General features: G+C 43.1%; 2 protein-coding genes across 7 annotated transcripts in view; one reads left to right on the top strand and one right to left on the bottom strand.

Moving 5' to 3' along the window:
* The first annotated feature begins 18958 nt into the window (after window positions 1-18958).
* Window positions 18959-236034, top strand: yeats2 (YEATS domain containing 2). Of its 6 annotated transcripts, none has more exons than XM_060906054.1 (31): window positions 18959-19204; window positions 19891-20009; window positions 27940-28037; window positions 33218-33310; window positions 41652-41873; window positions 59659-59771; window positions 64038-64199; window positions 65994-66105; window positions 68510-68554; window positions 76016-76226; window positions 80565-80780; window positions 81133-81282; window positions 86746-86840; window positions 108564-108746; window positions 111080-111335; window positions 126729-126890; window positions 128098-128204; window positions 138513-138656; window positions 153127-153294; window positions 153566-153881; window positions 155830-155964; window positions 174931-175008; window positions 177736-177889; window positions 199968-200044; window positions 204617-204696; window positions 204848-205049; window positions 217814-218052; window positions 218185-218259; window positions 220527-220600; window positions 233288-233365; window positions 233821-236034. In XM_060906054.1, the coding sequence occupies exons 2-31, from the start codon at window positions 19910-19912 to the stop codon at window positions 233861-233863; spliced, it is 4188 nt and encodes a 1395-aa protein (XP_060762037.1). In that variant the 5' UTR covers window positions 18959-19204; window positions 19891-19909; the 3' UTR covers window positions 233864-236034. The 6 variants fall into 6 exon arrangements, with proteins under 6 accessions (XP_060762037.1, XP_060762036.1, XP_060762035.1 ...); XM_060906053.1 differs by having other exon boundaries at window positions 18959-19208; XM_060906052.1 differs by lacking the exon at window positions 18959-19204 and adding an exon at window positions 19229-19302 and having other exon boundaries at window positions 174934-175008.
* Window positions 236035-240437: 4403 nt separating this feature from the next.
* The window catches only part of map6d1 (MAP6 domain containing 1), a 50583-nt gene continuing 43952 nt past the window's right edge, over window positions 240438-247068 (bottom strand). The window contains exon 3 of the mRNA XM_060906049.1: window positions 240438-240934. Coding sequence (XP_060762032.1) covers window positions 240857-240934 — 78 coding nt within the window. The 3' untranslated portion in view covers window positions 240438-240856. The remainder of the gene's footprint in view (window positions 240935-247068) is intronic.

Genomic DNA, 247068 nt, shown 5'->3' with positions numbered 1-247068 from the left:
AGCAGCTAGAGATAATGAGATGAGATGTTTCCGAGTAGAGTTTTTATTTCGTTCTTGGCTGGTTCAGCAACACGCTCTGCCATTTTGTTTTTCTCTACTCACGGTATATGAGCTGATAGCCTAGTAGTAGAGTAGCCAATCATGATTGATTGATGATGATGAGCATGATTGCTCATATCCAGTGAATGTGGATATAATAATAATAATAATAATTAGCCTCAAGTGTGGAATGTGAATTATGAATAATCCTTTTATTTTATATACATGCACTACGTGGGTGTGGGAGAAAGAGAAATGTGCATTAAATACATTTATAAACTCAAACGTTTTTCTACGAATGCCATCTAGAATTGTGTGTCTATGGTCATTTGAAAGTGCTGCCTGTGGTAATGCTGCAAAATCATTTACTGTCCGCTCTGAAAGTGTTGGAATGCCAGGGACAATTATTTTCTTTTCTGCTATTCACCGAATACATTTGGGTTTGAGATCAGAAGATGTACATGAGACAAAGGAGCAGAATTTCAGCTTTCATTTGCTGATATTTACCTCTAATGTACATGTGTTAAACAACTTGGAACACGACCCCTTTTGTGGCAGATCGCAAAATTTTTAGGTGAGCAAAAGTTTTTGAACAGACAGTCTTAAAGTAAATAACACTTTGGTTGTATATCCCTTGCTTGCAATAACTGCATCAAGCTGGCGACCCACCGACATCACTAAACTAAACATTCTTTTTTTTTTTGGGATGCTTTTCCAGACTTGTACTTCAGCTTCTTTCAGTTGTTTGTTTTGGAGATTTTTCTCCTTTCATTCAGGAGGTGAAATGCATCCTCGGTTGGGTGTTAAGGTCTGGTGGTTGAACTGGCCAGTCTAAAACCTTCACTTTTCCCCCGATGAAGTACTTTATTGTGTTGGCAATGTGTTTTTGGTCATTGTCTTTCTGTACGATGAAGTTCCTCCCTATTAGATTGGATGCATTCCTCTGTAAACTGGTAAACAGAATGTCTCTACTGACTCCTGAATTAGTTCTGCTGTTACCATCATGAGTTACATCATCGATAAAGATTAGTGAGTCTGTTCCAGAAACAGTCACGCAAGAACAAGCCATGACACGACCTCCACTGTGTTGGACTGATGAGGTTGCATGTTTTGGATCATAAGCAGATCCTTTCTTCTCCACACTTTGCGAATTCCAATCTGGCCTTCCGATACTTGCTGCTGATGTGTGAGCTGCATCTTGTGGTACAGCCTCTGTATTTCTGCTTTTGAAGTCTTCTTCAAATGGTGGATTGTGTTATGGAAGATTGTGTTGAGGTCACTGATTGTTGTTTTTGTCATCAGCTACTGTCATTTTCCTTGACTGATCTGTTCACTGTCTAGTTGTTAGTACACCAGTGGTTTCTTTTCGTTTTCAGGACATTCCAAATTGTTTCAGTGGCTATGCCCAGTGCTTGTGCGATGGCTCTGATCAATTTTCCCTCTTTTCTTGACTTCAAAATGGCTTGCTTTTCTCCAATAGACAGCTTTCTGGTTTTCATGCTGGTTTATCCTTTTTAACAACTAATAGTTTTCACAGGCACAAGCCCAGAGTAGACATTCAGAGCTATTAATTGTTTAAATAGTCAGTCTAGCAGGGAACACCCGGGCAGCAAGAAACACCTATCAGTCACATGTTCCAATATTTCTGATCTAATGGAAAAATGGCTGGATTCAAATAAAAGGTGTCATGTTTTAAGCTATTTAACGCATCTAGATGTAAATATCAAGAAATGAAAGCTTAAATTCTGATCTGTCATCTCATATTCATCTTTTGATCCCAAATATCTTAACTCAATGGCAAAAATCAATTTGCCCTTTTCCCTCTTTTCTCAGCTTCAAAATGGCTTGCTTTTCTCCGATAGACAGCTTTCTGGTCTTCATGTTGGTTTATCCTTTTTAACAACTAATACAGTTTTCACAGGCACAAACCCAGAGTAGACATTCAGAGCTATTAATTGTTTAAATAGTCAGTCTAGCAGGGAACACCCGGGCAGCAAGAAACACCTATCAGTCACATGTTCCAATATTTCTGATCTAATGGAAAATGGCTGGATTCAAATAAAAGGTGTCATGTTTTAAGCTATTTAACGCACCTAGATGTAAATATCAAGAAACGAAAGCTTAAATTCTGATCTGTCATCTCATATTCATCTTTTGATCCCAAATATCTTAACTCAATGGCAAAAATCAATTTGCCCTTTTCCCTCTTTTCTCAGCTTCAAAATGGCTTGCTTTTCTCCGATAGACAGCTTTCTGGTCTTCATGTTGGTTTATCCTTTTTAACAACTAATACAGTTTTCACAGGCACAAACCCAGAGTAGACATTCAGAGCTATTAATTGTTTAAATAGTCAGTCTAGCAGGGAACACCCGGGTAGCAAGAAAAACCTGCCCAGTCACGTGTTCCAATATTTTTTGATTGTGTGGAAAATGGCTGGGTTCAAACAAAAGATCCCATGTTTTAAGCTGTTTAACTCATCTAGTTGTAAATATCAAGAAATGAAAGCTTAAATTCTGATCTGTCGTCTCATATTCATCTTTTGATCTCAAACCCAAATATCTTTACTGTATGGCAAAACCAACTGAAATGGCCTTATCATTTAAATCCTTTCAGAGGGAACTGTATGTTACCCAAATGGCCAAACAAATATTCCAAGAAAGTCGCAGAAATATATTAAGAAGATGATAGATTACATCTGTGTACTGCTGTTCCACAGAGGTCTCAGTCATGGTAGAGTTTTAATTTATTGTCATATGGTACTAATCATTCTCATCTGTTGCACATTCAGGCATTAGGCAACATGTAATGGGTATGAAGACATACCAGCTATCTTGTACAGTAGAGCCAACCCGGTAATTTCTGTACGTCATTGGAAACGCAAGGCGTGGAATGCCAGAGAATTGTTACCAAGTAATCCAGTGATTTCATATAATGAGAGTGACTGGAATTTTACCTCCGCTACCTCAATCTGCAGTCTCATATAAACAGTGTGAAACTTTATCTGCATGTTTCATTGAAGTGTAGTACATTTAAAGCTGTTATCAAAGTTATCAATGCTGTTGTTTAAAAAAGAAGTTTGTCAATTTTAGATCTCATTTTAGTGTACAGTATTTCAAACTAGACTATGTACAAACATTAAATACACACTGACAGAGATAATAACTTCACGAAAGGTTGCTGAGGATTACTCTAAGAGCCAATAAATAAATAAACAAACAAACAACCAACCAACCCAGCTACTCTAATTTCGACTATTACAACTCCAAACGCATTTTTGGGGGGTAATCTGCATACTACATTTTACTTGTGCTAATTTCTATTATATCCCAAACTTTAATTCAGGTTCTTCTCTAGTTATCAAATGAAAGGTAAAGAGGTTTATTAAAATACAAGCTATTTACAAAATAATACGAAGTTTTGTAATCACCATTAACCTTCAGTAAATCTAAGGATGCACACATATGTCTGAAGGTTCTCAGTCATCCAGGTCATCGTAAACTGTAGGTGCTAAAGAAGGCAACTGGACTTGCTTGAAGTCCTTGAAGATGTTTCACCTCTCATCCGAAAGGCTTCGTCAGTTCTGTCTGACTACTGGGGAGTTCCAGGTATTTATCCTCTAGTGGACCAAAAGCAACCCTAAGGAGAATCGTTGAGGTCACATGGGTTGTTAACCATTTCAGTCATCCTGTAGGTTGTTAGGGTCCCTGGAGGCCGGGTGTAAATGGTGTTAGCAGCCTAGAGGGGCGTTATCTCTCTCTGCCATCATGTGAGTCGCTGAAGTCAGCTGAGTCTTGGTGTGGATGTGTATTCAGTTTTCTTGGAAGTGTGCCAAGGACTGCATTGTAGGTGGCTGATACCGTAAGTGGTGTCTCAGGCTACATCCACACGACAACGGCAAAGAGATGTTATTTAAAAATATATCGCATCCAAATGGGCAACGATCAGTAAAATATCAGGTCCATAGGGCAATGCAATGCTTGCTGAAAACGATGCAATACACATGCCACACCTCTAGGGGCGCTGTAAGACAGTCCCTTCGGAGACACCAGAACAATAGAAGAAGTAAGGACGCATGCGCATAAACTATTATGCGCGAGACTTCATATTAGCCACAAAGTCAGGAAAATCTGTTCGTAAAATTACATTATAATGACCAAATACAATGAAAAGTATTTTTCCAGTCTCACCTGTGAAAGGTAATCCCATGTGATCTCGTTTGGACAGCAAACCTGTTGGTACAGTTAAACGCAGCTAATCTTTATTCTCCGCTTTGACCTATCCAATATGGGGGCGAGGATGACGTATGATTCTACACAGAAGGCGGCGTCTTTAATGGTCCGGAATAAATTGAATGCTACACGTTGATGGATTAATTTGTTGTTTCTCACCTGTGAAAGGTAATCCCATGTGATCTCGTTTGGACGGTAAACCTGTTGGTACAGTTAAACGCAGCACATGAATCTTTATTCTCCGCTTTGACCTATCCAATATGGCGGCGAGGATGACGTATGATTCTACGCGGAAGGCGGCGTCTTTAATGGTCCGGAATAAATTGAATGCTACACGTTGATGGATTAATTTGCTCTTCTACGCCCTTTTTGAGGAATGCATTGTAGGACTAAAACCAACATCTGAAGAGGTGAGATTGCTCCTTTTTTTCCCTATTTTTGCTGGCGGGATTGACTCTGCCCTAAGGGCAGAGTCTCTCTCTCTCTCTCTCTCACTTTGCACCATTACACAATAAATATTCACAGTGAAAATATTTTGTAAGCGCGTTTCATGAACCAAGTTATAGGATTTGTTGACAACTCGCATCAAGTTCGTTACACTTCTACCCGGTGTGAAGCACTCACAGTCATGTGGTTGTGACGTCATCGTAAACAAATCCATTCTACTCATCCAGACGACTTCACAACGGCAACATTGCCAGATCTTTCCACTCTGGAACCCGTTCTCAAAAAGATTGCGTTTTGGGCACCCAAAACGCCGGTGCCGTGTGGACGCCAGGCCTAAATGATAAGCAATTGTATCGGAGTCACCTGAATCCGTTGCCGTGTGGACAAGGCCTCAGATCACCTCCTCTGTTCAGCGATGGTTGTTCCAGGTTGATGAATATGGCTTCTTTTGCTTCTCTTTCAAACCACCAGTCTTCTTTGGCTAAAATGCGTACATTGCAGTCCTGAAACAAATGTCCTTTGTTATTGAGATGAAGATAGACTGCAGAGTCCTGGCCTGAGGAACTGGATCTCCTGTGTTGAGCCTGTAGAGGAAAATCTAATTTTTAGATTTATTCGCATGCTTTTAGTAATTTTTAGAAAAGTAAGCTTTAAAAGACACTGTGTAGGGGAAGAATATAATTTTTAGAGAACTTGTGTCTCTTAGATATTTGGAAGGTCAGACACTGTGTCTCATGTTTATGTAAGATGAAGAATGCTGTTTATGCTCTATTTTCTAGGTTAGTAAAACATGTACATGCAGAGACAGTGTTTTGTGATAGAGAAGGTGTCCAGCCTTGGCACGGTTATGTTTCTTTTCCTGGTCTTGATGAAGGAGTCGCTCCCAGCCACTGGTTCAGGTATGTGGATGACACCTTGGGTAAAAATCAAAATCCATGAGGTGGAAGCCTTTGCAGAGCACATCAATGCAGTAGATATCAAGTTCACTCAGGAGGATGTCAGTGGAAACAACCTAGCCTTTATGGACTGTGGCATGCACATTGAACAAGACAGAAGCCTTAGCATCAAGGTCTACCGGAAACCCACACACATACCAGTACCTACTGTTTGATTCTCACCACCCACTGGAACACAAATTGGGGGTCATTAAGACCTTACATTACAGGGCTCAGAACATTCCTACAATGGTAGAGGGAAAAGAGAAGGAGCAAAAACACATTAAGGAAGCACTTCAGAAGTGCAGGTATCCCAACTGGGCTTTCATCAAGACCAGGAAAAAAAACATAATGGCTAGGGAAGAAAACAGCAACAAACGCAAGAACTTTGTCATTCTCAACATCTCTGGACTATCTGAGAAACTCAGGAGGATCTTCTACAAACACAACATCCCTGTACACTTCAGACCCAGTAACACTGAGGCAGAAATTGGTCCACCCTAAGGACAGAATACCCAGACACAAACAGGACAATGTAGTGTACACAATTCAATGCAGTGAGGAATGCACAGACCTGTACACTGGGGAAATGAAACAACTGCTTCACAAGCGCATGGCTCAACACAGGAGAGCCAGTGCCTCAGGCTAGGACTCTGCAGTCTACCTTCATCTCAATAACAAAGGACACTCATTTCAGGACTGCAATGTGCACATTTTAGCCAGAGAAGGCCGGTGGTTTGAAAGCGTAAAAGAAGCCATGTTCTTCAACCTGGAACGACCATCACTGAACAGAGGAGGTGGTCCGAGACACCACTTATCAGCCACCTGCAATGCAGTCCTTGGCACACTTCCCAGAAAACTGAATACACATCCACACCAAGGCCCTGTCCACACGGCAACGGATTCAGGTGACTCCGATACAATTGCTTATCGTTTAGGCCTGGCGTCCACACGGCACCGGCGTTTTGGGTGCCCAAAACGCAATCTTTTTGAGAACGGGTTCCAGAGTGGAAAGATCTGGCAACGTTGCCGTTGTGAAGTCGTCTGGATGAGTAGAACGGATTTGTTTACGATGACGTCACAACCACATGACTGTGAGTGCTTCACGCCGGGTAGAAGTGTAACGAACTCAATGCGAGTTGTCAACAAATCCTATAACTTGGTTCATGAAACGCGCTTACAAAATATTTTCACTGTGAATATTTATTGTGTAATGGTGCAAAGTGAGAGAGAGAGACACTCTGCCCTTAGGGCAGAGTCAATCCCGCCAGCAAAAATAGGGAAAAAAAGGAGCGATCTCACCTCTTCAGATGTTGGTTTAAGTCCTACAATACATTCCTCAGAAAGGGCGTAGAAGAGCAAATTAATCCATCAACGTGTAGCATTCAATTTATTCCGGACCATTAAAGACGCCGCCTTCCGTGTAGAATCATATGTCAGCCTCGCCGCCATATTGGATAGGTCAAAGCGGAGAATAAAGATTCATGTGCTGCGTTTAACTGTACCAACAGGTTTACCGTCCAAACGAGATCATATGGGATTACCTTTCACAGGTGAGAAACAACAAATTAATCCATCAATGTGTAGCATTCAATTTATTCCGGACCATTAAAGACGCCGCCTTCCGCGTAGAATCATACGTCATCCTCGCCGCCATATTGGATAGGTCAAAGCGGAGAATAAAGATTCATGTGCTGCGTTTAACTGTACCAACAGGTTTATCGTCCAAACGAGATCATATGGGATTACCTTTCACAGGTGAGACTGGAAAAATACTTTTCATTGTATTTGGTCATTATAATGTAATTTTATGAACAGATTTTCCTGACTTTGTGGCTAATATGAAGTCTCGCGCATAATAGTTTATGCGCATGCATCCTTACTTCTTCTATTGTTCTGGTGTCTCCGAAGGGACCGTCTTACAGCGCCCCTAGAGGTGTGGCATGTGTATTGCATCGTTTTCAGCAAGCGTTGCGTTGCCATATGGACCTGATATTTTACTGATCGTTGCTCATTTGGACGCGATATATTTTTAAATAACATCTCTTTGCCGTTGTCGTGTGGATGTAGCCTAATACAGTTCACACCCGGCCTCCAGGGACCCTAATAACCTACAGGATGACGGAGACTGTCAACAACCCATGTGACATCAACGACTCTCCTTAGGGTTGCTTTTGGTCCACTAGAGGATAAATACCTGGAACTCCCCACTAGTCAGACAGAACTGAAGAAGCCTTTGGGATGAGAGGTGAAACGTCTTCAAGGATTTCAAGCAAGTCCAGTTGCCTTCTTTAGTACCTACAGTTTAAGGATGTGCACATGTATAATCCTTCTGTCATCCATCACCCACCATGGAGAAAGCCAAAGAGCTCTCAACACAAAAGAGACATGCACAAGTCAGATAATAGCTTTATAAAGAAGTACATAAGTAGTTAGGAGAACCATTCAGAGCAATTAGGGCTGCAATCAAAAAGTCTGGAACAGATAAATTTTGCCAGAAATTGCACAGATAAACAAACTGCTCCAGCCTATCCCCAGACAGTGAAGAAGATTTTGAGATAGACAAGAAAGAACTTTCTTCTTGTCGGACATCAGTACCCAAACTCTTGTGGTCTTGTAGCTGAATGGGCATAAAAAAGTGTTGTAGTCAAGACCACCTAAACTGAGACCAAGTCATGACTAAGACCAGAGTGTATTGAGCCAGAGACAAGACCAAGATGTTGAGGGCTTGAGACCAAGTCAAGACCAAGACCATGGCAGGGCAAGACTGAGTCAAGACCAGGACCAGATCAGTGTGTGTGAAGGGTGGTGGGGAGAGGTGACAGCCATTAACAGGAAGAAAATTTTGAATTAGCAATGAGTAATGTTATTGGTTGCATTTGAAGCAGGAAGTTTTACACCTAATCACAGTAATGATTTTACCAAATAAATCAGACAGTGCACAGGCAATTTAGTGAAATCCCTACAGTTGTGGTCTTGACCAGTCTTGAAATAAAATCCAGAGTCCTCGCTGTCTGAGACCGAGACAAGACCAAGTAAAAATGCGGTCGATTCCAAGACAAGACTGAAACCTTCAAAAAGTGGTCTTGAGACCAAGACCGGTCTCAAGTACTACAATACTAATAAAAACCAAAAGCTTTTATGTCTAACATCTATTAGAAAACCTTCTCAGAAGAGTAGAGGTTGTTATAGCCACAAGGGGGGACCAACTGCATATTAATGTCCGTGGGGTGAATGGGAAGAACAGGGTGTTCAGTGCTCAGGTGTCCACATACTTTTGGTCAAATTATGTGAATAAATGAATAACCTGGTTGTAAAGGTTGCAGGAAATAAAATGTGTGATTTAGGTGAAAGGCTGGTCCAAGGTTCCTCTACAAGTGGCCTCATTATACAATCAAGAAGAGGTCAGGGTTATCATTCTCCACAGGAATATAACTCTTCACCAAATATTAATTGTTGGGGTACGAATAATAGTGTCCCATTCATGGCATAAGAAATTGCACAAAGTTATTGTCTTAAGATTCAATTATAGAACCTCCTTACGTTTAAGCTCATATCTGTCCATCCGTCCGTCCATCCTTGGCATAGCTTGAGGTCGAGTATCCTTTCCAAGATCAAGGCACTGTGTCCATGACTTTGGAGCCTTCTGCTGAGAATTTGTTTAGAGTGGTGATCAGTTCGCGACGCTGATCCACGATGCTTGGCCTGGGAGGATCTTGTTCCATGGCAACACAGAGAGCGGAGACGATGGGACCCTCTGCAGGTTGCATAGCTCATATTACTTACTATGATTTTGTATCTATTCATTTTAGGTTTCATGAAAGGTGCCATCCTGATTTTATACTGTATCATTTATTTCCTCATCTACTTTCCAGTTCTAATTTTATAGTGTATGTCATATTGACAATATTAACTGGATGTATACCTGAAAATAACCCGTAATAATCTCAAAGTATTTATTAAGGCAAATTGTTGTGATCTTCCTTTCAAGGAATCACAGAACTCTATACTGTAGTTAGTCTTGTATTAGTGTATTGTATTAGCACAATAGCATTTGTGTGTGTGTGTGTGTGTGTGTGTGTGTGTGTGTGTGTGTGTGTGTGTGTGTGTAAAATTGGTAACAGGTGAGGATATCATGATTGGGGGCAGCCATGGCCTGAAGGTTATAGAAGTAGCCTTGAGCCCAAAGGGTCACTGGTTTGACTCCCGAGACCAGCAGGAAAAATGTGAGAGGAGTTGAGTGAATGAACAGCACTTTCCCCTCCCTCTGTATCATGGCTGAAGTGCCCTTGAGCAAGGCACCTAACCCCCAACTGTTCCCTGGGTGCTGTAAGATACAGTGCCTTGCAAAAGTATTCATACCCCTTGAACTTTTTCACATTTTTCCACTTTACAACCACAAACTTAAAAGTTTTTTTTACTGAGATTTTATGTGATAGACCAACACAGAGTAGCACATAATTGTGAAGTGAAATGAAAATGATAAATGGTCTTCAAAATTTTAAACAAATAAAAATCTGAAAAATGGTGTGCGCATTAGTATTCAGCCCCCTGTCCTCTGATACCTCTAAATACAATCCAGTGCAATCAATTGCCTTCAGAAGCCATCTAATTAGTTAATAGAGTCCTACTGTGTGTAATTTACTCTCAGCATAAATACACTTGTTCTGTGAAGGCCTCAGTGGTTTGTTAGAGAACACTGAAGAACAAACAGCATCATGAAGACCAAAGAACTCACCAGACAGGTCAGGGATAAAGTTCTGGAGAAGTTTAAAGCAGGGTTAGGTTATAAAAAAATATCCCAAGCTCTGAACATCTCAAGAAGCACTGTTCAATCCATCATTCAAAAATGGAAAAAGTATGGCACAACTGCAAACCTACCAAGACATGGCCGTCCACATAAACTGACAGAGCGAGCAAGGAGAGCACTGGTCAGAGAAGCAGCCAAGAGGCCCATGATCACTCTGGAGGAGCTGCAGAAATCCACAGCTCAGGTGGGAGAATCTGTGCACAGGACAACTAGAAGTCGTACACTCCACAAATCTGGCCTTTTTGGAAGAGTAGAAAGAAGAAAGCCATTGTTGAAAGACAGGCATAAGAAGACCTGTTTGCAGTTTGCTAGAAGCCATGTAGGGGACACAGCAAACATGTGGAAGAAGGTGCTTTGGTCAGATGAGACCAAAGTCGAACATTTTGGCCTAAATGCAAAGCGCTATGTGTGGCGGAAAACTAACACTGCTCATCACCCTGCACACACCATCCCCACTGTGAAACATGGTGGTGGCAGCATCATGCTATGGGGATGCTTTTCTTCAGCAGGGACAGGGAAGCTGGTCAGAGTTGATGGGAAGCTGGATGGAGCTAAATACAGGGCAATCCTGGAAGAAAACCTGTTGGAGGCTGCAAAAGACTTGAGACTGGGAAGGAGATTCACCTTCCAGCAAGACAATGACCCTAAACATACAGCCAGAGCTACAATGGAATGGTTTAGATCAAAGAATATTCATGTGTTAGAATGGCCCAGTCAAAGTCCAGACCTAAATCCCATTGAGCATCTGTGGCAAGACTTGAAAATTGCTGTTCACAGACGCTCTCCATCCGATCTGGCTGAGCTTGAGCTATTTTGCAAAGAAGAATGGGCAAACAGTGTCTAGATGTGCAAAGCTGGTAGAGACATACCACAAAAGACTTGCAGCTGTAATTGCAGCAAAAGGTGGCTCTACAAAGTATTGACGCGGGGGGCTGAATACTAATGCACACCACATTTTTCAGATTTTAATTTGTTTAAAATTTTGAAGACCATTTATCATTTTCGTTTCACTTCACAATTATGTGCTACTCTGTGTTGGTCTATCACATAAAATCTCAATAAAAAACTTTTAAGTTCGTGGTTGTAAGGTGGAAAAATGTGAAAAAGTTCAAGGGGTATGAATACTTTTTCAAGGCACTGTATGTGTGTGTGGCGGCACAGTGGTTTAGTGGTTAGCGCTGTCACCTCACAGCAAGAAGGTCCGCGTTCGAGCCCCGTGGCCGGCGAGGGCCTTTCTGTGCGGAGTTTGCATGTTCTCCCCGTGTCCATGTGGGTTTCCTCCGGGTGCTCTGGTTTCCCCCACAGTCCAAAGACATGCAGGTTAGGTTAACTGGTGACTCTAAATTGACCATAGGTGTGAATGTGAGTGTGAATGGTTGTCTGTGTCTGTGTGTCAGCCCTGTGATGACCTGGCGACTTGTCCAGGGTGTACCCCGCCTTTCGCCAGTAGTCAGTTGGGATAGGCTCCAGCTTGCCTGCGACTCTGTAGAACAGGATAAAGTGGCTACAGATAATGAGATGGTGTGTGTGTGTGTGTGTGTGTGTGTGTGTGTGTGTGTGTGTGTGTGTGTGTGTGTGTGTGTATAAGAGCAAAACATTGCCAACGTATCATAATAACCTTGACTGCACTCCGAATCCACTCCGAAGCGCCTTGTTTGACCAGCACGTCTAGTTTTGCCTGTTTAAGATCATTCGCTCTTGATGGCGCCGCTCCTTCTCAATGTTGAGCAGCTTTCGGCTACACTGACACTCTCAGTCAGCTGGACTCTGATTGCTTGCAGACTGGGAAGCAGTCAGCCGAGAGGGTCCAGGGGTTGAGGAGGCAGTGGGGCCGTGGGGGGTTGGGGAGGGGGGCAGGTGACTGTATAGATACTGTACCTCCTTCATACGCCAAATACCACTCAGCTGCATGCCAATTTATAAGGGACATTAAGCTCTTGACTGGGTAACAATGAAATGAGCGGGCACAGGGAAAACATTTTACTTAATTATATAGCTTATTATTTTCTCATTCTTTTGTGTGAACGTTTGTTCATTTAATTTAAAAAAAAATGCTTGGAATAAAACAGTTATTGTCAAAAAATGCAAAATAGTTTCAGTTATTAATTTCCACATTATATATGTAATGCTTAATGATGATACAATACATTAACATAGTTTAAGCACTTTATATTTCATTGGTTTTTGGTTAAAAATGAATGCCATGTGACCTCATCGACTGGATTTAGCAACTACTAATGCGTATATCAAGGACACGGATTGCAAAGAAGTTCTTAGTAAAGTTGCTTTTAAGAGTCCTTCTTAAGCCTAGGTCACAACCGGACGTCCGATTTTTTGGCCGTGCGATTTTTGGCGTTTCCCAAATTGCTGCGTTTTTTTTGTTCATGGAGAAAGACGCACGTTGGCCGTAAGTTTGTCTTGCAACCTGAAAAAACGTAAGCGCCCATAGAGTTTGTTTGACATGACAAAGAACCTCTGCAGCTGGTCTGCGGCCAGTCTACGGCTCGAAAATCAGCACATCACACGCGCGCCCTCCGTGCATTTCACGTGCGCCCTCCGTGTGTTTCTTGCGTTTTTTGCACATAGACCGGCCGTAAGAGCACGTACGGCCGGTTGTGACCAAGTAGCCCAGGAGTAATAGGGTTATACCCGGAACAAATTAGTAACAAGCTGAAAATTTCAGAATATGTTCAGAATACCTTTAGGAATAACATACTAAAAGTCCCCGGAAATCCCCCTTGTGCTCTCTGAGAAATTCAAGATGGCGTCCAAAATGGCCGCCAAATGGAGATCTGCCCATATCTCAGGCCCAAAACAAAATATTAATGCAATTAAAAGGTCAGAATATATGTTTTGTAGGGTAGGAGAGTAAATTCCAACATGTGTGTATTAATTACATTGTGTATTAACATTATATAATAACAATGTACACATTATTATAACAGTATATTTGTGTATAATGTGTTTGCTTGCCATGTCTGGTTAGATTGTCATATTTTTGGCACTTCACCAGTTCACATTTATGAATGTGCACAGTACTATGAATGTGTGTAGGTTTCATCCAGTCCGATCCTTGAATCAAGTATCAATCTTGAAACGCCCTGGCCCATAAATTCACATCCAAGAAGAAATAACAATGACTGTTATGACAAAATAATCGTTATGGTATCATGAAGATATCTCATAAGTTTTTGAAATGGCTTCAGTTCTTAATGTTTAGGACTAATAATTACAGACTTATAATTGTAAATCTATACATGTGCTATTTAATGTACACTACCGATTATAAAGTGTGGATCCATTGGTTACTCGTTCACTCCGTATCATCCTATTCTGTTCACAAAACAACAAACACAATTACTAGGGGTTGGAGCACTTATTTTCATTAATATTAATTAAAGTAAATTGGTGGTGTAAAATGAAAAATGGCATGTTAAAAGATCATGCTGAGTTCAGTCATTTTTAAAAGATCATGCTGAGTTCAGTCATTTTTAAAAGGTCATGCTGAGTTTAGTCATTTTTTGTCCGAACACACTGGCATTGCTAGTAGTAAAGACTGGCGCTAGAAACTCAAAGATTAATTTTTTTCCACCCTTAAACAAGCTTGAATAAATTCCCTACTTCATTGATGGTACAACAAAGGTCCAAGCATTACAACTGAGGCACTGAGAAGTGTTTAAGTCTACTCATTGTTTATAAGCAAGAGCTTTTACTGAGGCAGACCTTTTTGTCATGAAAGTCGCCGGAATGTTGAAGAAGTGTACTGAAACAGCTTGCCATTGTAGTTTTAGAAGATAGAGTTCTCAAATTTAATTTCCCTTTAATATTTTATCAAAGCTTAAAGATGCACTAAATATTAAGGAAATTGATGTCTAATTGTTGTCTTACATTATGTTCATGTATGTAGGTAGCCTACTAAGCTAATCTGTCAATCATGTCAACCATCAAATTCCATGTAATTTCCACATGAATGACCTTGTAATCTTGGTTCATTTTAATTTTAACAGTGTGACAATGGTGAATTTGCATTGCTTGTATGAGAGAACATATAATTTAACATTTTAATTGCATTCATATTATGTTTTATCCCTGAGATATTGAAAAATCTCCAATCGGCAGCCATTTTGGACGCCATCTTGAATTTCTCAGAGAGCACAAGGTGGATTCCCGGGGACTTTTAGTATGTTATTCCTAAGGGTATTCTGAACATATTCTGAAAAATTCAGCTTGTTACTAATTTGTTCCGGGTTGGACTCAATTTTGAGCTAATGCTCTTGGGCTAAAGGCTTTGAGTGTGTTCAGGAAAATTATGTACAGAGACAGCATTTGTTGTTTAAGAGCATCTTTAAACTTGTTCTTTAGCTATGACGTGCAACATTGTCGGGGAACCCACCACAGTCTTTGCAAGCAAGGATGAGTTGTGGCTCACTGCTTTGTGCCAAAATTTATGAGAGAATTGTTAATCAATTCAAAAAGAACATTTCTCAATGCAAGATTGCAGAGAATTTAGGTCTTTCAAAATCTACAGTACATGATATTGTGAAAAGATCCAGGGAATTCAGAGACATCTCAGTGCGTAAAGGGCAAAATTGGAAACCACTGTTGAATGTGTGTGACCTTCGAGCCCTCATGCGGCACTGCCTGAGAAACTGTCATACTAATGTGACAAATATAGCCACGTGGGCTCGGGAGTACTTTGGAAAACAGTTGTCATTTAACACAGTCTGCTGCTGCATCCAGAAATGCAACCTGAAACAGGATTACGCCAGGAGGAAGCCATTCATCAATTCTATGTAGAAACACTACCGATTTCTCTGGGCCCAAACTCATCTTAGATGGACCAATAAACAGTGGAAACGTGTGCTGTGATCAGAAAACCGGACATCAAGTTCTCAGTGCCAAAGGTGAACACAACCATCCAGTTTGTTGTCAGAGAAAGGTGCTAAAGCCACTATCTGTGATAGTATAGGGGTGCATCAGTGCCCATGGCATGGGTGAGTTGTACATGTGTGAATGTATCATTGACACGGAGGCATATATTGGGATTTTAGAGAGACATCTGTTGCCATCGAGGCAACGTCTCTTCCCAGGAAGTCCATGCTTATTTCAGCAGGACAATGCCAGGCCTCATTCTGCACGGGCTACAACAAAGTGGCTTTGTAGACACAGAGTGCGTGTGCTTGACTGGCCTGCTGCCAGTCCAGATCTGTCTCCTATTGAGAAGTTATGGTGCATCATGAAGAGGAGAATCAGACAACAGCAACCACAGACTGTTGAGCAGTTGAAGTCTTGTATCAAGCAAGAATGGACAAAAATTCCAGTAGAAAAACTGCAACAGTTAGTATCCTCAGTTCCTGTACGATTAAAAAGTGTTATTAAATGGAAAGGTGATGTAATACAATGGTAATAATGCCTCTGTCCCAACTTTGAGTGTGTTATAGGCATCAAATTTTAACTTAATTTATATTTACAAAATACAACCCTCAATCTTTTCTTTGTAATTTTTGTCAGTTAAATAAAGGTTTGCGTTAATTAACAAATCGCAGATTTTTGTTTTTATTGCATTTTGGAAAATATTCCAACTTTTTTGGATCACATTTTAGACAATCAGAGAAAATCATCTTTCGGTAAGCGATGTGTATGTGATTTGTTCTCCCACAGATGATTTTAATGTATGAGCAGGTGGCTGTGTGTGTTTCTGTGTCAGCAGGTAAAGTAAACGTCTAGGAGCTGTGGTAATTGCACAGGTGCAGAAATATGGTGTGGCGGATTACTGCAGACAAAGCATCCATTTTACCTTCAAAGTGGGTGTATAACAGCAGATAAAGTCGACTTGTAAGCACTATCATAACAGCCCAGGTGCAGAAATGGGGTGGGGTAGGACGGGGTGGATGACTACAAACAAAATGGCTGTTTAACTGTAAGAGCTGGTGGAATTGCACCAGAAATACAACTCTCCTTGTTGTGCATATTTCTTGGAGAAGTTCATTTTAGTAGCTAGCACATCTCGATCGTTTGGTGTAAGATGGTAAGATACAGTAGCTGTCTTAAGTCAGTCTTTTTCTCCTCTTGATGTTATGATAAAATCAATTGTGGTTAATATTATGTTATCTTGACACTGCAAGATCTTCAATCTTTGCAAAATCAAAGATAATCCCTTGAAAATTTGTTTTATTGTAAGGCCAGCATTCCGTCAAAGATGCCTTTGCAAGATTCTAGACATCACATGGCGAGACAAGGTAACAAATGAGGAAGTCTACCAGCGAACAACCCAAAGACCCCGCAGTGCCACAGTCAAGGAGCGTCGCCTGAGGATGCTTGGGCACGTCCTCAGACTTGACGAGACACGACATCCAAAGACATCACTTGAGTGAGTGCCAGCAGGTGGAAAGAGGAAGTGAGGAAGACCAGTGACCACCTGGAGAAGTACAGTACTGAGGGACATGGAGGGGATGGGAATCAGCTGGGCAGAGGCAAAGACCCTAGCAAGCATCCGAGATAAATGGAGGACTTCTGTTGCTGCCCAATGCTCCATTGGGAGCAGGAGGAACTAAGTCTAAGTAAGTACAGTGGTGCTTGAAAGTTTGTGAAGCCTTTAGAGTTTTCTATATTTCTGCATAAATATGACCTAAAACAACATCAGATTTTCACACAAGTCCTAAAAGTAGATAAAGAGAACCCAGTTAAACAAGTGAGACAAAAATATGATACTTGGTCATTTATTTATTGAAGAAAATGATCCAATATTACAGATCTGTGAGTGGCAAAAGTATGTGAACCTCTAGGATCAGCAGTTAATTTGAAGGTGAAATTAGAGTCAGGTGTTTTCAATCAGTGGGATGAGAATCAGGTGTGAGTGGGCACCCTGTTTTATTTAAAGAACAGGGATCTATCAAAGTCTGATCTTCACAACACGTGTTTGTGGAAGTGTATCCTGGCACGAAAAAAGGAGATTTCTAAGGACCTCAGAAAAAGCGTTGTTGATGCTCATCAGGCTGGAAAAGGTTACAAGACCATCTCTAAAGAGTTTGGACTCCACCAATCCACAGTCAGACAGATTGTGTACAAATGGAGGAAATTCAAGACCACTGTTACCCTCCCCAGGAGTGGTCCACCAACAAAGATCACTCTAAGAGCGAGGCGTGTAATAGTTGGCGAGGTCACAAAGGGCCGCAGGGTAACTTCTAAGCAACTGAAGGTCTCTCTCACATTGGCTAATGTTCATGTTCATGAGTCCACCATCAGGAGAACACTGAACAACAATGGTGTGCATGGCAGGGTTGCAAAGAGAAAGCCACTGCTCTCCAAAAAGAACATTGCTGCTCGTCTGCAGTTTGCTAAAGATTATGTGGACAAGCCAGAAGGCTACTGGAAAAATGTTTTGTGGACGGATGAGACCAAAATGGTTGAAATGAGAAGCGTTATGTTTGGAGAAAGGAAAACACTGCATTCCAGCATAAGAACCTGTGAAACATGGTGGTGGTACAGTAGTATCATGGTTTGGGCCTGTTTTGCTGCATCTGGGCCAGGACGGCTTGCCATCATTGATGGAACAATGAATTCTAAGCCCATGTTTACATTAGACCGTATCAGCGGATCATCAGATTAACGTTTTTAAAACGATTAGTGTGCACACAGCAACACCAATACACGATTTGCGTGCACACAGCAACACCAATACACGGATATGCTCGGCTCCGCAGGCATCCATCCCTGAACAGCGAGTGCCCTCTGGAGGGTGCGCACTCCGGCCCTGCGCAGCTCACAGAGCGCGCGAGTGAAGCGCACGAGCAGTGATTCGGGACTGAGCCGCTGTGTGTGTGATCCCAGCGCATATCACTTACCACTTGCAAGTGGAAGGATGGCAAGCCTAAAGACAATCATAACTACACAATGGGCAGTATTTGCATCAGTATTTGCAGTATTTTCATACTTTTATACTCTTTAATGAAAGGCGATACAAGGCGGAAGTCCGCGCCGTTTTTCAGCAGTCGCGTCACATGACCAACGCCAGCGAATCAGGAAGGTGGATGTCACAGTGACGTTGTCCAATGACGACGCCAGCTAGAGCTCAGCACAGCGTATCCGCGTATTCTCAATGTTTACACAGCACCGGAGCTGACACGATCTGGATTGAATACGTGGACGCTGGCGGATTCCCGTTTCCAGGCGTTTTAATGTGAACGGACAGTGCATCCGCGAAGAAAACGAGACAGATGCGGTCTAATGTAAACTTGGCCTAAGCACACAAGTCGTTCTAGTAAAGAATGCTTAAAGAAGAATAAAGTTAATGTTTTATCCAACTGAAATGTTGTGGAAGGACCTGAAGCGAGCAGCTCATGTGAGGAAACCCACCAACATCCCAGAGCTGAAGCTGTTCTGTACAGAGGAATGGGCTAAAATTCCTGGCTTGTCCTTTGTTCAAGAAACCCCTGAACTAAAATTGGTTGTATTTGAGCGCCATCTTGTGGGCTTTTCCTGAAATGGTGAGGCCTAAGTCTCCATGCTGTTAGCACACATGGAATAATGCCTGCTGTTAGCCTGGGCTTTAGCTAGCGCCAATGCAAAACAAATCACTAACAGTGCATATGATCTCCTGCATGCTGTCTGAGCGGTCACAGTGTAAAGAAGCCGCACTGTTTGGAAGAACTTTAGGCAGAATGAGCTCGCTGTGTGTTTACTGAAGCGGCGAGCGCTGCAACTTTATCCGCGGTTAAGTTTGCTGCCGGGTTTCCTGTAGTGAGGCAGGTAACGTTCCATTCAGTTTTGTTGTTTACGGGTTTCATTAACTGTAGTTATTTCACATAGTTCTGACTGCATTGCGGATTAAAATGGCAATTTAGTAAGTCTAAAATGTCAAACAATTTGTAGCTAAAGTGCTTTTCGTTGTGGGTTTTTTTTTCCCCCCTGAATTGAAAGTCAGTCAAGTAGCATGCTAGCTAAAAGCTAGCTAGCGAGCGGCTAGGCTAAGGCCTCAGGCTTTCACCGAGATTTCCTGAGCCGTGTGTCCGGATATTGAGCTTGTAATTTCGGCTTGTACATAGTGTTTAAGCTCTGCTAAATCTTCCCAGCCGAATTATGGCGCTAATTTAACGTTGCATTGATGTGCACCGTGGTAGATATTAAAGTTATACGTTTATTCATGCATGTTTTATGGTTGGAATATTTTATTTTTGTTTGCTTTCATGGCTGCATGCTAACAGCTAACTACTTAGCAAGCGCGCTAGCCGAGCTGGGTTTGTAGCATTAACAGGGTCAGTGTGAGGGCCACAAATAACCGTCAGTTTATTAGGAGCATGTTTGTTTTTATTTCCTGGAGTTCATTATATTGCTTATTTGTTTATTACAATGTTATGGGGTTAATAATAATAATAATAATAATAATAATAATTTAAACGTGAAGCTGCTCATTTACTTTTGGTTATTTAAGTGCTTTCAGATCAGCCAGCATGTCAGGAATTAAACGGAAATTGGAGGATAAAGATCCAGACTATGAGGACATCACCCAAGTGCAGGAGAGCAAGAGGAGCAAAGTACATGAACAGAACGGTAAAACAGTATTTTTGCATGTTCGTTAAAAGACAGTACGGTGTAGTGTGTGTGTTTCAGGGGTATTGATCTCATCTCATCTCATTATCTCTAGCCGCTTTATCCTGTTCTACAGGGTCGCAGGCAAGCTGGAGCCTATCCCAGCTGACTACGGGCGAAAGGCGGGGTACACCCTGGACAAGTCGCCAGGTCATCACAGGGCTGACACATAGACACAGACAACCATTCACACTCACATTCACACCTACGCTCAATTAAGGTGGTGTTTACATTAGACCGTATCAGCGGATCATCAGATTAACGTTTTTAAAACGATTAGCGTGCACACAGCAACACCAATACACGATTCGCGTGCACACAGCAACACCAATACACGGATACGCTCGGCTCCGCAGGCATCCTGCGCTCCAAATCACTCCGCCCTGAACAGCGAGTGCCCTCTGGAGGGTGCGCACTCCAGCCCTGCGCAGCTCACAGAGCGCACGAGTGAAGCGCACAAGCAGTGATTCGGGACTGAGCCGCTGTGTGTGTGATCCCAGCGCATATCACTTACCACTTGCAAGTGGAAGGATGGCAAGCCTAAAGACAATCATAACTACACAATGGGCAGTATTTGCATCAGTATTTGCAGTATTTTCATACTTTTATACTCTTTAATGAAAGGTGATACAAGGCGGAAGTCCACGCCGTTTTTCAGCAGTCACGTCACATGACCAACGCCAGCGAATCAGGAAGGTGGATGTCACAGTGACGTTGTCCAGTGACGACGCCAGCTAGAGCTCAGCACAGCGTATCCGCGTATTCTCAATGTTTACACAGCACCGGACCAGACACGATCTAGATTGAATACGTGGACCCTGACGGATTCCTGTTTCCCGGCGTTTCCAGGCATTTTAATGTAAACGGACAGTGCATCCGCGAAGAAAACGAGACAGATACGGTCTAATGTAAACTTGGCCTTAGAGTCACCAGTTAAGGTCAATTTATGCTGACAACACAGTCCTCGCAGATGGCGTCTGCGTAGCCCCTCCCCTTCGCAGACGCTCTGCGTGCACCTCCCAAAAATTGTGACCACCGCAGAAGCCTTGCAGACAGCGTCGCAGACAAGAGGGCTCTGATTGGTCCACTCTACATCCGCTGTACACGCACTTCCACTTCCCTACTTTCCCGGTTTGGTTTGTTTTCACGACCGGCATTTTTAAAAACACGAGCGAAGATGGAGCAGCACGAAGAGCGGTTGATCGAGGAAGTGAGGAAGTACGTACATCTATACGACTCCAGTTCTAGTCATTATAAGTAACCGGAGGATAAACACGCCACTAACCACACCCACCAACTACTCCTAGCGATTTCGCGACTTCGCGCCCCCTTGCGTTGTGGCCGTGAATAACATTGTGCACGCCTATTACTCCCCGCTCAACGATAAATTACAACTGTCTGCGAAAAGCTGTCTGCGAAAGCCTTGTCGCAAGAGCATGCAGAGGCCTTTAACCCAATCTGCATGTCTTTGGACTGTGGGGGAAACCGGAGCACCCGGAGGAAACCCACGTGGACAACATGCAAACTCTGCACAGAAAGGCCCTCGCTGGCCACGGGGCTCGAACCCGGACCTTCTTGCTGTGAGGCGACAGCACTAACCGCTACACCACCATGCCGCCCTGTTCGGGATTGATATTAATCCCATTCCTACCTGCTCCCGACGGAATTCTGACTAACCCAATCTGCTCCTCCAGAAAGCTTCAGCAGTCTCTCACACACAGTGTTATCACGCTTTATTTATACCTGCCCATGATATTTTCTGCAGAACTTATTTGGTTCTATTAGTTAAAATGCAAAACATTAGTAATTTGAAACACCCTGACACCACCACATCTTTTTCCAACTTTGGCATGGGGTTGATCTGGTTAGGCTGAGCCAGCAGGGTTAAAGTGCACATCACGGGTAAATTCAGGAGCAAGGTCAATGTAATTCTCCTATTTTATATTAAACTTTGGTCAAATATCTGTCGCACTTTGTGCAATTTTTTTACCTTGCGCAATACCAGAAAAATTCAGTTGAAATCGAGCCATTTGATGCGAATTGTTCCGCCTCTGAAAAAACTTGCCATTTGGATTTCCCGGGAAACATTGATATCCATGACGTCGCGTGCGGGACGCCTCCCTCTGAATCCTACATCAGCGCTGGTTTGTTTATGAGAAAACGACCTGGTGGTTTTCTGCAAATTTCTTCAACGCTATTGTGTAATTATTAAAATGGTTAACAGATGTATCGTAGGAGGGTGTAGCAACACCAATCTTGATGGGATTAGCACTCATCGTTTTCCAAAAGACCGGACAATGAGAGAGAAATGGGAGCGCTTGGTCTACACAGGCTGTGCACTGAAACCGTGCAAAGCTCTCGCAGCCTGTTGGCGCTTCCGCAGGTGACGTCACGAATCTGGCTCCAGACTCCCTTGGGATTTTTCCAGACACGTTTTGTTATTTTATTTTTTTCTGCTGTAGACGGATGGCCTTGTGCAAAATTACCCTTCTGGATGAGTGTGTAAAGGGACATACTTTCATATTAAAAAAAACAACAACACGAAATTGGTCCAGGATACACACTTTAAGGGCCCAGTAGTGTCAGCTTGGTGGTGCGGGAGCTTGAACCCCTGACCCTCCCATAAGTAATCCAGAGCATTAACACATTGAGAACCTTTAATCTGCCGTGACACTAAAGCAGTTACTGAAAGTAGTATGAAAGCATCACACAGTGCAGCAACCACCACATACACTCTCATAGTAAACGGGAAACGTTAAGATTTGTTAACCTGGGCCCTCTTCTCCCATGTTTTGGGTCCAAATTTTGTACCAGGATCAAAAAGTAAACTGCTTGTTTGTTTGTTTTTGCCACTGATAGGCTCATGATGTTGTTATAAGTGTCTGACAAAATAGAAAAAGGAAAGGATAATGACCGATGCACTGGAAAATCACAAAGGACCAATCAGCAATCTCTGTTGTACTGATGACCTAGATGGCCTGGCAGGAGATGAGCAAGAGCGAACAAGCCTGGTCCACCGCTTAGACATCAAGTTCATATGCAGGGATGGGAATTTTCCGCGGATCCGCGGATTTTATCAACCCAGGGGTCATTTTTGTGAATCGTCTAAATCCGAGGAGAAAATATTTAGGGGGGGGGGGGGGGGGGGTTAGGTATGTGTTGACCCGGTCAACCATCGGGAACAAGGCTCTGTTTACATCGGCAGTTCAGAACGTACACTGTATTTGATTGGCCGTTGAGAGAGAAATATCGCGATTTGACCAATGGTAAACGAGCATAGATAGGAAAGGCCAAAATGTCACATGTAAGCTTCGTTCTGATTGGTTCTTCGCATTTCGCTTTCTTACTCATTCAACATGGCGCTCCACGAGGCCGGAGATTGAGGATGTAACAGCAAATAAGAGCTTCAAAATGGTGAAAATTATCACAAAAGAAAACGAATCGCTTATTCAGATTAGCTGCTAAAAGGAAAAAAACATCTCTGCAATGAAGCATTCCTAGAAAAAGAACAAGTACTTTGTAAATATGTTGAAAACTTAGAGTAGTGTTGCTAGTTATATGTGATTGTGACTTTGGGAGCTGAGAGAACTGTTCAACAGGGAAATTGTGTTTCTGTTGAGAAGTTCACTGCAAAAGAGGTAACTGCATTCTTTAATAAAGTAACTGAAACATTTACAGGATTATGTCAAATATTCTGTCTATGTGTTTAATTTATATTCATCATTCCTTTCATTCTAGCATGAAGTTAAAAATTCTTTTTAGCTGAGCATTATTGAGACTATTTTTGTTTATTAGTGTCCAAAACTCAAGCTTCTTTGGACTGAAAATATTATTCAACTGAGCAATCTGAGACCGTTTCTAGTGGTCTAAAATGTATAAAACTCATTAGCTTCCGGGGGCCTTCGGCCCCCTGGACCCCCGACCAGGCTCCGCCCTGGACCTGGCTGGGGGCCGATGGCCCCCAGACCCCCAATTAAATTTTCAGCTGAAAATACAATTTCTCATTCTCATCCCTGCATATGGCTTAGAGATCAGTGCTGAGAAACCCTTTGTGGTGGTGTTTGTAATTTTGGTTATCACTCGAGACATACAAGTTAAGGAATAGACACTTGAAATAATCAACCAATTCAAGTACCTAGGTGCCATCGTGACAGATGAGGGGTCCAAACCCGAAGTTCTCTCTTGTGTTGCCCAAGCCATTACAGCACTGACAAAGCTAAAACCAATCTGGCAGGACAAGAACATCACCATTGGCTCAAAAATAAGACTAATGCCCTCACTTGTCACCTCAATTTTCTTACATGCTTGTGAAACATGGACACTTACAGCAGAGCTACAAAGACGAATAAGTGCAATGGAAATGAGATGCTACAGGAAACTGCTAGGAATCGCATATATGGGCCATGTCGCAAACGAGGAAGTGAGGAGAAAGGTTACAGAAGCCACTGGCCCACACAGAGACTTGCACTACGTCCACACTGCAAGGCTTAATGCTCAATTCCGATTTTTTTGTGAAATCCGATTTTTTTGTGAGGTTGCTCACATTAACAAATATATGCGACTTGTATGTGATCCTCAGTATGAACGAAAAGCGACCTAAAAGTGTTCCGCATGCGCATTGCAGGATACGACGACGTCACACGCAGTGAGCATGGCCAGTGTTTGCAGAAGTAACCTAAAGTTTCCTGTGTATGACAGTAGCCAGCATGGAGTACCTGGCGATGATGCAGTTGTTGTTGCGACGGAGCCAGAACATGCACAATAGCCTGATGTTAAGGAGGAGGTTGAGAAGGAAGAGGGCAAGGGTTTTGGCTCAGGCGTTCTGCGGGGTAGTGACTGCAACCTCCGTTCAAAGGAACATCAAAGCCATGTTGTTGTAACTTTTTTTGAGAGACCCGCCGCCTACTTCAGCGCAGAATAGTGACGTTTGTGGCTTGCTGATGACGTGTAAGTCGGATGAATGCGACCTGGCGGTTCAGACTGAAGTCGCATATGAAAAGAGCGGATAGGGATCGGAATTAGGACCACATATCCAAACGGCCTGGGTCGGATTTGAAAAAATCGGATCTGTGTCGTTCATATTGTCAATAAAAGATCGGATACAGGTCACATACAGGCGAAAAGATCGGATTTGAGTCACTTCAGCCTGCAGTGTGAACGTAGTGTTGATCACAACAGTCAAAAGAAGAAAACTAGCATGGTTTGGCTGTGTTGCCAGAAGCTCTGGCCTAGCAAAAACAGTGCTACAAGAACAGTAAATGGCAGCAGAAAGAGGGGACGCGATGGCAGGACAACATAAGAGCGGACAGGTCACGACTTTGTAGCGGCACAGAGGCTGCCTGAAAACAGGTCAAGGTAGACGAAACTGGTTGCAAACTCGTGGTGTCCCAACGACCCCAGGTTAAGGGAGAGGTGAGGTGAGAACATGGAGAAGATCCCTAAAGATACACCTTTGTTTGTTTACCTCAATAACTGTAGAGCAACTGGAGAAAATGACTGTACAAACAGTCATCGTTTTACCTTTCTCTTCTTCCAGTCTCTGACGCAGCGCCCCATTCAGTGCCTGTAGTCGATTATCACATGAGGGCTGTTTTCTGATGTTTACAAAAGGGATCCTTTCCGTGTTATCAGACACTCCTCCATGTTTCTGTCGTGAGCTAAATGTTCGGGCATTACTTTGGAAATGGACTTCTTCACAAATTCTCTTTTTGTAAACATCAGAAAACAGCCCCCCGGTAATCAACTAAACAAACAAAAACATCCGCCATTGCAACTTTTTTGTTTGGTCCCACAGGATGCCGGTTCTGATGCATAACTCCTTCTTGGATTTTAAACACCACAAAGTCACTGCTGCCTTGAGAACAGTCTGGCAGCCACTTTGCTGTTTAAAGTGCTGATGACACATTTTTGACATCTTTGGCGATGTTTTATAACAAAAACTAATTCCCGATGATCCATATATTAATTCACGAAGGCGCCTATTTTACAAGTTATGATAAAAAACGCGGCTATTTGGGCAAATTTGACGGGGCTGCAGCACCCAGGAAACGAAAGAGGAGGAGGAGCTATATGATGTCAGCGAAAGAACCTTCCTCCTAACTTACCAGTTTGTTGTTGATGCGACAGGTGTTCAGTTTGTCGTTATTAGTATTATTATTATACATTATTTATTTATATATATATATATATATATATATATATATATATATATATATATATATGTGTATATATATATATATATATATATATATATATATATGTGTATATATATATATATATATATATATATATATATATATATGTGTATATGTGTATATGTTATTATGCCTTCGCGTTGTGTTGCCGGCTTTTGCTCCAAAACCCACAAGGATGGGGTAAGTTTATTCAAGTTTCCCAGAGATCCCGAGCTGCATGCGAAGTGGGTGAAGCAAGTCAGGCGCACTCGTGACAAGTGGGAGCCCTCACCAACATCCGTCCTGTGCTCTGAACACTTCGATTTGGATTGTTTTGACACCCTTCCCAGCTTAAAGGAATCTCTTGGGTGTTCAGTTCAGCACAAACGTGTGTTGCTACCATCAGCAGTGCCTACACAGTGTTGCCAGATTGGGAGGAATCCCGCTCAGTTGAGCAGTTTCAAGTGCATTTTGGTGGGTTTTGAACATATTTTGGGCTGGAAAACTTCAGCAGTATCTGTTGCCAGATACTGCTGAAGTTTTCCAGCCCAAAATATGTTCAAAACCCACCAAAATGCACTTGAAACTGCTCAACTGAGCGGGATTCCTCCCAATCTGGCAACACTGCCAGTATTCCGGAGGGGGTCTACTAGTAGCTATGCCGGACCCAAAGACAGTCCTCCTGTCAGAACATGTGTTGTGAAACGACATAAGATAAAGGTGCGTAGAGCTATAGATTTTACATGATAATCATAAATGTAATCATAAAGTCGGCGTGATATCAGTCATGTATTTGCTTGTGAAAGCTTGCGGCTTTCATGTAACTGCCGCCTAGCAACGAGAGGCAAAGGGTAAAGAGGGTAGGCTATCATAGATTCTATTCGGAAGAGATCAACACAATTCTAGACTCCCAGAAGAGGAAGAGCTAGCACTAGAGAGTTCACCGGCGTTTTCATGCGCCATTTCCATTGAGTAGAACCAGAGTAGAACAGCCAGTGAACCGCAGCGTGTTCTTCCACTGACGTCACAACATGGCCGCGAGCCACGGACCCAGTTTTCTTGCGCTGTGCAATTAAAAGTTGGATATTCGCGTAACAACAGCTTCTTTTCACGTAATTATAACAGAAATCTAACGTTTGCCATGTTGTATAGTTTATTTAAGAAATTGCATAGAGTCATGTTCGTGTCATCAGCCCTTTAACAGTGGTGTGAAACGCTGCTTTTTTTTTTTTGTTATCGATTTCAAAGGACAAAAAGAAGCTGGTGAGGAAACGAGTGATAACAGGAATTAACTTGTCAAATGGATGTTCCATTAAATGCCATTAAACGTAACTAAATGACACGTCATGCTTTTTAACCATTCATTAATCTTTTTTTTTTTTTTAAGCTGCAATTATTGGCAAATTTCTGTGGTATAAAAGGAATAAAATACTTTGGGATGTGGTGTAATGGGCCAAAAAAAATCCACTTTGGGGTGGGAACACTAACCCTGCTTCATGTCAGACTGCATCACACCATGCGATTGTGGATTATTTTCCTATAACAGCTTGCCTCGTTATACGTTATTCCTTGCATAGAGTCTGTTCACAGTGGTATTTGCTGTTTGGTTTCACTTGCTGTTGTTGATGTGCTCTGAACCCATGATGCTTCTGTAGAAGTACTAGACAATGAAATAATGTTGAGCTCTCTGTCTTATCAAGTGCTTTTGTTTTTTTTAGCACGTGATGCCACAATACAGAAGATCGAAGTGATCATCAGAGACCAGTTTAGCCTGGAGATGAAGAACAAGGAACATGAGATTGAGGTTATCGGACAGGTGAGGCTGGTTTGTGTGGTTTAATATCGGTGTTGGTTAGAGTATTTGTTTGTTTATAATTATTAATCATCCTGCAAATTGTAGTCAGTATTAAAGACTATGGTGAACTTGCTGTGCCAGTTTATCTGAACCCGATCCGTGTTCTCGCGTGTCACAACTGCGAGTACTCTGTTTCATCCACAGGATGGGATCAGGGTGTGGCGCCCCCCCATATGCAACTGTCAGTTTTTTATTTCTGCTGATTTACCAAATATATGTTCCAGTCTCCTTGATTTTGGATGAAACTCTATTGCTTGCATATTGTTGTATCTCGGAGTTCAGAATATTCATGGAAAAACACACAGATTTGCATTTAATTTGATGTTAAAACAATGTGCAGAACGTTTGTATGGAAACATCAGACCTGGAAGAGTAGTATACATGGTGCAGAAGTGCACAAAATGTATTGCAATGTGTTTATTGTTAAAAAGTTGGTATGTGCGTGCAGCATATATGTTTGGTTTTATATGGGCAAATTGCTGTTTTAAGGTTTGAGGGTTAATATTACAACAAACCCATTTCCAAAAAAGTTGGCATGTGAGTAAAATATAAGTAAAACTGAATGCTATGATTTCGCAAATCATGGAAACCCTGTATTTCATTGAAAATAGAACACGGACAACATGTCAAATGTTGAAACTAAGAGATTTTACTTTTTTTTTTTTTTTTAAATAAAAGTATATACTCATTTTGAATTTAGTGTCAGCAGCAGAACTTTTCCCAAAAAAGTAGTGTAATGTTAAAAAAACAAAAAACACCCAACTAATTTGGTTAATTGGCAACAGGTCAGTAGAAGAGCATCCCGGAGAGGCAGAGTCTCTCAAAAGTAAAGATAGGGAGGGGTTCACCGCTCTGTGAAAGACTACGTAGGCAAACAGTGCAACAATTTATAAATAATGTTCCTCAATGTGAACTTGCAAAGAATGTGTGTGTATACGCACACGTTTTTTTAAATATATTGTGGCAGTTCTCGTGTATGGGCGGAGCACAGAAGACGGCAGGACAGAGCTCAGGTTGATAACGGTTTTATTGTCACACTTTTCAGCGAACAATTTAATCAAGCACACAGCCAGCCACACACACAACTGGCGTCTGGTTCGGGGGGAGGGACCCTCTGCTCTCCCTCTTTAAATAGGGCGCGGTCACTGGGAAGACACACACAAACACAGGTTAATTAATGTCAGGTGTAGTGATTCTGCCACTTACCTTCCCTGACTCCGCCCTACTGTCACAGACCGGCGCTTGACCACGCCCCCGCTGCCACATGTATATATCTTTAAGTGTATACGTACATATACGCGCACACTTTTTTTTTTTTTATGTAATATTTTGTGTACACACACACCCATCCATCCGTTTTCTACCCCTTATCCGGGTTGCTGGGGTAGCAGCCTAAGCAGAGCAGCCCAGACTTCCCTCTCCCTGGCCACCTCCACCAGCTCTTCCGGGGGAATACTGAGGTGTTCTCAGGCCAGCCAAGAGATGTAATCTCTCTAGCGTGTTCTGGGTCTGCCCTGGGATCTCCTCCTGGTGGGGCATGCCCAGAAAACCTCCCTTGGGAGGCGTCCAGGGGGCAACCTGACAAGGTGCCCAAACCACCTCAGTTGACTCCTTTCGATGTGGAGGAGCATCGGTTCTACTCCGAGTCTCTCCCGAATGACCAAGCTTCTCACCCTGTCTCTAAGGGAGAGCCCAGCCACCCTGCGGAGAAAACTCCTTTCTACTGCTTGTATCCACGATCTCATTCTTTCAGTCACTACCCACAGCTCGTGACCATAGGTGAGAGTGGGAACGTAGATGGACCAGTAAATTGAGAGCTTTGCCTTTGACTCAGCTCTCAATTTACTGGTCCACAACAGACCAGTTTAGCGTCCGCATCACTGCTGATGCTGCCCTGACCCGTCTGTCCAACTCCTGCTCCCCTTTACCCTCACTCATGAACAAAACCCAGAGATACTTTTTTTTTTTTAAATTTATTTGCTAACAAATACAAACAAATACAAAGTAAGAAGGACAGAATGAAACAAATCAATACATACACATGACATACAACAGAAGCACTGTCGTACCATTAACAACAGTTTCAAAGGCTGGACAACCCAGAGATACTTAAACTCCTCCACTTTAGGTAGGAACTCCCCCCTGACCTGAAGTAGGCACTCCACCTGTTTCTGGCTGAGCGCCATGGACTTGGAGGTGCTGGTCCTCATCCCAGCCGCTTCGTACTTGGCTGCAAACCGTCCCAGCACATGCTGTAAGTCACAGATCGATGAAGCCAGCAGGACCACATCATCTGCAAAAAGCAGAGACGTGATCCTGATGCCACCAAACTGGACACCTTCCGCCTCTTGGCTGCGCCTAGAAATTCTATCCATAAAAGTTATGAACAGAACCGGTGACAAAGGGTAGCTCTGGCTGCCGGGAATGAGTCCAACTTGCTGCCGGCAATGCACACCAAACTCTTGCTCCGGTCATACAGGTTCCAAATAGCCTGCAGTAGTGGGCTCTGAACCCCATACTCACGAAGCACCCCCACAGGGCACCACGAGGGACACGGTTGCAAGCCTTCTTTAGGTCCACAAAACACATGTAGACCAGTTGGGCAAACTCCCAAGCACCCTCCAGTACCCTTGCAAGGGTAAAGATTTGGTCCAGTGTTCCACGACCAAGATGAAAACCGCATTGTTCCTCCTGAATCCGAGGTTTGACTATCGATCGGACTTTCCTCTCCAGCACCCCAGCATAGGCTTTCCCAGGGAGGCTAAGAAGTGTGATTCCCCCTATAGTTGGAACACACTCTCTGGTCGGGGACCACCACCCTAGTCTGCCAATCCAGAGGCACTGTCCCTGACCGCCATGTAATGTTGAAGAGGCGTGTCAGCCAAGACAGCCCAACAACATCCAGTGCCTTCAGGAACTCAGGACGAATCTCATCCACCCCCGGAGCCCGGCCACCGAGGAGCTTTTTAACCACAGCAACCTCAACCCCTGTGATGGGCGAGTTCTCCCAAGCACCCTCATACTCTGTGTCCCCCTCAGACAACATGAAGGTGGGATTGAGGAGATCCTCTAAGTATTACTTCCACCGCCAGACAATGTTCCCAGTTAAGGTCAACAGCACTCCATCCTCACTGTAAACAGTAGGGACAGAGCACTGCTTCCCCTTCCTGAGCTGCCGGACAGTTTGCCAGAATCTCTTCGAGGCCGACTGAAAATCACTTTCCATGGCCTCACCGAACTCCTCCCACACCCGAGTTTTTGCTTCAGTGACCGCCAAAGCCGCGTTCTGCTTGGCATGTCAGTATCTGTTAGCCTCTGGAGACCTCTGCCTCTGGAGCCTCTGGAGACCTACAGGCTAACCAAGCCCGATAGGACTCCTTCAGCTTGACGGCTCTCCTCACCACAGGTGTCCACCACCGAGTTCGGGGATTACCGCCACGACAGGCACCAACAACCTTGCAGCCGCAGCTCTGCATGGCCGCCTCAGCAATGGAGGTGCAGAACATGGTCCACTCTGACTCAATGTCCTTATCGTCCGCCGGTATGCAGTTGAAGTTCTGCTGGAGGTGGCAGTTGAATAGCCGACGGACAGGAGCCTCCATCAGACGTTCCCAGCATACCCTCACTACACATTTGGGCCTACCAGGTTTGTCCGGCTTCCTCCCCTGCCATCTGATACAGATCACCACCAGGTAGTGATCAGTTGACAGCTCTGCTCCTCTCTTCACCCGAGTGTCCAAGACATACGGTCGTTGATCGGACAAAACGACTACAGAGTCAATCATCTATCTACGGCCTAGGGTGTCCTCGTGCCACGTGCACTTATGGGACACCCTTATGCTCGAACATGGTGTTCGCTATGGCCAAACCGTGCATGGCACAGAAGTCCAACAACAGAACACCGCTCGGGTTCAGTTCGGGCAGGCTGTTCCTCCCAATCACACCCCTCCAGGTCTCACTATCATTGCCCACGTGAGCGTTGAAATCCCCCAGTAAAACAACGGAGTCCCCTTGTGGTGCACTGTCTAGCACCCCACTCAAGGACTCCAAGAAGGCCGGGTAGTCTGAACTACCTTTTGGCGCATAAGCACAAATGACAGTCAGAGACCGTTCCCTGACCTGAAGGCGCAGGGAAACGACCTTCTCATTCGCTGGGGAGAACTCCGATGTTAGTGCGCTGAACTGGGGGGGCTACCAATAGCCCCACCTCTGCCCAGCGCCACTCACCCTTGGCAACTCCAGCATAGAAGAGAGTTCAACCCCTCTCCAGGAAATTGGTTCCAGAACCCAAGCTATGCATTGAGGTGAGCCCAACTATATCTCGCTCAACCTCACGCACAAGCTGAGGCTCCTTTCCCACCAGAGGTGTGACATTCCATGTCCCAAAAGCCAGTTTTGTCAGCCGGGGATCAGTACAACAGGGCCTCCGCCTTTGACTGCTACCCGATCCACAGTGCACCGGACCCTTACGGCACCTCCTGCAGGTGGTGGGTCCACAGGAGAGTGGGTCCGTGTTGCTCGTTCGGGCTGGGCCCGGGCACACACGCGATATCCAGAAATGCCACCACCTTCTCTAGGCCCGAGCTCATTTATGATGGATTGAGGCGAAGTGGAAATGATGATGCTCAAAATATGATAAAGGAGAACCCAAACTGTTGAGCAACTAAAACTGTATATCCGGTAAGAACGATTACAGCATTTCTCTTTCAAAATTACAGCAATTGGTTTCCTCTGTTCCCAAACATTTACAGAGAGTTGTTAAAAGTAGAAATGATGCAACACGGTGGTAAACATGCCCCTATCCCAATGTGGTATGTGTTTTTTTTTTTTTTTTTTTTTTTTTTTTTTAAACGTTGCTGGCATCAAATTCAGAATGAGCATATATTTTTCAAACACTTCACTTCAAACTTTTGATGTGGTGTCTTTGTACTATTTTCAATTGAATATAGGGTTTTTGTGTTTGACACATTGTTTGTTTATGCATCACATAGCATCCCAACTTTGTTTAGAATTGGGGATATAGCAAATTTACTAAAAAAAAAAAAAAAACTTTAATGCAGTAGTAACCACATTCTCCTGAAGCTTATGAACAATTGGAATGTGAAAGGCATTAAATTTTATCTGCTGTTTCTTGTCTATAGCGTCTGAACGAGGCGAGGAGGATGATGGACAAATTGAGAGCCTGCATTGTGGCCAGTTACTACACCAACGCTGGCCTGACTAAAGTTTCAGAGGTAAAACTGAGCTCACTTTGATATTGGAGTTGTCTCTTGATATAAAGTTGGGAACGCAAGAATTCAGTACCTGTTAAAGTTTTATTAATATGAATTGGCTTAAATGTTGATCAGTTTGTGAAGGTCCAGCTATGTAAAATTTCTTACTTGCAAGCTGTAGTGTATGACGTGTATGCATATCCACAGTGCTGTAGTGTATGACGTGTATGCGTATCCACAGTGCTGTAGTGGATGACGTTTCTGCTTCACTGCTCCAGGGTTCACAGTTCGAGGTGAGGTCATACTCTGGTGGGTAGATTGGTGACACTAAATTGCCCGAGCTTTGAATGTGTTTGTCCGTGATGGCTGAAATGTCCTAATGTCCCACCCAGGATGTTTCTCTGCCTCATGGTTAGTGTTATCTGGACAGGCTCCAGATCCCCTGCAGCCCTGAACAGGATAAAATCAGTGACTGAAGAGGAATCTTTTGTTTCATGCTGATGCTTCACTTTATTAACTTTGACTGGTGCTATAGATGAACAGATGGATCAGTGTTTGACTTTTTGGTTTTGTAATCAGCTTTTTTTTTTTTTTTTAAATGGAACCATGTTGTTGTCTCATTTGTGGCTTCATGCCTCTAGCGCAGTAATTAGTCTTTGGTCCAGTGAGTTGCCTTCTGCTCAATAATGTTCATAAACGAATGTGATTGGATAAACTATAAGCAGGCTTTTAGGCAGGATTTTTTTTTAGGGAGTCTAACTTTTTTGCAGGTGTCACTGTATGTGGCGAGGTGTAGCGGCGCGTTGAGCGCCGCTGGCACGAGTGTTTTAGGGGGTTCCGGGGGTACAACAGATTGGTAATACAATATCAACTTTGGGAACACCAAAACAAAATACACTGCAAACTGCGTATATTTTTAATGAATATTATTATTAAAATGGGTATATTTCTGGGATTTTTTGAGCTGGAGTTGCATATTAAGCATGACAAATTAGCTATAAAGCTTTCTGATCGCAGAATACTACATAAATAAAGCTTGTTGTAGCTGTGTTTGTCTCAGTCAGTAGTGCACCTATTGCAATTGCATTACATGTGACAACCAACCCCGAACACAGTGTGACAACCAACCCCGGCTGACCAGTTTTGCTTTCAAAGCCGCTAGCGTCCAAAGATTTAGTATAACCTACTATTTAGTATAGCCTACTAGAAATACTACCCGCCGGCTCGACTACCACACTCTCCACTACGTAGCCTGTAATGTTGGGAAAATCTGCATGAAAATGTGTTATTTACTGTTAAAAGGATTTATTCGGGATAAATAACGTCAGGTAAGGCCGGTTTTCTATAGACTACATTCCACATTTAGCTGCGGCAATATAGTCTACGGCTATATTGTCTGGATATTTATGCCAGTGTCTCCTAGGCATACATCTTTTCCCCCTCTGCTCTGGGAACGCATATTACAAGTGCTTTGTACACCAAATTTATTTAATAACCCATTTATTTATAACGAGGGCTCTCACAACTTTGAAATTAGTGCAGCCATAGAAACGCGTGTTTCTGTAGCTCTGCGGCGGGTGCCTATATTTTGTACTCTGGGCTCGTGCTGTTGCTATGGTAACCCTGGGCGTCTTCGGGAAAGACAGCTGTCAAAGCGAGACTTCTGAAATTTCCAAAATGGCGGTGTCAACAAAGCTTGTAGATCCTCGGAAAGCTCAGACTCGGCGATTTTTTAACATATTCAGCTAAGTTACCGGACATAACACGGGCGGAAATATTAGGGCGTCTTTAGGGCGTCGTACTAAAAAGTAGGGCGTCCAATTTCTTGTTTTTTTCAGTACAGGGCGTCGAAAAGACGCCCAGACGCCCCTCTATCTAAAAGCCTGACTATAAGGGAGAAATCTGCTACAGAACCTCTGTGGGTTCATTTTTTTTAAAAGGCTCAATAGCCAGTATGCATCATTTCCACTAGAGAAATTTCAACGTGCACAGCGGATCTTTCGTCTCCATTGGCCCTGTCTTCTGCATCCTTCTCTACCACACCTGCCACTTTCATGTCCTCTCTCACCACATCCATGTATCTCCTCTTTGGCCTTCCTCGTTTTCGTTTGCCTGGCAGCTCCATCCTCAACATTCTCCTTCCCACATGCTCTGCATCTCTTCTAAGGATGTGCCCATACCATCTCAGTCTCATCTCTCTTAGCTTAATTCCCAAGCTCTCCACATGTGCTGTCCCTCTGATGTGCTCGTTCCTTATCCTGTCCAACCTCCCATCGCAAACCTTAACGTCCTCAACTCCGCCACCTTCAACTTCGCCTCCTGTCTCTTCGTTAAGGGTACGGTCTCCAATCCATACATCACAGCTGGTCTCACTACTGTCTTATACATCTTACCTTTCACTTTTGCTGGGACTTTCCTATCACAAATGGCTCCCGAAATCCTTCTCCAACTGCTCCACCCTGCCTGTACTCTCTTTCTCACCTCACTATTGTAGAAAATGGGGGCTGCGATAGTATAGCAGAGAATATTACCCCTTTTTGACCAACAGGAAACGGGTTCTTGAACCAGCTCCATTCAGGATTCTTTGAACCTTGGTGCCAGCTAGCAAACTGGCCCACATTTTCACCAGTTTTGAGCAGAACCACTGTAATCAAGGATGAGTCATGAATGCAGGGTGGCCACGGGTCCTTAAAAAGTCTTAAATTTAATTTTCCTAAAATAAGGCCATTAAAAAGTCTTAGAGTACATTCAGACTGCACCCTGAAATGACCCATATCCGTTTTTTTTGCCCATATGCGACCTGTATCCGATTTGTTATTGACAATCTGAACGACACGGATCCGATTTTTTCACATGCGACCCAGGCCGCTTGGATATGTGGTCCTAATTCCGATGCATATCTGTTATTTTCACATGCGACTGCAGTCTGACCGGACAGGTCGCATTCATGCGACCTACACGTCATCAACAAGAGACAAACGTCACTATTCTGCGTTGGCTAATCCCGCCTCTTTGGTGGAAAACAACAACATTTGTACAGTTTTCAGAATTTAAATAGACTTTTATAGAATTGATCAAGCTAATGGTGGATTTGGTAGGGACCTGGATGTTGATCTGTTAGCCTGATTAAATAAAACAGTTTCTATAACTGATTTATAACTTAAACCATCCTGTATTACAAGATTATAAGATTGTTCTGGAAATTTCCAGTAATTTGACACCTTCGGTCTCATTAGTCTGCTGCCCACATTAATCAGATTATTGTGTGAGTTCCGCCGCCGCCACAAAAACCACATCGCCAGGTCTCGCCTCATCTCCATGCTTTATTTGCAAACTTGAAGAGTGCGCTTTTTTTTTTTTTTGTTTACGTATTACGTAGATGTGCTTATTACGTGTCAATTTGCGCATGTGGGACACTTTTGGGTCGTTTTCCGTTCATATTGGAGATCGCATACAAGTCTCATATAATTGGTAATGTGAACGGCCTAACAAAAAAATCGGATTTCACAACAAATCGGATATGGGTCGTTTCAGGTTGCAGTCTGAACGTAGTGTTAAATTGTCTTAAATTTCAAACCCCATGGTCTTAAATTTTCAATCTTAAATTTATGGAGATTTTACTCAGTCATATCGTTAAAATGTGGTACACTTTGGATGGGGAAAAAGTTTAATTGTTTTTGATGCTCACAATTATACCGCGCAGGCTCCGAATCCGCCGGTTGCTAGACACACGCGTGCTTGACATCCACTCAGTGCCTGATCTGTTGATGGAGGGTAGTCCGAGCCACAATGGGTAAATGTAAATTTAATGATAACTGGCTGCAAGATGCAAAATACTCATGGTGGCTGAAAGCTGTACCCAAAGATGCCAACGAGGCATACTGTGTAGCATGCTGTAAGACTTTTAAGTTGGGCACAATGGGGATAAGAGCGGTGGACTCTCATATGAAGAGCGCCAAGCACGTTGCTTTTGCTAAAGGCCGCGAGCATCAGCCTCAAATATCCGACTTCAGCGCTGCCACCACTAACGGTCGTGGAGAAGAGGATAGATAGTGTGTGCGTGTGTGTGAGAGAGAGAGAGAGAGAGAGAGAGAGAGAATTGAGGTTTTTCACCCACGTGACCAAGTCATGTGATGCATCGTTAGGCTGCCATTTTGGACGTCATGGCTCGAATCAGTTTGAATGCGAGGAAGGCGACAAACGAAAAACATAAAAGAAAAAGGAGCGAGATGCAGAAAACACCTTCACTATCCAGCGACGTAGGGCATTTACAGGGCGAGCAGAGGGAGAGGTATTTGCAAAAATTGAGGTTAGCAGGCTTAGAGAACGACGTTTACCTGCTTCCACCAGGATTGTTCACTGACGTACGGAAGTACACGAAGCCCTCGTCTTTACCTGACTTCGGCCCACATGATCTGTATACCTATGTCATTAAAAACCCATCGCCATACACAGGTATTGATCTGAAAGCGTATAAGAGTTTGGATGCCTACAAATATTTTGTGTCAGGCTGGGTAACATGCCTACATCAGCGGGTCGTCCCTGGAGCCGGTGGTCGCCATCTTATTACAGCTAAGGTTTGTTCACATTTTCATTTACTTTCGGTCCTCAGGATAAACAAAATGTTATTAAATGTCATTGAAATAACTTCTTAGTCTGTTGAGACATGGCCCGTTATAAATTTGCTGTTACCAGGCAATGACCAAGAACTGTATTATTAGGGTCGGTGTCTGTGTTGTAGCAGTGTACTAGCAGCTAGCTGTTAGCACTAGCTAATGTCAACAACATCATAGCTGGTATGTTACTGTAGCAATGTTTACGTTCAGTCATTTGGATGACTGTTAAAACCTTTCAGTCTCAAGTTTTTCCTTTACTGTATTTACTAGTTTACTGTAATTATGATCCGGCAGCTATTTACACCGGATCCAGTGTAAATAGCTGCCGGAGCGCACTCCGGCTTGCTCCCCCTCAAATTAAGCAGCGCGCTCCGGCAGCTATTTACACTGGATCCGGTGTAAATAGCTGCCGGATCATAATTACAGTAAACTAGTAAATACAGTAAAGGAAAAACTTGAGACTGAAAGGTTTTAACAGTCATCCAAATGACTGAACGTAAACATTGCTACAGTAACATACCAGCTATGATGATGTTGACATTAGCTAGCTTGACCTTCAAAATGGCGGACACCGGGGCGTCACGTGACCCTGTGACGTCAGGTGAAATACCTCAATATATTCTATTGCGTGCATGTGAGAGAATAGTATTGTTTGTGTGTGGGTATTGTTCCAAGTGTTTTAAGAAGTGCAAGTGAGCGTACCTTTCAAGTGAGTGAGCCGAAGTTTCAGGTGTGTGTGCATTCACACTGTTTAACTGTTGTTGTTTTCTGCATTGATGTTTGACCAAAGATGGAATTGAACAATTCTGCTTACAATGTGACTCCCCAAGCAGAGAAAATAATAATAATAATAATAATAATAAAAAAACCTGTTGCATTGGATTCTGTGTGTGACTTCATTCACATTTTCACAGTTACATTGGATTCAAACGTTGTGACTGCATTCTGATTGTCACATAGAAGTTTATCCGATCCTTACATTGTGTTCTGAGTGTGTGAATGCCTGTCAAGGAAAAGAAATGAAGTACTTCTACTAGAATAGTGTTTTCTGGTGAATGTTTACAAGAACAATAAGTTACATTAAATATATATATATTAGTGCTGTCAAGCGATTAAAATATTTAATCGCGATTAATGTCGCGACTGTCATAGTTAACTCGCGATTAATCGCAATTTAATCGCACCTTTTTGTCACATGAAAAACCATTGTAATTCTCTTAGCATAAAAAAGTGAATGGGCTTGCTCACCGTTCGAACTACGGGGGTACTCGGGGGATCCGAGATCCCCTGAAACAGACATGAGATCCCTTGAAAACATGATTTGGGAAATGTTGGGGGGTCTCTAAAATATTGGCAAAATGATGTTTATTGACATAGCAATCGTGTGTAACGGGAAGCATTTGCATATCCGAAGTGAGCGCGCGATGGAGATCCGCGCTCTGAGACAAGCGCAAGCACCCCCTCCCCCCCAAGGGAAAATAAGGGACCCCCCCCGAAAATATCGGCATAGTTCAAACACTGGTTGTACCAATGTTTTTTTTTTTTTTTTATTGCAGAGCATAACACGTCTTGTCACAGCCACTGCAAAGTGGGGCTGGAGCCGCCGATGGGAAAACGAAACCTACCGTAAGCCGAGCACCGTGGCTCTTCGGGGGAGGGCAGAGGACTCTGGCTGTGTGGGGCGTGGCATCATGTCACATAGCGTTAATCTCGCGATAAAAAAATTAGCGCCGTTAAAATTGAGTCAAGTTAACGCGTTAATAACGCGACATTTTTGACAGCACTAATATATATATATATATATATATATATATATATATATATATATTTTTTTTTTTTTCAAAAGAGTACGTTTTTGCGTGACTTTAGATTTGGTCTTAATTTTTTTTGGAACATGGTATGAAAAAGTCTTAAATTTAACTTGGACAAACCTGTAGACACCCTGTGAATGGAGGATGTTGCACAACAGGAGTGAACAGTAGTAAGGCCATCCTTAAAAAAAAATCCGTTTCCTGTCCACCGGGTGAGCAAAAAAAATTTCAGTCGGGAGGGAGGGATTTTTTTTTTTTGTGGATGGATAAGAAATCGCAATGCTGTTTGCTTTTTCTTTCAGTACTTTTTTATTACAAAAGCAGACACGTTTAATAAAATGACCATTTAATCAACTGAAACTTGTACAAAAACTTTAAGTTAGCATTTTAAATGCTGACTGCAACATTTGCAAAACTTTTACAAAGATACTTAAAATGTCCGACACACGGACTTTTTGTAGTTCTAAATCGACCGTTAGGCCTAGCTCGGATGAAATTACACTATTAAAATGATCACTGAATGATTTGTTTTTCTGAATCTTTACTATTTTGTTGTTCGCTAGAATACCATTTTGCGATTTCACACTTAAGCAAATGTTTGAAAACTCCGGATCTCCTTCCTTCATGGTGGCTGCCATTTTTTTGTGCCACACGGCGCATGCGCAGAGCTGATTCAGTTCAGAGTGCGTGCGCACTCGGCAGAGGCAGTAGTGTGTCGGAGGGAACAGAAGCAGAGATGACGCTTATTTTGTCTCCGGTAAACCAGTCTTCTCTCGTTCAATTACGTGCTGGCATCAAAAGACACCGTTGGTTGTAAATGAACCCAAACTGAGTGGTTGGAGTGTATTTTCATACACAAATGGAGAAATGTTCGCTGAGTGTGTAATTGTGTAGCCGCCACTGCAGACCGTTGTCGTTGTTAATTCATAGCATGCTCAGCTGCGTGAATGTGTCATGCACCGAAAATAAGAGATTTACAAGCCAGGAACGCCTCATGATGCAATACGCAAGAAAAGAAAGAAGATTTACTGCCATTTTACTTTGTATTTGAGTAAAGTGAATAAATAAATGGTCTGTGGAAAATACATTTAATCCTGGGAACTGCGTGCACAGGAGTTTTTGTGTTTACCCCCCCGGCTGGCTACTTATTTGTCATGGTTGGCTAGTATGAGCCTTAGTGGAAAGCCCTGGGAATGCGTAAATGTCAAGTTCGATTTTAGATTTACGAACCCGAAAAAATGTCGAAAAACCAGCGTTCAAAAAAAATTTCAACCGCACAAACGGCACTCACCCGGCCGGTGGACCGGAAACAGAACATTTTTTAATAATGGCCTAGTAAGATGGCAGAGCGCATTTGATTGATTGATTGATTGATTGATTGATTACCTGTGAGCTTTTGCTTTGTTATTGCAGCTATTTGTTTTCAGCCCTTTTTTCTGAAGATTTATCCTTTTCCATTGCATTCTCAGAGTAATGACATGCCTACTGTTTTTGTCACGGTTCACGCTGGAAAAACCAGCTATATTTTGGATCCAGCTGGGAACCAACTTTTCAGGTTCCAAACCAATTTGTTTTGGGTTGAAATGCTCCGAAAGCTTCAAATCTTGGTGCGTGAACAAGAACGGAACCCGGTGTCTGTTGGTCAAAAAGGGGTGTGTGTGAGATCTTCGGTTAATCTTTTTGTTGTTTCTAATCTGCTGTAAGGCTTTTAGAGAACTAAAATTTACAGGTCACTGTTTGTTTCTAGAGAACTTGATTAAAATATTTTTAAAAAGTATCGTAATGCGTTTACCCCAAATGTCTGTCTGTCTGTCTGTCTTGTAAACCTGAATTTTAATTTGTACTTTGACAGCGGTATTAGAATCCAGTTTTACAGTTTCTATGCAGGACAGCTGGTTTAAATTTTGCTGACTTTTTTTTTTTCCCCTCCTAAAGTCCTCAATGAGTGATTTGAATCATCCGGCAATCAAGCGCTTCCTGGAGTCCCCGTCTCGCTCGTCATCCCCCTTGAACCAGGGTTCTGAGGCACACTCTGTAGGCCACTCGGAGACGGAGTCCCTGAGCCAGCCAATAGAGCCAGGAGAGAGAGACGGTCTGGGCTGGAAAGAGGAAGAATTCCGGCAGCTGGAGCGCAGACCGGGACGCAATACAGGCAAGGTGAGGCGGCTGAGGTCCTGCGTGTACTAACATCTGTGTGTGATGTTAAAGATGTGTTTTTATGATCAGTATTCTCTCTATAAAGGTTTCCATCATGCACATTCTTTTGTCGTACGGTACCAGTAAAAAGTTTGGACGCACTTCCTCATTTCATAGGTTTTTCTGTATTTTGACTACAACCCCAAATCAGAAAAAGTTGGGACGGCATGGAAAATGCAAATTAAAAGAAAAAAGAAAGCAGTGATTTTTTTTTTTTTTTTTTTTCCAAATTTACTTCAACTTGTATTTCAGCGCAGACCATATGAACCCAAAATATTTCCTGTTTTGTCTGGTCGACTTCATTTCTTTAATCGATTTTATTCCTGCATTTCAGGCCTGCAACACATTACAAAAAAAGTTAGGACGAGGCAATTTAGGGCTAGTAATGAGGTAAAACAATTAAAGAACGATGTGATTTGAAAAACATGTCAACAGGTGACCGTAATCATGATTTGGTACAAAATCAGTACAGTCCTCTCAATAACCGCCGGCAACCGGCGATTTTGCCGCCTACAAACGCTCCATTGCCGGCTACTCACAGTGGTTTTTCAAAGAATTGAAATTCATAAGTTTTTACTTCATAATAATAAAATTTTGCATTCAGGATCACTCAGAACAGAATTCACCATTTAACATCTACATTTTCAAAATTTTCCGGGGGAGGACCCCCGGACCCCCCTCTTTTTTATACATCGCGGCAGCAGCTAACACAGCCTCCACTCAGCTTAAGCTTAACATGGATCCCAGACGTCCGCTATTTTTCTAGCTAGAGTGTTTTTTTTTTTTTTAAATCTCTTGTATATCCGTTAAAAATATGCTCGTCATACCTGCAAACTAGTCACCTTTCGGCAAAATTTGCCGTTTTGATCCCAAAATAGGTCACTTGTGTGAATCGTGTAGCTCCGAAGAGGGTTTTTTTTTGGGGGGGGGGGGGGTGCGAGGCTACGTTGCCGAACATTTGGTTTCAATGTACTACTACTACTTTTCTCCTCACACCCACATTCAGACCATTTCCACCTTCTTCATACTTCAAACGTCTCTCTGATTGGATGACATTCCAACGAGCCAATAGTCTTACAGAACGCTGGACAGTATCCGCGAATTGTAACTGAATAGAGGCGGGGTTTTCTTGAATACGGGTGTGTATAGGAGGATGGCAGAGATCATCCAAACGCAATGCAGAACAGGACACTGAGTCTTGAAAACAGCTCACGGAATCATATTTTCTGATTTTTCCGGAACTCTATATTACATCTGGAGACAGAAAAACATTTTTAGTATGCGGAGAAAGCTGTGTTACGATGAGTGCGATTTAAAGAGGCTTTAGGGTGGTTTTTTTGGTACCTGTGATTTGGTGGTCTGTGAGTCGCGTTTTATGACGTAAGACGCAAGGGGCGGGGCTGTTACGTTTGAACCGAACGCGCGACACGGAAGATGTTTCTGTGGGCTGAAACAAAACAGAAAAAAATGTCAAATCAGTTTGAGTAAAGTCATTTTTTGTTGAACATAAGGATCTATAAACGCGTGTTTTGGGTAAGGGAAATCATTTTTATGTGAAACTATTGGTGGGATTGTCAAAATTATAACGTAATATGTGTTGATCTCGGTTGTATTCAGAGAACCAGTTAGTTGTGTGTGTGTGAGTGAGAGAGAGAGAGAAAGAGTGTGAGTGAGTGTGTGTGAGTGTGAGAGAGAGAGAGAAAGTGAGTGTGTGTGAGTGAGTGAGAGAGAGAGAAAGAGAGAGTGTGAGGCTACGTTTACATTAGACCGTATCTATCTCGTTTTCTTCGCGGATGCACTGTCCGTTTACATTAAAACGCCTGGAAACACCTGGAAACGGGAATCCGCCAGCGTCCACGTATTCAATCCAGATCGTGTCAGCTCCGGTGCTGTGTAAACATTGAGAATACGCGGATACGCTGTGCTGAGCTCTAGCTGGCGTCTCGTTGGACAACGTCACTGTGACATCCACCTTCCTGATTCGCTGGCGTTGGTCATGTGACGCAACTGCTGAAAAACGGCGCGGACTTCCGCCTTGTATCACCTTTCATTAAAGAGTATAAAAGTATGAAAATACTGCAAATACTGATGCAAATACTGCCCATTGTGTAGTTATGATTGTCTTTAGGCTTGCCATCCTTCCACTTGCAAGTGGTAAGTGATATGCGCTGGGATCACACACACAGCGGCTCAGTCCCGAATCACTGCTTGTGCACTTCACTCGCGCGCTCTGTGAGCTGCGCAGGGCTGGAGTGCGCACCCTCCAGAGGGCACTCGCTGTTCAGGGCGGAGTGATTTGGAGCGCAGGATGCCTGCGGAGCCGAGCGTATCCGCGTATTGGCGTTGCTGTGTGCACGGCTAATGGTTTTAGTGTAAACGCGAATCATTTTAAGAACATTAATCTGATGATCCGCTGATTCGACGTAATGTAAACGTAGCCTGAGTGAGAGAGAGAGATTCTCTCTCTCACACACACACTCTCTCACTCACTCACTCTCTCTCTCTCACACACACACACACACACCATGAATTTGGCAGCACTGAAAGGAGGGCTGAATTTGGTGTGCTGCTGGTAATAGGGCAGAGGTGGTGAAAAAGGATAGCATGGCGCGAAAGAGGCACATGGCAGAGCAGCATAAACGTGCCCTTGAACGGCTTGTTCGGGCCAAAAGGTCTAAAAAATGATAAACTGGTCTGCTGAAGAAAGTTTCCAGTGTCACACTTCAAAAATTACTTTTTTAAATTCAAATTTTACTTTTTATACTTTTCCTTCCTTAATGGTAATGTAATGAGGTGTCAGATGCAAAGCTGAAAATTGCAAAGCTAAAAATGAATAAATCTTGTCTTTGTTTTAAATGTTGTCTTTTCCCTTTATTTTCCTTGATCGCGCGCTGTTTAAGGGGGCTGGGGGGTTACCGGTAGTTTGTCACCTTTTTCAACCCTCATGAGTTTGCAGGTATGGCTTGTTTAAGTAAAATGACCAGCAGAATACGTTCTGATTTGGTTTGCTTGTTTTAGCGATGTTTTCGTCGGCTTCGTTTGTTCTCGTTGACATTCGGGAACACTCGGAAGTTAAATTGATGTAAATACCGCGAGACTGTACGCGATAGAACGAGAAAACAATATGGCTGCGCCCATTTGCTAGGAAATGTGTTTTAACTCCGTTTGTGCTTTTTGTTTCGAATGCGTTGAACTTAATTCAATACGTCGTGGAAAGCGTAGTTGCGCTTAGCCAGAGAGGAAGTTGAATCCAAGAAGAGATTAATGAATGCGGTGAATACAGAACTTGAAACAAAAGCTCATGCGAACAGAGTAGCCAAGACACTATCCAAAAGAGCACTGCAGGAAGATCAGAAAAAGCAGAAGGAAAGATCAGAGAAACAAAAGCAGAGAAAACTGGAGGAAAGATCACAGAATGCACCCCGGAAAAGAGCATTAAACTCCTCTGCAGTGAAACCTTTCAAAAAGAGAGGTTTAAATCAAATATCTCCAATATTTGCTGTACATATGTATATATCTAATATTACTGAATCATTGATTTCTGCTCATATTCATGATTTTTGAAAAATGAATGTGGCTTATATGAGACTAGTATTGACATTAACTCGAAACAAAAAAATAAACAAATGAGATGAACTATGGATGCTATTGTTATATTATAACAAAATCAGTGGAATATTTAGGCAAGTATATTCTTCAAAGCTACATTTTCATCTAATTTTTATAAATAATTTTTTTTGCCACTTATGTCATAGATTACAAAATATGGCATCAAATAGATACACATTATTGTTAAATTCTGTTGCTTTTCCAGGCTTTCATCTAAACCGGGGAACAGGGGCGCTGCACCCTCTTACTCTCGGCGTGCGCCCCCTTACCGAAATGCCGATTGAACCCCAAGTCACACTTAGGCCATGCACTTATATGCTACTGCACAACATGCAGTCAATCTCAAAACGATCTTTTCTCCGTGAAAACATCCCAGCAACACCACGTGACAATGTGTCTGATCATCAAATACGTTATAATTACTCCAAAAATATTTCAATCAATCATAGTAGATACACCGCCAGACGGTGCAAAAACAATCCGAATTGACGTTTTCCAGACTGAGGCGCCATGTTGTTTACTTGTCGCGGCTGCTTTCGCGAGATTTGACATGGGTTACATACAAGGTCAGCTGACTTGTAGAGCGAGATTTCTCGAGACTGAATGACCTTTCACCCACCGGCGTGGGAGCTTTTGACAGAAGTAGTTCGCGAGTTGTTTTTGTTGACACTTGGGCATTTAAAGATGTCATCCCGCGGCACGAAGCGGAAGGAAGCCAAAGACTGTCCGGGGCAGAAGAAGATTACTTCTTTCTTTTTCAATGTTGACAATTTGTTACAATTTCCTTCTCAGATAGCCTCAGAATGTCCCATTGTAGCCTCTGTTTTTCAAAGACTTCGCACGGCGGAGGGGGGGACGAACAACCGGCGCACCCCCCCGGTCGCTTCATTCCCTCGCTATGGTGAGCGCCCTCATACTAAATTTTTCTAGAAAAAAAAAATGTTTTCTATGTTAAATCTACATGGATTAAAGTTTTCCGTTGCTACGACGGATTTCCGTCAACTGGGAGCGCTAAAGGTCAATAATGAGATTGATGCAGATCCGAGGAAGAAAAGAAAAAAAGGGGGGGGGTAGGCCCATAGGTCTGACACCGATGTGATTTAGAACTTCACCAAGCTGCTGTGATTGCCTGTTGTTGAACCCTTTCTTGTGCTATGTTTGAGTATATGTAAAGGAATAAGTTGTTGCACTAGATAGACATAAATAAATAAATACAGCCTCCGCTACTGTCTAGTCCCGGGGAGGCTCGATGTAGGCCACATTAAACTATTTGGCTGTCCTACTACTAGGCAACTAGGTTACTTGTCTACTACTAATACTAGGCCTTTTGTAGTAGTAGTAATAATGATATTTGCCTACTGAAAGGTGATCAGGTGAAAAAGTTGAAGCCGCAGCAAGACCTTTGCTATTAAGCGTTTTGTAGGTTAAACAGGCTTCGGCAGACAACGTTCTGGAAAGGCTGTGTTTTTCTTTGGTTTGATTAGCCTACGATTTAATCTTTAAACATTATGGTTTCAGCAGTTCGCTTCAACATTGGAGGCTGCAGAGTCGGGCTGCAAGATTTCCCGACACTTGTTTAAGATGCCAAACTTCATAGTAAGGAGAAAATAATTTCACAGTATTTAGTGCCTCGTCAGTCTCAAAAATTAATAGTGAAGGACCAACGCGAATTAAGTCCCAAAAACCATCTCGTAGGCCTATATTTTACATTTTCAAAAAAGTCCGGAATTGGAAGTCGGTCAGTGGAGTGTAATGAAGTGTCTCATTCACTAAGCACAAAAGGTCAGAAAACAGTGGAGAAAACAGTGATTGCTTAAATAGGCTACTAATGCTTTACATTAGTAATTTAATGTATGTGACAAATAAATTCATTGATTAAATAGATAAAGAAGCGAATACTCCGAAGCTCACAATTCAGGAAAGTGGCTCCGGTGTCGCAAGTGCACAAGGACAGTTATTTGAAAGTTAACCTGATGAATTTGTGCGTGCGCGTGCGATTTCATGAAGAACCAGGACAACTGGCATTCGGTGAAAGATTCACACCTCTGACTCATTATATTCGCGCGCGCCCTCTCGCCCACTGCTGCTTCGTTTTCCTGATTTAAACGGGTGTCTGAAGATGGAGTTTTCAGAAATCTCCACTCTGCCCAGAGTTTGTGAAAGTAGCTGTTTTCAGTGACTGAAACCTCCGTATAGGTGTGAATGAGAGGTGCAACCGAATAAATAAATATGCGTCTTTTTTATCCGGCTACATGTAGGCTATCACTGCGCAAAGCCTCTAATGTTGAAATGGTAGTAATATTTGTTAAAATAATAGTAGGCTAATTTCCACATTAATTGGTAAAATGGCCCAAGGGATGTGATGGGGGGATGGCCGTTTTATAAGGGGAATGATTTGAGATTTTTATTTCAGAAGGGGGATGCCATCCCGCCACCCCCCCCCCCCCCCCCCCCCAACTCGAGTACTGCGTATAAGGCCATATTTCACCGGACACAGGCCCTTCGATTTCCATCACTAGAGCGCGTCAAATTACTTTCGGTTTAGCCAGCATGGACGCGCTTCTTTTAAATGAAGGCACAGATGTGGCAGACATCGACAAAACGGTAAAGAATAAGTGGAGATGGGCTTGGCGAAATGAAATGGGTGATAATGGCAAGCCATTTAGTTCATGGCGCAAAAAGATGAAAATGGCAGGTGTGTGCGCTTTTGTGTAGTTTGCCATAAAAAAAAGTCTATGGAAGCAATGGCAAAAAACTAGATGCCTTTGGCTTCACTGCGAAGAAGCAGAAAAAGGAAACTTTCACTTTACTTTTCTTGTTTCCTGGTTTTATGTCAACAGATTTTCTTATTTTTCTTTCTGCTCCACTCTTTTGAAAGCATGGTTCAAGTTCGACTGCACTTGCACTTTTCTCTTAACCACTGCTGTGCATTACTAAAGTATTGTTGAAATAAATTTGCACTTTGCGCTGAAAACTTGATGTTTCATCATTTATAGCCAGTAATGACAATGGTAAAGTCTTGCCTTAGCTTTAGTCATTGTTAAAATTACGTAAATGTACTATAAGTAGGGGCCGAGGGGATAATGGACAACACGGCGTTTAAAATTTGACACATCGCTGACGTGGTAGGGGCCAACGACATGGAGCTTTTTTTTTTTCAGTCAGATGATTTTTTTTTTTTTTGCTTTAATCCATGTAAATCTATGTAAAAAATGTGTTCTATAGCATCTTTAAATGTTAAAATCTCAACAGCTTCGGGGGGCTTCGCCCCTTGTACCCCCAGCAGGGGCGCTGCCCCTGCACCCCGCAAAGGGCTTGCAGCCCCCTTGACCCATGCTGATAGTTTATTACATTCCTCTATTTTTTTCAATTACTGATGGAATCCCTGGCTTAACCTCTGCATACTACTCTTTCTTACTTGCCCCTTTCTCAGAAATATATTGAGAGGGCTGCAGTATCCAGGAAAGGTCTTTGTCTTTGGGTCTTTGAGTAGCAAAAATGGGCCGAGGATCTCCAGTTTGTCAAGAAATGCGTCAGAAAATTATAGAAAAGTTTAAAAGCAGTGTTCTTCAAAGAAAGCTAGGAAGGCGTTTGGATATTTCACTCTCTATGGTGCAGATCATCTTTAAACGATTCCATGAATCTGGAGGAATTTCGGTGCGTAAAGGGCAAAGGCACAAGCCTACGCTGAACCCCCGTGATCGCCGATCCCTCAGACGGCACTGCATCAAGAACGGTCATTCATCTATAGCTGATATAACCACATGGGCTCAGGATTACTTTGGCAAACTTTTGTCAAGCATGACAATACGGAGCTACATCCACAAATGCCAGTTAAAATTTTACTGTGCAAAAAGGAAATCTTCTGTTAATTGTCTCCAGAAGCATTGTTGACCTTCTCTGGGCTCAGTGGTATCTGGGATGGTCCATCACCCAGTGGAAACATGTATTGTGGTCAGACAAATCAGTATTCCTGGCCTTGTTTTGGAAGAAGAGCCAAAAAGGACCATCCAGACAGACTGTTTCCAGCAACAAGCCCAAAATGCTATGGGGTGGTGTCGGTGGCCTTGGCAAAGGTATCTTAGGGTGTATTCAGACCAGGATAGTTCGATAGTTCACTTGGTTTGGTCCGAACCAAATGTTTTTTTTATTTTTTCATTTTGGTGCGGTTCGCTTTCACACTACATTTTAGTAAGCGGACCAAAATCTGTCAACAAAGCCACGCGCCCTGAGGTCGTTCAGCTATTGGTCAGAGACGACACGCGCACAAAGCGTTAAGTTCAAAAGTAGTCATGGAGGCTTTCCGTGCTGTTATTCTTTTTAATGTCATCAAAGCTATATGTTTTTTCCAGTTTTTACTGTTTTCACAATTGTGCGATTACTATGCTGCTGTACAAGTAATTTATCAACGACGACGACAAAGGGCAAGGCAGCTACGGAGGATAGCGCTGATGAGCGCACATCATGTTGTGACAGTTCTGGCTCTTCACGCAAGACGGAGGAGGTATGTGTCGGGATATTCGCCTTATCCATCGTAATAGATGAATTTCTTTTTTGCGTCGCTAGTACCGCCACTTTTTGAAAGAACGTCCCTGATTTTAATGTAGGTCTGACGGAGTTTCTTCACTTTTAGCCGACATTGTTCTGGGGAGCGCGTGAACCCCTTCTCCTTCATTTTCTCACTGAATACAGCAAACACGTCGGCATTTTTGTGTGTTCTCTCCAAAAGCTCAGATATGTGGACATCTGCCCATATATCCACAAGGGTACGCGTTTCTTCCTCGGCCCACGTTTGCCCCCTACTCGTTTTTTGTACTCTGTAGTCTAGCCTACCACTGGTCTGAATGACTGAACGACTGTTGTAAGGTTCCCTTGACAACCAAAACAGTGTTTGCACTTTGCGGTGGAGTGTCAAGACTCTGTTTCCCATAATGCTCGACAAACGACAGAAGCTCCCGAGGTACAAAAAAGCAAAACTGTCGGATTAGGTCCGGTTTGCTTTCACACCTCCAAAAGGTCCGCACCAGGGTTCCTTTGGTTCGGACCGAGTCCGACCTTGCAGCTCGGTCTCGGTCCGCTTGTTTGGTCCGGACCAGAGTTCGGTGGTTTGTATTCAGACCAACCCAAAAGGTCCGGACCAAGGGAAATTTGGTTCGTTTGGTCCGGACCAAACAACGTAGGTGTGAATACGCCCTTACTCTTCTGTGACGGCAGCATTAATGCAGAAAAGTACACTGAGATTTTGGAGCAACATATGCTGCCTTCAAGACCTCTTTTTCAGGGATATTTCAACAAGACAAAGCAAAACCACATTACAAACGCTGGCACACTCGTCATTGACGAACATAATCCATCGGTGACTAAGAGAAAATTGCTCGCAGTCGTCACAGTGATGAATGTATCTGTCATCATTCTCATCAGTCATCTTTTATAGAAATCCCTCCGTTTGCTGAAATCCAACTCCAGAGAAGAGACAGCGGGAAGCCTGAGTGTAAACCATGAGCACGTGCTTGTGACCAGTAAAAATCGGCTGCATGTAATGACCAAATGAGCGCCAAGCTTTTGACCAATCGCAGTGTGGTGGTGTAATTATCTCTGTGTGACTCAAACAAATTCGGGGCGGCACGGTGGTGTAGTGGTTATCACTGTCGCCTCACAGCAAGAAGGTTCCGGGTTCGAACCTCGTGGCCGACAGGGGCCTTTCTGTGTGGAGTTTGCATGTTCTCCCTGTGTTTGCGTGGGTTTCCTCCGGGTGCTCCGGTTTCCCCCACGGTTCAGACATGCAGATTCGGTACAATGGGGCCACTGTAATTGGCGCAAGCTGTGGTGGTTTCCCAGCCTGTATGTATGTCTGTCTTGCTATGGCAAAAGCAAAACAATGGCGCAGTGTAAGCTGACGTAGTTTTTCCGGCGGTCTTCAAGCACTAAAGATTATTTTAAGGGCCGAAACAGCCACGGAGGAGGCACACTCGGAGCCCCTACTGTCCCCGAGCACCAGAGGTGGACAGTAACGAGGTACATTTACTTGAGTACTGTACTTAAGTACACTTTTTGAGTATCTGTACTTTACTTGTGTTAATTTTTTTGGAAACCTGTGACTTTGAAAGGCAAATATCGTACTTTTCGCTCCACTACATTTCCATCAAGGTCCTCGTTACTGTGAAGCGGCTTTGAAAGTGGATGTTTTTTTGTTTTCTTTTATAAAACACGATTTTTTTTTTGCGCAGGTGACACTGAGACAGCCGGTCAGTAATCACTAGGGTCACGTCACGTCCATAGGCTGTATAAAATCAAGTTCAGTGATTTTCTCATGAGCATTATTTGAACACGATCAGTTGAAGGCAGAATGGAAGGAGACGGTTCTTCTGGAGAACGCGTGCCCTTATGACCAGACCTAGAACCCATGTTTCAGTTTTCTGAAGCGATTAAAGATTCGTTTTGTTTTAAATGTTTGCTTTGTTTGCCGAAAACGAACCACATCACGGCGTTCAAGAACTCGCCATCCAACCTGCGGAAGCACATTGAGGTATACACTACCGTTCAAAAGTTTTGGGTCACCCAGACAATTTTGTGTTTTCCATGAAAAGTCACACTTTTATTTCCCACCATAAGTTGTAAAATGAATAGAAAATACAGTCGAGACATTTTTCTGGCCATTTTGAGCATTTAATCGACCCCACAAATGTGATGCTCCAGAAACTCAATCTGCTCAAAGGAAGGTCAGTTTTATAGCTTCTCTAAAGAGCTCAACTGTTTTCAGCTGTGCTAACATGATTGTACAAGGGTTTTCTAATCATCCATTAGCCTTCTGAGGCAATGAGCAAACACATTGTACCATTAGAACACTGGAGTGAGAGTTGCTGGAAATGGGCCTCTATACACCTATGGAGATATTGCACCAAAAACCACACATTTGCAGCTAGAATAGTCATTTACCACATTAGCAATGTATAGAGTGGATTTCTGATTAGTTTAAAGTGATCTTCATTGAAAAGAACAGTGCTTTTCTTTCAAAAATAAGGACATTTCAAAGTGACCCCAAACTTTTGAACGGTAGTGTATAAACACTTTATTCCAAGAGAAAGCTTGCACCGAAGTTGTCTGTGCTTTTCGAGCTAGCGATAATGTTGCAATAGCTATGCAGTCTGGTTAGTCAAATGACTTTCTATGGATTTGCCCACCAAGTTGCCGTAGCCTTGTCCACAGCTAATGTTAGCACATAGCTAGTTAACTTGGATGCTGTTAGTTAGCATGTAAAAACAGAGTTACGCTAACATGAATAACGTTAACTTTAGCATAATCTTGCCAAATAAACAATGTAGAAATCTTTCTTTTCTAGTAACATTAGCTACCCAATATGATTTTGAGTTTGAAAAGAGTTTGCTAGCATGTCAGGTGGAGTTTCAGCTCTACAGGTTCTACAAGCTAGTCAGAAAATCCAGTCGGTTGCTTCAGAGACGTTAGGTTTTGTAAGCGTTGTGGCAATAATACAGCAATGCATTGACGGAAAATGCACTTTTAATACTTAAGTATTTCTAAAAGCAAGTACTTCAGTACTTGAGTAAAAATTTGACTGGACAACGTTCACTTGTATCGGAGTAACATTTGACCAGTTGGATCTGTACTTTGACTTAAGTAATAAACTTGGGTACTTTGTCCGCCGTGGGCGGCACGGTGGTGTAGTGGTTAGCGCTGTCGCCTCACAGCAAGAAGGTCCGGGTTCGAGCCCCGTGGCTGGCGAGGGCCTTTCTGTGCGGAGTTTGCATGTTCTCCCCGTGTCCGCGTGGGTTTCCTCCGGGTGCTCCGGTTTCCCCCACAGTCCAAAGACATGCAGGTTAGGTTAACTGGTGACTCTAAATTGACCGTAGGTGTGAATGCGAGTGTGAATGGTTGTCTGTGTCTATGTGTCAGCCCTGTGATGACCTGGTGACTTGTCCAGGGTGTACCCCGCCTTTCGCCCATAGTCAGCTGAGATAGGCTCCAGCTTGCCTGCGACCCTGTAGAACAGGATAAAGCGGCTAGAGATAACGAGATGACATGAGATGAGACTTTGTCCGCCTCTGCCAAGCACACGGGGCAGTGTCAGTAATACAGGGATCGGCTAAAAACGCCAACGTGAAAGTGCTGTCAGCTGCCGCAAGCAACTGAAGGGAGCTGCTTTTCGGGAGGCGTAGTGTGTCGAGTTCCCATGGATAATGCGTGATGGAAAACCGCCGTGTCATTCTGCGTTTGGTTTGTAAATCGACGGGAAGTTTGACTTTCCTTCACTTGTTGGTTGTTCCAAGATGATGATGATGATAATTTATTAATATCAATTGCAAACCATAAGTTTGAAAAAATAGATATTTACAAATGTACAATTAAAAATCATTGTTACTCTATAAAAATATAATAATCAAAAAATCAAGTCCTATAAATCATTATCCCATATCTTAACACAGCTAGGTACAAAGCTACTTTGAAATCGCTTAGTCCTGCACTTGAACGTCTGATAGTTGCGTGGGTTCCGGAGATGGTATGAATGTTTTTTTTTTTGTATCCGATAACAGATCCCTCAGTTTGTTAGATTCTTGAAGAGTGACTTCTTTATAGAGTCTCTGGCATTGAGCCAGTCTTCGTTGGCTGAGTGTGGATAACTTAGTATGCTAGAAAGCATCATTGTAAGATAAGCTTGGTAGAGCAATCTTTAGTGCTCGACGTTGAATGGATTCTAGTTCTTCAGCAAGGAATTGTGGCAGAGCAAAGTGCCAAACCTGGCAGGCGTACTCAAGAACAGGTAGAATGAATGCACAGTAGACGGTTACCAGATCTTTTGGTGGGGCGCCAGAGCGTTTCAGGATACGCAAAGCATACAACCGTCTGCTGGCTTTAGTGCACATGTCATTGACATGGGAATTCCAGGTAAGGTTGGAAGAGATGGTTACACCAAGAAGATTCCAAGATTCTTCTTCGCTCTGTTCAATTGTAAATCAAGTTTTCTGTTGAAGTAAAGGGAGTCCTAATACCGCTTTTGAATAATTTCATGCTAAAATAACCTGAAATAAGCTCACACTGAAGGTTTATTTTAGCTTGATGGCGCACAGCGCACCCGAAATCAAGTCTTTCTTATTACAGGATGGCGTGGAGCCCAAATTTTATGTTCTGGAGAGGCCTAGTTGTATCTGTACAAATATTGTGCCAGTTTGGTTGGTATAAATCTGTATTAAATCCGTTTTGATAAGTCAGTAGCTAAGAAAAAGTGAAGAATACTTTTGACTCGGTTTTCCAAGGGGGAAAAAGTGGAGGATATTTTTCAGAACCCAGGGGGAACGCTGCAAAGGCATGGCTGTGGAAGAAGAGGGTGCCTGTAAGAATGTGTGGCAAATTTTGAAACAAAAGATGATGACTCCGTCCTGTTGTACACCTTAAGACCTGTTTGCCGGAAGAATGGGACAAAATAACACCTGAAAAGCTTCATCTGTATTCACTGTATGTGTCTTCAGTCCCTAAACCTCTTAAGTGTTGTAAGAAGGCATGGCAACATTTATAAAGTGGTATCTGCTTTACCAGCATTGTTTGTTTGAAATGTGTTGCAAGACTTAAAACTGAAATGTGTTTATTTTGAAAGGAACAATAAAATCCATGAGGTAAAACATCCTAGAACAATACCGAAAACATCAAAAGTATGGAATAACGTATGGAATTATGCGATAAACAAAAAAAAAAGTGTTTAAAAATGTTTCATGTTTTAGATTCTTCAACGTAGCTGCCGTTTACCTTGATGACGCTTTAGGCACTATTGGCGTTATCTTAACCAGCTTCATGAGGTAGTCAGCTGGAATGCTTTTCAATTAATAGCTGTGCCTCATCAAAAGTTAAAGGATATGGGACATGAAACAAAAGCACGCTATATCAGTTTCTTTCCATTAAAAATATGAATTAATTGCATCAACAAATACAAAATCATCTATTAAATTCAGCAAAATCGTTATATTCGTGATGATTATATGGCATTTCTGCTCGACTTCCGATATGCATTTTTTGCAACCGGAAGAGCCGCTGTCACGTGATCATACGTCACAAAAACTTTCGGGCACAGCACAAGCGGGTAGATGAATATGGAGAAGTCGATGACAAGAAAATTGTTTTTATAGTCTTTAAAGTACATTGGACATCATGGTGTATTGTGCTGCTTATGGTTGCAATAATTCCAATGGGAAATGCCCTGGAGTAAGTTTTTTTGCATTCCCCAAGGACCCGAAGCTGAGGAAAGTGTGGGCTCACCTGCGCATGCGCAGTGGGCTTCGCGCATGCGCAGTAGGCTTGGTAGGACAAATCCAAGAGGTAGGATAACTTTACAGAACACCTGTTGAAAAAACTTTGCACCTACTGTTTCCCACAAACTGTGTTCGGACCATTTCACTGAGGATTCTTTCAACATTAATACTCAGGTACTGAGCGATATTATTTCATGAAACAGGAAGTATAAGGATGAGAAAAAAAAACAGTTTAAATCGGGAAGCTGCGCACATTTGCGCCAGGCTGCACAAATGTGTGCAGCTTCCCGATTTAAAATGTTTTTTTCTCATCCTTGTACTTCATGTTTCATGAATTAATATCGCTATTTTTTTTTTTTTTTAAATCGGATCTGCGTGATTCAGCCGTGAAAAAGGCGGCATCCGCCGAAAGGCGCGCTGTTTGCATCCCGGCACGGAGGCCAGGGGACAGGGCAGGAATATTTTTGTTGATATGAGTGATCCGGTGCGATTTCACGACCCCCTTGTTAAAGACCTCTGCGCTAAGCGACTGAAAGCCGAGGTAAGGATCAGTATTATAATTTTGGGTGTATTAATTATTGATTATCATAATTCTGACTCGTTTCGCCATTTTGAATGTTTTCATCTCGGACTCTGGAAGCATTGTATCTCAATCAATCTCGAAAAATATCAGCAAAAAAAAACTAGCTTGCAACGGACTTTAGTTAGATCTATGATGAACTTTCAATGTATGATACAAAAATAATACTTCTTTCAACAGATCATTAGCCTTTGAGCAGAATTGTTTTTAACTTACCAGGAAGTGTTATCGAGCCGACCGCTTTCAGTTTCATGAGGGCTGAATGAACTCTCACTCTCAGAATCATCTGACCCATCAGAGTAAAGACAAGATCCATGTTCATGTGAATTTCCAGCTATCGGTTCGAATTGATAGGGTCTAACTTCACATCTCTGTGAAACATCGGGAATGTCACTGTCGATGGTGTCCATTTCGGTAACCTGTTTACATTAGATTCCCAAGCGCTGGCTCCTTGGAAAGTTTTTGTTGCGTCACGGGTCACGTGACCACCTAGCTCATTAACGAATCCTTGTTTTACGCTGATGTATAAAAAAAAACTTGAATAATGTGATGATTTTCACATTTTTGACGCCCTGCAGTGATTTAGATGGCATTTCTTATGTCCTTTATACATAATTATACCCAGAAAAAAATCCACGTCCCATATCCTTTAATTAGTGCAATTTCTTGCCTTCTCCATGTGTTTGAGATCAACAAGTAAATCTCATTTCATCTCATTATCTCTAGCCGCTTTATCCTGTTCTACAGGGTCGCAGGCAAGCTGGAGCCTATCCCAGCTGACTACGGGTGAAAGGCGGGGTACACCCTGGACAAGTCGCCAGGTCATCACAGGGCTGACACATAGACACAGACAACCATTCACACTCACATTCACACCTACGGTCAATTTAGAGTCACCAGTTAACCTAACCTGCATGTCTTTGGACTGTGGGGGAAACCGGAGCACCCGGAGGAAACCCACGCAGACACGGGGAGAACATGCAAACTCCGCACAGAAAGGCCCTTGCCAGCCACGGGGCTCGAACCCGGACCTTCTTGCTGTGAGGCGACAGCGCTAACCACTACACCACCGTGCCGCCCCAACAGCAAGTAAATAGTAAATAATAAAAATGCAGTAAATAGTCCTATTCCACAATTGTAGTAATCCATGTTATGTCAAGAACCGCTCAACTAAGTAAAGAGAAACGACATCATTACTTTTTAGGACATGAAGTGTCTTTTTAATTAACAAAAATGAATAAAGGTTGAATTAGAAGCTGAGTCCAAACTTTTGACTGGTACTGTAGATATGTAGGTATATGGAGTGCAGTGCCGTAATATTTATTCTGTCCACGTTCACTGGATATGAGCAATCGCACGTTCTGATTGGCTACTACTAGGATATCGGCTCGTATACCGTGAGTAGAGAAAAACAAAATGGCGGAGTGTGTTGCTGAACCAACCAAAGATGAAATAAAAACTCAACTTGAAAACAAAACCCCAAAAAATACAAAAAAAAAAAGCAGCAAAATATGGAATAAAAGGATTTGATGGTAAGAATGGTGTGGGTTCCTACCCCCCTCCAAGAATTATTATAGCATTTTTCACAAATTGCTACTGTCATTTCACTGGTTTGTTTACATTCTCAGCAGAAATTATTTATTTATTTATTTAAAGAAAATGTGGGGGAAAAAATATTTTTCTCAAAATCTAGTGAATGTGGATAGAATAAAACGGTTATTCCACTCAATCTCGTCGTACACGGCTTATAGCCAGCTTGGCACTACGTGCCTCGTTGGCTATCGGTGCATATACGACTCGGTTTCATAGAATACAGTGTCTTTTAAAAGTATTCATCCCCCTTGGTGTTTGTTCTGTTTTGTCGCATTACAAGCTGGAATTAAAATGGATTTTTGGGCGGTTAGCACCATTTAATTCACACAACATGCCTACCACTTTAAAGATGAAAATTACTGTTTTATTGTGACACAAATAGTAATTAAGATGAAAAAAAAACAGAAGTCTGGAGTGTGTCGGTATCCCCCCCCCCACACACACACCAAAAAAAAAAGTCAATACTTCGTAGAACCACCTTTTGCTGCAATTACAGCTGCAAGTCTCTTGGGGTATTTCTCTATTAGCTTAGCACATCTAGCCACTGGGATTTTTGCCCATTCCTCAAGGCAAAACTGCTCCAACTCCTACTCCTGTGTTGGTGTACAGTAATCTTCAAGTTATGCCACAGATTCTCAATTGGATTGAGGTCTGGGCTTTGATTAGGCCGTTCCAAGACATTTAAATGTTTCTCTTTAAACCACTCCAGTGTAGCTTTAGCAGTATGTTTAGGGTCATTGTCCTGCTGGAACATGAACCTTCGTCCCAGTCTCAAACCTCTGGCCTACTCAAACAGGTTTTCCTCCAGAATTGCCCTGTATTTAGTCTCATCTCATTATCTCTAGCCGCTTTATCCTTCTACAGGGTCGCAGGCAAGCTGGAGCCTATCCCAGCTGACTACGGGCAAAAGGCGGGGTACACCCTGGACAAGTCGCCAGGTCATCACAGGGCTGACACATAGACACAGACAACCATTCACACTCACATTCACACTTACGGTCAATTTAGAGCCACCAGTTAACCTAACCTGCATGTCTTTGGACTGTGGGGGAAACCGGAGCACCCGGAGGAAACCCACGCGGACACGGGGAGAACATGCAAACTCCGCACAGAAAGGCCCTCGCCGGCCCCGGGGCTCGAACCCGGACCTTCTTGCTGTGAGGCAACAGCGCTAACCACTACACCACCGTGCCGCCATATATATGTGTGTGTGTGTGTGTGGGAAAGGGGGATTGTGAATTGGGCAGATGCCCCCTAGACCGGCCAGGCATTTCAGAGTTTTTTTTAAATGTCCCATTCTCATCCCTGATCCATACACCACCCCAAAAACAAACAAACAAAAAAAACCCCTGTGAACTTGGCAGAAACACTGGGAGTGAATTTGTGGCTTCACTTGCTCCCATAACGTATCCAGCTAGTTAACAAAGCTACGAGGCAGCATGATGGACGGCCCACTGCACTGCTGCTTATTGAAAATGTATTACGTGTAGTGAAATGGATTAGGGCAGTCAATTATCATGATGGATAAAAATTAATCTTCTTAATAAAGCACAGACACGAACATGTATGCAATCAGTTTCCTATTCATTCCTCAAAATGGTGTGATGTCACAAACCCAAGGATATAATGTTGCATACTCAGGAATACATCTCTCTCTCTCTTTTTTCCATCCTCCCCCTTTTTCTTTCTTTGATATCTATCTGTACAGGACACGTTCGGTGTGCCATCATCTGTAGACCAGCACGTCACGTTCCACACTACGGGAGAGGAGGCATCACGGCTCTACGTGAAGAAAACGATTGTCGTGGGCAACGTTTCGAAGTACATCACCGTTTCTACTTGGTGTTCCTGGTGGTGTTAATGTTCTACCGCTCGATCTTACTAACCTGTGCTGAGTTTCCCAAAAGCATCATAGCACACAGCTCATCGTTAAATGGTAGCGCGAGCAGCACATTGAGCACTCTCTCATAGTTAAGCGTTAAGAGGCTTTTGGGAACCCCACCACTGTCCAGAAAGGTTTGAGCTCTCTGCGTAACCACTTGCTTCAGAACTATTGATAACAGGAGTCCTATAATAATTACAAGAATTCCTCATTCCTTTCTGTATGCAGAAAAATCGCATCAAGTATCTTCTTATTGTCCTCCCGTCAATATACACACATTCAGTGGGACGTGTACAGTCGCAGGACCAGCACAAAAGACCGAGGCTTTGTACACATGACCACGTTTAAGTGTGCCACAAATACAAACAGCCCTATAAGGACCTGCGTGTCTTGACTAGAAATGATTATTGCTGAAAAGCATTAAAAATCAAGAGTTGTTGGGGAAAATTCAATTTGTCCATTAAAACTGTGATGTAGTGAGAACTTTATATTCTATTGCAGTGGTGCTTGAAAGTTTATGAAGCCTTTAGAATTTTCTATATTTCTGCATAAATATGACCTAAAACAACATCAGATTTTCACACATGTCCTAAAAGTAGATAAAGAGAACCCACTTAAACAAATGAGACAAAAATATTATACTTGGTCCTTTATTTATTGAGGAAAATAATCCAATATTATAATATCTGTGAGTGGCAAAAGTATGTGAACTCTAGGATTAGCAGTTAATTTGAAGATGAAATTCGAGTCAGGCATTTTCAATCAATGGGCTGACAATCAGGTGTGAGTGGGCACCCTGTTTTATTTAAAGAACAGGGATCTATCAAAGTCTGATCTTCACAACACATGTTTGTGGAAGTGTATCATGGCACGAACAATGGAGATTTCTGAGGACCTCAGAAAAAGCGTTGTTGATGCTCATCAGGCTGGAAAAGGTTACAAAACCATCTCTAAAGAGTTTGGACTCCACCAATCCACAGTCAGACAGATTGTGTACAAATGGAGGAAATTCAAGACCATTGTTACCCTCCCCAGGAGTGGTCGACCAACAAAGATCACTCCAAGAGCAAGGCGTGTAATAGTCAGCGAGGTCACAAAGGACCCCAGGGTAACTTCTAAGCAACTGAAGGCCTCTCTCACATTGGCTAATGTTCATGTTCATGAGTCCACCATCAGGAGAACACTGAACAACAATGGTGTGCATGGCAGGGTTGCAAGGAGAAAGCCACTGCTCTCCAAAAAGAACATTGCTGCTTGTCTGCAGTTTGCTAAAGATCACGTGGACAAGCCAGAAGGCTATTGAAAAAAATGTTTTGTGGACAGATGAGACCAAAATAGAACTTTTTGGTTTGAATGAGAAGCGTTATGTTTGGAGAAAGGAAAACACTGCATTCCAGCATAAGAACCTTATCCCATCTGTGAAACATGGTGGTGGTAGTATCATGGTTTGGGCCTGTTTTGCTGCATCTGGGCCAGGACGGCTTGCCATCATTGATGGAGCAATGAATTCTGAATTATACCAGCGAATTCTAAAGGAAAATGTCAGGACATCTGTCCATGAACTGAATCTCAAGAGAAGGTGGGTCATGCAGCAAGACAACGACCCTAAGCACACAAGTCATTCTACCAAAGAATGGTTAAAGAAGAATAAAGTTAATGTTTTGGAATGGCCAAGTCAAAGTCCTGACCTTAATCCAATTGAAATGTTGTGGAAGGACCTGAAGCGAGCAGTTCATGTGAGGAAACCCACCAACATCCCAGAGTTGAAGCTGTTCTGTACGGAGGAACGGGCTAAAATTCCTCCAAGCCGGTGTGCAGGACTGATCAACAGTTACTGGAAACGTTTAGTTGCAGTTATTGCTGCACAAGGGGGTCACACCAGATACTGAAAGCAAAGGTTCATATACTTTTGCCACTCACAGATCTGTAATATTGGATCATTTTCCTCAATAAATAAATGAGCAAGTATATTTTTGTCTCATGTGTTTAACTGGGTTCTCTTTATCTACTTTTAGGACTTGTGTGAAAATCTGATGATGTTTTAGGTCATATTTATGCAGAAATATAGAAAATTCTAAAGGGTTCACAAACTTTCAAGCACCACTGTAAGTATATGAAATAATGTATATTATCTTACAGCAGAGTTTAGTTATGTAAAGTAACATAATTTAGTCGGTCACGACTGTCATGGGGGGAAAAAACCCACTGTCTCTCAACTTGATACAGTTCAGATGTGAGTTGTTGGAATTTAGTTTAAAACTAAGTTGTTTTTTGTTTTTTTTCCACACCGCCTTACATAGATTTATTGTACAGGTTTCCATCCTTGTGTTTGAAATCGCTCCCTAGTCACTATGTAGTGAGGACGCCATTTTGTAGTGCTGTCCGAAACCTTAGTGAGGATTATTTACACCTTGTATAGTGCACTCAAAGTATCCCACAGTGCATCACGAAAAGTAGTTTACAACAATGGTCACTAACCAAGCAATGTATCCCATCGTGCATTGCGGTTGCACTGAAAAAAATCAAATTAAAAGTCTCAAATTTGATTAATAAAAGGCGGCGGCAAAGAAGAAAGTATTCAGCCTTGATTTAAAAAAAAAAACAAAACTGAAAGATGCAGGTACTTTTGTATTGATGAATGTGGGAAATGTGCGTAGTATAATATGGATTTATATCTCATCTCATTATCTCTAGCCGCTTTATCCTGTTCTACAGGGTCGCAGGCAAGCTGGAGCCTATCCCAGCTGACTACGGGGGAGAGGTGGGGTACACCCTGGACAAGTCGCCAGGTCATCACAGGGCTGACACATAGACACAGACAACCATTCACACTCACATTCACACCTACGGTCAATTTAGAGTCACCAGTTAACCTAACCTGCATGTCTTTGGACTGTGGGGGAAACCGGAGCACCCGGAGGAAACCCACGCGGACACAGGGAGAACATGCAAACTCCGCACAGAAAGGCCCTCGCCGGCCACGGGGCTCGAACCCGGACCTTCTTGCTGTGAGGCGACAGCGCTAACCACTACACCACCGTGCCACGCATATTTATTTATTTATTTATTTGTTTATTTACCAGCTTGAGGTCGGGCCGTATCGTGAAATACCGTGAGCAAGGTCTTGAAAATACTGACCGAGGCGTCTGTTCAGTATTTTCAAGGCCGCAGTCACGGTATTTCACGATACGGCCCGACCTCAAGCTGGTAAGTAATATATTTATTTTTTTCTTTACCAAATTCTAACAGAAAATGGGAGCGCCCGAAAGGGAAACCATATTTAGAACAAACCTGCTACAAGCTCGTTTTCGGCTTTCTCCTGAAATCTTTTCTTTTATTTCGTCGTCTTCAGGGTAGTAAAACTCACTCACTTTCGCTGTGAACACTGTCGTTATCGCTAGCCATGCTGTAAAATTAATGTTATTATACTGAGAAATGCGAAAATAAATGTTGACAAATTGCTACCATGTTTGTTGTTGTTTTTTGTTGTGAACGAACAAGTTGACAAAGGTCCATAACTGGGGTCCGTATCGTAGGCTTCCGGACCACTCGCGAGCCAATCAGAGCGCACGATTTGATGGAAACTGGACCGTGAAAAAAATAAACGCATGTATTTATTATTTTGAAAACACACCAGCTGACTGATCTGGCACGTTTTAATTGTGCAACAGTAATGACGTAAATACCAGCGCGACGGACTAGTGTCCGAAAGCATTTGGGTGTTTTTTTTCATTTTACCAATGAGCTCACTATATAGTCCTCTATATAGTAATTCCCTGTATAGGGAGTAGTGAATGAGTGAGCGATTTCAGACACCGGGCATGTGACGTGAGGGATTTCCTCCTTTCTGAACTTCCATATAGACGCTCCTCCTGTTTTCTGTACGGTATGTATGACAAATTGGAGAATTTACATGCGACTGCCTTCAAGTAAATGTACGTTATCTGACTGATCTGTGATCAGCTTAATAAAGAATGGAAAAAGTTGAGTTATTTAAAAGAAAAATCTGCATCATAACCAAAAATATTTTAGCTGCTTGTACTAAAAACAGTGGTGTGATCATCTCATCGATAGGCTTTGTTAAAAACCTCGTCTCTCACACGATTGTATCGTGTCTCTTTCTTTTGGTTCATTTCTCTTTTGGCAAATTATCCATCCTTCTCTGTTTGTTTGTGTGTGTTTCTCTGTCTGTCCATCCCTCTCAGGTATATAGCTCCTGATAAAAGAGAAGAGAACGACCAGTCCACTCATAAGTGGATGGTGTATGTCCGAGGTTCACGGAAGGAGCCCAGCATCGACCACTTTGTGAAGAAGGTTTGGTTTTTCCTGCACCCCAGCTATAAACCCAATGACCTGGTGGAGGTCAGGTAGGTGTTCAGCTGGACAAACTGGATCTTCTGAGCGTGTTGGAACAGCGGGTCACAACTCCAGTTACTGAAAAATGGCTTCTCAACAAATACGCTTAATTATAAATTGATAATTATTTATCACAAGAAGTCATTTTTGGGGTGTGTGTGTGTGGCCTCTTTTGTCATTTATTAGTTTTGAGGATAGTGTTGCAAGCTGGATGTGTTGGTAGACATTTATAGATGCATTTATTTATACTGTTTATGTAGACGTCTACAAATATACACTACCGTTCAAAAGTTTGGGGTCACCCAGACAATTTTGTGTTTTCCATGAAAAGTCACACTTTTATTTACCACCATAAGTTGTAAAATGAATAGAAAATATTTCATCTCATCTCATTATCTCTAGCCGCTTTATCCTTCTACAGGGTCGCAGGCAAGCTGGAGCCTATCCCAGCTGACTACGGGCGAAAGGCGGGGTACACCCTGGACAAGTCGCCAGGTCATCACAGGGCTGACACATAGACACAGACAACCATTCACACTCACATTCACACCTACGGTCAATTTAGAGTCACCAGTTAACCTAACCTGCATGTCTTTGGACTGTGGGGGAAACCGGAGCACCCGGAGGAAACCCACGCAGACACGGGGAGAACATGCAAACTCCACACAGAAAGGCCCTCGCCGGCCACGGGGCTCGAACCCGGACCTTCTTGCTGTGAGGCGACAGCGCTAACCACTACACCACCGTGCCGCCTGAATAGAAAATATAGTCAAGACATTTTTCTGGCCATTTTGAGCATTTAATCGACCCCACAAATGTGACGCTCCAGAAACTCAATCTGCTCAAAGGAAGGTCAGTTTTATAGCTTCTCTAAAGAGCTCAACTGTTTTCAGCTGTGCTAACATGATTGTACAAGGGTTTTCTAATCATCCATTAGCCTTCTGAGGCAACGAGCAAACACATTGTACCATTAGAACACTGGAGTGAGAGTTGCTGGAAATGGGCCTCTATACACCTATGGAGATATTGCACCAAAAACCAGACATTTGCAGCTAGAATAGTCATTTACCACATTAGCAATGTATAGAGTGGATTTCTGATTAGTTTAAAGTGAAAAGAACAGTGCTTTTCTTTCAAAAATAAGGACATTTCAAATGCCCCTTTTCCACCAAAGCAGTTCCAGGGCTGGTTCGGGGCCAGTGCTTAGTTTGGACCCGGGTTTTCTGTTTCCACTGACAAAGAACTGGCGCTGGGGCCAGAAAAAGCGGTTCCAGGCTAGCACCAACTCTCTGCTGGGCCAGAGGAAAGAACCGCTTACGTCAGCGGGGGGGCGGAGTTGTTAAGACCAACAACAATAACTAAGATCGCGAAAGATCTCCATTTTTAAGCGACGAGAAGCAGCAGCTGTACAAACGCAAAGTAATTTATTATTATTGTTGTTGTTGCCGCTGCTGCTTCTTCCGTGTTGTTTTTGCTTTGATATTCGCGCCAAGGTTTATGCAAACGTAGCGCCGTAACTTCCGTATACAGCGACGTAATGATGTGGCTCCGCTTAGCCCCGCGAGCTATGGAAAAGCAAACTGGTTCTCAGCTGGCTCGCAAGTTGAACGAGTTGTGAACCAGCACCAGCACTGGCCCCGAACCAGCCCTGGAACTGATTTGGTGGAAAAGGGGTAAAAGTGACCCCAAACTTTTGAACGGTAGTGTAACTACAATAAAACCCATAGTATGTTGAATAATTGAACATTGTGAGCATGAGTACCTGCTGAGAGAACTCATGAGTGTGTGTGTGTGTGTGCATGCAGTGAACCCCCGTTTCATCTGACGCGGCGGGGCTGGGGTGAGTTTCCTGTGCGTGTGCAGATCCATTTTAAAGACCAACGGAACAAACGCATTGATATCATCCATAACCTGAAGGTCAGTTCTTAATGGTCTCCGCACTGAAATGTGAATCACTTTTATCCATCACGAAGACTGACTGACTGATCTCTCTCGCTTCCCATTTCGTTTTTGCTTATCCAAGTTTTCTGTATGTTAACTGAAAGGTTTAGAATTTTTTTTTTTCTTCTTTTGACCCCAAACTCACGAGCTAACTCTCTCCCATCACACGACGGTTACCAACCAGGGATGGTGAAGGCTAACGTGTGTTTTCCCAGAACCCCATAAAGCCAGCCAGCACATCTTGTCAAACTGCTGCTGCTGCATCAAGAAAAATCAAAAATCAAGTTTATTTGTACAGCGCTTTTAACAATAAACATTGTCGCAAAGCAGCTTTACAGAATTTATCGTTACAGTGCAGTATAACACGCTGGGAGAAAAGTGTTATCATCCCTGTTTTGCTCACAAAACAGTCCTACAATTGGCTACTGTTACTCTGATTGAATGGCAGGAGGAAGAGTAGGTCGTCCCTCCCACCCAGAGAGCACTCCCGTTTACGGATGGCTGTGGCATTACTGGGATTCACAATCGTCTGATGATTTTAATACTTTGTTAGCAAAATTTAAAATACAGTGGTGCTTGAAAGTTTGTGAACCCTTTAGAATTTTCTATATTTCTGTATAAATATGACCTAAAACATCATCAGATTTTCACACAAGTCCTAAAAGTAGATAAAGAGAACCCAGTTAAACAAATAAGACAAAAATATTCTACTTGGTCATTTATTTATTGAGGAAAATGAGCCAATATTACATATCTGTGAGTGGTAAAAGTATGTGAATCTCTAGGATTAGCAGTTAATTTGAAGGTGAAATTAGAGTCGGGTGTTTTCAATCAATGGGATGACAATCAGGTGTGAGTGGGCACCCTGTTTTATTTAAAGAACAGGGATCTATCAAAGTCTGATCTTCACAACACATGTTTGTGGAAGTGTATCATGGCACGAACAAAGGAGATTTCTGAGGACCTCAGAAAAAGCGTTGTTGATGCTCATCAGGCTGGAAAAGGTTACAAAACCATCTCTAAAGAGTTTGGACTCCACCAATCCACAGTCAGACAGATTGTGTACAAATGGAGGAAATTCAAGACCATTGTTACCCTCCTCAGGAGTGAACGACCAACAAAGATCACTCCAAGAGCAAGGCGTGTAATAGCCGGCGAGGTCACAAAGGACCCCAGGGTAACTTCTAAGCAACTGAAGGCCTCTCTCACATTGGCTAATGTTCATGAGTCCACCATCAGGAGAACACTGAACAACAATGGTGTGCATGGCAGGGTTGCAAGGAGAAAGCCACTGCTCTCCAAAAAGAACATTGCTGCTTATCTGCAGTTTGCTAAAGATCACGTGGACAAGCCAGAAGGCTATTGGAAAAATGTTTTGTGGACGGATGAGACCAAAATAGAACTTTTTGGTTTAAATGAGAAGCGTTGTGTTTGGAGAAAGGAAAACAATGCATTCCAGCATAAGAACCTTATCCCATCTGTGAAACATGGTGGTGGTAGTATCATGGTTTGGGCCTGTTTTGCTGCATCTGGGCCAGGACGGCTTGTCATCATTGATGGAACAATGAATTCTGAATTATACCAGTGAATTCTAAAGGAAAATGTCAGGACATCTGTCCATGAACTGAATCTCAAGAGAAGGTGGGTCATGCAGCAAGACAACAAGCCTAAGCACACAAGTCGTTCTACCAAAGAATGGTTAAAGAAGAATAAAGTTAATGTTTTGGAATGGCCAAGTCAAAGTCCTGACCTTAATCCAATCGAAATGTTGTGGAAGGACCTGAAGCGAGCAGTTCATGTGAGGAAACCCACCAACATCCCAGAGTTGAAGCTGTTCTGTACGGAGGAATGAGCTAAAATTCCTCCAAGCCGGTGTGCAGAACTGATCAACAGTTACCGGAAACGTTTAGTTGCAGTTATTGCTGCACAAGGGGGTCACACCAGATACTGAAAGCAAAGGTTCACATACTTTTGCCACTCACAGATGTGTAATATTGGATCATTTTCCTCAATAAATAAATGACCAAATAGAATATTTTTGTCTCATTTGTTTAACTGGGTTCTCTTTATCTACTTTTAGGACTCGGGTGAAAATCTGATGATGTTTTAGGTCATATTTATGCAGAAATATAGAAAATTCTAAAGGGTTCACAAACTTTCAAGCACCACTGTATGATGCTAGAGAGAGAGGGGGAGGAAAGCATATCTGATTTTTTTTTTTTTTTCTCCCCCTGTGGAACCTTCCTCAACTTGGAGTGTTTCATCTTTAATTGTAGCCTTGGCTGTCCAGTCCCCCATCCCCCCCCCCACCAGGTTATGTAAGCTTTATGCAATATTTGCTGACCCCCCTTTTTTTTTTTTTTCTCCTGTCTCTTCACAGCTGGACAGGACATACACAGGATTGCAGACTCTTGGAGCAGAGACGGTATGAGACCATAGGAAGACTCAGGGATGGCACATGATGATCATATTGAATTTTATGTCAAATGATTTCCCACTTTTTGTACCTTGACTATCGTGTTTGCCTGCAGTTTTTTGGCTTCAACCAGTCAACTTAATTTTTTACTACTAGGACTCTTGAGGCAACCATGCTTACACACTTCTGCGATTTGATTCACGTTTTTGTATTTTGATGTCATCCAGTGTGCATACTAATATATTAGAGTGGCAACTTTGATCTAATGAAAACCGTCTCACCCTGCGTAGTGTTTTGACAGTACAAGGGCCGCCGTTTAAAAAAAAAAAAAAAAAAAAATTCTGATATTATGAGAAAAAAGGTGCAGTATTTTAAAGTGCATATTCTGGACCAATTTGTTTGTTTGTTTGTTTTTTAAATATGAAAGTATGTCCCTTTACACACTCATCCAGAAGGGTAATTTTGCACAAGGCCATCTGTCTACAGCAGAAAAAAATAAAATAACAAAACGCGTCTGGAAAAATCCCAAGGGCGTCTGGAGCCAGATTCGTGACGTAACCTGCGGAAGCGCCAGCAGGCTGCGAGAGCTTTGCACGGTTTCAGTGCACAGCCTGTGTAGACCAAGCGCTCCCATTTCTCTCTCATTGTCCGGTCTTTTGGGAAACGATGAGTACTAATCCCATCAAGCTTGGTGTTGCTACACCCTCCTACGATACATCTGTTAACCATTTTAATAATTACGCGATAACGTTGAAGAAATTTGCAGAAAACCACCAGGTCGTTTTCTCAAACCAGCGCTGACGTAGGATTCAGAAGGAGGCGTCCCGCACACGACGTCACGAAAATCAGTGTTTCCCGGGAAATCCAAATGCCAAGTTTTTTCAGAGGCGGACCAATTCACCTCAAATGGCTCGATTTCAACTGAATTTTTCTGGTATTGCACAAGGTAAAAAAATAAATAGATAAAAATTGCACAGAATGTGACAGATATTTGACCAAAGTTTAATATAAAATAGGAGAATTACATCGATCTTGCTCCTGAATTTACCCGTGATATGCACTTTAAGGGCCCGTTTACACGAGGACGCTGTCGGGTAAAAACGACTAAATATTTTATCAGAAGTGCCTTTCGTTTACACGAGGACGGCGTTTCCGAGGCTGAAAAACGGATAAAATTGAAAACGCCTTCCAAAGTGGATAAGTTTAAAAACGGCCCCCGTTGCATATCCGTCTAAACTACCCAATACGCGAAACTCCGCTCGGATCTGCTCACGTCGGGTACGCGTTTACGTCATACATGTGTCATATACTGTACATGCCAGCCCGGGAAGTAAGAAAGTAAGTAAAAAAGTAAGAGCATGTCTGATTACATCGATCTAACGGACCTTCAAGCTGCTCTGTGTTTTAATGCAGTAGATGTGTTTTCCTGCTCACTCGCCCAGCTGGAGCTCCTCAGTTTGGTGTCGCCAAGTTACACGCACGCGCGCGCCGCCTATTCAAGCCGCTCGTGAAACCATAAACCCGAGACTGAAAACAAAAATAGCAGCCGAACGGGTTTATTTTGCTGAGATGGACACTGCCTTTTCTCTTCTTTACCGAAATAAGAGTGAGTGTTACTTAATAAAGGCAGATTAAAAGAGTTTCGGTTTGCTCCTGCTCCTCCCTCGAGCACTACAGTACCTCAGCCGGACCGGTGTTCTGTAAAGTTATCCTAGCAAGTTCTCATACAGACCGTTTTATTATTCAAAACAAGTCATTACAAATTATTTGACTCGGCCAATAAGCACAAAACATAAAAATCGGCAAATGCGTGAAATTCTCACCGATTTTCTATCAGCCCAGCTGATCGGTGGGACAAAACTACTGTTGAATTTTCCTACCCTCCTGGATTTCACGCATGCATAGTAGGCTTGGTAGGATAACTTGACAGATCAGCGGCGCAGATGTGCAGATCAGACAAGACGGAAGACGTTGCGCATGCGTGCAGACATAGTGGAGACATTTATGCGTCACCGTATAGACGCAGATTTCCTCCTTGAAAACGGTCGTGTAGACGCGGAAAAAAGTGAGAACGAAAACGGACTTTTGCGTTTTTGTTTTATACCGTCCCCGTGTAAAGTGGGCCTTAGTCAAGTCTCATTATTTACAGATACGGATATGCTTAATTTTCTGCTGGATCATCACCAGAACTGTGAAAAGACTGCTCACGGCATTGCGTTTGTTTAGAAGAAAGAACCACACACATTTGGAAATTGTCTCTTCCGTTGAACTCGCAGGCAGTGGTCACCTTCAAGGCTGTCGATGCTTATATCCGTACTTAATAGCTGTAACTCCATCACACTCCGTACAGCACTCGTGCCCCCAATGCATTATGGCATATGGACTCCCTATAAGGCTTAAGTTTATGAGCCCATATGCCGTAAATGCATCGGCGGCTTAATGCTGAGAGCACCAGAATTCCACTTATTACTGTATTTTCATTGTCCTGTGAAACTACACACCCTTATTGAATGGCACACATGTAATCAGCAACCCTGAAGGCGATCACTGCCTGCAATTTCTCCTTCAGGAAAAGAGATGATAAAATGATGAATATTAAGCAAGTAAGCCTGTCGCTCGGATATGTACCGTTTTGCCCTAGTATTATGGCGTATTCTCAAAATATTGCAATATGTTATGACTTGACACTCGAAATCTTGTATTTTTGAATTTTTTTTTAAGCAGTGGCCCAAAATGCCTTCATGACAGAAACAGCTGAGGGATTTTGATCCAGAAACATGTCCTACTTGAAATCACACTCGCCACCCCATGATGGGCACCAATTTAGCACCTACTATATTGAGAAAGTTAGTTAGAGCTGATTTGAGTGACTTTTTTTCAACCTTTATTGCAATCAAGTAACATGAATTTTCAAACACCTTCAAAAAAAAAAAAAAAACAACCTAGTGCTTTTCAAGACTAAATCCAGATGAGGCAGGTTTCCGCTCTTACACATGCAGATTGGAGTCTTGATACCGATGTCCTCTTGTTAATAAGGCAGACACTGCATGCAAACACATGCACAAATAATTCAGATTGCTACACACAAACGGCTCATGCTGACGATTCGTTGTTGCATACTGTTATCTGGTTTTCCTCTTGATTTGTACTAGGGATGGCGAAAACTAAAAAAAATCTTGACCGACCACCGAGCCTCATTAGCCGGTTAAAGTCGGTTAACCTACGAGTTTAAACAGGGATGCAAACGGCGCGCCTTTTTCACGGCTCGTGCAGATCCGATTTTTTTTTTTTAGGGGGGGCGTTGGAATGTCTGAATAATTTCATCAGAGTAAATTCTGTATTAAAATTACTCCATAAGCAAATGCCGTTACAGTCCATGAAAAAGCCGTGAAAAAGTCGGCATCTGCGCCTTTAGTTTGTGTGGAGAGATCTGATCTGCAATAACATGCATTGTTGGCTACAGACCGAAACATACTTTCAGAATGCACTGGCCAAGGCAGGACTAAACTCCATCTGCCTTCTAATAATAATAAAAAAAAAAAAAAACAGAATAGTAATTTGTAAGCTAAAAAGCCTGTCTACACTTTTCTCTCGCCGAGTGGCAGCTGTTTTCAACTGGGGCGGGAGGGCGGGACATGACTGAATGGGTGTTTCTGATTTGTCAGCTGTCTTTAACTGGGGCGGGACATGACTGAATGGGTGTTTCTGATTTGTCAGCTGTCTTTAACTGGGGCGGGAGGGCGGGACATGACTGAATGGGTGTTTCTGATTTGTCAGCTGTCTTTAACCGGGGCGGGAGGGCGGGACATGACTGAATGGGTGTTTCTGATTTGTCAGCTGTCTTTAACCGGGGCGGGAGGGCGGGACATGACTGAATGGGTGTTTCTGATTTGTCAGCTGTCTTTAACTGGGGCGGGAGGGCGGGACATGACTGAATGGGTGTTTCTGATTTGTCAGCTGTCTTTAACTGGGGTGGGAGGGCGGGACATGACTGAATGGGTGTTTCTGATTTGTCAGCTGTCTTTAACTGGGGCGGGAGGGCGGGACATGACTGAATGGGTGTTTCTGATATGTCAGCTGTCTTTAACTGGGGCGGGAGGGCGGGACATGACTGAATGGGTGTTTCTGATTTGTTAGCTGTCTTTAACTGGGGCGGGAGGGTGGGACATGACTGAATGGGTGTTTCTGATTTGTCAGCTGTCTTTAACTGGGGCGGGAGGGCGGGATATGACTGAATGGGTGTTTCTGATTTGTCAGCTGTCGTCCTTACACCGCATGGCATGCCCCAAGCGTTTACAAACACAGAATTCCAGGTTCTCCGCTCCAAAATCGGCAGCTTCAAAATGATTGATTTTTTTTTTTCACCGACAACCAAAAAAAATTAACCGGTTGACGTTGATTCGGTCAACCACCGGTCAAACGGTCATCGGTTAACATCCCTAATTTGTACAGGAATAATTCCAGACTACTTGAATGCTCTGCTGTAGCTATAGCTATTTATTTTATGTATATACAGTGTCAGTCAAAACTTTGGACACCTACTCATTCATAGGTTTTTCTGTATTTTGACTATTTCCTACCTTGTAGAACAAAACTGAAGACATCAAAAGTATGAAGGAACATATGTGGAATTGTGGTAAAGAAAGTGTGTTAATGTTTCATATTTTAGATTCTTCAAAGTAGCCAGCGTTTACCTTGACGCTTTGCACACTATTGGCATCATCTTAACCAGCTTCATGAGGTACCGTAGTCAGCTGGAATGCTTTTCACTTAACTGCTGTGCCTCATCAAAAGTTAATTTGTGGGATTATTTGCCGCCTTAATGCATTTGAGATCCTCAAATAGTAACTAGCTCTATTCCACAACTGTAGTAATCCATGTTATGCCAAGAACCGCTCAAATAAGTGAAGAGAAACGATATCCATCATTACTTTAAGACACGAAGGTCAGCCAGTCCAGAAAATTGCAAGAACTTTGAATGCATCTTCAAGTGCAGTTGCAAAAACCATCAAATGCTGTGATGAAACTGGCTCTCGTAAGGATTGTTTCAGGAAAGGAAGACCAAGCCTTACCTCTGCTGCAGAGGATCAGTTCATTAGCGTTACCAGCCTCAGAGATTTAACAATTAATACGGTTTAACAAAGTCCTTCCCACGCCATGTGGCGGCGCCGATCTCCGTTTCCGTAGCCCTCGGCCTCTCGCCTGTTACATAGCTAGGGTTACAGTGGGGGGCGTGTCCTCTGGTAATCGCAAGAGTTTGACTCCCCACTCGCATCTGTATTGCAGCGTGCCTTGCCAGATGGCAGTAGGTACCATTTTTACGATGGTCTTTGGCATGACCCGACCGTGAATAGAACTCGCGATCTCCCGATCGAGAGGCGGACACGCTAACCACTAGGCCAACTCGTGGTAAACAGTCGAACAGCCTCAATTAATTTGCCAGTTTAGAGCCTACATGAATGCTTCAGAGTTCAAGTAGCAGACATCTCAACATCAACTGTTCGGAGGAGACCTTGTGAATCAGACCTTCACAGTTGAATTGCTGCAAAGAAACCACTACTGTGGGGGTTCAAGAAGAGAATTGCTTGGGTCCAGAAACCTAAGGAATGGACATTAGACCATTGCATTGAAATCATCTATGCTTTGGTCTGAGTCTAAATTTGAGATTTTTGGTTCCAACTGCCATGTCTTTGTGAGATGCAGAAAAGAGGAACGGATTGTATCTACATGTCAAGTCAAGTTTATTTGTATAGCGCTTTTAACAATAAACATTGTCGCAAAGCAGCTTTACAGAATTTGAACGACTTAAAACATGAGCTAATTTTATCCCTAATCTATCCCCAATGAGCAAGCCTGTGGCGACGGTGGCAAGGAAAAACTCCCTCAGACGACATGAGGAAGAAACCTCGAGAGGAACCAGACTCAAAAGGGAACCCATCCTCATTTGGGCAACAACAGACAGCATGACTATAATATTAACAGTTTTAACATGAGGACAGTTTCATTGATGTTATAACTCTTCATTGATGGAAACTTGAGTGCAAAACTGTTCATGATAACTGCAGTCCTAAAGTTAGCAAGTCAACTGTAGTCCTCAACCATAAAAGCATAACTGTAAGAGTCCAGAGCGTCCTCCAGGTGTAACCCTCAACTGTCCTCATGGGGCCGTCCTTCACAGGAGCGATGCGATAAAACTCCGACCAGACACAGGGCACCAGGATGGATCAAGCAGGTCCGAGGGGCAGTTTCTCAGTAACTCAGAGGGACAGATTGGGGGGGGGGGAGAGAGAGAGAGAGAAAACACATGTTGTTAGGTATGCCCTAAAAATGACAAGTATTAAATCTGTGTGGTAGGCTTGCAGAGACGAGAGTCTTGACATCAGGCATAACACACAACAATGGCATGTTAATATGGTTAAAAAATATCATGACCTGCTCTGGCTGGATGCTTGATTGGGTGATGGGAGCACACTCCTCAGCAATGATGAGATGCAGATGGGACCCTTAGGGCTGGCCAAGACAATTCAGTTACATTTCACCGGGTCTGGCACATGCGACAGAATGTCTGACGGCCGATTCCCTGCAGGCTATGATAGCCAGTCGAGGTCTCCACCCTCTCCACCAAAAGATTTCCTGTTGACTCCATGTAACTCAGAGGGATAGATTTGGGGTGGGGGGGAGGGAAAGAAAACGCATGTGTGATCCCCGTTGTGAAGCATGGAGGAGTGACGGTGTGGGGATGCTTTGCTGGTGACTTATTAAAAATTGAAGGCACACTTAACCGGCATCACTACCACAGCATTCTGCAGCGCCATGCCATGCCATCCCATCCGTTTGATGCTTAGTAGGACCGTTTTGTTTTTCAACAGGACAGTGACCCAAAACACACCTCCAGGCGTTGTAAGGGCTATTTAACCAAGAAGGAAAATAAAGGAGTGCTGCATCAGATGACCTAGGCTCTACAGTCACCTGACTTAAACCCAATTAAGATGGTTTGGGATGAATTGGACTGCGGGGGGGGGGAGCAGCCAACAAGTGCTCAACATGTATGGGAACGCCTTCAAGACCGTTTGTTAGGAAACCATTCCAGATGACTACCTGATGAAGCTGGTTGAGAGAATGGCAAGAGTGGGCAGAACTGTCATCAAAGCACAAGATGGCTACTTTGACGAATCTAAAATAAAATCTTTTGCTTTGGGGTGGTGGTGTTGGGATTGTGGGTGTGGGTTTTTTTTTCTTTGTTTGTTTTTTGCTTACTTAATTCCATACATGTTATTTCTTGTTTGGATGTAGAGTGATGCTGAAGGCAGTGTAGGAAATAATAAAAATAAACCAGTGAATTAGAAACTTTTGACTGGTAGAGTGTGTATATATTAAACACAAGTCTGAGTTCATCTATCTTGCAGTCACATGTCATGTATTGGCTACCTGATAGTGGTGGTGGATTGATTAATTTGTTCTCTTCTGTAGGTGGTGGATGTTGAATTACACAGGAACTCCCTGGGTGAGGACTTCATCCCCTTCCCTTCTTCCTTCTCCTCATTGTCATCCTCCTCCTCTCACCTGGCAAGTTCAGCTGCCCCTGGCACATTGGCTGGAAAATCTGCAAATCAGAATTCCCAGAATTCCTGCCATGCTTCATCACCCACTCAGCTGTCTCCTGACTCAAGTTCAGAGAAAGGTGGGGGATTAAATTAAGATGTCTGACTGTCAATGATCACTGATCACTTTACACCCAAGTATAGTGATGATCACATTGTCAAACATGAGGCAAGCACAGCTAGATTGTTAAAGCGGTGACTTTAATCCTCTGGGCTCTGAGGGTATTTTCTGACATGCTCTGATTTTGTCAATTTCAACAAATCTAAGCCGTATTTTCAAAGTCATATGACTTTTTGTATTCAGCACAGGTTCAACTACAGTAATATCTATGTAGTATGCATGTCATGATTGTACTTTAAAATAAAACGATAAATGAAAATGTTGTAAAAAGCAGTTTTAGAACAGTGCTGGAATGTGTGGGGGAAAAAAAACATGACCTTAGCCATTGTGATGAACCGTTTTGGTCACTTGAGGTGATTCTGTTCAGTCTTAGGAATGCACGAAGCACAAAAACTTAAATCTGTGCCATTGAGTTGGACAATTAACTGGCCATCAAAAACTGTACACTACCGTTCAAAAGTTTGGGGTCACCCAGACAATTTTGTGTTTTCCATGAAAAGTCACACTTTTATTTACCACCATAAGTTGTAAAATGAATAGAAAATATAGTCAAGACAGTTTTCTGGCCATTTTGAGCATTTAATCGACCCCACAAATGTGATGCTCCAGAAACTCAATCTGCTCAAAGGAAGGTCAGTTTTATAGCTTCTCTAAAGAGCTAAACTGTTTTCAGCTCTGCTAACATGATTGTACAAGGGTTTTCTAATCATCCATTAGCCTTCTGAGGCAATGAGCAAACACATTGTACCATTAGAACACTGGAGTGAGAGTTACTGGAAATGGGCCTCTATACACCTATGGAGATATTGCACCAAAAACCAGACATTTGCAGCTAGAATAGTCATTTACCACATTAGCAATGTATAGAGTGGATTTCTGATTAGTTTAAAGTGATCTTCATTGAAAAGAACAGTGCTTTTCTTTCAAAAATAAGGATATTTCAAAGTGACCCCAAACTTTTGAACGGTAGTGTATATCCTATTGTTTTGGGAAAAAGGGTTGGCAGTGGGAGGAGTATTCACTGAGAAGAGTAAAAAATTCCATTCCATTCAATGAGAAGAGTGAAAACCCCTTCCACTGCCGACTCTTAATCCCATCAGGTCAAGTGATCGAAACGGTTCACCATAATGAAGGTAACATTTTTTCACACATTCCAACAGAGTTTTAAAACGGCTTCGTTTATCTGGTATTTGACTTTATTTTGGTATTTAACTCTATTCAGTGTGTCTTGAAATTAACTCTTGTACCATTTTATTCAGTTCAGAGCCACAATTGCTCTGTAATTTTGCTCCCACTCCAAATTTTACTCTCTTAACTCAAAGTAGTGCAAAATTTATTTATATTTGAGGAAAATACTTTTAACTCTGGAAAAAATTGCTCAGTCATTTTTCCTGTGTATGCACTACAGCGCACGCATATCAACCGATCTGCTCATCAGAAATAGAAGAAATGTTTACGTTTACTCGAGTTGATCTTCGGCTGGATCGAGTCAGTTTAAAAAGGGGTGGGGGGCACCGCTCATCAGTGTCGCAGATCAAGACTGAATTGAATCGCTGTCCTGAATCATCTGAAGCGCGTAAAATCCGGTGCCATCTCGCAATAAGTTTTACCTCCAAATAGCCTAAACTATGGCTGACAGATTTGATCCTGTTTACAGTGGGTGTCCCCACTGCAAAAGAGAAACCAGTCGAAACTGAAAGAGTGAAAGTAGCTACCATGTGAATAGTCTTTTATGAATGCATAAGTGGGCACCCAGTGCTCCAACTCTGGTGTGACTGAGTAAGGTGAGACAAGTTTCATCTAATTTAGGTAATTAAAAAAATATAGAACATTTTCCAGCGGGCGCATAGGAAAATATAAAGTTTCTGTCGGTATGTTTATCATGCTTGTATGATTAAAAACTCGCAAAGATATTTATCCAAATACATGACCTACTCATTCTAAACCTGCCGAGCTTCACCGGTGAAGCTCTCGACCCCAGAGGGTTAATGAGGTGCTTGTTCCTTACAATATATTAGATTTTTACATGAAAAATAGATTTTGACTTAGTTTCTAGGAGCAGTGTTTGTTTCCGGCACACACATCCAAAACTATTCATGATACGGGTTTGAAACTTATACATGTTAACAAGGTGATGTAGATGTGCCTTTTCATACTGAGAAATTTACATTTTTCATGTTTGCATGGAAACAATTCCAGACTTAGTCTCTCAGGTTAGTCTTAGAGGTAGGTTTTGTTTCCGGAGCAGAACTTGAAAACTATGAGTGCTATGGTCTTGAAAGTTGGTGTGTGTGTTGATCAAGTAATGTATATGGGTCTGTCTCAGAAACTGGGCACTGTGGGGGTACCCCACTAAATATACTCAGTCAATAAACTATATGGTTTTGAATGGTGATGTTGGTTTTAATTTGGAATAAAATGATGAAAGAAATAATACAGATAAAACTAAATCTTTGATGTGAATATTCAGAATTTGGCAAAAATTCTGCAAATTTGTGGAAAAATGGCGGCTTGATCTGGGACATGATAAACGGTTGACTGCATCGCGTTCCCTTAAAAGGTTGTAGTCCACTGAAAAGTCTACAGTTATCACTAATTGTATTTTAAGTTGTAACTTTATACACCTAAGGATTGTTGCGCTCACAGAATAATCATAACCGTAATAAAACATCATGCAAAATATTCCATCACCGTCGTAACTCCATTTTCCGCAGACCCAAAACCAATACGATCGTGTGTTTTGATCTAAACGGAAAGCCTCAGGGTTGAGGTCACTACCTCACCAAAAGTAGCAACTTAAAATCACTACGCCATATAAACATTGTTATAAATCTGCGATTTTGTTTTTTAAAACAAAAGCTGAAAGTTAGGTATAGAATATGTTTCTTACAGAATATGTTACGATGGTAGCTGGTCTTGTATGAATTTCTGAGCTATAAAATGAGTTGCGGTCTATTTTTTACCGTAGCGTGTTATTTGTGTGCGGGGAAGGACACACATTAACAATTTGCATGTGTAGAATGGAATTTTCCACTCCAACAGTTAGAAGTTGATCGTGCTTCCATTTGCGGTCTTTCTGTTACGCGGGTGATCTGTTCGGACGTTATCACTGAAAAGGTGAGTTTTGACAGTTTTATTTTGTTTTAGTCTTGCAGTATAAGGCAATAGAATGTTTCTTTTTCTTCTTACTTTCATATTTCGTAGTGTTTGTGTATTTTTGGCCAATATTTTTCAACCATGGTCAATTTAGATCGAACTTTTGATAGAATCTACGGCCAGTCATTTTGCCCCGCCCGGTGCGGTAGTGATGTCCCGTTGCTCGCGCGCCGCAGCAGAGACCCGCGCGACCTTCAGCCGGTACAGTCGCTGTTCTTTTACCACCGCCGTTATTCTCATCTTTCCGGTGCGTTCTTGATTTTTCCATCGTGTCCTATTTCGCCATATCAAATACCCAAAATGTATCATATTATTCATATTTAAGTGAATAATCAATTCAGTCGTCATAACTTGGCATTTTTAACCCAAGCAATCAAAAAGAGGAAATTTATTCAGTATTTTCACTCATCTGTGAAGGAGGGGCTTTAATTCTTCATGATGGAGTTATTTTATATGTAAATCAATTTTACAAAAGCATTTGAATTGTAATCAAAAATTTTCCACAGTGGAGGCCAGATAAAGCAAGATGCTATCTTTATTCTTAAACATGACAAAAGAAACATTGAGTTTTAGGGAAATGCAAAAAAAAAAAAAGTAAAATTAGAAAATTTATTTTTTGACCATAATGTCCCAAACGAGAGACCAGTTTCTGAGACGGACCCATATGTGCCTTTTGATACTAAGAAATGTGAGAGATTTTTTATTTTTAGCTCACCTGGACCAAAGGTCCGGTTGGTTTATACCATGGGCTGCTGAGGCCACTGTAAAGAGGTACAGTAGGGTTGGCTTCCTGCAGCAGAACTTGAAGAATGTGACATATCTTGAAACTTGGTATATAGGGCGGGGGATATGGATGACTCTGCCTTCTTGTTTGTTTTGCAGTAGATACACTGTTATCAGCTGTAAGACAAATTTAAGAGTAACTGGCAGTAACTGATTCATCGAACAAGCGCGTTTCCCGTTTAATGAAAAGCACTCATGAGAATCTGAGAGTCGCCGATGAATAAGTCCCTAAATACAAAGCTTTAGGTGTTTCAGGTTCAGAAATTGTGTTGAAATCCTGAATGTTCACATGAGTTTAGGAGGGACGAGTTAGATGCATCATTCCTGCATTAGTTGTTTTCTCTTTCCTCTGTCCCAGCTGTGAAGAATGAGACGGTACGATCATCATGCTCTGAAAGAACTGGATCACAAGCCAAAGGTGTGGAGAAAGTCACCCAGGGCTCTCATTGTAGCTCAGCATTTCAGCCAATCACAGCCAGCTGTAAGATCATGCCCCAGGGACAGGCCCCCAGTCCTGCCGAGTCACCTGGGAAGTCCTTTCAGCCAATCACCATGAGCTGCAAGATAGTATCTGGTGAGGCTCCATAGGAGGAGAGTTTGTGTGCCACCCAGTGCCAAATTCACATTTTTCCATTGAAAGCGGAACCTTTTGAGTTTTCAGGTTTTAATGAGATTATATCTACAGGTTTGTTCCTGAAACTAACCTTGAACCATATTTTATTTGTTGCACAGAACAGTTTTGCCCACCAGTATCAAAAATGCCTTTTTTTTTTCTTTTCCCCAGTATAGCAATTAGCAGTCAAAGATCTTGTTTGCTTTAAAATTTGTAACTGTAAAATGTTGCTCTTTCTCTTCCTGTGTTCAGTTTGCATGTTTCACAGGTTATAATGTGTGAATGTGTGTGCGCGCACGTGGGTGTTTTCCAGGATCCCCTATTTCCACCCCTAGTCACTCTCCATTGTCTAGAACACCCACCTCCACCCCTGTACACATGAAGGCCAGCTCATCTGTCAACAACCCTTACCTCATCGCTGACAAGCAGGGTCAGGTGATCAGCATGACCACACCCACTACAGGTATTGCATTTATGTATAATTTGGTATTTTTTCTGTTTGGTATTTTTAATTAAAATATTTGATTTCTAGTTTTTTTTTTTAATTGAATGATTTTACATAAAATGTTAGGAATGCAAATTGGCACAATCTCGGTGTATAATTAGGGACTTGGCTGGTAATACAGGGCTTGAAATTCGCGGTGGTCCGGTCGCCCGAGGCGACTTAATTTTTCATTTGGCGGGTAATTCCTGTCATTAGCCAGCCCAGCTGGCTAGTTGAAAATAAAAAATGTATATGAAGCGAAGATTCAGACACACCGTCAACTAAAGCCACCACATATTAAGCGCATGCCGTGTCTGTGTTAATCGACGTGTTTATCGGCAGGACGGAAAATACCGAAGAATTCCGAATCACATCGTGTACGAGTCAGGCTGTCGGTTTTTTCACTACTGCGCATGCATATAACGCATCTCGTTGAATATCACGGTAATCACGTGTACTATTGGACCAGGTGGGTGGAGCACAGAAGCACGGCAGGCCAGAACTGAGTTCTCAATGAACTATTTATTGCTAGCTTTTCAGCCTTTTATCGCTTCTCAGCTGCGCGCGCGCACACGTGTTCTGGTTGGGGAGAGAGAGCTCCTTTTCTCTGCTCTCCTCTCCTTTTAAAGGGCGTGGTCACTGGGGAAGATACACAAACACAGGTTAATCCCCATCAGGTGCAATGATTCCACCACTTACCTTCCCTGACTCCGCCCTCCATTCACAGACAGACGCTTGGCCACGCCCCCGCTGCCACATCACGTTATCAAATTCAATAGATGTGGCCACGTTATCGCCCATTTAAACACGCGTTTTTGTTGTTGTTTACATCTACATCTGCCAAAGCTACGTTGCGATGTGGAATTTTCTGAAAGGTGTACAGAAACCGCCAGAGACGGGGACAAAGCGACCTCGGTCTGAAGAGGAGAAACGACAAAGGACTTGTAAGCAAACGTGGGAGCAGGGTAGGCCTTGGCTGCGATACGATTTTTATGGAATAATTAATTTTTTTCAAGTAGATTCCTAGTCAGTATGAAGCTCCTAATGCTTTCTCTCTCATAAATGGTTAAATACAGAAAGCATGTTGGACATATTTTGGGTGCTATTGAGGTATTTCACCTGATGTCACAGGGTCACGTGACGCCCCGGTGTCTGCCATTTTGAAGGTCAAGCTAGCTAATGTCAACAACATAGTAGCTAGTATGTTACTGTAGCAATGTTTCCGTTCAGTCATTTGGATGACTGTTAAAACCTTTCAGTCTCAAGTTTTTCCTTTACTGTATTTACTAGTTTACTGTAATTATGATCCGGCAGCTATTTACACCGGATCCAGTGTAAATAGCTGCCGGAGCGCGCTCCGGCTTGCTCCCCCTCAAATTAAGCAGCGCGCTCCGGCTTGCTCCCGGAGTGCTCCGGCCGAGGTTCCGGAGCGCGCTCCGGCTTGCTCCCCCTCAAATTAAGCAGCACGCTCCGGCTTGCTCCTGGAGTGCTCTGGCCGAGGTTCCGGAGCGCGCTCCGGCTTGCTCCCCCTCAAATTAAGCAGCACGCTCCGGCTTGCTCCTGGAGTGCTCTGGCCGAGGTTCCGGAGCGCGCTCCGGCTTGCTCCCCCTCAAATTAAGCAGCACGCTCCGGCTTGCTCCTGGAGTGCTCTGGCCGAGGTTCCGGAGCGCGCTCCGGCTTGCTCCCCCTCAAATTAAGCAGCGCGCTCCGGCTTGCTCCCGGAGTGCTCTGGCCGAGGTTCCGGAGCGCGCTCCGGCTTGCTCCCCCTCAAATTAAGTAGCGCGCTCTGGCTTGCTCCCCCTCAAATTAAGCAGTGCGCTCCGGCTTGCTCCCGGAGTGCTCCGGCCGAGGTTCCGGAGCGCGCTCCGGCTTGCTCCCCCTCAAATTAAGTAGCGCGCTCCGGCTTGCTCCCCCTCAAATTAAGCAGCACGCTCCGGCTTGCTCCTGGAGTGCTCTGGCCGAGGTTCCGGAGCGCGCTCCGGCTTGCTCCCCCTCAAATTAAGCAGCACGCTCCGGCTTGCTCCTGGAGTGCTCTGGCCGAGGTTCCGGAGCGCGCTCCGGCTTGCTCCCCCTCAAATTAAGCAGCGCGCTCCGGCTTGCTCCCGGAGTGCTCTGGCCGAGGTTCCGGAGCGCGCTCCGGCTTGCTCCCCCTCAAATTAAGTAGCGCGCTCTGGCTTGCTCCCCCTCAAATTAAGCAGTGCGCTCCGGCTTGCTCCCGGAGTGCTCCGGCCGAGGTTCCGGAGCGCGCTCCGGCTTGCTCCCCCTCAAATTAAGTAGCGCGCTCCGGCTTGCTCCCGGAGTGCTCCGGGAGCAAGCCGGAGCGCGCTGCTTAATTTGAGGGGGAGCAAGCTGGAGCGCGCTCCGGCAGCTATTTACACTGGATCCGGTGTAAATAGCTGCTGGATCATAATTACAGTAAACTAGTAAATACAGTAAAGGAAAAACTTGAGACTGAAAGGTTTTAACAGTCATCCAAATGACTGAACGTAAACATAGCAGCTAGTATGTTACTGTAGCAATGTTGTTGACATTAGCTAGTGCTAACAGCTAGCTGCTAGTGCACTGCTACAACACAGACACCGACCCTAATAATACAGTTCTTGGTCATTGCCTGGTAACAGCAAATTTATAACGGGCCATGTCTCAACAGACTAAGAAGTTATTTCAATGACATTTAATAACATGTTGTTTATCCTGAGGACCGAAAGTAAATGAAAATGTGAACAAACCTTAGCTGTAATAAGATGGCGACCACCGGCTCCAGGGACGACCCGCTGATGTAGGCATGTTACCCAGCCTGACACAAAATATTTGTAGGCATCCAAACTCTTATACGCTTTCAGATCAATACCTGTGTATGGCGATGGGTTTTTAACGACATAGGTATACAGATCATGTGGGCCGAAGTCAGGTAAAGACGAGGGCTTCGTGTACTTCCGTACGTCAGTGAACAATCCTGGTGGAAGCAGGTAAACGTCGTTCTCTAAGCCTGCTAACCTCAATTTTTGCAAATACCTCTCCCTCTGCTCGCCCTGTAAATGCCCTACGTCGCTGGATAGTGAAGGTGTTTTCTGCATCTCGCTCCTTTTTCTTTTATGTTTTTCGTTTGTCGCCTTCCTCGCATTCAAACTGATTCGAGCCGTGACGTCCAAAATGGCAGCCTAACGATGCATCACATGACTTGGTCACGTGGGTGAAAAACCTCAGTAGTCATGATAGTAAGTATATTTGTTTTCAATACTCATACACCAAGTTGCCAAGTTTTCCAATATATTATTATTATTTGTTGATATTATATTATGGTGCTCTGTGTTGTTCTCATTTATGTATTTAACAACAGTATCAAAATACTCAGGTCTTGAAATAAATGCACATTAGTCATGAACAATGGTAACTACTCTCTTTTCTGTTATTTTTGACAGAAGTAAAATTCATACATGAACAAATTTTGGCGAGTTGATTTTCTGTTTGGCGAGTTACTTTGGAAGGTCACTAGTCCGGCTGGCTGGTGGGGAAAAAAAAAAGAATTTCAAGCCCTGTAATATAGTAAAATAAATCAAAGTTGAATAAACAAAGACTTGACTCAAGAGAGGAAATGTACTCGTCGAATAAATATCAAGGGGGGAAGAGAGAGAGGGAGGGAGATCTAATCAAAAATCTGTCTCGGTGATGTATAACCCAGAAGTAAATGGAGATGGACACAGTCCACTGTTTTTCTTGTTTCATTCATGCTGCAATAAAATGAATAACACTTTTTTATTTTATTTTCATTACATGTTTGTAACTGCACATATAGAAGGGAGAACTCTGTGTCCAGTGTGTGGGCTCTCCAGAAAAGAACCGAGACTCTAGGATGGCTGCAGACCTTATTTCTTTGAAAGTGTGGGGAAGGGGTGTGTGTGTATACAGTTTTGGTCAGAAGTTTACATACAGTGACATGAATGTCATCTTGGATATGAATGTCATGGCAAAATCTTTGACCTGTTCTTTTTCTGTGGCAGAATGTACAGCATACAGCTTAAAAAAAAAAAAACCACACGCTAGAATTTGGTGCACAAGTTCTTTGGTTTTTCTGAAATCAACACAGGGTCAAAAGTTTACATACGCTCACTTAGATTATTAATTCAGAGGTGCTGAAACTTCCAAAATGTCTCTTATCTTGCCAAGGTCTCTTAACTTCCTGTTAGTGATCATGATTGACTACAGCTGGTAGCTTCTCTGTGCCTTCATAAAAAAGGTGTGTTTACAACACTCATTGGATTGATCAACACACAGTAAAATGGGAAAGTCCAAGGAGCTCAGTGCACATCTGAGAAAGAGGATTGCAGATATACACAACTCTGGAATGTCTCTTAGAGCCATTTCTAAACAACTGCAAATTCCAAGATCAGTTCAGTCAATTGTATGTACGTTATTGTAAGGTGTAGTCACTTTGCCAAGCCACTTTGCTTCAAGAAAACCCAGACGGTCACCCTCAACTGAAAGGAAATTGGTTCGGATGGTCAGGAACAACCTGGGAACCACATGGCACAGCCCTGCCATGAACTGGAAGCTGATGGATCACTGTCTACAGTTCAGATCACCATGGACTAAGAGGCTGCTATCAAAGAAATAACCCCCTGCTCCAAAATTGACACCTTGAAGCTTAAAGTTTGAAGCTGAGCACACAGACAAAGAAAAAACCTTCTGGAGGAAAGCTGTATGGTCAGATGAGACAAAAATTGAGTTGTTTGGCCACATTGACCACCATGTACAGAGGGGCACTGTACCAGCTGGTGGTGGTGGTAGGATCATCATGCTCTGGAGCTGTTTTGCTGCCAGTGGAACTGGTTTATTGCACAAAGTAGATGGAATAATGAAGGAGGAGGACTACTTCAGCATTCTTCAGCATAAACCATCAGAAATTTGAACATGACTTGGGAGTTACAACAGGACAATGAACCCAAACACGCATCAGAGCTGGTTATGGAGGATAAAGCAGGCTAACATTAAGCTTAAAACAAGTCCTGACTTCAACCCCTATTGAAAATATATGGACCGAGTCCATGCCAAGGAAAAAAACAGTTGTGAAATATCCAACCAGAATTCTGCCAGAAGCTTGTTCATGGTAAACAAAAATGTTGGTCAAGGTGAATCTTGCGAAGAGACATTTTACCCAAATATCAGGTGTGCTGTATGTATATTTTTGACCCTGTGTTGATTTCAGAAAACCCAAAGAAAATTAAAACTTGTGCACCAAATTCTAGCGTGGTTTTTTTTTTTAAAGCTGTATGCTGTACATTCTGCCACAGAAAAAGAACAGTTCAAAGAAATGACTGAAAGCCCAAATATTGCCATGACGTTCATGTCACTGCATGCAAACTTCTGACCACAACTATATGTAAAACTATAAGCCGGTGAGTCGAGTGTTTTAAATGTGTTTTCGTATTTATTTTTCTTCAGGAAGTCCGTCAGCCAAACAGAGTGGCGTTGCACAGGGTGCACGTTCTCCTGCTCCCAAAGTCCACTCAAGCAGCTTCCTCTCGTCTGGAGTCAAGGTAAGGGGGGGGGAGAGTGTGTATTTTTATTTGTTTATTTTTAAGCCGATACATATGCAAAAGGGAGCCATTTGAAAACTTGCTTTTCAGCTAAAACAACAGGCAGACGAAACGCTCATAAAACTACCCGAGCGCAAACAAAAAAAAAAGCCAATTCACTGAAGGGGAAGTTTGCACATTTGCATTTGGGACTGGTTCCGTTCATTTTGTGGTACTTAAGCTTTAGCTGGGTGAACTTTGATCTATGATTTATGAGCCATGTCCGTAAGAGCCAGCTGAAAGCTAGAAGACGGGACTGCGATCTCTTGGCTCGTTAAAAAAAAAATTGCTATTTATTCTGTAGTCATCACACTTAATTGAAAAATAAACATGCACGTTTTGCATTTCTTTATTGACTGATAAAACGCAGGGTGGATTGTAGTGTGTCACCGTTTAATGCCTTTCAGTAAATAACTTGAGTATTTTGTGCAGACAAGTTAAATGACTCATTTGATGTGTTCCTTTGACGCCCATAAAAAAAAAAAGTTCTCAAGACCAATGTTTGGAGTCCGAGCCTGTATGGAGCACTTGCATGTGATGTCACATCCAATCCAGATTGTAAACAGACGCCACCTTGTCGGTCAAACGCCATATTTCCGCCTTCTGCTTCTACCTTTTCTTCTGGAAAACCCTACTATATACAATTCTACTACAACGTCAACTCCACTGAAAATCAATAAAACATAAGACGAGTGGAATCCTGTGTCCGAGTCCTTCCCTTTCAAGTGTGGGAAACCCATGATGCTCACATACGCTTGACAGTAGGCTGCCACGGGGCCCTGACAGGCGTGCAAAATGGATTGCTGCTATCAGGTATACCATATATACAGTAACAGTGATAGACTACAAGCTCTCCCTACCTGTGCACGTTTTTTATGTTTTTTGTGTGTATTTTTGCGTGTTGTTCGTCTGTACCGGACTTCAATATCCACTTCAACCGTATGGACTTACTGGACATTGGTTTCCAGCAGAAAATGACGGTTTGTAGCGATTTCCATCGCATGCACAACATTCCGGACGAGATAGCGAGACCAGCGGGGTCTCAATACTTAAAGGTGGGGTACGAGATTTTGGAATAACGGTTCCCGCAAGCCATATTTTGAAAAGAAACACGCCCGCCCTCGCCATGCTCCCACCCCCCGCATCTCCACCCCTATAAACGTGGCTACGCTGTGACTGCAAAATCAGAAAAGTCACTCGTTTTTAACTCGCTCTAGTGACCTCATTTTTTACACTACAGACAAAAAAATTACATCAGTGTGTTCAGGAGAGCCTTGTGGCGCTCACTGTGAAAGGATTTTGTGAATATCTCCTTCCGTTTTCGTGTAAATCCCCGTTGTTTGGAGGGAGCGTTCTGAGGGAAAGCTGCCCTTTTCTCTCTGCTCAGCGCGTGGGTGGGGGAGGGGCTGCTTGCTCACACACACACACACACACACACACACACAGAAGGGACGGGCTGCTCACGGGCTTCAGTCTGATTGACGTGTCAGTATCCAATCATCTTGAGGTGGTACCTCGATATGATTGGATGGCGTTTTTCCTTTATTTTACACTGTAGACTGGATTAAAATATTTCGTTTTTGGGTCAAACCTTCTATTGTACTGCTTGCAACATGGCTGTGAGGAGCTTTTCAAGCAATATGGTAAAAAATACTCCTGAAAAAAATCTCATACCCCACCTTTAAGTGACTTACCCGTCCAATGAGGATTGTTATTTTCTTGTTTACAAGATGCCACATCTGAGGGCGGCTGACAAATCCTGAATTTCTGTAAAGATAACTGTCCAGAGATTTATAAGCACACAGTGCTTCACCACTGAACAGCGAGGGAAAGTTAATGAGGTAATTATACACATCTGGGTATTCCGCTGGCAGTTCAATATCCACTGACAAGGTCGTGAAAACTCCGTCCGGTAATCCATAAGGGTCACTAATCCGTAGATCGTTTATTTTAGACATATATCTAGTTATCTGTTCATTAGAAAAATGAGCCGTGTAGTCCGTCAGTTGAAATTGATCCATTCTGTACACGAGTGCAGCAGTATTCAGCTGTGTTTTTTACCGACAAGATGGCGGCTGTGTACATTCCGGTCACATGACTGCAAGAGGTCTATACTGGTGCTCTCAGGCTTTCGTCTAAACCGGGGAACAGGGGCGCTGCGGCCTCTAAAGGCCTCTGCATGCTCTTGCGACAAGGCTTTCGCAGATAGCTTTTCGCATACAGTTGTAATTTATCGTTGAGCGGGGAGTAATAGGCGTGCGCGATGTTATTCACCGCCACAACGCAAGGGGGCGCGAAGTCGCTAGGAGTAGTTGGTGGGTGTGGTTAGTGGAGTGTTTATCCTCCGGTTACTTATAATGACTAGAACTGGAGTCGTATAGATGTACGTACTTCCTCGATCAACCGCTCTTCGTGCTGCTCCATCTTCGCTCGTGTTTTTAAAAATGGCGGTCGTGAAAACAAACCAAACCGGGAAAGAAGGGAAGCGGAAGTGCGTGTACAGCGGATGTAGAGTGGACCAATCAGAGCCCTCTTGTCTGTGACGCTGTCTGCAAGGCTTCTGCGGTGGTCACAATTTTTGGGAGGTGCGCGCAGAGCGTCTGCGAAGGTGGGGGGGGCTACGCAGACACCATCTGCGACACCGTCTGCGAGGACTGCGTTGTCAGCATAAATTGGCCTTTACTCTCGGCGTGCGCCCCCTTACTGAAATGCCGATTGAACCCCAAGTCACACTTAGGCCATGCACTTATATGCTACTGCACAACATGCAGTCTTTCTCAAAACGATCTTTTCTCCGTGAAAACATCCCAGCAACACCACGTGACAATGTGTCTGATCATCAAATACGTTATAATTACTCCAAAAATATTCCAATCATAGTAGATACACCGCCAGACGGTGCAAAAACAATCCGAATTGGCGTTTTCCAGACTGAGGCGCCATGTTGTTTACTTGTCGCGGCTGCTCTCGTGAGATTTGACATGGGTTACATACAAGGTCAGCTGACTTGTAGAGCGAGATTTCTCGAGACTGAATGACCTTTGACCCACCGGCGCGGGAGCTTTTGACAGAAGTAGTTCACGAGTTGGTTTTGTTGACACTTGGGCATTTAAAGATGTCATCCCACGGCACAAAGCAGAAGAAAGCCAAAGACTGTCCGGGGCAGAAGAAGATTACTTTTCTTTTTCAATGTTGACAGACAATTTGTTACAATTTCCCTCTCAGATAGCCTCAGATGCCCCTTTTCCACCAAAGCAGTTCCAGGGCTGGTTCGGGGCCAGTGCTTAGTTTGGAACCGGGTTTTCTGTTTCCACTGACAAAGAACTGGCTCTGGGGCCAGAAAAAACGGTTCCAGGCTAGCACCAACTCTCTGCTGGGCCAGAGGAAAGAACCGCTTACGTCAGCGGGGGTGCGGAGTTGTTAAGACCAACAACAATAACAAGACCGTGAAAGATCGCCGTTTTTAAGCGATGAGAAGCAGCAGCTGTACAAACGCGAAGTCATCCATTATTATTGTTGTTGCTTCTTCCGTGTTGTTTTTGCTTCGATATTTGCGCCAAGGTTTATGCAAACGTAGCGACGTAACTGACGTATACAGCGACGTAATGACGTATACAGCGACGTAATGCCGTGTCTTCTCTTAGCACCGCGAGCTATGGAAAAGCAAACTGGTTCTCAGCTGTCTCGCAAGTTGAACGAGTTGTGAACCAGCACCAGCACTGGCCCCGAACCAGCCCTGGAACTGATTTGGTGGAAAAGGGGTATGAATGTCGCATTGTAGCCTCAATTTTTCAAAGGCTTCACATGGCGGAGGGGGGACAGACAACCAGCACCCCCCCCCCCGGTCGCTTCGTTCCCTCGCCATGGTGAGCGCCCTCATACTAGATTTTTCTAGAAAAAACCCTGGCTCTTATCGACAAAAAAATAAGTCAACATTTCAGTTGTATCCAGTTCATGATGAAGTGCAACATCTGTTTTTATCACACATGTTGTTCTGGGTAGTCCTGCCCACCAGTATGCTATTCTGGTTTTTCTCACCACCTGCTGGAATTTTCTTTTTAGCGATGTTGGCAGGTCGGCATAACGACAAAGAGAAGATGCATAGGTGTGTGACACCAAATCCCACTAGGAGCATATTGCAAGCACACAGTGTGAAATTGGGAGGAGTGTGCACACTGCAGTATGCCAAGAGTAAGCCTGCTTGGTGTTCTACTTCTTCATAATAGTCTGAAAGATCTGCTAAAATACATGATTGGAAAAGAAATGCTTCATCACATACTTGTAAACACGGATCACACTGTGACAGGCTGTAAGGGTGGTGCTGCTGTAGCCTGTACACACTTGTCGTTTGTCTGTGTGTATAATTATGCAGGCGCCTGTTAGCGACGTACCGTATTGTTCTCAGGGTTTGATATTTTAGTAGATTCTGTCCATGTTTATAGTCCTGTGCTGCGCTGTGCGCATGTTACGGCGTCATAATCTGCTCAGTATACACTGTATTGTCGATACACTCGCTATCCCTGTAGCTTCACTCATTGCTGGGCTTCACGTGACGTCACAGCCGCCTCATTTATTTGAAACTTTAGCTGGTGGTCTACCAAAGCTCAGTTACCAAAACGTTTGTACGAAGAAGGTGCATTGGTCACATGAAAATACCTTATGCTTGCGTTGTTTTAGGTTGTTCGAATCAATCAAACCGTGAAACTGATAAAAGTTTCTTCAAGGTTCCCCGTGAACTAATAGACTGGTACCAAAATCCAGAATTGTGACACCCAAAGGCATTTTTGAGACAAAGTCGGCAAACAGTCTTATTTTGTCAATTTGGGTGTGCCGAATTCAAATCTGCAATATGCCGACGTCTATCTGACCTCTTTTGACCTCTAGAGGTCATTGAACTTTGGGCCTGTAAACGTCTCAGCTGAACCCAGTTTCTCAGCTTTCTAAAGGCCTCTGCATGCTCTTGCGACAAGGCTTTCGCAGATAGCTTTTCGCAGACAGTTGTAATTTATCGTTGAGCGGGGAGTAATAGGCGTGCGCGATGTTATTCACCGCCACAACGCAAGGGGGCGCGAAGTCGCTAGGAGTAGTTGGTGGGTGTGGTTAGTGGAGTGTTTATCCTCCGGTTACTTATAATGACTAGAACTTTTTTTTTTTTTTAATGACTAGAACTGGAGTCGTATCGATGTCCGTACTTCCTCAATCAACCGCTCTTCGTGCTGCTCCATCTTCGCTCGTGTTTTTAAAAATGCCGGTCGTGAAAACAAACCAAACCGGGAAAGTAGGGAAGCGGAAGTGCGTGTACAGCGGATGTAGAGTGGACCAATCAGAGCCCTCTTGTCTGCGACGCTGTCTGCGAGGCTTCTGCGGTGGTCACAATTTTTGGGAGGTGCACGCAGAGCGTCTGCGAAGGTGGGGGGGCTACGCAGACGCTGTCTGCGACGCCATCTGCGAGGACTGGGTTGTCAGCATAAATTGGCCTTAAGGAATGAAATGTACTAAAATGATTAATGAAGTTAGCAAATGGCCTTGTTTGTTAAATGTTTGGGTGCTGAATTCATTTTTCATTTGTAAAACGACATATGACCTCTGATAACCTCAAGGTCATTAAACTTGGCCTATAGGCCTATGCATTTAACGGCATTTTTAAACTGACTTTACTCCCCCAAAAAGAATATGAACAGACAAAAAACAAATAGAAAGGAACAAATACAACATTAAATGCCAGTCCATGTACATGTGACTTACTTTTCACAATGAGAATGCCTAGGCGATCACCTTACATAACACTGCATTACATTTAGCGGTTATTGTTTATACAAAGCTACTGAAAAAAGGACAGATTCAGCAGCATACAAAATGTGGGGGCATACAGGGTATACAGGTTAATCAGGGTTAGGATATATGAGAGTTTTTTTCTTTGTTGTTTGTTTTTTGTTTTGTTTTAAACGGGGTAAAGCCTTTACAAAAAACAAACAACAAAGAAAAAAACTTAAACTTGGCATTAGTCTAATGCCATGTGCCACCATCATAGTACAAGTATGGTGGTGGACTTGCTGTTCTCGTTATAAGGTCAGTACAGTACACTGAAAATCCCTGGACGCAAATCTCTGTAGGATGTTTTGGTTCACGTCCCGGCCATATCACTTGTTTTATCAATGAACTATCTGATTTGCTCACCTCACTCTTCTGTCTACACTGCCATGCTGCTCCTAGGAGACTGTAATATTCATGATACAGTAAAATGTGTTATAACTGCCCTGTGCACACGAGGCACTCCAACTCTTAACCTGTGTAGCGTGGAGTTTGGCATCTCTGACCATAAGACTCGTACAGACGTCCACCACGCCATATCACTTTCAAAACTATTATCGTTCTCACCTTAACGAACACGTTTGAGTAGTTTCTGATCTCTGAGACTACCGTATGACTGCATCCCCAGAGTGATCAACCACGAGGATATTTTCACTGTTGCCCTGAATTAGCTTGTTCCTCTCAGTATGAGTGCTGTGACTTTCACACATCCTGCCCCTATGTTTATTCCTGAGTCTGCAGTATGGAAGCTACTGGGTGTGAAATGGAGCACCTCGGTAAGAAGACGGACCTGACAGTGCGTGCCTGTGCCTAAATAGAAAATGTACAGCAAACGCATCTTGTCATGGTCACACACAAGTGAGAATCCATCCATTATCTGTAGCCGCTTATCCTGCGCAGGGTCGCGGGCAAGCTGGAGCCTGTCCCAGCTGACTACGGGCGAGAGACGGGGTACACCCTGGACAAGTTGCCAGGTCATCGCAGGGCTGACGCATAGAGACAAACAACCAACAAGTACGCTCATGGAGTTAATCAGTGTTCTTCGCTCACTTGGGAAACTGCAAGGTTCTGCTGTCTCTGGATTGTCACCTGTGTTTCCTGCGAAGATTGGGTTTTAAACTCCTGTTCCATCACCAACAAAGCGTCACTCATTAATGACCTAATTATCCAAAAGACCCTGGACATACTTCTGCTGGTGGAAACATGGCAACAGGCTGAGGACTGTCTATATTTAAATACGTCTTCACCATCTGGATGCACATATTTTTCGAAGCCCCGTCTCACAGGGAAGGGTGGAGGTCTAGCTGCAGTTTTCCGATGTGGTTTGAAACTTGCACTACGTTCAGACTGCAACCTGAAACGACCCATATCCGATTTGTTGCGAAATCTGATTTTTTTGTTAGGCCGTTCACATTACCAATTATATGAGACTTGTATGCGATCTCCAATATGAATGGAAAACGACCCAAAAGTGTCCCGCATGCGCAAATTGACACGTAATAAGCACATCGTGTGCTGTGTGTGTGAGTGAGTGAGAGTGTCTCTGCGTGAGAGAGAGAGAGAGAGAGAGAGAGAGTGTCTCTGTGTGAGAGAGAGGGTGTGTGTGAGTGAGTGGGGCCGTGGCAGCAACCTCCGTTGAAAGATTGATTGATTGATTGATTGATTGATTGATTGATTGATTGAAGTGCGCATGCTCTCTACATAAACACTGTCTAGTGCAGACATCCCAAGTCTCCCGCATATCGATAGTGGCTCCCTGATGCCCGCAAATTGGAGAATATCTCCCGGAATCTAGAGCAAGTGAGCAAGAGCACGCACGCGAAACATTAATGTCTGCATCGCGCATATGACGGAGTGTGAGAGAGACTGTGTGCGCGCCTGTTCATGTAGCGCATTATGTCATTGTTGTTGTTTTCCACCAAAGAGGCGGGATTAGCCAACGCAGAATAGTGACGTTTGTCTCTTGTTGATTACGTGTAGGTCGCATGAATGCGACCTGTCCGGTCAGACTGCAGTCGCATGTGAAAATAACAGATATGCATCGGAATTAGGACCACATACCCAAGCGGCCTGGGTCGCATGTGAAAAAATCGGATCTGTGTCGTTCAGATTGTCAATAACAAATCAGATACAAGTCGCATATGGGCAAAAAAATCGGATATGGGTCGTTTCAGGGTGCAGTCTGAACGTAGTCTTAGAGATTGTTTTTCATGATGTTACATCCTGTGAATATCTGGCTTTGAAAACCTCCACTCCCACACTGTTGTTGATGATCTTAATCTATCGACCTCCCAAATCATCACCATCTCTTTTTCCATCTGAACTGAATGAACTGCTAACTGTAGCCTCATCTGTCTGTTCCGCCGTCATTCTTCTGGGTGACTTTAACATTCATGTTGATATTAGTTGCTCCCTTACTGAGGAGCTCTTGACTGTCTTTGAATGTTTTGGTTTAACTCAGCATGTTGACTTTCCCACACATAATCATGGTCATATACTTGCTTTGCTCTACTGGTACAAAAATTGTATCTGTATCGGGTTCTGACGTAGATTTTACTGACCACAAGCTGATTGAGTGTTGTCTCAGTGTGCCTTCTTCTAAAGTTCCTCTGCGTTCTACTGTCTCTTTCCGTAATCTTTCTTCTATTGATGTGCATTCTTTCTCTGCCTCTCTCCTCTCTTCTTTTTGTAAATTTTCTGAGGTTTCCTCTCCTGATGATACAGTTTAGTCTGGCTAACGCAACTTCAAAGCTCTGCGAGCATTTGGTCTGGCAAAGATATTAAGCCCAACCGTTTCCCAAAGCGCGTGGTTGACCCGCCTCCCTGAAATGCTTCAGTTTGCTACTGGTCGAAGCCAGAAAAGGCTGTGACGAAGCTTAAACCAATCACATCACTCTTCCCTCTGACGTATGTGACGCGACGGAAACTGCTTGAGTAACAGGAAGAAGATAAATACCTCCAGGGCTGCTCTTTGCTCCGTTTTCAATGAGAACTTCCCGTTGAATGCTTTCAATACAGCATCTACCGCTGTGTCAAAGGCTTGCCGCTGCTCCATGTTCGTAATGTTTCTAGTGAATGAAGCGCTTCCAGCATAGATTCTGTAAACAAACTATGGCTTCCGGTCGCAGTTCTACTACGTCACTGCCTTGAACACGCCTCTACCCAGGGCCGTTGGAGATGCTCAAAGTTGATTGGCTCCTGATTTTTCGGGAGCTTGGAAGAGCTGGAGATAGCTTGCCTTGCCAGACTAAGTTCGCAACAGGCCCCCGTTTTGCGTCACACTTAGGATGGGCGGGCCCAGGCTAGATACAGTTGCTATTTACAATAATACTATATCTAACACACTTAACACTTTCGCTCCCCTTAAAACTAGACCGGTCTCTGCAAATCGCGCCTCTCCTTGGTTCACCTCTGAGCTTAGGGCCATGAAGGCCAAGGGAAGGCGGCTAGAGCGCCTTTATAAGAAAACTGGCCTTACTATTCATCTTTCACTCTTCTCTGAACACATCACAAAGTATAAGGATGCTCTTAATGCTGCCCGATCCTCCTATTATGCTAACATCATTAAAAGTGGCAATCATAGACCCAAAACTCTGTTTAATACAATAAATAAACTTCTTCAGCCTCCTTCCTCAACCATTCCTAGTTCTCCTGCTCAGTATCAGGCTTTTTTGGATTTTTTCAAGGATAAAATTGTCAGTATTTACCAACACTTTCATTCTGAAATTCATTCTTCTGTCCCGCTAGTAGCTCTTTCTCATAAAGCTGACTGCTGTCTCTCTGCTTTCTCTCCTGTTGATTCTTCTAAAGTATCGGAAATTATGTCTAAGTCCTCCTCCTCCTCATGTCTGTTGGACCCTGCACCCACTACACTTCTTAAATCTTGTGTATCTGCTATCTCCCCTTATATTGCTCATTTGATTAATCAGTGTTTTGCTTTAGGCACTGTTCCCATCTCCCTCAAGATTGCTTCAGTTACACCAATACTAAAGAAACCTGGTCTAGATTCTCTTTCACTGTCCAATTACAGACCCATTTCAAATCTCCCTTTCTTAGCTAAAGTAATGGAGAGAGTTGTAGCCTCTCAACTTCATACTTTCCTTGCTCATAATGATCTCTATGAACCCTTTCAGTCAGGCTTTCGCAATATGCATAGCACTGAATCTGCTCTCTTGAGAGTTGTTAATGACCTGCTCTCAACTGATGCTGGTCATCTCAATGTCCTTGTTCTCTTGGACCTCACAGCTGCCTTTGACACCGTACATCATGAGACTCATTTCCAGACTATCTTCCTTTGGTATTACTGGCTTAGCTTTATCCTGGTTTCAGTCATATCTAGCAAACAGGCAACAGTTTATTTCTATTGGTGTTCATAAATTATCCACTGCTACTGTTGCTCAAGGTGTGCCTCAGGGTTCCGTCCTTGGTCCCCTTCTTTTTATATTATATATTTCTCCTATAGGCCAGATTATTCATAACTATGGCCTTAACTTTCATTGTTATGCTGATGATATTCAAATCCACATCACTATCACCCCTTCCATAGCCTCTGTTCAGCTGCTAAGGACTTGCATCACTGACCTTAAGCAATGGCTGCATAAGAACTGCCTTAAACTTAATGCTGGCAAAACGGAGGTTCTATTAGTAGGTACCAAAAGACAGGTTCAGAATTTCTCCAGTTTTACTACTGATGTTGATGGTGTGTCTATTCATCCTTCCCAAGTTGTACAAAACCTTGGAGTTCTCTTTGACTCCACCCTTACGTTTGAACCCCATCTTAAACTAATTACTAAGAATGCTTTCTTTCACCTCCGCAATATTGCACGTCTCCGCCCTTTTCTTTTGGAATCTGATGCCAATATGTTGGTCAATGCATTTATTTTTTCTCGTCTTGATTATTGCAATTCTCTCTTTTATGGTCTCCCTGCCACATTGCTCAATCGCCTGCACTACATCCAAAACTCAGCAGCAAGAGTCCTCACACTCACCAAGCGCACTGCTCACATCACTCCTGTTTTACAGCAACTGCACTGGTTGCCAGTTATGTCTCGGATCAAATACAAAATCCTGCTTTTAACCTATAAAGCTCTTCATGGTTTCGCTCCTTCCTATCTCCGTGAGCTAATTCATTTGTACTGTCCCTCCCGCTCCCTCAGATCTTCTGTCTCTGGACTTCTGACTGTTCCACGTTTTAAACTGACATCTATGGGTGGCAGATCATTTAGTGTTGCTGCTCCTAAACTTTGGAACTCGTTACCACAATCACTTCGTGACTGTTCCACTGTCTCTTCCTTCAAAGCCAACTTGAAAACTTTTCTCTTTACCTCACACTATTCTTCCTAGTTTTTTTTTTGGTGGTAATTCTTTTGTAAAGCGTCCTTGGGTTTGTGAAAGGCGCTATATAAATTGAAATTATTATTATTATTATTATAACCATTCACATTCACACCTACAGTCAATTTTGAGCCACCAATTAGCCTAACCTGTGTGTCTTTGGACTGTGGGAGGGAAACTGGAGCACCCAGAGGGTGCCATAGGGAGAACATGCAAACTCCACACAGAAAGGCCTCCATTGGCCTCTGGGCTCAATCCCAGAACCTTCTTGCTGTGAGGCGACTGTGCTAACCACTACGCCACTGTGCCGCCATAAGTGAGAATCATCTCATGTTACCTAACCTCTTCTCGGTCTGCAGCTGATGTTCTGCCACACCCCCACTACCATGCTGACCAAAGCACCCCAAGCTACTTCTTGCCACCTTGGCTGCACCTCTCATCAAAACAGATCTTTCATTTGTCCCTACTCATAACTAACTCTGTCGGTGCTTCTCTTACTGTTGGCTCTGTTCTTCTAACCCAGAACTGGCTGCAATCACTCCAGTTCTTAAAAAGCCAGGGCTTGACCCAGAGGAGCTCAGTAATTACAGACCTATTTCCAACCTGCCTGTTCTGGGCAAGCTACTCCAGTGTTCGTTAGTAGCTCTACTTGAAGAACGTGACCTGTTTGAAGAGTTTCATCAGGCTGAAATTGCGCTTGTCTGGGTTTCCAGTGACTTGCTGGTTGAACCTGATTGTAGGTTCCTGAACACGCACTTGATCTGCTGGACCTGACTGCTTCTTTTGATCCAGTATTTGGTGACTTACTCCTTTATTGACTGTCCTGTGTAGGTTCTGATCCAACCACCGTGTCAGACAGCAGTTCTTTTATAAGAATTTGATGTTTTACGTTAGACAAGTCTCTCTTCTGTCATGGTATTTCCCCCAGGCTCGGTCAGTTCTGAGCCAATGTGAGAGAGGCCTTCAGTTGCTTAGAAGTTACCCCGGGGTCCTTTGTGACCTCGCCGACTATTACACGCCTTGCTCTTGGAGTGATCTTTGTTGGTCGACCACTCCTGGGGAGGGTAACACTGGTCTCGAATTTCCTCCATTTGTACACAATCTGTCTGACTGTGGATTGGTGGAGTCCAAACTCTTTAGAGATGGCTTTGTAACCTTTTCCAGCCTGATGAGCATCAACAACGCTTTTTCTGAGGTCCTCAGAAATCTCCTTTGTTACACTTCCACAAACGTGTGTAGTGAAGATCAGACTTTGATAGATCCCTGTTCTTTAAATAAAACAGGGTGCCCACTCACACCTGCTTGTCATCCCATTGATTAAAAACACCGACTCTAATTTCACCTTCAAATTCACTGCTGATCCTAGAGGTTCACATACTTTTGCCACTCACAGATATGTAATATTGGATCATTTTCCTCAATAAATAAATGACCAATATAGTTAGTTTTTTTTTTTATTTTTTTTTTTTATCAGACATCTAATTTATTGGGTTTGTTTACCTGACATGTTTCGACGTACAACTTCCGTCTTCCTCAGAGTGTCACCGGATGTTAATTGGTGACGCATCTTTTATCAGCTGCTGTTTCTGAAGGCGTGGCCTTCCTGTCTGAAGACGGAAGTTGTACGTCGAAACATGTCAGGTAAACAAACCCAATAAATTAGATGTCTGATAAAAAAGAAAAAAAAACTAACTATATTTAATATAAGACATAATGAACGTAATCGAAAGAATAAATGACCAAGTATAATATTTTTGTCTCGTTTGTTTAACTGGGTTATCTCTATATACTTTTAGGGCTTGTGTGAAAATCTGATGATGTTTTAGGTCATATTTATGCAGAAATATAGAAAATTCTAAAGGGCTCACAGATTTTCGAGCACCACTGTATGTTGTATTTCCTCACAGCCGCTCTCCTTTATAAATATTGATAAAGTAAGATATTTTATGGAAACGTCTTAATCCAAAATATCCTTCGGTAAAGATTCCATCATACCCTGTCGGAAAATAGTTTTTGCACTTGTCTTCAGTGTAAAGGCATTGCAGGAAGTGCTCTTTTGTTTTGTGTCCTGCTGAAACCAAGTTTAAAAGACAGGGGGGTTCTGGGAAAGGTCAGCCAGCCCCTTGAATTTCTGTTTTTGCTCTTTGTTTTCCATCCCTAGCCACATCATGTAAAATAGGTTTTGAATGCGGTTTTCTGTAACAGAGTGTGGCACATCATGCAGCGTACTGACTCACTCTTCCTTTCTGAATACAGTCCAAAATACTTTTGGTTTTTAAATTCCTGCAGGGTCTGGACTCCTCCTTTGATGCTGTCTTGCATGCACGCACTGATCACCTGATACCTAATCTAGGTTCTGTATCTGCAAAGCTGTGGGCGGCACAATCTTGTTCATATATATTTTTTATTTTTTTATAAACTCACTCTATTGAATTTAAACAAAGGACAATAACACAACAAAATACAACACATCCCACCCGCCCCCTACCCCCCCATAGACAGCTACACAATGCAGATATTAACAAAAAATTAGTAGTAGTAATGTCAATAATAGTAATTATAGTAATAGTCATACAAGAAATCAGAAAAAAATTAATAATAGAATAAAAACCTAAATAAACAAAAAATACTACTAACAATTAAAAATAAAATAAAAGGGAAGATTGGCTCCAAACCATAAGATACAGAAACAAAAAGACATCATATTTTAAAACTAAAACCCCCAACTTTCCTACTTTTGCTTTTCCAGTTGCCCAGTGACTCCTTAAAGCATATACGCAGAACCATGGCCTCACTTTTCATTTATAAATGCCTTGAGACCTCAAGAATGGCGCAGGAATAGTTTTAAGCGTTAACAATTAAATCTAAAATCGTAATTTTTACGATTAAAATTATTCATATAGGTAGCGGTCCGAGTCAATGGCCTTGACATCTGTGACGTCACCGCAGGAAGTCTATCGGTCTCATCGCCATTTCCGCTATACTAAAACACAGAGCTGACTGCAACTCCGATCCTCCATTTTGAGCTAATTTATCACCATGCCACGTCCATGTGTTGCTGGTGGGTGCAGCAACATGACAGAAGGTGGATTTACGTTGCATTCATGGCCCAAGAATGTTCAAACTGCAAAGATTTGGACTCGTTTTGCAAGAAATTCACGGGCACGTTTAACTGAAGACTCGTACGAAACCTCTGATCTGTTGAGGAGCGTTGGCTATAAGCCTGTATTGAAAGAGGGTGCAGTACCAACAATTAAAGGAAAAGAAAACTACAAGAAAAGGAAAGTAAGTTCAGTTGCACCAGTTCTCCTGGAGTGTGAGCCGAGCAGTAATGGCGAAGTACTTGGTATGGAGAAGATGGAGAATGAGTGGACCAGCCGTCTAATTTCTCCACTGGATATGCTCGCCTCAGCAGCAATATCTCACCCTTACGTGGAAGAAGCAAATGAACGAAGAACTGAAAGTCTGATTGTTTCAAAAGAATCAGCCACAAGCTCGGCCTTCAAGAAGCGAGAACACAGACGGGTAAGATGCGACTCTCGTTTGGATACATCACAACAGCACCACTCGGTGTTTACCTGCATTTAGATTAATACATGTAACTTGTATTGTGTTTAAGTTACCGGTATAAGATTGTTTAATTTGCTTCAGAATGTGATTGTTTCAGTTCATCTGATTTATTTAATTAGCCTTTTACGTTTTATCAGTGAAAATGCATGCATGTACATGTATGTTGCGTAAGTTATAACGCCCATCCTGTTTTAATGAGAGTCACATGAGACTGTCAGTTCAATTCCATCCAATTCTCTAGACCAGTGGTTCTCAAACCGTGGTACGCGTACCACCGGTGGTACGCGAGCGCTCTCTGGTGGTACGCGGGGGAAAGTCATATTTTCGCATTAACATTTTCAGCTAAAAAAAAACCCTGAAACATATAGTGCATAATAAATACAACGTTTAAAAAGAAATGTGTAGCTACGTGTGAGAATGTGAAAAATTATGTCTGGCTTTTACATTTTTGTGGCAATGCAAGTCTTCAGGATTCTTTTTTTTTTTTCCTTTTTTTTTGTGCTGAGATGTTTGATGTTTCACATATCTTCTGCTGAGAAAAAAAGACTTGATGTTTGTGTTATTTGTGGGCCAGATTAGGAGCATAATTTTGTAGAGGTCGAATATGTACTGTATGGCTCTGTGCCATTTTCATTCAGTTGCAATTTGAGTGTGTATTGCGCTGTGTATGTAGGAGTATGTGAGAATTGTTGGACAGAGTTGTAAATGTCTGATTCGGTGTTAACAGCTATCAATAAATAACCATAATAAGGAATAAACATCTCTCCTGTGTGGCTGAAGCTAATAGGGAAGGCCTATGCTGCTATATTATAATGTTGGTCATCATGGTGGTACTCCGAGAGCTCAGTATTTTCTCAGGTGGTACAGAGTATAAAAAGTTTGAGAACCACTGCTCTAGACGGCTTTGTTCTCTGGCTTTATTTCGTAAGGTGGGGGCTTCCGTGGCCGACGTGTTACTATCGGATTCACTTTCAGACGGTTCGAACTGATACGGTTCTACGTGTATAGCAGTAGCATGTACACACACACCAATTTCAGGACTAATCACAGTCAGATGTATTACTATCTGAGGAATCCGAAGAATCTCCAATAAATCCGAACGAAGAGGCCACTGCAACCACTCTCGCCTGCCCAGTCTGGCTTTGGTCGATAGCACCGGTTCCCGCTGTGATGTCACGCATTCAGGTCTGGCTGGCTCAGCGGGGCGGCTCGAATACCAACTTTGCGTTCGATTTTAACTCTCAAAAAAATATTTTTTTATTCTCATTTATGCAGCATACAAGAGTCAAGGATGGAGATACTATCCACTCAGAAATGTATTTAAAAATAAAGGTTCTGTGTATCTCTTTGATACTGTGGCCTTTTTTTTTTTAAGGTTGTTACTGGCAGTAATGGTTAAATTCTACAGAATTACAGCAAAAAATATTTTAGTCCTCATTTTGGCTGAGTAATTGTAGTGATTTATGATTTAATAATAATTCCAATCTGTTATTGTACAGCCCTAACATATAAAGGGGAATGTCTGTCTTTATTTTCTTAACAGTCGCGCAGCACGAATGCAGCGTCAGCTGTTCCGACATGACACCGTCTGCTCAGTATCACAACTGGTGTATTGTGATTCAGTCAGTCTGTTGGCGTAGACTAATGACGACCCTAATGCACCCTTAGAGTGTGTTGATGTACCATCATGGCATGTCCGCTCATCCTTTCTTTTCTTTTAATGCCGCCGCCACCACCACGGTGGGGAGGGGGGATTGTTTTTGGGTTGTCCAGCCGAGATTCTCATAAGTGCAATATTTCAAGAATGAGTGGTTGAACGTGTGTTTATATGATTGATCATCGTAGCTATCAGATGAACTGATTTTCAGATTTTAAAATCAATCCAAACTAGAGCCCTGCACTCCCGCGGGACCCGACGCAAAGCAGTGCGGCGCGGGACAAATTTTGAAAGCTCATTGCAGGCGGGAGGGGGAGTGCACAATGCGGGCGCGGGCGGGAGAGGTGATAAGCTGCAGTCCCGCTAACTAAAAACGTGTTTAAAATAAAATTTATAAATGATTAATTTGTCTATCGTATATAATGTGTGCTGGATATTTTATTTGGCATTAATAAAAACATTTTAAGATGCCTAAATTTGCGGATGTGGTCTAATCTCGCGTGCGTTTCCGATTCCTTTCCGCTCTTCCGTGTTTGAGATCTCCGATCATGGCAGAAGAGCAGAGCTCCTCTAGTGAAGCTCACAGTGCTTCAGAAGTAAGTGCTGCTTTAAAAAGAGGGACATTTACCGTTAAAAAGTCAAGAGTATTAGTCCTAAGTATTAAAAAGTATTTTAAAAAAGTATTAAGTATAAACGGGGGCGTCATGGCTCAGGTGGATAAGGCGCCATACCATAAATCCGGGGACCTGGGTTCGATTCCGGCCCGAGGTCATTTCCCTATCTCTCCCCATCTCTCTCTCCCGCTCATTTCCTGTCTCTACACTGTCCTATCCAATAATAAAAAAAAGTGAAAAAAGCCCCCCCCAAAAAAAAAAAAGAGTATTAACTAGTATTAGAAAGGACTGTATCGCACAGATTGTTCAATTTAAAGCGAGAAATAGACAGTGTATAATCTGAGGAGCTGGTTGTGGTTGCGCAGCACTTCATACGAGAGGAGAACGAAATCGCGGTTGGAATCATAACGCCACAGACTCGGGAGTGGGAGTGCGAGTGCGCAAAGCGAGAGCTGTCAATCGAAGCGAGAGCTGTCAATCATGAGCGCATGCAGCGCTCAATTTGGAATGTGTCAGCAGAATGTCAGAGTCTAAACAATAAATGAAGGATCGGTCAGTGGAGAGCTCAGCTAAGCTCAGCATGTTTAATTCCCCAAGCCAATGACAAGAACTTTCGTGAGAAATAACGCGAACGTCCGCATCATGCGGGATTTGCAGGCAGGAGCGGGACAAAATATGGCAGGCGGGAGCGGGACTGAAAATCATAATTCTTTGCGGGAGCGGGCGGGAGCGGGACTGCACAATGCGGGTGCGGGCGGGAGCGGGACTGAAAATTCTGTCCCGCGCAGACCTCTAAAGGCCTCTGCATGCTCTTGCAACAAGGCTTTCGCAGATAGCTTTTCGCAGACAGTTGTAATTTATTGTTGAGCGGGGAGTTATAGGCATGTGCGATGTTATTCACCGCCACAACGCAAGGGGGTGGCGAAGCCGCTAGGAGTAGTTGGTGGGTGTGGTTAGTGGAGTGTTTATCCTCCGGTTACTTATAATGACTAGAACTTTTTTTTTTTATAATGACTAGAACTGGAGTCGTATAGATGTCCGTACTTCCTCACTTCCTCAATCAACCGCTCTTCATGCTGCTCCATCTTCGCTCGTGTTTTTAAAAATGCTGGTCGTGAAAACAAACCAAACCGGGAAAGTAGGGAAGTGGAAGTGAGGGTACAGTGGATGTAGAGTGGACCAATCAGAGCCCTCTTGTCTGCAACGCTGTCTGCGAGGCTTCTGCGGTGGTCACAATTTTTGGGAGGTGCACGCAGAGCGTCTGCGAAGGTGGGGGGGCTACGCAGACGCTATCTGCGACACCGTCTGCGAGGACTGGGTTGTCAGCATAAATTGGCCTTAATCCAAACTGCATCAGTAACAGCAAGATGAAATATCCGAAATAGTTCTACAATAGCTTCCTTCACGGTCGGAGTAGATTTTAAGGGTGGTTCTGACCTACAAATGAAATAACAAGAAGGAGTAGACTCGGTGGTGGAGGCGTCAGCGTTGAGTTGGACTTCTCTTATTTCTCTTCAAGGTGTCTGACTACTCGGTTCCTCTCGTTCTTCTCTCTTCCGTTTTCTGGCTCCTTACGCGGTCCACTCCAGCCTTCTGGCTTGGCTCTTCAGTGCAGTGACAGTGTAGATTAGGGAATCTTCTTACTCTATCTGGGACAGGCTCAAAGGGTGTCGCAGTGTTTTGTGTCCCCTGGCACCACAGGCTATTTTTCTCGCACAAAGTTATTAATAGTTCCCGCCAGGCTGAGCAGCGAGCCGCCTTCAGCAGGTGTGTGTGTGTCTGTGAGAGAACGAGTTCTTTAAATTGCACGATACAGTATGTAACCCCTCTCTGTGCTCTCTGCAGAAGACTGCAGTATTCCTTAGGCAAGCACGAACAATCTCTCTTGTCTTGATACGACACTTGTAAAGACCTCTAGTTTTTGCTTGTGCCGATTTAGGATATTTGTAAAACGTCTAGGTAAGAGCGTCTGATAACGTACTCCTTCCAGTTCAATGGGCTATAAATGTTAAAGGTGGAATCGGTGATTTTCAAGTCACGTTTTTGTAATGCATCTCTCTAAAGGTCATCAGCTGTCAGTACATACCTGCTTAAAGGGGGGGGGGGGGACTTCAAGCAACATCCAATCAGGACAAGGGTGTCTGTTGTGTTCTTGCCTTCCAGTTGTATTGCATTTCTAGCCTACGCAGCATGAGTGTATTTTAGGAGTGTGGCTTTAGAGGGATTACTGAACCGAGGAGCTGAATTTTTGTTTCTGTATTCTGAGTTTTTGAAAATATTCTAACTTGCGTCACTCGGCGACCCTTTTAAACCCCAGAAACTCTAAAGCTGCGTTTTGGATTCTTTGAAGTGGTTTTAATGTTGTTGGTCTTGTGGCACTCGGAAAGCAGTACACATTTTATAAATATTCCATGAGCTTCCAGTGTCTCCGTTAACGTTTCTCATCTTTGAATGAAAACTGGTGCTCCTGATTTTGGGCAAAGTTTGAGTAAACTTCACCCTCGCCGTTCGCAACAAGGTCGATGTTGGTTATAACGTCCATGTTCAACAAACTTCGTACACTACCGTTCAAAAGTTTGGGGTCACTTTGAAATGTCCTTATTTTTGAAAGAAAAGCACTGTTCTTTTCAATGAAGATCACTTTAAACTAATCAGAAATCCACTCTATACATTGCTAATGTGCTAAATGACTATTCTAGCTGCAAATGTCTGGTTTTTGGTGCAATAGAGGCCCATTTCCAGCCTAATTTTTTTTTTCGTTTCCGGTTGAGAGTACGTCGTGCGCATTCTGGCTGCCACTTCTCACCAGAGCTTTTTTTTTCTTTCTTTTTCAATTTTCATTTTATTTATTTATATATTTATTTTTTCTGTGTGTTTGTGTAGTTTGATGTTTGTTTGAGTGTTTTGTCCGCCGGTTGTGGTGTAGCTCCGGACCCAGTTTTGGGCGTTGGTTTCCCTCCAGGCCTTGGTTCGCTGTGGGTGATGCCTGCGCTCCCAGCTGTGGACTGCAGTGAGCTCGCTGCTCATTTAACATTCGTGGTTGTCCAGCGCTCTGCACTTTAATGCTTGGCGTGATGTTCCGAGTGATGTTGCTCGGTGGCGTTGCGGCGGCTGTGCAGGCGGTTTGGGACACACTAGCGCTCTGCATGGCAGAGCTTCTGTGCTCGCTTTGTGGATCCACGGCGTGGTGTTCGAGCGATGTGGCTGACGGCGTCACGGCGGCGGTGCTGGAGATGTGGGACTCGTTTTCATGCGCCTTTTGGTGGGACTGTGGCTGCTACACCACGGGAATTACATCCTGACCCCTACTTGGTGGACTTTTTACTTTTATTTTTTATTATTTATTCATTTTTTTTATTGTTATTATTTTTTTCTTTGTCTATAATTGTAAAGCGTCCTTGGGTTTCTTGAAAGGCGCTATACAAGTTGAAATTATTATTATTATTATTATTATTATTATTATTTAACTCTCACTCCAGTGTTCTAATGGTACAATGTGTTTGCTCATTGCCTCAGAAGGCTAATGGATGATTAGAAAACCCTTGTACAATCATGTTAGCACAGCTGAAAACAGTTGAGCTCTTTAGAGAAGCTATAAAACTGACCTTCCTTTGAGCAGATTGAGGGCCCGTTTACACGAGGACGCTGTCGGGTAAAAACGACTAAATATTTTATCGGAAGTGCCTTTCGTCTACACGGGGACGGCGTTTCCGAGGCTGAAAAACGGAAAAAATTGAAAACGCCTTCCAGAGTGGATAAGTTAAAAACGGCCCCCGTTGCATATCCGTCTAAACTACCCAATACGCCAAACTCTGCTCGGATCTGCTCACGTCAGGTATGGAGTTTGTCATACATATGTCATATACTGTACATGCCAGCCCGGGAAGTAAGAAAGTAAGTAAAAAAGTAAGAGCATGTCTGATTACATCGATCCAACGGACCTTCAAGCTGCTCTGGCAGCTTTAGTAAACGTCCAGGAGTCCTTCGAACATCTATACCGAATCTGCACATATACCGTTAATGAACAGAGGCGGGTATAGTATGCTCTTACTTTTTTACTTGCGTTCTTACTTACCATAGCCAGAGTAGTCAAAGTTTTCGCGGCGCAGATGTGCAGATCAGACAAGACGGAAGACGTTGCGCATGCGTGCAGACATAGCGGAGGTCTTTCACAGCACCACCTAGCCGCCTGGCATGCACATCCAATTGAATTCCACACATTTATGCGTCACCGTATAGACGCAGACTTCCTCCTTGAAAACGGTCGTGTAGACGCAGAAAAAAGTGAGAACGAAAACGGACTTTTGCGTTTTTGTTTCAGACCGTCCCCGTGTAAAGTGGGCCTGAGTTTCTGGAGCATCACATTTGTGGGGTCGATTAAATGCTCAAAATGGCCAGAAAAATGTCTCGACTATATTTTCTATTCATTTTACAACTTATGGTGGTAAATAAAAGTGTGACTTTTCATGGAAAACACAAAATTGTCTGGGTGACCCCAAACTTTTGAACGGTAGTGTAAGTGATGGCAACAAACTGCATTTTGAGCACGTGACGCGTACGCACAGTGAGGTGGACGAAATGAAGCGGGTATCGTGCCGTTGAAAGCAGTGAGTGGCTTCCAGCAAAGTTTTTTTTTTTTATCTAATGCACACTTCTGACTGTAATTGCATCACACTGATGTTCTTCATCGTGTTGTAGGTAATTATCAAGCAGGAGCCAGGAGAAGTGACCCCTCAGACATCCTCCCAGCAGCAGGCTGGAGCCGCAGCACCAACGCCACAGCAGCAGCAGCAGTATGTGACTGTGAAAGGAGGTCATATGATTGCTGTGTCACCACAGAAGAGTGGGGTGGGGTCAGGAGGTGGAGCCACGCCCACCAAGGTGACAATTTAGTCACGTATAGATGACATGACTTGCAACCACGTGATCAAAATGAGCGTCCGCCATGATGGTGGATATACAAACCGACTAGGGTGGCAGCCGCCGAAAGCGTGTCTGTAAACGATGCTGCGTTTTCTCTTATCATCACGATTTGAACGGTAAAGAGAAGATAGATATGTGTAGTTTTTCTGACCAGTGTTATTTAAAAAAGTCAGACCTTTTTGAAGATAAGACGCTTCTACCGACCATCGAGTACCCGGATATCGCGTTCTACCTGGTTCGGCTGCCGAAGAATCAAATCCGATCTTGGACCAAACGCAGCCCGTTTTCTGACTTTGGATTGTTTCCGTCATATAATTTTGCTGTCGCTCTTAGAAGCGAAATGCCAATACACGTGTTAAAATTATAACAACGACCGAATGAAGCACGACAAGAGAGCGCTCGTTTTGTAGCGCTTTAGAATTCTAGCAACACGAAATAAAATTCTTCCACGATATTATCGAGAAAGCTTTCGAATCTCACCTGAGAGAAAACGATCACTGCAGGCACGAGCTGTTTTGGTTTCAGCCTCTGTTCGATCAGCCCTGCCGAGGATGTCCAGCCACGCTCGTCTCCTCTCCTCTCCATACTAAGCCTCAGAGTTTCCTCGCCCTCTTTCCGAATCATGGACGGAATTCTCAAAAATCGGAACGTGCCACGGTCACGAGTGCTGTTGTGACCATAAGCATATACAGCACAAAGATATGGCACAGCTAAAAACGCTTAAAGCAGTGGAAAAACAGAGAGTTGCGCACAGCTGATTGTTTTGTACGGAATGTCGCTCGACCCCGTGTTTGTATATCCACCGACATGGCCGACATCCAGGTTTCTATTTTGCTTTGATGTCACCTTGCAAGTCAAGGATTATTAAAGGAACAGTCCACCGTACTTCCATAATGAAATATGCTCTTATCTGAATTGAGACGAGCTGCTCCGTACCTCTCCGAGCTTTGCGCGACCTCCCAGTCAGTCAGACGCGCTGTCACTCCTGTTAGCAATGTAGCTAGGCTCAGTATGGCCAATGGTATTTTTTGGGGCTGTAGTTAGATGCGACCAAACTCTTCCACGTTTTTCCTGTTTACATAGGTTTATATGACCAGTGATATGAAACAAGTTCAGTTACACAAATTGAAACGTGGCGATTTTCTATGCTATGGAAAGTCCGCACTATAATGACAGGCGTACTAACACCTTCTGCGCGCTTCGGCAGCGCATTGATACGGAGCTCAGATATCAATGCGCTGCCGAAGCGCGCAGAAGGTGTTAGTACGCCTGTCATTATAGTGCGCACTTTCCATAGCATAGAAAATCGCTACGTTTCAATTTGTGTAACTGAACTTGTTTCATATCACTGGTCATATAAACCTATGTAAACAGGAAAAACACGGAAGAGTTTGGTCGCATCTAACTACAGCCCCAAAAAATACCATTGGCCATACTGAGCCTAGCTACATTGCTAACAGGAGTGACAGCGCGTCTGACTGACTGGGAGGTCGCGCAAAGCTCGGAGAGGTACGGAGCAGCTCGTCTCAATTCAGATAAGAGCATATTTCATTATGGAAGTACGGTGGACTGTTCCTTTAAACTACCCCATCGAACTGTCTTAAAAATGATTTTCTGGACACCCGAGAATTAGCACCAGGTAGCACGATGGATAAAAACCATCACCTTTGTTGATGTACAGAGTGAGAATTTAGTTGTGTGTTTTTTTTTTTGTTTGTTTTTTTAAATTCAGTTGGCTCAGGTTTCACTACAGCCAGTGGATCTTAAGCCTCGGTCACAACCGGCCGTACGTGCTCCTACGGCCGGTCTATGTGCAAGAAACGCACGGAGGGCGCGCGTGTGACGTGCTGATTTTCGAGCCGTAGACTGGCCGCAGAGGTTCTTTGTCATGTCAAACGAACTCTACGGGCGCTTACGTTTTTTTTTCAGGTTGCAAGACAAACTTACGGCCAACGTGCGTCTTTCTCCACGAACAAAAAAAAAAAAAACGCAGCGATTTGGGAAACGCCAAAAATCGCACGGCCAAAAAAATCGTACGTCCGGTTGTGACCTAGGCTTTATACAAAATGCAAAAGTCAGTGGTGTACCATAGCAGTAACCGATTCTGCAATCGTATTGTCTGTCTGCAACCTGTACACAAGTTTCAGCACCTTAATGTAGGGCTCAGGGTGTTACGTTGTTGTTGTTGATCTAGATCATTTAGTTACTCTTTATGTCCCTGTCTTTCTGTTCACCTCTTCCTCGTTTCCTGTCCATTTCTCTTTTCTTCTTCCTCTCGACTCTGTTTGTAGATGGTGGGGATTCCAGTCGGCTCTGCTCTGCAGTCTGCAGTGAAGCAGGTAGCCATCAGCAGCGGTCAAATCCTGGTTGCCAAGTCCAGCCCTGCGGTCTCCAAGGTAATGGGACAGAAGCAGGTGGTGGCGCAGGGCGTGGCGAAGGCAATCGTCAGTGGGAGCGGAACAGCTACTGGTGGTGGGGCGTCTGTACAGCAGGTGCACGCCGGAACCAAATCGACAGGAGGATCAGGAAGTGGTGGCAAGAGTGGAGGTCAGAGTTCAAAACCCCTTTATGTCTCCTTAAAACAAAATAGTCATGCCGTACAGGTTTGTTGTGACACATCGATGAATGTAGGACAATACAATAAGCCTTTCCATGGTTTCCGCAGAATCTTAAAAAGTCTAAAATTTGATAATCCTAATTTAAGGCCTTAAAAAGTCTAAAATACGAGCATATTTTGCATTGTAGGTCTTAAATGTAATTTTGTGAAGTCTTATGGCCCTTTTCCACTACCCTTTTTCAGCTCACTTCAGCTCGCTTCAGCTCACTTCAGCCCGACACGGCTCGCGTTTCGACTACCAAAGAGCAGCACGACTCGGCTCGCTTCAGCCCTGCTTAGCCCCTAAAACTCGCACGGTTTTGGAGTGGGGCTGAAGCGAGCCAAAGCGAGCCGAGTGAGGCTGGGGGCGTGAGCAGACACTCCCCTGTGCACTGATTGGTGAGGAGGAGTGTCCTCACATGCCCACACACGCCCCGCGAGCACGCTGGGATCTGTAAACACCGCAAACCCGGAAGAAGAAGAATTACGAATTACGAGAATTTCTGAAGCCTTATGCGCCTCGCCTCATCTATACGCTCTTGCCAGTATCTGTTGGCGTTGTCGGTGACAACAAGCCACAGCACCAAGACCAGCAACACTAACGACTCCATGTTTATTGTTTACTATCCGGGTCGTGAGACTACCGCTTAAAAGGTCACTGATGTCACTGTTTGCGCTGCTTAATGACATCACGTGACGTCCACCCACTTTCGCTAACTCCACCCAATGTGTCCACCCACTTCCAGCCAGCACGGTTCAGCGCGGTTGTAGTCGAAATGCAACTTCAACAGCCCCACTCAGCTCGACTCAGCCCAACTCAGCACGGCACGGCTCAGCCGTGTTTGTAGTGGAAAAGCGGCATTAAATCCTTACATCCATTTACCCCATTCGCTTTTTTTTGTTAAATGCGTTGGTAATATTCATAATTAGTCATATAGGCTAGGGCTGCACAATTAATCGAATTTAATCGAAAATCGCGATTTTGGCTGCCACGATTAAATTAAATGAAAATCGCGATTTATTTCCATTTAAAATGCGAGCTCTGCTGCGTATCTGATCAAGCACTTTTTGACCAGTACTCCGCCAAACCATTAGGGGGCGAACCGACGCATGTAAGGTTTCATTACTCCGCCTAAATAAGCAAGCAAGCCAAGTGCGCAGAGCTTCAGTGCAGCGGTATCTTCAAGGGGTGATAGCGTGAGAGTAGGTAACAGATTGAGGTGAGAGAGAAAAGCTAACTATGTCGGAACAACAGACTGTTTAGCACTGGAGGCAATGCTGTGACCTGCCTTCGCTCATGTTTAAAGCCAGAGCATGTTGATAGGCTGCTCTTTCTAGCTAAAAACTTGTAGGCCTCAGTATAATGCTATGTAATTGTTGCAATTGAGTTTTCAGTTCCTTCATCCTTTGGTAATTTCTTGGATAAATTTCATTTATTTGTCATTTGGAAATCAGAATTTCTCTTTTAAATTTCATTCTGCACTGAAAGCTGTTCATATTGTTTGTTTGAATATAGTGAAATAAAATTTAAGTGATTTCCCTAACATCAAGAATAATCGTGATTAATAATCGCGATTACAATTTTGATCAAGATAATCGTGATTATCATTTTTTCCATAATCGTGCAGCCCTAATATAGGCTCGGCCTACTTAGTGTCAGTAGGCTACGCTGCAAACTACAAATGAGACACAGTGGAATCCGGCGTCTAGCCCGGTTGGCATGGTGACGCACAGGGCATGGTACGCGTGCATTTAGACGGTAGAGCCTAAAAGAAGCGAGGGAGATTGTCACGGTTTGTAGCAAAATGGGCAAATGCAAGTTTAACGACTGCTGGCTTGAACACAATGATTTCGTAGACTGGTTAAAACATGTACCAAACAATCCGTTTGAGGCGTACTGCACATTGTGCAAACGAACACTCAAACTCGGCACCCTGGGTGTAAAGGCACCGGAATCGCACGCGAAAGCGGAGAAGCACCAGGCTGCCCATAAAAGTCTGCAACAATCGCATGCCATCACTCAATTTTGTTCACCGTTGTCAGGTCCAAGCACATCTCGAGACGGTGTATCAGCTAATTCCGTGCAAACTGTAACGCTACAACACGCAAACCGTACGGAATCAAATGCCTCATCCTCAAGTGATTTGCGGGATATGGATGGATGACTTTATTCATCCCCAAAGGGAAATTAAATTGTCATAGCAGTCCGGTAAATTTGAACAGAATAAAAAATACAATACGTCTTTTGATGACATTCTGGATTCTTATTGGGCAACTCATCAGTGGTGGGTCGGACTCAAGCCTGGCATGAACCGCTCCGACGCGCTATAATGACACCAATCTATCACCAGCCAACCAGGAGACGTAATCAAACGCATCCCCCGCCCACTTGTGTCCGCGTCTGAGACGTTGAATTTTCACAGAAGGAGGGAAGAAGTTGACTGAGGTAAGACTGTGCGATAAACTAACGAACGAATAAGAGAGAAATTTCAACATATAGGGCTTAAGTTTGTTACCGTTAAATAAGCATTGCTTGTACAGTAACATTGTCGTTACAACGTTGACCCACTTTTAATGTGCCGAGTACCGACTGTAGCCGCTAACAAATGCTAATTAGCTTGCTGTCAAGTTTTTCCTTTGTCGAGCTTTAAGCGCAAGGTCATGGATGTTCCTACTGCTTGTTCCTGACGTAATATGATGCGTGATATGTGCTGTTGTCTGTTCATAGCCACTTTTTTAATCTATGCAGTTAGCATTGTTTTGTTCCTAGTATTGTATGTTTCTTTTTGCTGTTTAACCGACGTGTAACTGCTGCCATCTTGACGAGATCACCATCGCAAGAGATTTTCTCTCATTGTTAAAAACGGAAAAACGCAGGCATATTGTCCAAGGAGCATGCAAAGTGCAAAGACCTTAAATTGCTCTGTGTAAATTAGAAAATGGCGCAACTTCCTCTGTAGCCGTCAACGGACAAGCACAGACTTGTCTTGAGTTTTGAGCCAATCACAACAGGGCAGCACTGTGGCCTGAGGTAAAACAGGATAGTTTGAGTTTGTTTAAATTACAAAAATGAGTACACCCAATGACTGTCTCATATACTCTTCATATACAATTGTGTCAGATAACGGAATCCAGGGACACATGTCGGCCCGGGGACATTTTGAGTTATTGATGGATTCAGAAAGTACAGTTTCTAAGCTTTCCAATGATGCCTTCCATGTGGAGATCTGACAATATTTGAAGAATGTGTGGCCTTTTGAAAGTGCATATCTCTTAAAACAGAAAAGGGAGAAAATCGCCCTCAGAGTTTTCCTTCTCAGTTACTCTGGGTGCAGGGAGGGCACATAATGGTGCTCATCTGCATGACAGTAAGGAAAGCCCTACCCCCTACTAGCTAGCACGATGCTACTTTCATGTAAACAAATGCCGCTTTTCCACTACCAACGCGGCTGAGCCGTGCCGTGCTGAGTTGGGCTGAGTCGAGCTGAGCGGGGCTGTTGGAGTTGCATTTCGACTACAACCGCGCTGAACCGTGCTGGCTGGAAGTGGGTGGACACATTGGGTGGAGTTAGCGAAAGTGGGTGGACGTCACGTGATGTCGTTAGGCGGCGCAAACAGTGACCTCAGTGAGCTTTTAAGCGGTAGTCTCACGACCCAGATAGTAAACAATAAACATGGAGGACATGGAGTCGTTAGTGTTGCTGGTCTTGGTGCTGTGACTTGTTGTCACCGACAACGCCAACAGATACTGGCAAGAGCGTATAGATGAGGCGAGGCGCATAAGGCTTCAGAAATTCTCGTAATTCGTAATTATTATCCTTCCGGGTTTGCGGTGTTTACAGATCCCAGCGTGCTCGCGGGGCGTGTGTGGGCATGTGAGGACACTCCTCCTCACCAATCAGTGCACAGGGGAGTGTCTCCTCACGCCCCCAGCCTCACTCGGCTCGGTTTGGCTCGCTTCAGCCCCACTCCAAAACCGTGCGAGTTTTGGGTGCTGAGTAGGGCTGAAGCGAGCTGAGTCGTGCTGCTCTGAGGTAGTCGAAACGCGAACCGTGTCGGGCTGAAGTGAGCTGAAAAAGGGTAGTGGAAAAGGGCCAAAAGATCACCACGTCAATTTTCCTTCCATGCAAAGTATGCCCAAAGCAATTATGAAGTACAAAAATAAGTCCTAAAGTATACTTTACCGTTTTGTGGTTGAAAAATTACTCACACCGTAAGAAAGAAAGATAGCACAATGATGACACAACTAACACAACGCTAGTTTCATGTAACCAAACCACAACACTCTCCGTTACATGCAAAAATAACCACACAGCCTTAGATTAATAAACTTACCCCATCAGAAAGAGAAACGTCGCCTTGCACACATCAATGCCTCCGATGGAATGTAGTCCTAGAACACTTCCTTTTGGTTGGTTTTTTTTTTGCTAGAAATGGTTATCTCCGATGTAAATACCGTGTGTCTGTTTGCTTCACGGTGTTTCAGCTCCTCTGTGATCTGTTTAGCTTGCTCCATATTCATTCCATAGTGAAATTACATGCCTGTATGCAGGTTAAGTAGCCACGAGCTCAGCTCGTATCATACAGCTGATTCACGAAAAAAAAAAACAAAAGACTTAAATCGTCACGTGAATGGCCGATATGGTAATTTACCCACACCCCCCAGCAGGCTACAGTCCTGACAAAAACGAGACAATTTGCAACAAAAAATGTATGATTTTCCAACAAAACAATCTATTATCTGAAATACTGATTGCATTCTTCAAGATCTCAACTTGCACATGATGGAAAAAAACGAAAATCACAAATTTCGGGAAAAAAATGCTTCTTTTGCGATTATCTCGGATTTGTTTCGGCCGACACGTGTCCCTGGATTCGGTGAGGGGTCACAATTTTCTTTATTTTTTTGTGCGGCATAAGTCTTAAATTTAACCTGTTATGGTCTTAAAAAGGTCTTAAGTCTTAAATTGAACTTGTTCAAGCCTGCAGAAACCCTGCCTTTATTTTTCAGAATGTCAGTTTAAATCACATAACTGATGAATGTTGGTACAAATCGAGCGTCGTTGAAACCACAAACAGGGAACTTCATATTTACCAAAATAATACATTTTGTGGCAACCAATCCTCTGTGGTTTTAAAGGGGAACTGAAGGCAAATTTTTTTTTTATCATAATTCTATTTGTCTCATTTTATAAAATGTAGGAATGCATTTCTGACAGCTATTTTGTCGCTGCTATAGCAAGTTATGAGTGAAATATGCTCTGTAATATCTCAGTCCATACGTCAAAGCAATGGCCGTAAACGAGATTCGCCGAGACCTGTGCAAGACTTCATAGGACGGAAGTAAAATGTACAGCGGAAATCAAAGTGACCAACATCTGCCAACGTTGTCAAAAGACGCGCGCGCCCTCCTTCGAATGCTGACGTGATCAAGCCGGAAGTTTCCCCGTGTCCGAAATCGCTCCCTGCTCACTATATAGTGCGGACGCCATTTTGTAGTGCTGTCCGAAACCTTAGTGGGGATTCTTTGGGAAATGTGCTCAGTATAATATGTATTGATCACAAAAAAAAACATGCACGCATTTATTATTTTGAAAACCCACCAGCCGCCTGATCCGGCACGTTTTAACTGTGCGACAGTAACGACGTAAATCCCAGCGCGACGGACTCGTCCTTATCCTGTCGTCTTTCCAACTCTTCTCAGTTGGTTCGAAGTCGTATGGAATAATCTCCATGGCACGTACGCGAGGGAGGCGGATGTATGTGCAGAAGTATACAGTTTAATAAAGTGCAGAATATATATACAGTGAGACGATACATACAGTGCTGAGCGTAAATGAGTGCACCCCTTTTGAAAAGTAACATTTTAAACAATCTCTCAGTGAACACAAAAACAATTTCCAAAATGTTGACGAGACAAAGTTTAATATAAAATCTGTTTAACTTATAATGTGAAAGTAAGGTTAATAATATAAACTTAGATTACACATTTTTCAGTTTTACCTAAATTAGGGTGGTGCAAAAATGAGTACACTCCACAACAAGAACTAGTACATCTAGTACTTTGTAAGGCCTCCATGATTTTTAATGACGGCACCAAGTCTTCTAGGCATGGAATGAACAAGTTGGCGACATTTTGCAACATCAATCTTTTTCCATTCTTCAACAACGACCTCTTTTAGTGACTGGATGCTGGATGGAGAGTGATGCTCAACTTGTCTCTTCAGAATTCCCCATAGGTGTTTGATTGGGTTCAGATCAGGAGACATAGTTGGCCACTGAATCACTTTCACCCTGTTCTTCTTCAGAAATCCAACAGTGGCCTTAGATGTGTGTTTAGTCATGTTGGAAAAGTGCACAACGACCAAGGGCATGGAGTGATGGTAGCATCTTCTCTTTCAGTATAGAGCAATATGTCTGTGAATTCATGATGCCATCAGTGAAATGCAGCTCCCCGACACCAGCAGCACTCATGCAGCCCCACATAAGGACACTGCCACCACCATGTTTCACTGTAGGCACCAGGCATTTTTCTTTGTATTCATCACCTTTGCGATGCCATACAGTTTTGAAGCCATCAGTTCCAAAAACATTTATCTTGGTCTCATCACTCCAGAGTATAGAGTCCCAGTAGTCTTCATCTTTGTCAGCATGGGCCCTGGCAAACTCTAGGCGGGCTTTTTTGTGCCTGGGCTTTAGGAGAGGCTTCTTTCGTGGACGGCATCCATGCATGCCATTCCTCTGCAGTGTACGCCGTATTGTGTCACGGGAAATAGTCACCCCGGTTTGGCTTTCTACTTCTTTAGATAACTGCAGTGAACTTGCATGCCGATTTTCTTCAACCCGTCTCATCAGAAGACGCTCCTGTCGAGGTGTTAACTTCCGTGGACGACCTGGACGTCTCTGTGAGATGGGTGCAGTTCCATCTTTCTTAAATTTTTGTACCACTTTTGCTACAGTATTCTGACTGATAAGCAAAGCTTTGCTGATCTTCTTGTAGCCTTCACCTTTGTGGTGTAAATAAATTATTTTCTTTGGGGAATTCTGAAGAGACAAGTTGAGCATCACTCTCCATCCAGCATCCAGTCACTAAAAGAGGTCATGGTTGAAGAATGGAAAAAGATTGATGTTGTAAAATGTCGCCAACTTGTTCATTCCATGCCGAGAAGACTTGGTGCCGTCATTAAAAATCATGGAGGCCATACAAAGTACTAGATGTAGTAGTTCTTGTTGTGGGGTGTACTCATTTTTGCACCATCCTAATTTGAGTAAAACTGAAAAATGTGTAATCTAAGTTTATATTATTAACCTTAGTTTCACGTTATAAGTTAAACAGATGTTATATTAAACTTTGTCTTGTCAACATTTTGGAAATTGTTTGTGTTCATTGAGATATTGTTTAAAATGTTACTTTTCAAAGGGGGTGCACTCATTTACGCTCAGCACTGTACACAGGCAAACAATCCAAAATGGCAGGCTAGATCAAAAACGAGAATACAGGTGAAAGGGTCGGTCGAGACATCTAAGGCCAAGTGAGGACAAGAACCAGAAACAGGAAATAAAGACAACGGGTAGAAAGGCTCGGTAATGCGTATATGTGTATCGTAATACTTCGCGATGCATCAGCACAGTCCTTAAATAGGCAAATAAAGTTCCTTAATTGAGCTCAGGTGCGCCTTGTTCACGGCGTGCGTGCAGCCCAAGGCGCGCCTTCAGGTGCACACGCCACAGCGCACAGGACCGACACGCCGTCACTGAAGCTGGCAAATCTCGAAATGGATCTAAAGTGGAATGATATGGCGATCTGGCCGCTGTGTAAACCGTTTTCAAAATGGCGGCGCTGACGCTTCACGTTTGAAGTCTCGTGAAGATCGCGCGGATAAGCAACGCCTGCCTGCCGTGGACCAAACGAACTACGTTCAATATGGCTAAAAACCGCAAAGGCCGATAAGTATAATATAATAACATGCCAATTAGGGTGCATCAGTTGCCCTCGCTTTCATAAAATCTGACGCATTTTTGTTTGGGTGTTCCTTTTCACCAATAAAGACATCCTGTAAAATTTTTTGACCATATTCAAAAGTCTAATGGTGGCACCATGAGGTTCATTTTTTTTTTGCCAAAAAACGCTTATTTTATGTTTTCGCGTAAGGTTTGAATCACAATGTTGGACTCCATTTATTGATTCCTTGTGAGCCAGAGATCATGTTAAGAACCTTTGCAAGGGATTGAGAAGCATTAATGTGATTCATAATACATTTGTATTGTTTAAAAGTAGTTGAACAATGATTCAATGAACAGCTAAAACTCAAACTGTGCTTGATGATATAAAAATGTGGATCTAAGATATTTGGTATACTCTATAACAGACCTGGGCATTTTCCGGCCCGCGGGCCGCATCCGGCCCTTTGGTTCATTCTGACCGGCCCGCGTAAGGTTAATTAGAAATTACAAAATAAACGTATTTTCTAATTTTACCTCATGCATGGACTGAATGTGCATTGCTTTTATTTTGAAGTTGTGTTCAACAAAATCGCAATGCGCGCGACATGAACATGACATGAAATCCCACGAAACCTAATCCCGCGATAACTACTTCCGTAATTTGTCCAGACCAACCACAAACTTGCACGTCATCCTTCAAACGGTCCAGCCAATCACAGAGTGACGTCACCAGCAGGCGCCGGAGACCGAGCCGATCTGTAGATCTGATACCTACACCGAATCGGCTGATGATCATCTGTCAGCTGTGCGTCGCATCTCCACCTCAGACATTCAACCTGACTCTGATGCACTCGTTAAAGACCAACAGAGACTAGATTTCTCTCACTGAACAAATAAAAAACACCAAATGAGGTGATTAGACTACAAATGTGGGCATCATTATTATAATATGATGTATCTTGCTTGATATTTGGAGTAGAAAGGCAATATCGTGATGTCTTTATTGTGTTTTGGGATGAATGTGACTGAAAAAAAATGGTACAAACGTTCGCATTTTGTTAACCATTGTTTTGGGAAATTTGATTGAATAAATGACTTTTTTTTTGTAAGGCAACCTCGTTTTTTCCATACTCTTACCAGTCTTAGCAGCTTGTAAAAACAATGATATTTATTGCTTTATATAAAGAAATACAATTAATATAATGCAGAATTTAGTTCAGCCTTTTGGTCCGGCCCTCCACAAAATTTTCTGTTTCTCATGTGGCCCCATGGAAAAAATAATTGCCCACCCCTGATCTATAAGGTGCCATAATGTTTCATGAAAACTGATCGAAATTTTGTCATAAAAGTCATAAAATAGCAGCTTTTTCCATAACTTTGAGCTCCTGGTGCCACCATTAAACTTTTGAATTTTGTCAAAATATTTCACCCAGTGTGTTTTTCTTACCAAAAGGAACATAAAAACAAAAATGCATCACGATCGGAGGAACTTTTCTTTTTTAGGGGGCAACTGATGCACCCTAATGCCAATCCGAGTCACGATATAATTTTAATAAAACGGAAAACGTAATTGAATAACACGTTAATTAAGAAATAAAGCAAGTTTAAAAATGACTTCAGTTCGCCTTTCCTTGTAAGAAGAGGTGTAGAGATGCTAACTGTAGCCTTGTGATTAAAGAGTGAGAGATTTAAAAAACCCACACAGCTCTTTGTACCATATTCACACTGTGTGTGTGTTTTACACTACGTTCAGACTGCAACCTGAAACGACCCATATCCGATTTGTTGTGAAATCGGATTTTTTTGTTAAGCCGTTCACATTACCAATTATATGAGACTTGTATGCGATCTCCAATATGAACGGAAAACGACCCAAAAGTGTCCCGCATGCGCAAATTGACACGTAATAAGCACATCTACGTAATACGTAAACAAAAAAAAAAGCGCACTCTTCATGTTTAATGATTTTTGTTTGTTTAATTATCTGGTTAGTGTTAAAGTGTGAGGTCTCGTGTGTGTTTTTGTTTCTGAACTGAAATGAAAACGTGTAGCCTGGTAACGAGGGTTGACTCCTAAATGTCTCTCTGATTTCTATATAAGTGCACTACATGTTACTAGGAAGTAATGGATTTTTAAACTCTATATAGTGCACTCGAGCTTCAGTAGGCAGTCATTTGGGATACGGCCGCTGTATTACCAAACTCTTAATTCAGGCTTAGTAATTTGCACATATTTATTTCGTCATATTAATAAACTTTTTCTACATTTTTATAAATATTTATTTAGATTGTTTATAGCCAGCTGAATTCTGCAACTTCTCTCAGCGCTGGCTCAAGGTGCAGAAACACCAGTGCAGTTTGCTATGGAGATGAGGCGAGACCTGGCGATGTGGTTTTTGTGGCGGCGACGGAACTCGCACAATAATCTGATTAATGTGGGCAGCAGACTAATGAGACTGAAGGTGTCAAATTACTGGAAATTTCCAGAACAATCTTATAATCTTGTAATACAGCATGGTTTAAGTTATAAATCAGTTATAGAAACTGTTTTATTTAATCAGGCTAACAGATCAACATCCAGGTCCCTACCAAATCCACCATTAGCTTGATCAATTCTATGAAAGTCTATTTAAATTCTGAAAACTGTACAAATGTTGTTGTTTTCCACCAAAGAGGCGGGATTAGCCAACGCAGAATAGTGACGTTTGTCTCTTGTTGATGACGTGTAGGTCGCATGAATGCGACCTGTCCGGTCAGACTGCAGTCGCATGTGAAAATATCGGATATGCATCGGATTTAGGACCACATATCCAAGCGGCCTGGGTCGCATGTGAAAAAATCGGATATGGGTCGTTCAGATTGTCAATAACAAATCGGATTCAGGTCGCATATGGGCAAAAAAATCGGATATGGGTCGTTTCAGGGTGCAGTCTGAACGTAGTCTTATATATGATATTACACGGTCACACAAAGATATGGCGTTTATTTTCGCATGATGACTGTATATTGTGTAATGTTCTGTATATTATATGGACACATCCACAAAAAAAATTTTTAATTTTGAACCAGTTCGTCCATTTTGATAATGCGTGTCTGGTCAGCGGGAAAACCCTGGGAGTGACGTCATCATCGGAGTGAAATATCAGAAATGATCATCCATACAGGACACTCTTTCAGTGGGATAAAAACACGTGTTCTATTCCCTTCTATCAGGTTTCATTCATTTGGTTTGATAGCATGCAATATTCTTAGCATATCGCTTATCCTACGTGTATTCCGTCACTCTACTCAGTGGAGAACAAGCATTGAATATGGTTTGATATTGCATGGGTGTGAAGACAACATGACGTCATGCGTCGGAGACATAAAACAACAACTTCCACGCGAGCCAGCGACTGTGACAATTTTTAAACGTGGCTGCTAGGTTTGCTTTGTTAAATGTGGAAGATTTTGAGAGAATTTTGAAAGAGAAACATGCGTTGAACATCGGAAAAGGATATGTATGAATATTATTATTATTATTGGCTGGCTTTTTTTCATCATATATCAGATACACTGTATTGCCAAAAGTATTTGCTCACCCATACAAATTATCGGAATCAGGTGTTCCAATCACTTCCATGGCCACAGGTGTATAAAATCAAGCACCTAGGCATGCAGACTGTTTTTGCAAACATTTGTGAAAGAATGGGTCGCTCTCAGGAGCTCAGTGAATTCCAGCGTGGAACTGTGATAGGATGCCACCTGTGCAACAAATCCAGTCGTGAAATTTCCTCGCTCCTAAATATTCCACAGTCAGCTGTATTATAAGAAATTGGAAGTGTTTGGGAACGACAGCAACTCAGCCACGAAGTGGTAGGCCACGTAAACTGACGGAGCGGGGTCAGCGGATGCTGATGCGCGTAGTGCGAAGAGGTCGCCAACTTTCTGCAGAGTCAATCACTACAGACCTCCATACTTCATGTGGCCTTCAGATTAGCTCAAGAACAGTGCGCAGAGAGCTTCATGGAATGGGTTTCCGTGGTCGAGCAGCTGCATCCAAGCCATACATCACCAAGTGCAATGCAAAGCGTCGGATGCAGTGGTGTAAAGCACGCCGCCACTGGACTCTAGAGCAGTGGAGACACGTTCTCTGGAATGACAAATCGCGCTTCTCCATCTGGCAATCTGATGGACGAGTCTGGGTTTGGCGGTTGCCAGGAGAACGGTACTTGTCTGACTGCATTGTGCCAAGTGGTGGAGGGGGGATTATGGTGTGGGGTTGTTTTTCAGGAGCTGGGCTTGGCCCCTTAGTTCCAGTGAAAGGAACTCTGAATGCTTCAGCATACCAAGACATTTTGGACAATTCCATGCTCCCAACTTTGTGGGAACAGTTTGGAGCTGGCCCCTTCCTCTTCCAACATGACTGTGCACCAGTGCACAAAGCAAGGTCCATAAAGACATGGATGACAGAGTCTGGTGTGGATGAACTTGACTGGCCTGCACAGAGTCCCGACCTCAACCCGATAGAACACCTTTGGGATGAATTAGAGCGGAGACTGAGAGCCAGGCCTTCTCGTCCAACATCAGTGTGTGACCTCACAAGAAGAATGGTCAAAAATTCCCATAAACACACTCCTAAACCTTGTGGACAGCCTTCCCAGAAGAGTCGAAGCTGTTCTAGCTGCAAAGGGTGGACCAACGTTATATTGAACCCTATGGATTAGGAATGGGATGTCACTTAAGCTCATATGTGAGTCAAGGCAGGTGAGCGAATACTTTTGGCAATATAGTATATATTCCATTCAGCAAGCAGTCGAAGACTCGTTCAATATCATGCTTGCTGAATGGAATATATCTGATATACCACTCAACGCCAGCCAGTATTATTAAAAATACGTCACTCAGATCCGCGATGCATTTTGTATAAAAAAATGCGAGTTTTTTTTTTCTTTTTTAACACAAGATAATGAACTTCATATCTTCAAGCCAACATGTGAGTTTTCTTTTTATTATACAGACACATTCACAAACAAAAAGTGCGCAGATTTATCAGAACAGTTGATTGATTTCCTCACAAGTGACACGTTGAGAAATATGTCACGGGTGCCGTTCTCAATGTCCCGGGTTTAGTTTGTATGAAAAATACAAGTGGCGTGTTTCCCAGTAAAACACTCATGTCGTACGTTGTTTTTTTTTTTTTTTTAAACTATACGAGTGATTCCACGCTTATGGGTACTGAAATGGGGACATGAACTTATTCACCTAAAACCATTTCTTTTTTTACCATCAGGTCACAAAACATGTAATCTTTAATGAATGATATGTTAAAAGATAACTTTAATTTTCTGAGATGTAATAAAAACATATTTATATGCCAAAGTCAAGCCTATGAGTTCCAAAATGATGTCTGTTACATTACTTCTGTTACGATTGTCCATCTCGCGTCTGTTACAAATTAATTACAATCTAGCTATATACCATGTTAATCTTATTGAAAGAATGTGTATGTTTATTCTACTACACATGTTTATTAATTATATTTGCTAAAACATCACCTTCCTATGTTTCAAAAAGTAATTCTACATTGTTAAAATTGAGAATATATATGTCCACAACACTTCTGTTACGTTCTGACTTTGGCATATAAATATGTTTTTATTACATCTCAGAAAATTAAAGTTATCTTTTAACATATCATTCATTAAAGATTACATGTTTTGTGACCTGATGGTAAAAAAAAGAAATGGTTTTAGGTGAATTTTTAAAAATAAGTTCATGTCCCCATTTCAGTACCCATAAGCGTGGAATCACTCATATATAAAATATTAAACTATGGTGTATATGTAAATAATATGAAAAAAGCGAGACGTCGAGTATCTTCGGAACAGTCAGAGTATGGATGTGCGAGATAGAGAGAGAGATGTGGCAGAAAAGAAGCAGGATCACACTGTAATGTCGCCCACATCTCTGTGTAACTTTTAAATGGAAATACGATCACATTTGAGAAATGTTCCCAGCACATGGAAACGGGTGCATTTGTTTGAAGAAATGGTGTGACGAAAGAGCCCGAAATCTTGTACTGTGGGAAGCGTTTAACAGTGACTACGTTTACATGCACATCCAAATCGAGCTGCTGTCGGTAATCGAGCTGAAGGTCCCAGCAGGGGTGCCAGAGAAATCCAATCCTACATGCACACGATGAAATCGAGCTATTGTGTGAGGTACATTGTGCACCTGAGCCACAGGTGGCGCTACACGCCCCATCGTGTTGGTACACTTCCGGTTGTCGTCATGAAGAAGAGCTATTCCAGAGTATAAACAAAGTTATCAGTGGTGTTGCCAGATACTGCTGACGTTTTCCAGCCCAAAACGTTCAAATCCGCCAAAATGCACTTAAAACCGCCCAATCTGGCAACACTGGCAGTTCCATGTTCACAAGTTCCGTGCTCAAGCTGTTAGGCTTGCTCTAACAGACTGTATGGCTACAAACTGTCCTGCGCAGACCACTGTTTTGTAAGACAACTTATTTTGCACAATTGTATATTTTTCTAAAGTCCATTTTTTGCTGACGACAAACTTTTTTTTTTTGCTTACAAAAAATATTTTTCTAAAGTCCATTTTTTGCTTACAATTTAACTTATGCCTTAATAAACACACAAAAAGTTCAGTTGTTTTGTTTTTATTGACATTCTTCAGATGTTGGACACACACACACACACACACACACACACACACACACACACAAATACAGTGACTTGTTTATGTACACAATTCACAGCTATGCAACAGCTGTACAGATGTATTTGGTGATACAGTAAGTGAGCTAAATTTTAACAGTGCAAACAATGCCACAAAAAGAAAAGATTCATGCCGTTGTCATGCCGACCGAGGCTGTTGTGTTTCCTGCTTGTGGTCTCGTCACTCGTCACTTCCGGAAGGGGCAGTGCTGAAGTAAGTAGCTCGACTACGTAGCTCGATAGGGTTTACATGCACTAAGTAGCTCGGCTACAATCGCATAATCTAGGTCGTGTAGCTCGAGTCCGAGAAATCAAGTTCGGTTCAATTTCAGCCGAATTGAGGTGTTTCCATGGCATTTTGAACTTCGATTTCAGTCGAGCAACGGCAGAAATTCGATTCTCTCTATGTGCATGTAAACGCACTGAGTGTAGCTACAGCACAGCACGGCATTATCATTTTCCCTCTTGTACCTGGTGTCTTTTTTATGATTTGCGAATTTTATTTCTGCATTATATTAACTGTGCCAGAGTGGTGCAGTGCATAGCATTTGGCACCTCACAGCTCTAGGGTCCCTGTCTGTGTGGAGTTTCTGTGCATGTTCTGTCTGTGCTATATAATACTTTAATATTATTACTGGCTGCTTTTCCTAATTCTCTTGCATTGCGATTGTGTTCCCTGCAGTAATGGCAACGCTGCAGTTGCCGGTGAATAACTTGGCGAATTTGGCCAACCTGCCTCCAGGCACCAAGCTGTACCTGACCACAAACAGCAAGAACCCGTCGGGCAAGGGCAAACTCCTGCTCATCCCACAGGGAGCCATCCTGAGAGCTTCAAACAGCGCAGGTCAGGACACTTTCACTCAGGGCACGGACTTTAAAGTGCATATTCAGGACCAAATTATTTTTTTTTATATATATGAAAGTATGTCCCTTTACACACTCCTCCAGAAGGGCAATTTTGCACAAGGCCATCTGTCTACAGCAGAAAAAAATAAAATAACAAAACGCGTCTGGAAAAATCCCAAGGGCGTCTGGAGCCAGATTCGTGACGTCACCTGCGGAAGCGCCAGCAGGCTGCGCGAGCTTTGCACGGTTTCAGTGCACAGCCTGTGTAGACCAAGAGCTCCCATTTCTCTCTCATTGTCCGGTCTTTTGGAAAAACGATGAGTACTAATCCCATCAAGATTGGTGCTGCTACACCCTCCTACGATACATCTGTTAACCATTTTAATAATTACGCAATAATGTTGAAGAAATTTGCAGAAAACCACCAGGTCGTTTTCTCATAAACAAACCAGCGCTGACGTAGGATTCAGAGGGAGGCGTCCCGCACGCGACGTCACAAAAATCAATGTTTCCCGGGAAATCCAAATGCAAAGTTTTTCAGAGGCGGAACAGTTCGCTTCAAATGGCTCAATTCCAACTGAATTTTTCTGGTATTGCGCAAGGTAAAAAAAATTGCGCAAAATGTGACGGATATTTGACCAAAGTTTAATATAAATTACATTGAATTACATTGATCTTGCTCCTGAATTTACCCGTGATATGCACTTTTAAGTGACTCCCTCTGACACTAGTACTTTTGGGTCAGTAATATTTAATCATCGTTGTGTAACATCAGGTTTATTTTTATTGCCTTTTCCACAAATACTCCTATTAACCCAGAATAGTAAAATCAGCACACCAAGGACAGGACTGAGATTGCTCGCTTTCTTCCACTGATGGAAATTGAATAAACCATCCTGAAATTTTTAGTAAGGACAGAGGAATGTGAAAGTTGACCTGTTTAAGACACTTACTTTGCGTATTTGACACGTTTTCTGGCCTTGTGTACGGTATATTTAAAAAAAAAAAAATAAATAAGAACAAAATGAGGATCACATTCCAGGTCATGTTCCCCGGCAGTCAGTATCGTTTAATTTATTTTAATTGGGAACCTTGGTAATGAAGTGACGCTTCATGGCCTTTTGGCTGGGACTTCCTGTGAAACTTGTGGTTCTCTGGTGAAATCCTAGAAACAGCACTCGGTGTATTTATTTTTATCCCCCCAGGGCACCAGTCTCAGAGTTCATCATCTGGTTCTGCTCAGTCGTCCAGCAGCAGCTCTGGATCCAGCAGCCTGTCCTGCACCTCATACATACTGAAACAGACCCCACAGGTGATGCACCAGAACACGTCACACAGTTCAAATACTATTCGAGCATTCATAGTACGTACAGTTGTGGTCAGAAGTTTGCATACAGTGACATGAACGTCATCTCGGATATGAATGTCATGGCAATATTTGGGCTTTCAGTCATTTCTTTGAACCGTTCTTTTTCTGTGGCAGAATGATTGTACAGCACACAGCTTTAATTAAAAAACAAAACATGAATTTGGTGCACAAGTTTTAATTTTCTTTGGGTTTTCTGAAATCAACACACGGTCACTTAGATTATTAATTCAGAGGTGCTGAAACTTCCAAAATATGTCTTGTCTTGCCAAGGCCGAGGTCTCTGAACTTCCTGTTAGTGATCATGATTGACTACAGCTGGTAGTTTCTCTGTGCCTTCATAAAAAGGGTTTGTTTACAGCACTCATTGGATTGACCAGCACACAGTAAAATGGGAAAGTCCAAGGAGCTCAGTGCAGATCTGAGAAAAAGGATCGCAGATATACAGAACTCTGGAATGTCTCTTAGAGCCATTTCTAAACAACTGCAAATTCCAAGATCAGTTCAAACAATTGTATGCAAGTTATTGTGAGGTGTAGTCACTTTGCCAAGCCACTTTGCTTCAAGAAAACCCAAACAGTCACCCTCAGCTGAAAGGAAATTGGTTTGGATGGTCAAGAACAACCTGAGAACCACCATGGCACAGCCCTGCCATGAACTGGAAGCTGATGGATCACTGTCTACAGTTCAGATCACCATGAACTAAGAGGCTGCTATCAAAGAAATAACCCCCTGCTCCAAAATTGACACCTTGAAGCTTAACTAAAGTTTGAAGCTGAGCACACGGACAAAGAAAAAGCCTTCTGGAGGAAAGCCGTATGGTCAGATGAGACAAAGATTGAGTTGTTTGGCCACAATGACCACCATGTACAGAGGGGCACTGTACCAGCTGCTGGTGGTGGTTAGGATCATCATGCTCTGGGTCTGTTTTGCTGCCAGTGGAACTGGTTCATTGCACAAAGTGGATGGAATAATGAAGAAGGACGACGACCTCAGAATTCTTCAGCATAAACCATCAGAAACTTGAACACGACTTGGGAGTTACAACAGGACAATGAACCCAAACATGCATCAGAGCTGGTTATGGAGGATAAAGCAGGCTAACATTAAGCTTAAAACAAGTCCTGACTTCAACCCTATTGAAAATATATGGACCGAGTCCATGCCAAGGAAAAAAACAGTTGTGAAATATCCAACCAGAATTCTGCCAGAAGCTTGTTCATGGTAAACAAAAATGTTTGGTCAAGGTGAATCTTGCGAAGAGACATTTTACCCAAATATCAGGTGTGCTGTATGTATATTTTTGACCCTGTGTTGACTTCAGAAAACCCAAAGAAAATGAAAACTTGTGCACCGAATTCTAGTGTTTTATTTTTTTTAATCAAAGCTGTATGCTGTACATTCTGCCGCAGAAAAAGAACAGTTCAAAGAAATGACTGAAAGCCCAAATATTGCCATGACTTTAATATCCAAGATGACGTTCATGTCACTGTATGTAAACTTCTGACCACAGCTGTACATATTTGAAGATGAGAATCCACTGCCAAATTCCCATTTTCTACTTTTATTAGACATCACGTGCGTTTCAGGAAGTTTTTGCATAAATGACACTTGTGTGCTTTGATTAAAAAGGGGGCTGTCATTTATGGCATACTTTTTTTTTTTTTTTTTAACTTTTATGTTTTGTTCTAATCATTTTAATTCTTCTACTTCTGTCTACAGTCCCTGACAAAAGTCTTGTCGCTTGGGTACAAGTTGACCTTAAGTGCCCCTCAAATTATGTCTAATCAATTTTTTATTTTTTTTTGACAAGAAATGGCTAATTTCAATCCCAACAGCTTTTGAAATAATGTTTTGGTGCCAAACGAAACTGCTGAAAAGCATTCTAACGTTCACAGCTTGGTAAAGCCCACTGAGTCAGTTTTTGCAAAGACAAAAGTCTTGTCGCCTTGTCATATGATGCACCCAATCCTAGATTACAGCCTCACCTGTGATCAATAATTGATCAATCAATTAGTGGGTGTGTATAAAAAGAACCCCAGCACACCAGACCTTCACATCAACTGCAACTTGACCTCTGACAACATGCCTAAAGGCCAATTTATGCTGACAACCCAGTCCTCGCAGATGGCGTCTGCGTAGCCCCCCCCCACCTTCGCAGATGCTCTGCGCACACCTCCCAAAAATTGTGACCACCGCAGAAGCCTCGCAGACAGCGTCACAGACGAGGGCTCTGATTGGTCCACTCTACATCCGCTGTACACGCACTTCCGCTTCCCTACTTTCCCGGTTTGGTTTGTTTTCACAACCGCCATTTTTAAAAACACGAGCGAAGATGGAGCAGCACGAAGAGCGGTTGATCGAGGAAGTGAGGAAGTACGTACATCTATACGACTCCAGTTCTAGTCATTATAAGTAACCGGAGGATAAACACTCCACTAACCACACCCACCAACTACTCCTAGCGATTTCGCGACTTCGCGCCCCCTTGCGTTGTAGCGGTGAATAACATCGCGCACGCCTATTACTCCCCGCTCAACGATAAATTACAACTGTCTGCGAAAAGCTATCTACGAAAGCCTTGTCGCAAGAGCATGCAGAGGCCTTAAGATTCACCCTGAGACCAAAGCGTTGATTATCAAGAGGCTGAAGACCAGATCCACTGCTGAGGTGGCTGACACCTTCAATGTGTCTCAGCGTCAAGTACAAAGAATAAGAAAAAGATTTGAAGAGACTGGAGATGTTTTTGACAAGCCCAGGTCCGGCAGACCCTGCAAGACAACTGCTCGGGAGGACCGTTTGTTGGCTCGAAAATCCAAGGCCAGCCCCTTTTTCACTGCAGCAGAGCTCCACCAGGCCTGGCCACCTCAAGTCCCCGTGTCAACCAGAACAGTTTGTAGAATTCTGCCTCGAAATGGCCTCCATGATCGAATCAGTGCCCAGAAACCAGCACTAAAGAAAGGGCAATTAAGAAAACGTGTGGCATTTGCCAAGGCCCGCAGCCTGCTAAAAGGATGGACGCTGGAAAAGTGGCAGAAGGTGGATTTCTCAGATGAATCTTCGGTTGAATTACATCACAGCCGCCGCAAATATTGCAGGAGACCTACTGGAGCCCGCATGGACCCGAGATTCACCCAGATAACAGTTAAGTTTGGTGGCGGAAAAATCATGGTCTGGGGTTACATCCAGTATGGGGGTGTGCGAGAGATTTGCAGGGTGGAAGGCCATATCAATAGCCTAAAATATCAAGAAGTATTGGCCACCTCTTACATTCCCAACCATAAAAGGGGTCAAATTTTGCAGCAGGATGGTGCTCCATCGCATACTTCCATCTCTACATCAAAGTTCCTCAAGGCGAAGAAGATCAACGTGCTCCAGGACTGGCCAGCCCAGTCACCAGACATGAACATCATTGATCATGTCTGGGGTAGAATGAAAGAGGAAGCATGGAAGACGAAACCAAAGAATCTTGATGAACTCTGGGAGGCATGTAAGACTGCGTTCTTTGTTATTCCTGATGACTTCATCAATAAATTGTATGAATCATTGTCGAACCGCACGGATGCAGTCCTTCAAGCTCATGGAAGTCATACAAGATATTAAATCTGGATCTCACAGCACCACTACTTAATTCACTGATGTTATGCAACATATTTTTGTATTTGAAGTAAATTATTTGTTCAATTTTCACATTACACTCTGTAGGCGACAAAACTTTTGTCTTGCCAAAATCCGACCTTTCTGTGTTCATTAAATGATCAATGGGTCAGTCCATGAAATGGGGTTACCAAAATGTGACATAGAGGGAGTCACTTAAAACAATTTACAACTGAAAACAACTTTTATTTCCATGAAGCATTGACCATATAAGAAAATATAACATAGTTGTTAAGATAACTCCTGCTCTACAATGTATGATAAAATCCATAAATATTTACCCGGTTGCTAATGTAACAAGGACACGAACAAGCTTTTAAAAATAAAGGAAAAATATTGATAAAATCAATTTTTTGCTTTTATTTGCTTACTTTAAACATTAACACTGAATAAGAATTCATTAGAAATATTAGTTCAACATCATAAACACTGAAAATATGAAATACCAGTATTTCACAAACTTCATAAAATCTCTTTAAGATTTGAACAATAACAACAGTCATTAACAGGAAACAGTTTCATCCTATATGGGGTAAATGAGATTATTGAATTCATTACTTTACTTAGTCACACTTATATCTGCACTTCTCTAGAGCACGTGTTGTGGTGTGTGAGATCCCGCGAGAAGTTCTCTCGCGTCAGTTCAGCTGACCTAGATTGAGTAAATAGGTCTCGCAGGTTGTGAACGAACCAGGAAGTGAGTGGACGCCAAGTTAGGATGTGCGAAAAAACATCGATAATTTCTTTTATTGCCGTTTGTTTAAATTTCTTTCTACCTACATCGTTTTATAGTATATTCTTCTTTATATTAAAAACATCAATCATGATTTCAACTCGTTTTATCATTTTTTATAAGCCTGGTTTCTAACGTAACACGGTAGGACATCACAATGTTACGTTCACAACCTATTTTTAGTGGATGAATTCGAAGCTAAATAGTTTATAGAACCTTCTTAACTTTATTATGTGAGTGTAAAACTAAATTGCAAGTGCCATGAAACTAATTTTATTGAAATTCTCAGAAAGTAATGAAGGTTTATTTAAGCTCAAAGTCAGCAAATATTCCATGTCACAAAAAACGTGTCATCCATGTCCAGTCACAGGGGAAGAAAATGTTTCACATTTCTTTATTTCAAAAGAAAACTTCATTTTTTTATTTATTTTATTTCTTCAAACAATATTTATGGATAATCTGCTAAATATTTCTTTAAATCATGGAAATTAAAGATGAAATGATTATGTAAACCCGGACCAATGAAAAGTAACATCATTTCATGGACTGACCCCAATCTTTCTTCAGTGAAGCAGATTTATTTTAATGTATTAAACATAATTTGGGAGGGTTTTAGCTTTCATATGAGCCATTTCTAAAACCGATGGATTAATTAAAAGTCAGGTTATAAGCTGTTGTTTCTACAAAATGGATAAGTGACAAGACTCTTGTCAGGGACTGTAAATTATGTATGATAATTACATCCTAAAAAAAAAAGTTCTGAATTTAAGTAAACAAGTAGCCCTTCTTCTTCTTTTGTCCTGAATGGCCGTTATTATAAGGCCATTTTTATAGGTAAACTAAAAATGTAATTGCACGTCTTAAAGGAAGTCAGTCATAATTCTTCTATACTCAGTTTATTCCCTCTCAAATAGAACCGTCATATACCCAGATCCTACTTCCTGCCTGTGGTTGTGCTCTACTCCACTCCTTTCCTAGATTTTTGCGATCTGCTTCAAGCCTCGTTGCCATCAAACACAGGCCCAGACCTGTCCGTCGCGGTCTTTGCACAGCACAGAGCTTCAGCAGTTCTTGCTGATTTGCATCAAGTGCGACACCAGTGCAGCAGAGAGGAGCTTGGCAGTGCTGTCTCGTTATTTTTCGCGTGTGGAAGATCTTCCTACCTTCTGTACCGGCTGCCGTGGGAAGTAGTGCTTCAAGTCACTTTTTTGTATTCCTTATGATCTTGTCAGCTGTAACAAGTGTATTAATTTGAGATTAGGAATACATTTCCGTGCGTGCTTTAGCATTCACATTTCTGCATGAGATTAGTGGAAGCACTAAGGTGGGGTTTACATTAGACCGTATCAGCGGATCATCAGATTAACGTTTTTAAAACGATTCGCGTGCACACAGCAACGCCAATACACGGATACGCTAATCACATGACTAATTAGACGGCACGTCACATGATCCCAGTGCATATCGGGCATGCTCAAGTCACTCACCACTTGCAAGTGGAAGGATGGCAAGCGAACACCTTCTCCAGCAGATAAACACACCTGGCTGTGATGTTCATGTTCTCACTGAGTTTAAGCGCCTAAAGGAGGTAAATAAGTTGAAATGTGTAAAGTGCGGCTCAGCGCTTCCTCCTGCGCTCCAAATCACTCCGCCCTGAACAGCGAGTGCCCTCTGGAGGGTGCGCACTCCGGCCCTGCGCAGCTCACAGAGCGCGCGAGTGAAGCGCACGAGCAGTGATTCGGGACTGAGCCGCTGTGTGTGTGATCCCAGCGCCAGCGAATCAGGAAGGTGGATGTCACAGTGACGTTGTCCAATGACGACGTCAGCTAGAGCTCAGCACTGCGTTTCCTCGTTCCTCAATGTTTACACAGCACCGGATCAGATACGTAATGGATTGAATACGTGGGCCCTGGCGGATTCAAGTTGTTCCGCCTGTGGAGTCGTTTCCCGGCGTTTTAATGTGAACGGACAGTGCATCCGCGACGAAAACGAGACGGATACGGTCTAATGTAAACACCACCTAAGAGTGCGTCACCATCGTCCACTGGCAAAGTAATGATGCTGTTGCCTTTTTACAACTTGGTAATACTAGGTACTGTAGGACCCCACTTTTCTCTCAGAATAGCCTCAGTTCTTTGTGGCATTGATTCCACAGGGTCTTTGAAACATTCCTTTGAGTTTCTGGTCCTTGTTGCCATGATCGCGTTACGTAATTGCTGCAAATTTCATTTGTCAGTTGTACATTCATGCTGTGAATGTCCTGTTCTGAAATAATTGTAATGTTGTACCGCGAGTTGGCCTAGTGGTTAGCGTGTCCGCCTCTCGATCGGGAGATCGCGAGTTCTACTCACGGTCGGGTCATACCAAAGACCATCGTAAAAATGGTGCCTACTGCCGTCTGGCAAGGCACGCTGCAATACAGATGCAAGTGGAGAGTCAAACTCTCGCGGTTACCAGAGGACATGCCCCCCACTGTAACCCTACCTATGTATAGGCGAGAGGCCGAGGGCTACGGAAATGGAGATCGGCGCCACCCTATGCGCCACATGGCGTGGGAAGGACTTTGATTGAATTGTAATGTTCTTGGAAGCAATCAACAATTACTTGTGCCCCGTTACATGGCCCGTTATCATGCTGGAAGTAGTTTTGCAGGGTGTGTAAACTGTGGCCATGCAGTAGGCAGTAATAAAGCCTAGGTCACAACCGGACGTACGATTTTTTGGCCGTGCGATTTTTGGCATTTCCCAAATTGCTGCGTTTTTTTTGTTCGTGGAGAAAGACGCACGTTGGCCGTAAGTTTGTCTTGCAACCTGAATAAAACGTAAGCGCCCGTAGAGTTTGTTTGACATGACAAAGAACCTCTGCGGCCGGTCTACGGTTCGAAAATCAGCACGTCACACGCGCGCCCTCCGTGTGTTTCTTGCGTTTTTTGCACGTAGACCGGCCGTAGGAGCACGTACGGCCGGTTGTGACCGAGGCTTTAATCAGATAAGTGGCGTCGTTCACACAATGCTCAATTGGAATTAACTAGCCCAAAGTTTGCCAAAATACACCATTTCCCACACCATTATGTTACATTCATACTAAACACAGCAAGAGCGTTAAAATGAACTCTGGCTGCTTTACCAACCACGCTGTCGAAGTTCGTGCATGCTCTGTGATTTAGTCGAAATGGGCGGCTATAAGGTCATTCAGAATGCTTCCTCTTGCAAACTTGATTTAAAGGCGACGCAAAGCAAACGGACATGTCAGCTGGCATCTTTGTGCCAACTGACCACAAGTAGGGTAACCTCATGAAATCTCCTTAAACGTTTCAGAAATCGATCGATGAAGGAAAAGAATGAACAGTTATGATACATGTTTGGTAAGAAAATGGACTAACGACATTAATTAACTGTGGGCGGCACGGTGGTGTAGTGGTTAGCACGGTCGCTCCACAGCAAGAAGGTCCGGGTTCGAGCCCAGTGGCCAGCGAGGGCCTTTCTGTGCGGAGTTTGCATGTTCTCCCCGTGTCCGCGTGGGTTTCCTCCGGGTGCTCCGGTTTCCCCCACAGTCCAAAGACACGCGGTTAGGTTAATATGGGACGGCCTTGGGCTGAGGTGCCCTTGAGCGAGGCACCGAACCCCTGACTGCTCCCCGGGCGCTGTTAGCATGGCTGCCCACTGCTGTGGGTATGTGTGTGTGCTCACTGCTTCAGATGAGTTAAATGCAGAGAGGAATTTCACAAGCGTGTGATGAATAAAGTTGTTGTTCTTCTTAAAAGCCATTTGTGTCCGGCCTTTCAATTACATAATTTGGGCGACACCCTGTATTTCTGAATCTGTTTTTTTTCCGTTGTGATACAGGGTCATTTGGGCTTTTCTGCACGCGCAAAGTGCTGTTTTCCCAGCGCTCTGTTTAAACCTGCTGCTGCTTTTTTAGCTACAAAGTTATGAAGAAAGAGAGCACAACTTTATTCATCACACACTTGTGAAATTTCCTCTCTGCATTTAACCCATCTGAAGCAGTGAACACACACATGAGCAATGAGCACACACGCGTACCCAGAGCAGTGGGCAGCCATGCTAACAGCACCCGGGGAGCAGTTGGGAGTTCGGTGCCTCACTCAAGGGCACCTCAGCCCAAGGCCGTCCCATATTAACCTAACCGCATGTCTTTGGACTGTGGGGGAAACCGGAGCACCCAGAGGAAACCCACGCGGACACGAGGAGAACATGCAAACTCCACACAGAAAGGCCCTCACCGGCCACTGGGCTTGAACCCGAACCTTCTTGCTGTGAGGCGACAGCGTTAACCACTACACCACCGTGCCGCCCATGGTGAATGTTATGTTATTTTTACCTTTATTGCAAAATATCTACAGCATTAATCCCTCTTGATGTACATGACAAAAATAAGCTGTTTGCCAACCGCCATACAACGGTATAAAAGAAGAAGAAAGAAGATTTACCTAATGTGGAAATCTCACTCCGGTCTTTGGTACGCAAGTCTCGCTCCTCAACGAAATCATGGCGTGCCCATCACCGTTGATGGAGAGTTTGTGCTCTGCGCGAGGCTTACAACTAGTTCGACGGACCCGGAACAACATGGGAATGGCGCAGATTTGGCATCGATTACGAGAAATGCATGCTAATCCTCGCTAATTTCTGTGTTTTTAAAGAAGAAAGTCAAGACATTGGGTTTTATGCAGCCAAGTTTATTTAATCAACATTTCCGGGGTTTTTGTATTTTGTTTTTGTTTGTTTTTTACTTTTGTTAGCATATTTTGGGCGCTTGACCTTAATTTGGGCACCTATGACGTTATCTGTCGCAGGTTTCGTGTAATTGAAGGGCCTGTGTGTGGTGTGACACTTGTTGATACGAAGTCAAAATCATCATGCAGTTTATTTGTGGGTTTTTTTTTAATGTCCCTGTACGCAAACGGACACATTTATAAATAATGGTGAAACCCACCACTGCTCTCCTCCATCGTACTTGGGAACGGTTTGAACAGAACAACCAAAATATAGATAACTCTGTTCTGTAGGATTCTTTAGAGCAGGGCACTTCTAAATTCAGATTGGTTGCCGCTGAATTGTGACCTAGCTCATGACCGTAAAATTGCCCAGACTTCAGCTTCATTCTGAGGGCCCCACCGTCCAAAATGTGCCGCCAACGGTCATGCCGCTGGTCGTCACCAAGAGACGCTGGCTCACATAGAAAATGACTGACTTCTGGTCGTTTCGATGCCCTCGCTGCGTTCAGTGTGAATGTAGGGTTGTACCAGCAGCAGCCCGAACTGCTGACGGGCCGCTTGGGTCTACGGATTCAGGCCGTTGACACTACATTCTGACCCTACCATCTGCATGTCACAGCAGAAATCGGAATCCTAGATGATCAGCGGTTTATGAAATAATCGAATAAGCCCATCTGGCACCAACAACCATGCCATGATCATAGTTTTTCCCCCATTCTGATGTTTGCCATTAGCTGAAGATGTTTATGCATCATGTTGCTGCCGCGTGACGGGCTGATTTGGATAATTACGTGAATTAGCAGATGTGCGACTATTCCCAATGAAGGACATGGTTCTGTAGTTTTTACTTTACGACTTCGGACGACGAACTACATATAAAATGTCGGCTAGCTGTTATGTAAAATGTTTCCTTATGCTTCTGCTGCGTACAGTCTTGAGGGGAGAGTATAATATCTCTCTCTGTGTCTCGGTCTGTCTTTTGTGTGATATCTTTAGCCTTCAGTTATTGAAATTGGCAGATGAACTGTTCGCCGCCCACGCTGTTCTGAGACACACACAACCGATTGGTAGAGAACATTTAAATCTCGGTCTGTACTGTAGTGACCCCTTTCATTATTGATCTTTCCAGGGCACGTTTCTGGTTGGCCAGCCAGGGGGTTCCGGGAAACAGGGCACAGCCAGTTCCACAGGTCATGCCGCGTCTAGTCCCACCTCCGTTACCCAGCAGGCCATTCGGGTCACAGCAGGACAGAAGGCAGCCATCCTGGCTCAGGTATGGGTCGTGAACAAGTCATTCTTTAAAAAAAAAAAAAGAGATGGATAGGTTTTTCCTCCATTTCCAACAGCATATAGACCGATACGCCATATGAGTGGACATCAGGTCAAATATTTATAGAAGCAAAGTTTCATGCTTGTGATTATTCTTAGTTTCGCAAGTTTGTTAGAAGCAAAATTCTGTATCCCAATCTATACAGTGTTTTTTTTTTTTTTCTATTGTGTTGTCGCAAAACAGCTTACCGGCGAAAATAGTCTTAGCTGAGTTGCTTGAGTGAGAGCTGTGAATACTTCTCATCCTTTTAATAAGTGAGCGTGTGAAATCATTAAACGTTTTTCTGGTGAGTCTGTGTACTTATAGGTGCAGCTTTGCTCTTCATGGAGTGTTCCCAAACACTGGTCACATTAGCTTATTGATCTTGTCTTCTCTTGAACTCATTTGTCTTCCTTTCTTCTTTCCATAGTGTTTTTTTTCCCCCCAGCTTGTTTTCAGAGGGGTGTGTGTGTGTGTGTTATCCGATAAAAGCTCATGCATGTGTTTTCAATCAGTGATCAATTTTAGGGCTGGGAATCGATCCAGATTTCCTGGATCGATTCGATTCCGATTCATAAGGTCACTTTAAAGGGGTACCAAATATAATATATACAGTTGCTGATGTGACAAAGTAACGTATTCTTAAGTATTCTATCAAATTTATATACTAGAAAACAACGAAATATCTTGGTAATTGTAAATATAATAGTCGGTACGCTAAACGGCACAAGAGTCGCCATTTTTAAAAGACCGTGACGTCAGCCCTACCCACTGCACTAGGAGAGAAGCGTGTAATCATGGCGTCGGGCGCATCAAGTGAAAGCGACAGCTCTGTCGAATCATACGAAGAGATCCCGCAAGACACACTGCAAGCAGGCTATGGCTTAGAAGGGTACCAGTTTGTGTAGCCGATCACTTACAATTCATCCTACTTTCCGATTCACACGTGCTATTCCCAGCCTCAATGAGCCAACGCAACTGGGCACATACATACGTCATGAGTGTTACGCAGAGAAAATGAACGTGCATTCTGATTGGATAAAATTAATATCATGGCGGGCTGTTCAAACTGCGGAAATAGTTTGCTCGAGCTACTTTCAAAACACTATAACTTTCCAACCTTAGAACAAAAAACTTTTGTAAGTCTTGAATAAGGTTCGTTAATGTGTGTTTTATTGTTATATTTACTCTATATTGAGGTTTTTCACCCACGTGACCAAGTCATGTGAGGCTGCCATTTTGGACGTCACGGCTCGAATCAGTTTGAATGCGAGGAAGGCGACAAACGAAAAACATAAAAGAAAAAGGAGCGAGATGCAGAAAACACCTTCACTATCCAGCGACGTAGGGCATTTACAGGGCGAGCAGAGGGAGAGGTATTTGCAAAAATTGAGGTTAGCAGGCTTAGAGAACGACGTTTACCTGCTTCCACCAGGATTGTTCACTGACGTACGGAAGTACACGAAGCCCTCGTCTTTACCTGACTTCGGCCCACATGATCTGTATACCTATGTCGTTAAAAACCCATCGCCATACACAGGTATTGATCTGAAAGCGTATAAGAGTTTGGATGCCGACAAATATTTTGTGTCAGGCTGGGTAACATGCCTACATCAGCGGGTCGTCCCTGGAGCCGGTGGTCGCCATCTGATTACAGCTAAGGTTTGTTCACATTTTCATTTACTTTCGGTCCTCAGGATAAACAAAATGTTATTAAATGTCATTGAAATAACTTCTTAGTCTGTTGAGACATGGCCCGTTATAAATTTGCTGTTACCAGGCAATGACCAAGAACTGTATTATTAGGGTCGGTGTCTGTGTTGTAGCAGTGTACTAGCAGCTAGCCGTTAGCACTAGCTAATGTCAACATCATCATAGCTGGTATGTTACTGTAGCAATGTTTACGTTCAGTCATTTGGATGACTGTTAAAACCTTTCAGTCTCAAGTTTTTCCTTTACTGGATTTACTAGTTTACTGAGCTAGCGTGCTCGGGCAAGCTGGGAGCTAGTGCATGCTAGTCTGCCGGCGGCCGGTGTGCTAGCTCAGTAAACTAGTAAATCCAGTAAAGGAAAAACTTGAGACTGAAAGGTTTTAACAGTCATCCAAATGACTGAACGTAAACATTGCTACAGTAACATACCAGCTACTGTTGTTGACATTAGCTAGATTGACGTTCAAAATGGCGGACACCGGGGCGTCACGTGACCCTGTGACGGCAGGTGAAATACCTCAATATTGCCCTCTGTTCCCCTTTAAAGTAAAAACTGTCCCTATTGACAGGAACAGCCCCGTATGTGTGTGTGTGTGTGTGTAAGAGGGACACGCAGAGAGAGAAGAGTCAAGGATTTAAAGAATTTATTTTGGAATGAAAAAAAAATCCAGGTTTTATTTGAATTCTAAATCAAAACCATGACATTCGGTGGCCCTCTTTTGGTTGAATAACATACCCATGGCAGGGTTTCTGACCAAAAAGAGAAAAAAAAGCACCTCAGCAACCACAGCAATTGTGTAAGAAATGATGCTTGACTGATAAGTGTCAGAGTGTAACCATGACAGCTGGTGGCCATCTTTTGGTTGATTAACATACCCATGGCAGGATTAAAACAATGACCAGAACTAACCAACAATGACCACAAAGAAAATAAAAAAATTGTCAGATATTTCCTACTCCTGTATGGCTTCGGTGAGCAGATCAGCAAGGTTACTTGCAGTGTGGCTCGTTTCAACTGCTCTGGTCTGTAGAACGCTTGAGACTCGCCTCCATTCCTCGTCAATGTGATGACACGTAATAGTCAGATATGCCACGGTATTTGTTGAGGTCCAGCAGTCGCAGGTCAACGCCACCCTCTCGGCAGACTTCAGCGAATGTGCAAGTGTGTCTTTTGTTTTCGCATACGTTTTTGGGATAACAGTTTCGCTCAAATGTTTGCGGCTGGGCAGGACATAGCGTGGTTCCAGTCTCTTCACCAGTAGTTTGAATCCAGCATTTTCTACAGTACGACACTGTAGGGGCGTAGGTCTTTACTAATAAATATTCCGACACCCTCGGTTATGCTCAAGGCACGCTGAGAATTTGAAAGAAATTTAACACCAAATGCCTTCTCCAGTGCAGTTTGATTCGCCGCAGGTTTAGCTGAAACTGTTTCGGCTTGGTGCCTGGATAAGTGGTTGCGGAGATTGGTTGTATTGCTACTATATTTTACCTCTATGTGGCACAGTTTGCACACTGCTTTTGTTCTGTCGAGTTCGTCTCTGTCCTCGTAATGTTTGAATCCAAAGTAATGCCATACATCAGCTTTCAGGCCAGGCAGTGATTTTAGCTGTGCAGCTTCAGCCATCTCGCGTTCTTAAGTTTCGGTTTCGTTTGCCGGCACCCGCTTTTTATAGCGGTCCTTGCGCGGTTGAGAAAATAGTCCCTATGGAGCTCTTGCAGTCACGTGACCGAATCCCGGCTGGAATGTAAACAGCCGCCATCTTGTCGGTCAACAGCACAGCTGAATACTGCTGCACTCGTGTACAAAATGGATCAATTTCAACCGACGGACTACACGGCTCATTTTTCTAATGAACACATAACTAGATATATGTCTAAAATAAACGATCTACAGATTAGTGACCCTTATGGCTTACCGGACGGAGTTTTCACGACCGTGTCAGTGGATATTGAACTGCCAGAGGTGGAATACCCAGACGTGTATAATTACCTCATTAACTTTCCGTCGCTGTTCAGTGGTGAAGCACTGCATGCTTATAAATCTCTGCACAGTTATCTTTACAGAAATTCAGGATTTGTCAGCGACTCAGATGTGGCATCTTGTAAACAAGAAAATAACAATCCTCATTGGACGGGTAAGTCACTTAAGTATTGAGTACTAGTGCTGATACTAGATATATCAGTAGTATCTAGTATAGCACTGACCAGCCGATTATGGTTGAATATTTTATATTATCAGTTAGATCAAGTATCAGTAGTCTATCACTATTACTGTATATATGGTATACCTGATAGCAGCAATCCATTTTGCGCGCCTGTCAGGGTCCCGTGGCAGCCTATGAAACTTTCTTCCCGATTTCTGACCTCTCCTGTTGTGGCATTTATATGCCATACAACTCTCCGGCATTGTGGCACGGTAATATTTGCAGATTTGGGTGAAAAACAACGCAAGTCAGTGTCGGTAAATTCCGATGGCGGAAATATGGCGTCTGTTTACAATCTGGATCGGCTGTGACGTTACATGCAAGTGGACTATAGCCACCTGGAAGAGATCGATCCACACATTTTTGAATCGATCTCGTATTTTTTGAACGTGAATCGATATCGGATCGTGGATCGATCTTTTGAACCCAGCCCTGATTTACAAGCAGGATGTTTGTGTACAAGTAGAAGAAAGATTTAGAAACTTAATGAGTAAAAAGTTTAGCATTAAAGATTAATGTTAAAACCGAAATTGCCATACGAGTAATAAATCTAGGCAAAGCCATCAAGGCCACTGGAATTGTTTTAAAGGAGATTTTCTTTTTAAATTGTAGGATTGATTTGCGTCAAGTGCTGCCGTACAGCAAAGGGGTACGTGGGTGCGTGCGTGCGTGTGTTCATGAACTCTTCTAGAGAGGTTGATGAGAAGTGAGCGAGCGCCTGCTCCGGAATCCACCCGTGTGAGATTTTTGATGCAAATTATTTTTTGCACTTTTAAAAACGATGACAAAATGAACAGATTGTGATACAAATTTCAGGTAGCACCCCCTCCTTCTTCTTCCTCTTCTTCTTCTTCTTCTTCTCTGGGCATCAGATTTAGCATTGTTTACTTCCGGTACGCATTTGAAATACTACCAATCCCTTGGTGTTAGAATAGGACTGGTTATATGATATGAATATATTATTGTTGGCAGGAAGTGGTGTTTTTGTAGGATCCTGATTGGAAGCTTATTCACACTGGACTTTTTAGGTTGTTGATAGTACAGGGCTCGACATTAACTTTTAAACCCACTTGCCCTGGGGGCAAGTGGGGGTTAATTTCCACTCGCCCCCCAATATTATCATTTTCCCCCTATTTTGGAAGCAGTGGCGGATTTAGCAAATTGGGGGCCCCAGGCGAAGGTATGTATGGGCCCCCCCCCATCCGATCCGAAACAAAACAATGTACCGACTGCATGGTGGATAGGCAGCTAAAGCTAATCTATAGGGAAGTAAAGGTTGGAGAGGAGAAAAAAACCATTCCCCTTTAAACCCTGCATACACTTCTTTACTCCAAAATGAAGATGGAAAGCAGAGAACACACAAAGTGTAGCACTACACAAACTAATAGTCATGATGGAACCCAACAGAGAACAAGATTTCAGATAACATCTGTCTTTGCCAAAATGCCAGGAAAACCAGCACTGTTTATTTTTTTTAAAGATCAGAACATTTCAAACATTCTATAAATAAAACTATGTACATGATTTTGTGTGTGAGTGAGTGTTTCTCTGTGTGTGTGAAGGCCTCTGCATGCTCTTGCGACAAGGCTTTCGCAGACAGCTTTTCGCAGACAGTTGTAATTTATCGTTGAGTGGGGAGTAATAGGCGTGCGCGATGTTATTCACCGCCACAACGCAAGGGGTCGAAGTCGCTAGGAGTAGTTGGTGGGTGTGGTTAGTGGAGTGTTTATCCTCCGGTTACTTATAATGACTAGAACTGGAGTCGTATAGATGTCCGTACTTCCTCACTTCCTCGATCAACCGCTCTTCGTGCTGCTCCATCTTCGCTCGTGTTTTTAAAAATGCCGGTCGTGAAAACAAAACAAACCGGGAAAGTAGGGAAGCGGAAGTGCGTGTACAGCGGATGTAGAGTGGACCAATCAGAGCCCTCTTGTCTGCGACGCTGTCTGCGAGGCTTCTGCGGTGGTCACAATTTTTGGGAGGTGCGCGCAGAGCGTCTGCAAAGGTGGGGGGGCTACACAGACACTATCTGCGACGCTATCTGCGAGGACTGGGTTGTCAGCATAAATTGGCCTTCAGTGAGTGTGAGTGAGTCAGTGAGTGTGTGTGTGTGTGAGTGAGTGTGTGAGGGGAGGTAAGAAGTGTGGACTGAGGAGAGATGAGGTGGCATTTGGCTCTAAGCAACTCCATAGCCATGTGAATGTATGTGTCAGTGAGTGAGTGAGAGAGAATGAGACCGTGTGAGAGAGAGAGAGAGTGTTCTGTGTGTGAGACAGAGAGGGTGAGTGAATGAATGAGAGAGTCTATGAGAGAGAAAAGAGAGATTGTTCTCCACATCACAGAGTCCTACTTGTTGATGTCTTCTCACAGGTCTTCACACGTACATGGTGCACAGCCAGATGTAGGAAAATGTAATATAATAGTAATAAAAAAACATTGTCACCAACTAACAATATGGTCATCATCATCGGTGTCAAAATGGCCATCACTGGATAACTCTTCCACCTCATTTGTGTCAACGTTGACACTGTCGGTGATGGAAGGTGGCAACAACGTGTCTTGCTTGACGTTATCCTCCTCAGCTAGTGCCACTTCACAGCTGCTGCTGCTGTACCGGCATCATGTTCAGCATTTTGAATGACGTTGACGTTGTTGTCGCGGTCTCTATTGCTAACAGTAGTTGTAAAAAAGTTTCCCAACTTAGGCAGCATTGTCACACATTTCTCAGCGTCTTTTTGCTTTTTTTTTTTTTGATCCGCTTGGGTAACTCCTTTTCAATTTTGCGTTGTTCAGACTCCGGTCACTATGTGTTTACCTTTCGTGCTGCGCAGCGTTATGGACTAGTCCATTTCATTGTGAAAGTATGGGGTGTATGTGTAGGGACAGATAACCATGAACTGGACATTTTTTTTAAAGATATTTTTTGGGCTTTTTTTCACCTTTATTGGATAGGACAGTGTAGAGACAGGACAGGAAATGAGTGGGAGAGAGAGACGGGGAGGGATCGGGAAATGACCTCGGGTCGGAATCGAACCCGGGTCCCCGGATTTATGGTATGGCGCTTTAGCCACCTGAGCCATGACGCCCCCGAACTGGACATTTTAACTACTACTTCAACATATTTCTTAGGAATATTAGTAAAATGTACCATACTTTTGAAGTGTTCATGAATCATGATAAGAGGCTTTTTCTTTTTTTTTTTGAGGTTGGTTGGGGGCCCCCCTACTACGACCGCTGGTGGGGGGCCCCAAGCAGCCGCCTACCTATGCCTCTATGGTAAGACCGCCCCTGTTTGGAAGTACTACTTTTATTTATTTATTTATTTTCCGGAAAACCATAGAATAATTGTGAATTGCAACATAAAATGAAGATCACACATTGATTTGAAGTTTGGTTATTGATTAAGTTTATTATTAAGTTTGGTTATTGGTTACTTTTTACTTTTAACAGACAATAACAATTTTATCCAAAATAGTTTTTCCTGCCTTAGTCGAAATTATTTCCGTTTCACATGCATGCAGCTGTTGTAAAGTTCAGTGTGTTTGTGTAGAACTCTCTCAGACTGTAGGCTCATTACCCGATAATGTAGAAATCATAAAAGAGAAATCTATAGCAGTCTGTATGAAGAAAACAATAGGGTGCCAAGATTTTTGAACAGTACCGTGTTTGAGAGTACTTATGTATAATTTTTTTAAATCATCCACCCCTCAGTTGAAGAAAAAAAAAAGTGCTACGTCATGACAGACAGAATAACGTTTGAATTAAAATTGTTTAATGTGTAGGTTGCGGGTATTTTATACAGACCTGGCAACCTGTAATTGAATCAGTGCAGCCGGTCTGTCATGAAGCAGCACGGGGTTTTTTTTTTGTTTGTTTGTTTGTTTTTTTAATTAATTAATTTAAAAAAAAATAAATCTAAAGGTGGATGATATAACACACAAAAACAACGGTATATAAATATTTTGCACAGGACTGTGTTCCTCTGATAACAGAAACAAAGCTCCAGCTCTCTCTGCTCTTAATCTGTTCTGTTCTTTCAGGATTTATCGCGCATGTCGATCCTTGTTGAGATTTTTATGCCCGAGTTGTTTGAAACCAATCTGGGTTTTCTGTGTCGAATAAGGAAGCGGCTTCACCTTTAAGAAAATCAAACACTTTCATGAAGGAGCTAACTCGAATGCAAGCAGAAAAAAAACAAACGAGATTCTTAAGCAAACTCGTCCATCCTCACTTCCGACTTTGTTTTTGTAAAATACGTTTTAAATACAATTGTGAATTTCTCTGGAGTTTTCAGGCTGAGCTCCTCTCCTCGTATTCTTTAACCACTCATTTCCTCATTGCTGTTGAAACATTCGCTTCTATTCGTTAACATTTTTCTTGATAGCAGAGAGACGGTAATGCCTTTTATCCATTTCTCTGTTTGAACAAGCAAAAACGGCACAAAAATTAACCATACTGAAGACAGATTAAGCCTTGCTTGCATGAAAGACGGTGTCTGTCTGACCCCCGCTGTAATTATCACGTGATGCGTGACGTCATGCACAAGGTGTCTATAAACAGTATGCGTACCATACTACAACAGCGGGGGGATATAACATAACTTGCAAAGCAGTAAATGAAACCGAGACTAAGAAAACAGCCAAGACATAATGGCGGATACGTAGCGAGGGACGCTTTTAGGAACTGAACTAAAAGATCATAAAGCCTCATTTTTGTAGTGCTAGTTGGTAATATATGCTCATTCCAACTTGCCCGGTCGGGCACGTCAGGGACATATCCCACTTGCCCGAATGCATGTTTCACTTGTTCCGGGCAATCGGGCAGTCCTTAATGTCGAGCCCTGATAGTATAGTATTGGGTAGTACAGTGGTGGTACATCAGCTCCCTTTTTCTATTTGCCTGCTTTCTCATTTTCTCTGACACACTTTTTGGTTGAATTCCCTTGATCTCATTTTCTCCTTCCTCTCCCTTTCTTCCTCCTACGGTGTGCTTCCAGTGCTCGTTCTCAGAGATGTGTGTGTGTGTTGATTATCTGTTTTATCTGAAGTTAATGCATGTGCTTCCTGCAGGGTAAAAAAAGCCTGAGCTTTAATTTAGCTGATGTACATGTGCGCACACACCCTCATCCTGTCTCTGTCTTGCAATTGTTCTTTCATACCATAAGTATTTTTTATTTAATTTTAAGTTATTTATTTATATCAGGCTTGTAGTACTCGAGTCCGACTCATGCCCTAATTTTAAGGACTCACGACTTGACTCGGACTTGAGCACTGATGACTCTGACTCGTGCGTTAACTGCATTCGGACTCGTAAATCGGAGACGAGGACTCGGATTTGTTCTTTATTTTTTGTAACATGCCATAATAATTTGGCATAAGATATTTATATCGACATTAATTTCGTGTAAGAGTGTCACACCTGCACGGCTTGGTGCGTGCATCAGATAGACTCTCGGGCGTGCTCCGGACAGCACGTGCGCCAAGTGGACTCTCGCGCGCGCTGTAAACGACTGCACAGGATTAAGGTGCAAACAGCACGCCGCTATAAAAACTGTGAAAACACACTTTGCGAAGTATTGAGTTGCATTGCTGATACGTTACCGAGCTTAGTTTCCTGATCCCTGATTTCCTGTTTCTCGTCTTTGATCCTGCCGACTCTACGATAGCCTGTTTGTGCCTCGCTCGACCTATTGCCCGTTTTACGATTTCGCCTGCCGTTCTGGATCGTTTACCGTCTTCACTTGTATTAATAAACACACCTTGACAGAATACTTCGGACTCCCTGATAAAGAGAAGCACATTCACCTGTTCATACGTCATGTTCAGGAACAAACGAACGTAAATGGTGCAATTGGAGTCTTGGACTCGATTCGATTTTTTTTTTTTATAATGACTTGGACTTGAACACCGAGGACTCAAGACTTGACTACAACGCTGCCTTATAGTGTAGAAACCACTGAACTAACATTGTAACAGAAACATTAACACATTCTCCTCAGAACTGAAGGCTTCCAGCCAAGAAATGCATGGCGTGAGAAGAAGGAAGAACAGCCCGGTCAAATATGTTCTTTAAAGGGGTACCAAATATAATATATACAGTTGCTGATGTGACAAAGTAACGTATTCTTAAGTATTCTATCAAATTTATATACTAGAAAACAACGAAATATCTTGGTAATTGTAAATATAATAGTCGGTACGCTAAACGGCACAAGAGTCGCCATTTTAAAAAGACCGTGACGTCAGCCCTACCCACTGCACTAGGAGAGAAGCGTGTAATCATGGCGTCGGGCGCATCAAGTGAAAGCGACAGCTCTGTCGAATCATACGAAGAGATCCCGCAAGACACACTGCAAGCAGGCTATGGCTTAGAAGGGTACCAGTTTGAACCTAGGAGAGGTACTCTCGACTCCGGTGATGACGAAAGAAGAGAAGAAAGCTCGAACTCGCTTGGTGTTTTTTTCAGCGGAAACGAGTGAAAAGACACGTCTGGAGGATCGTTATGCTTTCCATCGGTCCTGTTATTACACCCGAAAGCAACACACGGTGGCATTGTGTAGCCGATCGCTTACAATTCATCCTACTTTCCGATTCACACGTGCTATTCCCAGCCTCAATGAGCCAACACAACTAGGCACATACATACGTCATGAGTGTTACGCAGAGAAAATGAACGTGCATTCTGATTGGAGAAAATTAATATCATGGCGGGCTGTTCAAACTGCGGAAATAGTTTGCTCGAGCTACTTTCAAAACACTATAACTTTCCAACCTTAGAACAAAAAACTTTTGTAAGTCTTGAATAAGGTTCGTTAATGTGTGTTTTATTGTTATATTTACTCTATATATTGCCCTCTGTTCCCCTTTAATTACTTCATTTGATTATTACAAAAGCTCTGAAATAATTTCCTTTTTTCTTAATTCCTATCCAACCTGGCAGGCTGTATAAGCGATACACAAGAAGAAATTTGTCAAACAGATCTGGATCTCCAGAAAGTGCTACTGGTTGCACAAGTGTTGTTCCATCTGTCATCTGTGGTGCTGCCGAGAGCAGCATTCTGACTGTTACAAAGCAGCTGTTTGCTTTCGGCATCAAGTGTCGTGTAAATGATGATCGAAACGGTTGGTCTGCGGTCCGTGTAATCCGAAATACTTATCAAAACGTTCACACGTTACCAACAGCTGCGTGGCATCAAAGTGCCGAGCTGCAACAATGGCCATTTGCTTCATTTTGACAGCAGACCCGTTTGCTTCAGTGCGGGCTCGTCAAGGAGAAATGAAGCATTCGGTAAAGCGGAGTAGCTGGAGGTCTGTCAACAACATAGGTTTGACGGTGATGGGGGTTTTTTATACAGGATATTTAGAACATTTTGTGTGTGTTGCATTCCTGCTCAACTGAATTTTTCACAGCTCCTGTGGGATGGTAGAGATCAAAACCATACACGATCTTAAAAAAAAAAAACAGAACTAGAGGTATGGCATAAACGCAACTTCTTATGAAACTGTCCTGCCTGCTTCATTTTGTGCTTTTTATTTTAAACGGAAAAAAAACCTGTTTAAACTGGCACGTCAATTTTGCAAGGAAGATTAAGCAAGAAATAAAATCCTCTGTATTCTAGTTGTTTGGGGTAAACTGTGCATTTATGTTTAGGTGCCATGATGACCGACAACATTTCAGGACAATGGAATTGGGTCCGTCTCAGAAACCGGTCTCTCATTTGGGACATCTCATCTCATTATCTCTAGCCGCTTTATCCTTCTACAGGGTCGCAGGCAAGCTGGAGCCTATCCCAGCTGACTACGGGCGAAAGGCGGGGTACACCCTGGACAAGTCGCCAGGTCATCACAGGGCTGACACATAGACACAGACAACCATTCACACTCACATTCACACCTACGGTCAATTTAGAGTCACCAGTTAACCTAACCTGCATGTCTTTGGACTGTGGGGGAAACCGGAGCACCCGGAGGAAACCCACGCGGACACGGGGAGAACATGCAAACTCCGCACAGAAAGGCCCTCGCCGGCCCCGGGGCTCGAACCCAGGACCTTCTTGCTGTGAGGCGACAGCGCTAACCACTACACCACCGTGCCGCCCATTTGGGACATTATGGTCAAAAAAATAAATTTTCTAATTTTACTTTTTTTTTTTTTTTGCATTTACTGAACACTCAATGTTTCTTTTGTCATGTTTAATAAGAATAAAGATAGTATCTTGCTTTATCTGGCCTCCACTGTGGAAAATTTTTTTGATTACAATTCAAATGCTTTTGTAAAATTGATTTACATGTAAAATAACTCCAGCATGAAGAATTAAAGCCCCTCCTTCACAGATGAGTGAAAATACTGAATAAATTTCCTCTTTTTGATTGCTTGGGTTAAAAATGCCAAGTTATGACGACTGAATTGATTATTCACTTAAATATGAATAATATGAGACATTTTGGGTATTTGATATGGCGAAATAGGACACAATGGAAAAATCAAGAACACACCGGAAAGATGAGAATAACGGCGCTGGTAAAAGAACAGCGACTGTACCGGCTGAAGGTCGCGCGGGTCTCTGCTGCGGCGCGCGAGCAACGGGACATCACTACCGCACCGGGCGGGGCAAAATGACTGGCCGTGGATTCTATCAAAAGTTCCATCTAAATTGACCATGGTTGCAAAATATTGGCCAAAAATACGCAAACACTACCAAATATGAAAGTAAGAAGAAAAAGAAGCATTCTATTGCCTTATACTGCAAGACTAAAACAAAATAAAACTGTCAAAACTCACCTTTTCAGTGATAACGTCCGAACAGATCACCCGCGTAACAGAAAGACCGCAAATGGAAGCACGATCAACTTCTAACTGTTGGAGTGGAAAATTCCATTCTACACATGCAAATTGTTAATGTGTGTCCTTCCCCGCACACAAATAACACGCTACGGTAAAAAATAGACCGCAACTCATTTTATAGCTCAGAAATTCATACAAGACCAGCTACCATCGTAACATATTCTGTAAGAAACATATTCTATACCTAACTTTCAACTTTCGTTTTTTAAAAAAAACAAAATCTCAGATTTATAACTAAATGTTTATATGGTGTAGTGATTTTAAGTTGCTACTTTTGGTGAGGTAGTGACCTTGACCCTGAGGCTCTCCGTTTAGATCAAAACACACGATCGTATTGGTTTTGGGTCTGCGGAAAATGGAGTTACGGCGGTGATGGAATATTTTGCATGATGTTTTATTACGGTTATGATTATTCTGTGAGCGCAACAATCCTTAGGTGTATAAAGTTACAACTTAAAATACAATTAGTGATAACTGTAGACTTTTCAGTGGACTACAACCTTTTTAAGGGAACGCGATGCAGTCAACCGTTTATCATGTCCCAGATCAAGCCGCCATTTTTCCACAAATTTGCAGAATTTTTGCCAAATTCTGAATATTCACATCAAAGATTTAGTTTTATCTGTATTATTTCTTTCATCATTTTATTTCAAATTAAAACCAACATCACCATTCAAAACTGTATAGTTTATTGACGGAGTATATTTAGTGGGGTACCCCCACAGTACCCAGTTTCTGAGACAGACCCAATTATGACGTCCTGGCATTTAATGTCATCTCATCTCATTATCTCTAGCCGCTTTATCCTGTCCTACAGGGTCGCAGGCGAGCTGGAGCCTATCCCAGCTGACTACGGGCGAAAGGCGGGGTACACCCTGGACAAGTCGCCAGGTCATCACAGGGCTGACACATAGACACAGACAACCATTCACACTCACATTCACACCTACGGTCAATTTAGAGTCACCAGTTAACCTAACCTGCATGTCTTTGGACTGTGGGGGAAACCGGAGCACCCGGAGGAAACCCACGCGGACACGGGGAGAACATGCAAACTCCGCACAGAAAGGCCCTCGCCGGCCACGGGGCTCGAACCCGGACCTTCTTGCTATGAGGCGACAGCGCTAACCACTACACCACCGTGCCGCCCATTTAATGTCATATTTTATTGTTTTATTAAAAGCGTCGGCTCTCAGACAGACCTGGGAATTATAAGGTTCTAAATTTGTCATTCTTTAGGTTTCTTTCCATCCAGTTCCTTTGCATATTGTAAACTGGTTTCAGAGAGGGCAGAACTGGGGGGAGGTGTGTGTGTGCGTGTGTGTGTGTGCTGCTATCCAAATATTCTGAGGAGGATGTAGCATGATTACGTAATCAGAAAAGTATCAGCCAAAGCACAAGTTACAGACTTGTTTCGTCACCAAATATCTGTTGACTTGAGTGAAATCTTACTAAAAATCTGTTAACTCTTTATTGGGGTTTTAACTTGTCACCCAAGCATAATTCTTCCCCCCCCCAAAGCTTTATTTTCCCATTAAATTTTAAAATTCCAAAACAGGTGCACTTGACCCATGTTCATGATTAATCAAAGTAATGGTTTTGGATTGAATTATTGGTTTTAAGCCCCGTTGTAACCGGCCGAAGTGTCGTTCCGTGTGGTTTGATTGGCAGGTGGTTGGCGGCTCCCAGGGTTCTCAGGTAAAGCTGTCTGATGGATCGGTGAGGGCAGTGACCGCTACACATCTGTCCAAACCAGGCAGTACTACTTTGAGGTTGACTGGGGGGATCATCACAGCCACTACTTCAAGTTCACCTGCTGCTACCTCCACTTCTCAGCAGGTGAGATGCACACTCATGGGCTGGATGTGTTGTGTGTGTTTCTAGTGTTCCTTTTATTATATGGTTCAGAACATGGGAGCCTTCAGTTTAATTCAAGGATGGTAGAAAAAAGGCTGCTACAAAAGAGGAAACACTAGACTGTGGTGTTACATCATTCTTAGTATAAAAAGGATTACAGACGTGTGTCCTTGCTTCTGGTCTTCCTTCATCCATTCACTTGCGCTCTCTCTCTCTCTCTCTCTCTCTCTCTCTCCTGTGTCTCACCCTCCAGTCAGCAGAGGGAGCCGGAGTGTCCTCTGCTTCCTCAGGTACTAAAGCAGCTGCACAGCACTCTGTACTGATGGCAGCCAATCAGGCTGCAGTAATCAGCGCCGCGAAAAGTGCCAGCTCAGCAGCTAACGTAGCGAAAAACACCGGCGCTGTTGTAACGGTGTCTAAAAGCGTCAACATGCCGCTCATCAGCTTGTCAAAGGGAGCAGGAACAGCTGTAGTGAGTGTTCCCAAGAGCGCCAGTCCCTCGTTGGCCAGTGCCGCATCTCTAGTGGGAGGAGCCACAGTCAGTGGGAAGACGGCAGCCGCAATTTCAGGTGACTGACTGACTTTCTTGTCCGAGCCTCGCATCGTCTCCTTTAGTGTACAGGCGAATGAAATTCAAATCATGAGGAGGATGTTCGTGTAAGAAAGTGGAAGAAGTTTAAAAATGATGTACAGTCAAGCCGGAAAGTCTGCACACCCCTTTCACCTTCTCCACGTTTTATTACGTTACAGATTCATTCTACAATAGATTGAGTTGCTTTTTTTGGTCACAAAATTCTACACAAAATAGCCCGTAATGACAAAGTGAAAGCAGGTTTTTAGAAAATACGCAATTTTATTTTACTGACAAAAATAGGTTATTTAGGGGTTACATATCTGTACACACCCTCAGCCTAATACTTGGTTGATGCACCTTTGGCAGCAATTACAGCTTTAAGGCGTCTTGGGAAAGAAGCTACGAGCGTGGCACATTTGTTTCTGGACATTTTTGCCCATTCCTCTTGGCATATCCTTACAAGCTCTGTCAGGTTGGATGGGGAGCGTCGGTACACAGCCATTTTCAGCTCCTTCCACAGATGTTCAATTGGATTCAGGTCTGGGCTCTGGCTGGGCCACTCAAGGACATTCACGGACTTTCTCCGAAGCCACTCCTTTGTTCTCTTGGCTGTGTGCTTCAGGTCGTTGTCATGTTCGAAGGTAAACCTTCACCCCAGTCTGAGGTCCAGAGCGCTCTGGAGCAGGTTTTCTTCAAGGATCTCGGTGTACTTGGCTGCATTCATCTTTCCTTCTATCAGGACTAGTCGCCCTGTTCCCGCTGCTGAAAAACATCCCCACATCATGATGCTGCCATTAGCTAGGTGATGAGCGGTGCCTGGTTTCCTCCAGATGTGACACTTGGTATTCAGACCAAAAAGTTCAATTTTGGTTTCATCAGACCAGAGAATCTTGTTTCAAATGGTTTGAGAGTCCTCTCGGTGCCTTTTGGTAAACTCCAAGCGGGCTGTCATGTGCCTTTTTACTAAGGAGTGGCTTCCGTCTGGCCACTCTACCATAAAGGCCTGGTTTTGTGGAGTGCTGCCTGGATGGTTGATCTTCTGAAAGGTTCTCCCAACTCCACAAGGATACACTGGAGCTCTGTCAGAGTGACCCTCGGGTTCCTGCTCACCTCCCTGGCCAAGGCCCGTCTTCCCCGATCGCTCAGTTTGGCCGGGCGGCCAGGTCTAGGAAGATTCTTGGTGGTTCAAAACATCTTCCATTTATGAACGATGGTGGCCACTGTAAAGCTGCAGCAATTTTTCTGTACCGTTCTCCAGATCTATGCCTTGACACAATCCTGTTTCTGAGGTCTGCAGATAATTCCTTTGACTGTCAACTGTGGGACCTTATATAGTAGGCAGGCGTTGGCAATCTCCAATCATGTCCAATCAATTGAATTTACCACAGGTGGACTCCAATTAAGTTGTAGAAACATCTCAAGCAGTATCAGTGGAAACAAAATGCACTTCAGCTCACTTCTGGGTGTCATATCAAAGAGTGTTCACAGTTTTATATTTTACATTTTGATTTTTAATAAATTAGCGCAAATGTCTAAAAACCTGCTTTTACTTTGTCATTATGGGCTGTTTTGTGTAGAAATTTGTGACAAAATGAACTCATTCTATTGTTGAAGTCTGTAACGTAATAAAATGTGGAGAAGGTGAAAGGGGTGTGCAGACTTTCCGGCTTGACTGCAAGTTAAACGTTTTACCATTAAAGGTTAGCGTTAACCGTAATTGTGCTAGTAATAAATCTTGCAGTAAATCAAGGCAACCAGAGTTGTTTATCGTGAAAAGATTGCAAATCTTTATTTAAAATATAAAATTAAATATATATCGCAGATATCCTTGACTAATGCTAAAAACATGCCTTTCAAAAACCTCAATGTTTATTTGCATGCGTGTGTGTGTGTGTGTGTGTGTGTGTGTGTGTGTGTGTGTGTGTGTGTTTAACACCTTGTAGGAATGTTAAAGCTACACTCTGGGCAGTCAGGCTCACAACAGACGGTGCTAACAATTCCAGCTAACCAGCTTAAACAGCTCAGCATCAGTGGGGCCTCTACAGGCCTGCAGACCATCCTAATGCCTGTGGGAAAAGGTGACACAATCTCCCTCACTTTCTCTCGTGTAGAGGCTGTAACTGTCCTTGTAAAGCCTAGGTCACAACCGGACGTACAATTTTTTGGCCGTGCGATTTTTGGCGTTTCCCAAATCGCTGTGTTTTTTTTGTTCGTGGAGAAAGACGCACGTTGGCCGTAAGTTTGTTTGACATGACAAAGAACCTCTGCGGCCAGTCTACGGCTCGAAAATCAGCACATTTCACGCGCGCCCTCCGTGCGTTTCTTGCGTTTTTTGCACGTAGACCAGCCGTAGGAACACGTACGGCCGGTTGTGACCGAGGCTTAATACTTGCACGTAAGAAGCTTGAATGGCTGCACTAAAGGAATAAAACATCTAAAGCATACAGAACAAATCATGTTATCAGGTGCACAGCCAGCAGGGGTGACGGTAGGAATTTTGGGTTCCCTGGTAGTTTTAGACATTTAGATGAAAACATGACTTTTTTTTTTTTTTTTTAACTGTACCTTAAAGGAGAACCAAAGGCAGTTTTATTTTTTTAAATCAAAATTCTATTTATCTCATTTTATTAAGTATAGGACTGCATTTCTGACAGCTATTTTGTCACTGCTATAGCAAGTTATGAGTGTTTGAAACATGCTATGTAATACATCAGTCCATATGGCAAAGCAATGGCCGTAAACGAGGTTCTCTGAGACCTGTGCGAGACATCGTAGGACGGAAGTACGATTCGCCCTCTTTCGAATGCTGATGTAATCAAGCCGGAAGTTTTGTTTGTTTTGACAGCAATCAGGAAAGTTTTGAAAAAAAGTCGGCAGTAATCGTCATTTAAACTCGTTTTTGTGCAATACTTCGTTTGGAAAACAGTTTTCAAAATGGCGGCGCTGACACTTCACGTTTCTCACACTACGTTCAGACTGCAACCTGAAACGACCCATATCCGATTTGTTGTGAAATCTGATTTTTTTGTTAGGCCATTCACATTACCAATTATATGAGACTTGTATGCGATCTCCAATATGAACGGAAAACGACCCAAAAGTGTCCCGCATGCGCAAATTGACACGTAATAAGCACATCTACGTAATACGTAAACAAAAAAAAGCGCACTCTTCAAGTTTAATGATTTCTTTTTTTTTGTTTGTTTGTTTAATTATCTGGTTAGTGTTAAAGTGTGAGGTCTCGTGTGTGTTTTTGTTTCTGAACTGAAATGAAAACGTGTAGCCTGGTAACGAGGGTTGACTCCTAAATATGTCTCTAATTTCTATATAAGTGCACTACATGTTACTAGGAAGTAATGGATTTTTAAACTCTATATAGTGCACTCGAGCTTCAGTAGGCAGTCATTTGGGATACGGCTGCTGTATTACCAAACTCTTAATTCAGGCTTAATAATTTGCACATATTTATTTCGTCATATTAATAAACTTTTTCTACATTTTTATAAATATTTATTGAGATTGTTTATAGCCAGCTGAATTCTGCAACTTCTCTCAGCGCTGGCTCAAGGTGCAGAAACACCAGTGCAGTTTGCTATGGAGATGAGGCGAGACCTGGCGATGTGGTTTTTGTGGCGGCGGCGGAACTCGCACAATAATCTGATTAATGTGGGCAGCAGACTAATGAGACCGAAGGTGTCAAATTACTGGAAATTTCCAGAACAATCTTATAATCTTGTAATACAGGATGGTTTAAGTTATAAATCAGTTATAGAAACTGTTTTATTTAATCAGGCTAACAGATCAACATCCAGGTCCCTACCAAATCCACCATTAGCTTGATCAATTCTATAAAAGTCTATTTAAATTCTGAAAACTGTACAAATGTTGTTGTTTTCCACCAAAGAGGCGGGATTAGCCAACGCAGAATAGTGACGTTTGTCTCTTGTTGATGACGTGTAGGTCGCATGAATGCGACCTGTCCGGTCAGACTGCAGTCGCATGTGAAAATATCGGATATGCATCGGAATTAGGACCACATATCCAAGCGGCCTGGGTCGCATGTGAAAAAATCGGATCCGTGTCGTTCAGATTGTCAATAACAAACCAGATACAGGTCGCATATGGGCAAAAAAATCGGATATGGGTCGTTTCAGGGTGCAGTCTGAACGTAGTCAAAGTCTCACACAAGTCTCGTGAAGATCGCGTGGATAAGCGACGCTGACCGTGGACCAGACAAACTAAATTCAACATGGCTAAAAACCGAATAGGCCGATAAGTATCATATTTAATTGCAATTTATCGTCAATATGAGTCACTATATAAGGTTACTAAAACCGAAAACGTAATTGAATAACACAATTAAGAAATAAAGCAAGTTTAAAAATGACTTAAAGGAGAACGAAACTTTTCATGCGTAATTCTTCAATGTTTGTTTGTTTGTATGACCTACGGTACATCTGTCCGCTTTGAGGTCTCGGTCTTGTTCTTGATGTAAAAAAAAAAAGTCATTTCAGATCCTTTTCCACCTTTAATGTGATCTAGCAAGCAACAAAATTTAAGTGAAAGACAAACAAATATTTTAGGGGAAAAAAAAACAGGGAAAAGGGGTGTGTAAAGTGTGCTCAGAATCACATTCAACCTCAAGTTCAGAAGTAATCATCGTATACCTGTCGTCATCGAAGTAAATCAATAAAGAGCCGCTGTTTCTCTAGGATTTTCTTGACATCATGGTTTCGTCTGATTGCTGGAGTCATGCTCTGCAGATCTCATCGTCAAAAAGGGACTGATCAGGAGAGGGGTACAAAAGAATTTCCAAAACATTAGATGTACCATGAAGCATTGTGAAGGCAGACATCAGCGTTTCAAGTAGAGAAAATGGAGCATTACAGTAATATTATCAAGAACAGGGTGTGCTTTCAAAAATAACAGAATGACGAAAGGAAAGCTCATCAGGCAGGCTGCCATGAGACCTAAGCCTGCCTAAATCACCCCAGATTATGTGGCAAAATGTGTTCTGGTCTGACGAGATAAATGTAGAACTTTTTGGGCATAATCAGGGATCGAAACGGGCGGTCGCCCACTCGCCAATGCGAGCGGACCCGGCGCCGTGGGGGGGGCGAAAGGGGGCGTCGCCCCCTCGTGGCTACAGCCCCGCCCCCTCAACGGAGACTCAGATCACTTAATTGTTTTCTTATGAAAATATGTATTATAGACGTATTAATAATTTGCATTTTCAAATACGAAATATTAAGTGGTTGTGCATTGCACAAAAATACATTTCACATAAATCACTACTAAAACTTAGTCTGGTTAACACCAGACCATATCACAAGTGAAATATGGTCTGGAATCCGCCTATTGAATTTCTCGTAGGGGAGGTGTGGTTTACGATTGTCAACGGCCGTCTATTGGACGTTGCGAATGTCTATCATTTGGCGTATACGTAGCCCATGGCCAATCATGGCAGTTGTACCCGGTGACGTAGTTAGAGTGACGAAGAGGCAAAGAAGAGAAGGAAAGAGTTTTTTAAAACAAACTTTCGCTCTAAACTATTCAGAACAGTGTCTAAAGCTTGATGGAAAGTTTGGTTCGTATCGCTCGCCGCCATGTTAAATGTGATCCGTAAACAGTCCCAAATAAACTACAAGCTTCCGTTTGTCGAGTAGTACGCGTCACCGTCTTTCCACCCCTCCCCACTCTCTGATTGGCTCCCTAACTCAGGCAAGCCTTTAGACCAGGGGTGTTCAAATTGATCCATAAAGGGCCGTGTGGCTGCAGGTTTTCATTCCAGCCATGCAGCAGCACCCTGATTTGGCTTATTCAATCAACTGACACACCCACCCTTTAATCAAGGGTGGGTGTGGCTGCAAGTATTTGACTGTGTGAAGACAGTTCAGTTGATTGAATGAGCCAAGTCAGGTGTGCTGCTGCATGGCTGGAATGAAAACCTGCAGCCACACGGCCCTTTATGGATCAGTTTGAACACCCCTGCTTTAGACCATAGTTTTCATGCTGTCTTTTCAGATCGGAACGATTGTGCAAAGCAGCATGGGATTTCCCAGGCTAACTAAAACTGGCACAGTAGAACAAATCTGATTGGCTGTTATGACACTTACAAGTGCACTGTCTCTGCAATATCCTGTAATATGCAGTCAAGTTTATGGGAGTAGTCTTTCCCCCAGCGAATTAAACAAATTCAATCACAATATTGTGAATCCATTTTCTTTCTTTGTAGACTAAGTTTATCTCCGTTTATGTCGGTGTATGTGTTCATATATGGTCCGCTTTATGCGCAAATAGCGTAAGAATATGTGTCGTTGACGTCACCCCCCATGCAGTGGGGGTGAAAATTCATCACTTCAGAGTGTTTTGTCCCCTACACGCCTAAACCGGGATCGCGGATTAAGTGGTTAGCGTTGACTCGGTGCGAGTCAGGAAGGCTATTACTGGTGCAGCCGCGGAGTCTGTTGATTTTTTTAAATTATGATTTTGGCCGCCGAGCCAAGTACCTTAGACTTGCATTGACGTTTTGTTTTCATGCCGCGGAGCTATTTGTATGTATTTTAAATGTAAAGGACTTGCCTGTAGGTTTGTGTGTGTTGTTTTATGTTTGGCATCTTTCCGGGTGTAACGCGTGTCTGTGAGAAAATTGGAGGGGAGGGTTAACAGGTGGGCACGGGTGTTGATAAAGCGCAACTGCCCTGGTAATATGTCACATGATTTTCCCGGACTAAAGCAACCTTCGGGGCCGTGGTTTTGTGGTTGGCGCAGTTAATTGTTTGAAACACGTTGTCAGACCGCCATCACTACTACACACTATATGAAAAATATTTGCCCCCTTGCGATTTCTAATTGCCCCCTTAGTAAACTGTTCCTGGCGCCGGGCCTGGATGCGAGTTGGAAAGGGTACGGGCGACTAGTGACAACATGTACTCGACCGAGTGGGTGACTGGCTTGCCACGCTATATATATATATATATATATATATATATATATATATATATATATATATATCAAACTACTCACTGCCTCGATGGTTTCTATCAACGATTCTCGCCCATTTTAAGCAGAACTTGTCTATTTTACCGTTTTTTTTTTTACGATAATTTCAATAGATTTTGTGAGACATTTGTCAAGTTGGCATGGACGCAGGCGCCGCCATATTGTTTACGTGCGCAGTAGACACCGCTACATGCAGCATGGCTGCGCGAAGTTTCGTTTCTTCCCGTTCATTTTCGTTGCTGCCCGTGAAGACAAATGTAACTTGAACCGCTATTGGTCAGATAGATTAGACCCCCGCGAAGTTTAAAAGTCCTTGGCTTGGCATTTCTGACAGCCATCAAAACAAACGGATATCGCTCAACAAGTACAGTATGATGAGCCAGAGCAGCCTGCAGGTGATGAGAGGGAGTATGTGGCAGGAGATGTCGAGCCCCAGGAGAGACAGAATGAGGAGGTGGAAGATGAAGATGACGAGGAGGCGCAGCATGATGTGGTGAATGACCCCATAGATGATGATGATGATCTGGATGAGGGTTTCGAAGATTGTGATGATAATGAGATGACTGAGGAAGAAGTTTATAGACAGTTGAAATTGATCACTCATGTATAATATGGTTGTATTATATGAATGAATATATACAGTGAGAGTAAAAAGTATTTGATCCCTTGCTGATTTTGTTGGTTTGCCCACTAATAAAGACATGATCATTCTATACTTTTAATGGTAGATGTATTCTAACATGGAGAGACAGAATATCAAAACGAAAATCAAGAAAATAACTTTAAAGAATATATATTAATTGATTTGTATTTCATTGAAGGGAAATAAGTATTTGATCCCCTAGTATGCATTAGGAGTTCTGGCTTTCACAGACCAGTTAGACACTCCCAATCAACTTGTTACCTGAATTGAAGACGCCTGTTCTAACTAATCACCTGTATGAAAGACACCTGTTCACAGAATCAGACAATCAGACAGATTCCAAACTCTCCAACATGGGTAAGACCAAAGAACTCTCTCAGGACCTCAGAGACAGGATTGTTGACCTGCACAAATCTGGAATGGGCTACAAAAACATTAGCAAGATGCTGGGTATTAAAGTAACAACCATTGGTGCAATTGTGAGAAAATTTAAGAAGTATAACATGACCATCAGTAGACCTCGGTCTGGTGCTCCACAGAAGATTTCACTTCGTGGGGTGGCAATGATCGTGAGAACTGTGAGAAATCGGCCTGCAACCACACAGCGGGAGTTAGTGAATGACCTCAAGGCAGCTGGGACCACAGTCACCAGGAAAACAATTGGCAACACTTTGCGCCACAATGGATTAAAATCCTGCAGTGCCCGAAAGGTACCCCTGCTTAAGAAGGCACATGTGGAGGCCCGCCTAAAGTATGCCACTGATCACCTCAAAGATGTACAAAGTGATTGGGAGAAGGTTCTGTGGTCAGACGAGACCAAAATTGAACTATTTGGCCTAAACTCTACTCGTCATGTGTGGAGGAAGAAAAATGCTGCCTATGACCCCAGGAACACTGTGCCCACCGTCAAGCATGGAGGTGGAAGCATTATGTTTTGGAGGTGTTTCTCTGCCAAGGGCACAGGGCTACTTCACCGCATCAGTGGGAAGATGGATGGAGCCATGTACCGTGCAGTCCTGAGGGACAACCTCCTCCCCTCTGCCAGGAAGTTGAAAATGGGCCGTGGTTGGGTCTTCCAACATGACAACGACCCGAAGCATACAGCAAAGGCAACAAAGGAGTGGCTCAAGAAGAACCACATTAAGGTCATAGAGTGGCGCAGCCAGTCTCCAGACGTCAATCCAATCGAAAATCTATGGAGGGAGCTGAAGGTCCGAGTTGCCAAGCGACAGCCCACCAACCTTAATGATTTAGAGAGGATCTGCAAAGAAGAGTGGGCCAAAATTCCCCCTGATATGTGTGCTAACCTTGTGGTTAACTACAACAAACGTCTGTCCGCTGTGCTTGCAAACAAAGGCTTTGCCACCAAATTGTGAGAAAATTTAAGAAGTATAACATGACCATCAGTAGACCTCGGTCTGGTGCTTAACAGAAGATTTCACTTCGTGGGGTGGCAATGATCATGAGAACTGTGAGAAATCGGCCTGCAACCACACAGCAGGAGTTAGTGAATGACCTCAAGGCAGCTGGCTCCACAGTCACCAGGAAAACAATTGGCAACACTTTGTGCCGCAATGGATTAAAATCCTGCAGTGCCCGAAAGATACCCCTGCTTAAGAAGGCACATGTGGAGGCCCGCCTAAAGTATGCCAATGATCACCTCAAAGATGTACAAAGTGATTGGGAGAAGGTTCTGTGGTCAGACGAGACCAAAATTGAACTATTTGGCCTAAACTCTACTCGTCATGTGTGGAGGAAGAAAAATGCTGCCTATGACCCCAGGAACACTGTGCCCACCGTCAAGCATGGAGGTGGAAGCATTATGTTTTGGGGCTGTTTCTCTGCCAAGGGCACAGGGCTACTTCACCGCATCAGTGGGAAGATGGATGGAGCCATATACCGTGCAGTCCTGAGGGACAACCTCCTCCCCTCTGCCAGGAAGTTGAAAATGGGCCGTGGTTGGGTCTTCCAACATGACAACGACCCAAAGCATACAGCAAAGGCAACAAAGGAGTGGCTCAAGAAGAACCACATTACGGTCATGGAGTGGCCCAGCCAGTCTCCAGACATCAATCCAATCGAAAATCTGTGGAGGGAGCTGAAGGTCCGAGTTGCCAAGCGACAGCCCACCAACCTTAATGATTTAGAGAGGATCTGCAAAGAAGAGTGGGCCAAAATTCCCCGATATGTGTGCTAACCTTGTGGTTAACTACAACAAACGTCTGTCTGCTGTGCTTGCAAACAAAGGCTTTGCCACCAAGTATTAAGTGCTTTTGGCTAGAGGGATCAAATACTTATTTCCCTCAATGAAATACAAATCAATTAAAATATATTCTTTAAAGTTATTTTCTGGATTTTCGTTTTGATATTCTGTCTCTCCATGTTAGAATACATTTACCATTAAAAGTATAGAATGATCATGTCTTTATTAGTGGGCAAACCAACAAAATCAGCAAGGGATCAAAACGTTTTACTCTCACTGTAAAATCGGCTCGAAATTTGTAATTATAAATACGGACCAGTGCTACTCCATTCGGACCAGTACCTCTGAGAGGCACTGGTCCAAATGGACCAGTGCTCCCAAATTCCCGTTTCGATCCCTGATAATTCTGAAAGATTAAACGAGACAGCTCGTCACTTAAAGAATACCATACCCACAGAGAAGCAAGCTGGTGGCAGCATCACGCTATGGGGCTGCTTCTCTTCAGCTGCGACTGGGGCTCCAGTCAAGTTCAGGGGAATCATGGATGGCTCCAAATGCATATCTATTTTGGCACAAGACCTGCAGCAATATTAGACAGCGGAAGGTGAAAATTTTCGCGTTCTAACACAATAATGACTCAAATCACAAATCCATTTCAATAAAGGATCGGTTTCAGAAGAAGATCGATATTTTGGAATGGCCCAGTCAGAGCCCGCATCTGTGGAATGACTTGAGGGTTGCACACCTCACTATACGTATAAAGTTACTTGACCTGCTCTTTATCACTTTACTCCTCCTCCTCCTTCTTCTTTTTTTTCCATATCATATTTCAGGTGGCCTTATAGTCTTTAACTTCCTTTTGTTTTCTATGTGTATGCTATTTAAATCTTTTAAAAATAAATTCATCCGTCCCTTCCATCCATGATCTGTTCCATTATCAAGTTCTTTATTTAATTTTCTCTACTTTCATCTACTCTCAGCTTTCTCTATATACCGGTACATGTACAGTGCCTTGCAAAAGTATTCATCCCCCTTGCGGGCGGCACGGTGGTGTAGTGGTTAGCACAGTCGCCTCACAGCAAGAAGGTTCTGGGTTCGAACCCAGCGGCCGGCAAGGGCCTTTCTGTGTGGAGTTTGCATGTTCTCCCCGTGTCTGCGTAGGTTTCCGCCACAGTCCAAAGACATGCAGTTAGGTTAATGTGGGGCGGCCTTGGGCTGAAGTGCCCTTGAGCAAGGTACCTAACCCCTGACTGCTCCCCGGGCGCTGTAGTGTGGCTGCCCACTGCTCTGGGTGTGTGTGCGTGCGTGTTCACTGCTTCAGATGGGTTAAATGCAGAGGATGAATTTCACTGTGCTTGAAGTGTGCATGTGACAAAGGTTTCTTCTTCTTGGTGTTTGTCCTGTTTTGTTGCATTAGGGCAATTCCATGTAAATGTCAACCTCACCATGCAAAAATAAAGCAACATGTAATACATCAAAACCACTCCCAGAGATCTCACCTAGGCCTGTATTTTACAGATGTGAATAAGTTGAACCAATTTGTAACCAACCTAATATGTCACGGTCAGTCTTTCTTTCTTATAATGTAAACCCCAAGCTAAAATCAACTATGATCATGTACAATTCTATATTATTGCCACAAGCCACAGAAATGTATGCTAAAATCCACAAAACAGCAAAACAATAGCCATCCTAAATATTATTTAAGAACTTTGATAGTTTTAGCTGATATTTAGAGAGTTTTTCAAAGGGTTATGGTGGTTAAATTGCTGATTTTCTAAACATATGCCATGTCTATTTCAGACGCGTCACACCCGTAACGGAATTTCGTCACATCCATAACGCTGACTTTTCCTTCCGAAACTCTGCATGAAATACAAAATATTTTAAACAAAGATTTTTTAATATTCACCTTGGACCCCTCTATCAAATGGATATCTCCATTTCGACATTAGGTTTACAATTTCACAGAGTTTGATAAAAATGTACAGTCACCCAAGAAAAGTGATACTTTTTCTGTCACGTCCATAACGCATCTTTTATTGGCATTTTCTGGCATGCCCTAGATGTACTATGGGAATTGTTCTTGTTCTATCACTTCTCCAGTATGGTACAGCCTTAAAATATGCAACACCTGTTTAAATACTGGGAGACAATAAAACATGCACTGGGTCATTTGTTGCCATTTTGAGTTCAAGTGTCACGTCCATAACGCTGGAATTGCTCATTACAAGCTGGAATTAAAATGGATTTTTGGGGTTAGCACCATTTGATTTACACAATATGCCTACAACTTTAAAGGTGCACATTGGGTTTTTTTTGTTTTGTTTTTATTGTGACACAAACAATAATTAAGATGGAAAAAGAGAAATCTGGAGTGTGCATAAGTATCCCCCCCCCCCCCCAGGTCAATACTTTATAGAGCCACCTTTTGCTACAATTACAGCTGCAAGTCTCTTGGGGTATGTCTCTATTAGCTTAGCACATCTAGCCACTAGGATTTTTGCCCATTCCTCAAGGCAAAACTGCTCCAACTCCTTCAAGTTAGATGGGTTGTGTTGGTGTACAGCAATCTTCAAGTTATGCCACAGATTCTCAATTGGATTGAGGTCTGGGCTTTGACTAGGCCATTCCAAGACATTTAAATGTTTCCCTTTAAACCACTCCAGTGTAGTTTTAGCAGTATGTTTAGGGTCGTTGTCCTCCTAAACCATGAACCTTCGTCCCAGTCTCAAACCTCTGGCCGACTCAAACAGGTTTTCCTCCGGAATTGCCCTGTATTTAGTGCCATCCATCTTTCCTTCAGTCCTGACCAGCTTTCCTGTCCCTGCAGATGAAAAACATCCCCACAGCATGATGCTGCCACCACCATGCTTCACTGTAGGAATGGTGTTCTCAGGGTGATGGGTTTGTGCCACACATGGCATTTCCCATGATGGCCAAAAAGTTCAATTTTTGTCTCATTTGACCTGAGAATCCTCTTCCATGTGTTTGGGGAGTCTCCCACATGCAAACTCCAAACGTGATTTCTTAAGCAGTGACTTTTTTTTCTGTCCACTCTTCCATAAAGCCCCACTCTGTGGAGTGTACGGCTTAAAGTGGTCCTATGGACAGATACTCCCATCTCCGCTGTGGATCTTTGCAGCTCCTTCAGTGTTATCTTTGGTGTCTTTGTTGCATCTCTGATTAATGCCCTCCTTGCCCGGTCTGTGAGTTTTGGTGGGCGGCCTTCTCTTGTCCATTTTGCTATAATGGATTTCATGGTGCTCTGTGAGATATTCAAAGTTTGGGATATTTTTATGACCCAACCCTGATCTATACTTCTTCACAACTGTGTCTCTGACCTGTTTGGAGGCTCCTTGGTTTTCATGTTGCTTGCTTGGTACAGTAGTGTTAGAGTCAGGGTCCTTCCAGAACAGGTTGATTTATACAGACATCATGTGACAGATCATGTGACACTTTGATTACACACAGGTGGATCTTAATCAACTAATTATGTGACTTATGAAGTGAATTGGTTGGACCAGCTCTTATTTAGGGGTTTCATACGAAAGGGGGTGAATACCTATGCACACTCCAGATTTCTGTTTTTCAATCTTAATTATTGTTTGTGTCACAATAAAACAATTTGCACCTTTTTAAAATAGCAGGCGTGTTTGTGTAAATCAAATGGTGCCAGCCCTCCAAAAATCCATTTTAATTCCGGCTTGTAATGCGGCAAAACAGGACAAACAGCAAGGGGGATGAATACTTTTGCAAGACACTGTACTCTTTTGAGAGGCGGTGAGGATTTAGAGCAGCGGTTTTGAAAAGGTGAGGCGCTCCTCCCCTGAGGGACGCCAAAGAACTTCAGGGGAGACGCAGTGTGAGGGGGAAAAAAAAATAATAGCAAAAAATAGTAAACATCTGGTTAGCTAACTCAAGCTACCGTAAATCCTCTAATATAGGCCGGGGCCTTTATTTCACTCAAGTGCATCTTGGTCCAGGCCATTATTGGAAGGAGGCCAGAATTAGAGGCAGGCCTCTATTTCTATTTGAGCAAAACAGACTACCAGTGGAATGAATAAAAATGAGATTTTGTGTCTATTTGAACCTATAAAATAGATTCATTTATTGAAAAAGTACAGTTACCATAACGGTATACAGAACATTATCAACAAATACCGGTAATTCAGGCATCCTTTCCAGCAGCTGCAATTTTTCTGCACGGCAATACGAAAAAAAAAAGACAACACAGGCTGCAATCTTGGCCAAACCGACTTGCAAAACAAAGTTTTGAAAAAATGGGATAAAAAGTTAACGGAAACTGTTCTGCCATCACAGCGACATTTTATTTGACGTAGGCTAAGTGGAAGCTGCCGGTGCCGTGTTACTAGCTGATACTGGAGAGGACTGGCAAGCAGATGACACCCCTGGATCACTGCTTTTGGACTTTTTCGTAAAAGTCTGAAACAAGCTCGTTTGTTTCAGGGTTCGTTTACTCATTTTTGACTCGCTTCTCAATAAATTCTCGCACAAGCTCTGACTACTGACGATTGTCTGTCTCCGTTTCTCAAAACTGGAGAGAATCTCAGTGGTGCAAGAAAAGTATATCTGCATTGACCAATGAGCTTTCTTGGTCACGCACACCCCGCCCACTCCTGAAGCACACAAATGCGCCGGCACACACACGTCTCTCTCTCTCTCTCTCTCAAATTATGCTGCATTGCCAAAGCATTCAGGTAACAATTATAATTAAAAAAAAAATCTCTCTCCCCAAGGTACGCCTAGTGCGTACGGCCATACGCCTGGCGGCGCCACTGATCACAATTGTCTTTCAGATCGGAACGATTGTGTAAGGCCACTATGATCTCAGAAACATCGTTGGTTATAGCCCTGGCCTGTATTAGAGTCCGGCCATTATTTACCTCCTCCAACAGCGAGACCGGCCAATATTAGAGTCCCGGCCAGTAATGGAATACAGGCCAGTATTAGAGGATTTACTGTGTGTGGATAGAGATGTGGATAAATTTGTAATACCTAAAGTGAGAGAGGAAAGAGAGTCTGGTGCAAGTCAAAAACGGAGGAAGTATGACAATGATTATTTAAAAAGTTTGGATTTTCATGTACTGGCCCAGATGACGTTCCACTGCCTCAGTGTGTTTATGTGTAAAGAGGTGCTAGCTTATGACAGTATGAGATCATGTAAACTCCGGCGTCACGTCGAGACCGAGCACCCAAGTTTGGTGGCCAAGCCACGGGAGTTTTTAGATAGAAAGCTAAAGGAACTCCATTCACAGAAGAAAGTAACTGAGTGTAAATACTAAAGCAACCGAAGTATCGTGTCACGTGGCGTTACGCATAGCTAAGGCAGGTAAACCGCTCAACATTGGTGAACCGTTACTCCTCCCTGCTGCTAAAGATATGTGTTTGGTAATGATGGCAGAAGCTGCTGCCGCCAAGCTAAATGCGATCCCAATGTCTGGATGAGTAGCATGCTATAGATGCACAATGGTGTAACATAGGGAAAAAAATAAAAAATTCAGGTTTTGATTTTATGTACTGAAATAACTATTAGGCACAATTTTTACAATATCTATATAAATTAGTTGTTTTTACCCATTTTAACCTTGAAATCAGCATTTTAATGATTACCCATAATGCATTGTTTATCGCGCTAAAACAAGCAAAAACGTCATAACACAGTGGAAATACTACCTTTACGTGGCGTCTTTCTCGATCGCACGTGCCTAGAAGCGTACCTTCTAGACCAGTGGTTCTCAAACTGTGGTACGCGTACCACCGCGCTCTCTGGTGGTACGCGGGGGAAAGTCATATTTTCGCATTAACATTTTCAGCTAAAAAAAAAACCCCTGAAACATACAGTGCATAATAAATACAACGTTTCAAAAGAAATGTGTAGCTACGTGTGAGAATGTGAAAAATTATGTCTGGCTTTTACATTTTTGTGGCAATGCAAGTCTTCAGGATTCTTTTTTTTTTCCTTTTTTTTGTGCTGAGATGTTTGATGTTTCACATATCTTCTGCTGAGAAAAAGAGACTTGATGTTTGTGTTATTTGTGGGCCAGATTAGGAGCATAATTTTGTAGAGGTCGAATATGTACTGTATGGCTCTGTGCCATTTTCATTCAGTTGCAATTTGAGTGTGTATTGCGCTGTGTATGTAGGAGTATGTGAGAATTGTTGGACAGAGTTGTAAATGTCTGATTCGGTGTTGAGCAATTCCAGCGTTATGGACGTGACACTTGAACTCAAAATGGCAACAAATGACCCAGTGCATGTTTTATTGTCTCCCAGTATTTAAACAGGTGTTGCATATTTTAAGGCTGTACCATACTGGAGAAGTGATAGAACAAGAACAATTCCCATAGTACATCTAGGGCATGCCAGGAAATGCCAATAAAAGATGCGTTATGGATGTGACAGAAAAAGTATCACTTTTCTTGGGTGACTGTACATTTTTATCAAACTCTGTGAAATTGTAAACCTAATGTCGAAATGGAGATATCCATTTGATAGAGGGGTCCAAGGTGAATATTAAAAAATCTTTGTTTAAAATATTTTGTATTTCATGCAGAGTTTCGGAAGGAAAAGTCAGCGTTATGGATGTGACGAAATTCCGTTATGGATGTGACGCGTCTGAAATAGACATGGCATATGTTTAGAAAATCAGCAATTTAACCACCATAGCCCTTTGAAAAACTCTCTAAATATCAGCTAAAACTATCAAAGTTCTTAAATAATATTTAGGATGGCTATTGTTTTGCTGTTTTGTGGATTTTAGCATACATTTCTGTGGCTTGTGGCAATAATCTAGAATTGTACATGATCAAAGTTGATTTTAGCTTGGGGTTTACATTATAAGAAAGAAAGACTGACAGTGACATATTAGGTTGGTTACAAATTGGTTCAACTTATTCACATCTGTAAAATACAGGCCTAGGTGATATCTCTGGGAGTGGTTTTGATGTATTACATGTTGCTTTATTTTTGCATGGTGAGGTTGACATTTACATGGAATTGCCCTGTTAACAGCTATCAATAAATAACCATAATAAGGAATAAACATCTCTCCTGTGTGGCTGAAGCTAATAGGGAAGGCCTATGCTGCTATATTATAATGTTGGTCATCATGGTGGTACTCCGAGAGCTCAGTATTTTCTCAGGTGGTACAGAGTATAAAAAGTTTGAGAACCACTGCTCTAGAACATTCCTGGGTGGTCACGGACTGTCACGTAGCCTAGTTCAATTGTGAAACTCGCTAGGATGGAGTATTTTCGCGAGTTTAGTGGCAAACTTTTGCGCCGCAATTTCTCTATTCTTGAAATTTGTAACCTGAAACCCTCCAAGAAATGTTTCATAATGTTTGGGATTTTGAAAAATGCTTCTAGCAAGTTTATTTCACTGTATTTTTCCGTGAAACTTGGCATAAATCATCCTTAAGTGATGAGCGTGACATTGTTATTTTGGTCTGGGTCACGGAGTTAGTTGGAAGCGGGAGAAATGAGAGTTTCTCAACTACAGCAGCACTTCTCACCATAGATGGCTGGCGTGTTTCACAGCGTTTGGGATTTACTAAATCGACTAAATCTCTAGATCTACTGAAGCTACGAGGATATAAATCACCAGGATTCTAATTTACTGGGTGAGAAGGATTATATATATTTTTGAAAGGTTTATTCACGCTACAAGTCCATGAAAGTTGGAATTGTTTGTGAAGGGGTTAGTTAGATTTTTGTAGCGTGACGCGCACAACAAGCAAAAGAAAAAACAAATTTTCTTCCGAATTTCCTTGCTTTATCAAAATTATTTTTTGATACATTAAAAGACTGTGTTTATAATATTTAAGTGATTTTTTTATTATAGAGAATATTTGATCAAAACTTTCAAAACAGCATTCAAAGTGATTTTTCACGGGTGTAAATGTTACGCGTGACGTCCATAATTGCGTTAAATTTTAAGAACTAAAATTCTGTTAAAAATTGTAGATTTGTGCTATCATTCTGGTGTTTTGCTGAATAATACTTTAGGGAGTTCTCTTACAATGCTGAAAATTCAATGAGTTTTGGTGAAATTCTAGAAAAGTTATTTACATTTTAACGCGCCTGATAGCGATTGTGCTCACACAGCGTGCTACTCGTACTGACGATACTATCCAGCGCTGCATCTCCGACATGGCACCTGATGGGAAGGAACAGGTGCTGGATGGGATTCGTGACGGCCCGTTCTTCTCCATTCAGCCGGACGAATCAACAGACGTCGCTAACTGTGCTCAGCTGATGGTGTGCGTGCGCTACGTTAAAGAGCTCAGTGTCCAAGAAGAGTTTTTGTTCCGTCGTTCTCTGCCAGCTCGCACTACAGCAGAAGAAATCTTCAAGTCTTTGAATGATGTCATTCAGGACGGTCATGTTGATTGGGGCCGTTGTTGGGGTCAGCCGTTTTTCTCTGAGGGAAGGCTCACTTTTTCACAATTTGAAAACCTTTGATTTCGAGAGAAACTCCCTTTGCAAGAAAAGAGTAAAATGTGCATCGTGAATCCATCTTACATATTTAGTCCTGAGCATTATTCATCCCACGCACTTGAAACTCTTCCCACCTTCACTCAAACAGCCTTGAAAGGTTTTCCAGTTTAAGCCCACATCACTCTGACCCAGTAAGATGAGAAGCTGAGTTGGAGTGATGTACCTGTATTTGGTCAGAAAATGCAAAGAGCAGAAACTAGTGCACTTTCTGTAGTGCTCTGGTTTGTGTTCTCTGTGAAATGCTGCTATTGAGGTATTTCACCTGACGTCACAGGGTCACGTGACACCCCGGTGTCCGCCATTTTGAACGTCAAGCTAGCTAATGTCAACAACAGTAGCTGGTATGTTACTGTAGCAATGTTTACGTTCAGTCATTTGGATGACTGTTAAAACCTTTCAGTCTCAAGTTTTTCCTTTACTGTATTTACTAATTTACTGAGCTAGCGCGCCAGCCGCCGGCAGGCTAGCGTGCGCTAGCTCCCAGCTTGCCCGAGCGCGCTAGCTCAGTAAACTAGTAAATACAGTAAAGGAAAAACTTGAGACTGAAAGGTTTTAACAGTCATCCAAATGACTGAACGTAAACATTGCTACAGTAACATACCAGCTATGATGTTGTTGACATTAGCTAGTGCTAACAGCTAGCTGCTAATACACTGCTACAACTACACCGACCCTAATAATACAGTTCTTGGTCATTGCCTGGTAACAGCAAATTTATAACGGGCCATGTCTCAACAGACTAAGAAGTTATTTCAATGACATTTAATAACATTTTGTTTATCCTGAGGACCGAAAGTAAATGAAAATGTGAACAAACCTTAGCTGTAATAAGATGGCGACCACCGGCTCCAGGGACGACCCGCTGATGTAGGCATGTTACCCAGCCTGACACAAAATATTTGTAGGCATCCAAACTCTTATATGCTTTCAGATCAATACCTGTGTATGGCGATGGGTTTTTAACGACATAGGTATACAGATCATGTGGGCCGAAGTCAGGTAAAGACGAGGGCTTCGTGTACTTCCGTACGTCAGTGAACAATCCTGGTGGAAGCAGGTAAATGTTGTTCTCTAAGCCTGCTAACCTCAATTTTTGCAAATACCTCTCCCTCTGCTCGCCCTGTAAATGCCCTACGTCGCTGGATAGTGAAGGTGTTTTCTGCATCTCGCTCCTTTTTCTTTTATGTTTTTCGTTTGTCGCCTTCCTCGCGTTCAAACTGATTCGAGCCGTGACGTCCAAAATGGCAGCCTCACATGACTTGGTCACGTGGGTGAAATACCTCAGTAGAGCTCTTGCAGTCACGTGACCGGAATGTAAACAGCCACCATCTTGTCGGTCAAAAACACAGCTGAATACTGCTGCACTCGTGTGCAGAATGGATCAATTTCAACCGACGGACTGCATGGCTCATTTTTCTAATGAACAGATAACTAGATATATGTCTAAAATAAACGATCTACAGATTAGTGACCCTTATGGCTTACCGGACGTAGTTTTCACGACCGTGTCAGTGGATATTGAACTGCCAGAGGTGGAATACCCAGACGTGTATAATTACCTCATTAACTTTCCCTCGCTGTTCAGTGGTGAAGCACTGCGTGCTTATAAATCTCTGGACAGTTATCTTTACAGAAATTCAGGATTTGTCAGCGACTCAGATGTGGCATCTTGTAAACAAGAAAATAACAATCCTCATTGGACGGGTAAGTCACTTAAGTATTGAGTATAGCACTGACCAGCCGATTATAGAATAGAAGGCAATTCCAGCTGTAATTCCAAATCGTCCGTCTTGTTTACCATGGATCTGGCGTTGGAGAGGTAGAGGCTTAGCAGTGGAGATTTGAGTGGCTGTTTTCTGAGCTTAGTCAACAGGCCGGCTCTGCAGCCTCGCTTTTGCTTCCTCTCCCGGCGCCGCCTCCTTCGCTTTGCTTCCGATAACAATCCACGGAGACCCCGCTGGTCTCGCTATCTCGTCCAGAATGTTGTGCATGCGATGGAAATCGCTACAAACCGTCATTTTCTGCTGGAAACCAATGTCCAGTAAGTCCATACGGTTGTAGTGGATATTGAAGTCCGATACAGACGAACAACACGCAAAAATACACACAAACATAAAAAACGTGCACAGGTAGGGAGAGCCTGTAGCCGCAGCCGTTGTAGTAGAATTGTATATAGTAGGCGTTTTCCAGAAGAAAAGGTAGAAGTAAAAGTAGAAGGCGGAAATATGGCGTTTGACCGACAAGATGGCGTCTGTTACAATCTGGATCGGCTGTGACGTCACATGCAAGTGCTCCATTGAACCTGTTCTTCTCTCTCTCTCTCTCTCTCTCTCTCTCTCTCTCTCTCTCTCTGACTATAATTACAGTACCGATTGATTTGTTCCTCTGTCCAAAGGCAACATGATAGCCAGTTCTGTCTGTGGGAGAAGGGCACATGAACATCATCGTGTTAAATGAGCTGTTTCCTGTAATGGCCCTCTTAGTTGCCATAGTGATGGGGCATAATAGAGAGTAAAGAGATAAACTGTGTCACGTTTTTTAGACATGGATCCATGAGAACGCTTCTGAATAACTGATTTAAATTCTTTAAAAAAAATTATAAATTCTAAAAATTAAGCAGAAGTCATTAAGAATGATAAAGACGGTGAGTAATAATCCTGTGTGTGTTGTACAGTAGTGCAGTCTGGTTCTAAAGCTGCATCCAGTGCTCAGAGTGGAGTTTCTCCTTCTACCACTGCACCTCTAGCTCAAGGTGAGACCCACATACAGTGGTGCTTGAAAGTTTTTGTGAACCCTTTAGAATTTTCTATATTTCTGCATGAATACGACCTAAAACATTTTGTCAGACTTTCACAAAAGTCCTAAAAGTAGATAAAGAGAACCCAGTTAAACAAATAAGACACAAATATTATACTCGGTCATTTTTTTATCGCGGAAAATGATCCAATATTACATATCTGTGAGTGGCAAAAGTATGTGAACCTCTAGGATCAGCAGTGAATTTGAAGGTGAAATTAGAGTCAGGTGTTTTCAGTCAATGGGGATGACAATCAGGTGTGAGTGGGCACCCTGTTTTATTTAAAGAACAGGGATCTATCAAAGTCTGATCTTCACAACACATGTTTGTGGAAGTGTATCATGGCATGAACAAAGGAGATTTCTGAGGACCTCAGAAAAAGCGTTGTTGATGCTCATCAGGCTGGAAAAGGTTACAAAACCATCTCTAAAGAGTTTGGACTCCAGATTGTGTACAAATGGAGGAAATTCAAGACCATTGTTTCCCTCCCTTGGAGTGGTCGACCAACAAAGATCACTCCAAGAGCGAGGCATGTAATAGTCAGCGGGGTCACAAAGGACCCCAGGGTAACTTCTAAGCAACTGAAGGCCTCTCTCACATCGGCCAATGTTAATGTTCATGAGTCCACCATCAGGAGAACATTGAACAGCAATGGTGTGCATGGCAGGGTTGCAAGGAGAAAGCCACTGCTCTCCAAAAAGAACACTGCTGCTCGTCTGCAGTTTGCTAAAAATCACGTGGACAAGCCAGAAGGCTATTGGAAAAATGTTTTGTGGACGGATGAGGCCAAAATAGAACTTTTTGGTTTAAATGAGAAGCGTTATGTCTGGAGAAAGGAAACCACTGCATTCCAGCATAAGAACCTTATCCCATCTGTGAAACATGGTGGTGGTAGTATCATGGTTTGGGCCTGTTTTGCTGCATCTGAGCCAGGACGGCTTGCCATCATTGATGGAACAATGAATTTTGAATTCTACCAGCGGATTCTAAAGGAAAATGTCAGGACATCTGTCCATGAACTGAATCTCAAGAGAAGGTGGGTCATGCAGCAGTACAGGAGGACAGAGAGAACCAACATCCCATTGATTGCCCCAACGATTCTCTAGGCCGTTCACACCTATCCCCCAGTGACCCACACCAACAGGATGACTCAACAACACCTTAGGATTGCTTTTCATCCATGAGAGGATAAATACCTGATACTCCCTATTAGTCAGACAGAACTGAAGAAGCCTTTCAGGCCCTGTCCACACGGCAATGGATTCAGGTGACTCCGATACAATTGCTTATCGTTTCGGCCTGGCGTCCACACGGCACCGGCGTTTTGGGTGCCCAAAACGCAGTCTTTTTGAGAACGGGTTCCAGAGTGGAAAGATCTGGCAACGTTGCTGTTGTGAAGTCGTCTGGATGAGTAGAACGGATTTGTTTACGATGACGTCACAACCACATGACTGTGAGTGCTTCACGCCGGGTAGAAGTGTAACGAACTCGATGCGAGTTGTCAACAAATCCTATAACTTGGTTCATGAAACGCGCTTACAAAATATTTTCACTGTGAATATTTATTGTGTAATGGTGCAAAGTGAGAGAGAGAGAGACTCTGCCCTTAGGGCAGAGTCAATCCCGCCAGCAAAAATAGGGAAAAAAAAAAGAGCGATCTCACCTCTTCAGATGTGGGTTTAAGTCCTACAATACATTCCTCAAAAAGGGCGTAGAAGAAATTAATCCATCAATGTGTATCATTCAATTTATTCCGGACCATTAAAGACGCCGCCTTCCGCGTAGAATCATATGTCATCCTCGTCGCCATATTGGATAGGTCAAAGCGGAGAATAAAGATTCATGTGCTGCGTTTAACTGTACCAACAGGTTTACCGTCCAAACGAGATCACATGGGATTACCTTTCACAGGTGAGAAACAACAAATTAATCCATCAACGTGTAGCATTCAATTTATTCCGGACCATTAAAGACGCCGCCTTCCGCGTAGAATCATGTCATCCTCGCCGCCATATTGGATAGGTCAAAGCGGAGAATAAAGATTAGCTGCGTTTAACTGTACCAACAGGTTTGCTGTCCAAACGAGATCACATGGGATTACCTTTCACAGGTGAGACTGGAAAAATACTTTTCATTGTATTTGGTCATTATAATGTAATTTTACAAACAGATTTTCCTGACTTTGTGGCTAATATGAAGTCTCGCGCATAATAGTTTATGCGCATGCGTCCTTACTTCTTCTATTGTTCTGGTGTCTCCGAAGGGACCGTCTTACAGCGCCCCTAGAGGTGTGGCATGTGTATTGCATCGTTTTCAGCAAGCTTTGCGTTGCCATATGGACCTGATATTTTACTGATTGTTGCCCATTTGGATACGATATATTTTTAAATAGCATCTCGTTGCCGTTGTCATGTGGATGTAGCCTCAGATGAGAGATGAAACGTCTTCAAGAATCTTCAAGCAAGTCCAGTTGCTCTCTTTTTACCACCCACAGTTTACTACGACCTGAGAATCTTCACAGACAAAATTCTAAAGGGTTCACAAACTTTCAAGCACCACTGTACATACAGTACTCTGATATTTACAGAATCACATTATGCATTATCTGCATGTATTCATGCGTACTCAAATTAATGCTTTTTAACATTCTGTTGTTTGTGCCTTGTTTTTGTTTTTGTGTAGTGAAGACCGAACCTGGATTGTCCAGCTCCTGCACTACCCCAGTAACGCCCACGTCTACCCCTTTATCTGCAGTATCTACCTCCCTGTCCACAGCCACCTCTGCTACTGTTAAAGTGGAACAAGGCACAGAGACCACAACACACGAACTCGTGAAGTAAGGACAGTCACAGGATTGCCACAACACATGAAAAAATCAAGTTAATAGCAGCCCACAACGCACAAAATCAAGAAAAAAAAAACCCATAGGTTTATTTTAAAGGGCTGATGACACGAACATGACTCTGTGCAATTTCTTAAATAAACTATACAACATGGCAAACATGTTAGATTTCTGTTGTAATTACGTGAAAAGAAGCTGTTGTTACGCGAATATCCAACTTTTAATTGCACAGCGCAAGAAAACTGGGTCCGTGGCTCGCGGCCATGTTGTGACGTCAGCGGGAGAACACGCTGCGGTTCACTGGCTGTTCTACTCTGGTTCTACTCAATGGAAATGGCGCATGAAAACGCCGGTGAACTCTCTAGTGCTAGCTCTTCCTCTTCTGGGAGTCTAGAATTGTGTTGATCTCTTCCGAATAGAATCTATGATAGCCTACCCTCTTTACCCTTTGCCTCTCGTTGCTAGGCGGCAGTTACATGAAAGCCACAAGATTTCACAAGCAAATACATGACTGATATCACGCCGACTTTATGATTACATTTATGATTATCATGTAGAATCTACAGCTCTACGTACCTTTATCTTATGTCGTTTCACAACACATGTTCTGACAGGAGGACTGTCTTTGGATCCGGCATAGCTACTAGTAGACCCCCTCCGGAATACTGGCAGTGTTGCCAGATTGGGAGGTTTCCCGCCCAGTTGGGCGGTTTCAAGTGCATTTTGGTGGGTTTTGAACATATTTTGGGCTGGAAAACTTCAGTAGTATCTGGCAACAGATACTGCTGACGTTTTCCAGCCCAAAATATGTTCAAAATGCACTTGAAACCGCTCAACTGGGCGGGAAACCTCCCAATTTGGCAACACTGTGTAGGCACTGCTGATGGTAGTAACACACGTTTGTGCTGAACTGCACACCCAAGAGATTCTTTTAAGCTGGGAAGGGTGTCAAAACAATCCAAATCGAAGTGTTCAGAGCACAGGACGGATGTTGGTGAGGGCTCCCACTTGTCACGAGTGCGCCTGACTTGCTTCACCCACTTCGCATGCAGCTCGGGATCCCTGGGAAACTTGAATAAACTTACCCCATCCTTGTGGGTTTTGGAGCAAAAGCCGGCAACACAACGCGAAGGCGTAATAACTAATATATATATATATATATATATATATATATATATATATATATATAAAATGTATAATAATAATAATGACAAACTGAACACCTGTCGCATCAACAACAAACTGGTAAGTGAGGAGGAAGGTTCTTTCGCTGACGTCATATAGCTCCTCCTCTTTCGTCTCCTGGGTGCTGCAGCCCTGTCAAATTTGCCCAAATAGCCGCGTTTTTTATCATAACTTGTAAAATAGGTGCCTTCGTGAATTAATATATGGATCATCGGGAATTACTTTTTGTGTTATAAAACATCGCCAAAGATGTCAAAAACGTGTCATCAACACTTTAATAGACTGGTACCAAAATCCAGAATTGTGACACCCAAAGGCATTTTTGAGACAAAGTCGGCAAACAGTCTTATTTTGTCAATTTGGGTGTGCCGAATTCAAATCTGCAATATGCCGAGCTCTATCTGACCTCTGTTGACCTCTAGAGGTCATTGAACTTTGGGCCTGTAAACGTCTCCGCTGAACCCAGTTTCTCAGCTTTCTAAGGAATGAAATGTACTAAAATGATTAATGAAGTTAGCAAATGGCCTTGTTTGTTAAATGTTTGGGTGCTGAATTCATTTTTCATTTGTAAAACGACATATGACCTCTGATAACCTCAAGGTCATTAAACTTGGCCTATAGGCCTATGCATTTAACGGCATTTTTAAACTGACTTTACTCCCGCAAGAAGAATATGAACAGACAAAAAACAAATAGAAAGGAACAAATACAACATTAAATGCCAGTCCATGTACATGTGACTGACTTTTCACAATGAGAATGCCTAGGCGATCACCTTACATAACACTGCATTACATTTAGCGGTTATTGTTTATACAAAGCTACTGAAAAAAGGACAGATTCAGCAGCATACAAAATGTGGGGGCGTACAGGGTATACAGGTTAATCAGGGTTAGTATATATGAGAGTTTTTTTCTGTTTGTTTTTTGTTTTGTTTTAAATGGGGTAAAGCCTTTACAAAAAACAAACAACAGAAAAAAACTCAGCCCTTGATTAACAACCTTGTACTTTCACAATTTCATGAAGGTGTGCTCGCCTTCTGACATCAACTCCTTTAACAATTTTTGGAGGAATTTCACAAAACCTGATAAAGGGAATTGTTATATGTCGGTAGTACGCATATTGCGATTTAATTTTGTTTGTGAAAATTTTACCAGAATTTTGACCCTTGATTTAAATAATTTTTTTTTTTTTTATGCCTCCACCACCGTAAGGTGCAGGAGGCATTATGTTTTCGGGTTGTCCGTCTGTCAGTCCCGCAACCTTGTGAACGCGATATCTCAAAGGCTAATGAAAGGAATTTCACCAAACTTTCACCATTTGTGCGCTTTGGGACAAACATGAACTGATTAGATTTTGAGATCAAAAGGTCTAAGGTCAAGGTCACTGTGAGGTCAGATGTCTGTCCGAAAACCTTGTGAACACAATATCTCCAAGGCTAATACAAGTAAATTCACCAGGTCAAGATTACTGTGAGGTCAAATGTCCATCCCCAAATCACAACTTAAGGCGTGTAGTCTACCGGGCGGAGGCATCCCCATTGACGCCGTTGGCGTCGAGTTCTATCTAGTTGTTTTGTTTTGTTTTTTGTTTTGTTTTTATTTTATTTTCTCTTTTTTATTTTTATTTTATTTTTTCTGTGTGTTTGTGTAGTTTGATGTTTTATTTGAGTGTTTTTGTCCGCCAGTTGTGGTGTAGCTCCGGACCCAGTTTTGGGTGTCGGTTCCCTCCAGGCCTTGGTTCGCCGTGGGTGATGCCTGCGCTCCCAGGTGTGGACTGCAGTGAGCTCGTTGCTCATTTTAATATTGTGGTTGTCCAGCGCTCTGTGCTTTAGTGCTTGGCGTGACGTTCCGAGCGATGTTGCTTGGTGGCGTCACGACGGCTGTGCAGGTGGTTTGGGATGTACCAGCGCTCTGCATGGCGGTGCTTCTGTGCTCGCTTTGTGGATCCATGGCATGGTGTTCGAACGATGTTGCTGGTGGCGTCACGGCGGCTGTGCTGGCGGTGTGGGACTTGTTTTCGTGCGCCTTTTGGTGGGACTGTGGCTGTTGCACCACTGGAATGACATCCTGACCCCTATTTGGTGGACTTTTTTTTTTTTTTTTCTCTTCTGTCTAATTGTAAAGCGACCTTGGGTTTTTAGAAAGGTGCTATACAAGTTGAACTTATTATTATTATTATTATTATTATTATTAACTTTGACAATTTCATAAGGGTGTACGTTCTTCTGAAATCAGCTCCTCTTACAATTTGTGGAGGAATTTCACCAAACTTGGCAAAAGGCTTTTTGTTATTCGCATATTGAAATTTTTGTTTGATTTGGGCAGATTTTCCCAGAGTTATGCCCTTGATTATTAACAAACTTGTACTTTGGCAATTTCACCAAGGTGTGCTTGCTTTCTGAAATCAACTTCCCTCACAATTTTTATTATTCCCCTGCTGACCGAAAGGCCCGAAGGGGGATTATGTCATGGCGATGTCCGTCCCAGGAAGGGTACTCACCTTCTGAAATCAACTCTCAATTTTTGGAGGAATTCCATGAAACCTGGCAGGATCCTTTGTTGTATGTCGGTAATACGCATGTAGCAATTTCGTTCAATTCAGTCGCATTTTACCAGAGTTATTGCATAGTTGCCAGCGGGGGATATTGTGCTCTCGGAGCACTCTTGTTTTAAGTTGGCGAAATATCAAAAGGAGCCATCACACATCTTTTCTATAATCCTATAACCTGAGCAAAAACAAAAAAAATCTGACGGTATTAAAATAGCATCTTCAGTCGAGAGCGAGAGAGTGGCCAACCTGAGCACATCCAGCAGTATGAGTGAGTCTCTCGATTACGTTCATTATGTCTTATATTAGATATGGTTAGTTTTTTTTCTTTTTTTATCAGACATCTAGTTTTCAGTTTGTTTACCTGACATGTTTCGACGTACGTAACTATCGTCTTCCTCAGAGTGTCACTGGATGTTGTTGGTGACGCATCTTATCAGCTGATGTTTCCAAAGGCGTGACCTTCCTGTCTGGTTTGACAGGTCGGTCACGTCTTCTGCTGTCCGTTCGTCCCCTGCAAGATGGCACTCCAGGTATGGGAGAGCATGTATGCTCCGTCATCCCGGTTGATGGTCCTCGGGCTTCGCTTTCAGATCTCCATGGCCTCCCTGATCCAGCGCTGATGTTTGTTATCTTCTGTGCAGACGACTCTGGCAATCCCAAGTAGTAGGGGAGTAGTAACATTGCCATACATCAGAGGAATAACGGAATGCATCCAAAGAGTAATGAGGAAACGCAACATCAACACACCTGTCAAACCACACACAACACTCCGTCAGATCCTGGTTCATCCCAAAGACAGAATACATCCGGCAAACAAATGCAACACCATATATGAGATTCCATGCCAATCATGCAATAAAACCTACATCGGGGAGACAGGGAGGAGCTTCACCACAAGGAAAAATGAACATAAAGAGTGCGAAAAGGAGACCGCGACAAGACAAACCCGAACAATAAAAGAAAAGGCACAACAGGAAAATTACAAGTCAGCCATAACAGACCACTGCAAGAGAGAAAATCACATTATGGACTGGGGGAAGGCCAGAGTCATCCGCACAGAAGATAAACATCAGCGCTGGATCAGGGAGGCCACGGAGATCCGAAAGCGAAGCCCGAGGACCATCAACCGGGATGACGGAGCATACATGCTCTCCCATACCTGGAGTGCCATCTTGCAGGGGACGAACGGACAGCGGAAGACGTGACCGACCTGTCCAACCAGACAGGAAGGTCACGCCTTCGGAAACATCAGCTGATAAGGCCCCGGTCACACCGCCCGAACTTTGCTGGAGCGTTCCTTGAACGGTAGGGAGGGGGGGCCAAATTTCGACAACGCTTGTCACCGCGCACAAAATGGGGAAAAAAATCGAAAACACGGGCGTTGGCTTAGCGGTGCATCGCTGAAGCCGGCGTTGCTTTAGCGTTGGTTTAGCGTTAGCGAGCGGTAGCGAGCGTTGATTTAGCGGCGTTCTGCGCATGCGGGCTTTGGCTCGGCGGGGGTATAAAGTTGGTTTAGCACCAATCATAGCAAGTCTCTCAGCATCCATGGTGATACAGTTTTACTGTAACTGTGAGCAAATTCGATATAGATGAGGTCTGAACTCAACGGCAGCTCGATTCCAAATGAGCTCCTGGTCCATTTCTCCCCGTATTTATAGCCAAATTCTGGTCCCGCTCCGACACCTCTATACCAACGCCAAACCAAACTTCATCGCCGCCATGGATAGCTGCTTCAACGCCCGACACCGTTCCAGCAACCCCGTGTCCGCTCGTAAAACGCTTACAACCGCTCCACCGAAGTTTGTGCAACGTTTAATCGCCGCCCGGGCAACGCTGGCGAAGCAGCGGTGGTCCAGCGTTCAAGATTTCTGCGTTGGCCTAGCGGACCCAAGCGTCCACGAACTTGCGTCTAGCGGTGCCAAACTTTGACTGGGCGTTGGTGGAGCGGGGGTGAACTTTGCCGGGGCGGAAAATTGCTCCCTCCTCACCGCTCGCAATATTTTGTGCAGCTCAAAACTTTCGGAGCGGTAGGAGGGCCCCTCGAGAAACATCAGCGGTGGCCGAGCGTATACGCCGTTGCTTTAACGGGGGCCAACTTTTGTTAAACGGTGGTGAACGGTTACGAGCGGTGATGAATTTTTTTCACCGCTCCAGCAACGCTCCAGCAAAGTTCGGGCGGTGTGACCGGGGCCTAAGATGCGCCACCAACAACATCCGGTGACACTCTGAGGAAGACGATAGTTACGTACATCGAAACACGTCAGGTAAACAAACCTAAAACTAGCTGTCTGATAAAAAAGAAAAAACTAACCAGTATGAGTGAGTGTGGGCATCAAATTAAGCGTGCCATGAATTGTGCACAAACGAAGGTATTTGCAGGTACGGCGCAGAGAAGCGGGTCACATGTGAGAGCACTTCAGCAAGGAGAGAGCACCAAGACGCGTGTGCTACTTTTGCTCGGGTCTGCACATTGGTAGCAAGTCATGGTGAATGTTGTCATCATTTTTAATGAGCACTCTTGCTGATAGTGCTCTATACTCTCAGGCTGACCACCCTTCTGCTCTCTATTAAACATTGTGTTTAAATGTCCTAACGCCTAAAACCTGATGCAGCAACCAACATAAATAGTGTGGAGGGTTTTTTTTTTGTGACGCATCTTATAATTGTCAATCTATCTATCAGTAATTAAATACATCGGTAAACCTTTCAGTGTGTTGTTACAAAATGTATATCAGTATACTTCATGATTTATTGACACGTTTAATGAATATAGTGAAAGATTTATTCAGGGATAAAGTGAAGTTTAGATTGAAAGACGGAATCCTTCAACCCTTCAATCTAATATGCAGATTAGGGTGTTTCCAAACTGTGAGCCTGCAATCCCAGAATGGAGAAACCAAATGGAGAACAGCATAGCTGATGCGCTACATGAAGCAGCAGATGGACATGGAAGAGGAGCACAAAACGGTTGCTATGTGAATTAACATTACTCCTAAAATCTGTAGCTCACGGTGTTCTCCACCGTTTTGGTAATTAGAAGGACGAGCTCAACTTTTTGTTCCTTTTTCTAGTGGTACATTGTCATGGTGCTAACAATAACCGTAACCTTATCAGAGTGGGGTAGTGATGTCATTCCTGAAAGACTCGTTCATTTTGTGTATGACTCAGGAGTAACGAGTTGTCTCAGTGAGGGCCCCCCCCCCCCTCCTCTGAGTCACGTATACACGCCACTGAGCCTCAGCTTCATTCATGAATCGGCTTTTCGGGTATGAGTCTCTCGTTCACCGATCACGTGACTGCTATTGAGTTTCTGTTTTTAGTCAACAGAGTGATCCTTCGATTTAAGAGCAGTATTTATTCATTTCTCATTCAATTTTTGCAATGTCCCCTCCCCCACTCTCTCAAATAGACCCTGTTCATGTGCACAAAGGTAGACTGCCTTTCAGATTTTAAGTGAAGGTCATAAAAAGAACTTTCCCTGACACCCAATTATTTTTGTTTAGTGGACCGAAAGCTACTGAATTCCAATCACAGACTTCCAATTAGTTTTGTTTTGTTTTTTTTTTAATAGAAGAATTGATAGGGCCACATCCTGGGATTGAGATGCTGGCCTCTTCTGCCCCTCGGACCTGCTTGATCCATCCTGGTGCCCTGTGTCTGGTCGGAGTTTTATCGCCCCACTCCTGTGAAGGACAGCCCCATGAGGACAGTTGAGGGTTATACCTGTTAAAACTGTTAATATTATAGTCAGGCTGTCTGTTGTTGCCCAAATGAGGATGGGTTCCCTTTTGAGTCTGGTTCCTCTCGAGGTTTCTTCCTCATGTCGTCTGAGGGAGTTTTTCCTTGCCACCGTCGCCACAGGCTCGCTCATTGGGGATAGATTAGGGATAAAATTAGCTCATGTTTTAAGTCGTTCAAATTCTGTAAAGCTGCTTTGCGACAATGTTTATTGTTAAAAGCGCTGTACAAATAAACTTGATTTGATTTGATTTGACATGGCCCTAAATTCTCCACTATTTTTTTTTTTTACCTTGCTTCACCATGACCTAATACAAGATATGTAATGTATCACATGGTGGGCTTTCCCTGTTTGCGCAAGGCATTATGGGATACAAATTTGAAACAGGAGAGAAAAATGGAGGATGTGAGTGTGCGAATGACTGACTACAGTAACAAAGTGAGAAAGACGTCATGTTGCGAAGGAAAGGAAACGCAGGCCCAAACTAATAAATATCGGCGGTCAGCGAGCACCTCGGTGTGATCAGCTGTTCGTTTAGCGACAGAATGATGGAACTGTCAGTGCACGGTCAAAGGTAAACCTGTAGATGGCAGTAACACAACGCCTGGATGCCAGCTGCCGTAAAACCCAAAAGAAGAAGAAGGTAAACATGCGCACACGGACTTCCTATGTCTGCTTGACTGCACGAAGTGAGCGATTTCATGCGCATTATTTGCTCAGGAATCCCCTCAAATTAAATAACTTCCCAGCCACAGAATGGCCTGATATTTAATGTGAGATCACAATGACTAAATTTCAGACAGAACAAAATTTCACCCGCTTTATGAAATTGGAAGGCTGTCTAGGTTGGGGAAAAAAAAAAAAAAACCTGTGCTCTCTGTCTCTTAAATAGCCCCTCCCTGCGCTCGGACTGCTCTGTCTGCTTGGTCGTTTCACCAAACATCTGCTCACAGAGTTTGGTGAAACGACCCTATCAGAATTCACCAACCTACCGGTATAGAATGCAATGCATGACATAGACCAATGATATTGTTACTGTCTCCTTGGGTGTGTTCACTTTTACACTACCGTTCAAAAGTTTGGGGTCACTTTGAAATGTCCTTATTTTTGAAAGAAAAGCACTGTTCTTTTCAATGAAGATCACTTTAAATCAGGGATGCCAGGGTGAAATTAGTTAGGGGGCCAGATTTTTTTTAAGTGGGACCTCGGGGGCCGAATTACACCTTAGGTAACTCAACACATGGATATATTGTTTTTAAAATGATGCCAACAACACATCAAAAAGGAATTGTATTGGCACCACAATAGCCTCACAATGAGACATACAATTACATAGCAGATATTTACCCTTTGGCGGCACAGTGGTGTAGTGGTTAGCGCTGTCGCCTCACAGCAAGAAGGTCCTGGGTTCGAGCCCCGTGGCCAGCGAGGGCCTTTCTGTGTGGAGTTTGCATGTTCTCCCCGTGTCCGCGTGGGTTTCCTCCGGGTGCTCCGGTTTCCCCCACAGTCCAAAGACATGCAGGTTAGGTTAACTGGTGACTCTAAATTGACCGTAGGTGTGAATGTGAGTGTGAATGGTTGTCTGTGTCTATGTGTCAGCCCTGTGATGACCTGGCGACTTGTCCAGGGTGTACCCCGCCTTTCACCCGTAGTCAGCTGGGATAGGCTCCAGCTTGCCTGCAACCCTGTAGAAGGATAAAGCGGCTAGAGATAATGAGATGATGAATGAGATATTTATCCTTTGAAAATGTGACACGGACATATCCATGCAAGTAGTCCACATTTATAAATTAGAAATGCAACAAAATAGACTAGGTGCCAATGCCAACACATTTTCTACAAATAATACGAGAGTAAACTGTAAATTATTTTGATCATATTTATTGAAGGCTTACACATAAAAGCATTGTTAGGCCAAAATTAGGCCAATTAAAAAAGTCAAGGCCAAACACTCCTAAACAAGTCACAGAAATAAGTGCCAGAACAAAGCAATCCAAAAAATAAGCAAAGTGACTTAATATTCAGTAGAAAAACGTAAGGTTCTTGAAAAAAGCCAGATATGACCTCACATTACATTGGCTCAACAACAGATGGCACGTTTCCTTTGCCAGTCATACAACTCCAACCCACATTTTCACAAACCCATGCCTATGGCATTAGCCTACTGTACAGCATACATCAGTAAAATCCAACCCATTTTATTCCCTCCCAATCATATCACACAGGAATATGATGAATGGGAAGACAAACCTACTTCAGCTACATTTTACTTGTCGAAGCTAGACACCTTTTAACTTTCACAAGCTTGTCGACATTGGGGGACAGGTTCTGGGCCGTGGCTATTTTCATAACGTCATTGAGATGTTCGTGTGTCAGGCGATTACGCAGTTTCGATTTATTAATATTCATCACAGAAAAGGCCTGCTCACATAAATATGTTGTCCCGAGCATACACAATATTTTGCCTGCAAATGCCGTCATAACTGGGTACTCTGGCGGCAAGTATTTGTAGAATGATTCGATTGCAACAGATGTGTACTTATCCTTCAACAGCGCGCAACACTGCAGTTCAATCAGTTCCATTTGCATCAGGATGTTAGTCCGTAGGCTAACATCCTGGTCAGCGCACGCGCTGCAGCAGCAAAAGACAAACTGAAATAATTCCACGAAAATTGAATAAAAATAAAACGTCAGATTGAATTTTTTAAAGGAAAAACCATTAGATGAAAGTTTATTTTATTACATTTTTTAATTAAAAAATGGCTCTCCCATATCAACCACAGGCCGGATGTGATGTCCAATCGGGCCACTTCCGGCCCGCAGGCCGTAACCATGGCATCCCTGCTTTAAACTAATCAGAAATCCACTCTATACATTGCTAATGTGGTAAATGACTATTCTAGCTGCAAATGTCTGGTTTTTGGTGCAATATCTCCATAGGTGTATAGAGGCCCATTTCCAGCAACTCTCACTCCAGTGTTCTAATGGTACAATGTGTTTGCTCATTGCCTCAGAAGGCTAATGGATGATTAGAAAACCCTTGTACAATCATGTTAGCACAGCTGAAAACAGTTGAGCTCTTTAGAGAAGCTATAAAACTGACCTTCCTTTGAGCAGATTGAGTTTCTGGAGCATCACATTTGTGGGGTCGATTAAATGCTCAAAATGGCCAGAAAAATGTCTTGACTATATTTTCTATTCATTTCACAACTTATGGTGGTAAATAAAAGTGTGACTTTTCATGGAAAACAAAATTGTCTGGGTGACCCCAAACCTTTGAACGGTAGTGTATGTACAGTTGGGTAAGATGGGAATGAAACTCCATAGTGGTCACGTGACAAATCCGTCCTTTAGTCTATCCTTCAATCTAATCTTCATTTTATCCTTCAATAAATCTGTCAATCTGTCCTTTGTTAAATGTCAAATCATGAATTATATATTGAAATACATTTTTAATAATACATTGAAAGAATTATTGATGTATTTATTGGACGCTATATTTATGGGGGGGTATTGGGGGTTTTGTGAGAAGTAGCACCTCTACTACTGGTATGTCATGCCAGGCGTATGCCTGTAAGGTGTAGTGTATGGCATCTTGGTCCTTCACAGTTCAAGTTTCACCTATGGCTCCTAGTAGTTGTTAGTGCACAACAACGGCCATACCCCGGTAACCGACTCGACTGTCGGGCTAAATAAGCGAGGCGCAATTTCAGATTCATTATTAGGGGATGCCATCCCTTCCAGTGCACAAAGTCTGGAGCAGCGGACAAGGCAGAGGAACTAGGTGTAATGCTTGATCAATGGTTTGGAAGGTGCAACAGCAGCGTGATGTGACTCATTAGGCAGCTGGGCCATAGAAGGTTCACGCTGCATGCTGCACACTACACGCTACACGCGTGTAAAGAAAAGTGGACAAACGTAGCATGACTTGCTCTGGGCCATATAACGGCGTTCACGTTGCACGCTGCACACTTCACGCGTGAAGCGTGAAATGAACATGCACACTTTTTTCTAGGCGTGAAGATGGAAATTCCAGTCAATGCATGCGGTCACCGCCGCGCCAGCCAATCAGAACGGGTCTAGGGAGATAACTCTATGCTTTCAGGGGAAAACTTCAGAAAAAATATAATTGAATGGTATAATTGAAAAATAGTTCTTCATCGGGATTGTCAAGCAGATTATAGAATGTTCGGTGAAATTCACCACGGGTTTCTCTCAGAAGGAAGTGTTCTCGGCTCCAAATTCTGTTCCTTTTTCTCTTCCTCTGTCTCAGTAAAAGCAGAATGAGGCAATCGTCGTCATCCGAAGAGTCCATATTGTTGGTTACTCGGTCAAAGTAGAACAGACGCAACACGTGAACATCCAAGCATGAAGTTTAATGGCCCAGGGTCCGGTTCTTCACGTGAACGTGTAGCGTGCAGCGTGAACCTTCTATGGCCCAGCTGCCTTAGGGCACACTCTGGCATGAGGACGAAGTGGCCAGTCACCTTAGAAAGGACTTTGGGAACCTACCAAGTATCTTCCTATAGTTAATGTTAGCCAGTCGTAGATGTAGAAAGGGCAATAAAGAAAACTCTGGACCTTCTGCAGAGACGTCTCATAACAACAGAGGAGGCAACCCTTCTTCTCCGGTGACTAGGAGGTCTAGAAACGATAATGTAAAGCCAAACCCTGTCTCAGGAAGACCTCCATCTGATGTCAGACAACTGAAAACCAGAAGGAGGATGCTGAAAATCAGAACATGGAATGTTAGAACATTATATAAACCAGGGAAATTTCAAAATCTGATGGCGGAAATGAGAACACTTGATCGGGACATCCTGGGGATCGCAGAAATAAGATGGACCGGTGATGGGAGAACAGCAGCTGAAGATTTTGAGATGATTTACTCAGGAGGTGATGAACATCAGCGTGGAGTGGGGATTATGATGAAGAAACACATTGCTTCATCTTTACTTGGATTCTGGCCAGTCTCTGATAGAATCATCATGGTGAAACTCATGGGCTCACCCTTCAACATCATCATCATACAGCTCTGTGCACCAACATCTGATCACAGTGACAAGGAGATTGAAGAGTTCTACAACAGCATTAATCAAGGGATGGGCTATACAAAGTCTGGAGAAATCACAATCAACATGGGTGATCGGAATGTAAAAATTGGAGAACACCACGAATATCATGTGACAGGCCGATATGGGTTAGGAGACCGAAATGAAAGAGGAGAGAAAACGATATAATTTTGTATAGCATCTGGTTTTATGGTCGCTAACGCAGTCTTTGAATAACCGAAAAGAAGGCTGTACACATGGCGGAGTCCTGGTGACTCATACCGCAATCAGATTGACTGACTACATTTTGGTCAATGCAAGGTTCCGAAATTCCATCAAACAAGTCCGAACTTATCCTGGAGCTGACATCGGGTCTGATCACAACCCTGTGGTGATGAAAATGTTGATCAGACTGAAACGAAAAAAATATAGGAAGATTGAAACTCAACTAGACATGAACATGTTCAAAATGGATCATTACAAGAAGAAATTCAACATCAGTATCCACAATAAATATGACATTCTGACAATTCAGGATACACCACAAAATGAACAGTCAGCTATAAAACAATGGAATGCCTTGAAAGAGAGTTTGGTAACCTCAGCAAAAGAAATACTTCCAAAGAAGCAGCGTGAGGCAAAGCAAGTATGGATGATTGACGAGATCCTTCAAAGGATGGAGGAGCGTAAGAAAGCGAAGTCAACTGATCTAGCAAAGTACCAACTACTGCAAAAAGAAATTGACCAGGCCTGTAACCAAAGTGAAGGATGATTGGTGGAATAAACAATGTGAAGAAATTGAGCGCCTGGATTCAATACATCGATCCAGATAGTTGCGCAGGAAAGTAAAATCCTGAGATCAAGATGCCGACCTCTTCTGCTCCTCGGACCTGCCTGATCCATCCTGATGCCCTACGTCTGGTCGGCGTCTCGTCACATCGCTCCTGTGGAGGACGGCCCCATATGGACAGTCGAAAGTCACACTTGGAGGATGCTCTGGACACTTGCAGTAATGCTCTTATGGCCGAGGACTACAGTTGACTTGCTAACTTTAGGACTGCAGTTGTCATGAACTGTTTTGCACTCAAGTTTTCATCAGTTGAAGAGTTATAACATCAACGAAACTGACTTCATGTTAAAACTTAATGTTGTCTGTTGTCGCCCAGGTGGGGATAGGTTCCCTTTTGAGTCTGGTTCCTCTCGAGGTTTCTTCCTCGTGTCGTCTGAGGGAGTTTTTCTTTACCGCCATCGCCACGGGCTTGATCGTTGGGGATAGATCGGGGGTGAAATTGGCTTATGTTTGGGGTCATTCAAATTCTGTAAAGCTGCTTTGCGACAATGTCTATTGTTAAAAGCGCTATAGAAATAAACTTGACTTAAAAGAAATGACAGGAATAGCAAGGAAGCCAAGAGGAACCAACTGTATTGAGGACAAAGATGGTCGAATGCTTTTTGAAGGGAATGAAATAAAAGCTAGATGGGAAGAATATATGACTAAACTTTGATGACGACCGAGGAAGCATACCAGCAATAAGTAGAGATGAAGGAGAAGATATTCTGTTTGTGAGGTAGAGAGAGCCGTCAAGGATCTAAAAACTGGAAAAGGACCGGGTGGAGATCAGATATCTACTGAAATGCTGAAGGCACTGGATGAGAGAGGAGTGAAGATCATTCACAGCTTGGTGAATAAGATCTACAAGACCGGCTTCGTACCATCTGACATGAATGAGTCAATCTTTATACGACTCCCTAAAAAGCCAAAGGCAACAGCCTGCACAGAATACAGGACTTTGAGCCTAATGAGTCACTTACTAAAAGTGATCTTGCGAATTATGCTCATGAGAAACGGAGAGAAAATTGAAGAAGAGCTCCGTGAGATGCAGAGTGGGTTCATAGCTGGTAAAGGCACTCGGGAAGGCATTTTAAACATGCGGATACTCTGTGAAAGGTACAAAAATGTGTATGCCTGTTTCAAAGACTATGAAAAAGCTTTTGACCGAGTCGATCACGAAAAAATGATCAAATGCCTGGATAACATCGGAATGAATGGTAAAGACCTTGGACTTATTGCTAGCCTCTGTTGGACACCGAGAGCAACCGTCCAGCTTGAGCAGAGTATGTCTTACAAAATTGAGCTCAAAAGAGGAGTCTGACAGGGTTGCGTACTCTCGCCCTGTCTTTTCAATCTATACACGGAGTACGTTTTCAGGCAAATTCAAAACTTCAAAGGCATGAACATCGGAGGCACACAGAGAAGCAATCTGCGATATGCAGATGACACCATGCTGCTTGCAGACAGTGAAGATTTACAAGCCATCGTTGATAAAGGGAATGAAAACTTTTCAACATGAGGACGAATGCCAAGAAAACGCAAACCATGGTTATAGGCAAAAGGAACTGAGAAACCGAAAATTAACGTCACAATAGATGGTAATCGAACAAATTAAGGGAGATACGCAGAGCCTTTATTTTTAAATACATTTCTGAGTGGATAGTATCCCCATCCTTGACTTTTGTATGCTGCATAAATGGGAATAAAAATATATATTTTTGAGAGTTAAAATTGACCGCAAAGTTGGTATTCGAGCCGCCCCGCCGAGCCAGCCAGCCCTGAGCGCGTGACGTCACAGCGGGAACCGGTTTTAAGGCCGAGGCCTTTTACAGCTATAGACCAAAGTCATATAAATAAAAATTTATGGTGAAAGTAAGAAATCCCGTTCCCGACTTGCTCAACTAAGACTGATTTGACTTCATTAATTGTGGGTTGACTCTCATTAAAACAGGATGGGTGTTATAACTTATGCAACATTACATGTACATGCATGCATTTTCACTGATAAAACGTAAAAGGCTAATTAAATAATCAGATGAACTGAGACGATCACATTCTGAAGCAAATTAAATAATCTTATACCGGTAACTTAAACACACAATACAAGTTACGTGTATTAATCTAAATGCAGGTAAACAACGAGTGTTGTATCCAAATGAGAGTCACGTCTTACCCATCTGTGTTCTCGCTTCTTGAAGGCCGACCTTGTGGTCGATTTTGTTTTGAAACAATCTGACTTTCAGTTGTTTGTTCAGTTCTCCATTCCTTCGCTTCTTCTACGTAAGGACGATTTCCAGCATAGAAATCAGATGGCTGCTCCACTCATTCTCCATTTTCTCCATACGGAGTACTCCGCCATTACTGCTCGGCTCAGGCAACTACTAAAACCCCCGGGACAGGATGTCGCTGGTTTTAGCAACAACCGCCGGGAGGTCACTGCCTGAGCGATAATATGTCCCATCCCGGGTTTTGGCAACAACCCTCGGCTAACACTCCAGGAGAACTGGTGCAACTGAACTTGCTTTCCTTTTCTTGTAGTTTTCTACAAGAAAAGTTTCCTTAGTTTCCTTTTCTTGTAGTTTTCACTTTAATCTTAAAAATTACTGTATTAGATTTATTGTTAACGCTAGGGCTGTGCGATGTCCCCTTAATTGGCATCGACGATGTTTACAGTGCAAACATCGTGATGGACGATGATATCGTGGGCGGGGGGGGATTTTAATACCACAATATATTATTATTATTATTATTATTAAAAGTATTAGATACTCATCCGAGGCTTTGGCACGTAAAGGAAACAAAAAGCGCTAGGTGATGTGGAATATTTGGCCTTGATAACGGATTTGTGGTCCAGCTGCAACATGATGCCCTATATGTCAGCTACCGTACATTATGTGGACCGAGAGTGGGCAATGCAGTCCAAATGCCTGCAGACGAGTTTCATGCCAGAGACACATTCAGCGGACCATTTAGAAAACGCATTGTGCGAGCCACTTGCCGAATGGAAAATAGAGGAGAAAAAGATCGCCTGCATAACAACGGGGCGAATATTGTCGCAGCCATCAGGCAATTAAAATGGCCGTGGTTAAGTTGTTTTGGGCACAATTTGAACCTGGCCATAACCAACTCGCTTGCGCAACAGAGGGCCAGTACAGACCGAGCGTTTGGAGTTTGCCGAGCAGTCAACACTGCGTTTGCGCACAGCTGGCTTCGGAGAAATGAGCTGCGCAAAGCGCAGGTGGAAACGAACCTCCCGAGCACTCACTGATCACGGCAAGATATTAATCTGCTCTAACAATGAAAGACTAGGATTCAAACTATGAGAAGAAACTACACTTAAGCTATTACTCATTGTTTATTTACACCATATCAATTGAAGATGCGTTTCGGCCTTTAGTGCGCACTTGAACGCGCTAATTTTTCCAATTTATTAGTGTTTGAATTATTGCACCAGCTTTTAAAATCATGATTTAATATTGTTTTTTTTTTACTGTCTTTACATTTATCAGAATCACCTTCATTCTTCCCTTTGGTTTGACATTATGGCTTAGAGTGGACCATTTTGTGTCTGAAAGTAGGCTATTTACCAGATTAAAGTTATTTGACTTCTGCCGACGTCTGCGCTTCACTGCCGTTTGATAAGGTGCAATATTTCCCGACTGAAGTCGTTAATAGTGGCTATTTGTTTGAACAACATGACAAATTTTACATTAAAAGTATAGTGTAGGCTAAAAAATGAAGTCGAAATTTATTATTAGTAGCATACTGTCTGTTTGTGTAACCACGTTATGTTCACTAGCACGTCCCTGCACCATAGCCTACGTGAACAAGCGGTAATAGGATATTATTTTATAATGATTTATATAATTATGTATTTATATATGTTATATAATATATTTATATATTAAACAAAACTAACTAAACTAACAAAAAACTAACTTTTTAGGTTAAATAGGCCCAGATGATACCGTATATGCATGTTTATGACAGGAGGGGGCGTGGTATCACGATGGTGGCTCTCCATCGTGATGGATGACCACCATCGTCGATGGACGATGGCATCGTCTATCGGCACAGCCCTAGTTAACGCTTAAAACTATTCCTGAGCCATTCTTGAGGTCTCAAGGCATTTATAAACGAAAAGTGAGGCCATGGTTCTGCGCATCTCCTTTAAGGACCTTGTCTACCTTGGGCAAAAATTGACTGACGATGGCAAATGTGATGATGAAATCAATAGAAGACAGTGTTTTCCTCAGAAAAAAATTAAAGCCCTAAATTCTGGCATGATAATACACAGACAATTGAGTGCCAACAGTGCAAAGTGAAACTAGGGGGGTAAAATTTTTTGAAAATAGATGCTCTCGGTGCATTTTCAGAGTCTCCGAGAGGTTTTAGATACATGATTATAGGATAGATTTTACCAGTGTTTCAATGATTTCTGACCTAAATAGTATTAACGTACAGTATACACATTTGAAATTTCACCTTAAAGTTCAACATGCAAGTTAAACTGTTTTGTTCTAGATTACTGAGGTATATGATGGATTGAAAATCTACGGGGATTCCTTAATTATCTATGATCAAGTAGCATTGTAACAAAAATGTGCATGAAAATATGAACAGTGGTTTGCTCCATCTTATGCAATCCAATGAAGAGAATCGATCATCATGACCTCCTGTTGATCACAAAGGGATCTGAACCGAAGACCTACCACCTTAAAATAAGTTGCTGTATTACTATAACTGTAATGATTTAGAATGTTTCTGATGCAATTACCGTAATATATGTAGAACTAAGATGCACTGAAAAGAAAAGTAAGGCAACTGCATATTATAAAGCTTAAATTTTGGCACTTTATTAAATGGACTAGATTAAGATTAAAACATATTTAAAGGGAAAGAAAACTTAATTCATACATTTAAGTTTGCAGAAAGATTACGTACTTATAAACACATTCATGAAGAGAATTTGTTAAGTGTCAAATGTAGCATAATTTGGAATAATAACGATGAGCATAATTGGCAGTGTGATGTCACTGTGAGCCTTTAACAAAAGAATAATCCAGAGCCGCCTTTTGTTAAATGGATCCCAGTGACATCACACTGCCAAAAATGCTTATGATGATTATTTGAAATGATGCTGTATTTGACACATTTGGACAACTTCACTTTGTGAGAGTGTTTATAAGGACATAATCTTTCTGCAAACCCAAACTAATGAATGCAGTTTTCTACTCGTTTAAAGCAGATTAATTCTCCTTGGCTTTTGCTCGGCCCAATGTTGGGCAACGCTCTCATAGTCCATCTCGCTGTCATCCATGCTGATGTGGATTAATTTGTCCAGCGAGTCTTCTCCTAGCTTATTAAAGTCAGTCGGCTTTGTCCGTCTGATGGGGGACAACATCGGCAGCCAATGAGATCGCTTATAATGAATCGGAAACTTCCGGGATGTCTGACGTTTTCTTTCGATATTTTTATTGGATGGTTTGAACACGTGATCTTGACGTAGCCAACAGATTACAGTTTGTTTACATCATACCACGCGGACATATTACTTTGACAGAATCAACACAAACATTAGAAAAAAGACCGCTTGCTTAACACAAATGTCAATCAGTATGTAAATGGATCTGTTATTTGCTCTCCTATGTATCTAGTTACTTGTGGGTAGGAAATTTAACGTATCGGTATAAATCTAAGCGTATCGGATTTTAACGAAAGCGACTAAGCGTATCGGCAGGCAGAGCAAGCGTATCGGGCCCGATACAATAAAACGCTTTGGGGAAAACCATGGAAGAATAGCAGTTGCCAAGGTAGCTTTTGCCAAAATGCATAAGATCCTGACAGCTCATAAAATACCATTAACAGCAAGGAAACGCACACTTCAGTCTTATGTATGGTCAATGTTGATGTACGACGCGGAAACATGGACTATAACACCTAGGATGGAAAAATGCCCGTCAGCCTTTGAAATGTGGACATACTGGAGAATGCTAAGAATACACCGGACGGATAAAGTGTCCAATAATGAAATACGAAACAGAATGGGCATGACCGCGATTTGGCCCAGTGGTTAGCGTGTCCGGCGCTCGATCGGGAGATCGCGAGTTTTATTCATGGTCGGGTCATACCAAAGACCATCATAAAAATGGTGCCTACTGCCATCTGGCAAGGCACGCTGCAATACAGATGAGAGTGGGGAGTCAAACTCTCGCGGTTACCAGAGGACCAGCCCTGTACTGTAACCCTAGCTATGTAATAGGTGAGAGGCCGAGGGCTACGGAAACGGAGATCGGCGCCACATGGCGTGGGAAGGACTTTGAAAAGACTGATGATAATCGTACAGGTAAAGAAACTCTGGTACTTTGGACACACAATATGACACAATGCCTTACACTGCACACTACTTGATGGGAAGATCACTGGCAAGTGGGGGAGAGGGAGACCAAGGACAGTGTGGACAACAATTATCATGTGGACCAGTCTCAACTACGTCGAGGCTGTACGGATGGCACATAACGGAAGCGACTGGAGGACCCTTACATCCGACCCTCAAACCGAGGATGGAACCTGATGATGATGGATAAATTGACGCGCACACAGTTAAAGATGTCACAAAATCCTCCATTAACCCCTTCAATGCTCTTGGACGAGTCACATACGTCATGAAATCTTTTACCGCTGTGCCTTATGACGGAAGAATGTTTTAGGCATTGACTGTAATTCATATGTGCCACTGTGAAGTAAAAGTAATGTGCCATGTAAGGGACACAAAAGGAGGTGTTTATGACGAGTAGCGTACGTCATAAGGCACGGCGGTAAAAGGTTTCATGACGTACGTGACTCTGCATTGAAGGGGTTAAACAGAGCTCAATGAGCCATTATGTCCGAGTGCTTAATTGAGGTGTTTCACCTGACGTCACAGGGTCACGTGACGCCCCGGTGTCCGCCATTTTGAAGGTCAAGCTAGCTAATGTCAACAACATAGTAGCTAGTATGTTACTGTAGCAATGTTTACGTTCAGTCATTTGGATGACTGTTAAAACCTTTCAGTCTCAAGTTTTTCCTTTACTGTATTTACTAGTTTACTGTAATTATGATCCGGCAGCTATTTACACCGGATCCAGTGTAAATAGCTGCCGGAGCGCGCTCCGGCTTGCTCCCCCTCAAATTAAGCAGCGCACTCCGGCTTGCTCCCGGAGTGCTCCGGCCGAGGTTCCGGAGCGCGCTCCGGCTTGCTCCCCCTCAAATTAAGCAGCGCGCTCCGGCTTGCTCCAGGAGTGCTCCGGGAGCAAGCCGGAGCGCACTGCTTAATTTGAGGGGGAGCAAGCCGGAGCGCGCTCCGGCAGCTATTTACACTGGATCCGGTGTAAATAGCTGCCGGATCATAATTACAGTAAACTAGTAAATACAGTAAAGGAAAAACTTGAGACTGAAAGGTTTTAACAGTCATCCAAATGACTGAACGTAAACATTGCTACAGTAACATACTAGCTACTATGTTGTTGACATTAGCTAGTGCTAACAGCTAGCTGCTAGTACACTGCTACAACACAGACACCAACCCTAATAATACAGTTCTTGGTCATTGCCTGGTAACAGCAAATTTATAACGGGCCATGTCTCAACAGACTAAGAAGTTATTTCAATGACATTTAATAACATTTTGTTTATCCTGAGGACCGAAAGTAAATGAAAATGTGAACAAACCTTAGCTGTAATAAGATGGCGACCACCGGCTCCAGGGACAACCCGCTGATGTAGGCATGTTACCCAGCCTGACACAAAATATTTGTAGGCATCCAAACTCTTATACGCTTTCAGATCAATACCTGTGTATGGCGATGGGTTTTTAACGACATAGGTATACAGATCATGTGGGCCGAAGTCAGGTAAAGACGAGGGCTTGGTGTACTTCCGTACGTCAGTGAACAATCCTGGTGGAAGCAGGTAAACGTCGTTCTCCAAGCCTGCTAACCTCAATTTTTGCAAATACCTCTCCCTCTGCTCGCCCTGTAAATGCCCTACGTCGCTGGATAGTGAAGGTGTTTTCTGCATCTCGCTCCTTTTTCTTTTATGTTTTTCGTTTGTCGCCTTCCTCGCATTCAAACTGATTCGAGCCGTGACGTCCAAAATGGCAGCCTAACGATGCATCACATGACTTGGTCACGTGGGTGAAAAACCTCAATACTAAGTAGGATGTTCGGTTTGGCGGCTGAATTTGTATCGATGAGCGCCGTGTACTCGGTCTAGAAAATGGTATCGATGCATCCTGCTTTTTAACACCTGATATTTAAAGTCAATTTTCAACCTTTTCGAGCTCCGAGGAATTTGTTTACGTTTCTCTGCAAAACGTGTTGCTTAAGGCTGCTGATGTAAATGCAGTTTGTATAGAGTTTTGGGTTTTTTTGTTTGTTTGTTTTTTAAATCAAGCTGGCATTAGGGATAAAGTCTTCTCACAGGATACATCACCATTATTCCTGTGTAACAAAGAACCCAACAAATAAATGACTCTATTCCCCAGAGCAGTTCCCTCAGGCTAGCGGCATTTACAGTTACACCTATTGTAGTTGGAGTAAGCTTTTGATTGCTGCTGTTTCTATTGCCTCATAACAAGACTGTTAATGATGATTCTCTCTCTCTCTCTCTCTCTCTCTCTCTCTCTCTCTCTGTCTCTCTCTCTCTCTCTCTCTCTGTCTGTCTGTCTCTCAGTACGGAACATATTGAAACCATGTTGCAACTTTTCACGGCTGCAGTGAAGAAATTTCCTTTGATTGTCCGAGAGAAAAGTGAGTAGCTTCTGTCCCTCTTACTCCCTCATGATTTATATTTAAAGTGATACTGACACGAACCGGTCTCCTCGGTGTCATTTTTATAGATTTTAACACTAATTTTCAATTTTCGACGTGACTGCAAAGTGTGGAGATGAAGAAAACTCAAAACATTTAAACCTCCCGTCACAAAACAGCGCCTGGAGTTCCTTTCCCTTCCCTTATGCCAAGAATGGCCCGAACCGGAAATGACGTAGATCGGGGAACCCCTGCCCGGAAGCCGTGCCGACAGAACGTGTTTTCATGAGCTGTGAGCTACGAGGTGTGTCCGAAACCACTCACTCATTCACTACTCACTATCTAGGGGAATTCTGTATAGAGGACTATATAGTGAGCTCGTTGGTGAAATGAAAAAGCACTTTCGGACACTACTCCGCCACGCCGTTATTTATATCGTTACTGTCGCACGATTAAAACGTGCCGGATCGGTCGGCTGGCGGGTTTTCAAAATAATAAATACACGCATGTATTTTTGTGCTCAATCCATACTGTACTGCGTATATTTCCTACGTTAATCAAAACTGAGGACTTTGTGTCTGCTGCGTCTTTCAGTTCTTTTAAATCAAGGCTGAGTACTTTCTTCTTTGCCGCTGCCTAGGAGTCCCCTGTTGCCCCTTTTCCACCAAAGCAGTTCCAGGGCTGGTTCGGGGCCAGTGCTTAGTTTGGAACCGGGTTTTCTGTTTCCACTGACAAAGAACTGGCTCTGGGTCAGAAAAACCGGTTCCAGGCTAGCACCAACTCTCTGCTGGGCCAGAGGAAAGAACCGCTTACGTCAACAATAACAAGACCACGAAAGATCGCCATTTTTAAGCGACGAGAAGCAGCAGCTGTACAAACACGAAGTCGTCCATTATTATTATTGTTGTTGTTGCTGCTGCTGCTTCTTCCGTGTTGTTTTTGCTTCGATATTCGCGCCAAGGTTTATGCAAACGTAGCAACGTAACTGACGTATACAGCGATGTAATGACGTGGCTTCCCTTAGCACCGCGAGCTATGGAAAAGCAAACTGGTTCTCAGCTGGCTCGCAAGTTGAACGAGTTGTGAACCAGCACCAGCACTGGCCCCGAACCAGCCCTGGAACTGATTTGGTGGAAAAGGGGTATGTATAGGGTGTAATAATTCTCACTATACACTCGGACAGCACTACAAAATGGCAAATCCACTGTATAGCGAGTAGCGAGTGATTTCGGACACAGCGCATGTCTCGTATGATGGGGATGAAAAGGAGCTAGTTGGGGAAGAGGAGGAGGAGGAGCGGGAGAATGTAGAACTCAGGATAGAGCCCAACCGGTTTGAGCCGTACCAGGACCGTCACAATGAGGTGAGTGACTGCCACTCGGACCTCGGCAAGCTGACGAGTGGACATGGTGGAGAGATGATTGTAACAAACCACCTGTTTTTGTTTACATTAATTACCCAGCCCAGCTGCTGTTAGAATCCTTTACTGACACAATTGTTAGTATAATAGTAATTCCTGTCAATAAGTTGTACCTCGGGCCAAGCTAAAATTGTTTTTGTTCCAATTCGGCAATTGCCTACCAAATACCGACCTCAGAGATATGTCGCTTAGTGTGTCAGGTGGGTGAAGTATTCTGTCAGGAATGGATGGGAGATGGTTTATTATTAAGAAAAGTGAAAACAGGCGAGCATAAATCGAGAAACGGTGAAACCGGCAATAGGTCAAGCGAGGCACAAACACACGATCAAAGGCTTGGCAGGAAACAAACATGAGAAACAGGAAATCGAGGATCGGAAACCAAGAGAAGCAAACAGGAACTAAGGCTCAGTAGCGTGTTGGCAACGCAATACTTTTTCCAGGTCCTTATATAGGTGCGCTGATTGCGCCTTAATCCTGTGCAGGCGTGAGTCGTTTACAGCACACGCGCTGTCAGTCTGCTGCACGCGAAAACAGCACGCAGGTGTGACGCAGTGTAGATGCTTGTAGTGGGAAGTAGTCATTCGACTGCAGCCAGTGTACCAGAACAGTGCTACTTTAGATCTACTCTACTTATTTTATTACCTGAAGGCTAAAATAAAATATTTTCCCAGCTACCGACCCACTGTTTAAGCCTGTGTGTCACTGCTTTCAAGCATTTTCAACACTCTGGAGTAATGGAGTACGTGTACAATAGAGTGCACCATCTGTCTGCCAGATTGCTTTATTTTCACGGAGTCCTAAAGAAGAGTGAAATTTATTTAGGTGTCTGTATTAATTTAAAACCTTTCCAGTATTGTAAAGTACCACAAAGGAATACTGCATTAAAGGACATGGGACATGGATTTTTTTCTGGGTATAATTATGTATAAAGGACATAAGAAATGCCATCTAAATCACTGCAGGGCGTCAAAAATGTGAAAATCATCACATTATTCAAGTTTTTTATACATCAGCGTAAAACAATGATTCATTAATGAGCTAAGCGGTCACGTGACCCGTGACGTCACAAAAACTTTCCAAGGAGCCAGCGCTTGGGTATCTAATGTAAACGGGTTACCGAAATGGACACCATCGACAGTGACATTCCCGATGTTTCACAGAGATGTGAAGTTAGACCCTATCAATTCGAACCGATAGCTGGAAATTCACATGAACATGGATCTCGTCTTTACTCTGACGGGTCAGATGATTCTGAGAGTGAGAGTTCATTCAATCCCCATGAAACTGAAAGCGGTCGGCTCGATAACACATCCTGGTAAGTTAAAAACAATTCTGCTCAGAGGCTAATGATCTGTTGAAAGAAGTATTATTTTTGTATCATACATTGAAAGTTCATCATAGATCTAGCTAAAGTCCGTTGCAAGCTAGTTTTTTTTTTTGCTGATATTTTTCGAGATTGATTGAGATACAATGCTTCCAGAGTCCGAGATGAAAACATTCAAAATGGCGAAACGAGTCAGAATTATGATAATCAATAATTGATACACCCAAAATTATAATACTGATCCTTACCGCCTGAGGCCCATGGTAAAACCACACTTCCAGGAGGGGCTGCCGTCTGCCGGCCGAGAGCGCTCCTCGTCGGGCACGGCCAGGCGGGCGAATGCCCTGGTCCGTCCGCCCTGTCTAAAAAATAATGGTACAACTCCGAGTGAAGGTATCAATACGCTGTCGAAGCGCGCAGAAGGTGTTGGTACGCCTGTCATTATAGTGCGGACTTTCCATAGCATAGAAAATCGCCACATTTCAATTTGTGTAACTGAACTTGTTTCATGTCACTGGTCATATAAACCTATGTAAACAGGAAAAACGCGGAAGAGTTTGGTCGCATCTAACTACAGCCCCAAAAAATACCATTGGCCATACTGAGCCTAGCTACATTGCTAACAGGAGTGACAGCGCGTCTGACTGACTGGGAGGTCGCAATACACCATGACGTTCAATGTACGTTAAACACTCTAAAAACGAAACAATTTTCTTGTCATCCAAGACACAAAAACTGTTTTGTCGCATTCGTCATCATCACGATTCACACTTCTCCATATTCATCTACCCGCTTGTGCTGTACCCGAAAGTTTTTGTGACGTATGATCACATGACGGCGGCTCTTCCGGTTGTAAAATATGCATATCGGAGCTCGAGCAGAAATGCCATATAATCACGAATATAACGATTTTGCTGAATTTAATAGATAATTTTGTATTTGTTGATGCAATTATTTCATATTTTTAATGGAAAGAAACTGATATAGCGTGCATTTATGTTTCATGTCTCATGTCCTTTAATACCATAATATTTCTAAATAAACTGCCATGTGACTGGACTTGTCTGTATTTCTTTGGTAGTGATGGAAAATGGTGTTTAAAAGTCCTGGATTCAGATGCTGTGCGTGCACTTCCGGTTTCTTCCCCGATCTACGTCATAGCAAGGCGCCACAGTTCCCATCTGCTCGATCGTGCCGCTTTGGTGGTCCCCCCCCCCCCCCCCCCTTTTTTTTTTTTTAAATCATCAAATGTTTGTTATACATAATTGCATTGTGGGTGAAAATGACCATCAATCCATCCATTATCTGTAGCTGCTTATCCAGTACAGAGCCGCAGGCAAGTGGACTACAGGCGAGAGGCGGGGTACACCCTGGACAAGTCAACAGGTCATCACAGGGCTGACACAGAGACAAACAACCATTCACACCCACATTCACACCTACGGTCAATTTAGAGTCACCAGTTAACCTAACCTGCATGTCTTTGGACTGTGGGGGAAACCAGAGCACCCAGAGGAAACCCACGCGGACACGGGGAGAACATGCAAACTCCGCACAGAAAGGCCCTCGTCGGTGACAGGGCTCGAACCCAGAACCTTCTTGCTGTGAGGCGACAGTGCTAACCACTACACCACCGTTCCGCCCCCGAAAATTGTCACAACTATCTTTTTATTTTTATGGAGTCGTAGGGAAGAGTGAATTTATTTCGGTGTCTGTATTACTTTAAATGGAAAGGCTCAATTGTTGTCATTCTGCACTTTAGAATCTGTGCGATTCTGGGTTCACTTTTGCTTATGAATAATTTGTGTGCATGCGCGTGTGTTCTTAGCTGAAGATTCCCACCCGTTCTGTGCTACCTCTGCGGAACAGTACTATTCCTGGAACATCGGAAAACGCAGAGCTGCAGAGGTATTTTGTGTGTGTGTGTGTGAGGGAGGGGGCTCTCGCTCACTCTTTCTCAGCTTCAGAGACATGACATTGCACTTTAATATGTTTCAGGTCAGCATAATGTCAAATCTGTGCTCACCTTGGCCTTCTCTCTTTCTTTGTGTGTGTGTAGCTCCAGAGGGCAGTAGCAGTGAAGCGTCTGGTTCAGGATATTTTAGACCGAAACCCACGACTGCAGGCCCTCAGCCCTCCTAAAACTAGGGAAGTGGTGCAGTGGTGCCGTCTCCGCGGTTACACACCCCCTGACCCTGAACCCCAGCGCATCGAGGAGGACTCCATAGAAGACATTCTCACACAAATTGACAGTGAGCCAGGTCTGTGTGCAAGAGTGTTTGTGTATTTCTATAGTGATGGCCTGTATAAATGTCATGATTGAGTCATTTGATATTTAGATCACAGTTATGCTGCCCCATGATGTGATTTGAAAAGGATTCTGATAGTTATTAGTAATTGTCATTTTAATGCAGATAACTTGTTCTTTTAGTCGTAATGAAATCCCTTCATCCCCTCTGTTCACACTCACTGGCTATGACTGCTACGTACAGGGTCGAGTGAAGGCTAAACTGTGCTACCTAATGAGACGTAAAGCTGTCGAATCATATTGATATGCTGCTCATGTCATAGGGCAGGTAAAGATACTTTGAGAGACACATCAGAGTTTTTGCAGAATGAGCTTACAGAATTTTGTGATGGGTTAGTGCAGATGAGGAGAGAAATCTAAATGTTTCCAGTAACTGTTGATCAGTCCTGCACACCGGCTTGGAGGAATTTTAGCCCGTTCCTCCGTACAGAACAGCTTTAACTCTGGGATGTTGGTGGGTTTCCTCACATGAACTGCTCGCTTCAGGTCCTTCCACAACATTTCGATTGGATTAAGGTCAGGACTTTGACTTGGCCATTCCAAAACATTAACTTTATTCTTCTTTAACCAGTCTTTGGTAGAACGACTTGTGTGCTTAGGGTCGTTGTCTTGCTGCATGACCCACCTTCTCTTGAGATTCAGTTCATGGACAGATGCCCTGACATTTTCCTTTAGAATGATGGCAAGCCGTCCTGGCCCAGATGCAGCAAAACAGGCCCAAACCATGATACTGCCACCACCATGTTTCACAGATGGGATAAAGTTCTTATGCTGGAATGCAGCGTTTTCCTTTCTCCAAACATAACGCTTCTCATTTAAACAAAAAGTTCTATTTTGGTCTCATCCGTCCACAAAACATTTTTCCAATAGCCTTCTGGCTTGTCCACGTGATCTTTAGCAAACTGCAGACAAGCAGCAATGTTCTTTTTGGAGACCAGTGGCTTTCTCCTTGCAACCCTGCCATGCACACCATTGTTGTTCAGTGTTCTCCTGATGGTGGACTCATGAACATGAACATTAGCCAATGTAAGAGAGGCCTTCAGTTGCTTAGAAGTTCCCCTGGGGTCCTTTGTGGCCTTGCTCTTGGAGTGATCTTTGTTGGTCGACCACTCCTGGGGAGGGTAACAGTGGTCTTGAATTTCCTCCATTTGTACACAATCTGTGTGACTGTGGATTGGTGGAGTCAAAACTCTTTAGAGATGGTTTTGTAACCTTTTCCAGCCTGATGAGCATCAACAACACTTTTTCTGAGGTCCTCAGAAATCTCCTTTGTTCGTGCCAGGATACACTTCCACAAACATGTGTTGTGAAGATCAGACTTTGATAGATCCCTGTTCTTTAAATAAAACAGGGTGCCCACTCACACCTGATTGTCATCCCATTGATTGAAAACACCTGACTCTAATTTCACCTTCAAATTAACTGATAATCTTAGAGGTTCATATACTTTTGCCACTCACAGATATGTAATATTGGATCATTTTCCTCAATAAATAAATGACCAAGTATAATATTTTTGTCTCGTTTGTTTAACTGGGTTCTCTTTATCTACTTTTAGGACTTGTGTGAAAATCTGATGATGTTTTAGGTCATATTTATGCAGAAGTATAGAAAATTCTAAAGGCTTCACAAACGTTCAAGCACTACTGTAGATGCTTGAGGCATTACCATTTAAAGAAGACATACCCCTTTTTGATAATTTCATATTATTCCCTGACATGCTTTTGTAAAGTTTGTGAGCTTCTTTATTGAATAATTGCATTGGTTCTTGGGGATGAAGGGATTCCATGAGCCAGTCAGACAAAATCTGTTTGCATATTTAAATTTAAAGGCACAGTGCAAAATCCATGGGGGGGGAGGAACAAAGGCATGCTTTTTGTTTATTTTTCAAACTTTACAAAAGCATCTCAGATAGAAAATGTAAAATAATTGAAAAGTGCATGGCATGTCCGCTTTAACACTCTCAACCAATTTATTATCCCCCGCTGGCCGAAAGGCCCGAAGGGGGGATTATGTCATGGCGATGTCCATCTGTCCCAGGAAGGGTGCTCGCCTTCTGAAATCACCTCCTCTCAGAATATTTGGAGGAATTTCACAAAAGTTGACAGGATTCTTTATTATATGTCGTTAATACGCATATTGCCGTTTCGTTCAATTCGGTCACATTTTACCAGAGTTATGGCCCTTGATTACCAAACTTGTACTTTGACAGTTTCATGAGGGTGTATTAAGCATAGATATAATTGCCAGCGGGGGATATTGTGCTCTCAGAGCACTATTCTATAATATGTAATAATAATAATAATCACCATGGTCTCGGGGCATATGAGACATGCTGGTGATTTAAACTGCCCATTAAATAATATGAACACCTTTATCATTAAAAATGCACATGTGCAAGAAGATTCAGCAAAACTTTTTTTTCCCCCCCTCACTGGCAATCGAATGTGGGCTGCTGCAGTTTGTCTTTTTTGAGCACACCATGTGAAACTACTTTTCTCTGACTATTTTTCTGACTTTTACAGACATTTACGCTACGTTCACACTGCAAGGCTTAATGCTCAATTCCGATTTTTTTGTGAAATCCGATTTTTTTGAGGTCGTTCACATTAACATATATATGCGACTTGTATGTGATCCTCAGTATGAACGAAAAGCGGCCTAAAAGTGTTCCGCATGCGCATTGCAGGATACGACGACGTCACACGCAGTGAGCATGGCCAATGTTTACGGAAGTAAAACCGCCCGGTTGCGGTATGACCCATCCAATCTAGCTTGAATAGCTGCATCCCCCCAAATGGAAATCAGCTCCCTAACCTCTGCGTCCTTCCATTGAGAAGATTCAGAACCTTCACAGCCCGAAGCGTCCCTCGCATTGATGTCATGCGCAGGGGCGCAGATACGTTTTTGGAACTGGGGGGGACAAAAAACTGGGGGGGACAAAGCTGCCAGCAAACCAACCCCAACCCCGATATGCCTGTCAAACTTGTTGTGGGTTACTATAGCAACCAAGCTCGAGCTCGCAACCTGTGCAGTCTGCGCAGCTCAACCAACCGAATATCAGTCTTTGTTTTGTTTTATGTGAGTTGTTGCAACTATGTATACACTGCTGTGCACCTCAATAAACCGAATGGTAATTAGTCTTTTGATTTTTCCGTGAGGTTTGCCTTATGCAAAGAAAGACAGCATAGACGTTTTTTCCTCCCTATAAGTGGGGGGGACCGAACGAGGTGAATTTAAATCTGGGTGGGACGAGTCCCACCCTCCATCTGCGCCCGTGATTATGCGCCATGTTGTTGTAACTTTTTTTGAGAGACCCGTCGCCTACTTCAGCGCAGAATAGTGACGTTTGTGGCTTGTTGATGACGTGTAAGTCGGATGAATGCGATCTGGCGGTTCAGACTGAAGTCGCATATGAAAAGAGCGGATAGGAATCGGAATTAGGACCACATATCCAAACGGCCTGGGTCGGATTTGAAAAAATCGGATCTGTGTCGTTCATATTGTCAATAAAAGATCGGATACCGGTCACATATGGGCGAAAAGATCGGATTTGAGTCACTTCAGCCTGCAGTGTGAACGTAGCCTAACAAACTAATCGCGTTAGCAGAATTGCCGCTGCAGCAGCAAGTAATGCCAATAGCTTTCTAGAAAGTGATCATACATGTATTACTTCAGCTGTTAGCTAATGCTAAACAGCCAAAACACACAGCTTAATCATCGTAGCCATCTGTAGCGTAGTCCTCTGGCTAAGGAGGTCGTCCATTTTATTTTCCAGAGAATGGGCACTGGCAAAAAGTATGACTGGGAGAATTCGCCTTCCTATTTTAAAGAGGCACTGGAGTCTCTGCTGAGCACCTCACTACCTGCCGCGCTTGGGTGGTGGCCTCAGGTTGTTGCGATAGCCCCCCTGCTGCGGCCTAGCTCAGCAGCACTCTGGCATGGTGATATAGTTCTGGAAAGGAGTGGAGTACACTAAGGTTGATACATAGGTCGCGTTAACCGACAGTTGTCCGTCATTGACGGATTTTTTTTAGCTATGACGGAAAAATCTGAAGGCCGTCGGTCATTTTGACGGATGTTTACCGTTACCATTACCAATAACAATAATAGCCTAATAATAAAACATAATGAAACATATAATTGAAATGATTGGCAAGTTGTGGCAGAGTTTTCTTACATACAGTATACATAGTCTTCACTGCCGTCACTTTCAATCTGAGCCGACATTGCGGCGAGTCTTGATGTTCAGTGTATAGGCTACTCATGTATACACTGTAGCCACTGCGCAAGGCTGTTCCCTCCATCGCGCTCCTGACTGCGCTCTGACTTTTCTAACCACTAGCACAGTGAGATGTATTAATGTTTCCCTTCTCTGCAGAAGACACGTCATTTTTGCTATTAAAAAAAGAGATGCATTGGGTTGTTTGTGTCGTTTCCCTGCCTGTACGTCTTAATGCAATAGCGCTCATTTAGGCTAGTTGTTTTCTTGTTTTTAAAATGAAACAAATGTCGATTTATTGTCTTCTTCCCCAGCAAGCTTAGGAAGCTTAGGAACATCACTGCTCGAATATCTGCTAAACTATCATTTTAATGAGAGCACGGGTAGACAAACTAACATTTAAACATAACTTCGTTTTATTTAAGACCTTCCGTGTCAGGTTCCAGGCTCCGCCGAGCCGAGACGCGGGGTGCAGCTGCACCACTGGTGCAGAAAGACCGCATGCTGCAGGATTTCCTCCCTATGAAGAGAGTACTAGCAGGGTCGGGAAATCCAACTTTCAGAGGCTCTTGCCGGCTTCTGATCACTTCCCTGGGAGAAATGTTTCCCGACTTCAGAACTTTGGCTGAAGTGGCGCTGGTTATTCCAGTCTCCAGTGTCGCAGCAGAGCGCGGGTTCAGCCTTCAGAATAAAATTAAAACGTCAATGAGAAGTCGTCTGTCCGAGGCAAAGACGCAAAATTTAATGACGATTGCCTCGGCAGCAGTTTCCGTTGACGACTTTGATTATGCACAAGCGAGCTCCCAATTTAAATCCATGCGGGCCAGAAGGAAGGGTTGAGCTCACGCAAACAGGTCAAATTAGATTGTCACTTAAATCGTTGTAGTGGACTGTTCATATTTTTTTTAACTGCAATTGTCTTGCTACGTTGTATAATAACATTGTTCATATGCCCGTTAAGGCACAACAGCCGCAATGTTTTTGGCGGAGGGAAAATGGGTTCACAAGTGACCGAACGTCAGAATCTCTGTTCATCTTTTTGCATCATAAATACATAAATAAATGATTAAATAATACAAGCTTGTTCTGTGAATTAATTTTTAAATGAAAATGAGTCCATGAAAACACAAGTTATTAAATATATAGCATTTATAGCCTATATACATTGTCATTTAAAAGTTAAAATAAAATGACAGATAATAATGGACAATGACGGAATTTTTACGACCCTGTCCGTCAAAATGACGGACAATGAAAAAGTCTAATGTAACCACTGGGTTGATATATCCTCTGTGACCCAGTTTGCCTGGTTGTATTAAAGTCACCCGATCATACTTAAAAGAGATATGCAGAACCTTTATTTTTAAATACATTTCTGAGTGGATAGTATCTCCATCCTCGACTCTTGTATGCTGCATAATTGGGAATAAAAAAAAAATTTGAGAGTTAAAATCGACCACAAAGTTGGCATGTGAGCTGCCAAAAACATGGCTGAATCCTGAATGACTCAATTTTGTATAAATGGGGGACTACATAGGTGGCAAAATGTAGTTTTATTCCTGCCATGGAAGTGCACTTGTATACCGAGGAGGAAGCCATTTGCATTCCAGCCGTGAATGAGGATTCAAAATGGCATTAATTTTACATCATGGATCGTGATGACAGTGTTCACAGCGAAAGCGAGTTTTACTACCCTGAGGAAGACAAAATAAAAGAAAACATTTCAGGAGAAAGCTAAAAACCTCTAACTTGCTAACGCCGAGCAAAAACATGGCTGAATCCTGAATGACTCAATTTTGTATAAATAGGGGACTACATAGGCAGCAAAATGTAGTTTTTTTCCTGCCATGGAAGTGCACTTGTATACCGAGGAGGAAGCCATTTGCATTACAGCCGTGAATGAGGATTCAAAATGGCGGCTCGGCTCGGTTTTCCTTTTCGGGCGCTCTCGTTTTCTGTTAGAATTTGGTAAAGAAAAAAATAAAATTATTTACCATCTTAAGGTCGGTCCGTATGGTGAAATACCGTGACCTCGGCCTTGAATACTGACCTCAGCCCAGAGGGCCTCAGTCAGTACTTTCAAGACCTCCGTCACAGTATTTCACGATACGGACCTCCCAGCTGGTAAATAACATATATGTATGTGTACAAGCACTGAAAAAGTAAGGGTTTTTTTTTCTTCATACAGTCCCCTTTAAAATTTAAGCTCTCCAGACAGTAATCACTATGCAAACTTTTGAATCATGGTTAACATTTAGAACTTTTGTGTACATTTGTATGGCTGCAGCTTTCACCCTTTTGTTGAAAAACATGACCAGTGCAAAATTAGGGACGGTAGGAGGCATCCGAGTAGCCTTTTGAATCGAAACAATGCTACATGGTAATGTCCTTCTGTACAGTCGGGATGTCTTGGAGGACATTTTGCTGAGACAGACATCATTTATGGCTGTTCTGAATGGCTGTAGTGTCGAGATTTAATCCGATATATGCTGGAATGGCTGTTTTTGCTTGTAATTTTATTAAGGTGTAGCTTAACACCGATATATTAGGCAGCCCAGAGCTCTCTATGCAAGAACATCTTTGCTTGACCAGTCTGCTCCGTGCTCACAGTGAAGAAAAATTCATTAACCCCTACAATACCCTTGGACGAGTCATGTACGTCATGAGATCTTTTACCGCCATGCCTTATGACGTACGCTACTCGTCATAAACACCTCCTTTTGTGTCCCTTACATGGCACATAACTTTTACTTCACAGTGGCACATATGAATTAGTCAATGCCGAAAACATTCTTCCAGTCATAAGGCACAGCGGTGAAAGATTTCATGATGTACGTGACTCGTCCAAGGGCTTTGAAGGGGTTAAATGTGATTATTTATTGTAGCAGTTCGTATGGGTGGGTGGAGCACAGAGGGACGGCAGGCCAGAACTGAGTTCACAAAACTTTTATTTTCACTTTTCAGTGTCAATTTCACTCTCTCAGCCACACACGCACACACACAGTCCAGTCGTCTGGTTGGGGAGATAGCTCCCTCTGCTCTTGCACTCTCTCCTTAAATAGGGCGCGGTCACTGGGGAAGACACACAAACACATTAATTAATTCTGCCACTTACCTTCCCTGACTCCGTCCTCTGGTCACAGACCAATGCTTGACCATGCCCCCGCTGCCACATACCCCCACCGCCCGACTCAGGCCGGGCGGCTGTCCGGCCTGCAGCCGACTCCCCCCCCCCCCGACGGGAGAGGAAGTCCGCCACGACCATCTGTGCCCCCGGCCTGTGGATCACCTTGAAGTTGAAGGGTTGGAGTGCCAGATACCAACGGGTGATCCGCGCGTTGGCATCCTTCATACGGTGGAGCCACTGGAGGGGCGCGTGGTCCGAACAGAGGGTGAAAGGGCATCCCAGCAGGTAGTAACGGAGGGTGAGGACGGCCCACTTGATCGCTAGGCACTCCTTTTCAATGGTGCTGTAGCGCCCCTCACGCACCAACAGCTTCCTACTGATATACAACACTGGGCGGTCCTCCACCTCCTGGGACAAAACAGCCCCCAGCCCTCTTTCCGACGCATCCGTCTGTAACATAAAGGGGAGAGAAAAGTCAGGGGAGTATAAAAGTGGCCCCCCCACACACAGTGCAGCCTTTACCTCAGAAAAAGCCCGCTGGCATTGCTCCGTCCACTGGACCAGATCTGGTGCCCCCTTTTTAGTCAGATCAGTCAGCGGGCTGATGACGTCCGAATAATTAAGTATAAACCTATGATAATAGCCAGCCAGCCCCAGGAACTGTCTCACCCCCTTTTTGGTCTTGGGCCTCGGGCAGGCCGCAATTGCTGCTGTCTTGTTAATTTGGGGACGCACCTGCCTGTTGCCCAAGTGGAAGCCCAGATACCGTACTTCCACCCGCCCAATCGCACACTTCTTCGGGTTGGCAGTGAGACCCGCTCGCCTCAGCGACCTAAGGACGGCCCTCAGATGTTGGAGGTGCCTCGGCCAGTCATTACTATAGATAATGATGTCATCGAGGTAGGCAGCCGCATAGGTGGCATGGGGGCGGAGGACCCTATCCATCAGCCGCTGAAACGTAGCGGGCGCCCCAAACAGCCCAAAAGGAAGTGTGACAAACTGGTGTAAGCCGAACGGTGTGGAAAAGGCCGTTTTTTTCTCGGGATAATGGAGTCAAGGGGATCTGCCAATAACCCTTTGTTAAATCCAGTGTCAAGTAAAAACGAGCCGTGCCTAGTCGATCGAGCAACTCATCAATACGAAGCATTGGGTACGTGTCGAATTTAGACACCGCGTTGACTTTTCTATAGTCTATACAGAACCGGACCAACCCGTCGGCCTTGGGTACCAAGACTACCGGGCTGCTCCAGTCACTGTGGGACTCCTCAATGATGCCCATTTCGAGCATGGCCTCGAGTTCTTCCCGAACCACTTTTTTCTTGTGTTCAGGTAGCCTGTAAGGGTGGCTACGCACTACCACCCCCAGGGGCGTCTCAATGTGGTGCTCTATGAGGTTGGTGTGATCGGGCAGGGGTGAGAACACGTCCGAAAACTCGGTCTGCAACTGGGCAACCTCCGCGAGTTGGGTCGGGGAGAGGTGGTCTCCACAGGGGACCGCAGAGGTACGTGATGCCAATGTTCCCTTTTGAACCTCCGGCCCCAGCTCCGCCTTCTCCGGAACCACCGACACCATGGGGACCTCTTGTTCCAGAGTTTGAGCAGATTGAGGTGGTAAATCTGTAGCGCCCCACCCCGTCCGTTCGCCTCACCTCATAGTCAACGTCCTCGACTCGCCGTGTGACCTCAAAGGGTCCTTGCCACTTGGCAACTAATTTGGAGCTCGATGTGGGCAACAGTACGAGTACTTTATCTCCCAGTGCGAACTCCCTAAAGCGCGTACCCTTGTCGTACAGGCGGGTTTGTCGTTCTTGGGCCTGCCGCAAATTCTCCTGGGTTAGGTGGGTGAGTGTGTGGAGTTTTGAGCGTAGGTCAGTGACGTATTGGATTTCATTTTTACTTGGTGAAGGTCCCTCCTCCCAGTTTTCCCGCAGCATATCTAGAATGCCGCGCGGCTTACGCCCATATAACAATTCAAACGGAGAGAACCCCGTGGAGGCTTGGGGGACCTCTCGCACTGACAACAACAAGGGTTCGGGCCACTTATCTCAATTACGTGCGTCCTCACTTACGAATTTTTTAATTATATTCTTGAGGGTGCGATTGAACCGTTCAACTAAACCGTCCGTTTGTGGGTGATACACGCTGGTGCGGATCGGCTTAATACCCAACAACCCATACAGTTCATTCAGTGTACGTGACATAAACGAGATGCCTTGGTCAGTCAGAATCTCTTTCGGGATTCCAACTCGGGAGATAACGCGGAAGAGTGCTTCCGCAATACTGCGTGCTGAGATATTGCGAAGAGGCACCGCTTCCGGGTATCGCGTTACATAGTCCACCAGAACTAATATAAAGTGGTACCCTCGTGTTGACCGATCTAATGGCCCGACGAGATCCATCCCAATTCTTTCGAACGGAGTCTCGATTAATGGGAGAGGGTGCAAAGGCGCTTTTGGAATGGCCGCTGGATTTACTAACTGGCATTCGCAGCCGCCATACACCACCTACGGACATCGCCGCGAATCCCTGGCCAATAGAACCAGGCCATTATTCAGGCTAGTGTTTTATCCTGCCCTAAGTGTCCAGCCATGGGATTAAAGTGAGCCGCCTGGAATACCAATTCCCGGCGGCTCTTCGGAATCAAAAGCTGCGTGACTTGCTCTTTAGTCTGAGTGTCCTGCGTCACTCGGTATAATCTATCCTTCATAATTGCGAAATAGGGGAAGGACGGGGTGGCGTTTGGCTGGAGCATTTGACCATCGATTACTCTCACTTGGTCAAACGCATGCCGCAGAGTCTCATCTCGCGACTGCTCTAGTGGAAAATTCGCAAGGGATTCCCCAATAGAGAGAGGAGGAGCCAGCGGCTCCTAACTCTGACGCAGAGATGACGTAGACAGCTCTGTGACAGCTGCTCCCGCCAACGCGATACCGGGACCTCCCCTTATTAAACTATGGCAGGACCCACTCTTCACTAGATGACTCATTAATTCCCCAAATCCTGGCCAATCCGTCCCCAAAATTATCGAGTGGGTAAGGCGAGGATTAACCGCCGCCTTCACTATAAATTTTTCTCCTCGAAAAGAAATGTGGACCGACACTAAAGGGTAGTTGTGAACATCCCCGTGCACACACAACACCTTCACCAATTGTGCTCCCCCCAATGCCTCGTCTTGCACCAGGTTTTGGTGGATTGAGGTCTGATTACAACCAGAATCCACCAACGCCTGATATGTATCCCCTTGGACACTCACCGGTATGCGATACGCTCCGGCCCGATCGAGGGCGGCTCCTGGCGCGTCGGGGATCCGAACCACCGCGCCCACCTCCATTGCCAAGCACTGCTGTTGGAGGTGGCCCGGCTCCCCGCAGCGCCAGCAAACTGGCCCGGGCTTCCTCTCCGTACTGGTGCTCTGGGGCTCACTCAGCTGAGGGGGGGGAGAGACAGACACAGAAGGGAGAAACGGGAGGGCACCGCGGATGCGGCGGGCCGGCTGGGGTGGCGCCGGCCCCCGCCTCCGCGGTGGGGGAACAGGGCAAGGATGAGACACAGGAGGAGAGGGGGAGAGAGAGAGGAGAGAAGAGGTTGTCTGCTGTCCTGCCGTCGGGACAGCCACCAAATGGTCCTCCGCCAGCTCGATTGCCTGATCCAGCGATGCCGGGCGGTGGCACTGGACCCACTCTGCAGTTCCAGGTGGTAAGCACACGATGAACTGCTCCAGTACCACCTGGTCGATGATTCCCTCGGCGTCACGGTTGTCGGCCCTCAACCACCGCCCACAGGCATCCCGGAGTTGCTGGCCAAACGCGAACGGCCGGCCGACTTCCTCCAAGCGCAAAGCACGGAAGCGCTGCCGTTGTTGCTCGGGGGTGCGCCGCACACGCTGGAGGATGGCCTGGTGAAGGTCCGCGTAGGCTAGCCGGCGGTCGGTGGGGAGCTGTAGCGCGGCCAGCTGCGCCTCTCCCGTTAGCAGGGGGAGGAGGCGCGCCGCCCCACCGGCCACCCCGAGGTCTCTGCTACCTGCTTAAAGAGCGTGAGGAAGGCCTCGGGGTCGTCCTGCGGGCCCATCTTTGTTAGGGTGAGGGGGGACGGGCCCGCGGCAGTAGAGTTGGTGGACCCCGCCGACACGAGGAGGTGCCGGAACGCCTGTCGCACTTCCTGCTGAGCCAACACCAGGGCCTCGAACCACTGTTTCTGCTCCTTCCAGAGGGCGACTAGCGCTTGGTGCTGGCTTTGCTGGGCCGTGGCGAGGGCGTGGACCAGGTCGGCGAAAGGGGAGGACTCCATGGGGCTGTTCTGCTTCTGCGCTCCAATTCCCGGGTTTCGGCACCACTGTAGCAGTTCGTATGGGTGGGTGGAGCACAGAGGGACGGCAGGCCAGAACTGAGTTCACAAAACTCTTTTATTTTCACTTTTCAGTGTCAATTTCACTGTCTCAGCCACACACGCATGCACACACTCCAGTCGTCTGGTTGGGGAGAGAGCTCCCTCTGCTCTCGCTCTCTCTCCTTAAATAGGGCGCAGTCATTGGGGAAGACACGCAAACACATTAATTAACCTCAGGTGCAGTGATTCTGCCACTTACCTTCCCTGACTCCGCCCTCCGGTCACAGACCGACGCTTGACCACGCCCCCGCTGCCACATTTATTTATTTATTTATTTATTTAATGGAAGTTTGTTAGTTTGCAGTGAGGAATGCTGGATTGCAATGTAGTTGCCGTTCTGCTAAATGGAGAGCGTTTTATCCTGACTTTTGTTCATTAACTAATTGCAGAGGCCAGGTTTCGTGAACGCTGTGTAGTCCGTAAATCCGCTTTCGCTGGGACCGAGATTAATCAGTAGGGCTTTATAAAGATGACGCTGATCCTCCGAAAACATTTCCCCTATTACAACTGAATCTTTATTTTCACCACATCTGTCTCTGTGTGTGTGTATACACTCGAAGGTTTTCTAAACCCTCCGTTTTTAATCGTTCTTCTGAAAATATTATAAATATGCCTATAAAATATGAATATTAGATTACCTACTGTCTAATTATTTACGAACTGGCTGGTCAGTTCGGTTTACGCTGGCTTGAAAATTAATTACAGGCTGTGGTTACGACATTAGGGGCTGAAAACACTGTCTTGATGATAATTTGAATACCCTACGTAGACATTATAACTGTGCATTGAAATGAAATAATCCCAATTACAGAATAATAGCTCGTGTACCAAATGCTTTGTGTTTATTAAAAGTGTATAGTTTCAACTTTGACAAAGGAAAGAGCTCCTGTGAAAGATATTGCAGAGTGTAAACGTAACATTAATCTGTGCTACACTGGAACATATCAGTTTCAGTTTGTAAAATGTGTGTGTGTGTATATAGAGTGTCCATCTACTCTGACGGATGGCGAGGAACTGTGTCAGCGTCTAGAGCAGTTGCAGAGGATTCTGAAGACCGAGCCGGAAGAGGACGACACCGAGCCTGTCGACATCATTGCTGTCAAAGAGGTCTGCAGCAGCAGGGTCAAGGTCAAGCAGGAACAGGAGGAGGCAGAGGAGGAGCCCAAATACTTCCTGGGGTTATGTCCATCCTCCCAGTTTATCAGAGACACAGCAGAGCAGGTGACGATCATTCAGACAATCGCTAGATCAGTCTGTTCTGTTGTTACTAGTGCTGTCTGCAGGAGACGTACTTTAACCCTGCTAATGATTTAGGCCTCTCTCTCTCTTTCCCACATCACCTCTCTTTCTCAGATTGGTGTGAGTTTCCAGCCAGTTGAAGTGGAGAAGAATGTCTTTGCTCCAGTAGTGGAAGCCATGATTCTAAAGGTACATGTTTTTGGGGGCAGTTGTACTTCTCTGCCTTAGCTGCGCCTTTATTTTTATCTTCTGTTGTGTAATGCTGAGTTAGTCAGTCGATTATATTTCCCTTGCCTTCGTTCTCAGTCACTAATTTTAAACCTCTCGCTTTCTACAAGGCATGTCCGTACTGTGAAAGTTTGGGAATTTGATCTAATGGAATTTAAGATTTTGTTGACGTATAAATACAGAATTATTTAATCAGATACGTACATGTTTATGTGCAAAACAGAATACATGTGCATCAATGAGAATGGGGATGAGAGTGTAGTGAAGATGCAAGGAGCAGACGTAAAGAAAGTTGGTGAATTCAAGTACCTGGGGTCAACTGTGCAGGAAAATGGGGGCTGCGATAGTGAGGTGAGAAAGAGAGCGCAGGCAGGGTGGAGCAGCTGGAGAAGGATTTCGGGAGTCATTTGTGATCGGAAAGTCCCAGCGAAAGTGAACGGTAAGATGTGTAAGACAGTAGTGAGACCAGCTGTGATGTATGGATTGGAGACCGTACCCTTAACAGGAGGCGAAGTTGGAGGTGGCGGAGTTGAGGACATTAAGGTTTGCGATGGGAGGTTGGACAGGATAAGGAACGAGCACATCAGAGGGACAGCACATGTGGAGAGCTTGGGAATTAAGCTAAGAGAGATGAGACTGAGATGGTATGGGCACATCCTGAGAAGAGATGCAGAGCATGTGGGAAGGAGAATGTTGAAGATGGAGCTGCCAGGAACACGAAAACGAGGAGATGTGGTGAGAGAGGACATGAAAGTGGCAGGTGTGGTAGAGAAGGATGCGGAAGACAGGGAGCAATGGAGACGAAAGATCCGCTGTGGCGACCCCTAATCGGGAGCAGCCAGAAGATGATGTACATGTTTGTGTGGTATGTAATTCATTTAAATAATATACTAAGTAACTTTAAAAACGCACAATGGAATTCAACACATCACTTTAGATCCATGCATATATTTGAAATTTATGATATTGTATGTAATGCACATACATCTTGAAACATCGATAAAGGACATTTATTGTCAAACTCAAGAATTAATTCACAATAAAAAAATTCAAAGTGACAGTTGGTCCATGTTCGGACCGTCATGCTGGAGATTCTGGGTCTGTGTCGTCCAGTGGTCTCAGCAGCAGTGACTGAGGGTGTCAGGAATCTGTCACGGAGGTGAGCTAGCCTGATGTGCTGATCCTGAACTGGCGTCGTGACTCGAGGCTGGCCAGGGCGTGGACGATCCCTGGTGCTCCCTGTCTGTCTGTAACGCTGACTCAAACGGGAAATGGTCGAATGATGAACACCGAAGTGCCGGGCGACCTCTGTCTGTGTACTTCCGGCACGCAACATCCCGATGGCCTGTTCACGTTGATTTTGGCTTAGGCGTGGCATCTTCAATAATGACAATTTTCCCATCATTTCCCCCGGGTATTTATAGGCAAGATTGTGTGTGTACAGTGTATGCAAAATTTGTTTGAAAATTAAAGCCTGTCCATGTCATTGACTACCCGAGTCATATTGTACGTTATTGAGTACAACTCCCTTAAATTCTGATTTGAGCACAGATTTGGAACTTATTTGGGCGGAACGAAGTTATTTTTCCATTGTGATATATTTCTTTTCTTCTCGAGATAAACTCAGCACGAATTCAGCAAGTTTTATCAATGTGCGTTTTTAAAGTTACTTAGTGTATTTTTAAGTCTTGGAAATTTTTTTTCATTGTGTCTGGATTAAAAAATGTGATTTTAAAATATTTGTTTGTTTTGACTTTAGCTCGCTATGTTTGTTATAGTAATAACACAGACGTGCTTACACTGTGGCTGGCCAAAGTTAGTTATTTGGCAAATTCCTGCGAATTATGTTTTTATTTATGAGCAAAGTTCTGAATATATTCAGCACAGACAGCACTGGCAGACGTGAAGTTGATGGTGCACGTAGTGTCTGGTGCAGTTGTAGTGTCGCCACATGAGCTTTGACCCTGACTTGCTTTCATGCTTGTCTTCCTGAATTTACTGTGCTGTATTTGCACGTTATGATATACACGTCATAGCGATGCTGCTGCAGACAACTGACAAGAATCTGTCTGGGGGGGGAACCCCAGACGAGGTACACAGTTTGCAAATTCTCTCTGGAGGAAAAACTCTAAATCTGGAGAAGCTGCTGAATAATGAACAGTATTTGACCTTCACTGAGGCAGCCTGTGCTGTATGGCATTTGTATAAAACCATTTGTTTGTTTCTAGGCTACACAACAGTTTGCCAGCGAGATACTGAGAGAATCACTAGCAAACGCCTATGGGAAGTCACCTCAAAACAGGTACGTGCACCCTTGCAAGCCTCTTGTGTATATGTCAGTCAGCATGTGCATATATATATAATATGTGTATATATATATATGTGTATATATATATATATATATATATAATTTTTTTTTTGTGTGTATATATAGTGTATCTCAAAAAATTAGAATATTGTGAAAAAGTTCAATATTTTCCATCAGTTATTTAAGAAAGTGAAAATGTTATATATTATAGACTCATTACACATAAACTAAAATGTTTCAAGCATTTTTCTATTTTAATTTTAATCAGTATGGCATACAGTACAAAAACATTAAAAAAAAACCCATCTCAAAATATTAGAATATTTCATTTCGAGTTTGAGTAAAACAGTATGAACACAGTGTATCTCTCGGTCTAGTTCAGTACACACAACCACAATCATGGGGAAGACTGCTGACTTGACTGTTGTCCAGAAGATGATCACTGATGCCCTCCACAAGGAGGGTAAGCCACAAAAGGTCATTGCTGAAAAGGGTGGCTGGAAAAGGTGCACAAGCAACAGGGATGGCCACAGTCTTGAGAGGATTGTCAAGAAAAGTTGATTCAAGAACTTGGGAGAGCTTCACAAGGAGTGGACTGAGGCTGGTGTCAGTGTATCAAGACCCATCACGAACAGACATCTTCAAGAAAGGGGATACAACTTTCGCATTCCTAATATTAAGCTACTCCTGAGCCAGAGACAATGTCAGAAGTGTCTTATCTGGGCTAAGGAGAGAAAGAAATGGACTGTTGCTCAGTGGTCCAAAGTCCTCTTTTCAGATGAAAGTACAATTTGCATTTAGTTTGGAAATCACGGTTCTAGAGTCTGGAGGAAGAGTGGAGAGGCACAGAATCCAAGGTGTTTGAAGCCCAGTGTGAAGTTTCCACAGTCTGTGATGATTTGGGGTGCCATGTCATCTGCTGATGTTGGTCCACTGTATTTTATCAAGTCCAAAGTCAACACAGCCACCTACCAGGAGATTTTAGAGCACTTCATGCTTCCATCTGCTGATGAACTTTTTGGACATGCTGATTTCCTTTTCCAGCAGGACTTAGCACCTACCCACAGTGCCAAAACTACTACCAAATGGTTTGCTGACCATGATATGACTGTGTTTGATTGGCCAGCCAACTTGCCTGACCTGAACCCCATAGAGAATCTATGGGGTATTGTTAAGAGGAAGATGAGAAACACCCGACCCAAAAATACAGATACGCTGAAGGCCACTATCAAAGTAACCTGGGCTTCAATAACACCTCAGCAGTGCCACAGACTGATCACCTCCATGCCACACCGCACTGATACAGTAATTCATGGTAAAGGAGCCCCAACCAAGTATTGAGTGTATAAATGAATATACTTTTCAGAAGTTGGACATTTCTGTATTGTAAATCCTTTTTTTTGATTGATCTTAGGGAATATTCTAATAATTTGAGATACTGGATTTCTGATTTTCATGAGCTATAAGCCATAATCATCAAAATGAAAACAAAAAAGGCTTTAAATATTTCACTTTACATGTAATGAATATAGAATATATGAAAGTTTACCTTTTTGAATTACATTATGAAAAAAAAGGAACTTTTTCATGGTATTCTAATTTTTTGAGATGCACTTGTGTGTGTGTGTGTGTGTGTGTGTGTGTGTGTGTGTGTGTGTGTGTGTGTGTGTGTGTGTTATTTACCAGCTGGGAGGTCCGTATTATGAAATACCATGACCGAGGTCTTGAAAGTACTGACCGAGACCCTCTGGGCCGAGATCAGTATTCAAGGCAGAGGTCACGGTATTTCACAAAACGGACCGACCTTAAGCTGGTAAATAATATTTAATTTTCTCTTTACCAAATTCTAACAGAAAACGAGAGTGCCCGAAAGGGCAAACCGAGCCATGCCGCCATTTTGAATCCTCATTCACGGCTGTAATGCAAATGGCTTCCTCCTCGGTATACAAGTGCACTTCCATGGCAGGAAAAAAAACCCCTACATTTTGCCGCCTATGTAGTCCCCTATTTATACAAAATTGATTCATTCAGGATTCAGCCATGTTTTTGCTCGGTGTTTGCAACAGTTAGAGGTTTTAGCTTTCTCCTGAAATGTTTTCTTTTATTTCTTCTTCCTCAGGGTAGTAAAACTCACTTTCGCTGTGAAGACTGTCGTTATCGCTATCCATGCTGTAAAATTAATGCTATTATGCTGAGAAATGCTGGCAAAAATTTATAAGATTTTTGATAAAAATCTTATAAATAAATCTTATAAATGTTGGCAAAAATTGCCACCATGTTTGTTGTTGTGAACGAGCGAGTCACCAGAGATCCATAACTGGGGTCCGTACTGTAGGATACGGACCTGCTCGCCAGCCAATCAGAGCGCAGGATTTGATGGAAACTGGGCTGCGAGAAAAGTAAAATTGTTTATGCATCAGTCCATCATGAGTTTCTTACGCAACTTTCCAAACTGTTTTATTCCTGTGTCTAATGGTCCATGAACATGGCACAAGCTCTTGAACTGTTGAGGTTCATAAAAATTTCAGTGGATGGTCAACAGTGAACACATGCTTCCCAAAACTGTTGCTACAAAGTTGAAAGCACACAGTTGTATAGGATGTCTTTGTATGCTGTCGCATTCAGAGTTCCTTTTACTGGCACTAAGGGGCCCCAAACATGTTCCAAGATGACGGTGCCCCTGAGCACAAAGTGATCAACATGAATTCATGGTTTGTCAATATTGGAGTGGAAGAACTCGAGTCGCCTATCCAGAGCCCTGACCTCGACCCCACTGAATGCCTTTAATATGAATCGGAATGCTGGCTACGCCCCAGGCTTGCTCACTCAACATCGGTACCTGACCTTGCTAATACTCTTGTAGTCGAATGGGCAAATCCCCACAACCAGGAAGACTGGAGGTTGTTATAACAGCAAAGGGAGACTACATCTGGATTGGGATATTCATAAAGCACATGTACAGTCCCCTCTGAAAGCATTGGATTAGCAAGGCCAGTTCTTTTGTTACTGTACACCGAAGACATTTGGGTTTGAGGTCAAAAGATGAATGAGATGAGGGAGCAGAATACCTGATGTTTACATGTAGATGTCTTAAATATGTAACCTGGCTGTTTTGAACCTACGCAAGTGATCAAAAATATAAGAAGAAGAAAAGAAGAAGAAGAAACCTTTATTCGTCACATGCACACTTCAAGCACAGTGAAATTCATCCTCTGCATTTAACCCATCTGAAGCAGTGAACACACGTACACACCCAGAGCAGTGGGCAGCCATGCTGGAGCAGTCAGGGGTCAGGTACCTCGCTCAAGGGCACCTCAGCCCAAGGCCGCCTCACGTCAACCTAACTGCGTGTCTTTGGACTGTGGGGGAAATCGGAGCACCCAGAGGAAACCAACGCAGACACGGGGAGAACATGCAAACTCCACACAGAAAGGCCCTCACAGGCCACTGGGTTCGAACCCGGAACCTTCTTGCTGTGAGGCGACCGTGCTAACCACTACACCACTGTGCTGCCCTACCCGTATGTGCTGCTTGTTGCCCAGATGCACCCTGTTTAATTAAACAGTTAACAGCTCCGAATGTCTGCTCTTGCTTTGTGCCCTTGGTTTTGCCTGTGAAGACTGAATTTGTTGTTGAAAAGGATAAACCAACACGAAGACCAGAGAGCTGTCTATCGGAGAAAAAGCAAGGCATTTTGAAAAGCTGAGAAAAGAGGAAAAGGTGCAATGGCTTGGATCAATTTTCCCAAGCATTGGGCAGAGCCAAGTCGGCCTAGTGCATAGGTGGCCAACCCGCGGCTCGCGAGCCGCATGCGGCTCTTTGCCTGGTGTCATGCGGCTCTCACCTTCACGTCCAAGTTGGTGTTCGTTTGTGGTTTTATGTGCGTTTTCGCTTCACTGCAGTTAATTACGGTTATTTTATCAAAGGTGCTTCGCTTGGTTTCATTACGGTATTTTCACATCATGACAAATGCGCAGGTGCGTTTGGGCGCGCAAGCCTGAGTAGTGGGTGAGTGCTCATTCAGTTTTGATGCCTTGAGTGAGAGTAGAGTATACTGTAAGTGTAAATAGTCATGAGAACACAGAACACATTGAATGAGAAGGTGTGTCCAAACTTTTGGCATGTAGTGTATATACATTATGTATTTGTTCATTTGTTTTCCAGTTATCAATTTGTGTGTGTGCGTGTGTGTTCTTCTTTCAAAAATTTGAGCATTGTATTATATTTTATCTATATTTGCACTTGCACTGATCACTGTTCCCAGTGCCTATGGAGCTTGTACTGTTTGAGGAAATTAAATTAGCACTTTGTAATTTCCATTTTCCGACTGACTGTATTTATTTGAATACTTATTTATTTGAATGCAGGTCTTGTGCAGGTCATGCAATTGAGAATTCACGCTGAATCAAAATGGCTTTTGCATTTTCGATGTTAAACAGGTAACTCCAAAATGCACTAGAATACAGGAAATTGCATCTAAGAAATCCAAAATTTTTCGGGGGAGGCCCCCCGGAACCCCCCCAATGGGGGGAATCCCCACATGTAAACAATGTCTGCCTTTGTGCCCCACCTACAATTTTCTTCACCAGTCGCCACTGTTGAAAATGACTGGCCTGTGGTCTTGGTACTGCAGTAAATGTATCATCATGTTGGTGTGGGGCATTGGTTAAGTTGGAGTGTGACATCAGTGTGGCTGTGTGTGTGTGTCCGCACGCGCAGAAGGAAGGGTAATATTTGTGTGCCCATGTTCATGTGCCAATGTGGCTCTTTGCCGTAACACAGTAAGAATTGTGGCTCTTGGGCTCCGACTGGTTGGCCACCCCTGGCCTAGTGGTTAGCGTGTCCGCCTCTCGATCGAGAGATCGCGAGTTCTACTCACGGTCGGGTCATACCAAAGACCATCATAAAAATGGTGCCTACTGCCATCTGGCAAGGCACGCTGCAATACAGATGCGAGTAGGGAGTCAAACTCTCGTGGTAACCAGAGGACCACTAGCTATGTAATATAGGCGAGAGGCCGAGGGCTACGAAACGGAGATCGGCACCGCCAAACGCGCCATGAATGGTGCGGGAAGGACTTTGGGCATAGCCAGTACAACACTTTGGAATGTCCTAAAAAAAAGAAAAGCATCACCGATTGTTCGTATCAAACAGGTCAATATTTGATGAGGAGAGGTGTGAAATAAAACTCAAACGACCACCACCTCCTCCACAGGGCAGGGGTGAAGATACGACAGTCCACTGTTTTGAAGAAGACTTTGGGACCAGGAGTATCGAAGCCATACAACAAGATGCAAACCCACTCATCGGCAGTAAAAATCAGAAGGCCAGATTGGAATTTGCAAAGAAATACAGAGATGGTTTTCCAGAGAAATCATCCAGTGACCTACACTGGAGCGAACCGAGAGCTGCTTTGTTATTCAGGAACCGGGTGTAAGGATGGGGCTGAGTACTTAGTCAATATTTTCTGTCTGATCGCAATCTCAGGAGGGTAGCGTTCTCACAAAACACATTCGCACAGATCTATATCTCTACCGGAATTGCTCCCACTCTCACGCATGCACGGATCATCTCTCTCTCACACAGCCAGACTGCAAAGTCCCATTCATCACCGTTTTATACCTCTTAAATCATTACCACACTGCTTCTGGAAATTCATTTCATCTCATCACAGATCATTGATCATAAATTGTAGCCACCTCATGATTCAGTCAACGACTTCATTTCAGCTTGCTTACAGGTTATTATAAATGCATTTTGTTGCATTTGAATCGTTTTTACACATATATATATATATATATATATATATATATATATATATATATAAGACAATGAACTGATTTAAACAAAACTTACTTTGAAAATAATTGATTCAAATACCGTAGCTTCACTACTTTTGATGATGCTCCTGCCCAGCACTGCATAATGCACATAAATACATGATTATCTGCATACGTGTTAATACATAAGCTACGCAAAAAACATGTTTTTAAAAAAATGTAAGCAGGTTTGACTTCATGGCGCGAATTTTTTCCTTATTTATTTGAAGTGAGGAGACATTCATTCATTTATTCATTCAAGACCACGAGTTGTAACACAGACTACCAACTTTTTAGCCAAAATGACGAGATGATGTTTTAATGATAAAGGTTGATCAATATGACCATAAATTTGTGATACAGCTAGAAAACTCGATGAAGTAGGATGACATAATACGCTCTGGTTAATAAGCATGGTTCACCCAAGACATAGTGATTTCAAGATTTTATTTGTGGGGCGGCACGGTGGTGTAGTGGTTAGCGCTGTCGCCTCACAGCAAGAAGGTCCGGGTTCGAGCCCCGTGGCCGGCGAGGGCTTTCTGTGCGGAGTTTGCATGTTCTCCCCGTGTCCGCATGGGTGTCCTCCGGGTGCTCCGGTTTCCCCCACAATCCAAAGACATGCAGGTTAGGTTAATTGGTGGCTCTAAATTGACCGTAGGTGTGAATGTGAGTGTGAATGGTTGTCTGTGTCTCTGTGTCAGCCCTGTGATGACCTGGCGACTTGTCCAGGGTGTACCCCGCCTTTCGCCCGTAGTCAGCTGGGATAGGCTCCAGCTTGCCTGCGACCCTGTAGAACAGGATAAAGCGGCTAGAGATAATGAGATGAGAAATTTATAAATCAGTATGGAGATGAAAGAAGTGACACCAAATATTATACATAGCAGGAAAAAAAAAACTAACAACCAAATAACGGTGTAAAGCTACTAATACTGAAGGTAAAATAATATAATTTGCAATAAATATAGGATGTGCAGGGTGATGAATAGGCAGAACAAGAGTGCAGGAAGTGTGTTATGTAGGTTGAGTGTCTATAGTACATACGGCCTGGGGAAAGAAACTCCCCAATCTCTCCATCTTGTCCATGATGGAGCAGAGATGCTTACCAGAGGGCAGCTACTGGAACAGTTTGTTTAGGGTGGTGAATGTCCATTAAGCTGCGGTTTGCTCTGGATCTGCACCGCCTGGTGTGGATGTTCTGGAGGCAGGTTGGTGGTGTCATGGTGATGCGTTTAGCGCACTGGATCACTCTGTGACGCACTTTCCTGTCCTGAGAGCTGCAGTTGTCATACCAGGCAGTAATGCTTCCAAAGAGCACAGACTCTGTTGCAGCGGTGTAAAAGGTTTTCTGCAGCGTTGTGAAGAGCTTGAATTTCCTCGGCTGTCTGAGCTGATGCAAGCCCTGCCTAGCTGCCTTCACCAGGTGGGAGATATGCGTAGTCCAAGTCAGGTCCCCAGAGATGTGAACTCCAAGGTACCTGTACAGTGGTGCTTGAAAGTTTGTGAACCCTTTTAGAATTTTCTACAGCCCCAATTCCAAAAATGTTGGGACACCGTGTAAACCATAAATAAAAACAGAATGTGAAGATATGCAAATCATGGAAACCCTATATTTCATTGAAAATAGTACAAAGACGACATATCAAATGTTGAAACTAAGAAATGTTATTGTTTTTTGAAAAATATATGTTCATTTTGAATTTGATGTCAGCAGCACGTTTCAGAAAAGTTGGGACGGGGCAACAAAAGACTGTAAAAGTTGTGTAATGCTAAAAATAATAATAATAATAATAATAATTAATTGGTTAATTGGCAACAGGTCAGTAACATGACTGTGTATAAAAAGAGCATCCCAGAGAGGTGAAGTATCTCAGAAGTAAAGATGGGGAGGGGTTCACCGCTCTGTGAAAGACTGCGTGGGCAAACAATGCAACAATTTAAGAATAACATTCCTCAATGTAAAATTGCAAAGAATTTGGGGCTCACATCATCTATGGTACATAATATCATTAAAAGATTCAGAGAATCTGGAGAAATCTCTGTATGCAAGAGACAAGGCTGAAAACTGACAGTGGATGCCTGTGATCTTCAGGCCCTCAGGAGACACTGCATTAAAAGCAGATATGTGTCTGTAGTGGAAATCACTGTATGGCTCAGGAACACTTCAGAAAACCACCTTCTGGAAAAAACAGTTCATTATTGCATCCACAAATGCAAGTTAAAACTAGATATAAACAATATCCAGAAATACCACCACCTTCTCTGGGCCTGAGCTCTTTTATGATGGACTGAGGCGAAGTGGAAAACTGTCCCGAGGTCTGACGAATCAAAAATAGAAATTCTTTTGAGAAATCATGGACCCCACGTCCTCCAGGCTAAAGAGGAGAGGGACCATCCAGCTTGTTATAGGTGCACAGTTCAAAAGCCAGCATCTGTGATGGTATGAGGGTGCATTAGTGCACATGACATGGGTAGCTTGTACATCTGGGAGGCATCATTAATGCTGAATGATGTATACACGTTTCAGAACAATATGCTGCCATCCAGACAAGATCTTTTTCAGGGAAGGCCTTTCTTCTTTCAGCAAGGCAATGCCAAATCACTTTCTGCACATATTAAAACTGCATGGCTCTATAGTAAAAGAGTCCAGATGCTAAACTGGCCTGCCTGCAGTCCAGATCTGTCTCCCATTTAAAACATTTGGCGCATTATGAAGCGCAAAATATGACAAAGGAGACCCCGAACTGTTGAGCAACTGAAATTGTATATCAGGCAAGAATGGGACAACATTTCTCTTTCAAAACTACAGTAGTTGGTCTCCTCAGTTCCCAAACGTTTACAGAGTGTTAAAAGTAGAGGTGATGCAAGACAGTGGTAAACATGACCCTGTCCCAACTTTTTTAAAATGCGTTGCTGATATCAAATTCAAAATGAGCATATATTTTTCACAAAACAGTAAAATTTATCATTTTCAACATTTGATATGTTGTCTTTGTACTACTGTCAATGAAATATAGGGTTTTCAAGATTTACAAATTATCGCATTCTGTTTTGTATTTATGTTTTACACAGCATCCCAACTTTTTTGGAATTGGGGTTGTATATTTCTGCATAACGTCGCTGTCAGTTCAAAACCTGCTATGTGACAATTTAGGTCAATTCTCAAGGATGATTTTTTTTTTTGCAATTCACGCTAATATAATGCTGCAATTAGCTATTTTGATGGATATTTAACTGACCAAGCTAATAATAGAACAACTTTTACTGGCTTCTCAGCTTATTTCAGAGTTTTATTCAGTTTTTACGTCTCCTGTAAAAAAGGAAAAATGTCACATAGCAGGTTTTGACCTGACAGCGACGATAAATATGACCTAAAACATCAGATTTTCACACAAGTCCTAAAAGTAGATAAAGAGGAACCCAGTTAAACAAATGGGACACAAATATCATACTTGGTCATTTATTTATTGAGGAAAATGATCCAATATTACATATCTGTGAGTGGCAAAAGTATGTGAACCTGAAGGATTATCAGTTAATTTGAAGGTCAAATTAGAGTCAGGTGTTTTTCAATCAATGGGCTGACAATCAGGTGTGAGTGGGCACCCTGTTTTATTTAAAGAACAGGAATCTATCAAAATATGAGCTTCACAACACATGTTTGTGGAAGTGTATCATGGCACGAACAAAGGAGATTTCTGAGGACCTCAGAAAAAGCGTTGTTGATGCTCATCAGACTGGAAAAGGTTACAAAACCGTCTCTCAAGAGTTTGGACTCCACCAATCCACAGTCAGATTGTGTACAAATGGAGGAAATTCAAGACCACTGTTACCCTCCCCAGGAGTGGTCGACCAACAAAGATCACTCCAAGAGCGAGGGGTGTAATAGTTGGCGAGGTCACAAAGGACCCCAGGGTAACTTCTAAGCAACTGAAGGCCTCTCTCACATTGGCTAATGTTCATGAGTCTACCATCAGGAGAACACTGAGCAACAATGGTGTGCATGGCAGGGTTGCAAGGAGAAAGCCACTGCTCTCCAAAAAGAATGTTGCTGCTCATCTGCAGTTTGCTAAAGATCACGTGAACAAACCAGAAGGCTAGTGGAAAAATGCTTTGTGGACGGATGAGACCAAAATAGAACTTTTTTGGTTTAAATGAGAAGCGTTATGTTTGGAAAAAGGAAAATGCTGCATTCCACCATAAGAACCTTATCCCATCTGTGAAACATGGTGGTGGTAGTATCATGGTTTGGGCCTGTTTTGCTGCATCTGGGCCAGGATGGCTTGCCATCATTGATGGAACAATGAATTCTGAATTATACCAGCGAATTCTAAAGGAAAATGTCAGGACATCTGTCCATGAACTGAATCTCAAGAGAAGGTGGGTCATGCAGCAAGATAACGACCCTAAGCACACCAGTCGTTCTACCAAAGAATGGTTAAAGAAGAATAAAGTTAATGTTGTGGAATGGCCAAGTCAAAGTCTTGACCTTAATCCAATGGAAATGTTGTGGAAGGACCTGAAGCGAGCAGTTCATGTGAGGAAACCCACCAACATCCCAGAGCTGAAGCTGTTCTGTACGGAGGAATGGGCTAAAATTCCTCCAAGCCGGTGTGCAGGACTGATCGACAGTTACCGGAAACGTTTAGTTGCAGTTATTGCTGCACAAGGGGGTCACACCAGATACTGTAAGCAAAGGTTCACATACTTTTGCCACTCACAGATATGTAACATTGGATCATTTTCCTCAATAAATAAATGACCGAGTATAATATTTTTGTCTCATTTGTTTAACTGGGTTCTCTTTATCTACTTTTAGGACTTGTGTGAAAATCTGATGGTGTTTTGGGTCATATTTATGCAGAAATATAGAAAATTCTAAAGGGTTCACAAACTTTCAAGCACCACTGTAGCTGCTCACCCTACTCTGCTGGGGTCCTGTAGATTCTGAGTGGTGTGGAATGGATCCTCTGCTTCTCCCTCTTGAAGTCTACCACCAGTTCCTTTGTCTTGGAGACGTTCAAGTCCAAATTGTTCTCCTTGCACCATGCTGACAGTACAGTACAAGGAGAGCAATTTAGTTTTTCCACCATTTCTCACCTTGGCCACAAATGAATGATGATTAACCAAATTGTTTTAAGTTATGTTAAGGTTTGCATGCCAAAAAAGAAACAAGTGTGTCGGTCTCTCAATGAACCATGGCAGTCTCTCAGTAAAGATACTCGGTAAAACTTGGCAGGTAATTTCCTTATAAAACTACACAAATTGTACCTGAGACTACTTGAATATTGACTTTTAGTTTACTCTGTTCACTACTGTTTGTTTCTCTCTGTAGTATTTTTAACGTAGAAATGTTTATTATTCATTCTTTTAGAAGGCATCTTTTTTTGCATGTGCCTAAGAATTTAGCACAGTACTATTTTCTCTGCTGTGACATTCTCCACCCTTTTCCAATGTTGACGAATAACTTTTCAGTCTAAATGAGTGATGCAGTGCACGCCACAGCATGTTTCATAATATCGGCCAACTGTTTTTCTTATTCAATTTATTGATTTTTGTCAACTAGTTGTTAGTGTGCTGCTATTTGTAATTAAGCCGAATGAAGAATTCTGTCGTACTATTAGGTGATTAGAATCCGGTAAAGAAATTTGTTTAAATAAACATTTATTTAGATATTTTTAACACAATCTCTCTACCTAATTAGTAGGGAAATAAATATTTTTGGATTTTAAAAGGGAACTGAAGTCATTTTTAAACTTGCTTTATTTCTTAATTAGCGTGTTATTCAATTACGTTTTTGGTTTTATTAACCTTATATCGTGACCTGTACTGGCATATTATATTACGCTTATCGGCCTTTGCGGTTTTTAGCCGTGTTGAATGTAGTTCGTTTGGTCCACAGCAGGCGTCGCTTATCCGCCCGATCTTCGCAAGACTTCAAACGTGTAGTGTCCGCGCCACCATTTTGAAAACTGTTTACACAGCAACCAGATTGCCATATCATTCCAATGTAGATTAATTTCGAGATTTGCCAGCTTCATAAGTGACGGAGTGTCGGTCCTGCGCGCTGTGGCGCGTGCACCTGAATTTGAGCTCAATTAAGGAACTGTGTGTTTGCCTATTTATGGACTATGCTGATGCATTTGCATCGTGAAGTATTACGATACGCATTACCGAGCCTTTCTACCCGTTGTCTTGATTTCCTGTTTCTCGTTCTTGTCCTCACTTAGCCTTTGATGTACTGTTTGCACCTCGACCGACCCTTTCACCTGTATTCTCGTTTTTGATCTAGCCTGCTATTTTGGATTGTTTGCCTGTGTATGTATCGTCTCACTGTATATATATTCTGCACTTTATTAAACTGTATACTTCTGCACATACATCCGCCTCCCTCGCGTACGTGCCATGGAGATTATTCCATACGACTTCGAACCAACTGAGAAGAGTTGGAAGGACGAGTCCGTCGCGCTGGGATTTACGTTGTTACTGTCGCACAGTTAAAACGTGCCGGATCAGCCGGCTGGTGGGTTTTCAAAATACGTCGTGGCTCAGTCAACTAAGGCGCCATACCATAAATCCGGGGACCCGGGTTCGATTCCGACCCAAGGTCATTTCCCGATCCCTCCCCGTCTCTCTCCAGCTCATTTCCTGTCTCTACACTGTCCTATCCAATAAAGGTGAAAAAAACCCTAAAAAAAAATCTATAAAAAATAAAACGCCGATGCAGACCGTTGAATTTTAAAAGTCCACTTATTTTGTGATTTTTCATAACATGTACCCAATGGACTTGAATCTTTTTTTTTTTTTCTGGTCTTTTTCTCACCAGCTTCCTTCTCTTTTTGTCCTTTTTTTTTTTTTGCCTCAGAGTTCCTAGAGAAATCTCAAGCATGAATATACACCAGGCTGTCAGCTCGATACCCAGCTGTGATTTCCTCACGAACAGGTACAACTACCTAACGTCTTGTGCGTTTTCATAGCTTCCTGTGGAATGTGATGAACGTGTTCATTTTGTGGCTTTTAAATATTAATCGTGAAAATAGTGAAGAAATCTGGTTTATTGTCTGTCAGCGGCTTGTTAATGCTCTAGTGTTTTATTAACAGCAGTCAGCGTACATGTTGCAGGTGATTTTTTTTTTTTTTTAAATCGGGTGGATTTACCTCGGCGATTCAAGATTTACTTTGGTGAATTAGGATTTCGGGTGAGGGTTGGGTAATCTAGTGGAACGTTTGATTCCTTTATTGCTGCTGAATCCTCCGTGGTGAGTAATATTTCAAAAATCACCTGTAACATGTACTTGGTGCAGCACACCATTTTGCTTTATTTAGTCTGTTTATTCTAACAAATGCAGGACTTGTTTAAAGATAAATCCGTGCTTTTTCTGTCTGTCTGTTTGGTAGGTACATGGGCTTCCTGCTGAAGGATGGTGGCCATGCAGACTGAAAGTGGAATTGGGCTGCCACGATAAACTCGCATACAGACGCAGAGATTACCGGCATGCCTTCTGTCACCTTTCAGCAATGAACAAGTGCGAAACGTACAGAGGCCGGCCATTCCGATACAGACGTCACATTAACAGAAGAGGTACAAACCGAAGACGCGTTTGGATGGCGCGAACATGTCGCAACGATTGAACATCGGAATAACAGTTAACACATGGACGTCGCCGTCGAGTTTAACAAGATCGTACGTTTAGTGTCTGGACCTGTTAAACCCATCTTTCTCTGTTTTTCGTACTTTGCTTGGCCTCCGTCATTCTGAGAGCATCACAGTCAGACCTGAATTGCATTTGGTAACACTGTCACAGCTCTGTACGTGTTGGTTTCTCTGCTTGTTGGGCTGTTAGAGCTACACAAGCACCTGTATACAAGGAGGGGATGAAAAAGCAGAGGGGGGCGGACTCCATATACACTCCATAGGCCTGCTGTGCATGCCTGTTCGTTATTCTTAACGCCTTCATTTCACGGTTTTCCTATACAGACTGTTTTAGTGCATTTCTGAGTAGCAATACTAGTGATACAAAATGGTTATGAACGTGATATCGCTGATACTTCTCTATTCACTGGTCTTAATTAGGTTATTGTAGATTACGGTCATCGTAGGAGGCCCAGCAGTTAACCAGAAAACTCCAGTAATCACATGGTATGTTGTGTGTGTGTGTGTGTGTCTACCATTCACTGTTTCTTTTTGGAGCACTCCGAAAACGGCCGACATGAGAATGCTGCTCGGGTGTGCTTTTTGTGTATTTGTCGTGGTCTATAAAGTCTTCTCCATCTTCAGACATTGCAGGGTGTGCGGTTGTGAGTTGTTAAATACACAGCGAAGAGAAAATTCCAGTGTTGTGAAAATGTATTCTATGGCATTTTGTTATGAAGTCGGACTGTCCTCGATGTAGACTTACAGAAGGTTTAATATTCAGGTGGTTTTGTGTTGCTGTATACACGAGCCTTTCTCACACTTGGTCCTAGTGTATCTGCATTGTATGGTTTTGTGTGCCCAAAGACACCTTATCGAACTTGTTAGTTACTACGCCGTGTTTAAGCTGAATCGGTGACCCGGAAGCTGGAACAAAGCTCAATTATGCAGCAATTTTGTCTTCGAGCACCAGAATGGCAGGAGCGTTTCTGGGTCCAGATGGCTCATTCATGCAGAAGGTGTTGCTGAATTTTGGAAGAGTGCAGCGTCTGTAAGAAGAATTTAAGCCAAAAGTGGTTTATACAATTAATGTGACAATTAATGGACTCCAAATTACCTGGTGATTTTTTTTTTTTCCTCCTTTTGGCTTTCATTCCATTTTCAAGTCAAAGCAGTTAGTCATCATTAGGGTTGTCTGTTGAACAGCCGAGTGCAAATTTGAAGAGAAAATGAAGAAAAATCCAAGAATGAAGTGAAAAACTGAATTTGATCTCGGTGCAGAACTTTGCAGGTCTTTCTAAATATGATAAAAATATATATATATATATATATTTTATAAGACTCTCTGTACCCACCCCTTTTAGAACTACCTCCAATCTCTCGTATCCTCGAACAGGCTTTTGGATCGTCTTGGTTGTAATATTTACCCCACCGCTGTCTTTCTATTCTATCTTTGCTGCTTTGATTGGCCAATCTTTGCTCATTCTTCTTGACACATTTGTTACAAACTCTGCCACTGCCTTCTTTAGATCAGGTGTGTACACAGTGAGGATCATGGCAAAATGTAGACTTGATGCCTTTGGTTCTTTTTCAGGTTTTCTGTCGAGTTGTTGTCTTGTTGCAGGATACACATTTCACGTTTTAATTTTTTTTTTTTTTTTAACTTTTTGCACTCGCCTATATGATTTTCTACATTGTGGTCAATGTAGAAGTAACGAACCAGCAATGCAGTGTGTTTGTGTATTTGTAAAAGTAAGTGTATGTCTAATTATTTGAGCGTGTGGGTGCCGAGGTTAGTTTGCTCTGTGACGGTTGTATATTTTTGTGTATGCACGTGCCCTGCACACGACAAACTTAAGTCATTACCTGTTTAACCCATCTTAATGTATTGTAGACATACAGGACCAATTATATTTTGCCTTGAATGTAACTAAAATAATGACTATTCTTGTATTAAAATGGTAGATATGCCACTAAAAGTTTTTTGTTTGTTTTTTTTTTTCCTTGCACTGTCTACAATGTGTGCTCCGTGCCTCTCTCCTTATAGTCTCGCTTCAGCTCCTTTTGTGAGGGATGGAGCCGTCTCATCAGATTTTCTCACTCTGATCAAAGAGAGAGAGAATGATAGAGGGATCAAACATGGTTGCATGAGTACAGGAGGTTTACTTACCAGTTTCTCCATCAAAACCACTTCATGTCAGTATTTGCAGGTTTGGAGTCAATTCTTCGTTGATGTTTACTGACCGCTTATCAGAGGTGGAAAGTAATGAATTACATTACTCACGTTACTGTACTTGAGTAGCTTTTTTGTGTACTTATACTTTTTCAAGTAATTTTTAAAGAGTGTACTTTTACTTAAGTATGTTTTCTTTTAAGTAGTGTACTTCGGTACATTTTACATCACAACCGTTACTGAGTAAAAAAATAAATAAATAATTTTTAAAAAGGATAAAACGGAGAAGGGGAAATGCGTTCTGGAAATGAATCACGGGAAGGACAGTTGTCACGCGCGCGAGTCTCACACAGACGATGGCGGACATGGAGGAGACCGAGGAACCTGTGGTGCACGACCCTGCAGAAAACGCAATTTCTTCCAGTAATGAAGTGCACCCCTGGCCCTACATACGTGATCACTTCAGCTTCGTAGAGAAAATGGGTGACCGTTTCATTATGCAATGCAGATTATGTGTGCCCAAGAAGACAACCATTGCGGCATACAAAAATTCGACGTCTAATCTGCGCAAGCATGTTGAGGTAAGTATTGTCATTGGCATCATAATCACAGGCGCAGATAGAGGGTGGGACGGGTGGGATTCGTCCCACCCACATTTAAATTCAGTTCGTTCGGTCCCCCCCCCCCCCCACACACACACTTATAGGGAGGAAAAAACGTCTATGCTGTCTTTCTTTGCATAAGGCAAACCTCACGGAAAAATCAAAAGACTAATTACCATTCGGTTTATTGAGGTGCACAGCAGTGTAGCGGCTGGCTTTTGTAAAAGTGAGGGAGGAAGGAATGCTTGGTTGAAGGTCACGGGCCCCAATGCGACCGCACCTGCTGGACCGGCTATAGTTACACGCACGGGTTGAGTTGATAATAGTTGAAAAACCTATCATTTTAACGGGGTGTGTACACTTTTTATAGCTGCTGTACACATTACTTTCAGGTGTTCAACACATCTTTCTCTTTCAAAATTCTCTCAAAATCTTCCGTATTTAATGAAGCAAACCTGGCGGCCATGTTTGTAGCTCAGCCCATGGAAGGGTTTTGCAAGCAAAACATTCACCACGTCCTCTGTTTCCATTACTTTATTCGTAGAATATCTATAACATAGTCAATCCACTTCCACCTCGCCGTTCTCACTCTGACTGCCGAAGTGCCCGAGTCACCGGATCTAGAAGTTAAGTTTGATAAGATAACCCCTCCCCCCAGGCAGCTAAGGCCTCTACTTATTGGTTCATTGCGCAACTAGGGCTGCAGCCTATTGGTTGATATTTTGTAGCACTTGTCAGATCTCTTAGCTAGTCCCACCCTCTTAGAGGAGGATTTTCCTCCTCTCTCTCATTGAAGTCTATGTTAACCACGAGCCGCCAGTGCCGGAGACTGTTTGAATCGGAGTGAATGGGAGCCGAAGGGAGGAAGATCCTCCGTGCAGTAATTTTTAATAGCGAGCGATAGGGGGTGCTAATGTAATTTCACCCAGAGAAACGAATATAATGTACATGTCGTATTTGGCAGTAAAATAGTAATATTCAAGGACAGCAATTCATTAAATTGGTCAAGACAATTTCAACTTTTTATTCTTAGAATTTTTAAGGAGGATCTTCCTCCCTCTCCTCACTGGAGAAGCCACCTGTGGTACATACATAGTTGCAACAACTCACATAAAACAAAACAAAGACTGATATTCGGTTGGTTGAGCTGCGCAGACTGCACAGGTTGCGAGCTCGAGCTTGGTTGCTATGGTTACCCACAACAAGTTTGACAGGCATGTTGGGGTTGGTTTGCTGGCAGCTTTGTCCCCCCCAGTTTTTTGTCCCCCCCCCCCAGTTCAAAAAACGTATCTGCGCCCCTGATCATAATGTTTCCTTTCCATAGTAAAACCGACAATAGGCTGGTTATATTCCAAAAATAGTGGATGGCATTGCTAATGTTGAAGTAGCAACCTGTTGGTACTGTAACATAACGGTAACTAGTCTGTTATTCGGTTGGCTAATCATGCAAGCAAGTTAGCTCGCCAACCTGACGTGATCAGTCCTCCTACCATTCTACATCCAACAGGCCAGAAAGGAATACTAAGCAAAACAAATAATGTTTGAATTGAAACGGTTGCAACGGTTTTCGGTGCTGAAACCAACCTTTCGTTACCCCTAGCATGGTTTATTAATCCTTTTCATTTGTTCAATAACACACAGGCAAGCTACGAGATTTCGGCGCAACATTTCACTTTCATATTTCGTGTACAATGCTTGTTTCCTCTTCTTTTTCATTTTTGCACAACACAATGGAGGCAGAAAACACCCATTGTTAAAAGTAACGTTTTACTTTTACTCAAAGTACATTTTAAATGATCTACTTTTTACTTTTACTTGAGTAGATTTTTTTGTCTGGTAACTACTTGTACTTAAGTAAAATTTCATCAGAGTAACAGTACTTGTACTTGAGTATAATATTTTAGTACTCTTTCCACCTCTGCCGCTTATTTATGACTGACCCTGTTTTGATTTTAGTTGCCTTTACTGATCTTTGCGTTTTCCAGGCTGTGGTGCCAAATGAGCAGCTGTTAGGATATAAGGGTGATGATCAGACAGATCTTCTGTCTGTGTCAGTGCTTTAACTGCAAGGAAAAAAATGTTCTTGGGAACGTACCCACACGCTGAGAGTGTATTTTATTAAGGCACAACTATAGTAATATTATAGATTTTATTTCAGAATAGTACATTATCCGCTTTTCATTTCTATCACAAGAACTAATTAACAAAATAAATTAACATTGGTTCTGATTTGCTCAGTTGCTAAAAATTTCATAAATAAGTACATTTTGATTTAAATGAAAGGTTTAGCAGGGTTCGAAGGGAAGAAGCGTATAGTGGAGACATCGACTTCTTCCAGCAAATAACTGGCTCTACAAGGAGGTAAAGCTTAACTTACATATTCAGAAGACATCCTTCTAGCCTAATTCTCTCTCTCTCACGCACCAAAAAGTAGCCAGTTTTCACACTCTCACACAAAAATAATTTCAATTATTGAGAAACATGCATATTTGTGTTCCCCTAGTACATGATCATAATTTCATTCTGTCATACAGCCACAGTACGTGTCTCCCTGTTAAAGTGCTTACTGAAATTATTGGCAAACATAATAAAAATGAGCACAGGCACACACCATAACCGAGAAACTGTCATACTATTTATCAAAAATCATTCTCATTAGGACTAAATAAGTTACAGCGTTTTTTTGGGGTTTTTTTTCCCTCTCAAAAAATGTGCCAAAATTAGTGCAGGAATATTTTAAATAAATGCAAACACTGTAATTCTTGAAAAACATACATTATTAACTAGAACAGATGTAAAATCCCTTTGTCATCCATTACCATGGGAAAACTCAAAGAACTTTCAGGACAAAAGAAACGGCTGATTGTTGACCTGTGCGCGCACACGGAATACAAAAGCAGTAATAATACCACTAAGCACAATTGGGTCAATTAAAAAATAAATAAATAAATCTCAATTCCCAAGACGTTTAGAGTGAGAGGAGGCCAAAACCTTTTGGTCATGCACACCATCAGCATGTTTTTGGTGATGAGGGAACTGCAAACAGGCATACACCTGTAAAAGCAGTCTGCAAAATATGGCGGTGCATCGTTTATGCTTAGGAATTGTCTTGTGGCTGGTGGTTCAGTGGCTCTTGTGAAGATGGAACTGGATATTTCATTATATAAAGCCTGGTTGCCTCTGCCAGGAGGTTTAGACTTGGACATGGGATGGGGCTTCCAAAAAAGATTAAGCAAAAATACTACCAAAGTACCCAAATACTAGCAAAGAAACACAAAATCAGTGTTTTGACCTTAGACTCTGGATTTGAACACTGTGGTCTGAACTGAAGAGGGAAGTTGGCATGCATTAACCAAAGTATATAAAGGAGCTTAAAATGTTTTGCCTGGAGAAGTGCACCAAGGTCCTCGGACAAGTGCCTCAAACATTGTTAAGCATTACAGGAAGAGACTCCGTGCTGTTATTCTCTCCAGTGCAAGCATCATAAAATATTAATTGTGCTGACCATGTTCTGTGATTTAAAACCACTTTTGTTAAAAAAAAAAAAAAAACCTACTTAAAGCCATTGTTGGAAAAAGAGTTTAAATAAAACTACAATGTGCCTGTATACTTAAGATCAAAACATCACATGGCATGTGCTACTGTTTTTTAGTCTTTTTTTTTCCATTTTCGTGATGCATGCCAATAATTATGGAGACTTTCATGAAACTGAGATTAATTTCAGAAATTCATTCGCTTGCATAGATTTCACACCAAGTGGAATTAGCCCTACATTCCTCCATCATTTCTACCCACGCAGCACTATGGAATGGTTTGGAAAATTAGCCTCGGGTTGTTGGTTTTTTTTTTTTATTACACCATCTGTCGCTTTCAGATTATCACTCAAACCTTCAGCCGATTCAGCCTGTTAAAGGTTGCTGCTGTAGCTTTTGAAACGTTCCCTAAAAGCTCAGTGAGCTGTGTGTGCATCGTCTTAAAGTGAAATCCTAATCCGTATTTATCTTCTGGGTTAACTGGTCCACTGGGTCATATGTTGAAGATTCGTGATCCACTCTGGAACACAGCAGACGGGTTGGGAGACAACTTCGTCCTCACCAGCTGCTCCTGTGAGACAGAAATGAGCATCATCAGTTTACTGTTAAGGCAAATAACTCTCTCAGGTCTGGATGCTGTATGTGAACTTAAATACATTTTGGTAAATACTGTTTCTAGATTGAATTCTCAACAATTCCAATCTGCTCGCCTATCTGATTTCTACCTCGTTTGATATTAGCTTTACTATTCATGTGAATTATCCAGGCCAAACTTATCTGTAGAACAGTTGCATATACGAGGGTAAGTCAAAAAGTTCTAAGACAAATGAAAAAAATCTTTATTTATGAAAATAACAAAGCTATTTCTCTACATAGCCTCCATTTAAGTCTAAACACTTCTGCAAGCGATGTTTCCATCGGTGAATTCCTTCTTTGTATTCCTTTTGAAATTATAACATCTGTCTTAGAACTTTTTGACTTACCCTCATACACTATATGGCCAAAATTATGTGGGCACCTGATCACACCAATATATTAGGGTCTTCCCCAAACTGTTGCCACAAAGTTGGAAGCGCACAATTGTCTAGAATGTCTTTGTATGCTGTAGCCTTAAGCTTTCCCTTCATTGGAACGAAGAGGCGTAGATCTCCAAGCATGACAATGCCCCTGTGCACAAAGTGAGCTCCATAAAGATATGGTCTGCCAAGACTGGGCCTGCACAGAGCCCTGACCTTAACTCCACTGAATACATTTGGAATGAACTGGAACACTGACTGTGTGCCAGGCTTTCTTGACCGACACCAGTGCCTAAACTAATGCTCTTGTGGATGAATGGGGACAAATTCCAGAAATCCTTCTCAGAAGAGTGATGGTTGTTATACTGGTGGTGGTGAGGGGGACAATTCCATCGTAATGCCCATAGCTTTGGAAAAGGATGTTTTTAACAAGAACATAGATTTGATGGTCAGGTGCCCACAAACTTTTAGCTATATAGTGTTTTACCATTCACTATATCTGAACCAGTGACTGGGAGGTTGAGAGTTCAAGTGTCAGGACAACCAGATACTAGTGCATCTCAAACAATTAGAATATCTCATCTCATCATCTCTAGCCGCTTTATCCTTCTACAGGGTCGCAGGCAAGCTGGAGCCTATCCCAGCTGACTACGGGCGAAAGGCGGGGTACACCCTGGACAAGTCGCCAGGTCATCACAGGGCTGACACATAGACACAGACAACCATTCACACTCACATTCACACCTACGGTCAATTTTTAGAATCACCAGTTAACCTAACCTGCATGTCTTTGGGGGAAACCGGAGCACCCGGAGGAAACCCACGAGGACACAGGGAGAACATGTAAACTCCACACAGAAAGGCCCTCGCCGGCCATGGGGCTCGAACCCAGGACCTTCTTGCTGTGAGGCGACAGCGCTAACCACTACACCACTGTGCCACCACAATTAGAATATCATAAAGGTAAACTTTCATATATTTTATATTCATTACCCCATAGGTTCTATTTGGGTTTCAGGTCAGGTGAGTTGGCTGGTCAATCAAGCACAGTAATATCATGGTCAGCAAACCATTTTGTAGTAGTTTTGGTACTGTGGGCAGGTGCCAAGTCCTGCTGGAAAAGGAAATCTGCATCTCCATGAAGCTTGTCAGCAGATGGAAGCATGATATGCTTGAAAATCTCCTGGTGGACGGTTGTGTTGACTTTGTACTTGATAACACAATGAACTAGCACCAGCAGATGACACGCCATCCTAAATCATCACAGACTGCATTAACTTCACACCAGACTTCAAACACCTTGGATTCTGGGCTTCTCCACTCACGGAAATCAAGGACCTTGATTTCCAAATGAAATGCAAAATTTATTTTCATCTGAAAAGAGGACTTTGGACCACTGAGCAACAGTCCAGTTCTTTCTCTCCTTAGCCCAGGTAAGACACTTCTGACATTGTTTCTGGTTCAGGAGTGGCTTGATACAACAGTTGTAGCCCTTTTCCTGAAGATGTCTATGTGTGGTGGGTCTTGATGCACTGACACCAGCCTCGGTCCACTCCTTATGAAGCTCTCCCAAGCTCTTGAATCGATTTTTCTTGACAGTCCTCTCAGGGCTGCAGTCATCCCTATTGCTTGTGCACCTTTTCCAGCCAGCCTTTTCAGCAATGACCTTCTGTGGCTTACCGTCGTTGTGGAGGGTGTCGATGATCGTCTTCTGGACATGTCAAGTCAGCAGTCTTACCGATGATTGTGGCTGTGTGTACTGAATTAGACCACGAGTTGGCCTAGTGGTTAGCGTGTCCGCCTCTCGATTAGGAGATCGCGTGTTCTACTCACGGTCGGGTCATACCAAAGACCATCATAAAAATGGTACCTACTGCTGTCTGGCAAGGCATGCTGCAATACAGATGTTACCAGAAGACTAGCCCCCCCCACTGTAACCCTAGCTATGTAATAGGCGAGAGGCCGAGGGCTACGGAAACTGAGATCTTCGCCGCCTTATGCGCCACATGGCGTGGGAAGGACTTTGACTTTGTACTGAACTAGACCAAAAGATGCACAATATTTATAATGTTTCACGCAAACTCGAAATGAAATTCTAATATTTTGAGGTTTGGGGGGTTTTTTTTGTTTTTTTTGCACTGTAGGCCATAATTATCAAAGTTAAAATAGAAAAATGCTTGAAACATTTTAGTTTGTGTAATGAGTCTTTTTATTAAATTTTCACTTTCTTAAATAACTGATGGAAAATATTTTACTTTTTCACAATATTCTTATTGTTTTGAGATGCATTAGTAGTCACTGTAGGTCTCTTGAGCAAAGCCCCTACCCCTAAGGGTATTTGTAAGTTACTCTGAATAAGTGTCTGCGAGATTAGATTAGATTAGATTAGATACAACTTTATTGATCCCTTTGGGAGGGTTCCCTCAGGGAAATTAAGATTCCAGCAGCGTCATTACAGATAAACAGAGAAAAGAAATAGAGAACTTCTAGATAAGTTAAAATAATTAAGTATTTACATATACAAATATAAAAAGAATAAGATATGGGGAAGGGGGGGAAGGAGGGGGGGCGGCAGGAGAGATATTGCACGTTGTCCGGTATTGCTTATTGTTAGGCTAGGCTACTGCTCCTTCCCATCCTCTGTCCTCCTGTTACCCCTCCTCCCCCCAGAGAGGAGTTGTACAGTCTGATGGCGTGAGGGACAAAGGAGTTTTTAAGTCTGTTAGTCCTGCACTTGGGAAGGAGCATTCTGTCACTGAACAGGCTCCTCTGGTTGCTGATGATGGTGTGCAGAGGGTGACTGGCATCGTCCATGATGTTCAATGGTTTGTCCATAGTCCTCTTCTCTGCCACTGTCACCAGAGAGTCCAGCTTCACGCCGACCACAGAGCCGGCCCGCCTGATCAGTTTGTCCAGCCTGGATGTGTCCTTCTTGGATGTGCTGCCCCCCCCAGCACACCACGGTGTAAAACAGGACACTGGCGACCACAGACTGATGTTAAAGGACCGCAGCCTCCTAAGGAAGTATAGCCTGCTCTGTCCCTTCCTGTATAAGTGTTTGAGATGAATATCTTATGTAACGGTCAAGAGCACATCCATTATTGATGACTCATATTTCTGTCATATAAATCAATTTTAATATTTATCCAAATATATATTTTTCAATAAGTATTGCTGATGAACTAAAAATGATTATCTTTGATGAGCATGTTAAAAGTCTCCAACTCTACTTACAGTATAAAGTGTTCTGGAAGATGTTACATTAATAAGTATTCAGACAAAATAGAATGAAATAAACTTCATTTCTTACGATGTAGCTTTCAGGAACGGAGCAGAGAAGGAGGTTAGAAAGTGATGAGAGTAAAGAGGACATGGGTGAGTGGAAGAAAATTTAACGTGATGGAGCGAAAGGATATTTATTAAGGTGAGATCTGCTCTTGACAGTGCCTACAAAAAAATTAATATAAATTATTTTTTAAAAATTTAAATACGGTCTCTATTAAGGTATATTTATGTACTTTAAAAAGGAATGACGGTGGCTGTTTCAAGATGTGCCTTTTTTTTTTTGTAACCCCGTACCCACCAGGTGCCCTTTTAACACCTTTGCCCTTGTGAATAAGTCCGTGAATACCACTGAACGGATGGCCACTTAACCTAGTGCCAGCAGCAAGGCTTGTCACAACAAATACCTGAACGTCAAATCTAAAGGCTCTACTTCAGCTCTTTTCAGGCATTTGGCTGTGTGCGCGTGTATAGAGGTCATTTGCTCAGCTGCTGATACAAGATAACCTGCTTAGAAATACAAACCCAGACTCTCCGACACACTTTTATTCTCTTATCATCTTATGATCACTCACATTATGCTTATCTCCTACTTACTTGCTCACTCTTACACATATTTCTTATGCTCAAACAATTAATCTACTCTTGTTCCTGCCACACTCTTCTCCCAAGGAATCATCAAAGCAATGAGAAATGCGTCATGGCAGAGCAGCAACAGGAGTTGATGAGCAATGGAGAAACAAAAGAACACCTGGATAACTGGCAGGTAGTGAGAATTAGATGAATAATATATGACATTTTCGTGAGTAACCGAAACAGAGGTGACTGCTACACTGACATTACTGGGCTTATAAGTATGCTTATGAATAAAAGCGTAAAGATGAGACTCGTTGCGGAGTGGCGTGCCATGGTACAGACCAGGTGTTTAGCTTTGACATACACTACCGTTCAAAAGTTTGGGGTCACTTTGAAATTTCCTTATTTTTGAAAGAAAAGCACTGTTCTTTTCAATGAAGATCACTTTAAACTAATCAGAAATCCACTCTATACATTGCTAATGTGCTAAATGACTATTCTAGCTGCAAATGTCTGGTTTTTGGTGCAATATCTCCATAGGTGTATAGAGGCCCATTTCCAGCAACTATCACTCCAGTGTTCTAATGGTACAATGTGTTTGCTCATTGCCTCAGAAGGCTAATGGATGATTAGAAAACCCTTGTACAATCATGTTAGCACAGCTGAAAACAGTTGAGCTCTTTAGAGAAGCTATAAAACTGACCTTCCTTTGAGCAGATTGAGTTTCTGGAGCATCACATTTGTGGGGTCGATTAAATGCTCAAAATGGCCAGAAAAATGTCTTGACTATATTCATTCATTATCTCTAGCCGCTTTATCCTTCTACAGGGTCGCAGGCAAGCTGGAGCCTATCCCAGCTGACTACGGGCGAAAGGCGGGGTACACCCTGGACAAGTCGCCAGGTCATCACAGGGCTGACACATAGACACAGACAACCATTCACACTCACATTCACACCTACGGTCAATTTAGAGTCACCAGTTAACCTAACCTGCATGTCTTTGGACTGTGGGGGAAACCGGAGCACCCGGAGGAAACCCACGCGGACACGGGGAGAACATGCAAACTCCGCACAGAAAGGCCCTCGCCAGCCCCGGGGCTCGAACCCAGGACCTTCTTGCTGTGAGGCGACAGCGCTAACCACTACACCACCGTGCTGCCCGTCTTGACTATATTTTCTATTCATTTTACAACTTATGGTGGTAAATAAAAGTGCGACTTTTCATGGAAAACACAAAATTGTCTGGGTGACCCCAAACTTTTGAACAGTAGTGTATATCATGATGACAGCCCACCACTCAGTAGGCTGAAGTGAAGGTCAGCAAAAGAGTGTTTTTTCAACACCCGGTTCTTTATCCTGAACGGACATAATGAGGGCCCTTAAGGGAATCACACTGAGTAGAGGAGTTAAATTAAGAGATCATTAGTGCGGTTGTGTACTGCAGTGGCTGCCATCTTTAGTGTTAAAGCAGACTTGTCACTGTCAAGCATTCTCTGAAGAAATGTTAGTAATTTGGAAACTGAGCCGTGCACCTAATCCAGTCAATGAGATGCACATCATTTGCAGAAGAGCTTCCACCCAAAGGTTAATGTGATCTCTACCAATCTGTCTACTTCAGTGTATTGCTCACAAGAGGACCCCTTTTATTAGAAAAACCTTGCATCTCCAGCAAGCTAGGGCCTCTTCTATTCTCACCGAGATGAGGATGTCTTTGTGTTATTTGGTGTCCAAGGAAACTGTGAATGCCCTTACAATTCAAGCGTCTTCAACCAGAGCCGATAGTGTGTCAGCTCGACACACTGTCGTGGCTGAATTCAGCTCGTGAACACC

The sequence above is a fragment of the Neoarius graeffei genome, chromosome 23, assembly GCF_027579695.1.
Source record: "Neoarius graeffei isolate fNeoGra1 chromosome 23, fNeoGra1.pri, whole genome shotgun sequence".
Classification (NCBI taxonomy): Eukaryota; Metazoa; Chordata; class Actinopteri; order Siluriformes; family Ariidae; genus Neoarius; species Neoarius graeffei.
The sequence above is the reverse complement of the archived record's forward strand: the minus strand, read 5'-3'. Positions and strand labels throughout refer to the sequence as shown.

What these genes read in the sequence shown, in the direction of transcription:
- yeats2 (XM_060906051.1), top strand. An exon ending in AAGTGGTGGCAAGAGTGGAG is followed by an intron (nt 111,336 to 126,728) that starts GTCAGAGTTCAA and finishes TGTTCCCTGCAG; the next exon opens with TAATGGCAACGCTGCAGTTG. An exon ending in TGGAAGCCATGATTCTAAAG is followed by an intron (nt 218,260 to 220,526) that starts GTACATGTTTTT and finishes GTTTGTTTCTAG; the next exon opens with GCTACACAACAGTTTGCCAG.